This window comes from Salvia miltiorrhiza, chromosome 5 (genome assembly GCF_028751815.1).
Source record: "Salvia miltiorrhiza cultivar Shanhuang (shh) chromosome 5, IMPLAD_Smil_shh, whole genome shotgun sequence".
NCBI lineage: Eukaryota > Viridiplantae > Streptophyta > Magnoliopsida > Lamiales > Lamiaceae > Salvia > Salvia miltiorrhiza.
In genome coordinates, this window is record NC_080391.1 from 56,903,379 (window position 1) to 57,127,058 (window position 223,680).

Below are 223,680 nucleotides of genomic sequence, written 5' to 3' on the forward strand. Positions count from 1 at the left end.
TTTGCTTGTGAGACAACTACTCTTTGGAAGTTTGCCCCTTGTTCAAGTCGCAGGTAGCATAATATTGATTAATTTATGCGAAATCAGTGACCGATGCATATATATTTAAATTTAATTGTCAAGGATGTAGCAAAAAACGTATATTCATTGGCAGGATTTGAAACGGACGTAACTTTTGACATCGAATTCGATTAAAATTACCATTATGCATTAATTAATTATATATTTTTGAAAGAGTAAAATTTTGAAGTAGCCAAAATGAAGCATATATAAAACACAATTTATGGCCACACATTGAAAAAACACAAATTTTGACCATTTTTATTGATTTGGACGTTTTTACCCTTAATGAGGCGGATCGGGTAGGATCAGGCACGCGGGTCGCGTGCCGGGTCGGGTTAGGCACTTGTGGCACTATTAGTGCCATAAGTGCCAAGATTTTACTTTGGTTTTATTTTGGATTTCCGATGACACTTATGGCACTATGCACTTATGGCACTAATAGTGCCATAAGTGCCATCGGAAATTCAAAATAAAACCAAGTAAAATAGTCATCTTGGCACTTATGACACTAATAGTGCCATAAGTGCCAACGGAAATTCAAAATAAAACTAAGTAAAATGATCATTTGGGCACTTATGGCACTAATAGTGCCATAAGTGCACCATAAGTGCCATACGTGCAGCACAAATACAGAAACATGCAACATCATTTAAACCCTAAATGGAACATCTAAACCCCAAATGGATAATCTAAATCCTAAATGGAATATCTAAACCCTAGGGGGAAGTGTGCACTTATGGCACTAATAGTGCCATAAGTGCCATACGTGCAGCACAGATCAGATCAGATCAGATCAGATCTGATCTGATCTGTCGATGGCTGAAATCGAAGGAGACGAAGATCAGATATGCCGATGGAGGAGGCGGCACAACGATCAGATCAAATCCACCGCCGCCGCCTCATCAGATCAGATCCACCGCCGCCTTATCAGTTCAGATCTGCCTTCGCCGCCGCCTCATCCTCCGCCACCTGACCGACCTCCTCCACGTCGCCGATTTCAGAGGATCGGATCTCCTCCACCGCCGCCGCCTCATCCTCTACTCCGACGAAGTCTGCCCAAGCCGCCAGAGCTCCGACGAATTCTTCAAGCTCGGCGCCGCTGGAGAGAGAGAGAGGGAGATGAGAAAGAGAGAAGAGAGAGCGGCAGCCGAGATGAGAAAGAGAGAGGAGAGAGAGAGAAGGGTAGAATAGTCATGACATACAAAAAATGGCCAAAATTTATATTTTTTCAAATGGTGGACAAAATTTGATGTTGTATGTTGAATAGGGCCATTTGACCCTATTATCTCTTTTGAAAATGGAACGATGAGACGAGCATGACATCTTTTCCCGATTGACAAATTATAATGAGTAAATAAGCTTCATCCATCCGTGCATGATGTGTATGATTATGAAACGAAATTCTCCCTTTGTTGACTTATTGTCATCTATCATTGTCGGGGATAATACATATATACAAATATATTTTGTTTTATTATGAAATATTGATCACTCTATATATTTATTTTAGTTAATTGGCTGTGCAAATTGCAAATTTTAGTTGAATAACTAATGGAAACACCGAATTGAATCACACTTTAAGAAGGGGGCGGAAGAAAATGTAACACTATTTATTGAGCTAATTATATGTGTATACACTATTATGAATGTGATATGTTGCACTATCATATATACCTTTCACATGTCTAGATCATAGTTTCCGATTTCCTCTATCATCTCTAAAATATTTAGATTATTTAATGCAAAGTTTATCTATCGTACATATATCATTAATGTAAAGTTAATTTCACGTGTATGGAGGCTTGTGATCCTTATCCATTTAGCAATGTTCATAATCTTCCCATCACTCAAAACTTCAAATTTCAATTTTTTCCAGTGCAACAAATTTCTTGTCGGATATAAAAATTTATACATTTAATATAAATGTAAATGAACCAAGCTATTCATGAGCCATTCAGAACTTGACTAGGATAAATGTTCATTGAAGCTCATTTAGTGAATTTTGATCAATAATGAACCAACCTTGAGCTTCGCAGTATTCCGTCTGTGAGCTAATGAACAAGCTCATTTAGTACTTTAGCTTGAAAATATAAAATATTACTATTAATCAAAACTCATATCTATACTTTAATTAGTACTAAACTACTAATTGTATTAAGTCTCTAATTAACTCTGTTTGTTCTATTAAATCAATTAATTATGTTATCGTAAATGACATAATATTTTTAAAAATAATAATTAATATTTTAAACATAAAATATAAATTTAGAAAGTTCGTTTAGGTTCGATTAAGCTCACGAGTCTCAAAGTATTCTGTAAATAAGCTCAGGATTCGACTCAACAATAAATAGACAAAATAATGATATTCACCTCGACTTAGTTCGATTACACCTCAATTAGAGACCACCTATAAATAACAAACTTATAAATTAAAGGCTTATGTGTATATATATATATATATATATATATATATATATATATATATATATAGGGTGCAGTTATAGTGAGAACCACAATTATCGTGAGAACATAAGAACCAATAAAATTACTGCATCTGCTATACAAATTAATGCATCCGCTATTAAATTTAATGCATCCGAAAAAAATAATTTTTTTGCTCCCTTCAGGATTCGAACCCAGCACCTGCATCCATCCACCAAGATGATGCATCCACCGTAGATCTTGATGATCGAATGGCTTAAAATGGTTCTCCGTTCTTATTTTATTAGTGGTTCTTATTTGAACCTCTCCCTATATAGGGTTGAGTTCAACAGAGAATTATCTTTTTCGAGAGAACGAACAAATCTATATATTTTACGAACAGATCAACATAAGTAATGAACAGACGTATTTAGTAAAAATATAGAAAAACTCGCCACCAGCAGGATTCGAACCCGGGGCAAATTGTTGTTCATGCGGTACATTGATTTGTTCATTAAAATTATAGATCTGTTCGTTTTTATTTTAAGAATTCTCGATTCTCCACAATATTTAGCTTCTCTATTGAACCCTTCTCTCTCTCTCTATATATAGAGGAGCTTCAAATAATAATTTTAATTTCAATTAAAACTTTATGTTTTTAGCTACTCATGCAACTAATTAATTGATTCATATATATGAAGATCTACGATAAATGCAGCACCTGAATTTTTTTTAGATGATGATTTTTTTTTTCTTAGTGCATTTGTTACGTGTTCTCACAAAAATATAGTTACGACAAGAAATCAACTTCTAGCTACATATATTGAACGACCATGTCATCGCAACGACAGTTAATTAACACAATTCTAGGCTATATTAAAACCTTACATGATAAAAGTTTTAGTGAACACAAATGGCATGCAATTATCTATAGACGCAAATTAAATTGGATTTGTCACAAGAATCCTATGCATCTTGTTTTTATTTACTTGATGCATTTTATTGCCGGATTGAATCTCTATGTCATCAAAAAAATCTAAAACTAGCTAGCTTGATCCTAATGATAAAGACAAATTATGTACTACCTAACCTTATTATGCTATGCCGGCTGTCCCTATTTCTACACACACATGTAATAATATGATCGAATTCAAACTCAATTGCAACTGCAACTATATATATATGCATGATCAAATGCCTAGCGATCACCATTTTCATAGAGAGAAACCACCACTTCATCAAATTTAAACTTCTTCTCATAAACAATGGAGATCGAAATAAAAGTAATCTCTACAGAAACCATCAAACCATCTTCTCCAACTCCAAAATCACTGCAAAAACACAACCTATCATTTCTCGACCAACTCGCTCCACCCTTCTTCATGCCTCTCGTCTACTTCTACTCATCAAACCCCAAAATCCCCAATTCCCAAAAATCAGACCACCTCAAGAAATCCTTGTCGGAAACCCTCTCGAGATTCTACCCCCTCGCAGGCCGCCTCGCCGACAACCTTCACGTCGACTGCAACGACGGCGGCGCGCCCTTCTCCGAAGCCGAAGCCGACTGCGACCTCTCACAAGTCATCACCAATCCAAACCCTAAAGACATGAACAAATTCCTCCCTTTCTCACTCAACCACCCATCCCTAGATTTCTGCATGGCGGCTCAAGCCACCTATTTCCGCTGCGGCGGCGTCGCCGTCGGCCTCCTCATCTCCCACAAGATCGCTGACGCCTTGTCGTTCTTCTCATTCGCCAACTCCTGGTCCGCCGCCGCCAGAGGCGGCACCGCCGACGCCCCGCCGCTCCCGAAGTTCGACGCCGCCGCTTACTTCCCGGCTCGGGACATCCGCGGCTACAAGGCGAGCACCGGAATGATGAAAGAAGAGCTCGCCACAAAAATCTTCACATTCCACACCAAAAAAATCGCAATTCTCCGGGATCGGTATGCCGCCGCTGCCGCCGCCTCCGGCGGCGGAGTCGGCAGCGAGCGGCGACCGACACGGGTGGAGGCACTGTCGGCTTTTATATGGAGCCGGTTCATATCGGCTACGGGTATGAGAGCCGACCCGAATAAGATCTACACGGTGCAGCATGCGGTGAACCTCCGGACCCGGACCGACCCGGTCCTACCCGAATACCACTTCGGGAACATAAGCCGCGTGGCGATAGCCAAGCCGGCGGTGGGGAGCAGCGGGGTGACGGACGGCGGCGTGGAGCTAGTGCGGAGGGTCCGGGAAGCCATTAAGGCCGTGGACGGCGGCTTCGTGGCTCGACTGAGAGAAGGTGGGGAGCATTTGGATCTGATGAAGGAGAGGATGGCTCTAGCCAATAAGGGCGAGCTGGTTAGCTTCAGCTTCACGAGTTTGTGTAGGTTTCCGGTTTATGAAGCGGATTTCGGGTGGGGCAAACCGGTTTGGGTTGGGTCGGCTGGGTTCGCGTACAAGAATTTGGTGACTTTTATGGATACTAGAGATGGAGATGGAATTGAGGCATGGGTTAACTTGAGGAAAGAGGATATGGAGAAATTTGAGGCTGATTTGGAGCTCCAGGACTTTCTCTCATACCACAAAAATTACTTCAATTTCACATAATTAAGAGTTAATTAATCTCCTTAGCTAAATCTATGTTGTTTTTGAATATTTGTCTTTGTTTTTTTTGTTATATATGGTTTGTAATTGGTGTATAACAGTGTGTATTACTCCTTTCAAATGTGATCAATATATTTTGTTTTAGAGTTACTGATTTACTTTTACCTACGAATTTGCGATTTTGACATGATTTTTAAAATATTAATATTATGTCTTCATATTTTGCTATTTCAATAATATATTTCTGAATTTTACAATGATGAAACAACCTGGTTTTAGAATACACATATCAGAAAAACTTTGCCCGGCCACAAACTTTCCTGCATTTAGAAATTATCAAAGTTAGCGTCTGAAAAAAAAATATACATATATCAATCAAAGTAAGAAGGTTTCTATTCATACTAATTAAATGGATTGTTTTATGTTTGGCCCATTTTGGGATGTTGCTTTGGGCTAAATATTACTCTATGATGAGCTAAATGTATGTGCTATTGTATTGGGCTGTTGTATGGGCTATTGTTTTGAGCTAAATCTATATAATATACTTCATCCGTCCACGAAAAAGATTTATGTTTCCTCTCTTAATTTTGTCCACGAAAAAGAGTCATGTTTCACTTTTTTGACAAATTTACCCTTATTTTACTTCACTATTTACTTTAGTTGCTATTGATGGACCCATCACAAATCATGGGGCGGACTAGATTCGGGTCGAATTCGGGTTTGCGCACAGTTTAGGTACATTAGTGCCATATGTGCCAATCGAAAAAAAAATATCTAAGTATAAGGCACTAATGGCACTAATATGACCATAAGTATTATTCGTGCAACACTACATGAGAGAGTATATGGCACTAATGACACCAATATGACCATAAGTACCATTTGTGCAGCACACTAAATAGATAATCTAAACCCTAAATGGATAATCTAAATCCTACGGGGAAGTGTTCAAAATGATCATATAACTGTATCCATCTAAATAATATCAGCACACAAGTATGATAGTAATGGTACTAATATATCCATAAGTACCATTCGTGCAGCACTACATAAGACAGAGTATATGGTACTAATGGTACTAATAGTGTCATATATACCTAACCCGCACGCAAACCCGAATTCGATCCGCCCTATTTAAGGGTAAAACATTCCTAAAACGTAAAAAATGGCCAAAATTTGTGTTTTTTCAATTAGTGGCCAAATATTGTGTTTCCTTCTTCAAAATGCATATTTGATTGATTTGACAACTATCAGTTAAGAGTACATCTGACCGGTGGATGATTAAATGGTCAGATCATTTCATCGGACGATCAAATGATTTTATCGGGAGGTCAAATGATCTAGCCACCTAGAACTTTTAACATACAAATTAAGGAATATGACATTTTTTACTATTAGCACTTTTGTAATTGTGTATAACAATGTGTATTACTCCTTTCAAATGTGATCAATATATTTATTTTAGAATAACTGATTTACTTTCACCTACAAATTTGCGATTTTGACATGAATTTTAAAATATTAATAATATTTCATCATATTTTTCTATTTCGATAATAAAACAACGTGGTTTTAGAATACACATATCAGAAAAACTTTGCCGACAAACTTTCCTACGTTTAGAAATGATCAAAGTTAGCTTCTGCAAAAACAAAAAATATATCAAAGTAAGAAGGCTTCTATTCATACTAAATGGATTGTTTTAAGTTTGGCCCATTTTGGGATGTTGTCTTGGGATAAAAATTTGACAACTAGTAGCCTATTATGTCGCTTTTGTATGGGCTTTTGTTTGGGCTAAACATTACTGAATGATGGGCTCAATGTTTGTGCTATTGTATGGGCTATTGTTTTGAGCTAAATGGACTAATATGCTGTAGTATTGTAAAATATACATACCATGAGGTCCATGATACTTTACTAAAAATCAAAATGGTTTGGAATTTTCAATTTAAATAAATAAATTTATTTTAAAAAAGGACAATAAGATAGTATACGAAGTGGTGGATATGAATTTCAGTTATTGACAAGATAAACGTGGTTTCTATTTTATATGTTTTTTTTTTAAAAAGAATTAACAAACTTTGTAAATGTTGCAACCGGCAAGTATATAACACATATAATTATGACATATAATATACTATATACTACTTTCAAGATTTAACTGTATTAGCTAGTATGATAATTATGACATGAAAACAACTATATCGGTCGAGATTTTTATCCGCCAAGGTCGAGCAATAGCTCGCAAAAATATATCGAACTTGAACTAGTTCTAAGCGAATAAATATTGAACCAACCTCAAATTTAATATTAATTTGTCGAGTCGAGTTCGAGCTCAATTTAAAGTTAAAATTCGAACTCGAAGCCTCCAACCGATCGCTCGAGCCCAATACTATTTTCACGAGCTGAACTTAAAGCCTGTAAATATTCGGCGTGACTTGGTTTGTATATAACTGGTCAAAGTCAATTGGACATTACTATTATTTAACAATTATCTTGGAACTCGAGGTTGCTTGAAATAAACCATAAGTTTCTTGTAAATATAAGACATGCTGCTAATTATTAATTATATCATGGAACTCGTGGTTGCTTGAAATAAACCGCAAATTTATAAATTATATATGTCAACCCACAACTAATTTACTAGTATATTTTAGGGTTAATAGCCGGAAAATACACCAACTATTTTCGGATTTGAAAATAGTCACAGAATACATCATCTTTTAATTTAGTTGCAATTTGCACATGCGTTGACCATCCCTTAAATTCTAGATGACGTGTCTCTCGGAATTTGCAGACGTGGACGCACCGGCGATCAAGTAAAACGCCGTCATTTTTGTCAAGTTTTTTTTTTAAAAAAAAAAAAACATGAAATCTGCAAACGTCGTCGTCGACCTCTCTCTCTCTGGCCCATCCCTCTCCCCCTGACTCCTCTCTCTCGGCCCAAACTCGCCGAAGGCGCCCGCCACGCCCCCTCTCTTCTCTGCTCCAGCGAGCGGCCAGCCGGCCTCACCTCCCTTGACTTCCCTCTCTCTCGTCTCTCACACACAGACCAAGCACACACACTGACACTTGAGAACTCACACACACAACGCACCACCTCAGGCCGCCGTCTCCTTCTGAAATCCAACGACGACACAGCCACCGGCCATGTCTCCGCCCCTAGATCCCCAATCTAGACGCCACCCCTTCGATTCCGGCGACCACGGTCTGTGGCTTCACGTCACCACTATCGTGCCCTAGCTCCTACCTCCCTCTTTCCTTTGTCACCGGCCATGTCTCTGCCCCTAGATCCCCAATCCAGACGCTATCTCCGGAAGAAATGAGGAGGCGCCGCGTGGGGCAGCGTCGATGTCCAGATCTGAGATGGAGGCGGTGGCCTGAGGTGGTGCATATCAAAACTCTAGTGTTTAGTCCCATTTTCCCCCAAAACTCTAAATCCCTGAATTTGGTGGAGAGCGACGGATTGTGGGGGAAGAGGAGGTCGTGGTGGCGGGGCTGCTTCGGTGGCCTCGGATGCTCGGTGGTCGGGAGAGGAAGTCGCAACGGCTGGGCTGCTTCGGACAAGAGATTGAAGAAGAAGATATTTTTCTTTATTTTTTTATTTTTTTCTCCCTATCAAAACGACGTTGTTTTGAATGTGTGGCTTGCCACCGTGTAATAAATGTCATGTAGTTTAAAATAGTGTCCACGTCATCGCCGATCAAACATGAGAGTGGTCGGAACTTCCGTCGGGTGCAAATTGCAACTAAATCAAAAGGTCATGTATCATGGAGCTATTTTTGAAGGTCATGTGCAATATGCAAATCCGAAAATAGTTGGTGTATTTTTTGGCTATTAACCAAAGATTGAATTGAACAATGAGTTAATAATTGTGGTCACAATCCATAAGTTGAAATTTAAATCGAGATTAAATGATCAATATATATAGCTGGTTACTTCATGATATGGATTTATGAGTTTTTACAAAAAAATAGTGCATATGTACCCATTTAAAATGACATATGTGCTTAAATATGATTATCATTTCACAATAAAATAGCAACTGAGAATGGACATAACTTTTAATTTTTATTTTATTAGAAGTGACTGGGATCATAACAGCATGGCTTATATTTTACATGTATATATTAATTATTTTACATACATACTCTTGACTCGCTTGATAAATTAAAATATGACTAGCATTTGCATTTGAACAAAGCACGGGAAACGTTTTTATATATATAATTGATATTAATTCAATAATTATATTTATAAATATAATAAATATATATAACTGAATAGATTTGAGCTAAATTAGAAAAATAAAGAATAATTCACAATTAAAAAAATGATCTTTTGAAAAAGAAAAAATAACTTAAAAGAAGGAAAAGGAAAAATTAAAAAAAAATAAAAAAAAATTCATTCAAAAAAATGAGAATCTTTAAATAAATTAATTTTTAAATTCATTGTTAAGATAAAATATATATCAAATTAAAGATCGTGTCGTGATATTTAATTTGAAATGCATATCAATATATATTTTATAATTAATCAAATTTCATAATTTTACAAAAGAAATGAAACGGCAAATAAAAAGATAAAGAAAAAGAAAAGAAAAATAAAAAAATATAATCTATAAATAATCCTTCAATTTTATTATAATTGCCAAATTGTCATTCAATTTTAAAATTAATATATCAAATAAAAAATTACATTTTATTATATTAAGATATTGCACAATACCATCTATATATCTAATTAAAATTAAAATTTGTGATTTAATGCTCCCTCGATATGTTCATAAAAAAATAGTACACCATCCGTCCACGAATTAAAGCCCCATTTTATATTTGGCACGAAAACAAAAAAAGCTGATAAAGGTGTTGTGAGTGAAATATAAGAGTAGTTGACTAAAGTGATAAAGAGAATGTATGTAATCAGCAGTGACTGATTTTTGGTTTTGTGATTCTCTTCTTCGATTCAAACTTTGGGAGGCTTGGTTTTGCTGAGTAACGAATTCGGCAGCGTTTAAGCTTATGTTGTTAAATCGGTGAAGATTGAAGTGACCCTCGAGCGCAATTTATAGGAGACGTCTTGAATAGATCCGTTGGCGGAGATGGTCTTCAAGATTTCTTCCGTTAGAGAGTAATTTGAACTTGGGCTGAGGCTTCAATCTTCGAGGTTCCTTGTTTGGTGAGAACGGCTACTTTGAAGAGCAGGAGATGGGACATCTCTGAAAAGGTAATCACCAAAAGGAGTGGCCTCTGCAGAGAAAGGACGATCCTGAGATCTCTACATTTAATGCGGCTGTACTTCTGGAGTGCGTGGCTTCCTTTGAACGTTGGAGGTTCAGTCCGAGGAAGAATGTTTAACTGATACTTGACTTTAGTATCAGTCCGCTGAATCCACGTGGCGCGCATTAAGTAATCAGTCGAAACTGATCCTTCGACTGATAAGTCAAATATCAGTATTTGACTTTGCCTTAATCGTTACATCAGTCGGCATCTTCAGTCATCAGTCTTCAGTCCTTCGTTCTTCAGTATCAGAACAGCAACTAAACTAGAAAAAGAACTCTAACACTTGAGTTCGAACAATTCTAGTCTATTACAAGTTAAACCTATTGATTTTGGTATCATCAAACTAGGATTATGATATTTCATTAAATTCCTAACATACGTAGATATTTTTCTTTCAAATTTTCTATTAGGGTAGAAAGAATTTTTGAAACTTTTAATTATTTTTTATAGATCAGTATTTCACAACATACTTTTTAAAACGTTAATTGGCTGTAAATCGCAAACTATTAGCTCAAAACAACTATATATCGGTTGACATTTTTATCTGCGAGCGGTGCTCAAATAATAGTTCGTAAAAATATATTGAACTTGAACTAGTTCTAAGCGAATAAATATTGAACCAACCTCAAGCTCAATATTGATATGTCGAGCCGAGTTCGAGTTCAATATAAAGTTGGAATTCAAACCGAGCTCGAGCCCAATACTGCCCGTAAATATATATATTCCGCGTGACTTAAAAAAAATACGTTATAATTGGTCAAAGTCAATTGGACATTATATTTAACAATTATCATGGAACTCGAGCTTGCTTGAAATAAACCGCAACTTTATAAATTGTATATGTCCACGCACGGCTCATTTATATTTTAATGTGAAGATTGAATTGAACAATGAGTTAATAATTGGTCGCAATCCATAAAACTGAAATTTAAATCGAGATTAAATGATAAATATAGCTGGTTGCTTCATGATATGGGTTTATAAGTTTTTTACAATAAAAATAGTGCATATGTAGTCATTTAAAAGGACATATGTGCTTAAATATGATTATCATTTTGACAATAAAATAGTAGTAACTGAGAATGGACATGAGTTTTAAATTTGATATGCATATCAGATATTTTATAATTAATCAAATTTCATAATTTTACAAAAGAAATAAAACAACAAATAAGATGATAGAGAAAAATGAAATAAAAAGAAAAAATATAGTTTATAAATAATCCATCAATTTTATTATAATTACCAAATTGTCATTCAATTTTAAAATTAATATCAAATTAAAAGTTGCATTTTTATTATATTAAGATGTTGCATGATACCATCTGTATATCTAATTAAAATTTAAATTTCTACTTTAATACTCCTTCTATTCATAAAAAATAGTACTAAAAGAGGACCACGCGAATTTTAACAAAATGATTAACTTTATTGTGAATGAGAAAATGATCTCATTTTTAAAATAATGTTAGTAGTGTTAAAGTGGTGGGCCATATGATAAAAATAGTAAAGAATGTATTGAGTGTAATAAATTATCCATACATGAAAATAAATTAATTTTTGTGCACATATAAAAAAATGAACTACTATATTTTATCGACGGACAAAGTATCAATACCAAATGTCTTGTTTCAAGTTTAAAGATGAGGTCGTTTTGTGTGCGTGTGTTTGTCAAGCGGTAAAAGATTAATACTTAATGTCAATGGTCTTAGATTCGAGTCTTCTGTGACGTAGTCTTTAAATTTCTTTATTTAATACTATTAATTTATCCAAAAAAAAAAAAGATGAGGTGGTCTCCGCTCTAGCCCAAAGTGTAGTTGACTTTCAATACGACTTCAATCTTTGTTAAAGTCATGATCATGATATTGTTTGTTGATTTTTTTTATATATATAAATTATAAATATAAATAAAGAAATTTAAAAATTACACGACGATGGACTCGAACCTAGGAGTACCTCAGGCTTTAGAAATTAACTACATACTACAAACTAATAAAAATCGTTAATTATATTAAAAAATACTTTTATTTTCGTTAATCTATCTATTATTAAATAGAATACATATTGAAGACATCTACTTCATTCTCTAATCCTATGTGGCACTCCCACAAGTTAGTATTTTGATCATTCTCAATTCTATATTATATGGCATTTTTACATTTTAATTTTCTTCATCCATCCCACATTGAAATTATCCTAAACTCCATCAATTCATAATCTATATAAAAGGCTCAATCTTCATGTAGACATTAGGCCATCTATTTTTTTCACATTGATATTATATTTAATCATTGGAAAATATAGATAAAGAAATACTTATAATATGTATTTCAAATAAATAATTTTCCACATGTTTTTATAATTGCAATAGATTTTCACATTAAATTTATAATAAACTTCATAATTAAAAATCTAAAAAGTTGAAATCAAATTTCAATATTTGCAAATCTAAATAAAAGTATAGATGTTTTTGAAATAAATAGGTTCTTAAACTGAACTTGGTTAAAGTAAATAAAATGATCGTTAGATATATTTTAAATAAATAAGTAATTTAATTTAATTTGGTTATATAAAATGAAGAAAATGATAGTAAGATATATATTAAATAAATAAGTTCTTCAATTTAATTTGATCATGTATATAATTTGAAATAATCCTCATTTTCACATTAAACTCATAACCTAAATAAAAAGCTTAATTTTCATTCATATTTTAGCCTTTCATCATTCTCACATTAATATTCTATTGAACTTAATCACTGAAGATCTAGATATATAAAAAAAAAAAACAAATACTTAAATTATGTATTTCAAGCACATAGTTTTTCATTTTTTTTATAATTGCAATAGTTTTCCACATTCAATTGAATTTGGCTATATAAAGTAAATAAAATGATAATTGAATGTATTTTAAATAAATAGGTTATTCAATTAAATTTGGTCATATGAAATAAAGAAAATGATACTAAGATATATATTAAATAAATAAGTTCTTCAAATTAATTTGAAATAAATTCTCATTTCCAAATAATCTCATAATAATCTAGATAAAACACTTAATCTCCATTCATATATTAGCCTTTCATCGTTTGAATTTTGGTTGAGACGGATGATCAATTAAGGTAACAAATTATATTTAATTATCTATATATTTCAATAACTTAAATAAGTATGAGTAGTGGTGGGCATTACTATAAATTGGTCCTCAATCAAAATGTATAGTAAATAATTCGTTATTAATTTTCAAAATGTATAGTAAATAAGTATGAGAATTCACCAAAATAAAAACCTATATAAAAGGATGCTCTTACTCTCCAAACCAAATACCCACATTTAATTGGTGGAGTGATTGAGATTAATACAATTTGAATTGATTTGTCAATTTAAGTTGATCAAATTTATTTAATTAAATAAAAAATATTTAATTTTATTTTTAAAAATAAATACTTGTATTAAATAAATTATTTCTTCATTTTAATTTAATCATAAAATAAGACATTTTGCACATTTTTAAAAAAATTACCATTTGAAATACTAAATAAATTGATATGATATAATTTGAATCTAACATCAATTTTCTCAAGCCTTAGACGAGATGATTCTCAGAACTTAGTTATGGTCTTTCAAACTTCAAACTAGATGATGGTCACGAGTAAGTTTTATTTTTCAAGCTCAAAATGGAATAATGCTTGAAACTTAGTTATGGTATTTTAAGCTTCAAATGTGATGATGCACAAAAGTTTGTAATGTTTTTTCAAACTCCATAGAAGATGGTGTTTGAAAGTTAGTTATGATCTTACAAGCTTCACATTATATAATCTCACAAGTCAGCCCTTGTCTTTAAAGCTCATAATGAAAATGATGAATAGAAGTGAGTTATGATATTTAAAGCATCAGGGCCTAGACGAGATAATGCTCAAAAGTTTGACGTTCAAAAATCATATTTCATTTTTCGAGTTCTAAATGATTAAGTGGTCTTACGGAGTTGAGATGAGATGATGCTTAGATAACAGATGAGATTTTAAATTAATTCTTATCTGTCAATATAGAAAAATTGTACTCCCTCCGTCCAAATAGTAACATCCCAAAAAGATATGCACGCAAATTAAGAATATGTAGATAAAATACGAGAGAGATAAAGTAAATGAAGTGAGAGATAGATAGAGTAATGAAAAAGTAAGAGAGAGATAAAATAAATGAGGAGAAGGATAGAGAGAGTAGATAAAGTAAAATGTTTTCTTTTTTGGATTAGGACATTATAAATAGGACGCCCAAAAAAAAAATTGGGACGCAGGGAGTACAAAATTTATACTATTTTCATTATTCTAGCAAAAAGTTAACATTTAATTTACTAATATAATTGAGATTAATATACTCCCTTTGTTCCACATCAAATGATCCAATTTTTATTTTGGGTTGTCCCATTTCAAATGAACCAAACAAAATTTAGAAATAAAATTGGACATTTAACACTACTTTTTTTGTTGTCCCACCACCACCTCACACCTTTATCATACATTTTTTAATCTTTGTGTCCATTTGTTTTGAATAATTTAAAGCGGGATGAAAAAAGTAATATGAACTCTATAGCATCAAGCTAAATTAATTAAAAAATAATTATATTATACAAAAATAATATAAATAATTGAATCATAATTTAAAATTCCATCGAATTTCGACAGGTTATACACTAGTTACTACTATATACGGGTTATACACTAGTTACAACCTATAGTAGTACTACTTCCTAAGTTTGCTATGCCGGTAGTTACAACTTACAACCAAAAGAAAAAAGAAAAAAAAAATGATTGCTATGCCGGCTCGTTGGAATTTCTAAAATTGTACGTAGGATTATTTTTAAAATTTATAAATATATTATAAAAAAGTAAAAATATATAAATTTTATTTTCATCATTAAATTAAAGCTATTTTATACTATAAATTGTAAGCGTAATATACAAGAAGCAGTGTTTTGTTAAAATCAACACAAAATTAATTAATTATATGCATATATATCATATTAGGATAATAGAAATTTATCCAGTATTGATGTTGAAAAGTTATTTTGCCTTGCAATATATGTTGGTATTGAAGCTATAAGAACACGAAAAATATGAGAGAAATATTGTGATTTTTCAAAACATTCATATTTATTTTGTTTTTTGACTCGTTATATAATTTAAACAATATTATAGTTGTGTTAATAATTATTATTTACTTTTTATTTCATTATTAAATTTATTGGAAAAAAAAATCGGACCGGCCGTTACTCAAAAGCTTGGCGGAAGAATTAAAACTCAAATTATGAAATCCTACATATATTATAGCAAAATAAATCTTATCCTACGTGATATCGTATAAACACTTTATCATAATTTTCCTCAATTCTCATTCATTCATATTTATTTATATATTTCTTATCAATTTTTACATTATAGCAAAATAAATCATATCCTACGTGACGCCGTATAATCACTCTATTTTAATTTTCTTCAATTTTCATTCATTCTTATTTTTTTCTAAATTTTTAATCAATTTTCATATTTAAATAAGATTTATATTTGTATTTTATTTTATTATATAATATTAGTTTAAGTTTATCACATCATACTCACAAATGTATATATATAATATGTTTATATATAGATTTATTTACTTAAATAATTAACTATATATATATATATATAACTATATATATATGATTGGATATGATTTCAAATTTGACGATGTTGTTTAAAGTTTGAGACGAGATTATTCTCATAACTTGATTATAGTTTCACAAATTCTAGACAAAATGATACTCACAAGTAAGTTATAATCTTCAAGCTCCATACAAAATGATGCTCAAAATTTAGATGTGGTATTTCAAACTCCAAAGAATATGGTTTTCAAAATTTTGACGTTCAAATGTCATATGTGGTCTTTAGAGCTTTATATGATTATCTGGTCTTATTAGGTCCATATGAGATGATACTCAGATGATATATGTTTAGTTAAATTATTCTTATCCATCAAATTTAAAGAATTTGAACAAACTTAATACTCCATCTGTCCCCCAAACATCTTCATAAGAGAGGATGACACGAGTTTTAATAAAAGTTAGTTATTTATTTGATAAGTGGAGAATGTGTCCCACAAAAAGTGAAATTGTAAGAGTGATAGTTAGTGAAAGTGAAGAACGAGTCCCACAAAAAGTGAAATTGCAAGAATAATAATTAGTGAAATTGTTTTCAAAAATAGGTTAGGAAGATGTTTTGGGGACGAATCAAAATAGAAAAAAAAAGAAAAAAAAGGAAAATGTTTGAGGGATTGAGAGAGTAAATATTATCGATATACGATTAACAGCAGATGCGACACATCAATCATACATCATATCATACTTTAAATTTACATATTTTTTTCTTCTAAAATCTTCAATCCCACATCAACTTTTTATAAACTTCATCAAATTAATATTTATATAAAAATATATTTATATTATCACAATCTACATTTAATTGGCGAAAGTGATTACAATTAATATTATTTCAAATATTGTATTACTAATTTAATTTGATCATATCAAATTAATTAAAGAAATAATTTATATATAAACTATTTCATATGCTATAGTAATAAAAAATAACATAAAATAATTATAAATAATGACATAAAATAATTCCGGTCGAATTTCGACTGGTTAGACGCTGGTTCCTACTCAAATTGCAACTATATATATTAAGCATGATCATGTATAGTTAGCAATCATCATTTTCATAAAGAGAAACCAAAACCACTTTCATCAAATTTAATTTCTTCTCATCAAAATGGAGATCGAAATAAAAGTAATCTCCACAGAAATCATCAAACCATCTTCTCCAACTCCAAAATCACTGCAAAAACACTACCTATCATTTCTCGATCAACTCGCTCCACCCTTCTTCATGCCTCTCGTCTACTTCTACTCATCAAACCCCAAAATCCCCAATTCCCAAATATCAGACCACCTCAAGAAATCCTTGTCGGAAACCCTCTCGAGATTCTACCCCCTCGCCGGCCGCCTCGCCGACAACCTCCACGTCGACTGCAACGACGGCGGCGCGCCCTTCTCCGAAGCCGAAGCCGACTGCGACCTCTCACAAGTCATCACCAATCCAAACCCTAAAGACATGAACAAATTCCTCCCTTTCTCACTCAACCCATCCCTAGATTTCTGCATGGCGGCTCAAGCCACCTATTTCCGCTGCGGCGGAGTCGCCGTCGGCCTTCTCATCTCCCACAAGATCGCTGACGCCTTGTCCATCTTCACGTTCGCCAACTCTTGGTCCGCCGCCGCCAGAGGCGGCACCGCCGACGGCCCGCCGCTCCCGAAGTTTGACGCCGCCGCTTACTTCCCGGCTCAGGACATCCGCGGCTACAAGGCGAGCACCGGAATGATGAAAGAAGAGCTCGCCTCAAAAATCTTCACATTCCACACCAAAAAAATCGCAATTCTCCGGGATCGGTATGCCGCCGCCTCCGGCAGCGGAGTTGGCGTCGAGCGGCGGCCGACACGGGTGGAGGCGCTGTCGGCTTTTATATGGAGCCGGTTCATATCATCTACGGGTATGAGAGCCGACCCAAATAAGATCTACACGGTGCAGCATGCGGTAAACCTCCGAACCCGCACGGACCCGGTCCTACCTGAATATCACTTCGGGAACATAAGCCGCGTGGCGATAGCCAAGCCGGCTGTGGGGAGCAGCGGGGTGACGGACGGCGGCGTGGAGCTGGTGCGGAGGGTCCGGGAAGCCATTAAGGCCGTGGACGGCGGCTTCGTTGCTCGACTGAGAGAAGGTGGGGAGCATTTGGATCTGATGAAGGAAAGGATGGCTCTAGCCAATAAGGGCGAGCTGGTTAGCTTCAGCTTCACGAGTTTGTGTAGGTTTCCGGTTTATGAAGCGGATTTCGGGTGGGGTAAACCGGTTTGGGTCGGGTCGGCCGAGTTCGCGTACAAGAATTTGGTGATTTTTATGGATACTAGAGATGGAGATGGAATTGAGGCATGGGTTAATTTGAGGAGAGAGGATATGGAGAAATTTGAGGCTGATTTGGAGCTCCAGGACTTTCTCTCACACCACAAAAATTACTTCAATTTCACATAATTAGGAGTTAATTAATCTCCCTAGCTAAATCTATGTTGTTTTTGAATATTTGTCTTTGTTTTTTTGTTATATATGGTTTGTAATTGGTGTATAACAGTGTGTATTACTCCTTTCAAATGTGATCAATATATTTTGTTTTAGAGTAACTGATTTACTTTTACCTACGAATTTGCGATTTTGACATGATTTTTAAAATATTAATATTATGTCTTCATATTTTGCTATTTCAATAATATATTTCTGAATTTTACAATGATGAAACAACCTGGTTTTAGAATACACATATCAGAAAAACTTTGCCCACAAACTTTCCTGCATTTAGAAATTATCAAAGTTAGCGTCAGAAAAAAAAATATACATATATCAAAGTAAGAAGGTTTCTATTCATACTAAATGGATTGTTTTATGTTTGGCCCATTTTGGGATGTTGCTTTGGGCTAAATATTACTCTATGGTGAGCTGTATCTGCTATTGCTTTGGGCTGTTGTATGGGCTATTGTTTTGAGCTAAATCTATATAATATACTTCATCTGTCCACAAAAAAGACTTATGTTTCCTCTCTTAATTTTGTCTACGAAAAAGAGTCATGTTTCACTTTTTTGACAAATTTATCCTTATTTTACTTCTGAAAAAAAAATATATCAAAGTAAGAAGGCTTTTATTCATACTAAATGGATTGTTTTAAGTTTGGCCCATTTTGGGATGTTGTCTTGGGATAAAAATTTGTTATGTCGCTTTTGTATGGGCTATTTTTTCGGGCTAAATATTACTCAATGATGGGCTAAATGTTTGTGCTATTGTATGGGCTATTGTTTTGAGCTAAATGGACTAATATGCTGTAGTATTGTAAAATATACATACCATGAGGTCCATGATACTTAACTAAAAATCAAAATGGTTTGGAATTTTCAATTTAAATAAATAAATTTATTTTAAAAAAGGACAATAAGATAGTATACGAAGTGGTGGATATGAATTTCAGTTATTGACAAGATAAACGTGGTTTCTATTTTATATGTTTAAAAAAAAAAAAATCAACAAACTTTGTAAATGTTGCAACCGGCAAGTATAAAACACATATAATTATGACATATAATATGCTATATACTACTTTCAAGATTTAACTGTATTAGCTAGTATGATAATTATGACATGAAAACAACTATCGGTCGAGATTTTTATCCGCCGAGGTCGAGTAATAGTTCGCAAAAATATATCGAACTTGAACTAGTTCTAAGCGAATAAATATTGAACCAACTTCAAATTTAATACTAATATGTCGAGTCGAGCTCGAGCTCAATTTAAAATTAAAATTCGATCTCGAGCCAATACTATTTTCACGAGCTGAACTTAAAGCCTGTAAATATTGGGCGTGACTTGATTTTGTATATAATCTCTTCAAATACGTAATAATTGGTCAAAATCAATTGGACATTATTATTTAACAATTATCTTGGAACTCGAGGTTGCTTGAAATTAATAAACCATAAGTTTCTTGTAAATATAAGACATGCTGCTAATTATTAATTATATCATGGAACTCGTTGTTGCTTGAAATAAACCGCAAATTTATAAATTATATATGTCAACCCACAGCTAATTTACTAGTATTATATTTTAATGTGAAGATTGAATTGAAAATGAGTTAATAATTGTGGTCACAATCCATAAGTTGACATTTAAATCGAGATTAAATGATTAATATAGCTGGTTACTACATGATATGGATTTATGAGTTTTTACAATAAAATAGTGCATATGTACCCATTTAAAATGAGAAAATGTGCTTAAATATGATTATCATTTCACAATAAAATAGCAACTGAGAATGGGCATAACTTTTAATTTATATTTTATTAGAAGTAACTGGGATCATAACAGCCTGGCTTATATTTTACATGTATATATTAATTATTTTACATACACTCTTGACTCGCTTGATAAATTAAAATATGACTAGCATTTGCATTTGAACAATGCACGAGAAACGTTTATATATATAAATATAATTGATAGCAATTCAATAATTATATTTATAAATATAATAAATACTATATAACTGAATAGATTTGAGCTAAATTAGAAAAAATAAAAAATAAAAAATAATTCACAATTAAAAAAATGATCTTTTGAAAAAGAAAAAATAACTTAAAAGAAGGAAAAGGAAAAATTAAAAAATATTAAAAATAAATTCATTCAAAAAAATGAGAATCTTTAAATAAATTAATTTTTAAATTCATTGTTTAGATAAAATATATATCAAATTAAAGATCGTGTCGTGATATTTAATTTGAAATGCATATCAATATATATTTTATAATTAATCAAATTTCATAATTTTACAAAATAAATAAAACGGCAAATAAAAAGATAAAGAAAAAGAAAAGAAAAATAAAAAAATATAATCTATAAATAATCCTTCAATTTTATTATAATTGCCAAATTGTCATTCAATTTTAAAATTAATATATCAAATAAAAAATTGCATTTTATTATATTAAGATATTGCACGATACCATCTATATATCTAATTAAAATTAAATTTTACATGATTTAATGCTCCCTCTGTTCATAAAAAATTAAATAGTACTCCCTCCGTCCACGATTTAAAGTCCCATTTCATATTTGGCACGAAAACAAAGAAAGCTGATAAAGGTGTTGTGAGTGAAATATAAGGGTAGTTGACTAAAGTGTTGAAAGTGTTGTGTGGTGGGTCCACTAGTGATAAAGTGTAGTAAATATAGAATATAAAAATGATAAAGTTGTTGTAAGGTGAGTGATAAAGTATAGTAAATATAGAATATAAAAATGATAAAATTATTGTAAGGTGGGTCCACTAGTGATAAAGTGTAGTAAATATAGAATATAAAAATGATAAAGTTGTTGTAAGGTGGGTCCATTAGTGGCAAATGGTGGTAAATATAGGAAAAGAAGAAGAGTAAAAAAGTATAAAAAGCACAATAGGGCTTTAATTCGTGAACGGAGGGAGTACTAAAAGAGACCAATATAAATTTTAAAAAATGGTTAATTTTATTATGAATGGAAAAATGGTTTCATTTTAAAAATAATGTTAGTAGTGTTAAAGTGGTGGGCCATATGATAAAAATAGTAAATAAGATGTATTAAGAGTAACAAATTATTGAATATTGTCCATAAATCAAAACGAATTAATTTTTATGAACATATAAAAAATGAAGGGATATTTGTCGTAAAATATACGAATTTTTTAAAAAAATTGATTTTTCTCATGACCTTAAAATTTGAAAAAAATTACATCACCTTTGATGCTTTTTGATTTTTTTTCCATGGGTATGAAATACTCTAGAAGCTGAGTTTAGAGCTTTTAATTTAGACTTTTTGATATCTAAACGTGAGGGATAATAAAGGTGATAAAATAAAATCGATGTATCTGGGAATTGAAAATCCCTCATGCTTAAGTATCCAAAAATCTAAGTCAAAAGTCCTAAAATCAGCTTCTATTTGAAGGTATTTTATATCCATGAAAAAAAAATCAGAAAAAATCAAAATAGAGTACTCCATTTTTTTCTAAATTTTACGGATCATAAAAAAATCAAAATTTATTGAAAGTTTTTTTTTATTATTATTATTTTATGGCAAATATCCCAAAAATGAACTCCTTTTATCCACGGATAGAGTATACTAGTACTATACAATACCAAATATCCAACGTGTAGTTGACTTTTAATACAACTTCTTAAATCTTTGTTAAGTCATGATATTGTAATTGTTTGTTGATTTTTGATTTTTTTTTTAAATACTGTATGACGGTGGACTGGAATTTAGAATCTCAAGCCTTGAGCATTAATTATCTACCGTTAAATCAATAAATGCACATTAAAAATTAATAAAATCGTCAATTATATAAAAGATAAAACTGAATCAAAAAACAAAAAAGCTTTTAATTCTGCACGTAGTCGTTAATTAAAACTTTTAAAAGTAGTCCTTCCTAAGTTTGCTATGCCGGCAATTACAAAAATAAAAATAAAAATAAAAAATAAAAAAAATTGGGTACAATCGGGTGTATATCGTACAGTCGAATTGACCCGCCTGCACCTGCACCCAAAATAGTGTTATTTATACGGTTCGGATCAAGATACAAGATTTGATTAGGGTGCAGGTCAAAATCTAAGTGAGGGTGCAACCTGGTTGTACGGTACACCCGATTGTACTCAAGACCACATCAAAAAGAAAAAAAAGAAAAATTGTTATGCCGGCTATCCCACTTCCTTGGTTAACAGGAAATCATTGGAATTTTTTAAAATTGTAGGATTATTTTTATAATTTTATATATAGTATATATTATAAAAAATTAAAAAATATATAAATTTTATTTCCATAATTAAATTAAGCTACTTTACACTATAAATTGTAGGAGTGATATACAAGCTTTAGCGTTGAATCACTATTTCGATAAAATCAACACAAAATTAATTATATGCATATATCATGTTAGGATCAAAGAAATTTGTTTTCTAAATTTTGATATTGAAAAGTTACTTTGCCTTGGAAAATATGTTAGTATTGAAGCTATAATAGAGGTTTGAAAGCATGAAAAATATGAGAGAAATATTGTGACTTTTTAAAACATTCGTATTTTATTTTGTTTTTTGACTTGTTATGTAATTTAAACAATATTATAGCTGTGCTAATAATTTACTATTATTTACTATTTAATTTAATTATTAAATTTATTGGAAAAAAAAAATGGACCGGCCGTTACTCAAAAGCTTGGCGGAAGAATTCAAACTCAAATTATGAAATTGCTACTCAAATTGCAACTATTTAAGCATGATCATGTATAGTTAGCAATCATCATTTTCATAAAGAGAAACCAAAACCTTTCATCAAATTTAATTTCTTCTCATCAAAATGGAGATCGAAATAAAAGTAATCTCCACAGAAATCATCAAACCATCTTCTCCAACTCCAAAATCACTGCAAAAACACTACCTATCATTTCTCGATCAACTCGCTCCACCCCTCTTCATGCCTCTCGTCTACTTCTACTCATCAAACCCTAAAATCCCCAATTCCCAAAAATCAGACCACCTCAAGAAATCCTTGTCGGAAACCCTCTCCAGATTCTACCCCCTCGCCGGCCGCCTCGCCGACAACCTCCACGTCGACTGCAACGACGGCGGCGCCCCCTTCTCCGAAGCCGAAGCCGACTGCGACCTCTCACAAGCCATCACCAATCCAAACCCTAAAGGCATGAACAAATTCCTCCCTCTCTCACTCAACCAATCCCTAGGTTTCTGCATGGCGGCTCAAGCCACCTATTTCCGCTGCGGCGGCGTCGCTGTCGGCCTCCTCATCTCCCACAAGATTGCCGACGCCTTGTCGTTCTTCTCGTTCGCCAACTCCTGGTCCGCCGCCGCCAGAGGCGGCGGCGCCGGCGACCCGCCCTTCCCAAAGTTCGACGCCGCTGCCTACTTCCCTGCACGAGAGATCAACGGCTATATACCGAGCTCCAGAATGATGAAAGAAGAGCTCGCCACGAAAATCTTCACGTTCCCCACCAAAAAAATTGCAATTCTCCGGGAACGGTATGCCGCCGGCGCCGGTGAGTGGCCGACTCGGGTGGAGGCGCTATCGGCTTTTATATGGAGCCGGTTCATTTCGGCTACGGGTATGAGAGCCGACCCGAATAAGATCTACACGGTGCACCACGCGGTGAACATTCGGACCCGGACTGACCCGGTCCTACCTGAATACCACTTCGGTAACATAAGCAGCGTGGCGATCGCAAAGCCAGAAGTGGGGAGCGACGGGGTGACCGACGACGGCATGGAGCTGGTGCGGAGGGTCAGGGAAGCCATTAAGGCCATGAACGGCGGCCATTTGGCTCGGCTGGATCTGATGAGTGAGCTGATTGGTCAAATCGATAAGGGCGAGCTGGTTAGCTTCAGCTTCACGAGTTTATGTAGGTTTCCGGTCTACGAGGCGGATTTCGGGTGGGACAAACCGGTTTGGGTCGGGACAACCGGGTTAGCCTACAAAAATTTGGTGACTTTTATGGATACTAGAAATGGAGATGGAATTGAGGCATGGGTTAACTTGAGGAGAGAGGATATGGAGAAATTTGAGGTTGATTTGGAGCTCCAGGACTTTCTCTCACACCACAAAAATTATTTCGATTTCACATAATTAGTTAGGAGTTAATTAATCTCCCTAGCTAACTCTATGTTGTTTTTGAATATTTGTCTTCGTTTTTTTGTTATATATGGTTTGTAATTGGTGTATAACAGTGTGTATTAATTACTCTTTCAAATGTGATCAATATATTTTGTTTTAGAGACTGACTTACTTTTATCTACGAATTTGCGATTTTGACATGATTTTTAAAATATTAATAATATGTTTTCATATTTTTCTATTTCAATAATATATTTCTGAATTTTACAATAATGAAACAACCTGGTTTTAGAATACACATATCAGAAAAACTTTGCCGACAAACTTTTTTACATTTAGAAATTATCAAAGTTAGCGTCTGAAAAAAAAAATATACATATATATCAAAGTAAGAAGGTTTCTATATATTCATACTAAATGGATTGTTTTATGTTTGGCCTATTTTGGGATGTTGCTTTGGGCTAAATATTACTCTATGATGAGCTAAATGTACGTGCTATTGTTTTGGGCTGTTGTATGGGCTATTGTTTTGAGCTAAATCTATATAATATACTTCATCCGTCCACGAAAAAGACTTATGTTTCCCCTTTTATTTTTGTCCACGAAAAAGAGTCACGTTTCACTTTTTAAAGAAATTTACCCTTATTTTACTTCACTATTTACTTTAGTTGCCATTGATAGACCCACTACAAATCAAATTTAAACACGCCAATTATTCCTTAATTAAATTAGTTTCTTTTAATTAATTACCCACTTACACGTCTGATTAATTAAACCCCCTACATTATTTCGTAAAAAAAGCATATGTATACCATTTAAAATTAACACCCTAAGTCTTCAAGGGTTGCGTCGCTTCATTTCTCTCTGAAAACCCTAGATCGCGCCGCCTCCCTCGGTGCAGCTTTCGTCGGCGATTATCCTTTTCCCCTCCGATTCCTCATAGCCACTCGCCCCTGCGCGATGGATTTTGAACCACATCTCTCACTTCTCTCTGTAAATCAATTGATTCTACAAGTGAATCACTGGATGGATCTGTTACATGCATGTAGAATTTTACAGTGGAATGAAACTACTATGCTGAAATAACTATAATACTTTGGACATGTAACAGATTATAGTCAAATATGATCACTATATATTATGTGTGTGACATATAATAAATATATGTGAGCTAACATATTATAGTGAAATTTCTCTTTAATATTGATTTGTAGTACGTTATACTAAAATATCATTATATAATGTGTGAAACGAGTTTATAATTATACGTGAGATGTAACATATTTTATTGAAACCACTCTATGATAATGATATGTAAAACATAGTGAAACGACTTGACTATATCTGCGATGTACAATATTATATGTGAGATGAGTAAAAGTATATTCAAACCACTTTAGTGCATCTGAGATGTATTTTGGATAGGGAAATTTAATTATAAAAGACTTCTCATATATTTTTGTAGTACATTTCAATATCTAATAGATTAATATTTTTTTTACACTCCCTAATTAATTTACACATTTGTACTCAATATAATTATTTATTTAGATAGATATATTAATTTATAAGCCTTATCAATAGCTATAAACATATATATATATATATATATATATATATCACATATATTTAGTGTAATATCTAATGAATTAATATATTCTTATAAATATATAATATGTGGAATAATATTATAATAAACACTACAAAAAAAGCGTTGATTACCGACGGCTAAATGCCGTCGGTAACAAAAGACGGCCGCCGGTAAATAGTGTTACCGGCGGCGATAACGGCGGCAATCTCCCGCCGCTAAAAGGTTCGTCAGCAACGACAATAACGGCGGCGAACATCCGCCGTCGGCAGTGAACGGCGGCGATGCCGCCGGAATTGTCGCCGTTAAACGGCGGAGCCTAGCCGGAGAATTAGCGGCGGCATACACCGCCGCTAGTTACCGAGGGCTATTTTGCCGTCGGTAGAGAGCCACCGGAGTCCGGCTGACCTTGCCGGAAACCTAGCGACGGCGATTACCGCCGGTAAATAGCGGCGGCGAAACGCCGTCGGTAAAAAGCTATCGCTGGCCGGTGGGTCATGCCGGAGGATGGCCGTGTATTTACCGAGAGCAAATTACCGTCGGTAACTACCGACGGCATTTTGCCCACGGTAATGTTTTTTATTTTATTTTTTTATTTTATTTTATTTTATTTTATTTTATTTATTTATTTATTTATTTTATTGTATATTGTATATCCACAATTTATTTCCGTATTTATACGGTATTGCATACTTTAGACGAACTTCCCAGTCGGCGACCCGACTTCCCAGTGGGTCACCCATCTTGCTTGTGCTCTGTGTCAAGCACGCTTAACTTTGAAATTCTTTTCGAGTGATCACCAGTACAGAACACTCGTATTATTGATATATCTACATCTATTAATTCATTTAAATGCTATATACTCACTCATATAATTATAATCTTTGAATATGTGGAGATAATACCTGAAATATGTTGTTAATTAGTGAGCGAGTTCGTTTCGGTCCTTATTTTTATCGTCGGTAAAATATTTAATTAATATTTAATAATTAATTAATTAATTAATATATATATATATATATATATATTTTTTTTTAACATTAATACACCAAAAGTGTTTTAATTTGGTTATTATAATGTGATTTGAATTTATTTGTTTATGTTAAATGCAATCATCATCATCATTGCCTTAAATATATAAAACATATATAGTTTTAATAATTAAAGCACTTGAAATATATAGTTCAATAAAACATAAATTTGAAAAGAAAGTGCAAATGTAATTTTGTTTGAAAACATAAATATATAGTTTTAATAATTCTAAGCATCATCATCATCATCATCGGCATGAGGGGGTGGAGGTGGCTGAGCATTATACATCCTCATAAACGCCTCCAATTGAGCCATGCGGTCCTCTATCTGTTGGCGTTGTGTTTGCTCTGCCGCCATGCGGTCCTCCATCTGTTGGCGTTGTGCTTGCTCTGCCGCCAATTGCTCCTCCAGCGTGGAGATCCGTGTCTCATAAAGCTGCTGAGACACCGCAGAACTGCCCGTGCTGCGGATAGACCCCCTACTAGCCTGACTCTGCCCGGCACTCCCGACGCCGTAGATCCGTGACCTATCAATTTGCACCACCTCCAAATACACCTCGTCTAGCCGCTCCTGTCGTCCTGTGGCAGCGGCCAGTCGATGAACCTCGGCCTAATACATACATAACAATGCATAATTGTTAGAAAATAAATACATTCACTAAATATTTGAATAAACTTAAACACTTACGTCAATTCTAGCATCTCTCTCCGACGTATAACTTCCGTCGGCGTACGTGTGGAGGCGGAGGAAGGTGGCATAGTTTGGTGCATCCTGGGGAGTACCAGGATCCAAGCTCTGTAGATGCATTTATATAAGATAAATAAGTTATATTAGTCAATATATTAATTTAATTTATATACTTAATTATTTGTTAATTACATACCATATACTGCTGCAGGATACGAGTCGACTGGGACCCGCCCACGTGCCTACTGATCCCTGTACCCTCCCCATCGGGCTCGGACATCCGGTTGGCACGTGCTTGATCTGAAACAGCCTCAACCTCGGGACGCTGCCAGTAATCCTGGAGTCCAGTCCAAAACTCGGGAGTCATCCAGACGGGCCTAGACATCTCTCTCCCTTGGCGGATACACTGCTTGAGATCTGTCTTGTAGTCGCTCATCATGTCGGAGTACCTTTTGCGGGCTTTTGTCTCCCACATTTTCCTCACGTCACGCTCATCATCGGGCTGCCACATAAACTCTTTCTGTTGAAAGAAAGAGAATTAATTTAATATCAAACATTTTAACAATTTAATATGATATATTTATATGTATTATAAATTTAATTGTACCTGTAATTCATCAAAAAATTTATCCTTCATCGCCGGGGGCGTCAACTTCCATGTGTACCCGCCTGGGTTTTCAAACATCTTAAATGTGCTCGTGCAAGCTTTGGACAGGCCAGTGGGCTCCAACAAAACACTGTGTACAAGTAATTTTGTCACTTAATCATGGTGTACGAGAAACAGTAATTTAAACTAAAATACTTACCCAGTCGTAGGATGCCTCTGAAATACCGTCCTCCCATCAGGTGCCTTAACCTCTCTCTCTCTGATAGCGGCAGCTGTAGGGCCCCTAGGCCTTCTAGCCCGTGAACTACTAGAAGCCTGGGGAGTCTCGGGAGTCCCAGAAATATGCGTCCCAGACCCATCAGATGTATCTGCTGTAGCTTCTGGCGCATTAACGCCAGATCGCCTCCCAAATCCCAAGAAACCTCGAGAGGTAGACATGATGCCTGTTGCATACAATTAAATTAACAAATATATAGCGAAACATAACATTAACAGTAACTAACAAACATAACAAATTTGCAATCAAATTCAACGTCATCTGTGCATTTACATTTATTCATAAGCATCACTACTATCATCATCACTATCGTTAGATGTCAACGGGGAATCATCGTCTTCTGCTTCATCGTCATCTTCAATCTCAACGACTCCACCGAGGGGATGAAGGAAAAGTGGTTGTTCAATGCCTACACTTGTGTGAGTAGGCATAATAGTAACCACTTCTTCTTGAAATGGTTGATCTAATGTTGATGTAGATGCTGCAGTAGACACTTCAACCTTTGATCTTGCGTTGACTTTGCATGCTGACCACCAATTTTTCTTTGATTGGTTCGTACTGGGATAGGGACAGTAAAACACTTGAACTACTTGACTCGCCAAAACAAAGGGATCATACTTCTTATATCTTCGTGTGTGGTTCAGTGAAACTAACTTGAAGTCTGTATCAATAGAAGTTCCCTGAGCCGACAAGTCAAACCATTCACAGTTGAACAAGACTGTCTGCTTAATTGGATACCCCGGATACTCCAGCACGCAAACTTCTTGCAGACGCCCATAAAAGTCTAGCACATCTCTATCACTACCATAGACCGAGCCTTTTATGCAAACGCCACTGTTCACAGTCGCACTCTCTCTATCATGATCAGTTGTGTGAAACCTGTAGCCATTCACGAAATAGCCGGAGTATGTTTCAATCTCCCTTAATGGTCCAGCTGCAAGCGACCTAATATATGGGTTCAACTCGTCGTTACAAGGACGACAAACATTCTTAGGAAGAAGTTCTTTAAATGCAACAGGCAGAAGGATTTGCATGAACACGTGACAGTCGTGACTTTTCATGTTGTGCATCTTCAGGGCGTTCATGTCAACGCATCTACTAATATTTGACACGTACCCATCGGGAAACTTAAGACTCTTGATCCATTGAAGTAAGATCTTCTTCTCTTCTCTGTCAAGCGTATAACATGTGATGAGGAGTAATGTGTGCAGAGCAGAGAAGGGACATAAATCAGAAGAATCATGTGGAAAAATGGCCATTGCCAGAGAAGCCATCGCTACCAAAAGAGTCATCCTCGTCAGAGGAGTCATCTTCGCCAGAGGAAGTATCCTCGTCAGAGGAGTCATCTTCACCAGAGGAGGTATCCTCGTCAGAGGAGTCATCTTTGCCAGAGGAAGCATCCTAGTCAGAAAGAATATCCTTGCCAGAGAAGTCACTACCGCCAGAGGAGACGCCTTCGCCAGAGAAGATGTGTTTACTAGAAGAGGCATTTCCACCAGAGATGTCAACATCACCAGAGAAGACGCCTTCGCCAGAAAAGACATTGCCATCAGAGGAGCCAACAAACGCGCGGGAAGATCTCCCTCATATTATCAAAATTACCAGCGTACCCTTCCATCACGCAACACGCATGCACCGCAGATGTTTTTACTATTTTACCCCTCCGCTTGTAAATCTATAAATAGGGCCCGAGCTCGTGTACTGTGACTTACGCTATCTCATATTTTGAATACAACTGCTATTTTCTCTTGCGCAAGATTTCCGATCAGCCACTTTTACTCTTCTCGACTAGGTAGAATTCGCGATTTCCCTTCATAGATTTAGGTGTTGGTTTCGCAAACACCAACTGGCGCCGTCTGTGGGAAAGCTACTGAATTAAGACGTGAGGTCGCGGTTGCCGACGTACGCAGATCTGTAAATTCAATCGGATTTGCGGGCGTTGGCACCGATTGGTCCGATAATCCGGACATCCAGCTGTTTTTAATCGGTTAATTGTGTTTTCTGGGTTAATATGTTGTTAATCTGCTGAGTTCTGTGTTGATTTGTGTTTTGGGTGCATGGGGAAAGGTGGCGACGAGCGTAAAACATGAATCAGGGGAAATTTACGTTTATTTACCGCTTGTTTGGGGTAGTTATCTGCGAATAAAGGGTTCTCTTGTAGTATTGAGGTTTTCTTCATCGATCTAATGTTTTGCATGAGGGAATCGTAGTTGGGTGCTCTGTTCCGATTGTGTTCATCGTTTCCTTACGGATTCCCGATATTTTGGGTTTACGTTGCTGGTATATGGCTGTTTCGCGTATTAATACGATAATTGTGGTCGATCTTCGTGTTTTATCCTGTTTTTGGTAAAGCATGTGGTTATTACTGTTAATTCCTGGGTTTGCATCGATAATACGCCGATTAGTACTTTGCTTCTTTTGTGCTCGGTTTCGCGTTATTAATCCGTGGGTATTCTTTGTTTGCGACCGATAATTACCGTTACTTCCTATGTTTTGGTGACTAATCCTTGCTTTGTATCGTTGAATCGGGGGTTTATAGACATTTTTCGTTTAAAGGAGGGGGTTTATGGGGGTTTTCCATGCTTGTCGTGGTTGATCTTCGATTTCGACGATTAAATTGGAAGTTCTGTTCTGTTCCTGATATATTGGGGTTTCTTGCTGTGGATCTTTGGGTTTTGTGGCTAGCCTCCGATTTCAAGGGTATTTATTGTCGTTGATGCAAGAGATTTGCCTCAATAATATGATAATTAAACGCTTCGTCTTAGTGGTGGTGAGATTCATATTATTGTTTTGTGGACGATCTTCACTTATGGGAAACTTTTATTCATGTTCTCCATGTTTTCCTTGACTAATCTTCGTATTATGGTAGTATTTTACATAATTCTTTTTGTTATCATGTTTAATGAATCGTGCTAACATGTCTTCCGGTGGTTGCTCTGTTTGTACTTGTCTCTGGGTATCTCGCGTCTGCTGGATTTTACTGAGGGCTCTATTTTCCTCAATCTATACTCTGGGTTTATTTTCCAGAGTGTAGAATTACTCGGAACTTTTTAACGGTCTTTGTACCGGTGCTCGGGATTCTTTATTGGATTTCTTATATTGGGACTCCCGTCGGTAACGGAGGGTTTGCTCTTTTGTCCTTGAGACTTTTCTCACTTTGCTTACATGTAGGTACTATGGGATCGTCAGAAGCTCACCGCAACCTGGAGAAAGAGTTCGACTCCGCTGCTCTCACCACTGAGGTGCCTGCCTCCTTGTTCGCTGGCCTACAGAGTAATGCTACCCTCACTGCCCCACCGGGGTTTCAGGCTATCTCCGCCACTCCGTTGACAGGGTTGAATACAAGCTTCCAGAGGACTGCTCTGGTGACGCCAGGATCAGAGGTGCCGAGCTTGGCCCCCACATCTGGTGGGGGATCGATTAACTTTGGGATAGCAGAGCAGATGATGGCCTTGCTCAGTTACGCTAATATGCGCCAAGCGATGGGAACACCAATGCTATCTATGGTTCCTACAATAGCTCCCCTGGTAGGAGCAGTAAACCCGCAGGGCACTGAGGCCCCACCTCCAGCTGCTCAGGAGATAAACACTTTAGCCATCAACAAACAGGCTGCGATGCCTCTGGAACTGCAAGGGGACCCTGCTGATAGGGAAGTGGAAAGAAGACCAGAGGGGAGTCGGGTCAGACTCAACAGTGTTGTGAGAAAGGAAAGGGTTGACGAGTCTGATAGTCAATCCGTTTCCCTTGTGTTCGAAGAAGAGAGGCCAAAGGAGAAGGCACGGTTGAAAAACCAAGTATCCCAGCTGAAACACCAACTCCAGGATCTGGAGGAATCTTTGAGGGAGAAGTCTCGGAGAGATGACAGAGGTCAAAGATCAGAGAGGTCGAACAGAGGGGAGCGTTCGTACGGGGTAGAGAAGTCCCACCGTCAAGAGAAATCCCGATATACGGAAAGATCAGAGGAGAGGGGGCCAGAGTATTCCTCTGGCAGACATGAATATAGAACTCACAAGCGCCACGCTCATGACACACCCAGGGACAGAAGGGAGCAGGGGAGGCAAAAGGGGGACAAGAGGGCTAAGATTTCACGACATCATCCCATCAACAACCGTAGTCCGTTCTCTGATGATATCCTGGCAGATACTCTACCCAGAAGTTACAAGCCCATCTCGTTGGATTACGATGGCACTACTGATCCGGAAGTGCATCTCAATCGGTTTGAGGGATTGGTCACATTACACATGTACACTGAGGGCATTAAGTGCCGAATCTTTTCCACTACTCTCACTGGACCGGCTCAGTTATGGTTTGGGACGCTGCCCCCAAATTCCATTCACTCTTTCGAAGAATTACAGATTCGTTTTTTGCGTCAGTTCGCGAGTTCACGAAGGGTAGGGAAGTCAGCCCTTTCGCTGATGGATATTAAGCAGGAGCAGGGAGAAACGCTACGGGAGTACACAGCGAGGTTTAATCTTGCCGCTCTGGAGGTTCCAGAGGCAGAATCGCAAATCAAAAACTGCGCCTATGTCAGAGGACTCAGGCCGGGGATCTTTTTTGACGAATTACAAATTCGACCAGCAAGGGACTTTGATGACATCATGGCAAGGCTGCCGGGTTATCTACAGTTAGAGGATGCCAAAATGGCGAGGAAGGTGGAAAATGAGAAACACAGGGTCAAGAAAGCTGAGGAAGCACCCGAAAGACAAAGACATCAAGATAGGGCCCCGTTCAGAGGGTTGCCTCCGAGAGTACTCCCACCCCAGGGAGGAATGCCGCCCCAACAACAGCGCACTGTGAATGAGGTTACGCGGTTCACCGAGTACACGCCCCTGAATAAACCACAGGACGAAATTTTTCACTTAATAAAGGATCAACCATTCTTTCGGGCACCGGGAACCTACCGGGCTGGGCCGCCACAGGAGGGGCCTAATAACAAGTTGTGCGAATACCATAACTCCTTCGGGCATTACATGAAATATTGTGGACATCTTAAACATCAATTGGAGTTACTAGTACGTCAGGGATACCTCGACCAGTTCATTGATAGAGGAAATGAGGGTCAGAGGCGGAATGATCAGAGGGATCAAAGAGATCAGAGGGATCAGCGAGATCAGAGGGATCAAAGAAATAACCGTGATCACCGACCAGAGCAGGGGAACAACAGGGATCGCAGAGCGGATGATAACCGCGATAATCGCAGAGAGGGGGCAGACAGGCAAGTGCCTCCTCCTCCCCCGTATAGAAGGGAAGTTCACATGATTTGTGGGGAGAACGGGATGCCCACATCAAACAGGGCTAAAAAGCAAGTCGTCAGAGCAGTCAAAACAGGGTATTATCCTAAAAAGGTCATGGAAGTCACCAGTGCGGCAGAGGAACCGGCGATTACTTTTGGGACAGAGGATATACGTACACTAATGTACCCGCATGATGATGCGCTGGTCGTAACGGCAGACATCGCCGGTTGCATTATCCACCGTATTTTCGTGGATTCGGGTAGTGCTGTAAACATCTTATATAAGGAATGTCTTCAAAATATGGGAATTGATGCCCGTATCGAGCCGACCAACGCCCCGCTGTTTGGGTTCGGGGGAGAGATGGTCATGCCTTTAGGGTATGTGGAGTTGCCGCTAGTTCTTGGCAATACAGTCACAGGCACCAAAACAAGGATGGTGCGGTTCTTAGTAGTGGATATGCCTAAACCTTCATACAACGTCATACTGGGCCGGCCCGCTTTGACGGCGTTCAGAGCAGTTATTTCTTTGTTTCATCTGAAAATGAAATTTCCCCTCGAGGGAGGAAGAGTGGGAGAAGTCTGTGGCGATCAAACGACATCAAAAGCATGCCATGTACAAATGCTGACACAGTCAGCGGGGCAGAAAAGAGAAAGACTGACAGAGGGGGCGGATAGTCGGAAGAAGGGGAAGGTAGGTGAAGTGCATGCCCCAGCCGAGGAGCGCCAAGAATTGACAGATTTACTGCAAAACAGAGACTCCACAGGAAAAACCGCGCTGGTGTCCACCAGTGATGTGTGCAACATGATCGAGTTATTTCCAGGGAAAGAAGGTTTCCAGACTAAGATTGGATCGGCCATGAGTGATCAGGTCAGAGAGGAGCTCATTGGTTGTCTTCGGCGAAATGCGGATGTGTTTGCTTTCAGCACCGCAGATTTAAAGGGAATTGATAGAGGGTTGGCGGAGCACTGCCTCAATGTGGACCCTAAGGTCAAGCCGGTGAAACAACGGACAAGGAATTTCGGAGCTGAAAAGGATGCTGCCATCAGAGAGCAGGTCTATGAACTATTGAAAGCTGGACACATTGTGGAAGTGCAATATCCAGAATGGATCTCAAACGCGGTGATGGTACCCAAGAAAACAAACACCTGGAGAATGTGTGTGGATTTCAGAGACCTAAACGCTGCCTGCCCAAAGGACCACTATCCTCTGCCGAGGATTGACCAATTGGTGGACTCTACTTCAGGGTGTGCTCTGCTATCTATGATGGATGCATACCAGGGATACCATCAGGTAAAAATGAACAGGGGAGACATCGCCAAAACGGCTTTCGCTGTTTGTTGTGGGGTATATGGATGGAGAAGTATGCCTTTCGGCTTAAAAAATGCGGGAGCTACATATCAACGGATGATGGAGAAAATTTTCAAAGAGCAATTGTCAAAGAACATTTCAGTTTACGTGGATGATATGCTGGTGCGAAGTGTCAGGGCAAAGGATCATGTTTCCGATCTGGAGGAAATCTTCACAGTAGTCAGAGATCACCGACTCATGTTAAACCCAGCCAAGTGCACCTTTGGGGTCACGACAGGGAAGTTTTTGGGATATAAGGTCACGCCTGCAGGGATTGAGGTTAATGCCGAAAAGGTCAAAGCAATTTTGGAAATGACACCGCCTAGAGGGATCAAGGAGGTGCAGACTCTGAATGGGCGTATCACTGCCCTAAGTAGGTTTATATCGAGATCGGCAGAACGGAGCATGCCGTTTTTCAAAGTGTTGAGGAAGGGAATCAAGTTTCTGTGGACAGAAGAATGCCGAGTGGCATTTGAAGATCTTAAAGCATACCTAGCAGAACTACCGACTCTGACCAAACCAGTTCCGGGAGAAACGTTGTATTTATACATAGCTATGGGGGAGGAATCAATCAGCTCGGTGTTAATCAGGGAGGAGGGAAGTCATCAGAGACCCATTTATTTTGTCAGCAGAATTATCCAGGGCCCGGAGCTTAACTACACAGAGATCGAGAAGGCTGCTCTGGCGGTCATGATTACGGCAAGAAAGCTGAGGCCTTATTTCCTTTCACACAAGGTAGTGGTGCGCACGTCTTTACCTTTTAAACAAGTTTTGGGGCGCCCGGATTTGTCGGGGAGAATGGTCAAATGGGCTGTGGAACTAGGGGAATATGATGTAGAGTACGAGCCGCGAACGGCAATCAAGGCGCAGGCATTGGCAGACTTCGTACAATAAACAACTCGGCGTCCCGTGCCAGAGTTCTGGGTTGCTTTCGTAGATGGATCAGTAACAAAAGAAGGGTGTGGAATTGGGGTTTATATCACTTCGCCGGGTTATGGGACATACCAGTTCGCCATCAAATTCACCTGTCGGTTATCTAACAATGAGGCGGAGTATGAGGCCGTGGTCAGAGGGGCTCACATCCTATCAGAGCTTAAAGCTGAGTGTGTCATTATAAAGACAGACTCCCAGTTGGTTGCACAACAATTCTCAGGAAGTTACAGTATCAAGGATCAGAGGATGAAGGCATACCATACCAAAATAAATGAGATGAAAGAAAAGTTCATGGAATTCAAGCTTGAACAGATTTCTCGGGAGGAGAACACGAAGGCCGACTTACTGGCGCGCATGGCTAGCGCAGTAGAGCAAACTTGGAGCGACGAAATTATTTTACTCTGTGATACTAGAGAGATGGAAACTTCGCAGGTGTTCTCGGTAGAGATCAGAGATGATTGGCGGGCTCCGATCATACACTTTCTGAAGACAGGGGAACGACTAAGCAGAGAATCCAATCAAAGGGACCGCTATGAAAATTACTGCCTAATCAACGATCAACTCTTCAAAAGATCTTTTACTCAACCTCTGTTAAAATGCTTATCGCCAGATGAAGCTAACTTTGCTCTGAAAGAGGTTCATGCAGGTTGCTGTGGTGGACATACGGGATTTCGGGACCTGGTACGCAAGATCATTCGGGCAGGGTTTTATTGGCCTCATATCAACAAGGAAGCCAGGGAGTTCGTCCGCAAATGTGAAGCTTGCCAGAGGCATGCCGGCAGAATCAACATACCAGGGGAGCCCATGGGTGTAATGTACGCTGCTTGTCCGTTTGACAAATGGGGCATTGATATAGTTGGGAAGTTGCCTACAGCACCTGGCGGGAAATGTTTTCTCATTGTGGCAGTAGACTATTTTTCTAAATGGGTCGAAGCTGAGGCTGTGAGCAAGATTGATGAAGTTACAGTAGAACGCTTTATCTGGAGGAATATCTGTTGCAGATTCGGAGTGCCACGCATCATCGTGTCTGATAATGGGACACAATTTACAGGACAGCGGGTGGCGGATTTCTGTGATCGTATGGATATTACACAACGATTTGTCTCCGTGGCTCATCCACAGGCAAATGGACAAGTGGAATTGGCTAATAGGACCATATGTGAGGGAATAAAGAAGAGGCTGACGCAGAGCAGAGGGAAGTGGGTGGAGGAGCTTGACACTGTCCTTTGGGCCTACCGAACCAGTCCAAAAACGGCGACAGGGGAGGCACCATTCACGCTGGTATATGGATCCAATGCGGTGATACCAGCGGAGGCACGACTAGAATCATACCGAATTACCACGTACGACACTGAGCACAATGAGGAGCTCCGCCGAGCAGAACTGGACTTGGTGGAAGCACAGAGGGAGGAAGCCCGTGTCAGAGCGGCCAAGTACAAAGGCATCATCAAAGCGGGATATGACAAACGGGTCAGAGTGAGGAAATTGTCAAAGGGCGATTTGGTTCTTAAGCGGGCTGATGCGTTGAAAGCGGTGGGCAAGTTCGAAGCCAATTGGGAAGGGCCATACATAGTCACGGAGGTCTTGGGCGGTGGTGCATACATACTAAAGGATTCAGATGGCAGAGATCTTCCTAGGCCATGGAATATAAACACGCTTAAAAAGTTCTATGTGTAACTGCTGCCTAGCAGGAATGATCATTTGTAGACCGGATACTCTTTTTCCCCACAGGGGTTTTAACGAGGTCCGGGGCCATAATATCAATAAAACAGATATGTGGTTCTAGGGAATTCCCTGGTGTTGTTTTATTTACTTTCTTTTATCGTTTTCTTACATTACAAATGCTACTTAACATGTTCATGCAGAGCATTGCACATGTCACCAGAGGGGGGAGTAGGGTGTATACCCGTAATCCTCAATTTACAAATTCAAAATACAAACTGTTTCTCAACGGGTCAGGGGCGAAACAAACACAAAAAACTGCTTCTCAGCAGGTCAGGGGGAAAACAAACATCAGGGATGAACACCTTTTCTTCTACGATCCAACACTCCGAGTTCTTCTTCGTTACTGGGACATGCCCATCTCTCAGATCTACTTCAACTCCACTTTATGTCTGCAGAATATCAAGGAAAATAGCAAGTCAAAATGCTACAAAGAAGAAATACAGAAGAGGAACAAACCAAGGGCCAGATCTGAGGAACCAACGCTCAGATCTGAGGAATCAACGCTCAAATCGGGGAAGTCAACGTCTAGATCTGGGAAGCCTGGTTATAAAACACTCAAGCAAGGGAACTCCACTCGTTACAACCACAAAGTTAGAGATCTACACCAGAAGCACAGGGGAAAAGGCGGAGCCCTCAGGGATGTGAGTGTTTAGAGGGGAAATTCCCTTACCTGAGTGCCTTACAACCGATCTAGGGAGGCAAAACATCAACAGATCCAGGGTTTGAAGGATCGGAAGAGGATATATATATATATAGAGGCGATACTGGGTTTAAAAAATGGGCTAAGGGGTAATGGGCCCGCGTGAGCTCACGGGCCGGAGAAGGGAGTAAGAAATAATTGGGCCAACATGTTCATAACAGAGTATTGCACATGTCACCAGAGGGGGGAGTAGGGTGTATACCCATAGGTCCCAATTTTTAAATTCAAAAATTGCTTCTCAAGCAAGATTAGGGCAAACCAGAGGAATCACGCTCCACCAGAGCAGAGGGGTCACGCTCAACCAGAACAGAGAGGTTGCTGACAATCGTAAGCCGCGAAAGTTGGTTGTGCCACTCGGGCCCTCCATGCTCCGCGCAGAGGTTGCTGACAATCGTAAGCCGCGAAAGTTGGTTGTGCCACTCGGGCCCTCCATGCTCCGCGCAGAGGTTGCTGACAATCGTAAGCCGCGAAAGTTGGTTGTGCCACCCGGGCCCTCCATGCTCCGCGCAGAGGTTGCTGACAATCGTAAGCCGCGAAAGTTGGTCGTGCCATCCGGGCCCTCCATGCTCCGCGCAGAGATAGCACTTAATCGTAAGCCGCGAAAGTTGGTTGCACCCCCCGGGTTTTCCATGCTCCGCGCAGAGGTTGCTTTAACCGTAAGCCACGAAAGTTGGTTGCACCCCCCGGGTCCTCCATGCTCCGTGCAGGGTGTTCCTGACAATCGTAAGCCGCGAAAGTTGGTTGTGCCACCCGGGCCCTCCATGCTCCGCGCAGAGGTTGCTGACAATCGTAAGCCGCGAAAGTTGGTCGTGCCATCCGGGCCCTCCATGCTCCGCGCAGAGATAGCACTTAATCGTAAGCCGCGAAAGTTGGTTGCACCCCCCGGGTTTTCCATGCTCCGCGCAGAGGTTGCTTTAACCGTAAGCCACGAAAGTTGGTTGCACCCCCCGGGTCCTCCATGCTCCGTGCAGGGTGTTCCTGACAATCGTAAGCCGCGAAAGTTGGTCGTGCCATCCGGGCCCTCCATGCTCCGCGCAGAGGTCCCTGACAATCGTAAGCCGCGAAAGTTGGTCGTGCCATCCGGGCCCTCCATGCTCCGCGCAGAGATAGCACTTAATCGTAAGCCGCGAAAGTTGGTTGCACCCCCCGGGTTTTCCATGCTCCGCGCAGAGGTTGCTTTAACCGTAAGCCACGAAAGTTGGTTGCACCCCCCGGGTCTTCCATGCTCCGTGCAGGGTGTTCCTGACAATCGTAAGCCGCGAAAGTTGGTTGTGCCACCTGGGCCCTCCATGCTCCGCGCAGAGGTCCCTGACAATCGTAAGCCGCGAAAGTTGGTCGTGCCATCCGGGCCCTCCATGCTCCGCGCAGAGATAGCACTAAATCGTAAGCCGCGAAAGTTGGTTGCACCCCCCGGGTTTTCCATGCTCCGCGCAGAGGTTGCTTTAACCGTAAGTCACGAAAGCTGGTTGCACCCCCTGGGTCCTCCAGGCTCCGTGCAGGGTGTTCCTGACAATCGTAAGCCGCGAAAGTTGGTTGTGCCACCTGGGCCCTCCATGCTCCGCGCAGAGGTCCCTGACAATCGTAAGCCGCGAAAGTTGGTCGTGCCATCCGGGCCCTCCATGCTCCGCGCAGAGATAGCACTAAATCGTAAGCCGCGAAAGTTGGTTGCACCCCCCGGGTTTTCCATGCTCCGCGCAGAGGTTGCTTTAACCGTAAGTCACGAAAGCTGGTTGCACCCCCTGGGTCCTCCAGGCTCCGTGCAGGGTGTTCCTGACAATCGTAAGCCGCGAAAGTTGGTTGCACCCCCTCTGGGTCTTCCATGCTCTGCGCAGAGTGTTCAAAGCTTGGATGGGAAGCAGCTTGGATGGGATGCAGCTCGGATGGGAAGCAGCTTGGAAGGGAGGCGCAAAATCATGGACAGAGAAATTAACCAAACCCTCGTAAGAGGAGGCGGTAAAATCCCTATCATAAGGGTCAACCAAGTCCTCGTAAGAGGAGGCGGTGAAGCCTCCACCATAGGGGTCATCAAAATCCTCGCCAGAGGAGTCATCAAAATCCTCGCCAGAGGAGTCATCAAAATCCTCGCCAGAGGAGTCATCAGAATCCTCGCCAGAGGAGTCGTCAAGATCCTCGCCAGAGGAGTCATCAAAATCCTCGCCAGAGGAGTCATCAGAGTCCTCACCAGAGGAATCATCAACAAGCAACAAAAACAATATAAACAATAAAGACAAAAGAGGCGAGGAAGGGAAGGAAATTTCATTAAAACGTGCCCGGAGGGCAGAGCTATACATCAAAAGTTAAAGGTAAATGTTCAGCTTATACAAATCTAAGAGTTACAAAAAGTCCTTTTGGTAAAGACAGGAGCATTAGGAGGGAGGGACAGAGGCAGCTGGGGCAACAGCAGAGAAGACAGGAGCAGAGGCAGATGGAATGGGGGAAGGAGCACCACTTGCAGAAGCGTGGCCAGAAACGGTTTTTTCTGTGAATACGGGCAACAGGCCAGTCTCCACCACTTGGGGAAGACGAACTCCCAAATCCAACAACTTTGCAGCTTCTTGCACATACAGATCCTCATTTTGGTACAGGTCGAACAGCTGTTCCACCGCAGCGGAGGAAGAGGCAGAGTCGGTGAAAGCAGAAGCCGCTAAGTCAGAGGGCAGAGGGGGCTCTAGGCCGAACTGAAAAAATGTTCGGGAGCTCTCGCCAGAGGGATCCCGCAGCCGGTTCACAAAGCGCGCCAGGGAAGCAGAGAACGCAGGCGCATACACGGGAGCAGAGGGCAGCGAGTCAGATCCAATCCCAAGAGAAAAGTAGGGAATGGCTTTCTCTAGCACAGGGTACCACCACTCTGGCTTCTCTGGAGAGTGCTCAGGGATTCCCATCCGCTTGTTTATTTCCTCGTCCTGGAGGTTATCCATCAGGGCTCTGAAATTCAAAGTGGCAAGTTGCTCTGGGGTGGCCCCTGCCATCTCCAATGCCTTGGAAGCTGTTTGCTCTATCACATAAGCAAAGAGGGGTCCGAAATCCTCCAAGTATTCGGGAGTCTTTTTGAAAGACTCCAGAGTGCCTTCCAGCATCACCCCCAGGAAGTGTTGACCTCGCGGAGACAAGAAGTACTCCAGGCGTTGATCTCGGGCCCCCAGGACATACGCGCGGTTCTGAGCTTCCACAAGTATCCTTTTCCAGCCCCGCCTGGCTTCCCTGTAGTCTCTTTCATAGCCAGCTTTGAACCGGGCCAAGCTTTCATGGCTCTCCTTTGTGGCCCTCGACAGTTCGGAGGCCAAGGACGCTCTTTCCACTTCCACCTGGGCTAATTTATCTTTCAATTCAGCAACCTCTGCTTCAGCTTTACTCAGACGCTCCACCACCCCAGCGACAGCATCATCACGCTTGGCCACGTCCGCTTGTTCCGTCTCTCTCTCTTTCTCTGCCATCTCATAGTCATGGATGCACTTAACAGCCCCCCACATCCCCGACTCCACCTGCAAGAAAATAAAATGGGTTCCAACAAAACAATAAAAGGTTAGTAATTTAAAAGTTTTTCTTTAACAAAAAGCATAAGATGCAGGATACCTGAAGAGCCAACCGGCAGAGATGGGTAGCTAAAGCCGATCGGGTCAGCTTCTCCATTTTCTCTTGGTCCTTCGAATGGACTCGAGCTATCACGGCATCAATCAATTCCTGCCCCGATAAACTCGAAATCGGCCCAGGGACAAGATCCTCTGGTTCGTCAGCCGGGGGCACCACAGCTTTGCCTTTACCTCTTCCACCGGCCGAGGGGAGAACCTTTGAACCACCAGCCGACTTCTTAGCTGGCCCCTTGCCCTTGTCCCCAGCAGAGGGAAGAATCTTTACGCCGCCAGCAGATTTCCTTGCTGGCTCTGAAGATTTACCAGCCTTTTTCAGGCTCGCCTGTCTCTCCTTCTCACCCACAGAGATCAGGGAACCTCTCATCCTCTTCTTCGTAAGATCAGCAAGGGTGGCATCGGGAGCCGAATCAGGTGAAGGAACCTCATCGGTGATATCCACGACTTGGATATCTTCTTCACGGGTACCAGCGGCATCACCAGCGCTGGAGTGCCTCCCCCTGTGAACAAGAGCCCCCGCATCAACTTCCTCCGCATCAAAGGGGCGCGAGGCTTCCACATTCCCCTCTGGGATTTCAACTACAGGGGGAATGGGGATCAGTGCGGACCCAGTAGGCTGTTCCGAGGGACTTGTTCCGGAAGCAGAACCGCTTGGGCCATGTGCTCCGCTGCCAGCAAGAGAAGGGGTGTCAGGTAAATTGTCCCCACATTTCGATCTCCAAGACATATCTGCAAACCAAAACTTCACATCATTAAAAGCAGGGTAACAAAAGCTAATGTGTTTTCTAATGTATATTTTTTACCTATTGATCTCTCTGGATACAGGGGAAACAGACCATTATATGCCAGAGAGGAATTGTTCTCGGCCAGGTACCTACAGTCTAGAGGCTGGGCCTTATTCATAGCATTAAGGTGAGCTATAATGTTCTGGTCACGGGTAGAAGGGACTTCGGAAGAGGCTGGTTTATAGGTAGTGCGACTTGTATGCCATTCCAGCTCCGAAGCACCATAATCGCGCCAGTTGCCGAGAAGGGTGCGCACATAACAATAATATTCCAGGAAGCCTTTATCCAAGGAATTCAGGGAGGAAAGAAAAGTAGTAGGATATTTAGGGTGAGAGGCAAAACTATACAAAGGATTGCCTTGCATGCGAAGGGTCTGGGTCTGACAAAATAGCTTGGCGGTGTCCCCAACGCCGTTAGCCCGGCACAAAACATGGAAAGCATATAACCTCCGGATAGCAGAAGGAGCGACTTGAAAAAAGGGGATGTGAAAGTAATTACAAACGTCAACCAGCAAGGTAGGGGGGAGGAAGCCTTAAACCAGCATCTATCTGTGCTTTCCAAACAACTATCACCTTGGGATGACGAAGGCTTTCAGGAGGCGTTGAATCTTTAGAGAAGGTCTCGAACTTCAAACCTGCAGGACGCCTACATTTGCTTTTCAATTTTGCCACCTCCGCGACACCAAGGCGGGATGGAGGAACACTTTTGGGGGGTTGGCGGGGCTTTTTTCCCTTTTTTCTTAGATGGAGAAGGAGGGGGTGCAGTTTGAGATTCGTCAGAAACAGAAGGGGAAGGAAGATTTTCAAGATCTTGCCGCGATGGGGAGGAAGATGAAGGGTCTCGGGCAGAAGGAGAGGGCGAGCGAGAGGGTTGAGGGGCGGAGGTGCAGGCCATGATGGGAGATGCCAACCCTAGGGTTTCTAGCACGCTCAATCAGAGCACCAACAGTTATACCACTACACTACGATTAAACACAAAATTGCAGTGAAGAGGATACGCGAGTTACCTAGACCAGAGAAAGATGGACGGTAAAACCTGGAGCGGAAGGGTCGTGGGAGAATGCCGGAACAGTGAGGAAATCGCCAGAAAATGCAGAAAATTCGCTCGGAAAACTTGGAGAAGAAGAATAGTGAAAAAAGGGGAGTTCGAATCGGCTAAGTAAGATTGTACGCGGGTAACCACCAGCACGCGGATGAACGGCACGTGGCATACGGAAGAAATCAACGGATGAGAATTTTTACGGAAAGGCGAAAGGACGCAAAGGTTAAAAAGTAACCTCGGGGTACGGGAAAAATACTGTAGACTGGACAGACATTTAATGCGGATGACGTCATCCACGCGGGCGAGTCCTCTGGCTAGTTGCACCACTCCAGAGTGAACTAGCCAGACCAGGGGGTGGGAGCAACAAAAACGCCAGAGAACAATTTACAGGGCTTATCTTTACTCTTTCATAACTGCAAAATGCTTATGTCTTTATGATTTACAGGGATCAAGGAAAACAACAAAGTGTTGATGCTAATAATACACCACTGGTTGAACACGAAGAGTACCCGGTTCAACCAGACTAGAGGGGGGAGTGGTTGATGAGGAGTAATGTGTGCAGAGCAGAGAAGGGACATAAATCAGAAGAATCATGTGGAAAAATGGCCATTGCCAGAGAAGCCATCGCTACCAAAAGAGTCATCCTCGTCAGAGGAGTCATCTTCGCCAGAGGAAGTATCCTCGTCAGAGGAGTCATCTTCACCAGAGGAGGTATCCTCGTCAGAGGAGTCATCTTTGCCAGAGGAAGCATCCTAGTCAGAAAGAATATCCTTGCCAGAGAAGTCACTACCGCCAGAGGAGACGCCTTCGCCAGAGAAGATGTGTTTACTAGAAGAGGCATTTCCACCAGAGATGTCAACATCACCAGAGAAGACGCCTTCGCCAGAAAAGACATTGCCATCAGAGGAGCCAACAAACGCGCGGGAAGATCTCCCTCATATTATCAAAATTACCAGCGTACCCTTCCATCACGCAACACGCATGCACCGCAGATGTTTTTACTATTTTACCCCTCCGCTTGTAAATCTATAAATAGGGCCCGAGCTCGTGTACTGTGACTTACGCTATCTCATATTTTGAATACAACTGCTATTTTCTCTTGCGCAAGATTTCCGATCAGCCACTTTTACTCTTCTCGACTAGGTAGAATTCGCGATTTCCCTTCATAGATTTAGGTGTTGGTTTCGCAAACACCAACATGCTTTCGGATACCCTCGAGTTCCATCCACTTTCTTCAACTCTTTCCGCTTGCAGAAGGTGTTCAATTCTTCTCTAGATTTTTCTGTATCTTTTGTCTTCCCCTTCACATTCAGGACAGTATTAAACACGTTATCAAACACATTTTTCTCAATGTGCATGACATCCAGATTATGTCGAATCAAAAAATGTCTCCAATAGGGTAGATCCCAAAATATGCTTTTCTTTTTCCACCCTACATCTTGATATTTGGCGAGTTGAGCGTTCCTGCCATCGAAGTCTTCGGTAACCTTCACGAAGCCTAACCCCTCGATTTGATTCAAGATTTGTATTCCTGATCTTTGTTCTGGTGGACCAACATTGCATGTCTTATTCCTCAAGAATGAAGTTTTGTTTCTCCTAAACACATGGTTAGGAGGTAAGAACTTCCGATGATTATCAAACCACGATTGTTTTCCACTCATCGGCAAAGTGAATGCTTCTGTATTCTCCATGCAATGTGGACATGCCAATTTCCCAGCTGTACCCCACCCAGACAACATAGCGTACGCTGGAAAATCACTGATAGTCCATATCAGAGCTGCTCGCATCTGGAAATTTTGCTTCAACGATATGTCGTAAGTGTTCACACCAACCTCCCACAGAGATTTTAACTCGTGTATCAATGGCTGTAAGAATACGTCCAACTTCATCTTTGGGTTTGATGGGCCAGGCACGAGGACTGTGAGGAACATGAATTGTTCTTTCATGCACAACCACGGAGGCAGGTTATACGGCGTGACAATAACTGGCCAAGAAGAATATTAACGCCCTGATTGTGCAAATGGGGCAAAACCATCTGTAGAGAGGCCCAATCTCACATTTCTGATCTCATCGGCGAATCCAGGAAAGACTGAATTCAAATGTTTCCATGCCGGAGAGTCGGCCGGGTGGCGCATTATCCCATCGTCTGTGGAGGTCGCATGCCACCGCATATGTTCAGCAGTTGCAGGAGATGCAAACAATCTCTGCAATCGGGGCGTCAAGGGAAAATAATGCATCTGTTTGGCGGGCACTTGTTTCTTTCTGCGACTCCCAGATGCACGCAAGCTGTCCTTATATCGTGATTGGTCACAGAACATACAACTATGTAGCTCACTAGTTTCCCCCCAATACAACATGCAGTTATTAACACAGCAATCGATCTTCTCTACTAGCAAACCCAAACCACGTAGATTTCTTTTCGTACTATAGAAGTCTTCTGGACAGTTGTTACCCTCTGGTAAAGCAGCTTTCATCATCGAAGACATCTGATTGTAAGTCCTCTCTGACATGTGGCTTTCAGTCTTTATGCTCATGAATTGAGTCATCCAACTTAATTGTGTGTACGTGTCACATCCTGCGTACAATGGAGTATCCGCTGCATCCAACATGTTATAAATCTGTTGAGCGTCATTATTGGGCGGCTGCTCCAGATTTGGAGGATCTTGATAATTACTAGGTCCAGCATGGTCATGCACCATCCTTTCGTAGTTATTGTATAATCCATCATCCTCATTCATTATAGCATGTTCTCTCGGCATAGACAGCGGTGCTTCCCCGTGACAAACCCAAACTTTGTAATTCAGGACAAATCCACGCCTACTAACATGTTCTCTGACCGTAGGTACATCTAAATACGCTTGATTCTTGCACTTCTTACACGGGCACCTAATGTTACCTTGTCCATCTGTGTACGCCGTTTGATTGAACGCCCACTCAAGGAAAAACTCAAGCCCCGTTTCAAATGCGGTACGATCATTGTATCTCGCGTACATCCACGTACGATTATCACTCATTCTTGCAAATTCTAATTGAAAAAAACAAATAAAATATAATAAATTACTTGAAATCTAACAAAATTTCGACAGCATAACCCCACTATCCTAACTACCAAGTGCTCGACTCTACCAGCAACTATAGTGACCATAGTGGTCCTAATTTACTAAGCCTATACTAGGTCTACCCGGCCCCCCAATGTCGAAGCAATAATACAATACAAATAAAAGCAATAAAAATCATGGTAATCATTTGTAGGGAGAAGATCCTTAAGAAATAATCAATTTCTATCCCAAAGGGAGAAGATCCTTAAGAAATTGATTAAATCTATCCCACAATATATATATATATATAATAATATAACATTTCATAAACACATAGCACATAACATTTAATTTAACAAAATTATCCAACATATATAAATTATTCTAACAAACAATTCTTAAACTAATTGATTAAAATTAATATAATTTAAAATTAATCATGCTTCATAATTTAAAATTAAACTAACAACATATATTAAATAGATTAATATAATTTAAAATTAATCATGCTTCATATAATTTAGTTATAAACAAAATCAATTATAAATTAATTAACTATATATAACAAATAAATCTATTTAATTAATATATAATTAAATACATAAATAAATTCATAATTAAATAAATAAATAAATAAGAGAGCGTACGGTGGTGGTTTCCGGTGGGTGTCGTGAAGAAGGCGGTGAAACGAGGTCGTCGAACTACAATAAATAATATAAGTGAAAATTATATAATTATATATATATAATTAAAATTAATGAGATATATATATATATATATATATATATAGATCTAGAGAGAGAGAGAGAGAGAGAGAGAGAGAGAGAGATACCTGCTAGGGCGGCGGCGGTCGGCGGCGGCGGCGAAGCAGCAGCGGTCGGCGGCGGCGGCGAAGCAGCAGCAGGCAGGGGAGGGGGGGGGGTGGATTTACGTGTGTGTGTGCGGCGCAGAAACTGAAAAAAGAAGGAACCCGCTGCCCTATATTTAAACGGTTACCGACGGCAAATGCCGCCGCTAGCTAGCGGCGGCAACTTTACCGTCGTTAATTCTATAAAATAAATTATTTAATGCGTATTTTAATATTAACGGCGGCATCGCCGCCGCTAGATAACGGCGGGGAATTTGCCGTCGGTAGATGGCCGGTAAATTCGAAAGTTCGGGTCGCCTGGGCTGCCGCCGCCGTTAGCTACCGACGGCAATTTTGCCGTCGGTAGTTTTCGCCGGTAAAAACGCATTTTTTTGTAGTGAAAACATATAATGGGGTAAAATATATTTAGCAGATTTCGAAATCTGACGATATATCATAAAGCCACCATCATCATCAGCATTTCATGTGATTACACCTGTCCAAACTATTTGAGAGTGGCACAGGTTTTAATAAAGTGATTGAGTATATTGTGAGTGGAATAAGGGTCTCACTTTTTATGTGAGTGTTAAAATAATTAAAGTGAAGTAGGGGCCCCACCTACTTTTACTTAAAATAGAAATGAATACTAAAATATGGGACGACCAAAAAAGGAAAATTGGATAATAAAAGTTGGGACGGATCAGGGAGTATAATTTAAAGAGGAAAATCTCGTTGGAGACGAGACCAACAAGCTTTCTGCATCATGCTGGCAAGAGAGATGAATACCGTAGATATCCTTGTATATCTCATAAAACCTTTGTATTTATTTTGTATTTTTCCTGTGTTTCTGTCGTAATATTCCTACAGTAGCAGCAAATATCAACAATTTTTGTAGTTTCCGATTTGTTGTTTGTATCATAGTGAAGGTGCAAGGGATTAATTATCTAATGTGTGGACACTCCAATATGTATTATTGTTGTATTTTTGGTCCGTATTGATAAAATAAGTACTATGATATATATTATTAGTTCATGGAATATGCTAGTTTTGTTTTGTTTTGTTTTTTTGATAAATTACATAAGTAAATAAAGAAATTCAAAGACCGCGCGACGGAGGACTCGAATCTAAGACCTCAGGTCTTAGACATTAAACTTCTACCGCTAGGCCAACACACACACACTGCTAGTTTTGTTTTTGAATCTAGCAAAGGCGGGTGCTATACTACACAATTTACAGTACCTTTTGTTGTATTTTTGTATTATATTACACGTGTCATTTACGAATTAGTATTTGACTGAGAATATGCATAAATATTAAGATATGGTACAAGTAAATAAATGATATTGAAAATATAAAATCAAATAAAAAATTAATGTTAAAGTGATTAGATGGGAAAAATTCAGAAAAATAAAAAAATAAAATCTTAAAAAATTTATTTAAGAGGTAGAATATATAGCTTTGGAGATTAGAATCACGATGATGATTGAATCTTGTATGATTGTATCTTACAGGATTATTATAATTCTAAATTTATAGTACTATTAAATTAGTTTGACACACGTAATTAAAGTTAACGACCACTACAAAAAATCACGGGAAATGTGGCGGAATTTTACGACGGGAAGTGCCCAAAATGGCGGCGTTCTCGACGGAATCCACTTTCAGCATAAAAATAAATTCTCTACGGAATATACCCGTTGTTAATTTCTCGACGAAAGTTTCCGTCGAAAATCCGTCATAAATCTTTTCGGCAGAATTTTCCCACGCTCTAACGACGGCTAATAAATATTTTCTCGACGGAAATTCCAGTCGTTAATTTCTCGACGGTCGTTAATTAATTTCTCCACGATTATTTTAGTGACTATCGTTTTCGTCGACAATCCATCGAGAAACAGATTATTGACGACATTATGGGATTTTTCGTCGAGAATACCAAATTTTTTTTGTTGTGGATGATGATTGAAACTTAGGATTACTATAATTTTATTAAAATTAGACTCCTAATCACCGCGGTAACTCTCGATGATGATTGAAATTTAGGATTACTATAATTTTAATCTTATATATAGTACAATAAGACTCCTATAATCACCGCGGTAACTCTGCCTTTATAAACAGAAACTCAAACACAAACACAATTACAGAAACTCAAACACAAACACACCAACACAATTACAAGAATTAAGCGAATTAATGGGAGGTGTCTGCAAACTATGGCGTGACGTCATCGACTCTCCATCTTTCCGAAAACTGCACACCACAAGTCACGAAGCGAAGACGACACCGTATATCTAGTACTCGAGTTTAACAGCGATGGCGATGATTTGAAACTGTCAATGGATATGGTAGACACCAAGAGGAGCAAGTTCATGTCATTAAAGCAGGACTTGAACGACGCCATGCCTAACTCGAGATCGAAGCACATCAAGCCTTTGCTTGAATTCAGCAATCCAACATGGGAGCTCGAATACGACATTTTATGGTTTGATAATCTGCTTCAACTTCATGAAATATGAGCAGCAGCCTATATCCGTATGCAACCCTTTTCTAGGTCAAATGAGGACTCTACCAATCCCCCATAACCCATGCCTTTCATTCACCCATCCCAGCACCATAGCTGCAATTGGTTTCGACGATGATTCTAGTTATTACAAAGTGCTGCAAATGTCGTATTGCCGTAAGCACCATGGCATCCACGCCCGTCTCTATTCAACGAGGACGGATTCTTGGAGGGACTTGGACGATGGCAACGGTGTTGTTCTTGATCGAGATATTTTAATCTGCAAGTCCATTATAAGCTTGCCGTGCAACAATGGCTACTTTGTGCACTGGAAAGCAGAATCTCACCAAGTCAGAGGAGATGTGGAGCCGATGATTCTAACCTTCGACATGAAGTGATACGTCCAATATATCCACAGCCCAGCCAGTAGTCGAAGCCCAGCAAGAAGCGCCAGCCCAGCAGGAAGAGCCAGACGAGCCCAGCCTAGCCCAACGTCGGACGCGCCGCGAGATTAAGAAGCCAGCCCGTTTCAATGTTTAAGGGCCCATTTTATTTTCTTTGTTGCGTCGCCTAGGTCATATATATTAGACTAGGGTTTTGTTTGTTGCTTATGTTATGAATATTTTGATTGAGAACTGATTCTTGCGTGATCGCGAGAGTTTGATTTGGAGTTTCACGTTCTCCTCAACGTGATTATTAATACATCTCGTATTAATTGGTGCTTTCATTGCCGTTTCCATGGCTTCCGAAGTCCCTGCTTGGCAACGACATCTCGACGCCCAGAACGCCGCCCTCCAGAAACAGATCGACGAACTCGTCGCTCTATTCAAGTCTTCCCACCAGTCGTCTTCCTCACACGACAGCCCCAACAGCGGCCGCCTCCCGCCGATCCGCCTCGAGGTACCACGCTTCGACGGCGAAGATGTCCACTCGTGGATCTTCAAGATCGAACAGTACTTCAGTTTTCATCACACCCCCCACGATCAACGCCTCCAGATCGTGGCCTTTCATTTCGATGGCAAAGCATCTACATGGTTCCAATGGTTACAAACGCAGGGCATGCTATCGACTTGGCCAGATTTCCTGTCACGGGTTCGTGCCCGGTTTGGTCCTTCCCAGTTTGAGGATCCCGAGGGTTTGTTGGCAAAACTCACGCAAGAAGATTCGGTGGCCGAATATCAAACTACTTTCGAATCTTTGATGGGTCGCGTCTCGGGTATCTCGGAGCCCTTACTTATCTCTTTTTACATATCCGGCCTCAAGCCGGCGATTCGCAGGGAACTCCAGATGAATCGTCCCTCTTCTCTGGATGAAACCTTTTCTCTTGCACGGATTTTTGAAAGCAAGTTTCTGGATATACCGCCTGACTCTCGTAGTTTTGCCCGCCCACTCTCTCGGCCGGCCACTACACCGCCAGCGCCCCCGCGCCCTCCTTCAACTAGCCCCACCGTCCCACCTCCATCGGGACCCCCAGCCACCTCACCCAGCGTACCACGCCGTGACTCGCCCTCCACCATTCCAGTTCGCCGGCTGACCCCGGCAGAGACACGTGAGAAACGTGTGAAGGGGCTTTGTTTTAATTGCGACCAGAAGTGGAACCCGGCCCACCGCTGCAAATCCAAGAGCCAAGTCCTGCTCTTATATGGTGAAGAAACCGACATCACCGAATCGGACGTCGATCCAGATCCGAGTCCTGTTCCGTCCACGGAGGACTTTATTCTTGCGGATGTGTCCAGCCTACACACTCTTTCAGGCTCCTCTCAACCGCGCTCTCTCCGTTTATGGGGCACTTTATGTAACCACCGCGCCCACGTCATGATCGACAATGGCAGCACACATAACTTTATTTCTCCCGCCCTCGCGGAGCGCCTTCGGCTCCCTCTCACTCCGATTCCTGGTTTTCGAGTTTATATTGGCAATGGTGATTCGATCAATTGCCAACACAAGTGCGTCGCTACACCCCTCGATCTGCAGGGAATGACATTTACCATCGATCTATTTGTGTTGCCCATCAAGGGACCCGATATTATCCTCGGCATGCAATGGCTCCAAGAGTTGGGCCGTGTTACACATGATTATAGTCGCAGCCTTATGGAGTTCACTTGGCAAGACACGACGGTCATTCTCCAGGGTGACACCTCCCTCAGCTCCTGGGAGATACGTTTTTCTATGCTCCAGTCTATGCTGCAGTCCGACGAAGTCCCTGCCATCTTCGAGATCTGGCTCATGCATTCCGAGTCGCCGCCTGACCCAGCACCACCGGCTCTGGACCTCCACGGTATTCCACTTGCTTTTCATTCTGTTTTGCTGGAATTTCTGGATGTTTTTGCAGCGCCGCGCGACCTTCCCCCTCGTCGCTTATTTGATCACCGTATTCATTTGGAGCCCGGTGCTAAGCCGGTCAATGTTCGACCATATCGTTATCCTTACTTCCAGAAGACTGAAATGGAACGTTTGGTCCGCGACATGCTCGACCAGGGCATCATCCGCCCCAGCCACAGTCCATTCTCTTCACCGGTGCTTCTCGTCAAGAAGAAGGATGGGTCCTATCGCTTTTGTGTGGATTATCGTGCCCTCAATGCCGTCACTATTAAGGATAAGTTTCCCATTCCCACGGTGGACGAGTTGATCGATGAACTGGGCAGTTCCCGCGTCTTCTCTAAACTAGATTTGCGCGTCGGCTTTCACCAAATCCGGGTGCACGACAAGGACATCTTCAAAACGGCCTTCCGTACTCATGATGGTCATTTTGAATTCCTCGTCATGCCGTTCGGCCTCACCAATGCGCCCTCCACCTTCCAGGCTACAATGAACTTCATCCTTAAAGATTTCATGCGTAAATTTGTCGTCGTTTTCTTTGATGATATTCTTATTTACAGCAATTCCGAGGCAGAGCATCAATCTCACTTGCGACAAGTCCTCCAATGTTTACAACACCACCAGCTCTTTGTGAAAGCCTCGAAGTGCACCTTTGGCGCGTCTTTTGTTGATTATTTGGGCCATATTGTTAGCGCCGGTGAACTACGGGTCGATCCTACTAAGATTTCGGCTATGCTCAACTGGCCCCAGCCCACTTCTACTAAACAGTTACGGGGATTTTTCGGCTTGACAGGGTACTACAGGAAATTCGTTAAGCATTATGCGGCTATCGCTGCTCCCTTAACTGATCTCCTTCGTAAGGATAGCTTCGTTTGGACTGATTCTGCTACTATGGCTTTTGAGACATTAAAGACATCTATGGCCTCCACTCCCATTTTGAGATTGCCGGATTTCTCTCAGACTTTTACCGTGGAAACCGATGCATCAGATGTTGGTTTTGGAGCTGTCCTCCTCCAGGAAAATCTCTCCATCGCTTACCACAGTCGGAAACTTGGCCCTCGTCTCCGAGGCACGTCCACCTATCTCAAGGAGCTTCACGCCATTAGCGAAGCCATTGCTAAATGGCGCCAATATCTCCTTGGCCGCCGGTTTATTATCCGCACCGACCATCACAGCTTGAAGGAGTTACTTCATCAGCAACTCCATACTCCCGATCAACACCGGTATATCCGAAAGCTCCTTGGCTATGATTTTGTGATTGAGTATAAGCCGGGGAAACACAATATTGTCGCAAACGCTCTTTCCCGCGCTCCTGGCGCCGCGGTCGACACGCCACTCCCCGATACTTTCACTCCCGTGTGCCTCAGTATTCAGAGCTCTCCCGTTTCCACCTTCCTGGAGTGGCTGCACCACGCTAACTCCGAAGATTCTGACTTCATCTCTTATCATCAGCGATTGGGTGCCGGCGATCTCCCTGCGGATTACACGGTCGTCAATGGCTTTCTCACATTTCGCGGCAAATATTTTCTCACACCATCTTCCCCTCTCAAACAACAGCTGCTTGAGGAATATCACTGCTCCCCTATAGGCAGTCATGGTGGTATCAAGAAAACGCTAGTCGGTCTCTCAACACTCTTTTACTGGCCCCGTATGCGTCGTGATGTTGAAGAATTTGTGCGAGCTTGCCCAACGTGCCAACAGGTGAAGACTCTCACTACCGCCCCAGCCGGGCTTCTTCAACCTCTGCCTGTCCCTGCCTTAGTTTGGAACGAGCTCACCATGGATTTCATTACACATCTTCCTACATCACACGGCTACTCCGTTGTTATGGTCGTAGTTGATCGTTTAACTAAGGCAGCACATTTTGGCCCCTTGACCGCGGGATTCACGGCTGCCAAAGTGGCTCGACTCTTCACTGATGTTGTCGTGAAGCTACATGGCTTTCCGTCTTCCATTGTCTCGGATCGCGACCCCATATTCATGAGTCGTTTTTGGGCAGAACTCTTCAAGCTCAGCGGGACCACACTTAAGCATAGCTCGGCCTATCACCCTCAAACGGACGGCCAAACCGAGGTGGTTAATCGTTGCCTGGAACAGTACCTCCGCGCTATGACTGCTGATCACCCAGCTCGCTGGTTTGAGTTCTTGGGATGGGCTGAATTCCACTACAACACGTCGTATCACTCCAGCATTTCTATAAGCCCCTTTCAAGCTGTTTATGGGCGACTTCCACCGGTGATTCCACGCTACACTCCCAGCTCCACCTCCATCGATGCCTTGGACACCTTGCTCTCGGAGCGCGACACGCTGCTCTGCGCACTCAAAGAGTCCCTCTGCTCCGCCCAACACCGCATGCAACAGCAGGCTAACAAACACAGGCGTGATGTCTCTTATTCTGTTGGTGATCTTGTGTGGGTAAAGTTACAACTTTACCGTCAATCTTCGGTGCAGCGTCGCCCTGCTCCGAAGCTCGCCAAACGCTATTTTGGGCCGTATCCTATCACGGCGAAAATAGGTGTCGTGGCTTATCGACTTGACTTACCCCCTGGTAGTCGTATCCACCCGGTTTTCCATGTTTCTCTTCTCAAACCATTCGTTGGCAATGGTTCCGCCCCGCTTAATCCGATACCAATGGATTCTAACGGCCTGCCTGCTCTCCTTCCGGTGGTCGTCATATCGTCTCGCACCATCCTTCGCGACGGTGTCCCGACTCCACAAATCTTGGTCCAATGGGAGGGTCTTCCTCCGGACGCAGCCACATGGGAATCGCTGGATTCCTTCCGGGCATCCTTCCCGACTTTCACCTTGAGGACAAGGTGGTTTCCGAGGATGGAGGAGTTGATACGTCCAATATATCCACAGCCCAGCCAGTAGTCGAAGCCCAGCAAGAAGCGCCAGCCCAGCAGGAAGAGCCAGACGAGCCCAGCCTAGCCCAACGTCGGACGCGCCGCGAGATTAAGAAGCCAGCCCGTTTCAATGTTTAAGGGCCCATTTTATTTTCTTTGTTGCGTCGCCTAGGTCATATATATTAGACTAGGGTTTTGTTTGTTGCTTATGTTATGAATATTTTGATTGAGAACTGATTATTGCGTGATCGCGAGAGTTTGATTTGGAGTTTCACGTTCTCCTCAACGTGATTATTAATACATCTCGTATTATGAAGAATGAAGTGTTTCGGAGCATCGCACTTCCGGATTGGTTTTCTATAAATTTCCCTCTTCCTGAAGAAGAGGTTGTTACTACGATTATTGCCAAGGATGAATACTCGTTTGATCTCATTGTTACACATGGTGGTATAGGTGTGGTTGTGAGAATTTATGAGTCGTGGATGTGTGAAGGGAATACAAAATTGAGGTGGAATTGTGTGGTGCAGCATAAGGAAGAAGGCGTTGCTGCTGGAGGAATACTTAGAATACCTAGATGGAGGAGTGATTATGTTGTGTTGAAGATTCCTGGTTTCCGAGGGGAATTTTATCGCTTCTTTTATGATTATCGTGCGAGGAAATTCATTTGGTGCCTCAAGATGCTCTCTAACTCTGAGATGCTTGCATATAATGGAACCTTCATTTCACCTTAATTACAACACAACAAGAGATGCTAGTGCTTGTTTTTTCTTTTGCATTTGTTCATGTTATGGATTTTGCTGTCTTTTTCTTGTTTGCAAGATTAGTTGCATTTGTTCTTTATTGATTTTGTGTACTAGAGATTAGTACTTCACAATGGCCTAGTAAAAATTGTGACATGTTTTTCAGTAAGGAAATATTTTGAGTGATATTGAAATCGTGATATTGTATTTCAGTTTTGAGTGATATTTTTCTTCATCTTCTTGAATTTTGGAGATAATATTTTGAATGATATAATGTTGTATTTAACCGATCGATTTGTTAACTATATTGATACTCCCGGATAAAGTAAGGGAAAAAAGATAATGAACTATTGATTTTTAAGTCATCTCTAATGATTAATCAACAAGACAACAATTCAAAGTAACTTAGATTAATTTGAAAATTAGAATAAAAGTTTTGGGGCTTGCAATAATATGACACTAATTTGTAAGTAATACACATGCAGAACAATTCTCTATATTTATTTTAATTAATGTCATATTTTTGCAAATTTGAAATTTAGTTTTCGGTCGATTTTAGATTTTAGTAAGGCCGAAACTCTTAAAATAGATCAAGAATTGTTTACCACGCAATAATGTGTGGCAGTTTACGTACGGTAAATCTATTAGACAAATCTAAATAATTATTGTGTAATGCAAAACCATAAGGTACGAGCACCATCTTATTGATGATATGATTGCCTATGCTCTGAAGAGTGATGGAGGTTACGTGGGGTTTGCAAGAACTATGATGGAGATGTGCAGAGTGACTTCTTAACGCAAGGTATGAAAATTAGAACTTTAATAAATTTTAGTTCATGATTTAATACTTATGACTTCAAGTACCTAAATTTCAGCTAAGTTAAGAATTTGTGCAAGATTGAAAATATTTTAGTGTTTTGCTAGACTTACTGTATCTCAAGATGATTTATATGCTCAAGTGAAATTTAGACTTATGAGCTCCTATAGACTATATTTCATTGTTGTTGAAGCTTTATAATTTTCTACAAAATTATCAGTTGGCCAACTCAATCATTAATTCGTAAGTATTAATTCCAGATTAGCGAGGGTTTTGCCTGAATTGAAGTTAGAAGGCACGACTCCAGATCAGTGTTTCTTGTTTAACTTTATTTAATGCTTAGCTATTTAAACTTTATAATATAGTGTATCTTGAATAATATTATATTTTTATTATCTTAACAGGAAATAAATAAAGCAGATGTCAATATGAAGTTAACCAATATGTTGGATTGCTTGTGTACTTTCACATTATTAAATATTATTAAGGAAATAATTTTTTTTAAGTCTTGTTATTTTTTAATGTGTTGTATTACATTTAATCTAGGATTTTTAAAGGGTTAATTGCCCATAAAATACTGAACTTTCATCAAATTCTGGTTTTGCACACAAACTTTAAACTGTGACGTGATAATTACTAAACTTCTGATTTTATTTGATTTTGCTAGTAATCCAAATTCCGGCCAAATAACAAACTAATATATAATATGGTGTGCCAATTTTGACATGACTTATTTATTATTGCGTGACAATTAGTTGACAAAATAATATTTTTTACTTAATTTCTTATCAATAAAAAAAGAACACAAAGCAAATAACTCAAATCGCCAATAATTTAATATATCAAATCAAATAATAGTATTTTTTTAGTTGAATTAATTAATTGAATAAATTCGATAATAATAAGGGGATTCTTCGAATTTAGGTGCGTCAACCAAAGAACATTTTAATTATCAATCACTTAATATATAAAAAATTTATTTAGCTAAGTAATAAAGTTTATTAAATTTTCATTATCTAAAGATTAATTTTTTTATAAACTATATATATTTATACTATTTGAATTACTTCTATTTTATATATTGGAGTAATCAGTTGTGTAATAGTGAACTAGAAAAAATTAATTTAAACTTGAGAATTAAAAAAAATACTACTCTCTCCGTCCCTGAAATAAGTTCATCTTTTTTCTTTTTGGGACGTCCCCCAAATAATTTCCTCTTTCTTTCTTTCTATTTTTGGACAACTACCACACCACTAATAATACTTTATTTATTCTTACTTTTCACTTTTTCACCACTCTCAATACTAATTATAACACTTTTTCACATTTTCACTACTACCAATACTAATTATAATATATTTTTCTTTACTATCAATACACTTTACCACTTTTCCTTAAAATTCGTGCCGTCTCCAAAGAGGAAATTATTTTGGGGACGGAGGGAGTATTATTTGATTTGATATATTAAGTTATTGACAATTTGGGTTATTTGCTTTGTCTTTTTTTTTATATATTAATAAAAAAATAACAATAGATATGTTACGTCAAATATTTGCACCTCATATTAGCTTGGATTAATAGATTTATAGCTTCTTTGAGTTTCTTTGTGAGAACTGCTAGCTTCAAACTAGACGGCCGAATAGTCAAGATCCCTGACTCCGTAAGACAATTAGGCTTTGGTTTCCATAAAACATGTTCTAACTTTCAATCTTCGTGAAAACTATGGATGTTAATCGTGTCAATGAATCGGGTTTCGGGCTAATTCTATCAAATTATGGGTTATTTAGGTGCGGACTAATCAGATTGAAAAAAAAAAAAAATTCAGGTTAGAAATTTCAAACACTAACCTTAAATGTTAGGGACTAATCAAGCTCAAAAAATTTATATTTTGTAATAAATAAATACACGCATAAATAAATAATATTTCAACATTGACTTATATAATAACCAGTATGCAAGTCTTACAAATATAAAGATGCAACATTTTTATGTATCATTTTTTAATTTTTACATATAAATATTTTACGTTAAGTATTGAATTAAAAATACATAAAAGTGAAATGATGAATATAACTTTCTATTATTGAATTTCTAATATTGAATCAAAATGTATTTCACAAAGTTTTGAAAAAATATCTTATTATACTAATTTTCATAAACAAAGTAATGAAATTGAAAATCAAATAACAAGAAAATTTTCATATAAAACGCGCCCTCACAACATTATATATATATATATATATATATTAATTATATATGTATATTAATATAAATTTTATTATATCTAAAAATGGGAACATATATTCGGAACGACGAATCTACAGCCAAAAACGAAGAAGAAAAAGAGGCTGGACTATAACTTTACAATACCGGCCCCACATTTCAATATATTTTCCCTCTCAACAATTACTTCCGCAAACAACTGCGATAAATCCGGCAAACAACGCCGCCATGACTCCGGCTAACGACGGTACGATGACTCCGGCAAACAACGCCGCCATGACTCCTGACTCCTGCAGAATTAGAAAGGTATGTCTTCTTGATTTCCCTTCTGCTTTCAATATTTCTTGAATTAGAAAGGTATGCTTCATTTCTTGAATTTCTTGTTTTTTTTTTTTTAATTTCAGGAACATCGTTACTGAAGAAGAAACACTCAATCCAAAACAAAGTATGAATCCCGCCCCAACCCCAACCATCGCCATCGCTGCACAGACCCCAACCAACGCTGAAACTCTAAGGGGTATGAATCCCGCCCCAACCCCAACCATCGCCATCGCTGCACAGACCCCAACCAACGCTGAAACTCTAAGGGGTATGAATCCCGCCCCAACCCCAACCATCGCCATCGCTGCACAGACCCCAACCAACGCTGAAACTCTGAGGGGTATGAATCCCGCCCCAACCATCGCACAAACCCCAACCTCTGATGGAACTCTGAATCACTCGGTGCCCCCTTGGATACCTAAATGGAAGAATAAAAAGGAAGGGACTCAGGCTGAGAAGATGAAGAAGTGGGAGTCCAAGTATGGCTTCCACACCAAAGATAACAAAGCCAATGAGCCCAAGTTAACGTTTCGCTTCGAAACGGGTAAAGGGAAAAAGTGGGAGCTAGAGCTACCCCAACGAAGTGATGTGAGTCCTATTTCATACTGTGAGTCCTATTCCAAAGAAGTACTATGGCTACTGTGAGTTCTATTTCATACTATGGCTACTGTGAGTTCTATTTCATGCAAATTTTTTTTTTTTCACTCATAGCTAAGATATGTATATACAATGAAACTGAAATGATGAACTTCACATATGATATATACATTTTCTTACATACACGCACCCCATGAATAAGTACGATTAAATGAAATTGAAGAAAAATGGGATCAGGGTCGGTCCTGAGAAAAATGAGGCCATGGGCTAAATTATAAAAATGGGCCCTCAATAGATTAGCGCATCAATATATTAAAAAATAAAATTTTCCATTACTTATAAAAAATGATTTCATCTAGCATTTTTACTTGCAAAATCATTTACGATATCGTTCAAATCTTTGTTATCTAAAATCTCTTAATAAAGATAATAGAATTAAAATGAAGATAAAACCATCTTATAATTGGAGGATATAAAATGAATGACCAAGATATTGACAAAACCTTTTTAACTAACGATTATTATTATCTATTTAAAAAAATTCCACCAAAATATCTAGATATTTTTCTTTCAAATTTTCTATTAATTTTGAAAGGGGTTTTGGAACTTTTAATTACTTTTTACTGATTTGCATTTCATAATATTTTTTTAGGCGTTAATTGACTGTAAATCCACAAACTATTAGCGAATTTTGCTATTTTTTCAACTATATAAAGTTGCAATATAAATACATAAACTTTAGCTCATTCATGAATTTGCCCTGAATTTTAATTTCGTTCATACATGACAAAATTAAAGATGATATAATATATACATATTATATTAAAATAACTTATACAAAATTTCTACAGAAATATACACAGTACTATATATATAATGAGTATATAGTTTAATTTTAAAATTTGTATTTTGATAAAATTAACAAATACAACCTAGCAAAGATGAAATTTAAAATTTGTTTATTTTATTCTGTTTTTATATATATATATATATATTTTACTATATGGTATTATTTTTATATTTATATTTTTTATTATAACAATTTAATGCAGTTACTAAGATTAAACTTATATTTTTTCATTTTAGAACTTTTTAGCTTAAAATATATATTTGTAGATATATATATATATATATATATATATATATATATATATATATATATATATATATATATATGAATGGGATCATGTAGTATCCAATGCTTATAATAGATCCGTAGGTCCAAATCTTGACCACACATTTATGACATGTGGCGCATCAAGATTGTGACACATGGCAAGGAACTTCCAAGCATTCCAAGGCAAAATCTGGAGGGGTAAAATTGGAATGTAATTTTCGGAATTAAAAATTAAAAAAATATATATTTTTTTAGATTTTCTCAAAATAGATATATTTTAGATGCATAAAGTCTCACACGAAAATGCATAAATTAAAGTTTTCATATGAAATGCATAACTTTGAACAGAAAAATGCATTTGATTTTTACAGTTTTGGTATTTTCACCACCCCACCCCATACCACCCCCCAATCCACCCCACACCACCCCCCAACCCTCCCCATTACCACCCCCCAAAAATAGGCATGTTTCACATGCATATAAAATCAAACAAAAATGCATAAAGTTTTCACATAAAAATGCATTAAATTATACAAAAAATGCATTTCATTTTAATAAATCTGGTAGTTTCGCCACCCCACCCCTGCCCCACCCCCCCACCCCACCCCCCCCCCCATCCCAATTTTTTTTTTCAAAAACTGATTTTCTGATTGCTGACCCACCCCCCCCCCCCCCAAATTTTTTTTTTCAAAAACTGATTTTTTTGATTGCTGACCCACCCCCCCTCCCCCCAAAATTTGTTTTTTTTTTCAAAAACTGATTTTCTGATTGGTGACCCACCCCCCCCCCCAAAAAAAAAAACTTATTTGTAGTTAATGTTTTATGCATTTTCATGTAATAATATATGCATTTTATTGTTCTTGATTATGCATTCTTCTTTTTTATATACACACGTTTTATAATATTTTATTTTAGAGTATAGGGTTAGGGTTTAGTGTTTAGGTTTTTAGTGTTTAGGTTTTTAGTGTTTAGGATTTAGTGTTTAGGGTTTAGTGTGAAGTGTTTTAGTGTTTAGGGTTTAGTTTTTAGGGTTTAGGGTTTAGTGTTTAGGATTTAGTGTTTAGGTTTTTAGTGTTTAGGATTTAGTGTTTTGGGTTTAGGGTTTAGGGTTTAGTGTGTAGTGTTTTAGTGTTTAGTGTTTAGTGTTTAGTGTTTAGGGTTTAGTTTTTAGGGTTTAGTATGAAGTGTTTTAGTGTATAGGTTTTAGTGTTTAGTATTTCTTTTCGGGTTTGCGTTTTCGTGTTTAGGGTTTCCTGCTGTTTCGCTTTTCGTGTGTTTCGTGTTTCGGGTTTACGTTTTAGGTTTTCGTGTGTAGTGTTTTAGTGTCTATAGGTTTTAGTGTTTTCGGTTTATGATGTTTCGAGTTTCGTGTTTTAGTATTTCTGGTTTAGTTTTTAGGTTTTAGTGTGTAGTTTTTTAGTGTCTATAGGTTTTCGTGTTTAGTATTTATTTTAGGGTGTATTTGCAAAAATAATTATTTGTAGTTAATGTTTTATGCATTTTCATGTAATAATATATGCATATCAGTGTATGAAATTATGCATCCCCAAAAATTTAAACAAAATGAAAATGAAAATTTTTTTTGGGGGGGGGGGGTGGGTGGGTCAGTGGTCGAAAATCAGTTTTTGAAAAAAAAATTTAAAAAAATTTGGTGGAGGGTGGGTGGTGGGTGGGGGTGGGTCAGCAATCAGAAATTCATTTTTTGAAAAAAAAAATTGCGGGGGGGAGGGGGTGGATCAGCAATCAGAAAATCAGTTTTTGAAAAAAAAAAAATTTTGGGGGGGTGGGGGGGTGGAGGTGGGTGGGGTGGGGGGTGGGGCAGGGGTGGGGTGGGGTTCAGGGGTGTGAGGGGGTGGGGTGGGGTGGGGTGGGGTGGGGTGAAATCTTATGCATTTTTATATGAAACTTTATGCATTTTTATATGAAGCTTCATGCATTTTCGTATTAAACTTTATGCATCTAAAATATATATCTATTTTGAGAAAATCTATTTTTTTTTTTAATTATTAAATCCGAAAATTACATTCCAATTTTACCCCTCTCCAGATTTTACCTTGAAATGCTTGGAAGCTGCTTGCCACGTGTCACCATCATGATGCACCACATGTCATAAATGTGTGGTGTAGATTTGGATTTACGGATCTATTATAAGCTTGGATACTACCGGAACCCAACCCTATATATCTATATATATATATATATATATATATATATATATATCTCTTAAAAATAGAATTTCTAGTATGATTTACATTTATTAAATTTTTAGTACGCTTTTGTATGATTATTATTATTATTATTATTATTATTATTATTATTATTATTATTATTATTATTATCTAGAGTAGATTGATAGAAAAATTAGAAAGAAAAAATTATTTTCAAAAATAGTAAGGTGATTTTTGGCAGGAAAACATAACTTACTATTTTTGAAAGTGATTGAACTTTTATATATGTATATAGATATTATCAAATCATTCAATCTCTTTAGGGACATTGACGATCTCAAATACGTTTTCAACAATTTTAAATTTGAGAAGCTCATTTTAGAACAATCTGTTAGTAACTGGCATAGTCAGCATAATTTTACATTTCAATTTGAACTTTGAAGTTTTAATATAATATAAATTTGATAAAAAATTTTGGAGTATTACCTAATATTTTTAGTATATATAAAGTCTATAATTAATGAGATATATTTAAAATTTTGGGCCCTCAAAATTATGTTACAAAATTATCATCAAATTAATTTGAAATTGATTTTAAATTGAATTTTGAATTTTTGACAATAAATTATGTTATCTAATATTGTTTAGTATACATAAAGCCTACAATTAATGGGATATATTAAAAAAATTGGACCCTCAATTTTTTGGGGCCCTAGGCCGTCGCTAGGGGTGGTAAAACGGTTCCGGTTAATCGGTTTTAACCGTAACCGAATCGGAAAAATCGGTTTTCGGTTAACCGATAACCGGTTTTTACCGGTTCGGTTCGGTTATCGGTTAGTGTGTTCATCACTAATCGGTTAATCGGTTTAACCGGTCGGTTAACCGGTTAAACCGATTAACCGGTTTATTTTATATTAAATTAATTAATTTATATTTTAATATTTTAATTTAAATAATACATTAATATTTCATGTATCTATAAAAAAAATTGTTCTAAATTATCATAAGTTATGAATTGGTGCAGTGGATAAGACTTTATTTTTTCTTTCAAAGGTCAAGAGTTCAAATTCTATTGCACACATTCTACATATTTGAATTTTTTTAAATAAAAACCGGTTAACCGATTTAACCGGTTAAATTCGGACAAATTGAGAAATCGTGGATTAATCGGTTTGGCCGGTTAACCGACTAACCGGACCGGTTAATCGGTTAACCGGTCTAAAAATCGATTCGATTACCGGTTAGGGAAATGGCCCTTAACCGGTTCCGGTTAACCGGTAAACCGGCCCATGCCCGCCCGCCCTCAGGGCCGGCCCTGAATGGGATCTTTGGGGAAATTGTTTGGAGTTGAGTTCTGGTTGCTGTGGGTGTGTATCGGAGTAGGATCTGGGGTCGGGAACTAGGGCTCGATGAGGGAGGCGACGGAGGCCACGGCGGCCGCCGTTGCCAAGGACGGAGGGGAGTGGATAGAGAGAGAGAGATTCAGAGGGCATTCGCGCGGCGGCATTGGGCTTCGTCTGCTGTTGCTGTTCGCCGAGGACTCAGAGGTCGTAGGACGCGGCGGCGGCGGCGGCGGTTTAATGGCTGTTGCAGTCGCCGAAGCAGGAGAGGGAGACCGGTGGCGGCTTTGTGAGTAGATTAATTAATTTATTGTAATATATATTCAATTTCACAATATATATTTTGTATTATATCTAATTAAAAAAAATTCTCTTTATTTCAGACAACCTCAAGTTGCATGACAATTGTTATATTTAATGTCAAATTGTTAGAATGTTTGACTTTAATTTGTCCAATCATAACGTATTTAAAAGTCTTGTCCTAGCTGGTTCTAATTAAAAGTTTCAATGTCAAATTACTAGCTAGTATGTTGACTTTTTTTATCTCTTTTTTTTTTTTTTAAAACCGAAATAAATGTAATTAATTTAGATCTGATGAATCGATCCGTTAATGATATTAGGGGTGATCATCGTTTTCGAAGAGAAAAGCTCAAGTAAAATTATCTCCAATTAACAATGAGATGGAAAGAAAAATATTCTCCACAAAAAATTGCAAGTAGGACATTTGGTATTGCACCATGGAGTATTATTGGATTTTTTTTTCATTATTGAGCTAATTAATAAAGTTAAATTTAAAAACTTTGTCACGATGGAGTACATAGTTATTTAAATTTTTTTCATTAATGAGTTAGTAGAACCCAAAATTTTTAATCTTAGACATTTAATTTTTTGACGTAGAATCTTAGACATTAATCACTAGCAATCATGCACATAGTTATTTAAATTTAAATTAAGTAATCATTATGCATTACTATATTTAAATTAAAAATTATCAAGCGACTACTCCAGGCTAGGGTGTCTATAGAATAATTAATATCACGAATTTCTGAAAAGAAGAGCATATATGTAAATAATTAATATCACGGATCGAGATTAATTAAACATTTTGATTAATATAGCTGGTTACTTCATGATTTGGATTTAAAAGTTTTTTATTTTATTAATTCTTTTATTGGTAAATAGTAGGACCGATTATATTATGCTCCCTCCGTCCTATAAAAATATATTACTTGGAGGAACGAATAAGTTTGGTAGATAATGTGTTGAATGGAAAAAAAAAAAAAGAACTTGTATTTTTAAGAGATAAAAATATACATAAGAAATTGTGTGGGGTCATATCTCAAAATCGATGTAATCACTACTACAAAAGTTTACATACATAACAGTGAATAGATAACGGTTTTTTTCAAAAACCGTTATGTATGAGCGCACTTTTAGGAATAGATAACGGTTTTGCGAAAATCTGTTATCTATGTACTGTTGTCTAAATGCATAGATAACGGTTTGAACAAATGCGTTATGTTTTTGCGTTATCTATAAGTTGCATACATAACGGTATTACAAAACCGTTGTGCCACCGTTATCTATGACCATCTTTTATAACAGTAATTTACAACGGTTTTTGAACCGTTATGTATAAGCGTCATTTACAACGGTTTTTGAACCGTTATGTATGAGCGTCTCTAAAAACTGTTATGTATAATTTTTTTTATTAATTTTTTTAAAATAATTTTCTACATTCTTATATTATATATTAAAAAATGACAAATAAATTATTTATCCTAAAATTTGAATTTATTCCTAGATATAGACTTTGAAAAATAAAAAATTCATAACATTTTTTTATTTTATCAACACTTATATAAAATGTAAATTAAAAATCTAAATTAGAAATCTAAATACCAAAAATTGAATATTAAAAGTGAAAAAAAGAAAAAAATTTAGGAAATTTAGAAATTAACCCCCCCCCCCAAACTAGAAGCCCTAGTTTTGTTCGTCCTCCCTGTCTCTCTCGACTCTCTCTCTCCCCTCTTGACTCCGCCGCCGGCGCCGCTGCCCCGAGCCAGCCCGTCGCCGCCCACCCTTGTCGCGCTGCGTCGCGCCGCTGCCGCCCACCCTCGCTGCGTCTCATCTCCTCCCCAAATCTCTCTCTCTCTCTTCGCGATCTCTCCCTCTTTGAGAGATAGTCGCCGCCGCTGCCGAGGCAAGTTCCGGCCATAGAAGCACGCCCCCCCTCTGTCCTCCCCGGCCGCAGCAACGTCAGCCACCAAGCTCGTCGCACTTCCCTCGTCTCCCTCTTAATCGCCACTTTTAGCCACATATAGTATTAATACTATATTATTATATGGGGCGGACAAAATTATGGTATGAATGGAGTATTATAAAAGGAGTGCATCCTAAGTGGGAATTAATGGACAGAAATTTTAAATTTTTATTTGTTTTATTAGAAGTTACTATATTTTACATATACGTTCTTGTTTTCAGAAACTCGTGGTATTATTATTCTGGAAGTTAAATATTAGTATGTAAATATGATTATCGATTCTTGTTCTTGATCCATTATATTAAAACTCGATATGAAGATGTTTGGAAGACGGAAAAAGTATTTATTAATTAAGATGTATATATATATATATAAAATAAATTATACTATCTCCGTCCTTGTAAAAAGTATTCATTTGTAAATGGTACGGGTTTCAATAAAGTAGTTGAATGTGTTGTGAGTGAAGTAAGAGTCTCATTTTATTGTGAGTGAAAAACTTGTCAAAAATAGAATGAATACATTTTATAAGAACGGATGAAAACGGCAAATTGGATACATTTTATGAGTACGGATGGAGTAATAAAAAAATGAACTTGATAATAAAATGACTAGATGATCTCATCGAAAATGACTGTATGATTATTTCACAATAAGATAGTAAGTGGAAACGGACATAACTTTTTAAACTATAATTTATTTATTAGAAATAATTGGGAACATAAAGCATGGCTTATATTTTAGTGTTAATATATAAGAGTATCCACTTTATATATAGTAAAAATAAATTTTACCCACTCAAATAAAAACATAAAAAAAATACCCACTTTTTGTGTTAAATGACTAAATTACCCTTCTATATAAATGGGCAAACCTTAATTTCCTCTTATTCTCTCATTTCTCTCTCTCTACCGCTCTCTCCTCTCTCTCTCTATACACGCCCTCTCTCTTTTCTCTCTTTCTCTCGATCTTTCTCTTCCAAGCGGCGCCGCCGCATGCTCCCACGGCCACCGCCAACTCTGTCGCCCACGACGAGGCCAGAAGCAGAGCTACCAACCCCGGCAGCGGCGCATCCGGCGTCGGATCTCAGTCGGCGCCGATTTCTCTCTCTCTCTCTCTCGATCTGTCTCGATTTCTGCTTCCAATCGCCTCAGCGCCTGTCCTTCACCACGCCGCCGCCTCAGTGCCGCGCCGCCCCGGATCTGCATCGCCGCCGGATCTGCAGCGCCCGCGCAATCTGCAGAGGCACCAGAGACTTCGCCTTCTGCCGCGCCGCCGTCTATTTTACTGAAATGCAAGAATAGTCAGTACGAAAGCTATTGTGGTGGAGCAGCATGTTTAAAGATGAATTTCATCTCCGGCTATTTTTTTTTTAGTTTTATGGTGATTTGTATTCATAATCACGCAATTGGAATTCGAAATTTTGAGAAATGAGCTTTTACCTTGATTCAATTGGCAATCTCGAGTTTTTCTTTCTGTAATTATATGTTCTTGGTGGATTCTGGTATTTGTGTTCCAACTTGCATGATGAATGATGTGATGAGATCGAGGCTCATGACTTTGTACAAATGTTCTTGAATTCACAACTAGGTTTATGAATTCACAACTGAATTATCGGCGTTGGTTGTGAATTCACAATTGAAATAGTGTTGATTGTGAATTCAAGTTTTATTGGTTGTGAATTCATAACTTGAAATAGTGTTGATTGTGAATTTAAGTTTTATCGGTTGTGAATTCACAACTCGAAATAATGTTGGTTGTGAATTCACGCGAATTCACAACCAACACTTGTTATTCACAACCAATACTTGAATTCAGTTGTGAATTCGAGTCGAATTCACAACCAGTGAACAGTGGGTATTTGTAAAATTTTATATGTAAGGGTAAAATGGTAAATGTGGGTATTTTTTTAAGTTTTTATATTAGTGGGTAAAATTTATTTTTACTATATAAAAGTGGCTATTTTCAAAATCCACTCTATATTTTATGTGCTCTTGTTTTCAGAAACTCGTTGGTATTAATTATTCCATACACTCTCCCCTAAAAAAATTTATTCGTAGACTCCCTAGAGAGTTGGAGTATATTATTACTTCACGATATTCTCCTCTACCAAAATAAAGTTTAATTAGAAATCCTTTTTAATATTCAATACCAAATGTCCTACTTGCATTAAACTAAAATTAAGGTGTAAAAGTCTTCCTTCACTACTAATGATGCCTAGCTCAAGTGGCAAAACTGAGGCACTCAAAAACTCTATTTTGTGAGAGGCTTGGTTCAATATATATGACTGCATATTTTGTGAGAGGCTTAATTCATGAGGAATACTATTCTTTTTAAATCTTTTGAAAGTTATAATATTATTAGGGGTAAATATCATGAAAACCCCTAAATTATACTTAATTTATCAAAAATATCCTGAAACTTTCGAAATGTTCTCTAAACCCTCAAACTATCAGATTTTTATCAAATATATCATGCATCTATTTTTCGGTTACCATAAAGATGATGTGGCTCGCTGGATGTCACAATGTAATTTATATTCTATTTCTTTTAAATAACATGAAAAAAATGAATTCGTTTCGTACCATATTCTATCGTATTTATCCCTAATTCTAGGTTATTAGCGTGAATTTCAAACACGATAAGAGTGAATTTTAAATGTCAGAGTTATTTTTTTTTAAATGATATGGTACGAAACGACGTCGTTTTTGCCATTGCATTTTTTAAAAATAGAATATAAATTATATTGTGACATCTGGCGAGCCACATCACGTTTTTAGTGACCGAAAAATATATGCGGGATATATTTGATAAAAACCTAATAGTTTGAGGGTTTAGAGAACATTTTGAAAGTTTCAGGATATTTTTGATAAAGTGGGTATACTTCAGGAGTTTTCATGATATTTACCCTATTATTAGTATAGTGGCCACGCTATTAATTAGTTCAAGTTTAATTAGGTTTCATAAAGCTTAATTAGCTACAATATATATAAGTGTTGGGGGTGATCGTTTTCGGACAGAGAGAGAGGGCCGGAGAGTAACAATGGAGGTAGAAACTAAGATAATTTCGATAGAGACTATCAAACCATCTTCTCCAACCCCAAAATCTCTCCAAAAATACCAACTTTCATTTCCTGATCAAATCATGCTTACAATATTCAGTCCCTTTGTCTTCTTCTACTCATCAAATCCCAAATTTTCTCACTCCGAAGAATCAAAGCAGCTAAAGAAATCCTTATCGAAGGTGTTGGAATAAATGGCTTAATTAATCCATAATTACTTTGTAATTAATGGAATTAAATGGCATAATTGGAATCTACATTTTGAGTAGATTAATTTGGTATATTTACTTGTTCAAATCTATTAAGAATTGAATGAGTAATTAAATGCCAAAAGATAGTCATTGAAGATAGAAATGTGGAGTGTCATACCACATTGGAAAATTAAGGAAGTGTAAAGCTATTTATAAAGTGCTCTCCACCATAAAGGAACAATCAAGTGTGCTTCTCTATGGTGGACCTATGGTGCACCCAAGTGGGTTTTTGACTTAGCCTTTTAAGGCTAAAACTCAATTCCTACGAGGAAGGTGCGAAGCACCTTCCGAGTCCGAGGCCGAGGCCGTCGCACTTGTCGCAATGGGCGCTTTGTAGGCGCACTTTGCACTTCGCGTCGTCGCGAGGAGCTTTGAGGAGCCTTTAGTTTTGACAAACTAAACGGTGGCTCGTATGACGTGGCAGTGACGTGGAACATGCGGCTCGGTGACGTGGCACCGCGTGGCGGATAAGGAATTCGGGTGGATGAGGTTGCTGACGTGGCAGCGGTTGGATCAGGCTGGTGAGGTGTGGGTGGTTGGCTCGCACCCCTTTGACCGAACCAGTGCGATGGTTCGGACCACTGGCTGGCTCGAACAGCCACCCCCTGGCAGACACCTCTTCATCGCACCCTTCCTTCTCCTATAAATACTTCCCTGCAGAATGAGATTAGACACACCGAAAATTCAGATAATTAATTCATTCATTCTGTCTTCTAATTCATACTCAAGTCCCGAGTATTCTGTAGTTCGCCGGAAGTCCGAGTTCCTAGTACAAGGTCTCGTACTCATTCAAACCGTTGTATCTTGGGGACATTTGCCATCGAACCGTGTGTACTGTGCGGGGCAATTTTGTCTTACGGAGAAAGAGTCTAACTCTTGCCTCGGTTCCCACATTTATGTCGTTACTCTGTCCGCATTTCTACACCCGTCGATAACAGAAGGTCCTCTCCATATACTACCCCCTCGCTGGCTGCCTCGCCGGCAACCTCTACGTCGACTGCAACGACGTCGGTGTGCCCTTGTCCGAAGCCGAAGCCAACTGCGACGTCTCGCAAGTAATCACCAATCCAAACCCTAAGAACTTGAAGAACTTTCTACCTCACGAGACAGATGAGTTCCAAGATCTTTGCATCGCTGTTCGAGCCACCTATTTCCGATGCGGCGGCATCTTCGTTGGGATCCTCTTATCGCACAAGATCGCCGACGATCTTTCGTCTCGTTCGTCAACACTTGGGCTGCCGTTGCCATAAATAGCGGCGGCGGCGTGCCACTCCCTAAGTTCGAGGCCGCCACCTATTTTCCGCCGTTGGACATCCTCGGCGGCCTCGAACCCACTCCAGGATTTGTGGAGGAAGAGATCTGTCACGACCGGCCCTAATTAAGGATAATTAAGTCGGGGAAACCGTGACTAATGAAGGGAGATTAGAAGCGGGGTAGAAAGGGGAATAATCAAACAAGAAAGGATCGCATTTCATCATTGTTAACAACAGGGATATTTATAATATAACGGAGTTTTAGTCGTATAGACTCAAATAACTAGTAAGTTCGGATAACTCCGACTTATCCAAAATAACATAAAACTTCTGAGTACGCAGCGGAATAAGGTTCTGATTACATGTATGAAGACATGTAACCAGAACCTTATTCCGCTGCGTACTCAGAAGTTTTATGTTATTTTGGATAAGTCGGAGTTATCCGAACTTACTAGTTATTTGAGTCTATACGACTAAAACTCCGTTATATTATAAATATCCCTGTTGTTAACAATGATGAAATGCGATCCTTTCTTGTTTGATTATTCCCCTTTCTACCCCGCTTCTAATCTCCCTTCATTAGTCACGGTTTCCCCGGCTTAATTATCCTTAATTAGGGCCGGTCGTGACAGAGTGGTATCAGAGCAGTTCATTTGCTCTGAACCCTAGAGTTAGCCCATTTTTCTAGTATGATCACTAGTATATATGAGTCAGTCAGCCAAAGCTCATCACTTCATCACATCGTCATGCTCAGCAAGAAAGAAGGTGGTAATGATTTTAAAACATTGAGAAGTTCACGTTTTATATGAATGTACTGATGCTTACATTCAAGTTTTATGCTTTATTGATTGACTAGATATCTCAATGAACTTAGATGCGTTAAGAATGCATGATCACTGTTACGAGAAGAACAATAGAAGCTAGAAACTCAGTTATATTTCACTATAGCCATGGTGAAGAGCTAAGAAAGAAAAAGAGAATCCCATGAAAGCAGTGCAAGCGGAGTGCCACGCACGAATCACTGAAGCAGGCATAGTTCTTCATTCAGGTTGTTCACGAGTGACAGAACACCGAATCGACTATTGCCTTATTTGATGATAGATCACGTGAGTCATTGCTCGTAGCGACGAGTGTGACTTATGTAATCAGCTAGCTATCGCATAATGAGCTAAGACTCATTACTAACTCTCGATTATCACCAGTTATGGCATGAAGAGAACCTTCATGATTTATGTTTGAACTTCAGAGTCGGACTCATATGCAGTTATAACACTTTGTGTATGATGTTATAGCATCGCGATTAGAACTGCCAGCTTACAGTTTCAGATATTCAGAACCTTTATGATTACAATTACCTATTATATTACACGTGAGCATGATTTAGAATCCCTATTGATTACGATCACCTGCTACAAATCGAAAGGAGGATAGGTGCCATGGGTAACTAGAAGTTACCAACCATTATGATCGACTAGAAAAATCTATACAAGTGCGTAAGACGGGAGGAGTTCCTGAAGATGGTTTGGAGTTTAACAAGAGCTAGAAATATCGACAATGGTTCGATGTTAAAGTTAAGAGATTGAGATTATGATGAGAGACTAAGCAGGTTAAGTATGCATACCTTAGTCGATCAGAGACATTCCCCAGTTAGAACATTTTAGACCAAACATTCAGTTTAGTAGCCAGAATGCAAGCATTGACTAAGGTCATTCCATGACTTAGAATTACACATGGGGACACATACCCTATAAAGGTACTCAGATGAGCAAAAGCTATTTCCTTATTGAATGCGTGATGATTCAGAAGGTCTTTTGCAATAACACGGAAGAGTGCTTCAAATTATATGGTTGCATTTCAAGAGCTATGTGAAGGAACACTAAGTACTAGAAGTACTACAGTAAGATCATATAGAGGAACATTGTTGAGTAAGGTCGAGCCTACCTTATTTCACCTATAGAAGATGTTTAAGGATTGCATTAAACTAGGAGGCAGACTCCAAGTTTGAGAAGCTCTAGAATATTCTCAAGGACATGTTCAAGATATTAAGAAGAAAGTAGTGATTTTAGACCAAATATACCTTTTGCAGCTAAGGAATAAGAGTTTCCAAGTTCGGAAAAGTATTTCCGAGTGACAGAGAAGTAGTTATGTCGGACCTGGCCAGTCCACATGGCCAAAATCTCAGTAGTCGTCATATATGGGTCTTTAAACCTATATATTTTAAACCTTCATCTGAAAAGCCAAACGGGTTCAGACTATTAGGTCATTTCGTTTCGACCTTTCAGTCAATTCATTTCTACCCTATGGTTATTCATTTTCAATTATTTGGCAAATTATTGAAACACTTTGCCTAATTGCCATTCGTGATTTGAATCATTGCGATATACTAGCTATTGGTAAATTTTCTGTGACCCAAGGACAAGCAGATACTCATCAGATTAAATCAGTCAAACACGTATGCTTCAATCCAAGGGTCAAGCACGTAATGCATACAGACATTCTCTTGTGCATTTAGTAGGACGTTATTTGTGTATTTCAAAAACGATGATCATTTCGATGCTTTTGTATGCCCCTATGTTGGCTTAGTTATTTTGATAAGTATTAGTACGAAAATGCTGGTTCATAGGGCATTTCGGAACTGAGCTCTTTCATGATGACCTTGCTAGATAGCTAGTTCATCGTGTATAATGCTTGGATAGATCACCAGATCTATATTCAATTGTTGATGAAATAGTCCTCATTGATACTAATTTCCCATGTCTATGTAGCGACCCTATCAGTCTTTTGCGGCAAGTTACTTCCGCTATGTTATTTATATACTTTCATGAGGAAGAGTATGAGCGAGAATTGAGAATCAAGAAAACAATTTACAGAATCGATGATATGCATCTGTGTATTACATTGGTGACTATATGTCGACTCATCGGAATGCCAACAAAGCAAAGGCGTCCGAGAGAAGTTGGATAGAACAATAGTATGCCTTGTGATGTTGCATTAACAACTTGTGTTTTGACCTAATAGAATGCCGTCAAAACGAGGACGACCAAGAGGAGGGGGCAGGATTCCCCGAAATGAAGGAAGAGGCCCAGAAACAGGGCCAGAACCAGAAATAGTTCAACCACCTGTTCAGCCAGAACGACGGATTGAAGAATTATTCTTGCGACAGAACCCACCTACCTTCAACGGGACAGGAGACCCGGCAGAAGCTGAAACTTGGGTTCGCGCTATTGAGCGCATTTTCAACTTCCTGCGTTGCACCGACCAAGAGCGCCTGACTTGTATGTCCTTTCAGTTGACTGGGTCAGCTGATTTCTGGTGGGAAGCACGGATGAAAACGATGACAGCGGAGCAGTTAGAAAACCTGACTTGGGAACAATTCAAAGCCGGTATATATGATAAGTATATACCCAAGAGCTACCGCAAGAAGAAGGAAGCTGAATTTTACAATCTAAAACAAGGGAAGATGTCGGTAACTCAATACGACAGGATGTTCTGCGATATGTCTAGATATGCGCCGGAACAAGTTGACACAGATGAAAAGATGGCTGAAAAGTTTTGTGCCGGTCTGAGGCACGAAATTAGGATGGCTTTGGCAAGCCACGGAGGATTGTCTTACACTGAGTCGCTCAGCCGAGCGTTAGACATTGAGGCAGCCATGCCAGGAGAAAGACTTGCAATTGTACCTGCGCCAGCACCTCCACATGATCAAAGTTATAATCAGAATTTCAAAGAAAAGAGGAGATGGGACAACAGTAACCCGAACCAAGGCGAGAAGAGGCCATGGCAGGGACGGGTCTTCCAGTCACAGGGCTATGGAGGCCAGAGTGCACCGAAACAGATGGGAAATAACCAACAGAGAGCCCCACATTGCCCCAAATGTAACAAAAATCATGTGGGAATCTGTAAAGCCGGCAGTGATAGTTGCTATATCTGTAACCAGAAGGGGCACTATGCAAACCGGTGCCCGAATAAGCAACATGGAACGGGTTCAAGACCAAACCCACCTATCCAGGCTCCGCATCTGCGAGCAATCCAAGCTTTGCCCCAACCATACCCAAGGCAGCAACCATAGTAACAGCAGCGACAACAGAAACAACATGAAAAGCCTCGTCATGCTAGAGCCTATGCTATGAGGCAGAAGCAGCCCGAGAACAACCAGGGAAACTTGGCAGGTATGGGCATGCTACTCAATACTCCTGTTGTAGTTCTATTTGATACGGGCGCATCGCATACTTTCATTTCAAGTACATGTGTCGACACATTAAAACTTAAAATGGAAAGAGCTGAACATGAGTTGAGTATATCATCACCTATAGGAGGGATGACGACAGTAGATCATGTGTGCTTGAACCTAGAACTGAATATAGGGTCACTCAAGATTGTAGTGAACAACTCGTATGTTATACCGATGGGAGATGTGGACATAATCCTAGGAATGGACTGGCTAGCCGAGAACTATGCCACCATCATTTGTAACGAAAGACGGATATCGTTTCGACCCCCAGGAAGGGAGCCGTCACATTTCCACGGAATTAGTATGGGAAGAAGAAAGATGATCATCTCCGCCCTGCAAGCAACGAAAATGATGAAGAAGGGATACTCAGCTTACCTCGTATACTTGCACGGAGAACTGGGTACTGAAAAGAGTATAGAAGATGTAGCAATTGTACGGGACTTTTCAGATGTATTTCCAGAGATTCTGCCAGGGCCACCACCGGACAGACCAATTGAGTTTACCATTGATTTGGAGCCCGGGGCAGCTCCCATTTCGAAGGCACCATACCGAATGGCTCATAAAGAGTTGGAAGAACTCAAGATACAACTGCAAGAACTTTTGGAACTTGGATTCATTAGGCCAAGTGTATCACCTTGGGGTGCACCCGTACTTTTCGTGAAGAAAAAGGATGGCACATTGCGAATGTGCATAGACTATAGGGAACTGAACAAAGTGACACTGAAGAACAAATATCCTTTACCAAGGATAGATGACCTTTTCGACCAGCTCAAGGGAGTAAGCGTGTTCTCGAAGATTGATTTGCGGTCTGGTTATCACCAGCTGAAGATTCGACCAGAAGACGTACCTAAGACGGCATTTCGAACTAGGTATGGCCACTATGAATTTGTAGTTGTGCCATTCGGGCTAACTAATGCGCCAGCCGTATTCATGGACCTCATGAATCGAGTGTTTCATCCGTACTTAGATAAATTTGTCTTGGTGTTTATAGATGACATCCTGATCTACTCGAAGAACGAGAAAGACCATGAGGAACATCTAAGAATTGTTCTAGAAACGTTAAGGACGGAGCGCCTTTATGCCAAATTCAGCAAGTGCGAGTTTTGGCTCAGCGAAGTCACGTTTTTAGGACATATTGTGTCATCAGAAGGGATTAAAGTGGACCCTGAAAAAGTGCAAGCAGTGCGCGAATGGAAATCGCCTACTAACCCTAATGAGATAAGAAGTTTCTTAGGATTGGCAGGTTACTATCGGAGGTTTATGGAAGGATTTTCCAAAATTGCAAGGCCAATGACGCAACTATTCAGGAAGGGAATAAAATTTTCTTGGACAGAGGAGTGCGAGAAGAGCTTCCAAGAACTCAAGGAAAAGTTTACTACGGCACCAGTGTTAGCCGTCCCAACAGCTGACAAGGAATATGTGATCTACACGGACGCGTCCAAAAATGGACTCGGTTGTGTACTAATGCAAGAAGGAAAAGTGATAGCATACGCGTCACGACAGCTTAGGCCACATGAACTAAATTACCCGACTCATGATCTGGAATTAGCTGCAGTGGTGCACGCACTAAAGATTTGGAGACACCACCTATATGGAGTTAGGTGCGAGATATACACAGACCACAAAAGCCTGAAATATTTTTTCGAGCAAAAGGACCTTAATATGAGACAAAGGAGATGGCTCGAACTAGTGAAAGATTATGATTGTGGTATTAACTACCACCCAGGCAAGGCCAACGTAGTGGCTGATGCATTGAGTCGTAAAACTCAATCTAAATTGGGATGAAGTGGGTGAGAGAAAAGTTTTAGGACCAGACATGGTCAATGAGATGGTTGAGATAGTCCGCCAGATCAGAGGGCGAATAAAAGAGGCACAAGATAGACAGAAATCTTACGCTGATGCACGTCGAACTGAGTTATGTTTTGAAATAGGAGACAAGGTCTTCCTAAAGGTATCTCCTACCAAGGGGATAACTAGGTTTGGTGTCAAGGGAAAACTTAGACCCCGATTCGTAAGACCTTATGAAATTTTGGAGAGAATAGGCCCAGTAGCCTATAGGTTGGCATTACCGCCAAGTTTTGGAAACGTTCACAATGTTTTCCATGTATCACAACTCAGAAAATACGTTTTCGATCCAAAGCACATAATCCACCAAGAAGAGATGATCCTTTGCCCAGACTTGAGCTATGAAGAGAGACCAGAGGTCATTCTAGATCGAAAAGTACAACAACTCAGGAATAAGGCAATCACATCAGTGAAAGTCTTATGGAGACACCACGGACAAGAGGAAGCCACGTGGGAGCTTGAAGACAAAATGAAGGAGAAATACCCCGAACTGTTTTAGAATAAATATGCAAATTTCGGGACGAAATTTTTGTTAAGAGGGGTAGTATGTAATGACCCGCTCTTTTATATATTTTAAATCCAGTAATGAGTGTTTATTTTTGCTCATCAGTGAATGAAAACGGTTATTATCCTGATATGAATTCAGCTTATGATCCTGAATTTATATTGTTAAAATAGTCAATGATATTATTCAGAGTTATAACTGACTTAGCAAAGTCACGTTATTTATTTAAGCGAGATGGAATTAGAATTTATTTTTACTCAAGTCGTGGATTATTTCCGACTCGTGAGTTAATTAAATCTGCGGATTTAATTTAGATATCAGAAAAAAATGAACGAATTAAATCTACGGATTTAATTTAGATTCATTTTATAACTTATCGATTTTAGCGAGAAATCACATGTCGAGATACGAGAACGCGATCCATTTTACAGTTACAGAATCACCGAGACATAGAATATACATCATTAATCCTCCTCTACATTTTTTTTTCTTTCTTTTTCTTCCCACCACCCTTTGCTCCCCACTTCTTTCAACCACCAACACCACTACTTTACTATCACCACTACACTTTGTTGAGCACTACATTCTGTCAAAACACTACAACAACTTCTCCACTTAGCCTCAACTTCAACCAACAAACCACATTCATTCTCTTCCATTTTTCATGTAGAATCCACTAAGGAACAAGAGGAAATCGTTTATTGCTCTGCCAGCAAACTTCAAGGGGTAAGTTTTGATTCAATCCCTCCACCTTTACTATTTCCCACCTGCATTAAAGCAAGAACAACAACCTGATTATTTTCAGATTCCAACTTCTTCCATTTATTCAACAACAACAACCAACCAACAAGATACTCAAGGTATTTATGCGACCTCAGTTATTCAATTCAATCCAGTTGCATACATATCAAAGCATGATCAGTATCTAATGATAGAAAACCATTGTAGACATAATGGACTTAACAAAGCTGCATTCTTTATAGTACAAACACCAACTACATCATGATTCAATCCCTCCACCTTTACTATTTCCCACCGGCAGCGGCTTTTGTCGTTGTTGTCGTCGGAAACGGACGGAGAGGGGAGAGCAGTGGGTGACGACGGCTTATCGCCACTGCTTCCCGGCGAGCTTCCGCAGCGACGGAGCTCATGAGAACAGCCGTGAATCGAGAGAGAGAGAGCTCGTTTGGATCTTAAAGAGAGAGAGAGAGGTGTGCGTTTTGTTGTGTGTGTGCGTGAGTTGCTAAGAGAGAGAGCCGAGTTATTTTTAGGGATGGGCTCTTCTATTTGTTTTGGGCTTCTATTTAATTGAATTGGGCTAAATTTTTGGGCTCTATTTATTTTAATATTTGGGCCGAAAATTGGGCCTCTGATTTTATTTATATGGGCCGATTTTAATTACTGATTGGGCCTCTGAATTTATTTATATGGGCCTTTGATTATTCATTTATTTGGACTGCTGTATCATTTCAGTTGGGCCTTTGTTATTTCAGTTGGGCCTTATTATTTAATTGCAGTTGGGCCTTATTTATTTAATTGCAGCTGGGCCTTGCATACTTGATTTAAACTCAGCCCAACTGTTCATTATTTATTTATTTGGGCCAAGATTTAGTTAACTACTTGAGCCAATGGATTATTTCAATTGGACCTTTCATTTAATTATTCAGGCCTACTTTTACTTAATTAATTATTTGGCTGCCTTATGTCGAGCCTTTTAATTATTTAAACTTACCACAGTACTTTCTCCCAATTATTAAGCCCGATTGAGTTTTAAAAGGATATAAAGCGAGTAAGTCGAAGTATTTATTTATTCTTTTCTATCGACTACGTGGAGCGGGATTTATTTAATTGACGGATTAGAACACCCCGAGACTTAGCTTTTGTTTAAATCCGATAGCCTGGATTAACAATAGAAATTCCCTGATTATTATCTCAGAATAATAGTTCATGCATACGAGATTCATGCATAGTTTAATTACGCATTCTCATTTAATTGAGAATTTTCCCTCGATTTAAAGTCTTACGTTATTTTCTCGGATTAAAGGTCGAGCGCAAGAATAAGAGCTCGTCAAGGAGTCACTAATCTGTAGCAAAGCTTTGCTATCAGGTGGGCATTACTTTCATATATATCAAATGAGTTTAATGTTATGTTTGAACAGTTATTTCATTGCAAAATCTTTGAACTGAAAATTATTTCAACTGTTGTCTTGCCATAAATGTTTCAATGTTTGGTAGGATATCTATCTGATGTGGCTTTGCCAGTTATTATGAAATCGAATTCGGGTCCTGAGCAGTTGATAGCTATCCTGCCAGGGCTAGTGTACACCAGTGACCGTGAGTCATCTAGCGGGTTGGCCGGTCAAGTGTCCGTGAGAGGTGGCCACCTCTCCGGCACAAAGTTCCAGATATGATAGATTACAAGAGAACTTAGTCTGCAGACGAACTTTAAGAATCACAAATGAATTTAGTAAGCTTGGGCCTTTTTAGCGAAAAACTCCCTTGCTGTACTGTTTATGATGGCATGACAATTTACAACTTTACGAAGCATGTTATATTTCATAGTAGGCATATGTGCCCACTGAGTACTTTTGTACTCAGCCCTGCATATATTTCTAAATGTGCAGGTTGAGCAGCTGCCGATGGTGATGAAGTGACGAGCGGGACTCTTTTGTCTTATTATGTATTAATGAACTCTAGGGTTACATGTCTTCATACATGTAATCAGAACCTTATTCCGCTGCGTACTCAGAAGTTTTATGTTATTTTGGATAAGTCGGAGTTATCCGAACTTACTAGTTATTTGAGTCTATACGACTAAAACTCCGTTATATTATAAATATCCCTGTTGTTAACAATGATGAAATGCGATCCTTTCTTGTTTGATTATTCCCCTTTCTACCCCGCTTCTAATCTCCCTTCATTAGTCACGGTTTCCCCGGCTTAATTATCCTTAATTAGGGCCGGTCGTGACAAGATCGCCGCCAAAATCTTCACGTTCCGGCGTCGCAGATCGCCTCTCTCCAGGAAAGGTACACCAGCGCAGTAGGGGCGGATCCAGGATTCAATGTTAGGGGGGCTGAATCTATTGGACTACGGTGCTTGAAAATATTTACACGGGGGTTCGGGGGCGGGAGCCCTCGAAGCAAATTTTTTTGAGCATTCCGTACACTTCATTTCATACATTTTTTCAACAATCACTTAATATAATAAGATAATTGTTCGCAATTCAATTAATTCAACATCAAGTAGATTGAAAGCATATAAAAACGTACTTTTATTCATTTTTCTTAAAAAAAAAATGTTTCATCTTCTAAACAAATAAACTAATTTTCATTGTTAGTAATTAGTAATTTTACTTTTACCTTTAGAATTGACTCAAATTTAACATTAAAAATTAACTAAGAAAGAAAAAATGATAAAAATAATACTATAAATGTAACAACTCAATGTGTTGAGCAATTAATATGGATAGTTGGATACTATAAATAATGTATTACTATATTTTTTCTTGTATTTTTTTATTTATATACACATATATATAGATATAAAACAAAATAATAAATATATATATCTATAATTAAAAAAAAAAACTCAAAAATTGGGAGGGGCTGAAGCCCCCCCTAGCCCCCCCTGGATCCGCCACTGCAGCGCAGTGGGCCGCCGCCGTCCGAGCCGGGTGGAAGCGCTGTCGGCTTTCATATGGACCCGGTTCACCTCCGCCACGGGCATTAGATCCGACCCGGGTAAGATCTGCATGGTGTTTAATTCGGTAAACCTACGGACCCGGGCTGACCCGCCGCTGTCCGAATACCACTTTGGTAACTTGATTGGGGCTTCAGTGACGGAGGTGGCGGCCGGGGACGACGGCGTCGAGTTCCTGCGGAAGGTGAGGGAAGCGACAAAGGCGTTAAGCGCCGACTATGTGGCTAGGCGGAAGGAGAGAGAGATGCAGTTGAAAGAGGTTATAAGGGCTCAGGCTCTAGCCAATGAAGTGGAGGTTAGACTCGTCTTTTCAAGCACGTGCAGATTTCCTGTATACGAAGCGGATTTTGGATGGGGCAGACCCGTATGGGTCGGGTACGGCGGGTCCCCCTACAAGAATGTGGTATATTTTATGGATAGAAAGAGTGGAGGTGGAATAGACGCATTGATTCAATTGAGCAAGCAAGACATGGAGAAATTCGAAGCTCATTTAATGTTGAAGAGTAATTTGTAATGAAAATAAATAAACGTTTGAATTAATGTATTGCTCTCTTTATATGTCATTTAAATTTGTATGATGTGCTTGTACTTCATTCGAATCTCATTTAATGTTGAAGAGTAATTTGTAATGAAAATAAATAAACGATTGAATTAATGTATTGCTCTCTTTATATCAGTACAAAAAATCGCTTGTATACGGGCCAAAATTACCTGCGGCAACGGCGTCGCCGATCATTACCGGCCGTATGCAACTCATTTTTTTAAAATACTGGCGGCTTTTCCGCCGCCGGTATATGTTAAATTAATTAGATAAATAGTGGTTACAATTTACCGGCGGCGCACCATGCCGTCGGTATTTGTTAACACGGGCCTACGGTAATATTGAATTAAAATTAGGGATTTTTCTTCCCCATTCAGCCACCCGCCCGCCGCAAACCACCTCCAGCCTACCCCCCACCCCCAGTCGCCGAAACTGCCGCGCCCCACCGCCAGCCGCCGCTGCCGTTGAGTTGAAAAAGAAGGTACGTACTCAAAGTTATGTGGATTGATGCTCATTGAGGAGGAGTTAATGCCATCGCTTTCGAGTAGACCTTTATTTTTTCGGGTTATTACTGTCTAAATACACCAACTTGTCTCTAATTTTGAATTTTAAAATGAATTTTTAATTTTTTTATCAATATACATGAACTTCAATACTTGCTCGATTTTTAACACCGACCTCAATTTCTCTAAATTAAATCGGAGGTAGCATATATATCTAAAAGATGATTAGAAATCATGAATTGAAGTGTCGCCGATGAGTCCTAATCATCTTTCAAATATGCCACTTCAGATTTAATTTAGAGAAAATGGGTGTCGTCGGTATTTAAAATCGAATATAAGTATTAAAGTTCATGTATTTTAATAAAAACTTGAAATTATATGTTAAAATTCGAAATTGGAGGAAAGTTGATAAAATTAACCAGTAATAATCCTTTTTTTTTTTTTCCTAAGGCATATTATATATAAATCCGGCAGCCAGGACGACAGCATCAAGAAAAGGAAGGAAGCCGTGAAAGGCATCGACGCCGGCTATGCGACGCGACTGAAGGAGGGTGGGAGTTTGTGGGATTTTTCAATAATTAAAGATGTATAGAATAACAACGACAACAATCACAAGAATTGAACAGTTAATTTGGTTTCCTTATGAATTCTTGAGATTGAACTATGACTTACAATTACTCATAATCCACAAAATTGATTTGGGTTTTTAAGTTTTATTTAATACTTCTTTGTTGAAAAATATTTATAAAGACCGATTATATTATATATTATATATTATATATTATAAATATAATTATAATTATAATTAAAATTTTGATGGTTAAATAACTAGATGATCTTATCCAAAATGACTGTATATGTCTTAGATAGGGGTGCCAAGGGCCAATCGGAACCGGCGGTTCGGCCTTGAACCGGCCCGGTGGTCAACTGTTTCGGCCCGAACTGTTTACCACCGAGCTGGTTCAGGGCCGAACCGTCAGTTCTTGATCCATTATCCACTCATCAAATACACAACTAATTTTTATTAATACTCATGCTATTCTCTCTTAGCTTTTTTTTTTTTTTTGATCAGGAAAAAGGCAATGTATTAAAAAGAAAAGACTCAAGGTACCAGAGGTACCAGAGTTAAAACAGATTACAACTAAGAGGAGAAAAACAAAACAATAAAAGCATATAAAAAAAACAAAGTGATTCCTACGCTATTAAGCTCCCCAGCCGCCAAGTTAAAACACTTAACCTAATCTTAAAAGTGATAAAAACGTGAGTGCTAAGAAAACTAACTAATCCTATATATTTATATATTCCTAGTTGGCGGCTAAGATAAAAACAAATAACTAAGGGAATAAAATCCCTCACAAAATAGCCGTCCCTATCCCCTAATCATGGGTTGATCGGCCATTTAACAATAATAAGGTCCAAGATTAATTAAAACAAGAGTATTAGACTTTAATTAAATCTAAAATAATTAACTCCAAGCCCAATCTCTAATCTTCTCCAAAATCAATCAACTTCTTTCACAATTCTCGACTTTCACCAACTTCCTCCATCCATGAGCATCTATCTTCAATCCATCTAATTCCTATTCCAAAACATCACAAATCATGTAAAACCCATATTAAACCATAGTAAAACACACACTAAACTAAGTAACTAAAAAGCACACATCAATATACATATACTATATATATATATATATATTTTAATATTATTATTATTCGGACGGCAAGTTTGATTTTTTATTTTTTTATAAATCTAGAAATTGATAAAGCAAACATGCCGCCCAATTGAATTCAAAATGATTGAATTTTTCAGTCATTTTCAACCTTTGTTTCCATGGGAGTATAAAAATATTATTGAACTCTTTAATTTCAACCTTGTGTTAGGTGCACCTAACACAAAAAAAATCTTTACATCTATAATTAATTACAAAAGAAAAGGACGACGAATAAATAAAAGTTTTGGATCATATCCTTATCCGTATATAATATGCGTGATTTTTTCTCCTTGGCTATTCATTCTAGACACGAAAATGTCATTTTCTTTTCTTATAGAACCAAAATGTCAATTTATTTGCTTGTGAGACAGCTACTCTCTGGAAGTTTGCCCCTTATTCAAGTCAAAGGTACCGTAGTAATATTTATTTATGCGGAATAATGCATCTATTTAGAATAAAAATAAAAATAATACTATGAAATTGAATATATATTAATTTAATGAATTAATCAATCTATTCAAAAATGATCTCTTGCAAGAGAGAGATTTTGATGCCCCAGCTTTATCGCTCGAAATAGACCTCTATTGGCTTATGCATATTTAATATAGTCAAGGATAGAACAAAGATCACACATCTCATGAAATAATTGTTGTCTCAAGACCAAAAAAAAAATTATCGAACCTTGTTCACAAATGGAAACAAATTAATTTTTGTGAACATATAGAAAAAAATGAACTACTATTGCTTATCCACGGATAGAGTACAATACCAAATGTCCTACTTGTTTCGAGTTTAAAGATGAGGTCGTCTCGACTCTAGCCCAACGTGTAGTTGACTTTAAATACAACTTCAAAATTTGTGTAACATTGACTTTTGAAACTATAAAAAAATGTAGAAAACTATTTATTTGAAATACATATTATAAGTATTTCTTTATCCAGATTTTTCAATGACTAAATTTAATATAATATCAATGTGGAAAAAATATATGAGCTGATGTATACATGGAAATTGAGCATTTTATATAGATTATGAATTAATGGAGTTTATTAATAAATTCAATGTGAGATAAATGAACAAAAGATGTAAAAATGCCATATAATGTAGAATTGAGAATGAGAGTGCCACATAGGATAGATAATAGTGGAGAGCTCTCCAATATGTAACTATATATATAATTAATAGATTTTATCAAATATGAAAAACAACTTTAAAAACACTTCAACCAAAAAAAATACGCTTACATACACTTATACAATTATTCTCATTTCTCACGAATTATATAACATTCTCGTTATAATCCATCCCTATATATATATATATATATATATATATATATATATATATATATATATATATATATATAAGTGTTGAGGCTGATCGTTTCATATATAGAGAGAAAGAAACAATGGAGATAGAAACTAAGGTAATCTCAATAGAGACCATCAAACCATCTTCTCCAACTCCAAAATCTCTCCAAAAACACCAACTTTCATTTCTTGATCAATATACGCTTACATCATTCAGTCCATTGGTCTTCTTCTACGCATCAAACCCCCAAATTCCCAACTCCCAAAAATCAAACCACCTCAAGAAATCCTTGTCGGAAACCCTCTCGATATTCTACCCCCTCGCCGGCCGCCTCGTCGGCAACCTCTACGTCGACTGCAACGATGCCGGCGCACCCTTCTCCGAAGCCGAAGCCGACTGCGATGTCGCGGAACTTATCACCAATCCAAATCCTAAAATTTTGAAGAACTTTCTACCTTATCAAGAGACAAAGGATATCCAAGATGTTTGCGTGGCTGTTCGCGCCACCTATTTCCGCTGGGGCGGCGTCGCCGTTGGGGTCCTCCTCTCGCACAAGATCGCCGATGCAATATCGTTCCTCTTTTTCGTTAACACCTGGTCCGCCGTCGCCAGAAACGGCGGTGCCGACGGCATGCCGCTCCCAAAGTTCGACTCCGCCGCTGGACATCCCCGGGGTCGGGTTGCAACCCGCTACCGGAATAATGGTGGAGGAAGAGGTCGTCTCCAGAATCTTCACGTTCCCGGAGTCAGAGATCGCCGCCCTCCGGGAAATATACACCGTAGGGGGGCGCCGTCCGAGCCGGGTCGAGGCGCTGTCGACTTTTTTATGGACCCGGTTCGTGTCCGCCACGGGCATTAGATCCGACCCGAGTAGGATCTGCATGGTGCATAATGCGGTAAACCTACGAACCCGGGCCGACCCGCCGTTGCCTGGGTACCACTTCGGCAACTTCGTTTTATCTTCGAGGGCGGAGGTGGCAGCCAAAGACGGCGGCGTCGAGGTTCTGCTGAAGGTGCGTGAAGCGTCGAAGGCGTTCGACGCCGGCTATGTGGCTATGTTGAAGAACAGTGAGATGTATTTGAAAGAGGTTACGAGGGCTCAAGCTCAGGCTCGAGCCAATAAAGGCGTGGTGATTAGATTCGTCTTCACGAGTTTATGTAGGTTGCCTTTGTACGAAGCGGATTTTGGGTGGGGCAGACCCGACCGGGTCCGGTACGGGGGATTACCCTATAAGAATTTAGCACTTTTTATGGATACAAAGAGTGGGGATGGAATAGAGGCATTGATTCAATTGACCAAACAAGATATGAAGAAATTCGAAGCTCATTTAATGTTGAAAAGCAATTTGTAATGAAAATTTTCAACCATGTAATATATATTTTGATAATTTCGGCAATGATTGCACATGTTCGATCGAGGTTGTTTGAAATGAACAGCAAGTTTCTAGAATATAAGCCATGCTGCTAATAATTAAACTATATGGAGTATATATGTCCACCCACGTACGGCTCATTTACGGAGTATATTTTAATGTGAAGATTGAATTAAACAATGAGTTAATTAATAATTGGTCATAATTCATATAATTAATACTTGTTCTGTCCACAAAAAATAGTCATAAAAATGGAGGGCACGAGTTTTAATGAAATTTTAATTTTTTATTTTTCTAAAAATTGGGAACATAACCGCATGCGCTTATATATATTTTACGTATATGTTCTTGTTAATTTTCAGAAATTCGTGGTATTAATTATTCTATACACCCTGGAGTTGTCGCTTGATAATTATAAATAAATATAATACTGCATGATGTTACCTTTTCTCTATATACTTAATTAAAATTTAAATATCCAATCTAACATATTATGCAATACCAACCATCCTACTTGCGGTTCTCAAAAAAAAAAAAAAAAAACCATCCTACTTGCAATTTTCAAGTTTAAAGATAAGATCTAGCCCAACGTATAGTTGACTTTACTATTTATCTTTTCCTAGTTAGCACGTTAATTTGCTCCTATACAACCTTATATATATAAGTGTTGAGGGTAATCGTTTTCATCATATATAGAGAGAAAGAAACAATGGATAGTAACTAAGGTAATCTCAATAGAGACTATCAAACCATCTTCTCCAACCCCAAAATCTCTACAAAAACACCAACTTTCATTTCTTGATCAATGTCTGCATACATCATTCAGTCCATTGGTCTTCTTCTATTCATCAAACCCCCAAATTCCCAACTCCCAAAAATCAAACCACCTATTTTCCGCCGCTGGACATCCTCGGGAGCCTCAAGCACGATACTGGATTGGTGGAGGGAGAGGTCGTCGCCAGAATCTTCAAGTTCCCGGCGTCAAAAATCGCCGCCCTCCGGGAAAGGTACGCCGCAGCAGGAGGGCGCCGTCCGAGCCGGGTCGGGGCCGTATCGGCTTTTATATGGACCCGGCGTAGACAATTAAATTTGTCGTCGAATTAAATTGTGCCACGTGTAAATTCATGGATTAAATATTTAATTATATTTTCTATTTTATTAAATAGGATTTTATTCCTAAATTAAATAGATATATAATTAATATTTAATATAAATGAATTAATGGGCTCATGGACACCTAAAGCCCTAAGGCCCATGCATGAAGGCCCAAAGCCCATAAAGCCCATGAAGCCCATCTCTAAAATCTATAAATAGAGGGCTTGAGATGCTCATTAACACAACTTGAAGGGGTGGAAGATTGAAGAGCATAAAGAATTCTCTCTAGTATCACAAGTGGAAGAGGTGGAGAATTGGAGAGTTCAAGTATTCTTCCAAGTATTCAAGTATCTTGAAGAATTCTATCTAGCGTTCAAGTCTCCTTCAAATCTTCAAGTATCCTTCAAAATCTTCAAGTATTCAAGTATCTTCAAGATCTTCAAGGCAATAGTCAAAGTATCTTCAAATCTTCAAGTATATCTTCAAATCTTCAAGTATTTCTGCGAATCTTTGAAGTGATCTTCAAGTATCCAAAGAAATCAAGTTCACAAAAGCTTCAAGGCATTCTTACAAATTCTAAGAATGTTCTCAAATCAAATCAAGTTCAACGTTCAATCCAAAATCATGACTTGAGTCCTTTGGATTAGCGTCATCAAATCAAGTATTTCAAGAACCTTCGAGCTTGTTCAAGAATCAAATGGAAGAGAAGAATCAGAGGATTAACTAGAGATTGCAACCCGCATAAACTCTATCTTCAAATCTATCAAATTATCTTTGTAACGCATTTTGTATTTTATCAAATTGAAATACAAAAATTTGTGTTTACACCCGGTTCGTATCCGCCACTGGCATTAGATCCGACCCGAGTAGGATATGCGTGGTTAGGGGTGTAAATGAGCTGAGTCGAGTCGAGTATTGACATACTCGAGCTCGAGCTCGGTCTATATGTATCAAGCTCGAGCTCGAGCTCGACTCGCTCGAGTTTGAGATTTTTGAGCTCGAGCTCGACTCGATTGCATATTCGATGAGCTCGAGCTCGACTCGGTTCGACTCGATTATTGAATCTTAATCGAACTCGAGCTCGTTTAGGCTCGGTGAGCCCGAGCTCGTTTAAGCTCGTCTCATACATGCTTCAACAAATGTATATATTATGAGCTATATATATTAGTAATTAAGCTATAATATAGGGATAAAATCGTAATTTGTTTGAAAGCTCGATTAGGCTCGCGAGCCTAACGAGTCGAGTATGGTGAAACTCGAACTCGGGCTCGATACCTAGTCGAGTAGCTCGAGCTCGAGCTCGACTCGACTTATACCGAGTCGATTTCGAGTAATTTTCGAGTCGATCCCGAGTAGCTCGCGAGCTAGCTCGACTCACTTACACCCCTATGCGTGGTGCATAATACGATAAATTTACAGAGCCGGGCCGACCCGCCGCTAACCGGGTACCACTTCGGTAACTTGGCTATTTCTTCGAAGGCGGAGGTGGCGTCCGGCGATGGCGGTGTTGAGGTTCTACGGAAGGTGCGTGAAGCGTCGGAGGCGTTCGACGCTGGCTATGTGGCTAGCCTGAAGAATAGTGAAATGTGTTTGAAAGAAGCTACAAGGGCTCAAGCTCGACTCGATAAAAATATGAAGAGCAATTTGTAATGAAATTTTTCTATCACGTAATATTTTGATGATAATTTCGCCAATGAATGCACTTGTTTGATTGCTCAAAGCCTCAAACTCAATACTTGACAATCATTAACCATGCATTTTGTGGTTAGATATTATTGTTATTCTTATAATTACATTGAATATATGGTTAGAATTTTATACATAAGGCGTGAACATAAACTTCATACTGATTGTCTTTTCATAAAAAAATTTATTTCTGAAATCCAAAAACAAATAAGGGAGCTAATATGGATTGCAGATTGATCGCCTATCAACTTGACAACCAAACCACCCTCAAAAAAAAAACTTGAAAACCAAACCTCCTGACAACAGAGCACCTACCAAGTGCTCGACGAAAACACTGAAAGAAAAAAGAAGAAAATACGCACAATAGAAACACGCACACAAATTGTTTGATAAAAAGTCAGAAAGAGAATATACACCAAGAATAAAGATGCTGATTTCTTAAGCTTCTTTGATTTTTCGGAGTTGGGAATTTATGGGATTCGATGATGAGTAGAAGTAAACCATGAGAGTAAACAATGGTGGCAGTATTTGCAGAGATTTGGGGGTTGGAGAAGATGGTTAAATGATTTCTGTGGAGAATATCTTGCTTTCTATCTCCATTGTTTATGTTTATTGCAACTAATCTCATCATATCAAAATTAGTTAAGTTGAAAATTTTAATTAATTAATCAACGTGCTATCGAAGTAAGACAACCGGACAAGATCTTGAAGTATATTACGTTATAATTGTGGAGAAAGTCAATCATACTAATAACTAGCATTCACTCCCTTGCGATGCACGGAATAATAAATTTATAACTTAATAAAAGAAATTACGTAAAAATACCAAAATATGGTCATTTATGATCAATTACGCGGGGATAATAAATTTATAACTTAAGAAAAAAAATTACATAAAAATACCAAAATATGGTCAGTTATGATAAATTACGTATACAATTTGTAGTGGTGATACAAAAATATGCCCCCTCTGTCCCGTGTATCACATTTTTTATTTTTCTCTATCTCATAAGAGTGTATTACTTTCATTTTTTAACATGATCTCATTATCTCTCTTTTTAACTACAACCATTCATTTCCACTCAACACATTATCTACCAACCATTTCTTAAAACTCGCGTCTATTCCATATTCATATGTAATACTACATTTTTACGGGACATAGATAATAATTTACCACCAAAATAATATTTAATATCAATATTGTACCATGCAATTTCAAATTTGTTGCATGACTATTTTGAATTATATAAAAAATAGATAAAGATATATTCTTCATTGCTGTTTCTTTTTTATTTAATTATGTTGCCTCTCTTTTGGTTTCTTAGTCATGAAAATTTTCAAGTGTTCTTTTTTTTATTTTATTTTATCAGATTTCAAAAAAAATAGTAAAAGCAAAATGAAATTCGAGTCGGATCTTTTATTGCCTAATTAATCATATTAACATATGTCACTAAAATTGAAATTTATTGGTATTAATTAATGAAGTTATAAGGCAAATTTTAACCTCCGTAATTGTAATTTCTTTAAAAATATGCCAAAACAAATCAATTTCTAAATTTAGTCATTTCAACAAAAAACTCAACATATTGATATAATTTGTTTATGCTCATTTTTCTCTAAGAATGAGAAAAGAACTTGGAATTAAAAAATGCAGAATAAGAAATATATAGACTAAAAAATATACTGTGAAAGTTGGTAATTTTGAAATAAAAGTGCACTTAATTGTTTTATGAAAAATCTTGTAATACATAAAGTTGGGAGATTCAAATATTTTACGAAAATTGTTTAAAACCATATCTATATATGGTTGAAAACTATATTTTCTGTGAGAATATAAGAATATTGTATTAAACTTATAAAGTTAAAACACTATAATTTGTATCTCTCTACAAAAAAATAAACAACACAAAAAGAAACTATAAATACCTCATGAAAATAATAATAAATAAATAAAAAGATAATCCAAATTCCTGTATTTCATAATAGTAAAGTTTACTGCGTCGTGGCATTGTTTTCGCCAGCGACAGGAGTTTTCAGGCAAGATCTTTGGTTTGGTCTTCGCTTCCACCGTTTCCTTCGTTGATGATGGTGGAGTTGCCTTTTGGTTTGTTTTGCTGTTGTTTTATTTTTTTGTTGAGTCTGAGCTGTTTAGTTTTTCGGTTTTTTTTTGTTTTCCTCGCGTCTTGGAGATGGTCTGCTCTTGTTTGTCTTATGTGGTCTTGTTTTGAGGATCTTTTTGGTTAGGAGAATGAGCTGGGTCTGCTTCAGGACGATGGTTAGGCCGGAGTTCTGGAAGCGGTCTCATCTCCGCTCTTTTCCTCGTGCTGGTTTCTGTCTTAGACGGGTACTCTTTTTCCTTTCTAAGGTTTTTCCCTTAGGGTTTTCCTTAGAGAGGTTTTAACGAGGCTCGGCCCTTAGTCTGCTTTCTTGTGCTTTCAAGGGTTCTTAGGTTTTTTTGCTTTTCTTTCTTTTATAAAATCGCAATTTAATAATAATAGTAAAGTTTACAGAATTTACACAATTATGTTTCCATGATTTCACAAAATATTTTAACACAAATAATAAAAATAAAATAAATTTGAAAAAGCTAACTTCCTTTTTAATAAAAAACTTGTAGTATAAAATAAGAGAAAGGAAGGAGAAAAGAAAATAACTTTGAAACTTTTTATTTGAATAAAATTTTTATTTTAAACTAATTTTTTACATATTATATATATATATATATATATATATATATATATCAAATTAAAGTTCTTGTAATGATCTTTAATTTGATATGTATATCGAATATATTTAATTAATCAAAATGCATAATTTTTGGAAAAAATAAAAATTCTTAAAATGAAAAGAAACGGAAAAATAATTTAAAAGAAATTGCAACAAAAAACTAATAGAGAGAAGTAGAATGAGAGAAAAATACGGTGAACTCATCATAATCCATTTTTTGATGCAACACGTTTTTTTGAAATGGATTGAATTTTTGGCGCAAAAAAATAACTTCCCAGAACTGCGTTTTCATATATATATATATGGATGGATTTGACAATAAATATCTTTTCAAATCACTACAGAATATTATTAGCCATATATTGCTAATAATTAAACTCTATATGACCACTCACAGCTCATTTACTATATTTTAATGTGAAGATTGAACAATGAGTTAATTAATTAATAATTGATCATAGTCCATATATATAAAATTGATATTTGATCGCGTCACCAGTATCATCGAGATATGTTGTTTGATTTAGACGATAACATAATATTCCAACTATGTATTTAATTAATTGTTTTTTAGTATTTATTTGAATTTATAAGTTGCAGGTTACTTAATGATCTGGATTTATAAGTTTTTATTTTATGAATTTCTTTGTTTTTTTAATAATACTCTCTTCCTCCATGATAAGTGTGATATTTAATTTTGTCATTTTAGTCCGTCCATAATAAGTGTTATATTTTTATCCTCATTTCTTGATCAATGTCATCAAACCCCCAAATTCCCAACTCCCAAAAATCAAATCACCTCAAGAAATCCTTGTCGGAAAGCCTCTCAAGATTCTACCCCTCGCCGGCAACCTCTACGTCTACTGCAACGACCCCGGCCGGCGCACTCTGCTCCGAAGCCGAAGCCGACTGCAAGGTCTCGCAACTTATCACCAATCCAAACCCCAAAAGTTTGTAGAAACTTTCTACCTTATCATGAGACACATGAGTTCCAAGACGTTTGAAATACTCTCTCTGTTTTTTTTTAAGTGTCTTATGGAAAAAAAAAGTACATATATCAAGGAAGTTGGAGTATTACCTTTGTGCCCATATTTATTATTTTCAAAGTGTAATAAATTTATTCTCAAATTTAGGACACTTAAAAAAGGGTAAAGTAGGAACTTTGTCATTTTTTATTCTCAAATTTTGAAATAGGATACTTAAAAAGGAACAATAAATTTATCTTAATAGGACACCTTAAAAAAATGGAGGGAGTACTTTATAATTGGAAAAAAGTCAACCATACTAATAATTTGACATTAAATATAACTATCATGGAACTCGAGGTTGTCCGAAATGGTAGTATATATATATATATATATATTCGATTCGTTGTCTTAATTTAGAGGATATATAAGATAATTCCAACTAGATATGTATTCAATTATTTTTTAGCATTTCGTTGAAATTTGCAATTATAGCTGGTTACTTCATGATTTAATTGGATCTATAAGTTTTTATTTTATTAATTTCTTTGTTGCTAAATACTAATATTAGGAACGGTTATATAATAGTAGTATAATATATATATAGTAATAATATAATCTTCTTTATAATAGGATTAAACCTTAACCTATGTGGCATATCTAGAATCTCACCATTTCAAAATTTACCATATATAATCCTCATCTTTTATTAATTAATGGGTAAATTTGGTCTAAAACCATAATAAATTTCTAAATTTTGGTTTTTCCCACAATCTTCCATTCTTGTTTCAAAATACATAATAAATTATTTAATTTGGAATTTCCCACGATGACAGATTCTGGTCAAAAAATTTAAATATAGATAAGTTCAAAAATAACTAAGAAGATCTAATTCCATACAAATTTGATTCTCATTCCATGAATTTGAATTCTTCGACAATGAATTTGTTGAAGCTATGAAATTGCTGCAGTTTCTCCTTCAATTGCGTAGATAAGATAGAAATCTGTAAAAAAAAATAAAAAAAAATAATAAAAAAAAAATCCAACCCTAGACTTAGATTTTCAAGATTTTAAATAAGTAGGTGCTAAAACGACGTCGTTTTTAGTCACTGCCGTTAAATAGGCCACCTCATCCAAGTCCGGCGCCACGCCATTTAAAAGTTCACCGGAAAGTCAAGCGATGGGAAATTCCAAAAAAAATAATTTATTATGTATTTTGAAACAAGAATGAAAGATTGTGGGAAAAACCAAAATTGGAAAATTTATTATGGTTTTAAACCAAATTTACCCTTAATTAATTAACTATTACATTCCATATAAAGATTCATTAATCTTAATAAAGAAACAATCCACCCAAATTGCCATAATGAAGAATGAAAATCAAATTTTGTCCACCATTTGAAAAAACACAAATTTTGGCCATTTTTATTGATTTGGACGCTTTTGCCCTTAATGAGGCGGACTGGGTAGGATCAGACACGCGGGTCGCGTGCCGGGTCGGGTTAGACACTTATGGCACTATTAGTGCCATAAGTGCCAAGATGACACTTATGGCACTAATAGTGCCATAAGTGCCATAAGTGCACACTTCCCCCTAGGGTTTAGATATTCCATTTAGGGTTTAGATTATTCATTTGGGGTTTAGATGTTCCATTTAGGGTTTAGATTATCCATTTAGGGTTTAGATGTTCCATTTAGGGTTTAAATGATGTTGTTGTTTCTGTATTTGTGCTGATGACCATTTTACTTAGTTTTATTTTGAATTTCGTTGGCACTTATGACACTAATAGTGCCATAAGTGCCAAAATGACTATTTTACTTGGTTTTATTTTGGATTTTCGATGGCACTTATGGCACTATTAGTGCCATAAGTGTCATCTTGGCACTTATGGCACTAATAGTGCCATAAGTGCCTAACCCGACCCGGCACGCGACCCGCGTGTCTGACCCTACCCAGTCCGCCCAATTAAGGGCAAAAGCGTCCCAAAGCTATAAAAATGGCCAAATTTTGTGTTTTTTCAATGTGTGGCCATAAATTGTGTTTTATGCTTCATTTTGGCTACTTCAAAATTTTACTCTAAAGAAATATAATTAATAATAAATGTATATATATATATATATAATAATAATAATAATAATAATAATAATAATAATAACTTACATATAATCTAAATTAATAAATTTTAATATTTATTTTATCTCGATAAAAATTAATCTTAATAACTATAATAATAATAATAATAATAATAATAATAATAATAATAATAATAATAATAATAATAATAATAATAATAATAATAATAATAGCTTACATATAATCTAAATTAATAAATTGTACTATTATTTATTTTATCTCGATAAAAATTAGATTACATGTCCGACAAGAAAAAAAATTATAATTTATATACAATAAATGATTTTAATTGAATGTTAGTGATTAGATGTATATTTGTTATTAATTTAATATTTCTCAAAAGCGTATATATTATATGTATATGTTGCAATATATCATATTGTATGAATATATATATATATATATATATATATATATATATATATATGATCAAGTTAAACAGAGAATTATTATATATTTCATTTTGAATAAGTCTGTACATGTTACAAACTGATCAACATAACAAACGAACAGACGTATTTAGTAAAAAAATAGAAAAACTCGCCACCAGCAGGATTCGAACCCGGGGCAAATTGTTGTTCATGCAGTACATTGATTTGTTCATAAAAATTGTAGATCTGTTCATTTTTGTTTCACGAATTCTCTATTCTCTAAATATTTAGCATTCTCTGTTTAACCTTTCTCTCTCTCTCTCTCTCTCTCTCTCTCTCTCTCTCTCTCTCTCTCTCTCTACATATATATATATATATATATATATATATATATATATATAATATTTATCTTCTTAATTTTCAATAAAATCAATTTTAAAGAGTTTGAATTGAGACATGCACGTGTATGTAAATTATAAACGGGTTCGGTCATTGATTTACATGTTTGAATGAATAGACACAAATTCTATAACCTGATTACTTTAAAACAAAATCTTATTTTATGTCTATCAAAAGAATTAAAATTTTATTTTTATTTTTTATAAAATATATTCGTACATTTTATTTGTATAGGGAAGAAAAATATTTTTCATATCTAAAACTTTATTTGTTTCAGTTTCGTCAATAATAATAATAATAATAATAATAATAATAATAATAATAATAATAATAATAATAATAATAATAATAATAATAATAATAATAATAATAATAATAGATAAATTATGAAATTAGTAATGCATAAATGAAGAATTTAGATAAAGAACAATAGAGGATATTAGGGCTGTCTAAATGGTTAACGGTTTTTGGATAATTTAATAACCGAACCATAATTTTCGGGTTTGGGTATCCAATGACCGAAATTTTCGAGTATTGGATCGGTTTCGGTTAGTGCTTTTGTAAAAATTTCGGGTATCGGTTAACCCGATAACCGATTCGGGTTAACCGAATACCCGAAAATTATTTAATTAATTATTTAATATATATATTTGTAAGTTAAAAATTAGAAGTTAGACAACCCTAAGCTCTTCAGCCCCCCTCCACCATCTCCGACCGTCCGATGCTGTCACCGCCTCCGTGAGCCGCCCTCTATCAGCCGCCCTCGTCCGCCGGCCTCCGTCTGCTTTTTTTAAAATCGATTCTGACCTGAAATAAAATTATGATATATATAAAGTACAAGAATGATCGGTAGTTTACTGGATAAGCTGCTGGTTCAAATCCTATATCTAGCAATTTATTTGAATTTAATTTTTTAAAAATGGGTATTTTGGATACCCAAATAACCGAATCGGAAAACCGAACCGAACTCTTAAAACAGTTCGGGAATGGTTATTGAAATATGGTAATTTCGGGTTCGGGTAACCGAAATTTCGGGTACGGGTAATTGAACCCGAACCGTTCGACAGCCCTAGAGGATATGATGTTAAAATACATTAGAAATCTTTAATTATCTATTAAATTTATAATAATCTCAATCGGGTGAAGAATTGATATAAATCACCTCATTTCACATTTTTTTTTATAAGGTTTCACTAAGTAAAACTTATGCAAGAAGAAACTCTTGCTCCCCAAATTAAAAATCTATATTTAATTGGTGAAATGATTGAGACTAATACAATTTGAATTGCTCCAAGCGAGATGATTCTCGGAACCCAATTAAATGATGATACTCACAAGTTAAATTTGTTCTTTCAAACTTCAAACGAGATGATTCTTGAAACTCAATTATAATCTTTTGAAGCTATACAAGTTAGTTATGATATTAGAAGCTCCAAATCATACAATCTCACAAGTCAAATTTGATTTTTAGACCTCCAGATAGTGATGTTAAAAAAATTGACGCATAAAAGTTAACTTTTTGTATTTTAAGGTCTAGGCGAGATGATTCTCAAAAGTCTGGTGTTCAAACATTAGATGTCGTCTTCCGAGTTTTAGATGATGATATGATCCTACAGGGTGGTTCAGACGAGATGATGCTAAGATGAAATAAAATCTTCAATATTGACCTTTTTCCAAAATATTACTCCCTCCGTCCCGCGAATCTTGAGTCAATTCTTTTCGACACGGGAATTAAAAAAATAGTATTTAGTGTGTTAAGTGTGATAGATGAAAAATGGAAAAGATGAATAAAGGGGGATTTTTTTGTCATATAAGGAAATGACTCAAGATTCGTGGGACGACCAAAAAAGGAAAGTGACTCGAGATTCGTGGGACGAATGGAATATTAAATAAAAATTTATATTAAAAGAATATTTATTATTCTAACAAAAGGTTAACATTTAATTGAGGAATATGATTCAAATTAATATAATTTCAACTATATTACCTTAAAATAAATAAATTTAAAAATAATTTATATATAAATAATTATTTATACAAACATAATACTCTCCCGTCCTCCAAAATTATACATGGAAGTTTGTAGTAATGATAGTGGAGAAAGGGTCCCACATTGAGGGTATTGTTAAATAGATTATGAGTAAATAGTGTAGTTAAAATGGTAAAATTGTAAGAATTATATGTGGAGTATTGTCTAAAAATAGGGTATGCATAATTTTGGGAGCCGTACCAAAAAGGAAATGTATGCATAATTTTGGAGAATGGAAGGAGTATCATATAATTTAAATAATAATTTAAAATAATTTTCCGTCGAATTTCGATGGGTTACGCACTAATTATGTATAATAAAAATATAATTTTGATAGTAAAATAACTAGATAGTAGTGGGAATGAACATAACTTTCAAATTATAATTATTTTTTTTGTTAGAAGTGATTGGGAACATAAAGCATGGCTAGCTTATAATTTAAATAAATGAGATCCTCTCTCCTTAGTGTGTACCACCGTGTACCACTCTTAATTTATTATAATTTTTAATTATTTTTTCTTTAATTTTAATTTATTATGCTTTAATATAATATAAAGATAACTAAAGTATGGCTTATAATTATTTTTTATATTTATTTGAATTAATAATAGATTATTTGGGTTAATTAATTCAAGGTTAGGGTATATATTTTTTTAAAATTTCAATTTTTAATGATAAATATTAATTAGAGTTCATAATATAATAATAGTAATTTTTATTTTTATAAAAAATAATTATAAAATAAAAATATTAGAAGTGATACACGGTGGTACACACTAAATTATGGTTAACTGTGGGTCAGGGAATCCCATCAGTATTTTAAATATATATGTGTTCTTGTTTTGAGAAACTCGTGGTGTATATTAATTATTCTGTAGTCGCTTGATAATTATAATTACTTGTACTGCACAATACCTCCTCTACCTAAATTAAGTTTAATTAAATATCCATTTAAATATATTATCCAATACCTTGCAGTATACAAATTTAAGCTATATGCATAATTGATGAGGTCCAACTCAAGCTCTAAAATTCATGAGGTATAAAAGTCTATCATATCACTAAATTAAAATCCTTTTATAAAGTCAGAATATTATTTGTTCCAATAATTAGGTTTCATGAGGATCCACTATATATATAAGTGTTGGGGGTGATGGTTTTGAGAGACAGAAAGAAACAATGGAGATAGAAACTAAGGTAATCTCAATAGAGACTATCAAACCATCTTCTCCAACCCCAAAATCTCTGCAAAAATACCAACTTTCATTTCTTGATCAATGCCAGCATACATTATCCATTCCCTTCGTCTTTTTCTACTCATCGACAAATCCCAATTTTTCTAACTCCGAAAAATCAAAGCAGCTAAAGAAATCCTTATCGGAGGTCCTCTCCATATACTACCCCCTCGCCGGCCGCCTCGCCGGCAACCTCTACGCCGACTGCAACGACGCCGGTGTGCCCTTCTCCGAAGCCGAAGCCGACTGCGACGTCTCGCAAGTTATCAACAATCGAAACCCTAAAGACTTGAACAACTTTCTGTTGGAAATATGGTTTTAAGCTATATCTGGAAATTATTATTTAATTAAATATTTATTATTTAATTAAAATAATGATTGGATGTTAATCTACATCTCGAGTAGATCAACGTGATATACTTGAAGTCTCAAAACCGATTTCCGATGAGTGAGATATTGTATGTCAAAGTTTGAATGTTGAAGAGGAAAAATAACATTTGTTATGTTATCCCACATTGGAAAACATAGAGATGTTTTTCATGTATAAGAATAGCAAAGCACATGGAGTTAATAAATTGACTTGTGGGCTTGCTAGTGGGCTTGATCTAAGTACTAGCCTCGCGCGCACACACACACGCGCGCCGCCGACGATCGATCGGACGGACGGACGGACGGACGGACGACGACGTCGCCGCCGCCGCCGGACGGGCGGGTCGGGTACGGGCCGCGGCCAAGGACTTGGATCTTGGCAATTGGTGTTTGGGGCCCAAACTATTTTTTGGACCAACTCCATTGGGCTTTTAATTTTTGGCCCAACAGAATTATTTTCTTGGCCCAACAGAATTTAATTCCCAAGCCCAACTGCCCAGCCCACATCAGCATGCAGCAGCAGAAATAAGAAGCAGCAGCAGAAGAACGCAAGTTACGACTTCTGCATGCGTATTCAATTTTGCAGCTAAGTTTTCTTCAATAGCTGCGCCCACCGGCCACCTCTTCAACGTTTACAGCTTCCAGCCACCGGAGTTGAATTCAATGAATTGAATTCATACTCACCACATGCCTATAAATAGGCCTATGGAGAGCATGCAGTAATACCACAAAAAAAATCCTGCATTCTGCCATTTACAAACAACTCTCCCTGCAAACACTTGTGCTCAGTTCTTGATCCTTTTTAGTTCGCCGGAGCTCGCCGGATTGTGGTGCTACATCCGACGAGACGTAGTCGTTTTACCTTTGGGGAAGATACGCCAAACCGAAGAGCACTACCGGGGCGATAATCTTCTTGCGGGAAGAGATTTATCTCGACTCGACTTTATTTATACGTATAATTTATTTATACAGTGTATTTCAGTTGTATCGAATTATTTGAGTTGTAATTTCTCAAATTATTTACTTTGTAATATTTTCAATTATTTTGAGTTGTAATTTCTCAAAATAAATATTTTGTAATATCTCGATCGTGTACCCGGTTCTAACAATCGCAAGAAGATTATTTCTCTGCCGTTGATACACGTTCGAGAAATGGCTCACACCGACGTCAATATGGATGGCTCCACCACCTCTGCAACCATCGGTTCAACCACGTCGTCAATATTTTCCTCGTTTGCATCAACGGGGGCTTCAACGTCAACCATGGCCCCATTGCAAACTTCAAGAACTATTGGTCTTGCCGAGAAACCATCAACGTTCTCGGGCAAGAATTTCAAATACTGGCAAGAAAAGATGCTATTCTACCTCACAACCGTGGGGTTTGCCGGATTCTTAATGGAGGAAAAACCTCCAACCCCGAGTGAAGGGGAAGGGGAGACAAGCCAAGAAATTCGTGCCGGATATTTGAACTGGTGCCGCGGCGACTACTTGTGCCGTAACACCGTTCTCATGTCTCTGGACGAACGGCTCTACCGTGTTTTCAAGGTTCATGAAACCGCGAAACAATTGTGGGAGGCCCTTGATCTAAAGTATCAAGTGGACAAAGCGAATACTACCAAGTATGTCGTTGCCAAATGGTTGGAATATAAAATGGTTGACTCCCGACCATTGATGGACCAAGTGGAAGAATTCCAAAATCTTTCACATGAGGTTCAAGCCGAAGGGATGCCCTTGGCGGATGCATTGCTCGTTGCAATCATCATAGAGAAATTACCTCCTAGTTGGAGGAAATTTCAAAACCTTTTGAAGCATGAGCGCTCGGATATGTCCGTGCCGATATTAATATCCAAGCTTCAAATGGAGGATCACGTGAGAAGTCGTGATCAAAAGGGGAAAGCTCCAATGGAGGCAAAGGCCAATCTCACCGAGAAAGGCGGTCTCTTCAACAAACGTGGTCGCCCTAACCCTAATAATAAGGGTAAAGGGAAGCAAGGCGGACATCAACCATCAAAGTTTGATGGTGTATGTTATAATTGTGACAAAAAAGGTCACATGGCTAAGGATTGCCGCAAGCCAAAGCGGAAGAAAGCAAGTGGCAACGTGAACAACGTCGAGAAGGACTTCGACGATTGGAACCACGATGACTTTGCTGCCATGATCTCCGAGGTGAATCATGTGGACAACCCGAACGCTTGGTTCGTGGACACCGGCGCTACCGTCCATATATGCATAAATCGTGAGTTGTTCCACAACTACAAAGAAGTGGAAAACAAAACGATAATGGAGGCTAGCGAACGGACATCCCAAGTCCTTGGCATGGGAGATGTGATTCTTCAACTCACGTCGGGCGTGGAGATCACATTAAAAGACGTATTACACGTTCCAACTGTCCGAAAGAATTTAATTTCGGGCTTTAGGCTTACGAATAAGGATTTTGAATTGTTTTTCAAATCTGACTATGTTGTAATACGCAAGTGGGGAAAGTTCCTAGGGAAAGGCTATGCCTCCGAAGGACTTTTCAAACTTGGTGTAAGAGCTTGTAAGCCTGCCAAGGCTAAAATCAATAAAGATGCATCAACTTCTTCTGCTTACTTGATTGAGTGTTCTGATTTATGGCATTGTAGACTTGGACATGTTAATCTAAATGCTATAAAGAGATTAGTAAAAATGAATTTACTAAAAGTTGATGAATACAACTCACAAGAAAAATGTGAAGTTTGTGTTGAAGCCAAAATGGCTAAGTTACCGTTTAAATCGGTAAAAAGGAGCACTCAACCATTGGAACTTATTCACACCGATGTTTGTGATTTAAAGTTCGTGCAAACTAGAGGTGGCAAGAAGTACTTTATCACCTTTATAGACGATTGCACAAAGTATTGTTACCTTTACTTATTGAAAAGTAAAGATGAGGCTATTGAAGCTTTTAGAAACTTCAAAAATGAAGCCGAGAATCAACTTGGATGTCGAATTAAGATGGTTCGAAGTGATAGAGGTGGAGAATATGTAGCTCCGTTTGCTGAATTATGCAACGAAAGTGGTATAATCCATCAAACGACGGCTCCTTATTCACCACAATCTAACGGCGTTGCTGAACGCAAGAATCGAACTCTTAAGGAGATGATGAATGCCTTGTTGATTAGTTCAGGATTACCCCAGAACATGTGGGGGGAAGCTGTCTTAACGGCCAACTATATCTTGAACAAGATTCCACTCAAAGGGAAAGATGTAACTCCCTATGAGCTATGGAAAGGAAGGAAACCCTCGTATAAATACCTCAAAGTGTGGGGGTGTTTAGCCAAGGTAGAAGTGCCTTTACCAAAGCAAGTTACAATAGGACCTAAAACGGTGGATTGTATCTTCATTGGTCATGCACTTAATAGAAGTGCCTATCGTTTTATAGTGCACAGATCAGAGATACCTGATATACATGTTGGGACAACGATAGAATCAAGGAATGCTATATTCTTTGAAAATATCTATCCTAACAAGGATAAAGGTACATCGAACTCTAATGATGGAGTTGATGGTGATGCTACAGGTTCTAAACCTATGGAAGTAGCTAGTAATTCTACTCAAGTAGATGATGCCACGGGTTCTAATCATGTACCACCTAATAGGAAAAGACCAAGGTCTAAACCTATGGATGTAGAACCGAGACGTGGGGAACGAGTTAGAAAAGCTAATGTCTATGGACCGGATTATGTTGTCTTAATGCTAGATGGCGAACCGGTGACGATTAAAGAAGCTATGTCTGGCTCAGATGCAGCTCTCTGGAAAGAAGCCATCGATATTGAGATTGATTCCATTATGCAGAATCATACTTGGGTGTTAGTGGATCTACCACCTGGAAGTAAAGCTTTAGGATGCAAATGGATCCTAAAGAAGAAGTACAAATCTGATGGTACTATAGATAAGTACAAAGCCCGACTTGTCGTTCAAGGTTTCAGGCAGAAAGAAGGGTACGATTTCTTCGATACCTATTCACCTGTGACCAGACTAACATCTATTCGGATGCTTCTCGCTATTGCTGCCTTGCACAATCTCGAGATTCACCAAATGGATGTGAAAACTGCGTTCTTGTATGGCGAGTTGGAAGATGAAATATATATGAAGCAACCTGAAGGGTTTGTAGTACCTGGGCAAGAGCACAAAGTATGCAAACTTCAAAGGTCTTTATATGGGTTGAAGCAAGCACCGCTTCAATGGCATTTAAAATTTGACAGTGTAATGTTGTCAAATGGATTCAGAATCAATGAGTGCGATAAATGTGTCTACATTAAGAATTCTAATAACGGATATGTTATTGTTTGTCTTTATGTAGATGACATGCTCATCATGGGAAGTAATTCCCGAGTGATTCAAGAAACCAAAGGCATGCTAAGTAAAAATTTTAGCATGAAAGATATGGGCTTAGCTGATGTTATCCTTGGAATTAAAATTCTAAGAAGACCTGATGGTATTACTATAACACAATCTCACTACGTTGAGAAAGTGTTAAAGAAATTCAACGCTTTTGACAAGCCAATAGCTAAGACACCATGGGAACCTAATGTGCATTTGAGTGTACACAAGGGAGAACCTGTTGACGCGTTAGAATATGCGAAGATTATTGGGAGCCTGATGTATCTAACAAATTGCACTCGTCCCGATATAGCATGCTCGGTCAACAAGTTGAGCAGCTTTACAGCTAACCCTAGTAATGAACATTGGAAAGCTCTTGAAAGGGTTTTGAGATATTTGAAATATACTCAAAACTATGCGATTCATTATACTAGGGAACCCTCTGTACTTGAAGGGTACTGTGATGCAAATTGGATATCTGATGCCAAAGACTCGTTTTCAACGAGCGGTTATGTATTCACTGTGGGGGGTGGTGCTGTGTCTTGGAAATCCAAGAAGCAAACATGTATTGCAAGATCGACCATGGAATCAGAATTCATAGCTTTGGATAAAGCTGGTGAAGAAGCCGAGTGGCTTAAAAATTTCCTCGAGGATATTCCATGTTGGTCGAAACCTGTGTCGTCCGTGATAATTCATTGTGATAGTCAAGCTGCTATCGGACGAGCACAAAACCATTTGTATAACGGTAAGTCGAGACATATTCGTCGACGTCATAATACCGTGAGACATTTGATCACCAGTGGAGTTATCTCAATTGATTATATAAGATCAATTGATAACATAGCGGATCCTTTGACAAAAAGTATCCATCGAGATCAGATGTATAAACTGTTAGGGGGAATGGGTTTGAAGTCCACAAATTAAGGATAATCATAGTGGCAACCCAACCATGATGACTGGAGGATCCCAAGAACTTGGTTCAATGGGACAACTAAGCTATGAAAATCCGTGTGTTGAACACTCGAATTGCCTATTCCTTGTAGAACAGTGAGTGTTCGGAAACCTGCACGTGGTGAGGTTAAGTCTTTGACTTTTAATGACTCTAGAACTCCTCGAAGAGGACAAGTATAGCAGGATACTTGAGTTAAGAGTCACCTATGTAAGTGTGAAGTGGGGCCGCTTCGATTGAAACACTTATGAATCCAAAGAGGTGTTCCAAGGCCAGTAATGGACACAAACGTGAGAACGAATAAGGATTGAAGCAATATTGTGTCAATATTGTTGACTCAGTATACACCGAGGAGGACTAGTTCAAGGAATCATATCCACTAGGCCGCCGGTATACTCGATAATATTGACTATGGCAGGTTCAAAGCCACAAGCTACCTTTCCAAATGCAATGTTGTATCTTAAGAGGACTGAGCTAAGTGTTTGCATACTTCGCATACTGTTTTCTCACTCATGTGGGGGATTGTTGGAAATATGGTTTTAAGCTATATCTGGAAATTATTATTTAATTAAATATTTATTATTTAATTAAAATAATGATTGGATGTTAATCTACATCTCGAGTAGATCAACGTGATATACTTGAAGTCTCAAAACCGATTTCCGATGAGTGAGATATTGTATGTCAAAGTTTGGATGTTGAAGAGGAAAAATAACATTTGTTATGTTATCCCACATTGGAAAACATAGAGATGTTTTTCATGTATAAGAATAGCAAAGCACATGGAGTTAATAAATTGACTTGTGGGCTTGCTAGTGGGCTTGATCTAAGTACTAGCCTCGCGCGCACACACACACGCGCGCCGCCGCCGACGATCGATCGATCGGACGGACGGACGGACGACGACGTCGTCGCCGCCGGACGGGCGGGTCGGGTACGGGCCGCGGCCAAGGACTTGGATCTTGGCAATTGGTGTTTGGGGCCCAAACTATTTTTTGGACCAACTCCATTGGGCTTTTAATTTTTGGCCCAACAGAATTATTTTCTTGGCCCAACAGAATTTAATTCCCAAGCCCAACTGCCCAGCCCACATCAGCATGCAGCAGCAGAAATAAGAAGCAGCAGCAGAAGAACGCAAGTTACGACTTCTGCATGCGTATTCAATTTTGCAGCTAAGTTTTCTTCAATAGCTGCGCCCACCGGCCACCTCTTCAACGTTTACAGCTTCCAGCCACCGGAGTTGAATTCAATGAATTGAATTCATACTCACCACATGCCTATAAATAGGCCTATGGAGAGCATGCAGTAATACCACAAAAAAAATCCTGCATTCTGCCATTTACAAACAACTCTCCCTGCAAACACTTGTGCTCAGTTCTTGATCCTTTTTAGTTCGCCGGAGCTCGCCGGATTGTGGTGCTACATCCGACGAGACGTAGTCGTTTTACCTTTGGGGAAGATACGCCAAACCGAAGAGCACTACCGGGGCGATAATCTTCTTGCGGGAAGAGATTTATCTCGACTCGACTTTATTTATACGTATAATTTATTTATACAGTGTATTTCAGTTGTATCGAATTATTTGAGTTGTAATTTCTCAAATTATTTACTTTGTAATATTTTCAATTATTTTGAGTTGTAATTTCTCAAAATAAATATTTTGTAATATCTCGATCGTGTACCCGGTTCTAACACTTTCTACCTCGCGAGACAGATGAGTTCCAAGATCTTTGCATGGCTGTTCGAGCCACCTATTTCCGCTGCGGCGGCGTCGCCGTCGGGATCCGCATATCGCACAAGATCGCCGACGGATTAACTTTCATCTCGTTCGTCAACACTTGGTCCGCCGTCGCCATAGGCAACGGCGGCGCCGTTGCGGCTCTCCTGAAGTTCGACGCCGCCGCCTATTTTCCGCCGCTGGACATCCTCGGCAGCCACGGACCCACTATAGGAGTGGTGGATGAAGAGGTCGCCGCCAGAGTCTTCACGTTCCCGGCGTCGCAGATCGCCGCTCTCCGGGAAAGGTACACCGGCCCGGGGGGCCACCGTCCAAGCCGGGTGGAGTCGCTGTCGGCTTTTATATGGACCCGGTTCACCTCGGCGACGGGCATTGGATCCGACCCGGGTAAGAACTGCGTGGTGTATAATGCGGTAAATCTGCGGAGCCGGGCTAAGCCGCCACTGTCCGAATACCACTTCGGTAACGTGATCGGGGCTACGAGGCGGGAGGTGGTGGCCGGGGATGACGGCGTCGAGTTCCTGCGGAAGTTGAGGGAAGCGACGGAGGCGTTAGATGCCGACTACGTGGCGGGGCTCAAGGATAGAGAGATGCAATTGGAAGTGTTAATGGATTTTGCTCGAGTGAATAAAATGGAGGTTAGATTAATTTTTACGAGTATGTGCAGGTTTCCTTTTTACAAAGTGGATTTCGGATGGGGCAGACCCGTTTGGGTCGGGTATGGCGGGTCACCCTACAAGAATGTGGTAATTTTTATGGATACAAAGAGTGGAGATGGAATAGACGCATCTATTCAATTGACCAAGCAAGATATGGAGAAATTCGAAGCTCTTTTAGCCCAAGAGTGATTTGTAATGAAAAAAATAAAACTGAATTTTCCGTCACGTAATATTTTATTGGTTTCGGCAGTATAAGCCAAATTAATGTATTGCTCTCTTTAAGTTGGTGTAATTTTCATATATATCAAATCATGTAATATATGTCATGTTTGTGGAATGAGATTCAGTGTGTTGTGCTTTTAATTTGTAGTTGTTATGTTGAAGTTGGAGAAAGAAGGTTTCCCATTCAATTTGCTACACACCCGATTAGCATCAACTTCAATTACTTATCACCAATCCAAACCCCAAAATTTTGAACAACTTTCTACCTTATCACGTGAGTTCCAAGACGTTTGCGTGGCTGTTCGCGCCACCTATTTCCTTTGCGGCGGCCTAGCCGTCGGGATCCTCCTCTCGCACAAGATCGCCAACGCAGTATCTTTCCTCTATTTCATTAACACCTGGTACGACCTCGCCAGAATCTTCACCTTCCCAGCGTCGCAGATCGCCGCTCTCCGGAAAAGGTACACCGGCGCAGGGGGCGCCGTCCGAGCCGGGTTGATGCGCTGTTGGCTTTTATATGGACCCGGCTCGGGCCCGCGACGGGCATTTGATCCGACCCGGATAAGATCTGCATGGTGCATAATGCGGTCAACCTACAGAGTCGGGCCGACCCGCCGCTATCCGGATACCACTTCGGTAACTTGGTTATATCTTCGAAGGTGGAGGTGGCGGCCAGGGATGGCAGCGTCGAGCTTCTGCGGAAGCTGCATGAAGCGTCGGAGGCGGTCGACGCCGGCCACGTGGCTAGGATGAAGAATAGTGAGGTATATTTAAAAGGGGTTATAAGTGCTGAGGCTCGAGCGAATGAAATGGTGGTTAGATTTACTTTCTCCAGTATGTGTGTGCAGGTTTCTTTTTTACGAAACGGATTTCGGGTGGGGCACACCCGTTTGGGTCGGGTTTCCCTACAAGAATGGGGTAATTTTTATGGATACCAAGAGTGGGGATGGAATATAGAAGTAGTAATTTAATTAACCAAGCAAAATATGGAAAAATTCGCAGCTGATTTAATGTTATTTGTTAGTGTTGAAGAGTAATTTGTAATAAAAAGAATTGAATTAATTAATATATAAATAAGGCATTAATGTATTGCTCTGGTGTCTATAATTTTCATTTATATATATGAATGGATTATATTGGAAATTAATATTATCTTTCGTAAAAAATAAAAATAATTGTATAAGTCAATATATAATGTTGTATAAGTTGCAGTATATAATACAATCGCCAACAACTCTTTCTTCTTTCCTACACTCGGCTCCTTTTCCCTAAACCTCGTCGTATTCAAATGGGATCCTCTGTCCCAAAATATAGTGTGTACCACTCTTCATTTTTTTATATGTATAAATTATTTTTAATTCAATTTTAATTTATTATGCTTTTATATAATATAAAGATAATTAACAAGGGTTCACTCATCCATTTAGGGTTTATAATTATTTTTTTATATTTATTTGAATTAATAATAGATTATTTGGGTTCATTAATTCAAAGTTAGGGTATATAATTTTTTAAATTTTAATTTTTCAATGATAAATACTAATTAGAGTTTATAATATAATAATAATTTTTATTTTTATAAAAAACAATTTATAAAACAAAGAAATGAAGAGTGGTACACGTGGTACACACAATTTTGTGGGACAGAGGATCCCATCTGCGTCGCATTCATCTCATTCCATTTGTATAGTACTATATTTGTTCTCTCATTAGGACCTTTTTCTCTCACAATGCTTTCTCAATATTCTTACAGGTTCATTTGTCGAATGACTTTAATAACTTACAAAACTCTTAGATTAAGCATTCTATTTAATTTATAATTAATTTCTTAAATTATTTTATAATGTGCTAGAGCTTATAAAATATCTAAAATACATTTAGTAAATTTTAATTAATTAACGTAGATCTAGGTTGGTGGAGAAAATTTAATCATATATATCTCAACTTTATTAAGATTTTTCTGAAATTTCCGTATAACTTTTACACTGTATATCTGAGACCTAATATCATTTTTCTGAAAATTTGGTACAATTAATTATGAAATTAAATAATAGTTCAACCACCAAGTCTGTCTTCATTTATTATACTACATCCTATATATTCCCAAGCCTCAACCCAGAAGCATAAAGATATGGAGTATTATTAATTTAGTGAGATGGCCATACATGCGTTTGTGTTGATGGTGGTAGCTCCAATAGTTCTTGTGTGGTACTTGGCAATTAGAAGAGGCAAGAAACCCTCGGAGCCGACGACGTGGCCGGTGCTGGGGATGCTGCCGGCGGTTCTCCTTAACCTCCGCCGCATTCACGACTTCGCCACGGAAATCTTGAGCGAATGCGGCGGCACGTTTCGGTTGGTGGGGCCGTACATCGACATGCTCGTCACGTGCGACCCGGCCAACATCCACCACGTCTTGAGCAGAAACTTCTCGAACTATCCAAAGGGCCCCGAGTTCCGCAAGATCTTCGACATCTTGGGCGACGGCATCTTCGGCGCCGACTTCGAGCTCTGGGAGATTCACCGGAAGACGACGCACGCGCTGCTCGCGCATGCGGATTTCGAGGCCCGGCTGCAGGGGACCGTCTGGCACAAGGTGGAGACGGGGCTCTTCCCGGTTCTCGATCATTTCTGCGGCGCCGGAATGGAGCTGGATTTGCAGGATGTTTTGCAGAGGTTGGCTTTTGATAATATCTGCAAATTGGTGCTGGACTACGACCCCTGCAGTTTGCGCCCCGGCTTGCCTTCTCTTCCTTGCGAGAAGGCTTTCAGCGCAGTAGCGGAGCCGCTGCTGCACAGGTATGTTACGAAATTTAAAAATGGCGGATCCAGGGGGAGCTAATTGTTAAAATAAGACCATAACTTTCAATGTTTTCAAAAATACAACTATATATATATGTTATGAAATTTGATGAAAATGAGGATTACATGTTTCAGAATTTGAAAATGACCACTATAACTTCCAATTTTTACATATAGTCTTCATTTTTAAATATCACTTTAATAGTTGTAGTATCTACGTTAATTGCTAAATATTTTATACTGATTTGTTAGTATATGTGTTATTTTTGTGTCATTTCCCTTTTCTAGTTAATTGTTAATTTTATTTTTGTAGAAGATGAAATAATTTTTTTTTAAAAATTCATAAAGGTAGGTGTTTATATCTGATGGGATCATATGTCTTATAATTTAGTGTGTCACATTGTTGGTGTGCACCACTCTTAATTTATATAAGTTTTAATTATTATTTTTTTCAATTTTAATTTATTATACTTTAATATAATAAAAAAAGATAATTAACTAGAGTTCATTCATCCAGTTTGAGTTTATAAATATTTTTTATATTTGTATGAATTAATAATAAATTATTTGGGTTAATTAATTAAAAGTTAGTATATATAAATTTTTAAAATTTAAATTTTTAGTGATAACTAGAGTCCACAATATAATAATATGTTTTATTTTTATAACAAACAAGATTAAGAGTGGTACACAGTGGAACACACTAAATTGTGGGATAGAAAATCTCATCTGGTCTTTATATGCTTTTTAATGTACTTATTGTTGAATTAATTAATGAAACAAATAATTATTTATTATAGTGAGTGATTGAGTTCTAATCCTAAGCTCTTTACCGTTCTACTTAGACATAAAAATAAATTATACTAAATGCTCAAATTTTTTTGGCTTGGGGCTTTCGCTACCATACTTCAATAAATTCAGTCTCTAATGATAATTCTTGGATCCGCTCATGCAGGTATGTATTCCCCGAGTGGATGTGGAGGCTGCTGAAGTGGCTCAACGTCGGCGGCGAGAGGACCATCACCGAGGCCGCGGCGGCGTTCGATGATTTCATCTACCCGAGGCTCACCTCCGATGTGAACGTTTTGAAAGCGTTCGAGAAGGTGTACGCAGAGAGAGACATGGCTTCCTCAAACGGAAGTAGTCTCAGAGATTTCCTCAAGGACACCTCGTTGAATCTGATGTTCGCCGGCAGGGACACGACGAGCACGTGCCTCACGTGGCTCTTCTGGCTCATCGCCCAGAACCCGGCGTTGGAGGCGAAGATTCTAGAGGAAATGGAAGCGGAGCTCCGTCTCGAGAAAAAATGGAGATTCTTCAGCGCCCGCGAGTCGCACAGGCTCGTGTACCTGCACGGAGCTCTGTGCGAGTCGCTGAGGCTGTTCCCGCCGCTGGCGCTGCAGCACAGGGCGCCGGCCCGCTCGGATACTCTTCCGAGCGGGCATCGCCTCCGCGGCGGCGGAAAGCTCATAATATCGTTCTACTCGGTGGGGAGAATGGCGAGCGTGTGGGGGGAGGGGTGCTTCGAGTTCAAGCCGGAGAGGTGGATATCGGAGAGCGGGAAGATCAAACACGAGGCGTCGTACAAGTTTCCGGCATTCAACGCGGGGCCGAGGAGCTGCGTGGGGAAGGAGATGGCGTTGGTGCAGATGAAGATGGTGGCGGCGGCAATACTGTATGCAGGGACGGAGCCAGGGGGCTAGGGGGGCTAGAGCCCCCTCCCAAATTTTGAGTTTTTTTTTTTTTTAAATATATATAGATATATGTTTATACCTATTATAAAATAATTTTGTTTTATAAAAGAATATTTGGTTATTATATTCTCTCATATATATACTTAATTTAAGGATAATTCCGTTATTTAAAACTATATAATCTATGAAATATTGTTTGTTATTATTACTATTATACTTGTCTTTTAATAAAAAATGCCTAATATGTATGAAATGCTAAAAAAAATTAATGTATTGAAACTAATTTGTAATATATAGAAAATATATAATCTATGAACATGTTGTTTGTTATTATTATTATTATGCTTGCCTTTTAATAAAAAAATGTCTTAAATATACGGAATGTCCAAAAAAAGTTTTGTGATATATTGAAACTATATAATCTATGAAAATATTGTTCGTTATTATTAGTAATATGCTCGTATTTTAATAAAAAAAAATACCTTAAATATACAGAATGCTCAAAAAAAATTTCTCAGGGGCTACCGCCCCCGAACCCCCGTACAGTTTCAGCCCCCCCGAAATTAATTCCTGACTCCGACCCTGACTGTATGGGTACGAGGTGAGGGTGGTGGAGGGCCACCGGGTAGCTCCGCGGGACTCCATCATACTGCAGGCTAGGGATGGATTGAAGGTGTTGTTATCTAAGAGAAATTGAAGATGAAGATGCCGATAATTAGCACTGCCGCCTCCATCACTGTGATTTCTTATATATTTCCATTTTATACTATTACCATTATTGTGCTCCTCTATAATGTACTATGAATTAAATCATGCTTTAAATATGGGTCACATGTTCTTGTAGTAGTATTGAAGTTGGACTATACATTTTATATATGTAGACTCATATATATATATAGAATTGTGACATATGTCAACTCATGTTTTATTTTAATTTCTTTTTAATTATTTCAAATAAAGGGCAAATTAAAAATTTATAGAATCTGATTCAACTATGAGCAAGTCATACTCTTTCTCGCTTGCTGACTCGCGCGCCCTACGCACTGACGTCGGACACATCCTAGCTCGCGCATAATTTGATCCGTCTGCATTGCCGCGTCTATGGGAGTGATGGTGTCAGAGTAACCAATTTCATCTACAAATTTATAATTAATTATATACATATTTTTGTTTAACAATATGCATATTTTCTTGTACCACATAAAAAAAATCTGGATCACACCTTTTATGAATACAAAAGGTGGGGTGGAATAGACGCACTAATTCAATTTACCAATTAAGATATATTTTCTTCGTCCATAAAAAATAGTCCTAAACGTGAATGACACGGGTTTTAATAAAAATATTTATTATATTATGAATGAAAAAAGGGTTCCACGTACTTAAATAGTACAGTAGTGTTTATAATGATAACTAAGGGTGTGTTTGATACACAACTTGAGATAAAAGATGATAAATAAAACCTAGATAAATAATATAGATTAGGTGAGATTGTTAATATTTTATAGGTGTTTGATAAATAAGATATAAATACTAAGATAATTAATATTATTGTCCCCAAGGGAACACCAAGCGGTGCGACCTTCTGTCTGTGAACAGTGAGGTCTCGGGTTCAAACTTCACTGCTCCCCCTCCTCAACTCCCCCAAGTAAAAAAAAAAAAGATAATTAATATTATTATTTGATACAAAAGATACAACTATAGATTAAAGAATAAATTATAATTTTAACCTTATATTTAAATAAATAAATTAAACAAAAGAAAAATAAAAAAATAATTATCCCATCCCATCCCAACCCCAACACCAGTACCCCCAACCCACGCCCCTTTCTTCTTATATGGGTAGAGAGATAAGTTATCCCACCACTTTGGTGTAATTAGTAATTTCATTGTAATAGTGAAAAACATTTGGGCCTGACCTTTATTGCGGGCTTGGACTACTATATAAAATGCCTATCAAACGGAAGGAAAATGTGAGAAATACAATTTATCTAATCTAATAGCCCCTATCAAAGGGACCCAATTGTATTGTGAGTGGAGAATAGGATCCACCATGTGATAAATAGTTTCTAAAAATAAAAAATGACTAATTTTGGTGGACATCCCAAAATAGTAAAAAATGACTATTTTTTGTGGACAGAGGGAGTAAATGGAGAAATTCGCTGATTATTTAGTATTAGTGTTGAAGAGTAATTTGTAATAAAAGAAAATTGAATTTATTATCATATAATATTTTATTATTTTCGCCAATATAAATATGGCAAATTAATGTACTGCTCTCTTTAGGTTGGACGTGGCTGTAATTTTCATATATTTCAAATCAAGTAGGAGTAATATACATCTTATGTGACATTGCGTGCTAATTAACCTACTAAATTTAACTATGTGTATTGAAGAATGTCTTAATTTTTTTATTTTTTTAAAAAAAGGAAGAAGAAAAACGTATGGTATTTTGCAAAATATTTATTTCACCTCTAGAGCTACGAACGAATTTGGAGGTACAAAAGCATTTGGACCGAAATGTTGGAAGTTGGAGCTCATTGGGCCATTCGATTTTTTGAAATGGGGGCTCTATTTTTTGGGCCTACAAACTATAGACTAGAGCACTAGATTGGGCCGAACCAAATTGGATTTAAATATTTTGATGGCTCTAGTTTTGCCCTTTTTAATTCCTTTTTGACTACTAGTTCTAACTCTTTATTTTTTTTAAAGAAAATTGTAATATGACGAAATACAAAAGAGCTCTCACACACGCTAACCCTTCTAGATATTTTCTAAATTTAGAAGGTGTTTACTTTTTATAATTGAGTATTTTTTTTATTATCAAAAAGTACATAGTCCCACATATTAATGGGATATGAATAAAGCAAAACCAACTCAAATGATATAAATTATTAAAATTCTCCAATATTCGAATCCGTTTTAATAAACTATCGATTAATCCATATGCATTTACTTTTGATGGAGTGAAAATTTTTAAATCCATTTAATCATCTTATTTTTTATATGTACTTAATTACATGTTTGATCAATTTGTAAATACCCAAAAGTAAACATGTCACTAAAATAATGCACTTTTAATTTTCACTTGAAACTGTTTGTTCAACTTGTGTTTCCTAGTATTTTGTTTTAATTTTTTACCCCTTGAACGATTTTTAACCTCAAAAATAAAGTCAAAAAGCGAAAAATAGGATCTAAATTTGACCGACAGTTGCTTCATTCAAATCCAAAATTGGCTGCTTCCACCGCTATCCGGGAAAATACCGGGAAAATATTTTCCCTCCGCACACGTGTCAATTAACCCCAAAATTTCCGCGTCTTCCCATTTTGCCCCTCTCCGACATAAATATATTTTCTTTCCCCAATTCGTCTTCAAATTTTTTTCCTTTATCGTTCCGGCCGTTGAATCTTCGATCTGCAAATACTGTTCTTTCCTCCAGTTTCGTGGTGCTTTCCTGATCGGATCGCCGTTAGGGCAGGGCGATTTCGAGCCCCTCAAATCGATTCAAGGACTCAATAGCTATATCTCCCTCAATCGGTTGCGGCGGAAATATTAGGGTTTGGGTTTGAAGAAAGGGATCAGGTTCTGTATTGATTATATCTGATTTTTTTTTAATTACTTATATTTTTCTTGTTCTTTTATTTTTCTGTTTTTTGTACGTGACTTGACTGGGTAGGGTATGTGAGAGATTCTCCGATAACCTAGGCTTGGTAATCTTGATTGTGCTTTTTTTTTTTCTCTTTTGGGGTAGTTTTTTTCCTTCTTCTAGGAATTCATTGATTCTTTTTGTATATAATAGCTGGTAGTGTTTTTTTCAATTGGGTTCATAGTTTTAGCTGATAAAAAAACTGAAAAGGTTTGGATTCACTACAAGAAAGGCTCGGTGAAGTTTTTGGTGCTCCGTTTTAGTTTGTCATTGAAAATCGAGGGATTTCTTGTTTGAATCTTTTGTAAGAAATTCATCTAATCCTTATAGAGGTTGATAAAAGAAAAAAGAAAAAAAAAGGAAAAAAAAAGAAAAAAGAAAAAGAAAAAAAGAGGTAAAATATACTTCTTGCAAGCGAAAAAGCCTGTATCTTTTGGTTGGGCTTTAGATTGGAGGGAGAGGGGGAGAGAGAGAGAGAGATTGAGGGAGAGGTTTTGAGGTAGAGATATTGAAATGGCCTTGAACTATTCGCATCGGCCCGTGTTCCCGGCTCACACTTCTGAAAATAATATGTGGTCGCCTATGAGGACTGTGAACGGTTGGCTTGCTGAGGGTGCTCCTGAGAAGTATGGTGAATGTTATTCAAGGCCATGGCTTCCGAGCCAGGAAGAGATGGAGGAGTGGCATTTCATCAGGAACGATAAAGTTGATCGTTGCTGCTCACCAGAGTCAAACTCGAGGGACATTGTTGACCGTTTGCCCTCTGATCCATTTGGGATGGATATACAGACCACCTTCACAGCCATCACAGGATGGCTTGAGGACTTGGAGGTCGATTATGGTGGGTATGTTAGGAGCAATAGTCGAAGATCCAGTCAAGAGAATTATGATTTGTTTGCCGGGTGGAATCTAATTTGGAACAGTGCTCTAAAGTCCCGGCCTTTTTCCAGCAGTGTTCAGTTCAACGAGAAACTGAATTCCAGTATTCTGTCAAGCAGTCCTCAGGTTTATGAGAAACCTGATGATACATTGGATGCTATCAGTAAGGTGAATGAATATGTGGAGGAGAGAGGGATGGAGGGTTCATTGGCCCGATACAACAACGAATTCCCTCCAGCCTGCAACGAAAGTTGGATAATGGGTTTCGACAATGAGGGCACTAGCTGCAGTCCTGAGTTGCAGTTTGGAGAGAAAGTGGAGGGTGCTGCCAAATCTGAAGAAGCACCCCATGATGCTTTTAAATTTTGTCTAATGTATCTGGGGGTGAAAGACCTCTTGTCAATAGAAACAGTTTGTAGGTACTTACGGTCTGAGGTTCGAGGTGAACCATTGTTGTGGAAGAGTATCCACATCGACCAGCCTCTGAATGAAAAGATCACGGATGATATTCTTTTGGAATTGGCTTGTAGGGCGGACGGTACCCTTCAAAGCCTGAGCTTGGTGGAGTGCCCAAAAATCACTGATGATGGTATAAGGCGCGTACTTGAAACCAATCCACGATTAACAAAGGTCAGTTGTATGGTTGTGGTTTATGATTCTTGAATTTTTGTAAAAGGTGGAGCTAATGGATAACTTCTGATTGTTGTTTTTTCTCCTTTTTGCTGTGATAGGTACTGATATACATCTTTTGTACTGTAAAAATTGTGATATGTCATTTTCTCTTGTGGGTTGGTTGACTGTTGTTTAGTCTTAAAATATTAGATTGGAAGTGAAATGTAATTGCAGGGATATTGAAATCTTGATTCTTGGGTGCGCACTAATATTTTTATTATATTTTCTGGACCATATTGTAATATTATCAAGTATAATCATACAGAAGTTTTTACACAGTAAATAGTTTGAGTGGGTGGGTGTGTAGCATGCTATGAACTTGTAGTGGTCCATAATGATGCTTATAAGCTGCTAAAAATAAGGTGCATATTTCTCTCTGCTTTACAAGTCTTCATATTTAGATGACATCATCAAGGTTTTTGTGGTAATGATGATAGGCAGTCGACATATTTTGATCTTTTTCTCATGTTATCAATGAATGTCTGTTCCAATACTGATGGAGTCATATATTTGTGCTTGTTTTCTTTCCCTCAAAATTATGTGCATATCATGTGCTCTGGTGGTGATGTTTGCTAAATCTTTTTACTGCAATGCAGCTGTTCGTTCCTGGCTGTACAAGGCTCACTGTTGAAGGGATGTTGAGTAATATATGGACCCATAACTCCAAGAAAGATGTCCCAGGTATAAAGTTCCTGAGAATAGGGGGCCTTTATGGTGTGACATGTGAACACTTCGATGTGTTGAAGGCTCTGTTGGGTACTGATGACAACATGCTCAAGAGTCATCACAGGCCACACTTCTATCATCGAGGAAACTATTACCTTCCATATGATGATGATCGGGCAATAGATATTGAAATGTGCCCAAGATGTGAGAAATTCAGGTTGGTTTATGATTGTCCGTCTGAGGGATGTCAGGTGAAAGATAATGTGCCCCAAGTCTGCAGAGCGTGCACGCTGTGTATAGCGAGGTGTGCACAGTGTGGCACGTGTATTAACGACAATGAGTATGAGGAGACTTTCTGTTTGGATTTGCTATGCTCGGATTGTTTCAAGCAGCTGCTCAAGTACCAGGACAGGCTTGATAAGAAGGTTGACCCATGTGGAGACCACATGAACATGATCGCTTAACTGACCATGCGTATGAGGCAGTATTCGTTGCTGTTGTAGTCTCCGCCTCTGGTACAGAACCAAGATGATCCAGGTTCCACTCTTGGTTACTCGTTTTCTTCTTGCTTTGCTATGTCCATTATCATTTATGGAAAAGGGCAATCCGCCCACCAAAAAAAAGGAAAAAGGGAGGAAAAAATGAAAAAAAAAAAGAAGAAAAAAAAAATAAAAAAATAAAAAATAAAAAGAAGAAAAAGGCATCATAAAAAAAATACTTGTCCTTGAAGCAGATGGTAGTTCTAGCAAAATGGAAATCTGGCCGTGTGATGATCTTAGATATTAGTTGACAAGTGAACTCAAGGCGGGAGTGTGCCTCGCCTCCGTTCAGCTGATTGTGCTTTGGAAAAGCTTGACGCACCTCCTGTTCTGAAGAAGGTTGCTTTCTGGTCTTGCCAATGCCTACCAACTCTTGGTAGATTGGGTCTGTGCTCTTGCAGGGATCGTATTCGTCTCAGAGGTCATGGTGTATTCGTCGCAGAGGTCATGGCGACGTTATTTCTGTTTCTTCTGGTTATCACTGGGATTCCTCCGCTGGGAGTGTTTCTTGAGTTTATATTTGTTATTTTGTTGTGCTGCTATTTGCCTCAGGAACGTTCGATACTTTTGGATATTTTTTATCAATAAAGTTTGCCATCATCTTTCTTGGCACTCACTTATCTAAATTTTGATGGCTACTGCTTTTTTTGTTGGTTGTTTTATATGTTGCCTAGCTTTAATTTGATTGTTGATTTGTTGGTTTTGATGCAAGGGTTTGACAAAAAACTCAGCATCTTTTCTGGTTTTGCTTCATGAAAAGGAGTTGCAGTTTGTTAGCATATATTTTGTGTCTCTATTTGTTTTTTTATCTGCCGTCGATAACATTTACTTTAAATGATTTATATTAATCATGAGGCTATAATAGTGGAGTAACATTTATTTATTTAATTTTATCCTCAAAAGTGGATGGTACTTTTCAGGAGGATTAATAGGTCAACTGAGTGAATATGCATGCTTAGTTTAGGCCAAAATGAGTGTTTGGCTTCCTTTCATTTAGTGCTCCTCTAGTAAAAATATGAATAAGTGGCATGAGTTTTAAAAATATTAGATAAAAGTGTATTTTGAGTGAAAAAATGATTTCATTTTATAAAAATGTAGAGATAAAAAGTAAAGGGATTATAGTGGATATTTTAAAATGACAAAATGTTCATATTTTTGTTAGACAGATGAGTATATTTTTCCAAATTTATTCTAGGCACTATATCGTATTTTTATAAGCACTAGTGCATAATTGCAATTCGTCAGCACTCGCTTAATAGCTCTAAAAGTATTCAATCTCATCATTTTAACAACTATGAGTGTTCGAATGATTTTATTTAAGTTTCAATCTTTAAATTTCGAGATCTTAGAGTAGATTTGCTTGTTTGGTGCGTTTATTTTGATTGTAAAAATTCATTTACAAAATTTTATAGTAAATTTGCTTGTAGATGCGTTTACTTTGATTGCAAAATTCTTTATTGAAAAATAATAAACATAAAAAGATGATTTTTTTTTTTTATTATTATTATTATTATTTAAAAATGAGAAAATATTGAAATTATCCAAAGGTAATAGTATTATCAATATTAGAGACGGAAAAAAATCATTAAAAATGATAGATAAAATAAAATGAGAAAATATTGTATTTTTTACTTTTTTATTATATGTTTATTAGATATAAAAAATAAGAAAATATTAAAAATATTTTTACATCATTATTTAAAGATAATACCTAACATTAAAAAGAAAATGAGTGAATGAAATTACCCAAAAAAATATTTTATTCGTTCTAAAGTTTTTTTTTATCATAATAAATATATGATATATGAAAATGGTGAAAATTTTGTATTATAGACCACTCTCTTAAAAAAAAAATTGTATTATAGACAACTGATATGTATGCATTTTATAATGAATATTTTATTACTCTCTTCTCTTATTTTTTGAGGTTTATGTAACACACACACACACACACACAAAATCAAATTCTTCTCCGAAAATGGAGGAAAACCTAGAAGCTGATAATACGATCCCAACTCTGTGTGAAGAACCTAAGTGGAGTCTTGTCAATTTGTCATAATATAAACTCCTCCAAATTGTGAAAATCCCAAATCTTAAAATCGTCGAAGTTGTCTTTCAAAATCTGATCTTGACTGAAAACAAGAAACATGTACATGTCCGAGAAACCCCAGCAGCAAGAATCCGCCATCGATTTCTACAACGGCGGCGGAAAACAAGAAGCTGGGCCGCTCCAGAACAGCAACATGATCATCCAGCTCCCCGACGGCGGCGGTGCGGCGCCCGAGGACGCCGCCGCAGCCCACAATCCAGCCCACCACGCCTCATCCTCGGCGGCGCCGAAGAAGCGGGCCGAGACGTGGGTGCAGGAGGAGACGAGGGCTCTCATCTCCCTCCGCAAAGAGATAGACATGCTGTTCAACACCTCCAAATCCAACAAGCACTTGTGGGATAACATCTCACTCAAGATGAGGGAGAAAGGTTTTGATAGATCCCCTACGATGTGCACAGATAAATGGAGGAATTTGTTGAAGGAATTCAAGAAAACGAAGCAGAATAATCGAGATGGGAATGGGAATGGGTCGGCTAAAATGAGTTATTACAAGGAGATTGAGGAGATTTTGAGGGAAAGGAGCAGAGATGGGCCTAATTGGAAGACTTCTGAAGCTGCAAATACTGCTGGGCCTCCCAAAGTCGATTCTTTTATGCAGTTTGCTGACAAAGGTTTAAATTTTTTCCCTTTATTTAATGTTTTTTGATTTTTTGGTATTTGTTACTTGTTTTGTATGGCTATTCTTTTGAAAGTGGATTTATTTGTATGGATTTACATTGGTGGTGGTGGGATTTTGTTTGGATGTTGATGATCTCTTTGGTTGTGTCTAGTAGTGAAAATTGGAGAACTCATGGTGTGTGATTTGATTTGAGGTGTCTTGGTTTCTGAGATTGCTAGTTTTGTGTGGTTGTTTGATGATTGGAGTGCTGTCTTTTTTTTTTCCCCTTTGGGTGTGAAATGTAGCGTGGAGTGGTATCCTTAATCGCGTTGTACAGTATGTTGTTTTCTATCGTTGTTTTTACCTTTATACTGTAATTTATCGGTTAAGGACATAGAATAGGAACTTAGTGTTTGATTACTGAATTCATCATGGATGCTTTTCGGGTTATTAGTTCTGTGTGTTCAACATGAATGGAGAAATGGATTGGGTAATGTTTAGGCACTCGTCGTGTCTGTCCTATTTGCGTTTTGAAGTTTTTTCGTGGATGATCAGGATTCAAAAAATGTTTCCAGTTCAGCAGATGCAGTAGGAGTGTAGGACTCTATCGAACTCGTTTGTCATGTATATTACATTCTTTCATACACTGAAGCCACACCATTCTTTAGGATAAAGGGAATGGATGTGAAATTTTTTGAAGTTTTGGATTACTTGCTTTATCGTGGAAGAATTTGATATTTGGTTGCTAGCTCCATTAGGTTCAACTCGAATGTGTAAGTGGATAAGTTTTTTCGTATACTTATAGTCGTGCACTTTTGCTTGAGCATAAATGATGTTAATAATCATGTAATTCTTGTATCTGTTTGTGATTCTACTACCATATCTGATCTTAGATTATTTATGAGTACTTTTTGGGTGGGGGGCTTTCCTCGTACTGCATTTCACCGATTAATTCCCTTCAAGTTACACGTATTAAAGTTTTCCGATTTCGCATTAACTAGCGTACATTTATGTGGCTTTTACAGGTATTGATGACGCCAGTCTTACTTTTGGACCTGTGGAAGGTATGTTAATAGTCTTAGCGGGTTTCACTTACTCTTGGATTTGGTAAATCTCAGTTCGAGTTTTGTCATGTTTTAAAAAGGTAGAGCTATATCGAACGTTACATTTTGTAGTAACTACTGATTTTTAAGCTGGAAAGTCAAAACTATGAAGTTTTGTTTTTCCAGTCAGGCAGACTTGCTTTACTATATAAGATTTACATTCCTAATTTTTCTTGGTCAAATCACTTGGATATTGTCTTGTGATCGATATGTGAAAAGGAAGTCCCGAGATAGATCCATTGGACCCTTTCGAAAACCTTCTTTGGCATCCAAACTTTGCCAGTCACTTCTACCTCTTGGATTTAGGCTTCTCTTATTCTCTTACATGTGCATCTATCGTTTTATGCCATTTGATGAAGTAACAGACACTCACCTCTCCTCTATAAAGTGTCTGAAAATACGGTTTGGCCAGTTTTGAGTCCTAATGGCTGATATGCAATGACATGAACTAGCTCTTGAAACACCTAAGCCATGCTCTAGCCGTCAGATTAATACCATGGCAGAACAACAACGTGGTTGCTCCCTCCACATTGGTTTTGCTAGATTTGGTTTTTAAGAACTCCGGTGAAGTACCTCAGCAAACTAAAATACATTTTCCAGATGGAGGTGATTTAGGAAGTTGGGGAAGTCCCGAAAAATGGGGTGATTTTCGGATCATCACATGCCCTTTTGTTATTCTTGTGTTAATGTTAATGTTGATGACATGGATGTTATTTTGATAAATTCGTGGCGCCCAGCTAATGGCAGGTCGACTCTCAACTTAGAGAGACGTTTGGACCACGAGGGTCATCCTCTTGCGATAACTGCTGCTGATGCTGTTGGAGCCAGTGGAGTTTCTCCGTGGAATTGGAGGGAGACGCCCGGAAGTGGTTAGTCTAACGCTGTTCTTGAAAAACACGAACTTTATTCGAGTATGTAATTTGTGCTTGATGAAACTGTGGCAGGTGAACAGACTAATACATACGACGGAAGGGTGATAATCGTTAAACTGGGAGAGTACACGAAGAGAATAGGGATCGATGGCAGTGCAGATGCCATCAAGGAAGCTATCAAATCCGCTTTCAGGTTAAGGACTAAACGCGCGTTTTGGTTGGAAGACGAGGATAATGTGGTCCGAACACTCGACAGGGACATGCCTCTGGGAAACTACACTCTTCACGTTGATGAAGGTACATTAAACCTCTTATCAGCTTTTTGGTTTGATTTTCGCTTGGTTCTTGATAAATCCGCGTTGCTTGGATGCAGGGCTGACGATAAAAGTATGTTTCTACGAGGAATCTGGGCCGATGCCAGTGCACACGGAGGACAAGACCTTCTACACGGAGGATGATTTTCGTGACTTCCTCTCACGCCGTGGCTGGATTGGTCTGAGAGAGTACAACGGATATAGGAACGTCGATAGCATGGACGAGCTCTTGCCCGGAGCTATCTATCGTGGGGCCAACTGACGGCGGTTTTTTTCGACTTCTACCACGAGTAAGTAAGCACGATCGAACTGTGCCATCTTTCAAGGGAAATGTGGAGCTAATTCTTTTGTACAAAAAAAAACAAAAAAGAATTTTCACATTTCTTTGGCCGTGAAACTATTTTGTAAATGTGGATTTTGTTGAATTGTTTTATGATATGAGTTAATTGTTTCACTATGAATCTTTAGGCGATTATTATGAGACTGATTATTATGAGATTTAGTGCTCATTACTTGTATTGAGTGTTTAGTTTAACAATGGAAATGAATCATTAGTATAAGGGATTTCCTTTCTTTTGTTTTTCCTCTATTTTGAGGTGTAACAAATTGGGTGGTTGGATTACTCTCAAGTAAGGGTAAATGATTAACTCATTAGTCATTACTCAAATCAAACGATAAGTAATAGATTCAATTAATTGAATTTCTTTCCGACCTCTAAAAACACTCAACCAAACGTGGGCTTAATAGTAAAATTCAAGCCACTGTGCTTAATTTGGTACTCAGTTTCACTAATTGTAAGTAAAATTTATTTGAAATATGCAGCATTTTTGAAAGTACTTAAATGTGACTAAATGTTCTAATATATATTTGAAGTTAACTACATTTTCAGCAAGACAATGAAATTGAAGTTAACAATTTATATTTGAAGTTAAATAAAATACTCCAAATATTTTGAAGCAATATATTTTGCGTGAGAATGGTGTTTTTGGGAGGGAAAATTGGATATTACTTTCTTTTAGTATATAGAACATAGATTTGGAAACATACAACTTAAAAATTGAAAGCTCAATGTGAATCAATGATTCACAAGATCCACCCACTACTCATTCATGTCTCAACACACACTTAACTAATTCACACCCTAAGACTTGCATCATCAAATGCAAAGCAACCAAGAAGGATCTGACGTGACGCGATTTCATTGCTCGTCCCATTCGTCGTTTTTGTATGAAACCAAAGTGTCAACCTTGTGAATCTGCACACAAACATCAATCATAAACATCGGATTATAGGGGGAAAAAAGGTTGCAAGAACACCACCACCAAAAACTAGACTTTAAGCTGCAGTTTTTTCTTACCTTAGTATCAAAGGAATGCAGTTTCACCATCTGTGGATTGGCAATGAGCTTAGGATCGCTCTCTACCCACGTAAACGGGACCGTGCAATCCGTATCCGTGTAAGCCAGAACGTCGAATATACCTACAAAAACACCCAAGAGAAGTCACATTTCAAGAAAACTAGATTCTTGATTTTTCAGAGACTAATGAGAGATTTTCTTACATGTTTCTTCAAGACAAGGCAAGTATGTAATGCTAGATGCTATCTGCCTCATTATTGCCTGAATCTCCCTCATTATCTCCTTATCACTCTTCTCTCTTGGAACTCTGCATCAACAACATATTTTTCCAACTTGAGCAAACATGTTTCTTGAAGATTTTAGCCTATATTAGAGAGATTGGTGGTGAAATGTTATGGGAAATTACCCCTTGTCGACGACTTCTTTATCAGTTTCGATGCTGAAATTCCACCTCTCTAAGACCTCACCAGTGGCCTTGCTCATGATCACAAGAACTACCCTCTGTAGCTTCCCAGCTTCCAACCACTCTTCAACAAAGAAATCATCTCATTAGTAACCTCATGAGTTAGTTCCCTCAACTCTCCCTCTCTCTCTCCAACCACTCTTCAAGAAAGAAATCATCTCATTTGTAACCTCATGAGTTCCCTCAATTCTCTCTCTCTCTCTCTCTCCCACTCCTCAAGAAATAAATCATCTCATTAGAAACCTCATAAGCTCCCTCAACTCTCTTTCTCTCTCTCTCTTTATACATTACCATGTAGAATACTTCATGAGAGAGAAAGTGAGCTTACCAGAGAGCTGGGAAGTTAGGTTTGAGATGAAGGATTTTACACCTTCATCTTGAGTTAGCAACATTGGAAGCCCATACTTTTTCATCCTTGCAAAACTCTCCTCTGGATAAACTCCACGATTATACAGAATACTGTAAAATCTCATCAATCAATCAGACACCCACGAATTTCGTTTTAGTCACAAAAAGAAATTAAGAAGGTGAGAATTGTTGAAACATAAAAATTGAGTCTTTTATTACCTGTTCGCGGCATAACCTGAAAATGGTTGCCAAAAATGCACAAATTAGTCAAAATTCTTCACACGCACACACACAGAACCCAGAAATTGGGAACTAAAAACAGGACATACCAAAGAATTCACTGACAATGGCGGCTGATCCGCGAAGAGTGATCAAATCTTTCGTTGCGGATCTTGAAGCCATTTGTGGCAGCGATTTCAACTCTGAAACTTGAAAATCAAATGAGAAGACTAGGTTTAGGGCAAATGCGGATTCACTATCAAATGGGGGCTGGGGGATTTCAATCTATTCAGCGTAAATCAGAATTCAGAAGATATTTGAGAAAATGGGTCGAAAAAGAGGAATGAAATATGTGAAATAACAACGGCTAGTTCTTCGTTGATTTTGCTTAGTGGGGTTTGGGTAACGGTCGGAATGTTTTTAAAATTTTGCAATTATTATATTATTAGAACAAGAAAAAATTGACCTTTTTGTTGGGATTTCGACATTTAGTGTTCTTTAAGTAATAATTAGTACGACACGATAAATATTGAAATTAAATAGTATATTTAAATAAATAAATATAAATATTAAATAAAATTAAAAATATAGTTATTAAATAAATTTAAATTTATTCGATAATAAATTGTGTTATAGAGTATTACGCATCATAATAAATAAATAAATATTTTCATAAACAAACATAAATAAAAAGTTGTAAAATTTTAATGAAGATAGAGAAAACAAAATATTTTAAATTTTAAATTTTTCATAACTGATTTATTTTAATTTCATTTTTGATGATTTTTATACTAACATAAATTTAAGATGCATATTGATTATTTTTTCATAAATGAAATTTGATGATATTTATAAAATAATTTAAAAAAAAAATAGTAGACAAACTGATAGAAGAAGAAAGGGAAAAAAGAGGAAAAAAATAGAGGGAAAACTCATCTTTTATATATTATATAGATTAATTGTAGTTTAGAACTTAAATTTTCAGCTAATCTCAGTTACTAATTTCAACTTTGAATTATTTTTTATATGTGCTAAAAATTGAGAAATTATTTAATTATAGTCTTTAAACCACTACAATAATGGTTCTTTATCAAAATATTATTTGAAAAAATGATCAATCGCTATGAGATTATGATCTAATGTATTTTACATTAAATTATATTTTCAACTGTATGTTATTCATTGTCATCGGATCACATGTGGTCAAAATTGTTCTTTAAATTAATATGACGAGGCCAACTTTCAAACGCAATTCCAACCATTCTAATTTTTTTGAAAATCGATAACATCGATTGCTTGAAAATATTTTTTATCTTGCCAAAAAATCAAGTAGCAAGTATTATAATATATCATTTAATTTTCGACTGAAAAAAATATTTCAGTAGTACCACTTTATCATTAATTTCCACGCAAAACTTGTTACATTCGAGGGTTTTTTTTGGTCTTTTCACTCAAAAGTGAATAATTTTAACATATTTTTATAGAATTGCGTATTTTTATATATGCATTATTAAATGGGAGTATTTTTAATTTTCACTTATATTACATTAATTTTAATTTTTTTATTATTCACTTAGCCGGCGGGCCGGTTTAACATAAATAAATTATGATAAAAGCCCATTAAAATAATAACTCCAACAAACAAAGCCCATCTTCTTAAAAGAATTCTTTTACAACCTGTGGAATATAACGTATAAAGTGATGTCAAATCTCATGCTACCAAATAATTAGTAAAAGGAATAATAGCAATTATTGAGATTATTTAATATTTTATTTCTATCTTTCCCGTTTAAAATTTGGGAATCTTTATCTAAGTATTCTTTCTGCTTTTTAAAACAAATTGGCCCATTTTTTTTCTTGCATAAAGGGATTGTATTATTCAACAATGAGAATAATCACTAGTCGAATCAGTGATACGAAGCTTCAATATTATCACTCCACGAAATAAATATATTATCATAATTTCATATAAATACTGTAGTTCACTAGTATTTCTTCTATTTTAGTAGTTCTGCATTACATAATTACCCTCACTATGATTTAATTAAACTTTAAGTGGGAGGTGCAAATTAATAGGGACAAATTGTATATTTTTTCCCTATAAATTAAACCATGTCTCTAATTTAATTTAATCAAATAATTCAACTAAATTACAGTAGATGCTCGCATTTTATGATTAAAAAAAATCTATATTAGTGATTTGATTTATGAAATATTGCTAGATTTTAAATTCATGACATTTACGAGCTCTTATATTATATTTATGATTTATTATAACATATTTAGGGGGGAAAGGTTCACAAGAAAGAGCCTAAAAGTTTGCAAAAAAAAGTAAGATTGTAGAAGCTCATTAAAACATGGCCACAAAACATGTGTCCTAACCTCCAAATAATAGCTGTCACAAAATTTTATTTCCGGGTCAAATTTCTCTTCATTTTTTTCTTTTTACACCATTAGTATAACATAGTAGTATAAAAAATTGTGTCACTGGAAAAATAAATCTAGAATTTTCTTTAACCAGACAATTATTTATAAGAGGTGATTGCAAAAGTAAATGGAAAATTCCGACTTGTTTTCCAAGAATTAAATTGGAAATTTGTGTAGGTCGAATCTCAGTCTAAAAAAGTGTTTCGAATTTGTTTTCTTTTTTCCCAAGATTTAAAAAGCAACTGATTTTTGCTGAACCGGTTTGAAGCACACCTTTATATAAGCTGCCTCCTTCAACTGCATTTCTCCATAGTCTTCTTCTCTGCTTTTCTTTCACACACACAGACACAGTCATTTCAAGACTCTGTTTTCATCATCTCATTGTTTTTCTAGAATATGGGGAAGATCAAGATTGGGATTAATGGTATGATTTCTAGCTTAAGTTTGTATCTCTCCATTTTTTTGGGTGGTATTTGATATGAGCTGCTATTCTGTTTCTCTATTGATTTGTCCATTTCGCTGATTAATCTGAAAAGGGTACAATAAAAATTGAATCTTTTTTCTATTTGAACAGGATTTGGGAGGATTGGTCGCTTGGTTGCAAGAGTTGCTCTGCAAAGGGACGATGTTGAGCTCGTTGCTGTGAATGATCCATTTATCAGCACTGACTACATGGTAATTTTACATGAAGTTTTTTTGTTGTGTTTTTTGGGGGTTTTAACCTCTGCAAATGTTTATGTGATTGTGTGTGTGTGTGTGTGCAGACATACATGTTCAAGTATGATAGTGTGCATGGTCAATGGAAGCATCATGAAGTTAAGGTGAAGGATGAAAAAACCCTTCTTTTTGGTGAAAAATCAGTCAAAGTATTCGGGTGCAGGTAGTCTTTCTCTTTTCTTTTCTTTTCTTTTTTATTTAAAGAAATAACTTTTCCTCTATAAATTGTGTAATAGTGCATTTGGGCAAAAGAAAATATTTTGGTTGTGTAGTTACACTCAATGATAGCTATATCTATGTGTACATGGCTGTTTTTTTTTTTAATTTAGTGAGAGAAAGATGAGATTAGTGGAGTTTATGTTTTGGTTTGTTGGTATTTATACTAGGAATCCTGAGGAGATTCCATGGGGTGAAGCTGGTGCTGAGTTTGTTGTTGAATCTACTGGAGTCTTCACAGACAAAGATAAGGCTGCTGCTCACTTGAAGGTTTATCTTGTTTCCATTTTAGTATTTTTTTTCGATTGTCGAATTTGGATTATAAGTATCATTCTTGCTATACTTGGGTGTATTAGTTGATTGGATTGTGCATAATCTAATTTCCATGAATTCTTGAAATTATGATGAATGAATGAACTCATGGCAGATTGTTTTCATGTTCATTCTTGATATATTTGGGTGAAATTAGCTAGTTGATTGGATTGTGCATAATCTAATTTCCATGAATTCTTGAGATTATGATGAATGAATGAATGAACTCATGGCAGATTGTTTTCATGTTCATTCTTGGATTGTGTATAGTCTGGTTTCCATGAATTCGTGAACTGCATTTGATCTTCGATTCAGCTGGTTGATTCGAGCCTTCAATATGGTTTCGTTTTCTGTTCAGGGTGGTGCTAAGAAAGTAGTGATCTCTGCTCCGAGCAAAGATGCTCCCATGTTTGTTGTCGGAGTCAATGAGAAGGAGTACACGCCCGAGCTAAACATCGTCTCCAATGCTAGCTGCACGACCAACTGCCTTGCCCCGTTGGCCAAGGTTATCAACGATAAGTTTGGTATAGTCGAGGGCCTCATGTCCACCATCCACGCGATAACAGGTAAAAATTAAGCAGCTATTCGCCTTTTATATGTTTCTTGATCAAGACTTGCAGTTTCCCTCAATTGCATTACTCGATTTTCTCCAGCCACACAGAAGACGGTGGATGGTCCATCGAGCAAGGACTGGAGAGGCGGAAGGGCTGCCTCGTTCAACATCATCCCCAGCAGTACCGGTGCTGCCAAGGTATCTGGCCATCATTTCATCTGAGTCCAACTTAGAATGTTTGTTTCTTATTTGTGGTTGGAATTTTGTACGCGTAGGCTGTTGGCAAGGTGCTTCCTGCACTGAACGGGAAGTTAACCGGAATGTCATTCCGAGTCCCCACAGTTGATGTCTCCGTGGTTGACCTCACCGTTAGGCTAGAGAAGGAGGCCACCTATGATGAGATCAAAGCTGCCATCAAGTGAGTTCTCGTTTGGTTTGATTTGGTTCGGTTTGGTTTGTAACGAATCATAAGGTTGCACGGCTCAAACTTTCATCTCGTTTCCTCGTCTCTCAGGGAAGCATCGGAGACGAAGCTCAAGGGCATTTTGGGATACGTCGAAGATGATGTGGTCTCCACGGACTTCATCGGTGATAGCAGGTAAATCGCCTAACGGCCTATAAATAGGGCCGGATTATCCATCACGCGATTATCTAATACGTATGCTAACATCTTTGGTAGGTCAAGCATCTTCGATGCTAAGGCCGGAATCGCTTTGAACAAGAACTTCGTGAAACTCGTGTCGTGGTACGACAACGAATGGGGTTACAGGTAAAAATCGAATCTTTTTTCTATGACGAGGGTAACCCGCCGTCGCTATTCGTGTAAAAATGAATCTTTTCGACGAAATGTTATTGCAGTTCTCGCGTGGTCGATTTGATCGTCCACATGGCGTCGGTGGCGTGATCGGATTAGCCAGCATGGATGTCTACGTGGCGGGCGTCAGTTTTAACTTTCCCTTTCGAGCTTTTTTTCGAGTCGAGCTTATAAAATAAAGCTGCTTCGTTGGAGCAGCCAGCTTGTTGTTGCAATTTCATATCATTTCATATCTTCTGTATCATATCTTGTTTCATATGTACCATATCTTATATTTGTGTTATATTTCGTATTTCACTTTATTATTATAAAATTATGATATCATCAGAAATAAAACAACATAATATACGAAAATCAAACAGTTATTTGAAATGCCCGACCGGGACCGTCGGAGTCGGGTCGGGTTGGGTTATGGACCAGTTAATGACCCGATGCTTTGATTGGGCCTAATTGTGGGCTTATTATCTACTTGATCTATATTAACTAGGCCTATTAAGCCCATTTCGATTTTTTTTGAAGAAGAAGCCCATTTAGATTTTTGAGTCCAATCTTGTGGGCAAAATCAACAAATTTGGACACTATAGTATTATTTGGGCTTAGTTATTGTAAAATTAGTAATATATTTTTAATGAGAACATTATACTGATTATTGAATTTGTTGTAAAATTAACTATTATATTAAAATTTATGAAATTAATTTATTCATCATAAAATTAAATTATATTAAAAAAAATCGTTCTCTATGAGATTTGAATTTGATATATTGAATTGGATATTCAATAATCCAAATATACAGTGATTATGCAATGGATCTTCCCATTGTAGAAGTCAACAATTAAGTGGGAAAACGAAATATATCAGTCAAGGTCGTGCATAAAAACCCAAGGGAAAAATTGTCAACTTTCACATGGAATGTTCAATAATAAGTTATCTATTATTGATGGATTATTCAGTCACAACTTAATGAGATTCGCAATCCAAATAATTTGCCTCCAAAGCTCAGAAAAGTATATTAAACATTTTCTTTCCATCTTCATTCATTTGTCCTCGTCACCTATATTTTCACAAAATTTGTTGAAGTAGATAAACTAGAAGTCGTGTACAATAAAAAAATCGACTAATCAATTATTTAGTGCAATTGAATAATGGCATCTTTCTTTCTTTCTCCTAATCGATACTTTCCTTTTCTTTTCCATTTTCCAAAGTATTGATTGCAATTGTATGTGAGTGAAGTGCAAGAGAGATTGATTCTTCCATGTTGTCAATTATATTTATTGAAAAATGGGAATTCATTATATTAAAATGATTGACCATGTATACATATATTCTTTTTAATAAATAATATGCACCTGTTTTTTAATAACACGAAAGGGCGAGGAGAATGGCTCGACGCTGCCGCAAATAAAATATTCCTCACACTGTCGGTGAATTATGTAATACTATAAAAAAAATATAAAATTATCGATGTCGTAATTATGTTTTGTCAACCAATTTTCTAATTCCAAGTTAATTCTATTTATCTGCTTCACTCTCCATCAATTATCTAGCTATATTAGAATAACAAATTTTCCATTTTTAGGAGGAGAAATTATAGTTGTTATCCGAAAATATTTTAAAGTATATCATAGCTTATAAATTATGATTATCAGATAAACTGTATTAAAATAAATCTTCTGCCATGGATTCGAATTAAAATAGTACTAGCTTTTTATATTATTGGTTGTAGCATGCAACACAGTTTTTCTAAGTAAGCAACGAGCTGTGTATATTGTTGCTCTGTTTTTATGTGTGTGTGTGTGTGTGTGTGTGTGTGTGTGTGACAGTGAGAGAGAGAGAGAGAGAGAGAGAGAGGAGGTGAATAAATTCAGTGAAGAAAAACAGCACAACAACAAAAATTCCTACGTTTCACAAATTCAACAATCGCGGTCGCGAGATTAAGATTTTTTTTTTATTTTTTATTTTAAAGAACATTTAAAATTACAGTACGATTCCAGCAGAAACCTTTGTAGTCTTGTACTGCTGTAGAGAGAGAGAGAGGAATTTAAGTTACTGAACTCAAAAGAAGAGAAAAAAAATACTTCCTTTACATTCTCTTCCAAATCTTGATCCCACAAAAACCCAAACACCTTCGTCCAATTCTCGCTGATCCCACCAAAACCCATAATTCTTTAACGCGATTTCTTCAACCAATTTCTCTTACAAAATCCACTCATTCGTAAAAATCGATTCTTGAGAAAAACCGTGTCAATGCCGCCGAAATTCTTCCCGCTGAGATGGGAGAGCACCGGCGATCAATGGTGGTTCGCCTCCCCCATCGACTGCGCCGCCGCAAGCGGCCACTACGATTTAGTCCGCGAGCTCCTCCACATCGACGCCAATCTCCTCATCAAGCTCACCTCCCTCCCTCGAATCCGCCGCCTCGAAACCGTCTGGAACGACGACGACGACCACTCAAACGACGTCGCCAAATGCAGGTCCAGTGTCGCCCGGAGACTCCTCCACGAATGCGAAAACGGGCCCCACAATTCCCTCATCAGAGCCGGCTACGGCGGCTGGCTCCTCTACACCGCCGCCGCCGCGGGGGATCTGGCTTTCGTGAGGGAGCTGCTGGAGAGGGATAGCCTCTTGGTCTTCGGAGAGGGGGAGTACGGGATCACCGATATCTTCTACGCCGCCGCGCGCGGCGGCTGCCGCCAGGTTTTCCGGCTGCTGTTCGATGAAGCCGCGGCGCTGAAGGGGGCGGCCTCGCCGGTTTTCCGGTGGGAGATTAAGAACCGGGCCGTCCATGCGGCGGCGAGGGGCGGCGCCGCCGAGGTGCTGGCGGAGCTCTTGGGGGACGGCGGAGATGTCTTGGGGTTTAGGGATGCGCAGGGCTCCACCGTGCTGCACGCCGCCGCCGGCCGCGGCCGGGTTCAGGTTAGTCTTTCTTAAACACTAAAATTATGAATTAAAAAAATGATTTTTTTTGCTATTATATTTAGAAGTGAAGGAATTGTTATTGTTTAGCATTATATTTGTTTCTATGATTTGAGTTGTTACCTTCAATTTTGTGATGAAATGAAATCCTCTAGGAACTATTGCTTCATTAATCTTTGTGTTATTGCTACAAAATTTTCGCATTTGTGATCGATAAAATTCTCAATCTTGACTATATACTAATGATCAATTCAAGTAATTACATATAGAAATGCTCATAGATTTTCTGATCCATAAAATTCTCAATCCTGACTGCATCCGTTTGAATTTTGGTGGCTTGCAAAAATGCAGATAGTCAAGAACTTGATATTCTCCTACGACATCATCGACTCCGTGGACGATCGAGGCAACACGGCGTTGAACGTGGCGGCCTACCGCGGCCATCTAGCCGTGATGAAGGTGCTCGTCTCCGCCTCGCCTTCGTCTGCGCTGCAGGCGAACAACAACGGTGACACGTTCCTTCATATGGCGGTTGCCGGCTTCCACACGCCGAGTTTCCGGCGTGTGGACCGGCAGTTGGAGCTGATGAGAGAGATAGTTGGTGGAAACCTAGTACAGATTGAAGAGATCATCAATGTCCCAAACAGTGATGGAAGAACTGCTCTGCACATGGCTGTAGTTGAGAACATTCAATCCGATGTTGTTGAGCTGTTACTGTCGGTTAGGTGCATAGATTTGAATCTCCGTGATGGTGAAGGGAATACACCTCTTGATCTCCTCAAGCTGCGGCCGCGCTCGGCCTCGTCGGAGATCTTGATCCGGCGGCTGGCCTCGGCCGGAGGGCTGTGCGGTCGTGAGGATCGGACGTCGAGGGGCGCTCACCTGAGGATGCGCGGGATCGGAGGGAGTCCGGGGACTTCCTTCCGGATCCCGGATGCGGAGATGGTGTTGTACACCGGGCTCGAGCACGGAGCGTGCTCGAGCTCCGAGGTCGTGAGCCTCGAATGTGGTTACTCGGGCGAGATCGGGTCGTCCACGCCTCGATCCAGCTCGTCCGAGCTCAAGAGATCGAGTTCTATGACTAGTGCCGCGAGCCGTCTTAAGATCATGCTCCGATGGCCTCGGAGGCGAGGCGCCTCGTCTCCGAGCATCAACGGCAGTTGCTCGGCCGAGTCTTGTGAAATACGGCCGAGGTCGAAAAATGGCCCGATTTCGCTCAGGGAGCAGTTTGCGAGACCGAGTAACAAGAGGATTATGTGCGTGCAGGGCAGTGTTCTCGGTTCTCACTCGAAGAGGAAATTCGGGGTAGGTTTGACGCACAATGCTCGGCAGGCGCTGCCGAAGTCGAACCTCGGCTCGCCTTGCAGCGCCCTGTCCGAGTCGTCGTGGTCGTCCCCGGTCGTGAGCGTTAGCGCGGGAGCCTCGAGCTCGAACCAATCGCCCTGCATCGAGGAGACGGTCAAGATGAAGCATAAGCATGGGTCGTTCAACTTGGCTTTGATGAACAATTACTTTTGCTTCGGCGGTCAAGGCCTTGCCATCGAGAACTCGATTCGTGCGCAAGGACGAAGAATCGAGAAACAACGTAGTTTAGTCGATGTCGTGTAGCCGAAACTCAGGGTCGGGACGGGGTCGGACTCGAGGATCGTTTCAATCACGAGGTCGTCCACCCCACCCCGACCCACAAACTAGGCCGGTAATTAAGGGATCGTATGTATGTTTGTTTTCGGATATTCATATTATCATATGTATATGTGTTACTAATTTAATAAATGTATGATAAATTGATAGTCAATGCTATTTAATTATTTTCTTCATTTTAAAATTTTGAAGAGTTTTGTGGTCGTGTTAGGACTCCGAAGAAGCATCGGTTATTCAAGTTGATTATAAGTCTAATTAAGAGTTTATCCAAATACCAAACGGCATAAATCCACCGTATATATATATACACTACGAAATTAATTAATTAATATATACACACACAATTTACTCTTCGAAGCCTAGCAATCTTCGAAATTTTATATCGAAGAGTTAACGAACAAACGGCTTATTATTGTTGCATGCGAGGTAAATATCGCCATTCTTGAAATTCTTCAGTTATAATTTGGTTTTGAATTAATGGTATTTATTTATATTTGATTTTTATTTATAGACTTGTAGTCGTCTTGTTCGTATTATACTCAATGGTTTTTCTCACTTCCAATAAAAATTCAATGTGATAATGTCAAGAATTCAAACAAGTTTGTAAGTGATTTTAAATGTTTTTTTGAATTGCAAAAATCAGTATTATAGTGCGAATTTCGTGTGTTGGTCACCTATTTAATGACGTGTTTTGATTTTGTATTTTATTTCATGAATGAATAATATATAGGAAAGAAAAATAAAGTAAGATCGATGAAAGATAATGACAATCTTAATTTGACGTGTAATGAATTTCAGACGAATTTATAGGAGATCCAAATTTACGGTTGAACTTGGTCTAAAAGATGATGACAATCTTTGACGTGTAACAAAATCCTAGAAAATAGTTATCTGCCCAATCAAAATTAAATCATCAATCCTTATTTTTTGCTCTCGTTGTGTATATATAATCTTTGCTCCTAGTTAATAATGAAGCTGCATAATGATTATTAATTGTGCACTAATTCTAGTATAGTTTTGCATTGAATAAATTTGTGTAGTTTGATAAGTCTTACATTATTGATTATTGGGAGCATATATAGTAGGAAATATGGTGGCTCCAGGAGTCGAAAGAGAGATGACGGAGGAGGAGAAGATCGACGCGTGGCTTCCGATCACGTCTAGCCGGACGGCGAAGTGGTGGTACTCGACGTTCCACAACGTCACCGCCATGGTCGGCGCCGGCGTCCTCAGCCTCCCCTACGCCATGTCCAACATGGGATGGTAATATTTTCATTCTCTTCTTAAACTTTAATTTCTCGTGTTTTAGTTTAATTTAATTACCAATTAGGGTGTACAATTAATTAGTACTTTTTAGATAATTGATTGTTATATTATTTCATATATAGGGTATGTAATGTTTCTAAGCTTCATATTTTGATAATAAATGTTAATCCCGATTCACCATATATATTTATCATAATTTTTTATATTTATAATAAATACTACTTAAAATACTAAATTTATTAGTAGGATGCTAAAAATGGGATAGATAATACAAATTGAGGAACAATTTTTGTATGTTGTATTTTTCCGACTTTTTATATAAAAACAGAATTTCACAGGTTCAAACTTGTTCATAAATACTTCGTCCACAAAAAATATTCCTTCCGTCCCCTCTATTTTGAGACAAAACTTTTGAATACGAGATTTAAGAAACTAGTCTATTTGAAGACAAAACTTTTGAATACAAGATTTAAGAAACTAGTGTTAAGTGTTGTAGATGAAAAAGTGAAAAAAAAAATCATCAAATAAGGAAATGTCTAAGATAGGTGCGCTCAAAAAGAAAATTATCTTAAGATAGGTTGGGATTGAGAGAGTAATCTCTTTTTGCCATTTTGAATCCATAAAATATAGTCAATTTCTATTTTTGGAAATTTTCTCTCATGGACCATTTTCTATATTTACAATACAATTAATTATCATTATTAACGCTACTTTTTAAGTAAGACTCTTTCTCCAATCACAATACACTAATAATTTTCATTAAAACATGATATGTCGTTACTTTTAGAAATATTTTTATGAACGGAGGAAGCATAAAAGTATATTTTTGCTCGTCTATTTTTAAAATCCTGGCTCCGTCCCTATTTTGTACTGCAGGGGACCGGGTAGCGTGATCATGGTGCTATCATGGTGCATCACTCTCTACACACTGTGGCAAATGGTGGAAATGCACGAGATGGTTCCCGGAAAACGGTTCGACCGGTACCACGAGCTAGGGCAGCACGCCTTCGGCGAGAAGCTCGGGCTCTACATCGTGCTGCCGCAGCAGATCGTGGTGGAAGTTAGCACGTGCATCATCTACATGGTGACCGGCGGCAAATCACTACAGAAATTCCACAACACCGTTTGCCCGAGCTGCAAGGACATCAAGCTCACCTACTTCATCCTCATCTTCGCCTCCGTCCACTTCGTCCTCTCGCATCTCCCCAACTTCAACTCCATCTCCGCCGTCTCCCTTGCCGCCGCCGTCATGTCCCTAGTGTAAGTTCACTTGTTGCATGAAACTCTTCGTTTAGGGTTTCTTTTAATCTTCTGTCTTCGTTTTTGCTCTTATTGTCTAGTCATGTTGCATGCATTGAATTTGTGTGGTTTGAAAATGATATATTAATAAGAAATACTCCCTCCGTCCCAGTTAAGTTGATCAAATTTTTTTGGACACGAAATTTAGGAAACTGATGTTTTAAGTGAATAAGTGATAAGTGATTAGATGTTCTTACTTATATTTATTTCATATAAGACGGTCCAAAAATGAATATTGATCAAGTTAGTGGGGATGAATGGAATATATATATACGAAAACCCTTGTTTTAGGGTTTCTAATTTTAATTCTTTGTCTTCATTTTTTCTCTAGTATGCACGCAAGTCTAGTTTGAACATGAGACATAATACAAAAATATATTCCCTCCGTCCACCAAAGATATGCCACAATTTCCTTTTTTCGTCCGTCCACAAAAAATATGTCACATCCATTTTTAGTAGTAGGGTCCACACAACTCCACTCACATTTAAAGTGGGACCCTTACTCCACTATCAACTTTACTCACATTTTATTAAAACTCGTGCCGAAAGTAAAGTGGCATATCTTTGGTAGACGGAGGGAGTATAATATATACACGAGAGTGAAAAGGAAACCCTTAGTTTTAGGATTTTTTGTAACATTTTTGTTCGTTTTTTTCTCTTGTTGTCTAGTCATCTTGCACGTAAGTCTGGTTACATGAGATATAATAAGAAATACTGTCTACGTTCTTCCGTATTTATGTATACTTTTTCTTTTTTATATATTTCTCAAATTGATGTACACCATATTTTCTGACACTATCCGCACAGGAGTACAATTTTATCATTATAACTTACACTATTTACACATAATCTACTTAACAATATATACCTTTAACGTTGGATCATTTTCTCCACTATCAATATATACTAAACAACTTTTCATTAAATTTTGTAGCAGAAGCACCTATGCATATTTATGAGATACAGAGAGGGAGTATATTTATAACTTTTTATTTTCTTCTTTTTAGATATTCCACGGTTGCGTGGACGGCGTCCATAGCGAAGGGGGCGCCGGCCAACGTGGGGTACGGATTGAGGGGGAAGAACCCATCGGAGAATACTTTTAACTTCTTCAATGCGTTGGGGGACATCGCCTTCGCCTTCGCCGGCCACAACGTGGTGCTGGAGATTCAGGCGACCATCCCGTCCACGCCGGAGAAGCCGTCGAAGAAGCCGATGTGGAAGGGGGTCATCTTCGCCTATCTTGTGGTGGCGATATGCTATTTCCCGGTTGCCGGTTTTGGGTATTACGTGTTTGGCGACAAAGTTGACGACAATATCTTGATGACGCTTCAGAAGCCTGCATGGCTCATTGCATCTGCCAACATGTTTGTCTTCGTTCATGTTGTCGGCGGCTACCAGGTTCCTTTATCCTTAAAAATCACAAACTCTGTTTTTACTTTTTTTTTTAATAAATTAACAGTATTACATAAAGAAATTTAAAGGAGAGGACTCGAATCCAAACCCCTTACCGCTTGGTCAACACACGCACACAACTCTATTTTACTTTACGTGAATAAGTTTCGAATTAATTAGGGAGTCTAAAATTGTCAAATGTTAGGACGTGTATTTTCCTTGTATAAACCCTAAATCCCAAACTCTTAGTATTGTCACGTGCATGTCAATCATCTAGGAATGTAATAATAAGGATATGTCACGGACTCACGGTAGAAGACAATAGAGGATCTGAATTGCAAGAAAGTTTGGTCTTGAATGTCTAGATTTTTTACTTTTATTTTTTAAATGTGATACTTATATGGAACCGGAAGAGTATATATTCATCATATAATTGGTATTTGAAATTTGATCGATGGTTTTATATTTGCAGATATATGCAATGCCGGTTTTTGATATGATGGAGACTTTCTTGGTGAAGAAAATGAAGTTTAAGCCTTCGGGGATGCTACGTTTCACGACTCGTACGTTATTTGTTGGTAAGGTTCTTCAATGTCTTAATTAAATTTATGGGATCTTAATTACCGGTGTTTTTTTTTTTTAATATTGATGGAATAATTCTTATCTTTCTGCAGGCTTAACCATGTTCATAGGCATGACATTCCCCTTCTTTGGTGGTTTGCTTGGATTCTTTGGTGGATTTGCTTTGGCCCCAACAACATATTATGTGAGTGAATGATACATACATTTTGAGAAAAAAAAAAAATATGTATTGAGATACTACAATGATGTATACTGCCCGTCTCTTTTCAGCTTCCTTGCATCATGTGGCTCATTTTGAAAAAGCCCCAAAAGTTTAGCTTATCCTGGTGGATCAATTGGGTAAGTTTTTCTAAATGTCTAGTGAATCTTAATCGATATTTTTGCTAATTACTCCCTCCGTCCCAGCTTTTTGTATCCACTTTTAGTAGATACAAAAAGCTGGGACGGAGGGAGTATATCTTTTACATATTGATGAGTGATTGGTCTGAGTTTATTGAATTTTTCAGATATTCATTGTCATTGGTGTTTTACTGATGATTTTGGCACCAATTGGAGGGCTGAGGAACATTATTCTATCTGCCAAAACTTACAAATTCTACCAATGATAGTTGAGGATCCCAAAATTCCAATAAACTGGAATTCAGCCGTTATTTCTAGGGATGATTAGAATTATTATTGGTAGTAATAGCTTTTGTGAATTCTTGCAGATTTTCATTTTCCTCATAGAGAAGTTAAAGTTTCTAGTCCTAGCACTAGAATAGCAAATTACCATTTTTAGTTTTTTTTTGGGTCAGGTAGCTTTGTTGATGATGATGAAGATTTCAATTCATTCTTAATGATTCCCAAGTTCTCATTTATTTGAGTTGCATAATACTCAATGAATTATGCACGATGTCATTTCGACTTCAATTTCAATACCTTGTTTTTTCACATATCAAACATGACGACTCTAAACTCCACCAAATGATCAAATTATTCGGAGTATTGCTCGAAATTTGACGAGGAACACGTCACGATGGATTTCGATTTACTCAGCTTTTTTAAAACCGACGTGATTGGAATGAAGATGCAGCATAGTTCAACAATCTTACATGGCCACTCCTCCATCAATGGATAGTACCTGTAAGATAAGTAGAAGTTAAAAAGAGTTGATTCGAACAATAGAGCTGTCAAGCTGTCGGCGCGAGCCCGTCAGAGAAGAGGAACAATATGGGCTGAAAATCTATCGTGTCTAATAATATTGACCCAATCTGACTCAGATTGGGCCTTTTCAGTTACCTGTCCGGTGATGTAAGCTGCCGCGGGGTTAAGGGCCAAGAACTCCACCAGCCCAGCAACTTCTTCGGGTTGGCCGTAGCGTCCTAGATTCAGGAGCATGGTGAGTCTTTCTCTTTTTTTGAGCGAAAATAGGGCCCGAGAGATTAACAGAAGAGAGCGCGCTTACCCAATGGGATGGCCTCTAGGATCTTCTTCTCGAAATCTACTCCAAGCTTAGAAGTCATGTCGGAGGCAATGAATCCGGGAGCAACTGCATTTACCTGTAGTGGGAAGCATCTATAGGATTTTGAAGTTTTAGGAATCAAGAATGTTGGTTATGCGAGTAATTCCTGCAAACTCACAGTGATGTTTCTGCCAGAGTACTCTTTGGCGACTGTCTTTGTGAATCCGATTACTCCTGCTTTAGCAGCGCTATAATTGGCTTGCCCAACATTTCCGACAAGACCAACAACGGATGAGATGTTAATAATTCTTCCCTGCAAAGTCGAAAAAAGTAAGGGGAAGGTCTAATGTTCCACATCTATGTACTGTCTAAAATGGATTGCAGGATTCCAAATTCCTTTTTCTTGCAGTTCAGATGAGAAGCAGGAAGGAAGAAAAGAAAAATTAACATAAGCACACGCATGGCGACATAACAAAGAATAAGTTTAGAAACAGAAGCTCGTGAACTATGGCGAAGATGGATTAGCAAACAAAGTGAAAGAGGAATCAAGGAGATAAGAAGTAGGCTTACTTTTTTCTTCTTCATCATAACTTTAGCAGCTGCCTGCAGAAAATTTAAATTCCTACGAGTTAATTACATGGATTTTGGAGTTAATCCTTGTGGGAACTTTAAGAAACTAACCTGCGTGCATAGGAAAACTCCAGTGAGATTTAGATCAATGACCTCCTGCCACTGAGATTTCTTCATTCTCATCAATAATGTGTCCCTCGTTATACCTGAAGCCTTAGCAAATATTTTCATGGAAAATAAAACAAATTGTAGATTTGCAAAATAACTAATTATTAGTACAACAACCTGCATTATTGATCAGAACGTCTACTGTTCCCCATGCATTGATTGCCTGCAAACGTGCCAATAGCATATGACCCGAGACAACATTATATGCTACACAAATAACCAACCAATGCAATTAGACAAATCTCTCACAGTTTTAATCATAGCCTCCACATCTGCTTCTTTTGAAACATCTCCACCAAAAGTAAGAGCCTGCCCGCCAGATACTTCAATCTGAAATAAAAACCAATACAAACTTCTGGTTTTACTTTTACATAAACAGATATATGGGTATAAGTAAAACAGCAGAGATCTTACAAAAGTTTATATTTTACACTGGATGTTGATAAGCTAGGCTTTGAGAGAAAAGCAAATTCTGGATTTCATTATGATGAATCAGTTACAAAGAGAGCAGATTACATTGCTTTATACTAATCCTATTCTGCAGCATAAAGGAAAGAGTCTGTTGTAACTAACTTTCATAACCAAAAGAAACTAAATCTAACAAACTAATCTGACGTGGCACATGCCTTGCTGCATGCATTCACAGTATGCTTGCATGCTTATGATTATACTCCAATACTGGAGAAGTTATAATATTGTTATTCTATTAAACAACCCAATGGATGTTTTCAGGTTTTAGTGCATGTGAATAGACGCACGCGCGCGCGCAGGTATATAAAGTTCTGACCAGTTTGCAAAAGATGAGTTGTTAGTACAATCTCTAACCAAGTAGACGATATAAATATATCACTCATGGTGGACATCAGTCGTAGAAATATTTCTAAATCATGGTAAGGCCTTAGTTTCTTTCCAGCAGTAGCTCAAACAAAACACAGTCCAGATAAGCAGATATTGATTTCTGAGTGAGTAACGAATTCCAGGAACAGGGTATTCAAAATCCAGAGAGTTGACATCTGAACATAGTTCACATATTTTCATCATTTGTATATAAAGAATGCCTTATTTACCTCCTTACAAACTTCTTCTGCCTCCTTGGATGATCTCGCATAATTAACCAGAACCTACAGCAGTTAATCCACAGTCAAATCATGCAAGTGCCCCGCCTCAACAAACATGACTTGATTCTACTAGCAAGCAACATGTAGTGTTTTTAACTTTAACTGAAGCACGTTCAGTCTTCTAGTCATTTCAATATATATATAATGAAGGCTGAAAGTATAATTCCCACAACCACTTGATGGACTAATAAAAACAGATATCAAACACACCCTCTTTCAACTGAACTTTAGGTGAAAATACACTACTATCTCCCTAATTCAATAAACTTTTAACTGGATGCCATGCAAATTCGAAGTTATGCATCATGGAAATAAAATAAGGACTAATTGCAAAAATAATCGCAACCTTTAGTCATTTTTTGCAATTTAATCATATCATTGAAGTTTTTGTAATGTCGGTTAACTTCCTTCTATATGTTGCAAGTCGATGCACGGCCCCTAATTTCCAAAAAAGTAAATTGAACTAAACACTCTAACTTCGACGTTGTAATATGAAAATAAGACATCCCAACTTTCACGCTTGATACTCCCTCCGTCCACCAAATGAGTACCCGACTACCCGTATTTCCTTTTTGGTACATCCACCAAATGAGTACTCATTTCCTATTTTGGTAAATGTACCACACACAACCCACTCACAATAAAACTAAGATCCTTATTCCACTCACATACACTCAATCAATTTCTTAAAACCTGTATCACTCTCAGATGGATACTCATTTGGTGGACGGAGTGAGTATTAAATATTAATATAACTAACTTTAACTTAATTCCACTTTAATTTCCCTTGCAACAATAATTTTGCAAAATTCTTTTGCAATTAACCCTAAAATAAAAGCAGCCAAGTCTATGCCAAACATAAAGGAAAGAAAGCAACCTTGCAACCGCATTTCCCCAAAGCCAAAGCAATTGCCTTGCCTATGCCTCTGGAAGCTCCCGTGACAACTACAACGGGAGATTCCACTGTTTGTGCTGCTTCACTTCCAATATTTTCAACTGTTGAAGCTTCTGCCTTTAACCCTACAACATGCAGTCCATTAATTAGATACCACCCTTTCACGCTTTTGTCTATACTGTAACAGTGATGCATTGGATTACACGCAGATACACAGAAATGTGCAGTCGCTATCGTGCGCACACATGTTTGAAAATCCAACGAGTCTGTCTACAACAAAAGGGGTAGCATCTCCAAAACGATAAAAAAACGTATAGTCATAATTTCATGGTTACATACACACAGAATATACAGAGTTCTGTCAAAATTACTACGAGTTAGTCTGTATCTCCAAAATCGGTAGATATATTCCAACAGGCAACAGTATTATTGCATCGACATATGTGCGAACAGACGTCGGATCGTGTGCCTCATAAAATTGAGTAGCATAATAGCAAAGCCTAAAAAAAGCTAAAACACGCACATTGATTCAACATTTCACATACCGGACGATAAGGATCTAGCGGATCGGAGCTGCAATTTGAAGGAAACAGGGAGCTTCAACGGAGACGAGACATCCCGGAAATTGGCTAGTTTCTTCAGGGAAATTCCGGCGGACTTGAAGGCGGCGACGGCCGATCCGGCGGCTGTGGCAGCAGCCATCTCCGGCGAGCTCCGCGGGAGCTGGAATTTGAGAAGACGACGAGAAAACCTGAGAATCGCCACCGGTGAAAGCAGACGACGGAGAGAATTTGCGGCGGCGGTGTCAGTGAGTCTGTGAGTGGAGTGGCCGCTGAATTCACGGCTTTTTTGTTAAGTGGGAAAATTTTGGTTAAAGGCGCCTACTGTTTCGGGTTTGGATCCGGGTCGAAATGGTTTTTTATCCGCAATAAATTAATCAAGTTATTCAATTTAACAATTTTTTTAATAATATCATAATAAAATATATAGTATAGTTTTCTAGATAATTTATCTGTGAATATGTATTAAATTATTTGAAGTGTCACATGTATATCTCCTTAAATTCTGAATTAGCAAGGTGGTTCTTCTTCAATTAATATAAAATTAAGAGCCCACTCATGATTTTAAAAATAAAGGTTATATAATTAATAGGCAATTTAAGTTATAGTTAGTACAAATGTTTATACAGTATTTAATTATATTTAGGGCTCAAAATATTCACCACGACACAACACATTATAATTAAATTAAATGAGTATTCTATAAGTTTTTCACACACAGACAACACATATAGATGCGTGTGTGTATATATAGGGGAGCGCTCCAATGAGACCTCCTATTTTTAGTGAGACCTGAGACACGATCCCGTGCGTTTATTTCATCAATCCTATGGTTGATATTGTATCTAAAGAGAGAATTTTTTTTTTCTCAGGGGGTTCAAATCCTGAAGGTAGCAAAATATTTCAAATTTCGATATTCATCAGTATATACTGCATTATTCATCGGTATATACTGACTTATTCATCAGTTTATATGTCTTATTCATTACCAATTTTTTAAATTTCGTTATTCATCAATATATATTACCTTGTGGCTCATGTTCATCAATATATACATTTTATTCATTGTACTCAGTGTCTCACAAAAATAAGGGGTCTCACTGGAGCGCGCCCCTATATATAGACTGTAATTAGGTCCTCCTTTTCTTTTGGTTAATTCTGACTAAATTTCAGAATTAAAATGAATTTAGAAAATTCGAGCTTACATAATTTGAGTTTTTTAAAACTTGATTTAACGCAACACTATTATAATTAAGTTAGGGTGATTAATTTAGTTTTATTTTTCAGTCACGATCATAGATTTTGTAGTATGTTTATTTATCAACTAATTAAACTTGACTATAACCCCTAGCTACATCTAATAATTGCACGATTAAAAACTTTTTATGCTGATGTCAAAATCTCATCAAAAAGCAATAATTAAAAATAAATAACATATATGAAGGAGAAAGGCTACTGGTTTATCCATTATGAACGATTATTACATGATTATTATGCTTCTTCATTACCTACTAATTATGATATGATTATACACCAAATCAATATAGACGAACAAATCACGATGGCATCATTATTTTTTTTAGTTTAATTTTTTGTGTTGATCGTATATTACTCTATATTGTATCAGGGTATATAAACTCATTTTTCAAAAATAACAACGTGTTTTGGTCTTGGTGACTTGACCTGTATTATTTTTTCAAAATTATATGATTGCATCAAATTCTTGACTATTAATTTGTTTGAATGTGATTAATTGTTAATTAAGTTGATGCGAATCCTAAATACAAGTCGAGCTCTCTTCGATTAGGAGCTAAACGCATGAACATATTTACTCGATATACACTCATATTCAATAATATACTATTGTAAATAGAGATATATGATGATTTTATTCTAAATTGAGTAAACTTATACGATATTATTCATGAATAATGCTTCGATTCTATTATAATATTTGATTCATACATACGTATCATGAAGAAATTTATATTTTTCAAACTTAAAAAAGGGTTATGGCCAAAAAAAATACACAAATTTTGCAAAAATTTGTAATTTTCACCTTAACTTTCAATTAAGTCAAAAAAATACATGAATTTATAATTTCATTGTAATTTTCATTTGAGTTTGAGTTTGAGTTTCAGCAAAATTAGAGCATAGTTGGCAGTCGAGAATTCACTTTATGTTGGTATAACTTCTGATGATGAGTATTTATAAGTTCGTAGATCTAATAAAAATATTTCATTCATCCACGTCATCCCATTCTTTCTTTAAAATTTCTTTAAAAACCTAGATCAAAATTCTCATTCATCACCATCTCTCGCCATCTCATTCTTTCTTCAAAACCTATATCATTTCATCCAATTCTAACCTCTCACATTCATCACCATCTCTTCTCACATTCATCACCATCTCTCGCAGTAAGGCTTCAAGGTAAGGAACACAAATTCTTTCTTTTCATCTCATGCTTGGTTGTTGCAAACAGTTGCTAACAAGCTCATGCTTATGCTTGCAATGAAGAAACAGACACAGTGTCTCATCATCAACCTATACAAGGTTTTATTCCTAAAATTGAAATTCTCTCTTTCTTGTTTCAATTCTAGAAACCACCAACAGAGAATCCCAAACACACACAATCACTTGGTAGTCATGTTCTATGTTCAACTGAAATTACAGTATACAGTGTGTGAGTACAAGTTAGTATAATTGAACAGCATTTACAGTCTTTGAAAATGAATTCAGCAAAATGTCAAGAGGTGAGGGAGAGGGGTCTAGAGAGAAAGAGAGCTCAGAGAGGAGGAGACGGTGGCCGCCGTCAGGCGGCGGAGAGAACAGAGAGAGGAGAGGGTGCGTGTGTGTGTGTGTTGTATTATAGTAGTAGTAATTTAGTGTGTGTGTGTTATTGTTAACGAGAGAACATGGGCTTGGGCCCTTGCTTTAATTAAATGGACTTGAACTTGGGCCCCTTCTTTATTTAAAATGGTTGGGCCCTTAATTAAAACTGGTGGGCTGTGAATTTTGGGCCTTAGATTTTAAGTACTTGAGCCTTGATTTAATTACCTATTGAGCTTGAGCCTTGGGCTCAATTTTAACAAGTTGGGTTCTCTAAAATTATTAAATTGAGTCTGTTTTATTAATTTAAATGATTGGATTTTTAAAATAAAATATCTTGAGGTAGACTTTTATGATATGATTTGAATAAATTATTTTCAAAGACTTATAAATATGGATTCTTTCAAAAAAATGCTTAAATTGTTTTATGATTAATTCCATTATAATGGAATTAAAATGGCTTCATGTGTTAATAAATATTAAGACTATTTATTTACATTATTAAGAATATGTGAGATTGTTTTATAGATTGAATAAGTATATAGTTTATACTTTTGATAAATGAGCTTGGGATTTAATTCGAGATATTAAATTGCTAAGCATGTAATTTATGATTGATTTATTTATTTAAGTGATGAAAATGTATGAGGTATGAGAAAGCATGGTTTATGATGACATAATTGTCAATGTGATATTATATGGTTTTCTATTGATTAATTGGTGGAATATTTGACTAAATGACATAGGTAAAGGGTGTTATGAATTATGCACATATTGATGTTCAAACAAATGGTTCTGAACCTATACAATAGATATGTGATAAATAGCTAGATTTTGAATGTATTAAACGAGACAAGATTAGTATAGATGCTATAATCCTTAAATCATTAAAAAGAGATCATTTAGTTTTAGAGACTAATATTCCTCTCTTACACGACTTTCTTCTCGAACTAATCGACTTTTTGACAACAAAGGTTAAAGAAGGAGTTAACTCTACACCCCTAGTGGGAACAGAATGAGGTGGGCTTACTTAAACACGTATATAAAGATCCCCTGCTTTTGGTAGGCCTCTTATACGAAATGAAATGAATGACGTGATTTAATTGTTCAGTTTAAATTTTACGAAAATGATCAAATGATGAATGGTTCTTTATGAAATGAAAATAAAGAAAATGAAAGGGAATGTTTATGGATTTTTGTCTGCCAAAAATGGATTTTTGTCTGCCAAAAATGTTTATGTATTATGTATGTATCCTATCTGTGTTAGTTCGCCAACTTTAAAGAAAATCGAATTCGAATCTTACGCTAGACGAAGGTTTGCTAGTAAGGGTTAACGTGTACACTTATGGAAACTGTGAGTCGCTTGCGACCGGTCTTGGCGTCTATGGAAGGAGGCCTCCTTCCCGGCGCGTGACAGACAGATATGAATCATATGAATGAAAATGTGACATGCTAGTCAACTTTATGAAATGGAAAAAAATGTTTAGTAAGCACAGGTCTTTCAAGCAAAACCATGTGTGTTATTGTTGGCAGTACAATAAATGTAATATAAAATATTATGTTTTGGCATATGTCCGTATTTTTACTCAGCTCTGCATGTTGTTTTCCTTAATGTGTAGATTGAGCGGGTGGTGAAGTGGAGTGGAGTTGAGCGGATGTACCATTTTGTCGTGAACAAGTAATGTAACCTTGAGTATACATCTTCATATGTATAACTCACACATATTTTCACTGCAAGATACTCTGATTATGTTAGTGTCTTATTACGAATATGATACTCTTTTGTTGAGTAATCCACATCGATTGGCTGACGTTTCTAGGGTTTTTCTTTTATGTGTTGCACTTTTTTCTCAACTCATTTTGGAAGTAATTTTATTCATACAACGCCCTTGCAGATCCAGTCTACATTATTGAGCGTAATTTTGAAGGGTTTTGAGGATTTTTGAGGTAAAGTAGCGAGGTTTTATGGTGGGTAATTGTGAATGGCAATGACAATTGTTAAATATTGTGCAGTAGTTGAAGCTTGGGTGAATTTTGTGTGTTTTATTTGTGAATTGTGGGTATTTGTGTAATTTGGCTTTGGCATTTTGTGAAGGTTTTGAATTGAGGTTAGGATTTTGGAGCTGGGGTTTGAGGTTTGAGCATTGGAAGAGAATTTCGGGTGGTTGTGATGAGGATTTCGGTTGTTTTATTGTGTAGGGAAGAAGAGTGTAATATTACAAAATGCATATGAAATCAGCAGGATCATCTGTTGTGCATTCTCATGATTGTCAGCTTTGGTTTTGGTTTTGGTTTTGTGGAGGTGTTCGATTGAGAATTTTGTCGGTTGGGGTTTCTCGAATATGCCTCCTTATCCAGTGATGAGAGTTTCACCTAGGAGAGAGCTGAAGGCTGAGAATCACAAGAGAGGGCATAGCCTTGAGAGTGGGATTGTTTATCGACACAAGGAAGATGATCTTGCTCTGTTCAATGAGGTGCGGAGCAAAGAAAGAGATGATTTCTTGCTTCAGTCGAATGACAACTTTGACGACTTCTTCTGTAAATTCTTGCACCCCATTAGTAGATTTACTTAAGATGCATTAGTAAGGCTTTTGGCGCATTTCATGTAGGTTTCTTATATATCTCACTCACAGTTTGCTTTTATTTATGGCATTGGCAGCGATAAACTTGAGAGGCTTATCCGTTTATAAGCTTGGAGGATCCACTCCTGCTCAAGAAGAAAGTAGCGACCTGCTCAATGCGGACCGTGATAAAAATGACTATGACTGGTAAGTTGTTTTGTTCTTCTTAAGTTTGGTGTCTTATGTTTAGTTTCTTTAATGTATTTAAGGAGTGGTTATATTTTTGGTAGTGTTAGGAGCGAATAGATGGATGATTATAGTTAGATTTTCGCATAAATTGCTTATAGTTAGAGATGATGCTTCTATTATGTATGGAAATACAAGTGTTTTCTCATGTATGTAGAGATTGATTATAATTCAATATTTTGCCTGATTTTATATATTGGACTTATGTGGTCTTAATATACGACCATCAATTATAGGTTGATAACTCCTCCAGAAACACCTCTGTTTCGATCTCTGGATGATGAGGCACAACCAGTTAAACCTGCACGTAGGGGCAGGCCCAGGAGAGAACCTATTTCAGTCACACGATCACCCACGGTAACCTTAATATAAGGAGCTCATGATTCATGCTCTCGTAGTCCTAATTCATGTTTCTCTTAAAATTATCTCAAAAAATGTCTTCAATCTTTAGATGGAGAAAGATTACAAAAGAGGTAGAGGCAATGCAAGTCCTCATCGCCTCAGCCCATCGCCACGGTCTGGAAACAATACATTGCAATCTAGAAGTAGGCCAGTTTTTGCCACTTGTTCAAGCCCACCTCCTACGATGCAGCATCATTCTCCAACGAGGAGATTGTCCCATTCACCAACTAAAGCAACATTTGCCCCAAGATCTAGTTCGCCAACGCCTAGGAGGACAAATACTGGTTCTACTGGCACTTCTGCCCCATCAAGAGTGACAGGATCATTTCCTATCAAGACAAATCGAGGGAACTCTACTTTACCAAAGATAAGGGCGTGGCAAAGTAACATTCCTGGATTTTCCTTAGAGGCGCCTCCTAATCTTTGTACCTCACTGGAAGATAGACCAGCATCATCAGTGAGAAGTGCCTCCCCGGCATCTAAAACTAGCTCCAGATATGGCAGGCAATCGATGTCTCCAACTACCTCCAGGAGTGTTGCTTCATCACACAGTCACAATCATGATTTATTTAGTCCCTATAGTAAAGATTCAGTTGCATCATCAGGCGATGATGATATAGACATGCTACAACCCACTCCTCTCTGCAGCTCAGATAAATCAGCTCCAAGAAACTTAGGTGCTCATCCTAGTGACAACGTCAGGAGCTTTTCCAAAAAATCGATGAAAAAACTATCAAGTTCTGCTCCTAAAAGATCCTTTGATTTGGTCGGCCAAATGGTAGGCACTCTTCTCATTTAGTTCTATTGATTGTTTCTTCATATACAAAAACTTTTTATGTACTATGTATTTTATCACTTAGTTATGTGCATGCTTTGATTATTTTTGAAATGGTTTATCTTAAATATCTATTATTTTTCTACAAGTTGGTATTAAGGATTTCCTACTTTCTGGGTGACACCACTCAAATTTTTTAGTAACCTTGTATTTTTAGTGGTACGAATATAATCTCATCTTAGCTTTTGGTAATACCTGAAGTAGTTATGTGTGAAAACAATATCCCATCAAGTGTGACAATCGACGATAAGCAAATGGAATAAATAGTTCTATTCTGGCCATGTCAGTAATATCTCTAAAGTTCTAGAAAGCGCTGCTGAAGCTACTACTATTAGAGTCTGATGTTTCCTTGCTTATCAATTTCCATGTGCAGGATCACAGTGACCCTCACAATATGTTTAAGCCTCTGTTGTCCAGTGTCCCCGGTTCGACATTCCATGTAGGAAAAGTAAGCACACATCAATGTTCTCTGGTGTCCATAAATTCTTATATGACAATTAACAGTAGTGCCAGTTGTGATCAAGCTGCAAGTGGAGCCCATGAGATTGAAGGTAGTGAGCTAAATCTGGATGATGTAATGAGTGACTGTGTGAGGGGAAATCATCCAGTTATTGACAATGAATTATTTGTCATGGAGCATGGTAATGATATAAATGAAGATATCGAGAATAGAATCATGGACGACTTACTTGGTAGTCAGCATCGTGAAAATGATGCCCCGCTTATAGTTGTCTCTACATTGGATGCTGGAAACAATAATGAATTTGATTGTCGGGATGCTAATGGTTCTCCAGATACAGTAACATGCTCAAAGTGTGGTCATGTGTTCCACTCAGCTGAAGTAGTAATGGAAAGAGATCGACAACTTTGTCTGGAGTGCAAATGTTTGGAAGTACGTTCAACTATAACTGATCCATCAAACATGGTAATGGTTGGTCAGAACGATACTCATGATGATGTTCAAATTATAGAACATGGATCGCAAGAGGTCTTGGACAAATTTGCATCAACATCAGGATATCTAGAACGTAGTTGTACTGGTCCGACAGAGAAAAATAATCTCGACTCTCAAAATTATTACAATGGCACAAGCCAAAGTCCTTCTGTAGAGCTATTTGAGGAAGGGGGGCCTTTTTTAGCTAGCGAGAAAATGATAAAGCAATTGATAAATGGCCACAATGGTTATGAGGTTAACTCAAGCTCAAGGCTCACTGTTTCGGATTGTGCAGGAATATCTTTGTTGCTGAAGAGATCAAGCAGCATTGAAAGACATATTGTGCAAAACAAGAGTTTCACAGCAAGTACTACCAGCTATGATGATTTCTCCTATGTGCCGAACAGTTTAAATAGCATGAGGAGCTCCACTGGGCACACCGATGCTTCAGTATCATCATTAATTGATCTAGGGTCCTCTAGGCAGACAAAGTTTCGTAATTCTCGGCAATCAAGTGGTCATAGATCAGATACAAAAAAATTTCGATATGAGATGCCTTCCAAACTCAAAAGGTTTGTCTCATCCATGTCAAGTGCTTCGGGCCATATGTTTCAGGACCGAAGTGCCATACCAAGTTGTCATGAAGATGGTTTTGAGGAAACATGTGTAGATCTTCGCGAACAATCACTGACTTCTGAATTTATAGAAGCAGAAAGCACTTGCAGTGATATTGAGAGCAACAATGTCTCAAAAACCACCACAGAACAGTCAAGTCATTTGATGGATGACCATTCAGAAGAGACTTCAGTCGATTCAATATTAATTTCTCGAAAGCCAGGATCACATGAGAACAAGGACAACTTGATGAGCAATTTCCATAATCTGTCAATTAAGGAAATGTCATCCGTACATTTGCGAACTTCTAATCAAGTAGATGATGCCTCACCAAATTCATGTGTAGACATGGTGGATGCTGCAGAAGTTCGATATCTAAGTTCTTTGAACGCAATATCAGAAAATAAAATAGAGAATGATGATTCTGCATATTATGGTTCACATTCCGATGTCGATTCCCCTATTTCAAAAGGTTGCACTGGTGTCCACCATGCTAGTGCTGTAAGAGCTACTGCCAAGGAATTTGAAATCTCACATCATGCATATGTTCTAGGTACGTACTTACCATTGTTATATTCTTCTTCATTCAACCAAATATGTGGTACAATGGAAAATTTATTGATTTTTTCAACTCATTTCCTGATAAAATTGAGAAGCGTAGAACTTTTGCATGTTGACATGGCTGCTTGATCACATGTCTGTGAATCCATGTCAATCCATGATGAAACATATGTATCCAAAATTAACTGTGATTAGGTGATGGTAAATTTTTCTTTCTGTTGACCACCCATCCTTAATTATCTAGGATCAACCGATTCCTCTGAAGTTGTCGAATGCATTTCTTGAATATGAACAAATTAAATGTCGAGATTAATATTCCTCGAAGCTTCTTATTATTCGTTTCAACATGAATACTTTATGTTAGATTCACATGCATCTTACTTTCTTTCTCATCCCATTAGAACATTGTCAAGCCTTTCATAACGAGCCCTTAAAAACACTATGTCTGTCGACTTCAATTTAAGTAGTATGAATTGGTCTGACTTCTTTTTGTACGCTCTTGGTTCTAACCTAGAAACTTTTTTCTATTCACAGAAGAATCGCATATTCTCTTAGAAGACACGGGTCAGGTAAAGGCGAAAACCCTGACCCTAGAAGAAGCAGCAGACGCGATCCTTTTCTGCAGCTCCATAATCCACAATCTAGCTTATGAAGCTGCAAATTTTGCAATAGATAGAGAGGCCTTACAAGCGGAAGCTCTGCGACCAGCAGTAGCGCTTGTGGGCAAATCTAACTTTGAAAGAGAGGATGCATGTTCGGGGAAGCGTAGTTCCAGGTCCCAAAAAGCTCGAAAACAAAGCCAGGAAATAGAAACTACACCTTCTAATTCCTGCAACTCTGAAACCGACGAGAAGTCTAGCCCATGTGTTGTTGGCATTTCTGACGATGGAGCTCTGGATAATGGCGACAGCACAAAGCCTCCCAAGCTAGAATCCAAGTGCAATTGTTTGATCATGTAAGTTTTGTGTAGCAGTTTGGATTCTTGCAGGATTGTTTATGTGTGGTTGCATTATTATTAAAGGTGCTTGCTTTTTTGTTAGTTCCAATTGTCTTAATATTGCCATTGACATAGTTTTGTAATGTTTGTTTCTATTTCTTTAATTTGAAAAGCAAGTAATAAAGTTGTGGGAAATTTTCCAGTTCCAGCTCAGAAATAAGTTATCTCATTCAATCTCGTATTTTATTTCATCAATACACACGATATGTTAATGATGTCTTAGCGGATTGATGATGATCGAAATAATCCCACTATGTGTGAGATGACCAATATGCCCCTAACGATCCAATTCACAAGCTTATAAGTTAATTTCTTCGTCCCACTAAATATGACTCTCTACTTTTGGGCACGGTTATTACGAAGAAGAGTAATTAAAAGATAAAAGTGATGAAAAATTGTGGAGCTCACAACTTTTTATGAGAGAAATTGATTTTTTTTTAATGAACCATTATTAATGGGGTAAACGAAAAAGAAAACTGAACCATTATTAGTGGGACGGAGGAAGTATAAAAATTTCAACCATAGCAACACATTTTCAACAATAAAAATAAGTTTTTATTTGACAATGAATCTTATCATCAAATAACTGTCCTATTTTAGAATTCTATGAAAAAATGTTTCCAAATATCATATTTTAACCTTCTCCATAATGCAAATTCTTTATGATACAAATGTACGAGGCAAAAAAAATCTTAATAGCTAATATTTTTTTATGGGATGGATTAGAGATTGTCTCAAAAATAATTATTACGCTTATTTTTATATATGAAATAGTACGAAGGTAATTAATTATAACGAGTTCGAATTATCCAATATAAGTCCATCATTTTAGGAAGTGTTCGGCTCCATGGATTAGATAAGACCTAAGTCTCATGATATGGAGTATTTGATTTGATAGACTCGTTGATACTTACGCTTAGAACATTACCATATAGAATTAGTCATGGTGTATAATTTTTTTTAGAGATTTATAAAATTAATCTCGAATAATTTTGAATCAATTTAATTTGGAGTAATGGAATACGCATCGACTTAAAGTGTTTCTGCATGCATTTTCAACATGTGTAAGTCTTGCAACGATTAGTTTATAAACTTCACATGATTTCTTCTTGCAGTTTCAACAGGCATGTATCCGCGATCCTCGACAAATGCAGCAACCTCAACCACCTCAAATAACTCCACGCCCATCTCATCACGCTCGGGCGCGACCACATCCACTTCTACGCTTTCAAGCTCATCCACTTCTGCGCCACTCGAAACCTCGCCTACGCACGCCACCTGTTCGACAAATTCCCCACGCCCAATATCTACCTCTACACGGTGATTGTCGCCGCCTGCACTCGGGCGCCCGACCACACAGCAATCGTGCTAATTTACCACGACATGGTCCGTGAGAATTGGTCGAGGCCGAACGAATACATGTTTTCAATTATCCTCAAATTGTGGCCGGAGGTGGCGAGGGATTACGGTGTGGAAATGGTGCAGGCACAAATTGTTAAATTAGGTTTTTGCGGATACCCGGTTGTGCAGACGACGGTGCTCGTTACGCGAGGTGTGGAGTTGAAATCGGCATTGCAAGGAAGGTGTTCGATGAAATATCAGAGAGAAGTGTGGTGTCGTGGACTACGATGATCTCAGGGTACACGAGGGCCAGGCGGGTTTGGGATGCGATTCTGCTGTTTGAAGAGATGCCGGAGGGGATTAGGGATACGCCGTTTTGGAATTGTATAATTGCAGGGTGTGTGCAGAATGGATTGTTTTCAGAGGCTATTGAGTTCTTCAAGAGAATGGTTGTCGAGGGCAGGGCGAATAGGCCGAATCAAGGGACCGTGATGTGCGTTTTGTCGACGCTGGGACATAATGGAATGCTACAGTTTGGGAGGTGCATCCATGGATACATATATAAGAATGGACTGAGTTTGGATTCGTGTGTTGTGAGTGGCTTGATTGACATGTATGGGAAATGTGGGAGTTTTGAGATATCAAGAATTGTTTTTGAGAAATCTGATCAAATAAATTTGACATCTTGGAATGCTCTGATCAACTATTATGCATTACATGGTAGATGCCATGAAGCAGTTGCTGTGTTCCAAGAAATGCTGAGGCGCGGCCGGGAAGGGCTAAAGCCAGACGCGATAACATTTATTGGCTTGTTGAACGCGTGCACTCACGGGGGTTTGGTTGAGGAAGGGCGTCATTTCTTTGAAATAATGATTAGGGATTTTGGGATTGAGCACTACGGGTGCTTGGTAGACCTTCTTGGGAGGTCGGGGAAGTTAGAGAAGGCCATGGATGTTGTGAGTGGGATGAGAGAGCCATCACCGGATGAGGTTATTTGGGGCTCGTTGCTCAACGTGTGCAGGGTTCATAGGCGCGCAGACTTGGCTGAATTTGTTGTGAGGAAGCTGGCTGAGATGAGTCCTGACAATGGAGGGTATGGTGCAATGCTGGCTAATCTATATGGTGAGATGGGGAAATGGGACAAGGCGTGGAGGGTTAGGGCGGCCTTGGCCGGAGAGAGTGCTTAAGGCGGCCGGTTGCAGTTGGATTGAGATTGACAGCCAAGTTCATAGCTTTTACTCTGTGGATAGGTCACATCCTAGAACAGAGGAGATCTATGCAATTTTGAGATGTTTAGGCGATGCTTCGAGAATGCAACACACGTCGTGGCGTCCACAACAACTGCAGTAGTCAGTGTGGTATCATTTTATGTATAATGCTACAAATTTGGGGAAGGTTTCATTGAGAGCAGCAACAAATAGTTTTTTGAGGTATGTGTTTAGCGAATAGCTGTGTGTGGGAAAAGAAGAGTTTTTCTTTGGCATTCTTCAAAGTGTTTGTGGTGTGTATGAGTGAAGTTTAGGATGGTGAAATGAATCCACACACACACAGAGGGGATTACATGTACTGTTTTTATATCATGAACTACACTATGTTCTTACTTGTTATCAAAATCGAGATATTTAGAAGAAATATTTTTGTGAAGTTGATTTTTGTCTGCAGATGATAAACCTAACTCAAAATTAGAATATTTCAATTACATTTATACTAGTGTTTTTTGTGAGTTTGGATTAAAATATAAAGTATACTTAATCCATTAAAATACTGTATAAAGTATATTATAACTTTATTTTAAATTTATGTAGCAATTCTTCTAATTTCAATTAGCTTTTTTTGAGGGAACAAAAAAAGGAAAAGAAATTGTTTTGTTGACCGTTTCTTTAGTTAGCGCAGACGCTTCACCTTTCCTTGTATTGAAAGAATAATAGTTTTGAGTTTCCATTTCCCTCTCCCTCTCTCCCTCTCCTTCTCTCTCCAAACAAGAAATTCTCTCTGATCCTCAATTCAGAAGAAATTTCAAATCTTTTTGCAGCCCATAGCGCGAGATTTGAAGATAAAGATTGAAAGAAACGGAGATTTGGGATGGATGAAGGAGGCGGATCAGTAAATTCAACTGCGACGGCGACTGGAACGGAGACGTCGTCGTCGTATCCTTCGAATTCGATTCTTTCGAATTATCCATTGATATCAGCTCTTTTCGCCTTCGCGATTGCGCAGTCAATGAAGGTTTTCTCCTCATGGTATACTTCTCCATTCCTCCCCTTTTAATGTGTGTGTGTTTTAATTAGTGATGAATCTTTGAATGTTATGATCGATTTTTGTGGTATTTTTGGCGGTGAGAATTTAGGTTTATTATCATTATCTGCAATTGTAGATGTTGTTTCTGCTATCATCTTGTTTTCATTTCTTTTTCTAATTTGGAAAATGTATATAAAAATTTTATTGCTGTTCTTGTGCATTTTCTGAGATGTTTCTAATCAAATTCCTGCATCTATTATGTGAAGTTTAATGAAAAAATTGTTGAATTTGTGCTGAAGGAAAGGATTAGGAATTTGGATCATCATCTCCACTGCTACAAAGGGTTTCTAAAATGAAATTTGATGCAATGGGATTTTTTTTGTTTTTTGAGAAAAAATGTTATTCATTGAACATAATCAAATAGAATTTGAAAGAATTCATTGAGAAAACTTTGGGAAAAAACATAGTAATACTTAATTGTTTAGAGCTTGCAGAGATCATATGCTAAATAACAATGTACCCTATTTTACTTGTATTATTGGGTGATTATATACATGATTAGATGCTTGAAATAGAGAAAAAGTTGGGCACGTAGCCCACGGCATTGTAGCTATAAAAGTCTTACGACCATAGTAGTCCTGCAGGTATAAGGAAAACCGTTGGGATCTCAAGCAACTCGTTGGCTCCGGGGGCATGCCCTCGTCTCATTCAGCAACCGTTGCTGCTCTTGCAGTGGCCATCGGTTTCCAAGAGGGTTTCGGAGGATCACAATTCGCCCTTGCACTAATCTTGGCATTTGTGGTATGAATCATTCATCCCTCCTTTCTGTAATCCCATAACTATAATTACTAAAGATTGTGTATTGTTTAGGATGCATCATTGTGTTTTTGTCGCCTTTAATTTTTCTGCATCATATCATCACATATTCTCTTAAGATAATTTTTCTGCATCATATCATCACATATTCTCTTAAGACGTATTCTCACACGTCGTGAACCCGTTGGTAGGTGATGTATGACGCCACTGGAGTAAGATTACACGCTGGGCGTCAAGCAGAGGTTCGTTTCTAGTCTATTTCCGTTGTTCTTCGCCTTCTTCCTAAAATTAAACTGAGTATCCTGCATAGGTATATTATATAGATTTGATTTGATGTCTTTGTGTTCTTGGGGAAACATCAGGTTTTGAATCAAATCGTATGCGAGCTTCCATCTGAACACCCTCTTGCTGAGAGCAGGCCCTTGCGCGAACTTCTTGGTCACACTCCTCCTCAGGTTCGCCTCTACTCTCCCCTTGTGTGTGATCAATCTTGAGGAACACAACGTGGCATTCTACCATATGTTTAGTTTATAGAGAATAGATACCACATTGTTCCCAAAAATTTTGATCATGAAATCTATCAGTTGATTTCACAAACTACATGAAAAACTTCCAATCTGTTGAACATCAAATTCAGACATTCTATCCGATAACCCTAAGGTGCCAGCATCTTCAAAAGAAACTGGGATCGCATTAATCTGTTCAAATTCTTCTTCGTTGCAGGTTGTTGCTGGGGCAACGCTGGGGCTAGTCACAGCAGCAGTAGGCCATTTCATATTCAACACTGGCGAACGAGCTTGATGATGCTCGATTCCAATCTCATTTAGTCGAGCCCTTCAAGACGACGACCACTGCTCAACCAACGCAGGTTTGGTGCATCAGACTCGTCTACTATCTCTAAGAAGCGAAGATTAGATTAGTTTATTAAAAGTGCATTTTCTTGATTTCCAGTTTATGAAAAAATGTGAATAGCAGAGTTGGCTGTAGGGAGAAAGCTACCATTGTTATAGAACATTGCCATATTCAGTGACTGAAAATTGCACATTCTGGATCATATTTTTGAGTATATAAAAAAAGAGGTCATTCTTTAGCTATCCTGCTGTGCCTCTCACACTCACTCACACACATAAAACAAAGGGTAAATATCACTTTAAATTCCGAACTATCGATTTTGTTCCACTATGCCCTTAGCCACTTTCCGGCTCTGAAAAATTGACATGGCTCTCCGGATTGCCACAGTGTATTTAACAAATCCTTTGTAAAATCTTATATGGCAAAAACGACGTTGTTTATGCCTCGCAGATCAGTTTGGGCATAACAGATGAACATATCATTTGTGGCGAACCGATCAAAACTATCGAACACACCATTTGAGGGCAAACGACGTTATTTGTGCCATATAAGTTTTTTTTTTTTAATTGTTAACTACATCGCGACAATCCGATAAGCCCCACCAGTTTTTTGGAGCTACAAAAGGCACAATTGATGCAAAATCGATAATATTTTTAATAATTCAGAATATAATTAATATTAAAAAATAATTTGGGTTAAAAGTGACATTTATTAAGAAAAACAAACAGAAAAATTCTTGTAGGATTTTGGAGGCATTCACATAATGCACATGCCTCCCCCTAATAAGTCCCAACTTCATAGAGTTTTTTTTGCCCAAAAAGATGTGTCCAACTTTTTCTGCACATGTATTTTTTTCTACTGCATTAATCACAATAATAATACATTTAAATTATTGGATTGCAATTTGGGCCGACAAGTCAGCTTTGGTTGAACATTCATTTGTTGGCCTATTTGGCTGCCATTTCTTGCATATCTAAAGGGGCCCTTTTTCATGACTCAAATTCCACAAAATTTAAAATTTTCTGATTGGATTATTATTATTAGGAAATGAGATAATTATTGCTCTTACATGCCAGATCATGAATTGGGCTACTAAATAATTCATTCATCACACATTAAAGTTGAAAATATTTCACTAAAGTATGCCACTTATTATTACAGCAGACTGCAGAAGGAACATCACAGGTTCTTGCCCATCCTGGCCATGTGAAATCATCAGTAAAATAAACATCACTTTCAACCAAATTTTGCTTATAAATAATTTATATTTTTGCCATATTAAATTTCTTCTGAAATCCTCTCACATGTGTCTCCATTGGATGCTCTGTTTAGTGTTAATTTTGTGTAATTTTCAATTACAATAATCTTGTTTTTTTTTGTCTTGTTGCACCTTAATGTACACAGATTAAAACTCTGAGGTATTTAGTCTAGATAAATTTTGTTATTTTAATATTCTTGCTAGGCGACAAAGTTTACAAAGTTAATAAATTTTTAATACAAGGTTTTGATGCCTTTTGGTGACAAAATGCTGCAGTGTCTATGTATTTAGGTACTATTTTATTAGCTATACATATTTGTATTTTACTCCAGCTGTGAGCTGCTCATATTCTTCTGCACACACAGACACACACTGATTTTTATGCCATGCATGTTTTAAGTAATGCAGTTCTTTGCACCAGTGGCTGGATCTGAATTTCACACTCAGAGTTTGTTGGTTTTAAGGTCTCTCTCTCTCTCTCTCAGACACACACATACACACACAAACTTGGCTTTTTTATTGAGTGGACTTGAAATGAAGTACATGGTTGTGTTTCTGGGATTTTGTTGAGTTGGTTAATGTAATGTGCAATAACTTATTTAGTGCTTAGATTCTCAAAATCTGAAGTTGTTTTGAGTTTTCATCATAAATTTGATTTGTTGTAGATTTTGGTGACTAATCAAGAAGTGAGAGACATGAGATCCATAGAGGACAAAGGGTGTTTAAACAGTTGCCCCACAGAGGAGAATGCAGGTGGTGGCAGTTGCATGATCTTCGACTTCAAGAAGGGCGGCGGCGGCGGCGGCGCGGTGAGCAGGCCGTCGCCTCACCACCGGTCGTCTCTGGGGAAACCGACGCCGTCGAAGTGGGACGATGCTCAAAAGTGGCTGGTGAATCTGTCGAGAGGTGAGAGGAATCAGGCCAAGGCCTCCCCGCGCGACTCGAACGCCGATGACCGGCACTTGATCGCCTCGTCGGCGTGGGCGGGTGGGGACGAGGGCGAGGGCGGGGGCGGATCTCCGCCCCCGGCGTCGAACGGAGGGGATAAGTATAAGAATGTTGAGTGTGATGAGTCTGTGTGGAGAGGAGGGAGTAAGGGAGATAGTAGCCCTAAATCAGTGGTGAGGGCTATATGTTTGAGGGATATGGGGACTGAGATGACACCAATTGGGAGCAAAGAGCCCTCTAGGGCGGCTACTCCCATTAGAGCCATGAGTCCGACGAAAACTTCGTCGGACTCGGCTGGCTCAGTGAGTCGAGATACTGGGTCGATCCCGACTCAGAGGACAGAGGAGTCGGGCGGCATTAATGGCCCGACCAGTCATATGAGTCGGGAGGGGCCGGAAACGAATAGCGTGAAGGTAGCTGAGATTAAGATCGATGACAATTCTAGGGTGTTGAATCCATTGGAAGCTCGAGCCGCGGCTTGGGAAGAGGCCGAACGGGCCAAATATACGGCAAGGTGATTGCTCTATATACCGTTTTCTTATTTTCAGATGGAATCCTCTGTTCCACAATCCTGCTTCACTTCTCTTTTTCAATTCATGATTATTCTCGTCCGTAATTTTTTATGGCCTTGGAATATCTAAAATAAATGGTTTTAGAGCTTATAAGCTGTTAAGAGCTTATTTTACGAAACACTTTGGATAACTGTTTTAAAGAGCTGCTTTAGGAGCTTATAGGCTTATCCAAACACCCTCTTAATCATTGGCTTGTCGTTTAGGTACAAACGCGAAGACATGAGGATTCAAGCTTGGGAAAATCATCAGAAGAAAAAGGCCGAGATGGAGAATCGGAAAGCAGAGGTAGTACTCTCGTCACTCACCCTTATAAAGGAGACGAAATTTTATGATCACGCATAATATTTACGTATATATATGTGGTGTAGGTGAAGGCGGAGCAGCTCAAAACTCGTGCAAAAGAGAAGTGCAATCAGAAAATAGCGACGACTCGAAGAGTAGCCGAGGAGAAACGCGCCGTCGCCGAGGCTAAGCTCAATGAGAATGGCATCAAGACTTCCGAAAGAGGAGATTACATAAGAAGAAATGGCCATCTTCCCTCTTCTTTCTCCTTCAAGCTGCCTTTTTGCTGCTGGTAGCAACCAAATTTCACTTGTAATTAAACTTGTTACTCTTACTAGTGTGACTATGGACATGTTACATGTATATTGTTATTAAATATCTTCATCATTTTGCGACAGTCTTTTCTTGTAATTTTGGGTCACATTTTGCTTCCTCTCACTCCTTTTCTCGAAAAGCAAACTAAGTTATTTGAGATTAGTTTTTCAAATTATATTTTGTGAACATAATATAATGTATGGAATTAAAGAAACGAAATACCTCGAAATTGGATTTACGTTTTGTCCAAATTTCAATTTTATTGGGCTCGTGATATGAGATTTGGGCCTTTCTTGAGCCCATTAGTATGAAATTGTGTGGGCTCATAATTAGTGGATTATGGAGCCTATAAGTAATGTGAATATAAACCATGCATGATGCCGACGATCTGATTAAAATTCCAATTAGTTAGGATTTATTTTTTATTATAAATAATCTTACATTACATTTGTAAATTTCAGTAATCTGAAGATTTGATTTGTTATAGCAACTCAACTCGAGACATAATTAATCACATTGCGACGAACTGAAGAAATAGTAATTCCTAAGTTCTATTTTGCTTTTGCAATAATGTTTTCGTTTTCCTAACAATAATTAGCTTCAATATAAGATTCGATGTGGATGTACAAAAGTTTCCCTCTCAAAATTAAATTTTAATTCCATGTATGGAATGGACTCAACAATGCAAAGTATGATAATCGTCACAATTTCGACTCGACCTATATATATTGGAATCGTGCAAGATATATTTACCATTTCAAGCAATGTAAAATTGATTTATATCTTCTCCATTATTATTTTCTTGCACTTTTGGGCTTACAAAACAAATTCAATGTCTTAATGTCTAAATAAATTTTAATTATGATTCTTCCTCAATTTTTTTTTAATTATGATTATTTTACTATATTACTTTTAATATAGGATTATTTGAATATAAATACACGAACTTTCATCGTTTTTTAATCCAAATGTATGAACTTAATGCTCGTTAATTTTTCTCACAAAATTTATTTTCCTCATATTATACCGCCGAGTCTACCGACGATCAAACAACACATCTTTTACTTCTTCTAAACATCATCGTATTAAATGAAAAATATGAGTGTGATTCTAAAAATTATACTATTAAATTTAATTTGATTGAAATTGCTGAAAAAGTGAGAGGAACATTAAATTTGTATATTTAAATTTTTAAAAATTCTGGATTTTTTTTGTTTTAAAAAATTGCCCTTTATTTGTAATGAAACAAGTCACCGCGGTGTGTTTGAACGGTCTAGATTTGAAAGCGAAAGCCCAATCTAATCCAATCCAGCGCTCCGCAAAAGAAAAGTAATTAAATAGCAAAAGAGAAACAATAATTAGACTCTCTTTCAACGCGGAGGCGACTCACTCTCTCGTTTCTATATTTGGCTGTTTCTCCGCCGCCCCCAGAGTTCATCGCAAGAGAATCCCACCGAGCGCCGCCGCAAGCTTCGCCTCGCTGCTCTTCGCTCCGATTAAATTGATCGGTAAGTCTCTGATTTTGGCCGTGGAGAGTGGGCGGACTGAGGAAGATTCGTAGCGTTTGTATTTCTAGGGTTTTCTGTTTCGTTCGGCAATTCTCGCTGGACATCTGGGGTTTTTTTTTTGTTAATTTTTTCGTTTGTTTGTTTTGGTTTGGTTAAGGAAAATAAAAATAAAAAGAGGAAATAGAAAGATTATTGATTGTTGAGATGCTGGATGTTTGTGGTATGGGTTTTCAAGTTGTTTCAGATCTGTGTTGAGTTTTGGATTTAAAAAAGGAGATATAGTTGTTTTGCTTCTTTTTTGTTTTTCAATTTTCAGTATTTCTTAGTGGGGGTGTATTGAATTTGGGGAGCTAATACTGGGGGATTTCGTAGGGTGGTTAGGGTTTGGGTTTTGCTAATTGTCGAAGAATTCAAATAATTATACATTTATGGCTGCTGGAAAACATGGTGGTTACAGAGAAAATGAATATAGGGACTGCGAGGCTGAAGTTGAGATGTCGAAGAAGGAAAATGGGTATAGAAGAGGGGATTATGAACGGGTTAGGAATGGAGCTCGGGACTATGAGAGGGGTCAGCTACAGGCTCGGGGTAGAGCTAGCCTGGAAGATAAGGGCAAGGTCAGACAGAAGGATGCCAAAGAAAGGGACGTCATGAATGGTGGATACCACTCTACTTCTAGTCGAAGTGATTCTGGAAGTAGTGGTGGTGGCCCAAGGAAATGCGAGCCTGCAATACTTTCTGTGGATCGAGAGCCTGGAGAGCTTTATAGTGATGGGTCTGATGAGGCAGTTGATTCGGGAATTCAAGCTAGTAGAGAAACTGATTCGAAAAATATGGAAACTTCTAATCAATTATCTCCTCTGCATACCAGGAAACGGAAGTTCTCGCCAATTATTTGGGATAGAGATGATAGGGAGGCAAGGAGAGCAGTCAAAAGTAAGGGTAATTTGGATACTACTCCTATCAGTCAATCGCCCCAAGTAGTCAAGTCTCATCACCAGTCACCTCAGCCTAAACCTAGTGCACATGAAAAGGCTTCAGCCACAGGTGATGGTGAGACTAACGATGGGGAGATTAATCTAGAAGAATCACCTTCTAATGTTGACTTGAGATGTGGTACAGCTGAAGTCCCTGCAGAAACGTATTCACTGCAACCTGAAGGAGATCAGCGTGTTAATAACCTGGAAATGGGGGAAGTAGATGAAGATGATTATGCACCCACACGAACCATAGTATCTTCTCGTTGGGCTAGTGATGCTGAGTCTCCTGCTGATGAAGGTGAGATTTCTGACTATGAAAATATGCCTAAACTGAGGAGCAATGCGAGGGAACATAGTAAATCAATAAGTCCAGAAAATGGGCAGGGGCAGGTGAGAAGAGAAGGGTCTGAAACGACTAGAGGGAGGTCCTCAGGATCAGAGGAACATGTTAGGTCTTCCAGCAGAGATAATTACCAAGACAATGATGACAATAATGGTAACATGGAAATTGATGATAATCGCAATCATGATGGTGCTAGCATAAATGAGTCTGAAACTGAGCCTGAGGACTATCCTGGGTCTCCTATTCCAGATCCAGCACAACCTCCACAAAGGAGTGTTAATATGCTTCAAGGCTGCAGAAGTGTTGATGAGTTTGAGAGACTCAACAAGATTGACGAAGGTACTTACGGGGTCGTGTATAGGGCCAGGGATAAGAAAACTGGAGAAATTGTTGCTTTGAAGAAGGTCAAGATGGAGAAAGAGAGAGAAGGATTTCCCTTAACCTCACTCCGGGAAATAAACATTCTTCTATCTTTTGACTACCCCTCAATCGTGGATGTCAAAGAAGTGGTTGTGGGAAGCAACCTTGACAGCATTTTTATGGTCATGGAGTACATGGAACATGATCTTAAGGCATTGATGGAGACTATGAAGCAACCTTTTAGCCAAAGTGAAGTTAAATGTCTGATGCTCCAGCTTTTAGAAGGTGTCAAGTATCTCCATGATAACTGGGTGCTTCACCGAGATCTGAAGACTTCCAATTTGCTCTTAAACAATCGTGGTGAGTTGAAGATTTGTGACTTTGGTCTAGCTCGTCAGTATGGGAGCCCATTGAAACCATATACTCATTTGGTAGTCACCCTTTGGTACAGGTTAGCATCATTTTATGGAAAATTTCTTAAGTTCCTACAGCTTCACCTTTTGATTTATCTCACATATGGATTTGAGGGTGGGGCGGGGCAGTTTACCCTACTTTATTTTGTTACTCTGCTTTTAGCTAGCACTCCATTTCTCTATCTTTTAGGTCTGATTCAATTAGGAAACTAAATCATATATTCACTTTTCAGGGCACCAGAACTTCTTTTGGGAGCCAAACAATATTCTACCGCAATTGATATGTGGTCTCTGGGGTGTATTATGGCTGAGCTATTATCAAAGGAACCACTATTCAATGGGAAGACAGAGGTTGAGCAACTGGACAAGGTAAATCTGTCTTCAGGTTTCATTGCTGTGTATCTTAACTGCTGGAAAATCAACCTGATCGGTCTAACTATATTTTTGGGGTGAAACTGCAGATATTCAGGATCCTTGGCACTCCAAATGAGACAATCTGGCCTGGGTTTTCAAAACTCCCTGGAGTAAAGGTGAACTTCGTCAAGCATCAGTAAGTGTCCATATCTTGATTATATAAGTTTTACTGTAGTTGATCTCAAGAATTTATGTTTTTTTCTTTTTGCCACTGTTTCCCAGGCTTCCAGCTTTGGGTGATTCTGGTGTGGCCTTCAGGCCTCCATTGGTGACACTTTAAGTTGCTTGAATTGAATTTTCTGTTGCTTCTAACCACTGACATTTATTTCAGGTATAACCTATTAAGGAGGAAATTCCCAGCAACGTCTTTCACTGGGTCGCCCGTACTCTCTGATGCTGGATTTGACCTCTTGAACAGGCTTCTGACATATGACCCTGAAAAGGTATTGCCTGTTACATTAATTTATTTTCGTGAAGATTAAATTTACCTGGCTTGAGTATCTGATCATGAATGTGGAAACCATGTAGCGGATCACTGCTGAAGAAGCTCTCAATCATGAATGGTTCTGCGAAGTTCCTCTTCCAAAGTCTAAGGAGTTTATGCCTACTTTTCCCGCGCACCATGCGCAAGACAGGTATTCACCTCATATGGATTTGACATGCTTAAATTTTTTAATTTTCACATTTGACTTAGTTTTGTTTTTTTGAAATGTGATTTAGGCGTGTGCGAAGAGTAATGAAGAGTCCTGACCCATTGGAAGAGCAACGGAGAAAGGAGTTGCAACAAGGAGAACTAGGCACTGGTGGTCTCTTTGGTCAATAGCATCATAAATTTATACAAAGACAGCAATGCAATGTTTGAGGTGAGAGATATAGGCAGAAGGAAGACACAGTGATTGCGAGACTATCAAATATCAAGCACCGCTTCTTTCCTGGCCGACGCTTTTCATGAATTAGATGAATCATGTTTGTGGTTGACTTTTCTTCTTTGGCCCAGCTGACAATAGGAACTCATCTCTGACATTCTTGCCCGGAGAGATGTGGCATAAGGCACTTCCTGTTGAGGAATTGTTTCTGATTGATATCGTGTATGTAACATATATCTTAATGATCTCTGTAGACATTTATTAAATTGATTTGAAATGCAACAGTTTGGTTTACTTTCATGTTCTTAGTGTTATAAATATTGATCTTCATATTGTGCTTGCACGAGGTGGGGACATGGCTTTTCATTTCTGAAGAATTTGGCAGAAGTTTAGCAACCTGGAGGTAAATGTAAATCTGATTTTCTGGATGTAAGTATGGATGCAAAGTTGCTTTATGCTCTTGTGTAATTGCTGTGCAGCATATTCTTTGGCTTCTGACTTATTTTTTATGCTGCAAATTGGCTTGTATTTGGGTGAAATGTGGGGAAAACTGTTGCTTTCATTTTTTTTAGATCCCATATTCTGATCCTTATTATTACATTTGTGGGTGAATAATGATTTAATTTCTGATTGTAAGATTAAATTCACTTTTATCTTATGTCTGGAACAAAATACTGCCATCATGTGTGATGCCAAATCCACGTATTACATTAATAGGATTTGCCAGAGGCGGAGGAAATTGTAGGAGGCGAGCAAATTGGAGCGCTGGCGCTCCTTGTCGGGGACGAAGATGAGCTTGGTTCGGCGGGCAGGGGTGGTTCGAGGGAGATGGCCGGGTTGAAGCGGATCTCTCCGGTGGAGTCGTTGAGTTGGACGAAATAAAAATAAAATAAAATTTTAATTTTTTAGCGGTGTTAACTTACTGTTTGAACGTGAGGAGAAAATTGCTTTAGGTATCTATATATCTATATAAAAGCACAACCGTTTTAAAAAATAATAAGTTATATTTTCTCGTCAAAAATCATTTTCTATTTTTGAAAATAATTTTGTTTCTATTTTTTTATTCATTTTGTCTACTCTAGATCATACAAATATTTTTTTGTTACAATTTTTTCTATTGATACAATTTATCACATTTTTATAATTTTTTCAAAAATAAAATATATGAATTTTAGTAAATTTAAATAGACGTGCTAATACAAAATTAAACTCTTCAATTTACTTTTATTTTTTATTTTTAAAAAAAATCGATAATAGTTCCCTAATTAATGATTTTTCAATAAGTCATTTTGATGCTTAATTGATATGTAAATTATCAATAATAATAATAATAATAATAATAATACAAAAACATACTAAAAATTTAATAAATCTAAATCATATTTGTAGTTGCATACTTGCATTAAACTGTTATAATTAACTACAACTTGTGTTAAAGACATATATTAATTACATAATTGATGATTAAAGAAAATCAAGTGCTATTTCTAAAATTGGTCACATCGAGCCAAATTGAACAATAATGCATCCGGATTATAATCAGTTGATTGGTAGTTGTGTTTTCTACTCCGTCACGCACTGTAATTCACCTAATCTATGATACAAATGTGACATCTACAATTAAATAACACATCAATTAAATACTATTACTATATCAGAACTTTTGATTATTATGTGATGAGAGCCTACACGCGGCATAATACGTTGAATATTGCATTTATCCGAAGCCTTTGTAATTTAGTGGTATTCTGCACCTTTATAAATATGAACATATTTATTTATATATTAATGTACAATACTAATTCTCCTCCCTCAATTTAAAACTAAAAAAAAAAGAAAAAAAAAAAAAGAGCAACCCAACTGAGTGGTGATGTAAAAGCAAACCTTTCTGTAATTCTTCTCTGCAAAAATGAAACAATTTGTACAAACAACTTATAGCTTCTGATGAATTTCAGGTCTCATTTTTTACCTCAAAATGGCCAAAATAAAACTTGAAAAAAATCGAGGACGAAGAGGATGAGACTCACCGGGTATATATAGGAACTGTAACCTCAACATTTTTTTCTGATGTTGGCGAAAGAAGCAAAGCTGGGAGTGCTAGGTCCTTGCCCGTTGGCTGGCTCGAGATATGGTGTGACCCGGGCGAAAAAAGGGCAACACTGCCGGCAGCAAAGAGATGACTGTTGATGCCCTACTCTCATGTGATGACTATGGTCTTGCCCAACACGAATGTGACTAGCGATAGTTCAATGAAGAAGATCGTGTTGATCAGACCACGATCAACTGTCCACCCAAAAATCGTGATGCCTCCTTGATTGGACTGCAAATACATCACTGCATAGAGAAAATTTTCCTAACATGTTTAGTTTTGCAGAAATGCTGGAAATATATACAAAGATAGGCAAATAGACAGAATCGAAAAATGAAAATAAAAGACTCTTTGTTGCAGCCCTTGCCCCCAATTTCTTCTAGTAGCAGAAATGTATAACTAGTCATTATCTTGTTTTTTTGCCTACTTTCTTTACTTCTGGCAATCTTTCGGTTTTCTTATACATTATTTCGATTCTTAGCAAAATTCGATATTCCGGTTGGATGCATATCATAGTTCGGAGAAAGCTCATTTCACCTATGTAAGTTTATCCTTATACCAGTATACAACACCAAGCTAGGAGCTTAGGAATATTTAGCATTTCGTGTATAAATCTCGTTTTCTATATATGCTATATATGCTACGAGGCAATAAGCAAACAGTATTACTAGGACAAAATTGCAAGTTCTGAACATTTCAAAGCATTGATCATGCAGCTTAGTATTAGCAGGTGATTATGACAGCATTCTGTGAAAAAATGTTTAGAAGTCTGCTTAAATTGAAAAACGCCAAGCTGAAGAAGATGGTGACTGTACCTAGTGCCAGTCGCTTGTGATAAGAAGACATATACGACGCCAGCTGTACATTACTAGGTGTTGACATAAAATCCAGCGATTCCAAATCACTTTCCGAGTAGTCTACATGGAGTGAAACCAACTTGTCTGCAGCCTCAGAATTTCCCGAGTAATTTGAGTTACGGAACTGAGATGCATCATCAGCACTGCAAGTCACTAAAGCATGCCATCTACTTGCGAGTGCTCCAATGCCTTGGGCTCTGTGGGATATTTTTGCAGCAGCATTCAGGCAAAGAATTATCACAGCCACCTGAACGATTGATGTCACCTAGACAATTCAACAAACGAGAAGATTAATTAAACAAGGTGGGACACGGGAGAGAGCTAGAGAAAGAGAAATTTATTCTAAGCTATGTTTTCAAGCACTTCTATAACAGTACAATATTATGAAACCAAATATGTGAAGCCTAAATTTCCGACATGAGATGCTGCATACAAGTACACAAGTTTTGGCAAATTCAAAAGCCTCAATCGCGTTCATATCAAAGATGGTATATGGAGAAATATGTTGCACAAGATTTCGGACTTACTGCAAAATCACCGCCATTGATGAAAGTGATTATCCCACTGTACCCAGTGGTCTGGAATAGAAACATAAAGTGGCTCGCAGTTACAATCACAAATTGCAGGAGAAGATATATTCTAAATCTATGGCTTATTTTGGACAGATAGTAGCGCAGGCGGGCATGCTCTTGCAGTAAGGCTATCACGTCAGATTCTCTTTCCAAAAGTTTTCCATAGTCTTCGAAATGTATGATTTGCAAGTTGCACACCAGGTGGAACAAGACACAGGATGAAAGAATGATAGCAGTCACATAAGTCCATGACAACACGAAAGCAACTAAAATTGCAACGGAGTGCCACTGCGACTCATGGTGAACATACATGATACGGATTATTTCACGAGCAGTTTTCAAGAGGCAACATGGGATCACCCATATTACTAACAAGCGTAGAGAATCCTGCAAAGAATAACAATAGCTATCAGGCTTCCCCAAACGACCAACAAACCTGTACATTTCTGATTCACCGAACAGTGGAAATAATCAACACACGACAACAGTCACAACATTTAGGGAGCGTTTACATGTGATTGAGTGTTTGAAGGATTAGATGATAAAACAAGCTCAAAATTGATCAAATACTATGTTGATCCATCTATCATATAACCCAAAAAAGTAAACACACTCTTAGAAGAAAGACTCAAATAATGCTATAATATGCACTGTAAACACACAATAAAGAACTCGAGCATCACATGCAATCCTTCATTGGAACACCCCTAAATTCATCTTTAAATTCAAGAAAAGAATAGCAAAATTATACGTAGCCCTTCATCTCATTATATACGCTAACAATACCAACACTACACAGATCTCCAATCAATGAGATTAAACCATGGTTACTTCAACAGACGATTTCTGCAACATCTTTCATTATTCTTCGAAGCAACAAACCAATTCAAAGAAGCATGGAAACAATCACCAAAAAACATTCATTCACTCAATTCTTCTTCACATGACAATCACAAAATAAATTCATTCAATAAGAACAAGTCAGTTGAAGCATTACTCACTGAGATCTTCTGCACATACTGGCCACTGAACCTTTCCACATACCCACTGTATCGATCAACAAAGAGAAATTTCCTAACTCCATATTTCCGCAAATTATGTGAAAAGCACAACATAGATGAAGCAGCCAAAGAAGCCTGAGAAATCACTATACCAATCTCGAAGCTCTTGATCTGACCCTTCTCACACCCCGGGCAATTCGAGAGCTCAAGCATCACCACCGGAATCAAAACCCCAAATACCAAAAATACCCCCCAAGAAACCAGAAACCTCAACACAGAGGTCTGGTTGAACCCCAAGAGAGTGATGAAAAGATCCAACCTTTGAAGGGTCTTGTCCAAAAGAGTCTCTTTTTCATTTTCTCGAACACCTGGGGGGTCTGATTGTTGGTTTTCGTCGCAATTTTTCAGAAGAGGGGCATTTTCATGTGGAATTCTCGAATCTTCCACTTCTATTTGAATATGAGCCTCAGCCATTTAGATAATCTGGGAAAGGAAAAGGGAGGAAAAAGGGGGCTCAACTTTGAAGAAGCTTAAAAAGGGGGAGAAATGAAGATTTAACACAAATGACAGATCATAATCATTGATGAACTCTTATTCACACGCACGTTTCAATTATAAATCACAAGAATAAACTTACAAACAAGCAAGATTTGCATGTGGGCACTAAACAAACGAATTTAATATTAAAGATCGCTAATTTAATTCTCTTAATTAGTATACCCCACAAAGAAAATAAGGCAACTAGCTCTAGCTGCCGAGATTCTTTCCCTGCGAAGCTGAGGGCTTTTGAGTTAGGATTTGGGAGCTGATGTCAACTGTAACTACTGTAATTATGCAAGAAAATTATACTAATTTTTTAGTGAATTAGGTGACGTTAGACTTGGGGCATTTTTCTGTGGCGGTGGTCCACGACTCCACATCATAACATAAGAGCTTCACGAAATTGATGAATTAACCATGAAATTTTGGAAGAGAATTAAGAAATTGAAAACGAGAAAGGTAGGGGACTGCTAACTGTGTGAACCCATGTGTTCGATTTCCATGGATGCCATGTGTTGCTTGCGCTTTAAATTATTCACGTGAATCAAAGCTTCCCGCGGAACTTTTGGATTTCTCGTGAAAAAATACGGAACAATAATAAAATTATTATTAAAAAATAATTCGACTTAGAGTTCGAATTAAAGTTCCGACTAATTAAAGCAGTGATATGGCTCACCTTAAGCTAATTTGACAATTAAAAAAAATTATATTCGATTTTTTTATCTCATCATCTCTACATCACTGTTTCACTTAATATGTGAAGATAAATTACCTAATGTAACAAAAGTTAATGATAACAGTACCTATATGTATAAATAATACTTCCTCATTCCACAAAAAATAATCTTAAAAAGACGAGACAGATTTTAATAAAAATAAAATTGATAAGTGTATTCTAACTTCTAAGTGAAGAAATAATTTCACTTAAAAAATAAAATTTCATAATAATAATTATTATATATATATATATATAGTTTATCCAAAAAAAATAATTATATTATGAATGAAAAAAAGGGCGATTATGTCATAGAAATTTTTCAAAAATTGAAATAAATTAATTTTTGTGGACGGTCCTAAATAATAAAGGGATAGTTTTTTTGAGCGGAGGAAGTATAAACTAGAGTGGATTTTGAAAATAGCCACTTTTATATAGTAAAAATAAATTTTACCCACTAATATAAAAACTTAAAAAAATACCCACATTTACCATTTTACCCTTGCATATAAAATTTTTACAAATACCCACGAATTCACAACCAGTGAATTCACAACCAAAATAAATTTTGGTTGTGAATTCAAGCTTTAAAACTCGAATTCACAACTGAATAACAAGTATTGGTTGTGAATTCAAGTTTTAAAGTTTGAATTCACAACTATAAATAGTGTTAGTTGTGAATTCGTGTGAATTCACAACCCACACTATTTCAAGTTGAGAATTCACAACCGATCAAACTTGAATTCACAACCAACACTATTTCAATTGTGAATTCACAACCAACGCCGATAATTCAGTTGTGAATTCATAAACTTGGTTGTGAATTCAAGAACATTTGTACGCGATTTTCATCAATTTCTTCGTTACTTATATTTTTTCGATTAAATTCAAATTGAATTCAACTAAAGTCTCCATCCCAATCATTCTCATCTCTCTCTCATCATCAACAATCAACTCTCCCCCAATTCTCCCTCTCTCTCACAATCGAAAATTAGGTTTTAATTGAATTGAAATTAGGTTTTAATTTTAATTGAATCAACAACAGCAGTTGTTATGCTGGAGATCGGCGACGAGGTTGAAGCGCAGCTGGTCATGGAGGAGGATCGCCGACTGATTTATAGAGAGAAAGAGAGAAATCGGCGCTGGCAGAAGGCGAACTCTCTGGTGCTTCTGCAGACTGCGCGGGCGCTGCAGATCCGGCGGCGCGGCGCTGAGGAGGCGGCGTGGTGAAGGAAGGGGCGGCGCGGCGGAGGCCAGGCTCCGCTGGACGCGATCGGAAGCAGAAATCGAGATAGATCCGAGAGACAGTGAAGTCCTACGGCGGAGGAGACGGGCGCCAGAGCCAGGGAGGCGGGGGAGTACACGGCGGAGAGGACGAAGGGGGCGGCCGACGCCGCTGCACAGAAGGCCGTAGAGACTAAGGATGCGACGGCGGAGAAGAGAGAGAGCGTGCAGAGAGAGAGAGAAGAAAGCGAGTAGAGAGAGAGGGAGAAGAGAGAGAGAGAAATGAGAGAATGAAAGGAAATTAGGGTTTGCCCATTTATATAGAAGGGTAATTTAGTCCATTCAACAAAAAAGTGGGTAAAATTTTAAGTTTTAATTTGAGTGGGTAAAATTTATTTTTGTTATAAGAAAGTGGGTACTTTGATATATTAGCACTATAAACTAATCATAATCAAAATTGAACTAAAAATCACCAAAATATATTACAATAACCAACGAGCTAAATAGTTTTAAAATTGAAGATATACAATAATAATCATGATTCTCAAAATCCTAAATTTGTGTTTGATGCACACATAGATAGACGTAATTAGTTTATTTTTAAATTATATATATTCATTAATTAATAATGTTACATAATTAGAATGCACAAAATAAAAAAAATAAAGTTGAAGTTTAGAAAAATAAAAAGAGAGTAATGTATGCAAAAATTTGTATGTATCATCATTATTAAACTGATTTAAGAGGATAATGTTACAAATAATACATGCACATATACATATATAGTTCATGACGAGGTTGAATATAGACCTGAGGCAATGCATAAGGCAGCCCCTGGCTGCATTCTAGTATCGATATCTCAGCTTCATATGTCCTGCTATTTATTGGCTTGACCTCTACGAGCAAGATAACGTTCCCGGGCCGCGAGAATTTTACTGTCGCGGTCCTCAGCAGGCTGAGCCGGAGCAGCATTACCATCGTCGTCCTTCTGCACGACTGCGTTTTCTGGTTGAACCTCTTCATGAGACTGGTTGGCTCCTCCACTGCTCAAACGAGGACAGGACACGTTACACAGAGGAATGTGATGCGGCTGGAGAGTGTCGTGCCTAGGATCCTAAGACGAAACGTGTCTAAGAAAGGGAAAGAGTTGGCACACCTGAGTTTGCCGACATTCAGATTCTCGAGTTTAGCAAAAACAGGTCTGACCCAAGGCATCTCGACAGCACATACGTTCCGCATGTATGGACGTGTAGTAGCAATGAGTTCGTGATAGATGACATAATTGGGGAACATGCCTTCTTCATCTGTTCTCAGCACTGATGATGGGTGCACCTGCAACAGTAAAGATGTGGAGATTGTGATTTTTCGGAACTAAAAGCTGCTCAACGAGCAGTAGAAATACGACTGGATCCTCTACCTGTACTAATTGTGACTTGAAGCCAAGGGTCTTGTAGCCATTATGACGAAGCATTCGCTCTGCTAGTTGATTTCCGTATCCTGAACATAGAGCTTTCCTCAAGGATCTGTAATATTGGTCTTCCCTTCGCCTTTTACTTGTTTTCACATCCATGGGTCCTGTTATGGGGAGAAATTTCAAAAGGCAAGTAGAGAGAGAGAGAGAGAGAGAGAGAGAGATAAGAACTTTTGCAAGATCACAAGACAGACATACAAGCATACTCAATGGCAAAAATGAGCAGCACAATATAGATGTAAATACAGCACAGAGACTATTTGTTTACTAGTTTAATCGTGTATTCTGGGCATGCTTCAGTCTTAACAAAACAGATGATGCATATACAACGATTTAAAGAGGCTCGATAAATCAATGACTTCATAGAGAATGCAAGCAGAAGATATATGTGTGATACTGACCTTTGGCAATCTTCTGCATTATTTGGCATAACTGTTTCCGGACATCCTTCACAAACTTCATCCCCCTCACCTACATAAATGAGTTAAAATAAACATGAAACGATTTATTCAGCGTATGCCGTATACTTTTCTTGTTTGTCTCTCCTAATATTTCTAGACTGCAAATTTGAAACAGTGGACATTCGCATGATTGATTAAGCAAAAGATAACAAGAAATGCTAGTACCTGCAAGTTATTCTCCTTGCACCAGTCAATATGATAGTCAGTTTGGTGCCAGAGCTCAAAAATTTGCAGGAACTGGATGTGGTCACCGAAGCCAGAACCATCGGGAAGATTTGAAGGAGTGTGCTTCCGCTTCTTATCCGCACTTTTACTGCATGAAAAACACAATTAGCGGCAGAAAAACAAGAATTCTAACGGAACAAAATAATGACAGGTATCACATGGTGGATTCCAGTTTATTATACTGCAATATCCAAGAGAATGCTGTGTGTTCATTCGTTTCAAGACCCCCCCTTTTTTTTAAAAAAAAAAAGGAAAATTTATCATTGCTAGGCCACTTGTAACCCATTTTAAGATGACACTGTTTCAGGAGAAACAGCGCTAAACACTCACAATCACAGACATATAAGTATACACCTGTAGAAACACAAATGAAAGAGACGACGTCAAGATTTACCTTTGGCCTATGAGCAATGTAGTCTCTGCAGATAACATTGCAGCGACTGTTAAAGCCTGAGATAGACAGCCACACTCGTTCGCCTCTAACAAGGTCCTTGATAGTGAAGGTTCCAGTGGAAGCTCTGCAAAAAATGGAAGATTTCAAATCTTAAGCAAACTTCCTAACAAATTTTTTGCCATGACTGAACTCCACAACTATAGGCGCAAAATTCTTCTAATATGAAATTCTAGAAGCCAATTCAAAGGAGCTAGTCATACTGAGATGGGATTTTAATTCAGAAGATAATTTATTACCAGCCATGGTTCGTCCAAGACTTGTGATAGAACCCTCGTCATCTATGGCATCAATGAGGTATAACTGCTTTAAGGCATCTTCCAAAGCTTCAACTGCAGCAAAGGCAAGCTAAGTTTTCACTATTAAGAAAAACACCTAAACAAAAGATGGGTAAAAGAAAAAAAAATTCTTACAAGAAGGTGGGTCGAGGAAGTCGAATTTGAGAATATTGATGTCCGATAGGTCCAATGATTTCAAATACAGGATACTTCCTGCAAGGGAAGATCTCTGTATTTCTGGAATTGTAGCATCCAGGAAGTCATCCTTGTAGGCCACAGATGAGTACAAACGATAGCACTTCCCAGGACGTGTTCTTCCAGCTCTTCCTGCACGTTGATTAGCCTGCACTCTGAAATATGTTTGTGGTCTGAGAATGAGTGCATAAACAAAAATGCATTGTACATTACATTTTTTCACATAACCCCTCCTAGTTTTGAGCATTAAAACTCAATATGAAGAGAGCACATAATCAAATCAAATCACATATAAACTGGTTGGATTGTGCGACAAAAAAAGAGTAAATTCTTAAAGACTTTACCTACTCAGGGGAAAAAAATGGAAAACAAAATGATGCATATTATTATTGTATAGCCACGACTCCAGTTCATTTTGTGTTCAAAGACACACTTTCTCGAGTCCAATGAAGCCAAAAAAAAACAGATGCACACAACATATACATGTATACAAGTAGCAGGGGAATAGACCATGAACACCAGCTCAAGCTAGAATAACATCTAAAATAAGAATCCGAACCCATACTTGCTGATTTGGACAATATCAAGAGAATACATGCCAGTTGATGGGTTGTACTGTCGTTGCTTCACAAAACCAGGATCAATTACATACCTGCAGTTCACGTCAATTTTTTAAAAACTTATATTCAGAAAAAGTTCTTAATATGATAACAAGACATAAACTGGTTTTGGTTTATTATATAAGTATATGAACCATTTGCCAAGTTTTTCCCACTACCAATAACCAAAAGTATCACATACTCAATTATTAAGAATACTAACACTTCGCTCTATCCTCTGATTCAATAGATTAGATATTGATAACTTGGACATATATTTGAATCTCAGCAATTCAAGCAGCAATGGATTCCTCATGATGTGTCAAGTAATGCAGATCTAAAATAGCATTAAAGTATCTTACACAACACCATCAACAGTCAAAGATGTCTCTGCTATGTTGGTAGAAACGATGAACCGCCGGCAATTGGGAGGTGGAGGACTAAATACACGGACCTGCACAAGTAATGCAAGTACAAGACGATAGTTAGAAAGAAAAGCAACAAGCTATTACTTCTCTTTATTTTTTTAAAGAGCTAGCTAATCACAAAGACAAATAGACTGTAGAATATGAATCAAAATGAGGGGGAAATGAGTCAATAAGCTGATGTGCAACTCTAGGATGATAAAATGAACAAAAGATTTCTTGCAGAGATTGAATCCAAGTGGTTCTATATAACGCAAGGTCCCTTCATATTAAAAAATTGTGGGAACTAGACATTATAGCAGCATATTAAGAAGTGAAAACTAACTTGCAATTCAGGAGGCAGAGATCCATGAAGAGGATAAATTACAGCATCCATACAAGACCCTTCCTCCAATCTTTGGATTCTCTCTTCCAGTCTTGAGACCAACTTCTCTATGTCATCCTACAAGGTAAATTCACAACTATCTTTACTAGAATAAGCATTACAACACAACATTAAAACCAAACAATATGGTTCTAACCTGTCCCGTCATAAAAATTAAGATGTCACCTTCGGGTTCTTGTGTGTGTATGTCTGCAAAGGAAGCATGAACCATATAAGTGGAGAATTGAGACAAGAAGAAAATATGGCAAGCAATGACAGGGAACTATATTGTTCACTGATAGACAAATGTAGCAAAGTTAAATAACAAAAAAATAACAAATATTAAGATATCGTACCAAGAGCTTTTTTCAAAGAAGCATCAATATAACTTTTTGGTCGTTCTGAGCTATGATGTATCTCAACAGGGAATAACTTCCCTGGAACGTTGAGGATTGGGCAATTCGAGAAGAATCTTGATACTTTTTCACCATCAAGTGTAGCTGAAGTGACCAAAACTTTCAAATTGGATGCACGCAATTTAATTAATCTTTTCATCAATCCAAGCAACACATCCCTGACCAAACACAGTTACACCCATCAAACAAAAGATATTTCACCAAGAGCAAATAGAAATATTAGCACAAGCTCAGAAAAAAGATTCCCAATTACAAAGTTTCAGAATAACATGCGGACAGATAAATACCAAAAGTATTACATCAATGACACATTAGGAAACTTTATAGTGATTTACGTGTTCAAGCTCCTCTCATGAGCTTCATCTAATATGATGACCGAATATTGGCTCAGCTCCGGGTTGGAAAGACTTTCGCGCAAGAGAACTCCATCGGTTAGGTATCTGCACGCACATGTACAGAAAAAATGAATAAGAATGCTTTGTTCTTTCCACGGACATAGTTTTCAATGTATTTTACAAAAGGGAGTTTACTTAATAATCGTCTTCTCCGAAGTTCTATCTTCAAAGCGAATCGCGTAACCTACCTCGTCGCCGAGCCTCACATTCAATTCTTCTGAGACACGCCTAGTGGACAAAAAATGTTCAATGCATGATCACATATCAAACAACAAAATGAAGCAAACCAGCTAGGATTCTGGTAAGAGTGACTCAGCTATTATTAGCTAATTTCTCAAATTTAGTTCCAACAATAACCAAAGAGCTGCTAAGGAGTAAAAAGTAACTGAGTAAGCAAGGGAATACATTTTCTTCTATGAACAGAAACGTCAAATTATCACAACATCATATAACTTTAATTGAGGAATTCACCTTGATACTGTAACAGCGGCAACTCGACGCGGCTGAGTTACAGCGATGCAACCCGATTTGGTGTAACCTCGTCGATGAAGAATTTGAGAGAGCTGCGTACTCTTTCCCGAGCCAGTTTCACCGATTACAACTACTACCGGATTCTTATCCACGGTTTCGACGATTTTGTCTTCAAATTGGAGAATTGGCAGTTCTGCCATTGAAATAATTGACATTTCAAATTCAACAGGTTTAACTAGGGTTTTGTATAATTTTGCCGCGTTTACCAATCTCAAACTCAAAACCTTTTTTGAGCTTATTTAGGACACAACAGCAGCTTGTGCGCCCTTTTTCAGTTAAAACGATAATTTTAATTTTCTTTCTAACGAACCTATTGTAGACAATTAAATTGTCGTCGAATTAAATCATGCCACGTGTAAATTCATGAATTAAATATTCAATTATATTTTCTATTTTATTAAATAGGATTTTATTCCTAATTAAATAGATATATATGATTAATATTTAATAAAATGAATTAATGGGCTTATTGGCCACTTAAGGCCCTAAGGCCCATGCATGAAGGCCCAAAGCCCATAAAGCCCACGAAGCCCATCTCTAAAATCTATAAATAGAGGTGTTGGGGTGCTCATTATCACAACGTGAAGGAACGGAAGATTGAAGAGCATAAGAATTCTCTCTAGTATCACAAGTAGAAGAGGCGAAGAATTGGAGAGTTCAAGTATTCAAGTATCTTGAAGAATTCTATCTAACGTTCAAGTCTCCTTCAAATCTTCAATCGTTTGAGTATTCAAATCTTCAAGTATCCTTCGAATCTTCAAGTATTTGAACATTCAAATCTTCAAGTATCCTTCAAAATCTTCAAGTATTCAAGTATCTTCAAATCTTCGAGTATTTCTTCAAATGTTCAAGTATTCCTGCGAATCTTTGAAGTGATCTTCAAGTATCCAAAGAAATCAAGTTCAAAAGCTTCAAGGCATTCTTACAAATTCTAAGAATGTTCTCAAATCAAATCAAGTTCAATGTTCAATCCAAAATCATGATTTAAGTCCTTTGGATTGGCGTCATCAAAACAAGTATTTCAAGAACCTTCGAGCTTGTTCAAGAATCAAATGGAAGAGAAGAATCAGAGGATTAACTAGAGATTGTAACCCGCTTAAATCTATCTTCAAATCTATCAAATTATCTTTGTAACGCATTTTGTATTTTATCAAATTGAAATACAAAAATTTGTGTTTACAAATTTTGGCACGCCCAGCGGGACATCTCTACCTCTCATCTCTACTCTTCACCAAAAATCTTGAACAATGTCAATACAACCAAATACAACTGCTTCAACTTCATCTAAAGGTTCTTCGGAAGGCATCGGTATGATCACGCGAAGCAAAGCAAAATTGATGCAAGAGGTGTCCAAGTCGACATCCCGTCTTCCATCTATCCATGAAGAAGATGACAACTTTGAGAGAAGCTTCACATTCCCCACTGAAAATTATCAACTCCATGCAAGTGTCATGATGACAAACACTTCCACCATGGAGGAACAACTCTTGAACTTGACAAAGATGGTTGAATCTCTAACCAAGCACATCCAAGAGCAAGATGCCCAGATTGCAAAGCTTAAAGGAGAAAAAGGAGATTCAAGCCACGCCAACAACGATAGGGAAGGCGAAGAAAGCGAAGAAGATGGAGAGAATAATGATGAAGAAATCTCCAAAGACAAATCAAAGAGTGATGGAAAAAGGCCTTCAGGAAAAGACATTCTCTTCTCGTCTGGTGGCCTCATTCCCATTGACCAACTCAAAGAGTTCATCGAAGCAACAATGAAGAATAACTCCGATGGAAGCTCCAAGTCATCGTTAACTTACTCCAAGCCATATACTCGGCGAATTGACAGTATGAGGATGCCTCTTGGCTATCAACCACCAAAATTTCAACAGTTTGATGGCAAAGGAAATCCAAGACAACATGTGGCTCATTTCATTGAAACATGCAACAACGCTGGTACTTATGGAGATCATTTGGTCAAACAGTTTGTTCGCTCATTGAAAGGTAATGCCTTTGATTGGTACACCGACTTAGAATCAAACTCAATTGATAGTTGGGAACAACTGGAGCATGAGTTCCTCAACCGCTTCTATAGCACTAGAAGAACTGTCAGCATGGTGGAGCTCACAAGTTCACGTCAATTCAAAGAAGAGCCAGTCATTGACTACATCAACCGATGGAGAAACCTTTGTCTCAACTGCAAGGATCGATTGTCTGAATCATCTGCCATCGAAATGTGTATTCAAGGGATGCATTGGGGCTTGCAATATATTCTGCGAGGAATCCAGCCAAGAACATTCGAGGAACTAGCCACTAGAGCTCATGATATGGAGTTGAGCATGATGGCAAGAGGGATCGAAGGACCACCAATCCAGGAGTCTAGCAAATTCAAGCCAGAATTCAAGAAAGGAGGAAAACCATATGACAAAGCACCAAAGAAGGAATCTATGGCAGTGAAAGCAACTTCTGTGAAATTTCTAAAGAAAGAAGTTAATCAGGAAGACAACCAGAATGCTCCACGAGACAATCAGAACTCTTCCCGAGACATGGGGCAAAGAAGACTTACCTTGAAAGAAATGCAACAAAAGCAATACCCTTTCTTAGACTCTGATGTTTCAGGAATTTTTGATGACCTGCTCAAAGAAAAGCTTATCGAGTTGCCAGAAATGAAGCGACCAAATGAAGCAGGGAGGACAGACGATCCAAATTATTGCAAATACCATCGTCTGGTTGGGCACCCCATACATGATTGCTTCATCTTCAAAGACAGGGTCATGCGGTTAGCTCGAGAAGGGAAAATATCTCTTGAAGAAGACGTTAATACTGTAAATATGGTCTCCACCGACTTGAATGACATAATAGAAGGTATTGGAACCCTGTATGATACATCCAACCAAGTAGATGAAGAACCTGAAATAAACATGGAAGAAGACGATGATGCATTGGCAATCACATTCTCCAATGAAGACTTGCAACTTGGATTCGAACCTCATAACAGGCCATTGTTCGTGAGTTGTTATACACAGGAGCAAAAGGTCAATCGAATTCTCATCGATGGAGGCTCGGCAGTCAATATCTTGCCACTAAGGACTTTGAAGCAATTGGGAATCCAAGCAGAAGAGCTGTCAAACAGTCGATTGATGATTCAAGGTTTCAACCATGAAGGGCAAAGAGCTCTTGGAACTATAAGGCTGCGATTGCAGATGCAGGACATGGAGTCCACAGCGTTGCTTCATGTGATTGATGCAAGGACATCCTACAACATGCTTCTGGGTCGACCATGGCTTCATGAAAATGGTGTTATTCCTTCTACATTGCACCAATGCTTCAAATACTATCAAAATGGCACCGTAAGAAAAGTGGTTGGTGATCACAAACCTTTCACAGAAGCAGAGTCACATTTCGCCGATGCTCAATTCTATTTGGGAAGAACTAAAGCAACAATGGTGGAAAGAGATGTACCACAGGAGAAGTCAGGATCCCGCCAAGAGAAAGAATCTCGCCCAAAGATGGAAGGTTTCACCATCCCTTTGACTAAGATTGATGCCAAAAAGCCCATTCCTCAGTCACTCAAAGATTTTGCCCGACCAAAGCAAAGTGGCGCCACAGAACATGGAGATCTCTCAGACAAAGAACTCTCAAAACACTTTGGTCCGAAGGCATACAAACTCCTTGTGAATGCTGGATACAATCCCCAAGAAAGCTCCACGTCAAAGTCTTATGTGAGAAAAACTGCTAATACAAGCCAAAATCCCAAGGCAGGCTTGGGATACATGGTGCAAAACCCCATTCGTATTGCCATCAAGAGAGCCACTGCTAACTATGCTAGCACCAAGCAAATCCCGAAATCTTCAAGCAATCGGAGAACCCAAAGGGTTTCTGTTTTCAAAAGATTGGATGAAAGAAAAGCTCAATGAATATCTGTCTTTAAAAGGCTTGGCAAAGGCAAGTCATGGAAAAAGGACGTGACAAAAAGGGCCAATGAAGTGGACATAACAGAGAAGCTAAGGAGCTCGATTCCTTCTCGTATGAAGAGGTGTACCACTTTGCTCATATCATGTGGAAAAGAATTGAAGGCCAAAATGAAGACAATCATCTTTACACGGGACGCCGAAGATGATGAAGATAGAGAGAGTGTGGCTTCATCTTACTACATTACTAATGGTGCTAACAATCAAATTTCTCATACTACTCAAGGTCAAGTGCGTTGCGAGGATATTGTTACATCAAACCATATCACCTCATGTGAAGAAGTGGTTGTCGAAGAAGAAGACGCTGAAATAGCTCCTCAACAGTTTGAAGAAGGAGTTAAGGCTACTGTTGATGAATTGAGAGAAATTAATTTGGGCACTATTGAAGATCCACGACCCACTTACATCAGCGCGTTGCTGACCGTTGATGAGGAATACTCATATATCGAATTGCTCAAAGAATTCAAAGACATCTTTGCATGGTCTTATAAGGAAATGCCGGGGTTGAGCTCCAAGATAGCTGTTCATCATTTAGCCGTTAGAAAGGATGCACGACCAGTCAAGCAGGCCCAGCGCCGATTCCGACCAGAATTAGTTCCTCTAATTGAAGCTGAAGTGAACAAACTCATCAATGTGGGTTTTATTAGAGAAGTCAAATACCCAACATGGATTTCAAGCATTGTTCCAGTAAGAAAGAAAAATGGACAAATTCGTGTATGTGTTGACTTCAGGGACTTGAATGAAGCATGCCCCAAGGATGACTTTCCATTGCCAATTGTCGAATTGATGATCGATGCCACAACTGGGCATGAAGCATTAACCTTCATGGATGGATCTTCCGGTTACAATCAAATTCGCATGTCACCAAATGAGGAAGAGTTAACAGCATTTCGAACCCCGAAAGGAATCTATTGCTACAAAGTGATGCCGTTTGGGTTGAAGAACGCTGGTGCCACTTACCAAAGAGCCATGCAGAAGATATTTGATGATATACTCCATAAAAATGTTGAGTGTTACGTGGATGATTTGGTGGTTAAGTCCAAAAAATGAAACAATCACCTGCAAGATCTACGAATGATTTTTGAGCGACTGAGAAAGCATCAGTTGAAAATGAATCCATTAAAATGCGCATTTGGCGTCAAATCCGGCAAGTTTCTTGGGTTCATTGTTCGCCATCAGGGGATAGAAATTGAACAAGCAAAGATTGATGCCATACTAAAAATACCCGAACCTCGAAATATTCATGACCTGAAAAGTTTGCAAGGGAAGTTAGCATACTTACGAAGGTTTATTTCAAATTTAGCTGGAAGGTGTCAACCATTTAGCCGAATTATGAAGAAGAGTATACCATTCGAGTGGGATGAGTCATGTAGAAATGCTTTCAAGAACATCAAATCTTACTTGATGCAGCCTCCTGTATTAGCAGCACCTGTGCCAGGACGCCCCTTGATTTTATATATTGCTGCTCAAGAACGATCCATGGGAGCTTTGCTTGCGCAAGAGAATGAAGGTGGAAAAGAGAATGCATTATACTACTTGAGCAGGACAATGACACCAAATGAGTTGAAATATGCTCCAATTGAGAAGCTGTGTTTGGCATTGATTTTCTCTATCCAGAAGCTTAAGCATTATTTTCAAGCTCACACTGTCCGCCTCGTATCTAAGGCAAACCCTTTAAAGTTTGTGATGTCCAGACCTGTTCTATCTGACAGACTTGCACGTTGGTACCTCCAACTGCAACAATTTGAGATTGTGTATGTTCCTCAAAAGGCTGTGAAGGGACAAGTGTTGGCAGACTTCTTAGCAGACCACCCAATTCCTGCTGAATGGGAGCTAAGTGATGACCTCCCGGATGAAGATGCACTTGTAATCGATGTCGCCCTACCATGGTGGATGTTTTTCGATGGAGCATCTCATAAAGAAGGTGCTGGTGCCGGGATCGTGTTCGTGACACCAGAGCGTCAAGTGCTGCCATTTTCCTTCACTCTAACTGAGAATTGCTCTAACAATGTAGCAGAATATCAAGCTCTGATCCTCGGTTTGGAAATGGCGTTGAATATGCAACAATCTCACCTCAAGGTATATGGTGATTCTAAATTGGTGGTTAATCAAATACTTGGATTGTATGAAGTAAAGAAACCTGAATTATTGCCATACGTCAAGTATGCTCGCAAGATCATTGAGTGGCTTGGAGATGTGGAAATCGAACATGTTCCAAGAAGTGAAAATAAGCAAGCAGATGCCTTGGCTAAACTCGCGTCTACCATAGCTATGATCAGTGGCGAAATTCAAATTCCAGTGTGTGAAAGATGGGTTATACCACCTATTTTTGAAGAAGAGAAATGCGAAGAAATTGAAAGTCATCTCGTTGAGGTCTTCGAAATTGAGGAGGAAGATTGGCGCCAGCTGTTGGTCGATTACTTGAAGTATGATAAATTACCAAATGATCCACGTCGAAGGGTTGACATCCGACGACGCGCCACTCGTTTCATTTTCTTCAAAGGGACGCTTTATAGGAGGTCTTTTGATGGAGTATTTCTCAGGTGCCTAAGTAATGAGGAAGCTGCTAAAGCCATGGAAGAGGCGCATTCTGGCATTTGCGGTGCTCACCAGTCAGGTCCAAAGCTGCACTTCCGAATCAAGAGGATGGGCTACTACTGGCCAACCATGGTGAAAGATTGTCAAGATTATGCACAAAGATGTCAAGCTTGCCAATTTCATGCAAACCTCATCCATCAGCCGCCCGAACCACTACACCTCACGGTTGCGTCCTGGCCTTTTGATGCCTAGGGCATGGATGTTGTTGGTCCATTGACAAAATCATCAGGGGGGCATTTATACATTTTGGCAGCGACCGATTACTTCTCCAAGTGGGCTGAGGCGATATCATTAAGAGAAGTGAAGAAAGAGACCGTTGCTGAGTTTATCAAGACCAACATCATCTATCGCTATGGAGTTCCTCGCTACATCATAACTGATAATGGAACACCTTTCAGCAACACGGTGATAAACAAGCTTTGTGAAAAATTCGGCTTCAAGCAACGGAAGTCATCGATGTATAATGCACCAGCAAATGGGTTGGCTGAGGCATTCAACAAGACTTTGTGCAATTTGTTGAAGAAAATTGTTTCAAAATCAAAGCGTGACTGGCATGAACGTATTGGGGAAGCATTGTGGGCATATCGAACCACCTATAGAACTCCTACGCAGGCAACGCCTTACTCTTTGGTATATGGGGTTGAAGCTGTCATTCCTCTCGAGCAACAAATTCCCTCTTTGAGAATGGCCATTCAGGAAGGGCTAACTGAAGAAGAAAATGCACGTCTGCGTCTGGAGGAACTCGAAGCTCTAGATGAGAAAAGGCTGGAAGCTCAGCAAAAGTTAGAATGCTACCAAGCTCGCCTCTCAAAGTCTTTCAACAAGACGGTGCGAGTGCGTTCTTTTCAAGTTGGAGATTTGGTCCTCGCTGTGAGGAGGCCAATCGTTGTCACTCATCGTGTTGGAAACAAATTCGTATCAAGGTGGGATGGCCCATATGTTGTCAAGGAAGTCTACACAAACGGAGCATACAGGCTTCTTTCTGATGACAACGTCAGAGTTGGGCCTATCAACGACAAGTTCCTGAAACGTTACTATCCTTGAAAGGTGGTAGAAGTTGAAGCATGTACATATGTATATAGTTTGATAAAAAAAAAAAAAAGCCAAAAAAAAATGAAAAGCAGAAAAAGCCAAAAATGAGTCAGATGAAGAAAAGCAACAAAATGGAGTGTATGAAGACAGCTCCTTGACGCACGAGCCTAAACTGCATGTTACTCCTGGCCCGCATGAGTATAAACTGTGCACAGCACCCAATCTCAAACACTTGTTGATCCAATGAACTACGTTTTGACTTGATCCCTTTCAAAAGGGTACGTAGGCAGCTTAGATAATTTCTAAGTTCAGTCATAAGTTGTGTTTGACTCTTTTCAATTTATATCATCAAGTTATGATTTAAGTTGATTATGTGAAACCAAAAGACGTTTCATTCCAAAATAGCAAAAAAAAAAAAAAAAAAATCAAGTCATCAAAAGAAGCACAAGCATCGGAAGAAGATGTCAAAATATCCATGACAAACCAAATGAGAATCATCAAAAGAGGAATGATAAAAATGCAATATACTAAGCAAAAGGGTCTTGATCTCTCAAAATCTGCTGCATAGACTCTAGTGAAAGCTTCAAGGCTTCCAAATTCTTCAAGACCTCATCATTTCTCGAAGCCTCCTCAAGCTTGGCCAGGTCTTCCTTGAGTACCTTGACCTCACCACGAGTAGTCTTGAGTATCAGGCTTCGCTGCTCCAAAGACACCAACAATTCTTTCTTGCGTTTCTCCAACTCATCAAGATCCGCTTTTAAAGCATCACAATTCGCAGCATCCTTCTTCTCTTTGGCAAACTTCTCTTGAAGGCAAACCTTGACCTCTCGAACTTTGAGTGTGTGGCCTTCATTGATCTCATGAGAAGCCGACCTTACTTTATCAAAAGTGGTGGCTTTGGAGAATAGTTCATCAATACTATCTTCAAGGTTGGAAAGGTCAAGACCACAAATAATCTTCATACGGGAAAGGCCACTCCGTATCTCGTCTTCAAGCGCCGATAGAAACTCGACTTTGGTTCTCTCAACCTTGTCACGAAGCTTTCCCCAGATGATCCTGCAGCACGACTTGAGTTCATCATCGATCATGCGTGTGGCATTGAACTCAGAAGGCGCCCCACATGATGGCATTGGTCGGGGGCGGGATTGTTTAGCAAGACAAGGAATCTCGTTTGACTTATTGGATTCAATGGATACACAGTCGATTGGTGAGCCCTTCTCAAGATTATTTCCAAACACTTCTTTCAAAGTCTACAAAAGGGCAAGAAGAAGATGCAATTAGAATGTGAAATTATATATCAATACGAAAAGAAGATAAGAGATGAGGAAAGACCTTGTTCACATCGACATCCACTAGAGTTGGCTCTTCCTCAATGTGACCCTCGGCCGGTTTTGAGGACCCCGCAATTCTCTTCTTTTTCCAATTACGCTCAGAATTGCTACTACCAGAATCAGCTATGAGGGTGGTAGAGACGACCTTCCTCTTTCCATCTTTGGAGTTGATTGCTTCTTCCTGATCTTTTCTTTTAAAAGTGATATGAGCCGGAGAAGAGATTTTGTTTTCAGAAGAAAATCTGTACGTCATATCCCACCAAGTCTTATAGTCGACTGAACAATGTATCTTCATGTCCAAAGAAGATCGGGGAAAACATGCCCTTGATCGCGATCTGTGCAGCAAACACATGCGCCAAAGGTTGAGACCTTCTTCCAAAGACGTCCTTCGAATGTTCTGAGTAAGGCTGCTGGGTACGATTTGGTAATAGCCAAATTGACGGCTGAAGCGGTGAGGACCATAAGACTCCACGATGAAGTGGTCATCCAGCCGGCGAACCAAAAAACTCGAGCGAATAGCCATGAAGAAGCATTGCTCAATCTCTCTTGTATTTTCACCATCAACATAGAAAATGTCATCTTCCTTGGTGAATGTGGTACAATTCCAACGAATCGAATTGTACGACTGAATTCGTTCGCGGCACGCAACAGGCAGATAATACTTCGCAGCTCCTTCGCCTGAGTATAGAGTCATCCTGGCGACACCAAGGCTTCTTGGAAGGGGAATGTGAGTATTGAAATAGAGCGCTATCCAACCATATATGAAATGAAAGGGTAGCGTCACCGGGACAAGAGAAGGCTCCATAGAATTAGAGATAGTGTTCAACCCTTTGTAGATGCTGGCTAGAACTGGAGCTGTAAGGGCAACTTTCTGTTTGCACGCCATCAAACTTGCCATTTTGAAAGAGGTTGGTCTAATCGACATGGCGTCACCATCTGGAAAAACAAAGATACACAACCAGCAAGCTATATGAGCTGCCAAGTACATAGTGGTGTGATACTTGTCACTAGCATCAAGCTCGATGAATGGAGCCCTTTCTTCAGAAGACCATGATTGATGCGCTTCAAATGAACCACTCGGATTATGAGTCGATTTGGGGCGTTGAGATTTCTTTGCCCTGCGAGCAGGAGGATGAGAATACTTTGAAGCTTTCTTCGACCAAAATTTGATCCATTCATCGATAGAAACTGAGCTCTTAGGATCCTTGTCATCACGATGCTTAAGAGAATAGTAAGCAGAGAGTAAATATCTACAACTCAAGGGAATGAACGGGTTGCCAAACTGATCTTTGCCGAGAATCTCTTTCGCGCAGGGTTCAACCTCATCATACAGTGTCCCGGTACACGGAAGCCCTGATAGATACTGTAAATCCCATAGAGAAATAGACATCTCGCCAGATGAAGTGAGAATGGTGTTCGTCGCAGGACACCAAGCTTCACAGAACGCTTTAACCATCTCGGGCTGGCAATCATAAGTGAAAAGAGAGGCATAAACTGCATCATAGATACCAACAACTCGGAGTTCATTCCCGCAGCGGCTAAGGATATCTTCAGTCCACTCCCAATAGCCTTCAAAGAAATGAAATTCCCCACGAAAGCTTGTAACCCTTCCCCATTTGGCATCTTTATCGATGATCCTTCGCCTCAAAGTCAATAGAAAATTGGATTCCTTGCTTTGCCAAGGACGGGCCGGATGCAATGTATGAGCCTTCGACGCTTTGTTCAAACTGATCTCGCTGGTCCATTCCGACTGATATAGAGAATTCAAAAGTTTGGGCCAAGGTTTCACATAGTGGCCTATCAATGCCGGAAATACTCTTAGATGCATGCCCATTTCCGTCTCTTGCTCATCATCACTCAAAATCAGCAAATAGTCTTGACCCTTGACCGCAATATCTTTGAAGACCACCATCGTGACACTGCAAGGAAGCAACACATCCAGACTTAGAAATTTATTTGCATTTAAATAAAATGTGAATTAAATTCTAGTCAAGATAAAAGGAGGCAAGATTGAATTATATATATATATAAATATATATATATATATATATATAATAAAAAGGAGAAATTTAATCATTTAAAAAAAAAAAAAAAAGAGGCCACCACTCCTTGAATTATATATATATATATATATATATATATAGAAAGTCAATCATTAAAAAAAAAAAAAGGTAAAAAAAAAAAAAATCGGCCCACTCCTAAACTTTCAAAAAGAAGGCCCAATACCCATCTATTACTCCTTGAGAAAACAAAAGAAAATAAAAGCCCATCTCTCATTAAAAATGAAAGCCCATTGTTTTTTTTTTTTTTTTTTTTTCACAAAAATCGGCCCACTCCCTTTTCATTAAATGAAAAGCCCACCAAGCTCACTCTCTCTATGAAAATAGGGGCCCAATTCTCTCTCTATCTCTCCCTTCGCAGCGAACGGCAGTGTGCGAGAATTGGGGGATTCTTGCATGAGCGATGGACTTGGGCAAGAGAATCCGAGTGGTATTTAAGGATGACGACATTTTGAGCGAGACCCAGAAATTGGAGGGCTTCAACCGCAGCTGGGTTCTGCTGGAACCCCCCGCCACGACGCCATTTCCGACCTCGCCTCCCATCTGCTCCACGCTTTTCAACTCCACCAATCCTGCCCCCATGGTCTCCCCTCTCACTGCCGCTTCGCTCATCTGCGATCACCAGAACACGCACAAGAAGGAGCGGCAGCAGCTCAAGCGCGCCCAGCTGCAGGCCAGCCGCGACACCGCCGCCTCCTACATGCGCAACCCCATGGTCTCCCCCTCTCACTGCCGCTTCTCTCATCTTAAAAAAAAAAAACGCAGATCAAGAACTAGCAAATGGTAGTTCATGGTGGTACCTCTAGCTGCCGAAAATAAAGTCACCGACCACCGTCCCTCGGACCGAACACCGGCGTCCATCTCCAAGCTGTACGGAGTCTCTGTTATAGCTGTTCACCGCTCGACACAAAGCCGAAGCCAAATACCACCACCGCGCTCCAAGCCCGTTTCAGTAGCTGCCGCAAGGCTCCACAGTCGTCTCTCGCCTTCGACACCATGCGGTTCGTTGCCGTTCGCTGCTGCCAAAGACCGGCGAGTAAGTAGCCTGGAGTCTCCGTTGTCGCAACTTGTCCCGGCACACTCACGACAATGCTCGCTGCTTCTCCGCCTAGCCAAAACCAATCCAGCAAAAGAAGCCAAAGCCGCGGTCATGATATTATTTGATGAAATATAGCAACGATAACAAGCATGGGATGAAGTTTTAAGACTTGGCAAAACGCAGCAGCAATAAGCACACAATGAAGGTTTCTTGCGGATACCTGGATAGTAAAATATCAAATTTTGATGAATGGAAAGCTCACAAATACAGTAGAAGCATACTATACACAGAGTTAAAAGGGAGCATGTCATGCATGATCTAAAGTTGAAAGGAGGATCAGAGGTTGCAAGAGAATTTTACTTCGAAGCCTCTACTACAAAGCTTGATCTCTCCTTCTTCGCCGGAACTACTGACAGCACACATCGTCGACGGCACTCGACGAAATCAGCAGGAACTACTGACAGCACACATCGTCGACGACACTCGACGAAATTAGCAGGAACTCGACAGCTATGTCAGCGAAACAAATGGTACATCAAAAAAGAGAACACCATAAGTGTTCAAATGGCACGAGCTCAAGAAAAAGAGGAAAGAGAGGTGAGAAGATCCACTTTGATGAAGTTCGGTCGTTCCCTGCCAACGTTGTTCCTACCGCCGTTAATCACAAATGATAAACCAAGCTGTCGGTGATTCATCAACAGATGACAAAAACGCAATAAGTTAGCAGCCATTCACACCATCGTCTCCGGCAAGTCGCCACCTAAGAAACGAGAAAACGAGGCACCGCTGCCCCTACCCTATCCATGCAGAGAACAAATAAGAATGATGAAATAACAGCTTGTAGTAAGCCAAAGACAGAAGCTCGAAATGAAAGAGAAATGGTGAAAATGAACCAACCTCGACGTAATACGGTTTCTGCATCGTCAATACAGCCCTTTCGCTGCTCGAAAACTCTCGACCTCTTTCGCCGGCGCCTTACGAAAACAGCAACAAGCTAAGTTCTCATCCTCCGATCACCTTCGACCCTTCGGCGACACTCCGCGAGAACTAGAAGTAAGCCTAGCTTCGTTTTAAGAACTATAGCTATGGCTACTATGGCTATCGAAGGAGAACTCTTAGAGCAGGCTGCGTAGAAGATGATAAAGAGGGATTGCTCTGGCTATGAAATACAAGAGAATGCACACTGCCCAAGTTCAGATGGAATGAAACTAATGACAGAAGAAGGATTTATTTATAGGCAGAGATAGCTACCAAATCCCTGAACTTAGCCGCCGAAGAGTGGAGTTCCAGCTATTCTTCCAGCTATGAAAGGCCCTTCAAAGCAAGCTGCCAAAGCTTAAAAATGACTACATTTAATACAACGAAGGACGTTTATTTGCTGTCAAAAGTGCTTATACACAGCTGAAAAGCTAAAGTTGTTGCATGGGGTCATAAATGGGCCTAATGATTCAAGTTGATTTGAACAAAACTCATGCAAAATGGGCCAAGTTGATTAAGCCCAATATGTCATGCTTTGATGAGTTCCATGTGATATAATCAAGAATTTTACTCGAATGATTCAAGTATAAAACCCAAACTTTAATTAGTGGGCTAGGATGCTATATAGCCCAAGTTGTTAAATTAAAAAAAAAAAAAAAAATTGAAGCACTCCTAAATACGAGTATAAACTATTTACAAAGTTCAAGAAATTCAAGAACTCCTGAATACGAGTATAAACTATTTACAAAATTCAAAGAAATTCAAGAACTCCTAAATACGAGTATAAACTATTTATAAATCCAAAGAAATTGAAGAACTCCTAAATACGAGTATAAACTATTTACAAAATTCAAAGAAATTCGAAAACTCCTGAATACGAGTATAAACTATTTACAAAGTCAAAAGTGAAATCCAAAGAAATTGAAGAACTCCTAAATACGAGTATAAACTATTTAAAATTTCAAAATCAAATGAAGAACTCCTAAATATGAGTATAAACTATTTACAAAATTCAAAATCAAGAACTCCGCGATAAGAGTTTAAACTATCAAGATATATTTCGAGACTCGTCTATTACCAAAGACGTTTCGTCCATAAACAAGTCTCGATGGGGCAATTTGTAGACAATTAAATTGTCGTCGAATTAAATCATGCCACGTGTAAATTCATGAATTAAATATTCAATTATATTTTCTATTTTATTAAATAGGATTTTATTCCTAATTAAATAGATATATATGATTAATATTTAATAAAATGAATTAATGGGCTTATTGGCCACTTAAGGCCCTAAGGCCCATGCATGAAGGCCCAAAGCCCATAAAGCCCACGAAGCCCATCTCTAAAATCTATAAATAGAGGTGTTGGGGTGCTCATTATCACAACGTGAAGGAACGGAAGATTGAAGAGCATAAGAATTCTCTCTAGTATCACAAGTAGAAGAGGCGAAGAATTGGAGAGTTCAAGTATTCAAGTATCTTGAAGAATTCTATCTAACGTTCAAGTCTCCTTCAAATCTTCAATCGTTTGAGTATTCAAATCTTCAAGTATCCTTCGAATCTTCAAGTATTTGAACATTCAAATCTTCAAGTATCCTTCAAAATCTTCAAGTATTCAAGTATCTTCAAATCTTCGAGTATTTCTTCAAATGTTCAAGTATTCCTGCGAATCTTTGAAGTGATCTTCAAGTATCCAAAGAAATCAAGTTCAAAAGCTTCAAGGCATTCTTACAAATTCTAAGAATGTTCTTAAATCAAATCAAGTTCAATGTTCAATCCAAAATCATGATTTAAGTCCTTTGGATTGGCGTCATCAAAACAAGTATTTCAAGAACCTTCGAGCTTGTTCAAGAATCAAATGGAAGAGAAGAATCAGAGGATTAACTAGAGATTGTAACCCGCTTAAATCTATCTTCAAATCTATCAAATTATATTTGTAACGCATTTTGTATTTTATCAAATTGAAATACAAAAATTTGTGTTTACACCTATATGTATCTATGTGGAATATGTATCTCTATATAATATGGTTGAATTACACTATAAATTGCATGTACTTTGGTGGTAATAAATTGCACTGAAATTGTGTTCTATCTAAGATTCGAATTCAAATCAACAAAAATATAGATTTTACGACTTATATCGGTAAAAAAAAATACCAAAATTTACAATCAATTAACGCCTCAAAGAATACATGTACAAATTTTCTTTTTCGTCCGTTCCATAAAAATATGCATACTCCATTTATAATAATAATTCTCTCACTAAACATCATAATCAATGTGGGACTGTTTCTCCACTCACACTACATTTTACATGATTTCTTAAAATTCGTATTATCTCATACTATGCATGTTTTTATGAGACAAACATTTTAGTATATGATTTCTTAAAACTCGTATCGTCTCATACTATGCATATTTTTATGAGACGGATAAAATAATAATCATTAGATAATTTTTTTTTTCAAGATCTTGATCATTATGATTTCATATTGGGAGTAATAAATAAATAAATAAATAAATAAATAAAACCGACACATTTCACTACAAGAAAACTGGTCGAACACCGACGGATATCACCGAAGGAAAATAGTCCGTCGGTAAATACCGACGGATCACCGACGGACCGTCATCCGGCAACATCGCCGGAGCCGGCATCTATTTCCGATGAAAATACCGACGGACTACCGACGGAATCGCTACCGACGGACAATATCCGTCGGTAAATTCTATATTTTTGATTTTAATAATTATTTTTATTTTTTACCGACGGAATACCGACGGAAAATCTACCGACGGATTAAACTCCGTCGGAAAATTGGGTAATTTTGAATTTAATAATTATTTTTATATTTTACCGACGGATTACCGACGGAATATTCCGTCGGTAATTTCAATAAATATTATTATTTTTATTTTTTTTTATTTTTTTTATTTTTTTTTATTTTAAATTATTTTTTTAAAATTAGTACCGACGGATAAAGTCCGTCGGTAAATTATTTTTTTATTATTTTATTATTTTTACTTTTTATTATTTATTTTTTTATTTTTATTTTTTATTTTTTTTATTTTAAATTATTTTTAATTAATTTTCTATATTATTATTTTTAAATTATTGCAAATATTTTAAAATTGATACTAATTTTTAGCAATAATATTTTCTCCTTTTAATAAACGATAATATTAATTTTTTTTATTATCTTAAATTCGATCATATATTTACCGTTATTCTTTCGCCGGCACCACAAGTCTTAGATATCATCTCGACATATTCTAAGGTTATGAATAAATGATATTGTATATTGAAATAGAGTTTAAATGAATTAATAGGTGCTAGTTATATCAATAATACGCGTGTTCTCTACTGGCGACCACTCGAAAGAAACTTGAAGGTTAAGCGTGCTTGACTCAGAGCACTAGTAAGATGGGTGACCCACTGGAAAGTTGGCCAAATCATATGCAATTAAATTCAAAATACATTAGAAATACGAAATACTTGTAGAATACGAAGATAGGTTGATTTAAAAAAAAAAAAAATTAATAATTAAAAATAATAATTAATTTACCGACGGAAAATTCCGTCGGTAATCCGTCGGTAAACGCGCCACCTACCACGGCCAACGCCGGCGTCGGAGACTTACCGACGGCGATGTCCGTCGGTACCCACCGACGGACAGAAAAAATCCGTCGGTAAATCATTTACCGACGAGCGTTTCAACGACGGGTGAAATCCGTCGGTAATCCGTCGGTATCTCCATTTACCGACGGAATTTTGATGCTTACCGACGGAATATTCCGTCGGTGTTCGGCCAGATTCTGGTTGTGTTTCATCTTTCGAGAACTTAAAACATAAAATAATATAAAAAAATTATCCATTTCGTTTAAGGAATATAGAATTACACATACACCATTTTTTTTTTTTTTGAAGGAATACACCAAAAATTTAACCAATATAGAATCACACATGCACAAAAAATGTGGTGCCGACACATTTCTCAACCCTTAAAAACCATTTTCGAAATCACATTGCCAAAAAAAATGAATTATCAACAAAACAAGAAGGATAATATCAAAAGTTATATGGCTTCTATATCACAAGCACAAGCCCCGGCAACAAAATGGCAGCCATGAAAACCGGAATCTGAAGCAACGGCGAGGCCGAAGCGGCCTGGACCGGAATGGCGCCGAAAACCGTGGGATAGGAGGGGGCGGAGGCGGCCGGTGCGGAAGCCGGCTCGTCTTCGTCGACGAAAGATCCATTCCCAGAGACAAAAATGTGAAGCTTCTGAGATTTGGCGCAGTGGCCATCGGCGGCGCTGGTGAAGTAGAAATTGCCGGCTTGGGTAATATTGAAAAGGGAGTTGCCATTGTTCATGTACGAGATCGGATCTGTGAGGTTGCAGCTGTCGTAAGATTCCTTTCTCACTTGGATCACGGAATCTTGGCTGGGAGGGTACAAGAAAACTGCACAAACACACAATCACATTTTAGTCTAGTCTTTCATATATATATATATATAGAGAGAGAGAGAGTAAGAATTAATATGATGTAGTTACAGAGAGAATCTCCAATGTTGAGGCCATGGAACTTGGTAGCCCAGTTGGTGTAAACTTTTGGGTTGGAGGAGGTGGGAATGCCCCAAGCATCTAAGCCTCCAACTTGGTAGCTGCTGCACAGCACTTGTTTGGTTTGGATTGAGAGGAACACAATGAGGGTGCAAAATAGATTTGATTTTGGAGAGCCCATTTTGAGTTTTTTTTTTGGGTTTCTTAATCTTGAATTTTGAGGAGATATAGATCTAAGTGGCTTGAGGGATCTATATGTATCTATGTAGGATATGTATCTATATATATGGTTAGAGTTTCACCACAAGTTGCATTAAACCCGTATAAAGGAATTATAGTTTGGTGATAATAAATTGCATTGAAATTATGATTTATTTGAAAGTTGAATTCAAAACAATAAAATTGTACTCCCGTCCTCCATATTTATGCATATATTTCTTTTTTAGAATGTCCTCTAAATTTATGCATACTCTATTTTTTTACACTACCCTCCACATATATTTATGCATATATTTCTTTTTTAGAGTGTTCCCTAAATTTATGCATACTCTATTTTTGGACACTACCCTCCAAATAATTTTTATAATTTTATCCTTCTAACTTTATACTACTATTTACTAATAATCTATTTAATAATATCCCTCATGTGAGACCCATTTTTCACTATTAATAATTCAAATATTTTTTTTATTAAAATTCCTGTCATGGTCAACCATGCATATTTACGGAGGGAGTATATTTTATGAGTCAAATGTCAAATGCTTTATATCGAAGTCAACTATAATCAAATTATCGATTAAATTGAACTCAAAATGCGAGTAATAACTAATTTTGAAAATCGAGACGATATTTACAAATTCTGATTTTGCTATAATTTCTATTTAAATTATTTATAATTTAATTAAAAACGTATAAATTATACATACTATAAGAATGAAAATACAATTCCCCCCAAAAAAAGTATACTAAACGTCTATACATCTCTTTCATTTACTCCCAAAAATAGCTTCACGAGTCACTAGCCTTATTCCCCTCACCCACAACTCGGCCACTTCAGCTCCACCACAGCAAGAAAAATGAAACTCTTGATTCTTCGTAGTCACCACCCGGAACAACCCTTGATCCTCACCGTCGCTCTTCCTCCGCCGGTTCCACCGGAACGTCGAGCTCGGGCCCACCTCGGCCCCTCGACAGATCACATTCCTCCGGCTCGACTTCCCCCAGCTCAACACCCCTCCGGCCTCCACCATCCGCAACACCTTGGCGTGGGGCGTCCCCTTCCCCGCCTTGGTGTGCTTCTTCACGCGAGCCCCTCCCGTCACTAGCTCGCGAGCAAGCTTGTCGAGTATCACCCGCTCCGCCCCGGCCCCGTCCGCCAGCGAGAGCGCGGTCTCGTGCCTCGCGTTTTTCAAATCGCACTTCGCCCCCAACGAGATCAGAAGCTCACACATACTCCCATCGCCTGATCTAGCTGCCAACATCAATGGACTATATCCATCGCAATTGAGGAGATTAACATCGAAGCCATTACTCACTAGTTCTTGAACCAAATCTTGGTTTCCGAAGCGAGCAGCACGATGCAGATCGGGCTTGATCGTATCACCATTCGTAGATGATAAAATCTCTGCAAATGCATCTCTTTTTTGGCTTGCTTTTGCTAAGCTGATCGCCGTCTCGCCGTACTTATTCTGCAGCTCCACATCAGCTCCGGCATTCACGAGCAGCCTAAAGATCTCGACATGACCACCTGCGGCAGCAACCATCACCGCAGAGAATCCAGCATCATCTCTCTCATCAATGTCCAAATCTTGATGCTTGATCAGTTTCGTCATGGCCTCCACATCATTTGCTCGAGCCACAAACAGCAGAGACGAAAACGCCTCAGGATTGCTTGATCGTGCAATTTTCCCAGCTCGAATCACCTCCAAAACCGCCTGCTGGAAGACGAGGCTCCACCGTGCTAGTCCAGCAATTGACATTGCAGACTGACCGGTGACGTTACACAAGCCAAAATCAGACCCTGCTGAAGCCACAAGCTTGAGGCACTCCTCGTGCTTGTGTCGAGCACACATCATCAACGCAGTCTCCCCACACCCCGTTCTGGAGTTCACATCACAGCCGGCATTGATCAAGAGGCGAAGAATCGTGGCCAGCCCGAGGCGGGCAGCCAAGTGTACGGGGCGTATGTCTGCATTCTGAGATGTTTGGATTGGGGATTCTGTGTCGGCAGCGCCGCTGCTCAAGAGCACCTCGAGAGCTCTCGCGTTGCCACATAGGATCGCGTGGTGGAGGATCGTCCTCCCTAGATGGGGGAGGTTAGGAGAGGAGTGTTGCAGGAGCATGCGCAGGATAGCACCACTAGCTTCGAAATACTCCACTGCGCACCATATGATGGGATATGGCTCGGCCAAACCAGCTCCCACTCGGAACTCCTCACCTGTGGCTAAGTCCCATGACCAAGCTCCCAACGTAACCTTAGCATCTCTTCTGCATCCCATCTTTCACCACGAGCATAACAACAAGTTAATTTTCAGACAACAAATCAACGTAGAATGTTAGCTAGAATATGATTACATTTAACAGCAGCTGAACAACTGAAGTTTGTCGGCTAACAACAGCTGCAGCAAGCGCGTTGCAATCGACATTGGCGTGGAGAGAAGGCTTGGAGGATTGCAGCAGCATCCTTGTATTTGCATTAGCATCAGCTCCATTCTGCAGCATCAACAAAATGAACATCTTTAAAATTTCCATCTTCACTAATGAATCAAACAAAGATTGATCAACTCATAATGCACCTTAATGAGAGCTGCAACGGAATCAACGAATCCCCTGCTCGAGGCAACGACAAGGGCGTGGACAGCAACGTGAGGGCGGATCATGTCCGAAGCCATGAGCAGCTCGGCAGCTCTGGCCCGCCCCAAGTTGCACGCCTCCAGCAACGCCTCCTCGCAGGCTGCCTGAGCCGCCCCGCCGTTCAATAGTATCTTCAACACCTCGATGTGGCCTTCCCTCACTGCAGCAGTTGTTGCATACCCTCGAAACAGTTTTTGGTTCACATTCGCCCCAACACTCTGTTTTCATTAAAAAAAAATGATGAATATGTTGCTTTCTAGCTTGTCGAAATCAAGAGACAGGTTGAAACAAGTGGAGCCTGTTGTGACGAGGCATATTGCACAAATCAATTTGATTACCACGCTCCAAAGCAACTCAACTTTGACACTTTAGGCCTATTATTGGGCATAAGAAATACAATTGAGAAAGTATTTGTTTAATGCTCACACTAATAATTGCGGTTTTTGATACATATTAGGTTTTCGCTGAGAAAACAAATTAAAACGGTAAGATTCAAATTCTCTTCCTAAATCTAGACAAATTACGATAAGAAACAGTGTATTCAATTAAATAGTTTTGGAATTTTGGGGCCGACAAAAATCATGTTATTGATTGACTTGGTAAAATAGAATATATAATTAAAATAAAACTATATTAAGCTCTATGGATTCATCCTAAAAAGGTCTAATAGTCTGATGATAGGTAGTAGAAAATCAAACATGCACACCTGAAACAGATTCAAATAGGATCAGATAAACTCTTAGATATTGCTCAATTTCATTTGAGAGTAATAATTCTTCAGAATATCGCTCAATAATTAATCTCATATTAATAATTCTGGAATAATACTTTTATTAACAAACTCAAAACATATTTGGAATTTGCAATTGAATCCTGAGAAACTTGCTACAATAATTCTATATTTTTTTTTCAAATTTAGCTTGATATTTTATTTTAAGAACTTTGATGCAAGCATGAATCAGTTTTTCACAATAAATTCAAACGAGTCCACCAATAATTGTCTCGCTGCTGATGATCATGTTACAGGTATGATTATATTTTAAATCATATAAAACGCATATCGCCAGAATTAATGCTAAATTTTGACTCAGCAAATTACGACATTCAAATCAAATGCAGAGAAACGTAAAATAATCACGTAATTACCAGTAATTTTTTGACGAGTGCGAGATTTCCGTTATGAGCGGCGAGGAAGAGAGCGGTGACGTCAGTCCTGAACTCTTCGAACTCGACGCGAACTTCACTCGCCGATTCGCCGTTCAACACGACCTCTGTTTTTCTGGATTTCAGGCAAACTGTTCCGATGAAATTAACGTCGACGGATGGATGAGAAACGAGCTCGGAAGCTCGGCGGAGATCGTCGGATTGAGTCGCAATGACTAGCCGCTGAGAAACAGGCTCGTCGTCGTATTCAGCGCGAAGTCTCGTCACCGGAAAAATCTGTTGTTTCTTTCCGATCAAGTACTGGCCTCCACCGCCGGCGGTGCTGGTGAATACTTCAGTCATTTCTGCTCTTTTTTAGCGCACGAGCTTCAGAATATGGTGATTTTGCTCCGACTGCAGAATGTTGGATTGTGGAGAAACAGAGAGAAGCTCAAGGATGTGTGTGTGTGTGTGTGTGTGTGTGTGAGAGAGAGAGAGAGAGAGAGAGAGAGAGAGTTTGGAGTTTGGAGTGTGAAAGAGGAGGATGTATAAAACGTGATGGACCAAATCTTTTAAAGTTTTATAATTTTTTTGTGATAATCATAATCTAATGCTAAAATACAAATTCGTTGATGATTTAGTGATAATGACACTATTATATTGTGATTTTTCCTCCTTTGACGAAATCAAATTTGTCAATGAGAAACGAGCTACACACTATTGCATGAGCATCCATTTCACGTAATATTTGTTTATTGGATTTATAAAACTCATAACTTTGTATTTGAAATTTAATCTTTTTTTTCAGAGTGAAGTTAACTATCAACCATGTGTTAATTTGTTGCATAACACTTCGAATAATGTGTCTCAAATAAAGATTCGAAAAAGAATAAACGAATTTTATAATAGAATGATTCTTATTTATTGAATCCTTTACGTAGGTTTTGAGTTGAGATTTTCGAATTATGCAATTATATTATATTTTCAAAATTTTATTTTGCTAACTCATCAACGGTTATAAAATATTAATAAAGTCTTCATAATATTATAAAATACTAATGCAGTTCAAATAAAAACTCGAGAACTTATGAAACAATAAATTTAATTATCCAACGAATACCATTTCTCACATTCTATAACAACCAAATGTATATATATTCTACAAAGATATAAGCATTGGCTACCATTTTTTTTACTTGGGTATTATATAAATATCAAAAAATATATACTACTACTATTTATAATAAAACCAACCAACATGACTATCTCGTATCGAGAGGAGTTTATATGATCTACATCTAAAAAATGAAATTAATTTACTTAGATATTATCGTATAAATATCAAAATATACTATTTATAAAAAAATGGGCAATTTTTAATCTAAAGAGTGTTGTTAAATCATCACATCGTTTTATGCCATTAGTGTGTTGGGGGCATAAAAATCATCACATCGTTGGTGAATTAATTAAATAGATTAACCGGCTAAGCAAAGATATGATGATGGAAGAGTTCTCCATTGCTAAACACCAAATTAACTAATCTTTCTTCAATTTTATAATCACACTTATCCGGATTTGGCCTGCATCATCCCCAAAGGCAACCACCAACAAAGGACACGAATCATATAATAATATTAATTAAAATATAATTAATTTTGTTTTGCCTAAATCGAGAACAACGGCACACTACAAAATGACATAATATGAAATCATTGATGACATATATATATCTCATGCTTAAACTTTTAATTAGAGAAGCACGTACTAGTCGATATACACCACCAATCTTGATTTACAGTTATGCCAATTATTATATACAACAAGTCGATATATTTTTTATTTTTTTTTATTTTGTTTTAACCTCAAAAAATATTTTTTTTGTATCGAAATTCCAATAATGAAAACGCAATAAATATTGAATATTAAATATTGAATTATGTTAAATAAAATCAGATACTTAATTATATACCGAATTAAGTTTATAAATTAATATACGGTAAAACGAACAAAATTTAACGAAGTTTACAACCATTTATGAATCCGAAAATTATATTTATTTAAAATCTTAAAAATTTAGGGCCGTGGCCATAAAAAAATTGAGTTCGAATAGTTTGAAACGAATAACTCTGAGTAAATTGATCTGATTGACATTTATATTTACGAATTTTCCATGGATAGACTCACATTTTATCATATGGTGATTTTATTCATAGTCCCTAATTTACTCTTCATAGCTTCTTATTTAATAAAATATTAATAAAAATACTACCTTATCTTTATATAAATATTAAAAAATATTAACATATTTAGTATTTATGGAGAGTAAAATGGGGCTAGGGCCTAGGAATAGAATACCCTTTATCCTATATTCCTATATATTATTACGACAAAAACCCACATATCAAATGGCCCTCTATTTTTAAATGTAAAGCAATGTAAGCCCAGTCGAAGCTCAAGCCCGTTAATGGAAATAAAGCCCAATAATTTTTTTAAAATATAAGGCCCAAAATAATTTTGCCTTTTTCCCAAGGGATCCAAAATGACTTTTTAAGCATTATGTTGCCACAGAAGCTCCACGATATTTCCACGTGTCCATTTCTATGATCGCAGAGAGATCGTTGCTTCTTCACCGTTGATCCTCACATTAGTCAAATCGGAAAAGAAAATCCCATCTCGATCGTCGTTTGCTCATCCTCACCGAAATTATCGTAGGCTTGCCCACATAAGGACTGCCTCAGCTCGCTTTCTATTTCGACTCCTCTCCCACTCTCTCTCTCATCGCCCTCACTTCTCTCTCTCAAGCGCTCGTAATCATATTCGTGGTCTCGGATCAATCGCAGCTGCTCTGCTTGTACAATTTTGATGCCATCATGGTACGCGTTGTTTCTGAATCTAACTGATACTTCATTTGTTTTTTCGTTTTTTATTTTTATTTTTTACTATTCAATTATTTCTGAATGACTGTCTGGTTTTACGTGAAATTTGGATCTCACTCGTGGGATTAATTGAAAATGCAAAGTTTCGAAGTATCAATTTATTCATCGAGGAGCTGAAGAAACGAAGCTCTAACCCTTTTTAATTGGAAATAGATGACGAGTGAATTTGGGATGAGAAAAATTATGTTTCACTGCAAATAGATCGAACCCTAGTTTATTTATTTATTTTAAGGCCTCTGATTTGCAAACGGTTCTACTTGAGTGTTTCTGGGCGTGAGCTGATGTCATTAGAAAATGGGGAAGAGTTATAGTTTATGTAGGTAAAATAGCTTTAATTGAAATTCCTTTCTTAAGAATGAGGTACATTGCAGTTTGTAGTTTATGCCTTAATTTCCGAGGTGCTGTGGAGTTTCATTCAATTGATTGATAGAGGGTTTGAGGGTTTGAGGTAATTTCGAAATCTGTTGAGCTTAGCTAGTGTGCTTGCATCTGGGACAATATTTTGAAGTCCTTTCCCTATGCTAGTCGGTCAACAAGTTGTCCTTGCACGCGTGTATTGCAATTTATAACCGGAGAGGGTTTATATTAGATAAGCAGTTGACTCAAGCCTCGTATCCCCTTACATCTCTTGTTTATTGAGACAGCAGAAATTTAGTTCTCCACATGTTTAATAAAGTATAGATGATAGCAGCTATCCTTGAAGTCTTTGAGTGTCTTTGTTCTCGTGTATATAATACTGTTTGGTTCACTTACCCCCTTGGGTATCTGGTTTTGCTTATGTTTTAATTATAAATGTTTCAAAAGTAGCATGTATTATGAATTCCTTTGCAGTAGAAGGGATTTCCATAAACTTCAAAATTATGGCCTGAAACTAAACTTTTGATTTGCCATTACTATTTTAATGCTTCAACAGGCTCCTATGAAGGGCATCCTTTCTCTACAAAAGACTGCTTTTGTCCAGCGCTCCAGTGAGAATTTGGGCCTCGTGCGTAGATTACTTAGCACACAGGCTGCTACAACTTCTGCCACGCCACAGCCTCCGCCCCCTCCGCCCCCTCCAGAGAAGACCCACTTTGGCGGCCTGAAAGATGAGGATCGCATATTCACTAACGTATATGGTTTGCATGATCCGTTCCTGAAAGGTGCAATGAAACGTGGAGACTGGTACAGGACAAAAGATTTAGTTGTTAAAGGAGCTGATTGGATTGTCAATGAAATGAAGAAATCGGGTCTAAGAGGCCGTGGTGGTGCTGGATTTCCCTCTGGGCTTAAATGGTCCTTTATGCCAAAGGCATCTGATGGCCGCCCTTCCTATCTTGTTGTTAATGCTGATGAAAGTGAACCTGGAACATGTAAAGATAGAGAAATTATGCGACATGATCCTCATAAACTGCTAGAAGGTTGTTTAATTGCGGGAGTTGGGATGAGGGCTAGTGCTGCATATATTTATATTCGTGGCGAGTATGTGAATGAAAGGCTGAATCTTGAGAAAGCCAGGAAAGAAGCTTATGCAGCTGGATTGTTGGGAAAGAATGCATGTGGATCAGGTTATGATTTTGATGTGCATATCCACTTTGGTGCTGGAGCTTATATATGTGGTGAAGAGACAGCTCTTTTAGAGAGCCTTGAGGGTAAGCAAGGAAAGCCCAGGTTGAAGCCTCCTTTTCCAGCCAATGCTGGGCTATACGGTTGCCCCACAACTGTTACAAACGTTGAAACAGTGGCTGTTTCACCCACCATTTTGAGGCGGGGCCCGGAGTGGTTTGCTAGTTTTGGCAGGAAAAACAATTCTGGAACAAAACTTTTCTGCATCTCAGGGCATGTAAACAAGCCTTGTACTGTTGAAGAGGAGATGAGTATTCCATTGAAAGAGCTTCTAGAGAGACACTGTGGTGGTGTTCGTGGTGGATGGGACAATTTACTTGCTGTTATTCCAGGCGGTTCATCGGTTCCGCTGATTCCCAAGCACTTATGTGAGGATGTGCTCATGGATTTTGATGCACTTAAAGCCGTTCAGTCAGGGTTGGGAACTGCTGCTGTCATTGTGATGGACAAATCCACTGATGTTGTTGATGCTATTGCTAGACTCTCTTACTTCTACAAGCATGAGAGTTGCGGCCAGTGTACACCTTGCAGAGAAGGTACTGGATGGCTCTGGATGATTATGGAGAGAATGAAGGTAGGAAACGCAAAGCTGGAGGAGATTGACATGCTCCAGGAAGTGACCAAGCAGATTGAAGGGCACACCATTTGTGCGTTGGGTGATGCTGCTGCTTGGCCAGTTCAGGGACTTATTAGGCACTTCAGGCCAGAAATGGAAAGGAGGATCAAGGAGAGAGCCGACAGAGAGTTACAACAGGCTGCTGCTGCTTGATCTCTATGAAGGTTGGTGCCATAACAAAAAGTTGCATGCCTATTTGTGTACTGTGATATGTGTGGCAGTGTGAAGTGTTGTTAAAATTGACCTAGGTGGAACATAGCCGCCTCAACATTAGAATAGTTTCTGAATCTCACAAACTAGGAATTTCACATACATGTTTACATTGATCTACTTCAATGCACCTTATCACAGATTAGGAATTTCACAGAAATGTTTACATTGATGATTATCACAGACCAATCTATTTCAATGCACCTTATCCTGAAGTCTTTCCTGGCTTAGGTGCTTTGCACTTTCTGATGTTGCAATACACCCTAGAATAGTAGAAGAGTAGTTGATGTTTCCACAGCTTAGACAGTGCCAATCACCTTCACAAAATCCAAGTCACCTTCACGATGCCGAATAATATTCCTTAGTTCTATTCTTGAATCTGAACTTTGATGCTTATGATCTTCATGATTTCGCGAACAAGCTATCCTGTTATCTTAAAACGAACTTGAAGTTTTTATGTAACATATTTTCTGGTTCTGCAGGGATCACATTTGCTGTTAGATTACATCGAATAAGCTCTTAGAAGATTTCAGAATTTGATCAATCCTTCCAGCTATATTCAACTTTTGATGGTTGTATCGTATATGACTGCATCGAAATTCTACTTTTATATGTTTTAAGTTCTTCTTTGAAGGATTAGGCTTAAGCATGTTACTTGAAGTTTCATTCTATCTGGATTTTTATTGGTTGAAGAACCTTTCAAACATTTTGTCTGTGTGTAATTTTGGCAATAATTTTGGAAGGCATATGTTAATGTCTTTTATACTCAAAAATATTGATTTGCTCAAATCTCAGACGTCTCGAAATGTTTTACTATTTGATTTTGATTGATTTGTGATTTTATATAATGATCTTTTATTATTAGTTACTTTTAGTTTTCAAAAAACCAACACATCCAAGATCCTATTAAAAAGATATTTAATACTAAAGCAATTAAAAAATATAAATCTTGATTATTCTTGTAAAAATGATTATTCTTGCAAAAGTAAAAGTACTCCCTTCGTTCCATTTCAATAGGCTCATTTCTTTTTGGGCACGGAGATTAAGAAACTACAAAACTGGTAGAAAACTGGTGTGGTTCACACCAATTAAATACACATTTTTTACTCAAAATGAAAAATGAGCCTATTAGAGTGGGACATCTCAAAAAGGAAAATAAGCTTATTGGAGTGGGACGGCGGGAATAATAATAATAAATAAAATGATAGTTGAGTTTTTCCTAAGAGTGTGAATAATATAAACAGACAAAGACTCGTGTATTTAGGAAGAGTTAATATACTATAAGAATACTCACTTTCATATAGCAAAAATAAATTTTACCCACTCAAATAATTTTTTTTTAAATATCACTTTTTGTGTTAAAGGACTAAATTACCCTTAAGATTAAAATTAAAAAAATACTCACTCTTAATCCCTATCACTTTCTCTCTCTCTTTGAAAAACGTCTCTCTCTCCCTCCCCCTTTCTTTCTCTCTTCCGGCGATCAGATCTCTGCCGCCGCCCTCGATTACTTAAAGAGTTTTTGGAACTTCTAATTACTTTTTACTGATTTGCATTTAACAACATATTTTTTTTTGGCGTTAATTGACTGTAAATCAACGAACTATTAGTGAATTTTGGTATTTTTTCAACTATATAAAGTTGTAATATAAATATATAAACTTTAGCCCATTTCGAAATTTGCCGTGAATTTTAATTTCATTCAAATTAAAAAATATATTACAAATTAAAGATGGTATAATATATATACATCGTATTAAAATAACTTACACAAAATCTCCTGTACACCCGGGTGTACGGTACACCCAGGGTATTAGTGTCATTTCGATAACATGATTGTGTCATTTAGTGTTAGTGTCATTTTGAAATAGTGTTATTTATATAACATGTTAGTGTCATTTGTAAAATAAAATAGTGTTAGTGTCATTCCAAAATAATGTTAGTGTTAGTGTTATTTACATCCGGGTGTACGGTACACCCGAGTGTACATGAGACCACCTCAATAACTTATACAGTCCAAAGTTTATGAATGTACCATATGTTAGAATTCCAATAGCATGAAAACATGATAAAAGTAAGCTTTCCCTTTCTCTGGCATGTTTTGCATTTACTTTGTAATAATTTGTAGCCTCGTCATAGGACCCCACTTAGATATTCTTTATTCTGTAAGTAAAGAAGAAGATGCACCTATTATGCTAAACTCTATTTTTCTGTAACACAGAAATGTTTATCTCAAAGACCGACCTATCTAGTTCAATGTATTTACATTGGTGATTACAGACCAATCTACACCTTATCCTGTAGCCATTCCTGGCCTAGGTACACTGCACACCTTCATGTTGCAAGACTCTCAAAAAGAGAAGTTTAGTGCGCCACAACTTGTACAGAGCCAATCACCTTCACCAAGTATAGATCTTGACCCCTACAGAAATAGATTAAAGCATTTTATGCATCATACTACATTACTACTAACCATTGCATTCAAATTTTGAACAATAATAACCTGAGTTTCCGGAGTTCCCGGCTTAGGTGCATTGCACCTCTTTATGTTGCAATGCATTCGATAGGAGAAGTTTACGTTACCACAGCTTGGACAGTACCAATCGCCTTCACGGAATACAAGCCCGGACACGTGAAATTCTGGTCTAAGTGCTTTGCATTTCTTCATGTTGCAATGCATTCTACTTGAGTAGTTTATATTTCCACAGACTGGACAACACCAATCTCATTCACTAGATCCATGAAGTCTTAGCCCTACAGAATGAGATTAACAAAATTTTGAAATTTCACTGAGGTTTCAAAAAAATTAATATACAAGGTCTTACCATAGGCTGATCAGTAGAAGTAGTACCAGCCACATCAGCTCTAAGAGGTCTTGAGCCCTATAGAATCAGATTAACAAAATTTTGAAATATCACTCGGGTTTCAATAAATTTAATATACAAGGTCTTGAGCCCTACATAAATGTTTACATTGATGTTTATCACACACCTTATCACACACCAATCTACTTTAATACTAAAACAATTAAAAAAAATAAATATTGATTATTCTTGTAAAAGTAAAAGTAATAAATAAAATGATAGTTGAGTTTCTCCTAAGAGTGTGAATAATATAAATAGACAAAGAGTCGTGTATTTAGGAATAACTAATAACTAGGATTATGGGTGGTCTTATGACTCTTATCAGAGATAGGAATTGATCCATTTTTTACGATATACGGCGATACCTATTTAATTAAAATAGTAAAAAAAAATTATATTTTTTAGAATATTATGTTTAGATTATAAAATTCTATAAATTACTTATATTATTTTATAAAATAGCTCTAATAACGATAATAACATTAAATGGAGATGAAATCATTTTATAGTTGGAGACTAATCAAATAAATCACGAGGATCATGACAAAAAAATTTATCTAATGATTATTATTGTTTATTTAAAATTTTCACCAAAATATCTAAATAGTTTTTTTTCAAATTTTCTATTAGTCTTGAAAGAGTTTTTGGAACTTTTAATTACTTTTTACTGATTTGCATTTAACAACATATTTTTTTTTGGCGTTAATTGACTGCAAATCAACGAACTATTAGTGAATTTTGGTATTTTTTCAACTATATAAAGTTGTAATATAAATATATAAACTTTAGCCCATTTCGACATTTGCCCTGAATTTTAATTTTGTTCAAATTAAAAAATATATTCAAATTAAAGATGATATAATATATACACATCGTATTAAAATAACTTACACAAAATCTCCTGTACACCCGGGTGTACGGTACACCCAGAGTATTAGTGTCATAACGATAACATGATAGTGTAATTTAGTGTTAGTGTCATTTCGAGATAGTGTTATTTATATAACATGATAATGTCATTTGTAAAATAAAATAGTGTAAGTGACATTTCAAGATAGTGTTAGTGTTAGTGTTATTTACATCCGGGTGTGCGGTACACCCGGGTGTACATGAGACCACCTCAATAACTTATACAATCCTAAAAAGTTTATGTTGTACAATATATGAGTAGGAACAATTATTGTTCGTTCATTCAAATAAAAATTATATATCGTTGATGTTGTTAGAGTAGGACGAGTAAGTGTTTAAAATGATGTCTTGTATTGGAATATATGATGATTTAAGTAATATATCCTCAATGAGATGGAAAGATGCATAATCATCATTATCACCACCACTTGTTACATCTCTAATACATGTATTTACTAAATATTTTATTTATATTTACTGAACATGCGTGATCAATTTATACAAAAATATGTACTATATAATCCATTAAAAAAATTTATACTCCATCCGTCCCACCATTTTAGTCCCCTCTCATTTATCACACGTATTAAGAAAATGCATTTAATTTTTATGTTTTTATCTTTTATTTATACCCTTATTTATTATTTTCACACATTATTTTCATATTTAAGTGAAGCATTAAATAAGGTTAATTTAGTAAAAATAATATTTTTATATAGTATTAATTAGAAAAGTGGACTATCTTTTTGGGACATCCCAAAATAGAATAAGAGACTAATTTCATGGGACGGAGCGCCAATAGTGGAACACTTTTAATATATCGGGCGTCCGCAAAGAGTGTACCATTTTTATTTTATAGAAATGGTCCCACCATCCACTTTTTCAAAACCAAATTACTTAGTTGATCGAACTTGCAATCGAATTCTCGGATTTCTCATCTTATTGTATGTCGCAGCCCGATTCCCGACACTAGTGATAGTGGGGTACGAGTATCGATACGACTATTTTTAAAAGAATAAAAGATAAGAAGAATAGGTCGAACATCAAGCGGAAGCTCGCATCAAAAGGTGTTAAAGAAATCATTATAAATGAACCCAAGGGTAATTTCGTCAATGTCGTTATAACTTTTTAATTATCAGGAATTTCAAAATCAAAAACAAAACGGGTATCGCTCATTTTTCGTAAGGAATCACAATATGCAGAGTATCGCAGCAAAAGGTGAACCGATTATATGTATGAAGACATATAACCGTGAGTACATTGCTTAAATTCAAAAGAAAATCAAAGTATATCAATCATCAAGACTTTATCGTCAAAATAGAAATACGATAAAGTAAATACATCCTTCAACAATTCCCCACCAGCACCAGACCAATCTCGCTCCTCGCTTAGCCTGCACATTTAGAAATACATGCAGGGCGTGAGTATATAATACTCAGTGGGCAAACGCCGAAAAACAAGAAAGGCGCTCTTAGAGCTATAAGTTTGAAGCTTGCCACATCTCAGCAATACACAGAAATAAGTTAGCATTAAAAGAATCTGTGCATGCAGTTTTCATAATCATGACATCATAAGTAAACGACTGCAGTCAAAGATCTTAACATGTATGTACCACATCTACAACTCATCATTATCAAAGGTACTGAGAAGTAGGCCTCCCTCTCAAGTACCGTGACCGGCCGACCCGAAGACGGCTCGCAGTCACCTCTGTGCACAAAATCCCGCTTGTGGCAGGACCGAATTCGTCTCATCAGTAGAGGGTAACACACAAGCTCAACATCAAAAATTGGCAAGTCAAACAGTTCTCAAATATCATTTAACTCAAATCATTTGATAAGCTCATAACATCATTAAATCATTTTAGAAAGCTCGTACGATAAACGTATACTCAAAATATTGCCCACCTGAAGACCTTACTCAAAAACTCCCGTCAAAGCGGAGTTACTTACTTCCCTGCTCTGCTCGTGTCTTCAGGGATCATCGTCATCATCGTAGGTTCATGTCATAAAATGAATCTCGATTAGAACTCAACGACAAAAACTCATGCCTTAACTCATGCTCTATCTTATATTCTATCTCTTAATCGACTCTACATAACTTCTTCACTCATTTCAAATCCTTAAGTCCAAGGATAGGTTTCAAGAAAAGCATGGTTCTAAGTCTCGATTTATCTTTCATATAAGACTCGTCAAATTTTCACTCAAGCACATAGGTAACACAAACACATAAGGCACATAAGAAAATACAATCAAACATCAACAAATCACGTCCTGTTTTTCCCACTGACTCAACTTCAAAATTTAACACGTTCTGACTCCGACATCTCCTGGACTCCAGACTCATACCAAAAGAAAGGTATTTGAGTCTAGTTTCATTTAAAAAAAAGTAGAGTCAGAAACTCCAAGTGGTTTGGGAGATATGGCGTTTTTACCACGGTCTACCATATTCGGCAGTTTTGAGCAATCGGAAACATTGATTTTTGAAAAATAGTAAACGTTGTCAAACTGAGCTCAAATTTGGTGGATATCTAGCCCATACAGTAAGGTTGATAACATAAAAAGTTGGAAAGCTAGATCATACAGGAAGCTACTGAAATGAATGACTTTGTCCCCTGTTCTCTGAAATTCCCGGTAGAAATGTGCAGATTTGGTTTTGCATTTTATAAAAATAGTAAATCAAGTCCAAATGACTTGAAATTTTACCGGTATGCTCAACACTCATGTAGGGACATTCTGTAAAACTTTCAAAGCCATTCGACATCGACAACCCGTCGATCACAGTAGGTCAGTAGCCTACGAAAAATCACCAAAAACTCATCTCAAACTCTTAAATGCTCAATTCAACATTCCTTCAAAGAAAACCAATCAAAGCTCATTTTAAACACATATAACACTCAAAAACATTCAAAAACATTTAAAATACTCATCATACTCAAATTAACTCTCCTCTTTTACATCTTAACTCAAATCTCAAGGAAAACGTTTCTACAACGTATCAAGTAAATCCTCTTCTCAATTTCATGCTTAAAAACACTCAATCATTCAAAATGACCTCATACTTCATATAACTCATTTTATACACATCAAACCCCTATAATCATACCAACCAAACTTTAATAAAAACTCATATATTCACATAAACTCTCAACAAAAACATGACAACTTCACAAAATGATCATAAATCAATTTGACCTCATTTTATCATTCGTTAACCCCACATCATATGAGAACTCAAAAACTCCTTCAAACTAAACTAAGTCCAAATTTTACTTAGCTTACATTAGACTTAATCAAACATATTAAAATACTAATATCATGCTCAAGAACATATATCTTAAGCTAAATCACTTAATAGACACATAGACAAGAAAGTCCTAATTTTTACCAAACTAAACTCTTTGAAATTTTATAAACTCACATGGATCTTTAATCTCATCATATATCTATCAATTTTAGTCATTTAAACTCACATATACTCCATCCATTTACAAATTAGAGCATAGATACACATAGCCCTAATTTTAGTAAACTAACTCATATCAAAATCATCATTTGACATCATATACTCAATTTACTCCATCAATCATCATCATATACATCTCATGAACTCCTCTTCATCATCAATTCATCACTTTAATCATCAACTCAAAAATTCCCAATTTTGGGTAAACTAAACTATATCAAAGTTTGAATCTCAAAGCATAGCTTTTCAAAACACACATCAATCATCACCAAACATCACATAGATCATTTTTCTCACCTCAAATCAAGGAAAGAAAAAGAAAAAATTTTGAAGTGTAGAACACCTATTTTTCGAAAATTTGAGGAAAAGAAAGGGGGTGATTTTCTTGCTTCAATCTTTCAAGAATACTCATATACAAACTCACACAAATTATATCTATGAATATAGAGATCACTTACCCAAGTTTACACCAAATATCAAATTTTCTCTCTCTAGTCTTGAAGCCAATCTTCAAGGATTCTCTTGAATTCAAGTTGATAAGAGGTGTTTAGGTGGGATTTTGTTGGTGATTTATGTGTTTGGCATATTTTGGTAAAGCTTCGGAGGTCTCATCTATGGTTGGCAATGGAGGAAATATGAGAGAGAAGGGAGAGAGAGAGAGCTCGAAAATGGGTGGAGGGAGAGAGAGAATTATCTTGCAAGATTTGTGAGGATTTTGCCAATCTTGTAAAGATTTGTGAATCTTTAAAGGAGATTTGATATCTTAGGGAATATTTGGCAAATAAATGCATGATCTCTCTCACTCTAATCTCTACACTCTCTCTAATCTCTACTCTCTAAATCTCTACTCTCTCAATCTCTACACTTAGCAATTTGAGGCATTTAATCATATGGTAGAGAAATTAAAATAAAGTGTGAGAAGGGTGATCAATTAATAATCACAATAACTATGGAAATATTACTCATTAATAAAGTACCATAGTATAATTATTCATGTGACCAAAATAAAATAATTATAGCACTAATATTAGTGCACTCACTCAATTATAATATTCCTCATCATAGGAAAAATAATTTAAAAAAATTATGCTTGGAAAAATTTCCATAAACCGGCATCGTTCGATTTCTCGGTAAAAATAAACCGCACTTTCTTTGGAAACTTAATAAAAATTCCCAAGTGCTAAGGTTTCAAATAAAAATCATAATAATATGGTCATATTGACACACGTCACAAAATCACATAATCATTCAGTCACGTAAATTCACATAACATCACATCAAAACAGTCGGCAGACTCAAATAAGCTAGACGTCTCTCTGACCGACTCTATTTATCAAGGTTTCTCACTCTTTCTTCCTCGACTCTATTTCCAACTCATTATTCCTATTTTTCTTAATAGGACAGTCAATCTCTAATAATTCAGTATCCGGTAACTCTATTCCCGGTAGTTGGAAATAAAATAAAATCTCAGCTCAATTCAATCAGCATCTCTATCTCAACTCATTTCTCAAATCTCATCACTCTAATTCCATCATCGGTTTATTCACTCGTATCTCTATTTAAAAGACAATCTGTCTTATCTGCTCATAAAAAAAAAAGTAGTCTCGTATTTCGACATCTCAGTACTCTCAATAGTGTTAAGACACTATCTCACAACATGAGGAAAAGTACGGGGTGTTACATCCTACCCCCCTTAAAAAAAATTTCGTCCCAAAATTTGAGTTATTCCTCTTCAGGAAAAAGCTCTGGGTACTTCTCTTTCATCTTCTCTTCAGTTCTCATGTTGATTTTTCTTGACTGTGATGTCTCCATTGGATTTCCACCAAAGGAATCGATTCGTCCCTCAATTATTGGATCTTCCAGTCCAGCATAGCATCAGGTCTATCTCTTCGTAGCTCAAAACTGGTTCCAGGGACACTTCTTCTTGATAGATGACGTGTTTTGGATCAAACACGAACTTTCTCAATTGAGAAACATGGAAAACGTCATGGACGTTCGCGAAGCTCAGAGGCAACGCTAGTTTATAGGCTACATGGCCTATTTACTCTAATACATATCATAAGGTTCTATATATATCTCGGTTTGAGTTCTTCGTTAACTCGAAAATGACATGCTCCCCGGGATAGGGAAAAACTCACACAAACATCATTTCTAACGTTGAAAGAATCTATCAGTGATTACTCAACTGTTTGGTTTTCTTCTCTCGATTTTGCTAATCGATGCCATAATTCATGGCTATGCGGTTCCACTTCTATCGTGAAAGTCTCTAATAGGTATAATTGTATAAGGTTGCCAAAGTGGCACCTTCACGTGTTAACACGTTAAACATCCTTCTACGAATGATGCCATCTCTCGCTTCTTATTCTCCTATCAAAGCGTCGTTTCAGTCTTGGCACGTATTTATACTTTCCGCCTGTGCGGTGTAAAAGGTATCATGAGCTTTGCTCGAAATTTCGTTTTTCAGCTCTTCTTTATCAGGCACACACAGTCGCTCTCTTAAAACTAAAATGGCATTATCTGCCGCCTCTTGATAATTCTCTATTTTCTCGATTCGAATCTTCATTCGAAATCTTTCCATCTTCTCATTCTCTCTCTGAGCTGTGACTATTCTCGATCGTAAGTCAGGTGTAATGCTCAGTGCAGAAATTATTATTTCTGTCGTTGGTGGTGGTATCTCTACCTCCTAATTCATCTTCTCGAATTCCTTGATTGGGTTCACTTTAATTCCTCTCGCAGAAACAATATGGGCGAGAAAATTGATTTGTTTAAGCCAAAACTCGCATTTGCTAAACTTCGCATACAGCTTTTCCACTCGTAATCTTTCCAACACGATCCTCAAATGCTCTTCGTGTTCTCGTTTACTCTTCGAGTAAATCAGGATATCGTCTATGAAGACTAATACGAACTTGTCTAGGTATTCGCGAAAAACGTGGTTCATGTGATCCATGAATACTGTCGGGACGTTCGTCAAACCGAAAGACATATCTTCCAAACATCTTTGAGTTTATAGTAATGCCATAATGCATACGCGATGCCGTCTTCGGAAATATCTTCCGATCATATCTTCAGCTAATGGTATCCCGTTCTCATGTCAAACTTTGAAAAAGTGCTCGCTCCTTGTAGTTGATCGAATAGATCATCGATCCGGGGTAACAGATATTTATTCTTTAACGTCACTTTGTTCAACTCTCGATATTCGATACACAACCTCAAGCTTCCATCCTTCTTTTTAACAAAAAGAACTAGTGCTCCCCACGGAAAAACACTAGGTCGAAAGGAACTCATATCTAGAAGTTCTTGGAGTTGCAGCTTTAACTCTTGTAACTCAGCAGGGGTCATTCTGTACGACGCTTTCGACGTCGGTGCCGTGCCAGGCTCTAAATCGATCGTAAACTCAAGCTGTCGGTCTGGGGAAATCCCGGTAAAGTTTCAGGGAAAACGTCTTTGTAATCTCACACGACTGGCGCGTCATCGACATTTGCCTAGGATTCGTCTCTCTGGTTCAGATATACAACATACGCGATTGTATCTTTTCTTCGCAAGAGATTTCTTGCTTGCAGTGCCGAGATGATCGGCGTCTTCTTCCATTTTTTCTCAATACCAATGAAGGAAGTAGGTTCTTAGCCAGGTGGCTAAAAAGATATCCGTCTCTCCTTGCATTGTATCTTCGCATGGTTTTCCCTCTAACCAGTCCATTCCAAAATTATATCCAAGTGCCACATAGGCATCAATCTCAGGTTTCTAACCTCGAGCTTAATCGATTTTAACTTAAATTCTAAGTTAGGGCATACGGATAAAACCGTAGTAATTCTACCTATGGGTGCGGTTACTCTTTAGAGGTTGTGGAGCAAGCTCTACGTTCAGTGTCGAACAAAAATACTATGGGTACATTATTCAACTTGCCTATATTTGACAAATTTCCTCTATTCTTGTCTGGTGCTTTCTACTTAAGCGCAAACAGTCTCTGGTGATGCGGTTGATTTGCCTGCGGGGCTGGTAGTTGCCTTCCTGACTGACGTGGTCGATAGGCTGGCTGTTGTCGCTGTGGTGGAGGTAGCGATAGGATTCCCTTCATTGCTTCGAGTTGCGGTCGAAACTGAATTGGTCGTCTTTCGCTTCCACTTTGCTGACGATTCGGACACTGATGCGAGTAGTGTCCGACCCTTCCACAGGTGTAACAGCTATTCTTTTTCATCTTGCGTTATCTCCGACGTAATTTATTGCTCTTCGACAAAGCGATAACCCTCGCGGTCCTTGAAAAACTGCTGCTGGGGCAGCTGGGCCAATTATAAGGCTGTTCATCTCAGTTCTGATGTCGCGGTGGCGTATTTTGACTCCGCCACGGTTCCTTGGGGATCTTGACTTCGGTCGTCCCATTTTCTCTTTTCTTCTTGCCTGCATCCAGAAAAGGATGGATTGCACGTCTGAGTGCTCTAACTCGTTTGGGTGCTGAAGCTCAAATCACGTTCTCTGGCTGCATTGCCAGTTCTATATCAAATGCTCTATTTAATGCTTCAGTACACATAACCGCATTCTGACTCGTTAAATCGTCTCGTACTTCTTGTCTCAAGCCTGATCGAACATCTTCTCGTTCAACTCTTCTCGACAAGTGGCATACCGAACCAAGTCGCGAAACTGACGTTCGTAATCAGCTACGGTTTTATTGCCTTATCTCATATCGTCAACTCTATTTCTTTCTTCGATCGGTTTTTCTTTCTCGGTAAAAGTCTAAGGGAACATATATCAACCTTAGAACTAATTCTCATAACTCACAAATCGTAAGACTCTTACTCGACATCATATTATTTTCTCAATTCTCATAACTCATCGTCAAAGACATATCTCATGTCTATCATCGCAACCTCAGCTCAAAACTCTACTCAAGCATAGAGACTCTCTGGTCATCGTCATATAGACATATAAGAAAATTTTCTCTTTCGAGAACTCTTACTAACTGCGGGGCATAACGAAAATAAAACATCCCCTATTATTACGACGATGCTACTTCTATACTAGTCATCATCCAGTCTGCTATCGTCGAAAACGTTATCTGCTCTAATCTGTAATCTCGATCTCCTTGTATCTGCTGTTGCCTATTCTGGCTTAGCATCACTTCTTCTCATCCTCGAATTAGTTAGCTTTCGGCATACTTGACTAATATAAGAAAATCCATAATCAAACAGTCATGCTCGTCCCGTAATAAATATTCTATGGCTGCTCCCATATATCGTGTTTCTTCCAGACACTCTTCTTGTTATACCATCCTAGTTACCTAGACAATCCTAACTCTTGTCGGATGTGGTAGGGATTAGGATGTGATGAATAAAAATGTCTGATCTTGAACAAGACGAGCTCAAGTAATGGAAAAATTCCATAATAGCCAGTGCTATTTCAAGGATAATGAAGAAGTTAAAATCAAGGTAAGATCAAAAGCTAGAACAGAATCTAGAATGAAACTGAGATACGATATGATAGGAATAAATCAATACTGGAGGTAGAAACAATCCACTAAGTGGAAAATGAATATATTGTCCACTGTTAAAGCAAGGGGTAAAAATTTCCAACACAAACGGGTCAGGCTCAAATACAGTGGATCCGGAAAAATTTTCTCAATAGTAAATAGTTCTTCTCCTGTGGGAGTTCAAATGGATGCAGAAAAATTTAAATACGACCAAGCGGGATAGGGGCTCAATAAGTCTACTCTCATGACTACTCTAGCGATGATACGCGCGGTCCCGGTGAAAGTACCTCTATTGCGAAGTACAATTGGTCAATAGTATCTATGCATCCCATGAGTCTCCATTATACGTTCGTCCTATTAGGGTCGTGTCCCTAAATCGCGATGAAACTCTAACTCTCGTCGTATTATCTCAACGGTTGGTTTCTCTGTTCCTCTTCTTCATCTTCTTCTCGGAGGTATACTATAAAGGAAAAAGAGTTATATAACTATCGGCTTCTAAACTAACCGTTCGTCGTTACAAAATACAAATCCTCGTTTTTCGTTTCACTTCTATATCTCATTTATGATCTCAAAATTCTCAAAATTCTCGTCTATCATCGTTCGTAATTCCCATCAATCTCTATTTCTCATTTTTCATCAAGCATCAACATCATCATCATTCTCAAAGCTCTGATAAAGATAGTGAAACTCACTAATCAACTACATCTCTGTATATACATATATAAGGAAAATTGCCTCTCTCTCGAGGTCTTTTACAAAAGTAGGATCCTATGTACAAAGGTCCTAACACTATAATGATGCTCTAACTATACAAGCATCATAGGTACTAAGCACCTATAGATATATACTATCTGCACATACACACTATACTATGCCTCTCTTCCTATATATATACATATACGTATATATCGACTATGCATCTATACATATGTACGCGTCTACTAAATACACGTGATCGCTAGTCGTCGTCTCCTGAAATCCTACTCGTCGCATCGTCAACCTCCATATCCTCACTCGACTCCGTCTCCTTACTCAGCTCCGACTCCTGACTCTCGTACTCGTCGATCAGTCGGTAGACGCTATCGTCGCTCGGCTCATCCTCGACATCGGTGTCCATCATCGGACCAAAAAATTAGCACCTCGGGAACAGGTACCCATGTCTCGACTCCATCGGCAGTAATACGACGCTGTAATGGCTGGGTCCTTCCGTGGCCAACCGTCATCTCTGGAGTTTCCTCATCCGGGTCCTCCTCATCACTGTCCAGGTGTACTGGCCGAGACCTTCCCTCATGGGCGTCTCGGGACGGTGAATATAAAATCGAGTGTATATACGTCTGAAAAGCCAAAGTGCCCGGCTCAGGCAACGGGGCAACCCTCGGATAAGGATCAAAGGGCACATACTGTATCTGAGGCTCAACAGAAACAATCGGCTATGCCGACTCAACAGGTGGCAATGGCAAAGGTGCCGTTGCCAGAGTCAAATCCCAAGGCGGTAACTCAGCGCTGGGAAAAAGAATAAGGGATAGAAACGCAAACGGGTCATGCTCTACCACTGGAGAGTACGCCTCGAAAACCATCGGCTCTGAAACATCAGCCTCAAAAGAAACTGGAATCGGATCAGCTGGGGGTAGAGGGGCAATCGGAAACGGCTCCTCGGGAAGTGGGGGCACAACAACAAGCTTCCTTCCCTGGGCTGGTCCCTCAGACTCTCCATACGGCGGTGAAGGTGGCTCGCCATAAACAAGGTAGCGGTGGCTCAACGTCGCGATGAAACCACGAAAATTGGCGCTCACCAACCGCCCGAACTCAGTCCTCCTGATATACTGCGGCACCAGCGAAGTCGCCCAGTCTTGCCACTCGAGGGGCAGCTGTGGAATCAGGTGAGTGATGGCCTCAGCCTCGTCAATTCCGTAGATACTAGTCTCAACATCTCTCCTCGTATTTCACATCAACTGCCTCGTATCAGAATTCATCATCTCAAACAATTTCGTCATTAAAACAATACATGACTCATTAGTGAATCAAACTCAGCTCTCAACAGGAAAGCAACAAGAAACAACATCAACCTCTTA

General features: G+C 38.0%; 26 protein-coding genes, 1 long non-coding RNA gene and 2 pseudogenes across 38 annotated transcripts; 19 read left to right on the top strand and 10 right to left on the bottom strand.

Moving 5' to 3' along the window:
- Nucleotides 1-3,635: 3,635 nt before the first annotated feature.
- Nucleotides 3,636-5,223, top strand: LOC131025378 (stemmadenine O-acetyltransferase-like). Its single transcript, XM_057955112.1, has one exon. It carries the CDS (start codon nucleotides 3,750-3,752, stop codon nucleotides 5,076-5,078), a length of 1,329 nt encoding a protein of 442 aa, XP_057811095.1. The 5' UTR covers nucleotides 3,636-3,749; the 3' UTR covers nucleotides 5,079-5,223.
- An 11,904-nt stretch (nucleotides 5,224-17,127) lies between these two features.
- Nucleotides 17,128-18,625, top strand: LOC131025379 (stemmadenine O-acetyltransferase-like). The gene has a single exon (XM_057955113.1). The coding sequence runs from the start codon at nucleotides 17,163-17,165 to the stop codon at nucleotides 18,477-18,479; it is 1,317 nt and encodes a 438-aa protein (XP_057811096.1). The 5' UTR covers nucleotides 17,128-17,162; the 3' UTR covers nucleotides 18,480-18,625.
- Nucleotides 18,626-23,317: 4,692 nt separating this feature from the next.
- Nucleotides 23,318-24,797, top strand: LOC131025380 (stemmadenine O-acetyltransferase-like). The gene has a single exon (XM_057955115.1). It carries the CDS (start codon nucleotides 23,370-23,372, stop codon nucleotides 24,645-24,647), a length of 1,278 nt encoding a protein of 425 aa, XP_057811098.1. The 5' UTR covers nucleotides 23,318-23,369; the 3' UTR covers nucleotides 24,648-24,797.
- Nucleotides 24,798-25,973: 1,176 nt separating this feature from the next.
- LOC131026172 (uncharacterized) lies at nucleotides 25,974-28,206 on the bottom strand. Its single transcript, XM_057955942.1, has 3 exons — nucleotides 27,943-28,206; nucleotides 27,610-27,864; nucleotides 25,974-25,979 (listed from the first exon to the last, which is right to left on the bottom strand). The coding sequence occupies exons 1-3, from the start codon at nucleotides 28,060-28,062 to the stop codon at nucleotides 25,974-25,976; spliced, it is 381 nt and encodes a 126-aa protein (XP_057811925.1). The 5' UTR covers nucleotides 28,063-28,206.
- A 12,918-nt stretch (nucleotides 28,207-41,124) lies between these two features.
- On the bottom strand, nucleotides 41,125-43,343 carry LOC131026173 (uncharacterized). The gene is made up of 3 exons (XM_057955943.1): nucleotides 43,333-43,343; nucleotides 42,339-43,068; nucleotides 41,125-42,247 (listed from the first exon to the last, which is right to left on the bottom strand). The coding sequence occupies exons 1-3, from the start codon at nucleotides 43,341-43,343 to the stop codon at nucleotides 41,132-41,134; spliced, it is 1,857 nt and encodes a 618-aa protein (XP_057811926.1). The 3' UTR covers nucleotides 41,125-41,131.
- Nucleotides 43,344-82,212: 38,869 nt separating this feature from the next.
- Nucleotides 82,213-82,674, top strand: LOC131026174 (salutaridinol 7-O-acetyltransferase-like). Its single transcript, XM_057955945.1, has one exon. It carries the CDS (start codon nucleotides 82,213-82,215, stop codon nucleotides 82,672-82,674), a length of 462 nt encoding a protein of 153 aa, XP_057811928.1.
- A 3,627-nt stretch (nucleotides 82,675-86,301) lies between these two features.
- Nucleotides 86,302-87,626, top strand: LOC131025381 (stemmadenine O-acetyltransferase-like; annotated as a pseudogene).
- Nucleotides 87,627-107,639: 20,013 nt separating this feature from the next.
- On the top strand, nucleotides 107,640-110,294 carry LOC131026175 (vinorine synthase-like). Its single transcript, XM_057955946.1, has 4 exons — nucleotides 107,640-108,281; nucleotides 109,184-109,288; nucleotides 109,373-109,442; nucleotides 110,278-110,294. The coding sequence occupies exons 1-4, from the start codon at nucleotides 107,640-107,642 to the stop codon at nucleotides 110,292-110,294; spliced, it is 834 nt and encodes a 277-aa protein (XP_057811929.1).
- A 385-nt stretch (nucleotides 110,295-110,679) lies between these two features.
- Nucleotides 110,680-113,833, top strand: LOC131025382 (alkane hydroxylase MAH1-like). Its single transcript, XM_057955116.1, has 3 exons — nucleotides 110,680-111,320; nucleotides 112,279-112,995; nucleotides 113,603-113,833. The coding sequence occupies exons 1-3, from the start codon at nucleotides 110,680-110,682 to the stop codon at nucleotides 113,712-113,714; spliced, it is 1,470 nt and encodes a 489-aa protein (XP_057811099.1). The 3' UTR covers nucleotides 113,715-113,833.
- Nucleotides 113,834-116,291: 2,458 nt separating this feature from the next.
- On the top strand, nucleotides 116,292-120,046 carry LOC131025383 (F-box protein SKIP14-like). Its single transcript, XM_057955117.1, has 2 exons — nucleotides 116,292-118,173; nucleotides 118,812-120,046. Exons 1-2 carry the CDS (start codon nucleotides 117,178-117,180, stop codon nucleotides 119,343-119,345), a joined length of 1,530 nt encoding a protein of 509 aa, XP_057811100.1. The 5' UTR covers nucleotides 116,292-117,177; the 3' UTR covers nucleotides 119,346-120,046.
- A 1,268-nt stretch (nucleotides 120,047-121,314) lies between these two features.
- Nucleotides 121,315-124,864, top strand: LOC131025384 (trihelix transcription factor GT-4-like). The gene is made up of 5 exons (XM_057955118.1): nucleotides 121,315-122,141; nucleotides 123,154-123,192; nucleotides 123,969-124,100; nucleotides 124,176-124,400; nucleotides 124,477-124,864. The coding sequence occupies exons 1-5, from the start codon at nucleotides 121,568-121,570 to the stop codon at nucleotides 124,677-124,679; spliced, it is 1,173 nt and encodes a 390-aa protein (XP_057811101.1). The 5' UTR covers nucleotides 121,315-121,567; the 3' UTR covers nucleotides 124,680-124,864.
- Nucleotides 124,865-125,399: 535 nt separating this feature from the next.
- Nucleotides 125,400-127,171, bottom strand: LOC131025386 (mitotic spindle checkpoint protein MAD2). The gene is made up of 7 exons (XM_057955120.1): nucleotides 126,915-127,171; nucleotides 126,805-126,820; nucleotides 126,566-126,696; nucleotides 126,181-126,301; nucleotides 125,978-126,081; nucleotides 125,775-125,896; nucleotides 125,400-125,672 (listed from the first exon to the last, which is right to left on the bottom strand). The coding sequence occupies exons 1-7, from the start codon at nucleotides 126,985-126,987 to the stop codon at nucleotides 125,616-125,618; spliced, it is 624 nt and encodes a 207-aa protein (XP_057811103.1). The 5' UTR covers nucleotides 126,988-127,171; the 3' UTR covers nucleotides 125,400-125,615.
- Nucleotides 127,172-129,148: 1,977 nt separating this feature from the next.
- LOC131025385 (glyceraldehyde-3-phosphate dehydrogenase, cytosolic-like) lies at nucleotides 129,149-132,179 on the top strand. Its single transcript, XM_057955119.1, has 10 exons — nucleotides 129,149-129,655; nucleotides 129,806-129,906; nucleotides 129,996-130,111; nucleotides 130,335-130,434; nucleotides 130,835-131,042; nucleotides 131,130-131,227; nucleotides 131,305-131,447; nucleotides 131,544-131,627; nucleotides 131,709-131,798; nucleotides 131,888-132,179. Exons 1-10 carry the CDS (start codon nucleotides 129,628-129,630, stop codon nucleotides 131,931-131,933), a joined length of 1,014 nt encoding a protein of 337 aa, XP_057811102.1. The 5' UTR covers nucleotides 129,149-129,627; the 3' UTR covers nucleotides 131,934-132,179.
- A 1,556-nt stretch (nucleotides 132,180-133,735) lies between these two features.
- LOC131025387 (uncharacterized) lies at nucleotides 133,736-136,554 on the top strand. Its single transcript, XM_057955122.1, has 2 exons — nucleotides 133,736-134,759; nucleotides 135,111-136,554. Exons 1-2 carry the CDS (start codon nucleotides 134,091-134,093, stop codon nucleotides 136,365-136,367), a joined length of 1,926 nt encoding a protein of 641 aa, XP_057811105.1. The 5' UTR covers nucleotides 133,736-134,090; the 3' UTR covers nucleotides 136,368-136,554.
- Nucleotides 136,555-136,731: 177 nt separating this feature from the next.
- Nucleotides 136,732-141,797, top strand: LOC131025388 (lysine histidine transporter 1-like). Of its 2 annotated transcripts, none has more exons than XM_057955123.1 (8): nucleotides 136,732-136,826; nucleotides 137,483-137,663; nucleotides 138,543-138,926; nucleotides 139,973-140,366; nucleotides 140,833-140,938; nucleotides 141,035-141,126; nucleotides 141,213-141,281; nucleotides 141,449-141,797. In XM_057955123.1, the coding sequence occupies exons 1-8, from the start codon at nucleotides 136,820-136,822 to the stop codon at nucleotides 141,545-141,547; spliced, it is 1,332 nt and encodes a 443-aa protein (XP_057811106.1). In that variant the 5' UTR covers nucleotides 136,732-136,819; the 3' UTR covers nucleotides 141,548-141,797. The 2 variants fall into 2 exon arrangements, with proteins under 2 accessions (XP_057811106.1, XP_057811107.1); XM_057955124.1 differs by having other exon boundaries at nucleotides 136,737-136,826; nucleotides 137,486-137,663.
- LOC131025389 (3-oxoacyl-[acyl-carrier-protein] reductase 4-like) lies at nucleotides 141,768-146,032 on the bottom strand. Its single transcript, XM_057955125.1, has 11 exons — nucleotides 145,680-146,032; nucleotides 145,117-145,259; nucleotides 144,189-144,242; nucleotides 143,371-143,451; nucleotides 143,239-143,284; nucleotides 143,065-143,159; nucleotides 142,954-142,986; nucleotides 142,562-142,696; nucleotides 142,387-142,480; nucleotides 142,221-142,303; nucleotides 141,768-142,062 (listed from the first exon to the last, which is right to left on the bottom strand). Exons 1-11 carry the CDS (start codon nucleotides 145,834-145,836, stop codon nucleotides 142,030-142,032), a joined length of 954 nt encoding a protein of 317 aa, XP_057811108.1. The 5' UTR covers nucleotides 145,837-146,032; the 3' UTR covers nucleotides 141,768-142,029.
- A 4,833-nt stretch (nucleotides 146,033-150,865) lies between these two features.
- LOC131026176 (uncharacterized) lies at nucleotides 150,866-155,636 on the top strand. Its single transcript, XM_057955947.1, has 6 exons — nucleotides 150,866-151,061; nucleotides 151,183-151,291; nucleotides 151,567-151,687; nucleotides 151,782-152,510; nucleotides 152,941-154,669; nucleotides 155,212-155,636. The coding sequence occupies exons 1-6, from the start codon at nucleotides 150,866-150,868 to the stop codon at nucleotides 155,634-155,636; spliced, it is 3,309 nt and encodes a 1,102-aa protein (XP_057811930.1).
- A 1,136-nt stretch (nucleotides 155,637-156,772) lies between these two features.
- On the top strand, nucleotides 156,773-158,419 carry LOC131025390 (pentatricopeptide repeat-containing protein At1g33350-like; annotated as a pseudogene).
- A 487-nt stretch (nucleotides 158,420-158,906) lies between these two features.
- Nucleotides 158,907-161,163, top strand: LOC131025392 (uncharacterized). Its single transcript, XM_057955129.1, has 5 exons — nucleotides 158,907-159,255; nucleotides 159,898-160,054; nucleotides 160,261-160,311; nucleotides 160,432-160,524; nucleotides 160,793-161,163. The coding sequence occupies exons 1-5, from the start codon at nucleotides 159,098-159,100 to the stop codon at nucleotides 160,868-160,870; spliced, it is 537 nt and encodes a 178-aa protein (XP_057811112.1). The 5' UTR covers nucleotides 158,907-159,097; the 3' UTR covers nucleotides 160,871-161,163.
- Nucleotides 160,799-164,419, top strand: LOC131025391 (uncharacterized protein At3g61260-like). Of its 2 annotated transcripts, none has more exons than XM_057955128.1 (4): nucleotides 160,799-160,937; nucleotides 162,845-163,641; nucleotides 163,903-163,984; nucleotides 164,068-164,419. In XM_057955128.1, exons 2-4 carry the CDS (start codon nucleotides 162,875-162,877, stop codon nucleotides 164,275-164,277), a joined length of 1,059 nt encoding a protein of 352 aa, XP_057811111.1. In that variant the 5' UTR covers nucleotides 160,799-160,937; nucleotides 162,845-162,874; the 3' UTR covers nucleotides 164,278-164,419. The 2 variants fall into 2 exon arrangements, with proteins under 2 accessions (XP_057811111.1, XP_057811110.1); XM_057955127.1 differs by lacking the exon at nucleotides 160,799-160,937 and adding an exon at nucleotides 162,613-162,759.
- A 1,221-nt stretch (nucleotides 164,420-165,640) lies between these two features.
- On the top strand, nucleotides 165,641-169,480 carry LOC131025394 (cyclin-dependent kinase G-2-like). 5 transcript variants are annotated; one of them, XR_009102162.1, is made up of 7 exons: nucleotides 165,650-165,804; nucleotides 166,262-167,938; nucleotides 168,134-168,269; nucleotides 168,362-168,450; nucleotides 168,537-168,559; nucleotides 168,646-168,757; nucleotides 168,843-168,949. XR_009102162.1 is itself a non-coding variant. In XM_057955132.1 (7 exons), the coding sequence occupies exons 2-7, from the start codon at nucleotides 166,299-166,301 to the stop codon at nucleotides 169,135-169,137; spliced, it is 2,187 nt and encodes a 728-aa protein (XP_057811115.1). In that variant the 5' UTR covers nucleotides 165,650-165,804; nucleotides 166,277-166,298; the 3' UTR covers nucleotides 169,138-169,480. The 5 variants fall into 5 exon arrangements, 3 of the variants coding, with proteins under 3 accessions (XP_057811113.1, XP_057811115.1, XP_057811114.1); XM_057955132.1 differs by lacking the exon at nucleotides 168,537-168,559 and adding an exon at nucleotides 169,035-169,480 and having other exon boundaries at nucleotides 166,277-167,938; XM_057955131.1 differs by lacking the exon at nucleotides 168,537-168,559 and adding an exon at nucleotides 169,035-169,480 and having other exon boundaries at nucleotides 165,651-165,804.
- Nucleotides 169,481-170,935: 1,455 nt separating this feature from the next.
- LOC131025395 (uncharacterized) lies at nucleotides 170,936-174,850 on the bottom strand. Of its 5 annotated transcripts, none has more exons than XR_009102163.1 (6): nucleotides 174,420-174,693; nucleotides 173,700-174,182; nucleotides 172,654-173,085; nucleotides 172,085-172,391; nucleotides 171,208-171,514; nucleotides 170,936-171,081 (listed from the first exon to the last, which is right to left on the bottom strand). XR_009102163.1 is itself a non-coding variant. In XM_057955136.1 (5 exons), the coding sequence occupies exons 2-5, from the start codon at nucleotides 174,171-174,173 to the stop codon at nucleotides 171,378-171,380; spliced, it is 1,350 nt and encodes a 449-aa protein (XP_057811119.1). In that variant the 5' UTR covers nucleotides 174,174-174,182; nucleotides 174,715-174,850; the 3' UTR covers nucleotides 170,936-171,377. The 5 variants fall into 5 exon arrangements, 3 of the variants coding, with proteins under 3 accessions (XP_057811119.1, XP_057811118.1, XP_057811117.1); XR_009102164.1 differs by having other exon boundaries at nucleotides 174,337-174,693; XM_057955136.1 differs by lacking the exon at nucleotides 174,420-174,693 and adding an exon at nucleotides 174,715-174,850 and having other exon boundaries at nucleotides 170,936-171,514.
- A 2,030-nt stretch (nucleotides 174,851-176,880) lies between these two features.
- On the bottom strand, nucleotides 176,881-182,289 carry LOC131025396 (probable pre-mRNA-splicing factor ATP-dependent RNA helicase DEAH4). Its single transcript, XM_057955137.1, has 16 exons — nucleotides 181,930-182,289; nucleotides 181,594-181,686; nucleotides 181,399-181,503; nucleotides 181,004-181,221; nucleotides 180,805-180,857; nucleotides 180,609-180,725; nucleotides 180,221-180,312; nucleotides 179,825-179,911; nucleotides 179,200-179,414; nucleotides 179,026-179,118; nucleotides 178,730-178,853; nucleotides 178,276-178,423; nucleotides 178,051-178,120; nucleotides 177,596-177,753; nucleotides 177,335-177,510; nucleotides 176,881-177,221 (listed from the first exon to the last, which is right to left on the bottom strand). The coding sequence occupies exons 1-16, from the start codon at nucleotides 182,142-182,144 to the stop codon at nucleotides 177,056-177,058; spliced, it is 2,130 nt and encodes a 709-aa protein (XP_057811120.1). The 5' UTR covers nucleotides 182,145-182,289; the 3' UTR covers nucleotides 176,881-177,055.
- Nucleotides 182,290-187,019: 4,730 nt separating this feature from the next.
- Nucleotides 187,020-188,735, top strand: LOC131026177 (uncharacterized). The gene has a single exon (XM_057955948.1). The coding sequence runs from the start codon at nucleotides 187,020-187,022 to the stop codon at nucleotides 188,733-188,735; it is 1,716 nt and encodes a 571-aa protein (XP_057811931.1).
- A 1,330-nt stretch (nucleotides 188,736-190,065) lies between these two features.
- On the bottom strand, nucleotides 190,066-192,885 carry LOC131025397 (uncharacterized). Its single transcript, XM_057955138.1, has 2 exons — nucleotides 190,908-192,885; nucleotides 190,066-190,825 (listed from the first exon to the last, which is right to left on the bottom strand). Exons 1-2 carry the CDS (start codon nucleotides 192,816-192,818, stop codon nucleotides 190,103-190,105), a joined length of 2,634 nt encoding a protein of 877 aa, XP_057811121.1. The 5' UTR covers nucleotides 192,819-192,885; the 3' UTR covers nucleotides 190,066-190,102.
- Nucleotides 192,886-198,839: 5,954 nt separating this feature from the next.
- LOC131025398 (early nodulin-like protein 8) lies at nucleotides 198,840-199,873 on the bottom strand. The gene is made up of 2 exons (XM_057955139.1): nucleotides 199,541-199,873; nucleotides 198,840-199,448 (listed from the first exon to the last, which is right to left on the bottom strand). The coding sequence occupies exons 1-2, from the start codon at nucleotides 199,728-199,730 to the stop codon at nucleotides 199,072-199,074; spliced, it is 567 nt and encodes a 188-aa protein (XP_057811122.1). The 5' UTR covers nucleotides 199,731-199,873; the 3' UTR covers nucleotides 198,840-199,071.
- A 539-nt stretch (nucleotides 199,874-200,412) lies between these two features.
- Nucleotides 200,413-204,091, bottom strand: LOC131025399 (uncharacterized). The gene is made up of 4 exons (XM_057955140.1): nucleotides 203,549-204,091; nucleotides 202,345-202,620; nucleotides 202,124-202,261; nucleotides 200,413-202,047 (listed from the first exon to the last, which is right to left on the bottom strand). The coding sequence occupies exons 1-4, from the start codon at nucleotides 203,906-203,908 to the stop codon at nucleotides 200,536-200,538; spliced, it is 2,286 nt and encodes a 761-aa protein (XP_057811123.1). The 5' UTR covers nucleotides 203,909-204,091; the 3' UTR covers nucleotides 200,413-200,535.
- Nucleotides 204,092-206,169: 2,078 nt separating this feature from the next.
- Nucleotides 206,170-209,701, top strand: LOC131025401 (NADH dehydrogenase [ubiquinone] flavoprotein 1, mitochondrial). Of its 2 annotated transcripts, XM_057955141.1 has the most exons (3): nucleotides 206,170-206,418; nucleotides 207,395-208,866; nucleotides 209,395-209,701. In XM_057955141.1, the coding sequence occupies exons 1-2, from the start codon at nucleotides 206,416-206,418 to the stop codon at nucleotides 208,853-208,855; spliced, it is 1,464 nt and encodes a 487-aa protein (XP_057811124.1). In that variant the 5' UTR covers nucleotides 206,170-206,415; the 3' UTR covers nucleotides 208,856-208,866; nucleotides 209,395-209,701. The 2 variants fall into 2 exon arrangements, with proteins under 2 accessions (XP_057811124.1, XP_057811125.1); XM_057955142.1 differs by having other exon boundaries at nucleotides 206,241-206,418; nucleotides 207,395-209,701.
- A 4,097-nt stretch (nucleotides 209,702-213,798) lies between these two features.
- LOC131025402 (uncharacterized) lies at nucleotides 213,799-216,873 on the bottom strand. The gene is made up of 3 exons (XR_009102165.1): nucleotides 216,606-216,873; nucleotides 214,590-214,653; nucleotides 213,799-214,078 (listed from the first exon to the last, which is right to left on the bottom strand). It is a non-coding gene; the product is annotated as an uncharacterized LOC131025402 (long non-coding RNA).
- Between the last annotated feature and the right edge of the window lie 6,807 nt (nucleotides 216,874-223,680).

Excerpts from the sequence above, each read along its gene's own strand:
- LOC131025378 (XM_057955112.1), top strand. The coding sequence starts at position 3,750 with ATGGAGATCGAAATAAAAGTAATCTCTACAGAAACCATCAAACCATCT.
- LOC131025379 (XM_057955113.1), top strand. The coding sequence starts at position 17,163 with ATGGAGATCGAAATAAAAGTAATCTCCACAGAAATCATCAAACCATCT.
- LOC131025380 (XM_057955115.1), top strand. The coding sequence starts at position 23,370 with ATGGAGATCGAAATAAAAGTAATCTCCACAGAAATCATCAAACCATCT.
- LOC131026172 (XM_057955942.1), bottom strand. The coding sequence starts at position 28,062 with ATGCATCTACAGAGCTTGGATCCTGGTACTCCCCAGGATGCACCAAAC. Across the intron at positions 27,865-27,942 it reads AGAGAGATGCTAGAATTGAC|GCCGAGGTTCATCGACTGGC; the intron begins GTAAGTGTTTAA and ends TGTATGTATTAG.
- LOC131026173 (XM_057955943.1), bottom strand. Across the intron at positions 42,248-42,338 it reads TCTGCCGGTTGGCTCTTCAG|GTGGAGTCGGGGATGTGGGG; the intron begins GTATCCTGCATC and ends ATTTTCTTGCAG.
- LOC131026174 (XM_057955945.1), top strand. The coding sequence starts at position 82,213 with ATGGTGTTTAATTCGGTAAACCTACGGACCCGGGCTGACCCGCCGCTG.
- LOC131026175 (XM_057955946.1), top strand. The coding sequence starts at position 107,640 with ATGGCTGTTCGAGCCACCTATTTCCGCTGCGGCGGCGTCGCCGTCGGG. Across the intron at positions 108,282-109,183 it reads CTCGAGTGAATAAAATGGAG|GTGGAGGTGGCGGCCAGGGA; the intron begins GTTAGATTAATT and ends ATATCTTCGAAG. Across the intron at positions 109,289-109,372 it reads CTAGGATGAAGAATAGTGAG|GTTTCTTTTTTACGAAACGG; the intron begins GTATATTTAAAA and ends ATGTGTGTGCAG.
- LOC131025382 (XM_057955116.1), top strand. The coding sequence starts at position 110,680 with ATGGCCATACATGCGTTTGTGTTGATGGTGGTAGCTCCAATAGTTCTT. Across the intron at positions 111,321-112,278 it reads GCGGAGCCGCTGCTGCACAG|GTATGTATTCCCCGAGTGGA; the intron begins GTATGTTACGAA and ends CCGCTCATGCAG. Across the intron at positions 112,996-113,602 it reads AAGATGGTGGCGGCGGCAAT|ACTGTATGGGTACGAGGTGA; the intron begins ACTGTATGCAGG and ends ACTCCGACCCTG.
- LOC131025383 (XM_057955117.1), top strand. The coding sequence starts at position 117,178 with ATGGCCTTGAACTATTCGCATCGGCCCGTGTTCCCGGCTCACACTTCT. Across the intron at positions 118,174-118,811 it reads CCAATCCACGATTAACAAAG|CTGTTCGTTCCTGGCTGTAC; the intron begins GTCAGTTGTATG and ends ACTGCAATGCAG.
- LOC131025384 (XM_057955118.1), top strand. The coding sequence starts at position 121,568 with ATGTACATGTCCGAGAAACCCCAGCAGCAAGAATCCGCCATCGATTTC. Across the intron at positions 124,101-124,175 it reads GAGGGAGACGCCCGGAAGTG|GTGAACAGACTAATACATAC; the intron begins GTTAGTCTAACG and ends AAACTGTGGCAG. Across the intron at positions 124,401-124,476 it reads CACTCTTCACGTTGATGAAG|GGCTGACGATAAAAGTATGT; the intron begins GTACATTAAACC and ends GCTTGGATGCAG.
- LOC131025386 (XM_057955120.1), bottom strand. The coding sequence starts at position 126,987 with ATGGCTTCAAGATCCGCAACGAAAGATTTGATCACTCTTCGCGGATCA. Across the intron at positions 126,302-126,565 it reads CCTAACTTCCCAGCTCTCTG|AGTGGTTGGAAGCTGGGAAG; the intron begins GTAAGCTCACTT and ends TCTTTGTTGAAG. Across the intron at positions 125,897-125,977 it reads GCCTTGTCTTGAAGAAACAT|GTATATTCGACGTTCTGGCT; the intron begins GTAAGAAAATCT and ends GTGTTTTTGTAG.
- LOC131025385 (XM_057955119.1), top strand. The coding sequence starts at position 129,628 with ATGGGGAAGATCAAGATTGGGATTAATG. Across the intron at positions 130,112-130,334 it reads GTCAAAGTATTCGGGTGCAG|GAATCCTGAGGAGATTCCAT; the intron begins GTAGTCTTTCTC and ends TATTTATACTAG. Across the intron at positions 131,799-131,887 it reads GACAACGAATGGGGTTACAG|TTCTCGCGTGGTCGATTTGA; the intron begins GTAAAAATCGAA and ends ATGTTATTGCAG.
- LOC131025387 (XM_057955122.1), top strand. The coding sequence starts at position 134,091 with ATGCCGCCGAAATTCTTCCCGCTGAGATGGGAGAGCACCGGCGATCAA. Across the intron at positions 134,760-135,110 it reads CCGGCCGCGGCCGGGTTCAG|ATAGTCAAGAACTTGATATT; the intron begins GTTAGTCTTTCT and ends GCAAAAATGCAG.
- LOC131025388 (XM_057955123.1), top strand. Across the intron at positions 140,939-141,034 it reads GACTCGTACGTTATTTGTTG|GCTTAACCATGTTCATAGGC; the intron begins GTAAGGTTCTTC and ends ATCTTTCTGCAG. Across the intron at positions 141,127-141,212 it reads TGGCCCCAACAACATATTAT|CTTCCTTGCATCATGTGGCT; the intron begins GTGAGTGAATGA and ends GTCTCTTTTCAG.
- LOC131025389 (XM_057955125.1), bottom strand. The coding sequence starts at position 145,836 with ATGGCTGCTGCCACAGCCGCCGGATCGGCCGTCGCCGCCTTCAAGTCC. Across the intron at positions 143,452-144,188 it reads CAGAAGAAGTTTGTAAGGAG|ATTGAAGTATCTGGCGGGCA; the intron begins GTAAATAAGGCA and ends TTTTTATTTCAG. Across the intron at positions 143,285-143,370 it reads TGGAGGCTATGATTAAAACT|GCAATCAATGCATGGGGAAC; the intron begins GTGAGAGATTTG and ends GCACGTTTGCAG.
- LOC131026176 (XM_057955947.1), top strand. The coding sequence starts at position 150,866 with ATGCCTCCTTATCCAGTGATGAGAGTTTCACCTAGGAGAGAGCTGAAG. Across the intron at positions 151,688-151,781 it reads CAGTCACACGATCACCCACG|ATGGAGAAAGATTACAAAAG; the intron begins GTAACCTTAATA and ends TTCAATCTTTAG. Across the intron at positions 152,511-152,940 it reads TTGATTTGGTCGGCCAAATG|GATCACAGTGACCCTCACAA; the intron begins GTAGGCACTCTT and ends TTCCATGTGCAG.
- LOC131025392 (XM_057955129.1), top strand. The coding sequence starts at position 159,098 with ATGGATGAAGGAGGCGGATCAGTAAATTCAACTGCGACGGCGACTGGA. Across the intron at positions 159,256-159,897 it reads ATGAAGGTTTTCTCCTCATG|GTATAAGGAAAACCGTTGGG; the intron begins GTATACTTCTCC and ends GTAGTCCTGCAG. Across the intron at positions 160,525-160,792 it reads TTGGTCACACTCCTCCTCAG|GTTGTTGCTGGGGCAACGCT; the intron begins GTTCGCCTCTAC and ends TCTTCGTTGCAG.
- LOC131025391 (XM_057955128.1), top strand. The coding sequence starts at position 162,875 with ATGAGATCCATAGAGGACAAAGGGTGTTTAAACAGTTGCCCCACAGAG. Across the intron at positions 163,642-163,902 it reads CGGGCCAAATATACGGCAAG|GTACAAACGCGAAGACATGA; the intron begins GTGATTGCTCTA and ends CTTGTCGTTTAG. Across the intron at positions 163,985-164,067 it reads TGGAGAATCGGAAAGCAGAG|GTGAAGGCGGAGCAGCTCAA; the intron begins GTAGTACTCTCG and ends TATGTGGTGTAG.
- LOC131025394 (XM_057955130.1), top strand. The coding sequence starts at position 166,233 with ATGGCTGCTGGAAAACATGGTGGTTACAGAGAAAATGAATATAGGGAC. Across the intron at positions 167,939-168,133 it reads GTAGTCACCCTTTGGTACAG|GGCACCAGAACTTCTTTTGG; the intron begins GTTAGCATCATT and ends TTCACTTTTCAG. Across the intron at positions 168,758-168,842 it reads TGACATATGACCCTGAAAAG|CGGATCACTGCTGAAGAAGC; the intron begins GTATTGCCTGTT and ends GAAACCATGTAG.
- LOC131025395 (XM_057955136.1), bottom strand. The coding sequence starts at position 174,173 with ATGGCTGAGGCTCATATTCAAATAGAAGTGGAAGATTCGAGAATTCCA. Across the intron at positions 173,086-173,699 it reads AGTATGTGCAGAAGATCTCA|GATTCTCTACGCTTGTTAGT; the intron begins GTGAGTAATGCT and ends TATTCTTTGCAG. Across the intron at positions 171,515-172,084 it reads TCACAAGCGACTGGCACTAG|TGATGTATTTGCAGTCCAAT; the intron begins GTACAGTCACCA and ends TTCTCTATGCAG.
- LOC131025396 (XM_057955137.1), bottom strand. The coding sequence starts at position 182,144 with ATGTCAATTATTTCAATGGCAGAACTGCCAATTCTCCAATTTGAAGAC. Across the intron at positions 181,687-181,929 it reads GCCGCTGTTACAGTATCAAG|GCGTGTCTCAGAAGAATTGA; the intron begins GTGAATTCCTCA and ends TTTGTCCACTAG. Across the intron at positions 177,511-177,595 it reads TCAAGTCACAATTAGTACAG|GTGCACCCATCATCAGTGCT; the intron begins GTAGAGGATCCA and ends TTACTGTTGCAG.
- LOC131026177 (XM_057955948.1), top strand. The coding sequence starts at position 187,020 with ATGATTTTTGAGCGACTGAGAAAGCATCAGTTGAAAATGAATCCATTA.
- LOC131025397 (XM_057955138.1), bottom strand. The coding sequence starts at position 192,818 with ATGGTGGTCTTCAAAGATATTGCGGTCAAGGGTCAAGACTATTTGCTG. Across the intron at positions 190,826-190,907 it reads TGGATGTCGATGTGAACAAG|ACTTTGAAAGAAGTGTTTGG; the intron begins GTCTTTCCTCAT and ends GCCCTTTTGTAG.
- LOC131025398 (XM_057955139.1), bottom strand. The coding sequence starts at position 199,730 with ATGGGCTCTCCAAAATCAAATCTATTTTGCACCCTCATTGTGTTCCTC. Across the intron at positions 199,449-199,540 it reads CAACATTGGAGATTCTCTCT|TTTTCTTGTACCCTCCCAGC; the intron begins GTAACTACATCA and ends GTGTTTGTGCAG.
- LOC131025399 (XM_057955140.1), bottom strand. The coding sequence starts at position 203,908 with ATGACTGAAGTATTCACCAGCACCGCCGGCGGTGGAGGCCAGTACTTG. Across the intron at positions 202,621-203,548 it reads CACTCGTCAAAAAATTACTG|AGTGTTGGGGCGAATGTGAA; the intron begins GTAATTACGTGA and ends TAATGAAAACAG. Across the intron at positions 202,048-202,123 it reads TTGTTCAGCTGCTGTTAAAT|ATGGGATGCAGAAGAGATGC; the intron begins GTAATCATATTC and ends TCGTGGTGAAAG.